The 242,340-nt window shown below is 48.1% G+C and overlaps 7 protein-coding genes, 1 long non-coding RNA gene and 3 other non-coding genes across 12 annotated transcripts; 6 read left to right on the forward strand and 5 right to left on the reverse strand.

Moving 5' to 3' along the window:
• Positions 1-20,917: 20,917 nt before the first annotated feature.
• Positions 20,918-50,439, forward strand: Sord (sorbitol dehydrogenase). The gene is made up of 9 exons (XM_051144518.1): positions 20,918-21,084; positions 32,187-32,220; positions 34,557-34,721; positions 40,647-40,806; positions 42,791-42,909; positions 44,790-44,855; positions 45,970-46,145; positions 49,062-49,183; positions 49,977-50,439. Exons 1-9 carry the CDS (start codon positions 21,025-21,027, stop codon positions 50,140-50,142), a joined length of 1,068 nt encoding a protein of 355 aa, XP_051000475.1. The 5' UTR covers positions 20,918-21,024; the 3' UTR covers positions 50,143-50,439.
• Positions 50,440-65,744: 15,305 nt separating this feature from the next.
• On the reverse strand, positions 65,745-83,802 carry Duox2 (dual oxidase 2). 2 transcript variants are annotated; one of them, XM_051145039.1, is made up of 33 exons: positions 83,733-83,802; positions 83,372-83,461; positions 82,950-83,114; positions 82,264-82,451; positions 81,890-82,091; positions 81,570-81,736; positions 80,703-80,763; positions 80,493-80,589; positions 80,005-80,095; positions 79,402-79,504; positions 78,702-78,865; positions 77,984-78,159; positions 77,649-77,767; positions 77,208-77,345; positions 76,867-76,980; positions 76,490-76,692; positions 75,941-76,126; positions 74,871-75,096; positions 74,700-74,793; positions 72,837-73,024; positions 72,278-72,347; positions 71,812-71,895; positions 70,655-70,833; positions 70,258-70,488; positions 70,090-70,189; positions 69,373-69,422; positions 69,004-69,131; positions 68,601-68,754; positions 67,036-67,268; positions 66,697-66,855; positions 66,317-66,472; positions 66,104-66,232; positions 65,745-65,867 (listed from the first exon to the last, which is right to left on the reverse strand). In XM_051145039.1, exons 1-33 carry the CDS (start codon positions 83,800-83,802, stop codon positions 65,745-65,747), a joined length of 4,638 nt encoding a protein of 1,545 aa, XP_051000996.1. The 2 variants fall into 2 exon arrangements, with proteins under 2 accessions (XP_051000996.1, XP_051000997.1); XM_051145040.1 differs by lacking the exon at positions 71,812-71,895.
• Positions 83,803-84,586: 784 nt separating this feature from the next.
• On the forward strand, positions 84,587-87,927 carry Duoxa2 (dual oxidase maturation factor 2). Its single transcript, XM_051145041.1, has 6 exons — positions 84,587-84,841; positions 85,873-85,930; positions 86,288-86,422; positions 86,912-87,125; positions 87,362-87,576; positions 87,723-87,927. Exons 1-6 carry the CDS (start codon positions 84,695-84,697, stop codon positions 87,914-87,916), a joined length of 963 nt encoding a protein of 320 aa, XP_051000998.1. The 5' UTR covers positions 84,587-84,694; the 3' UTR covers positions 87,917-87,927.
• A 1,301-nt stretch (positions 87,928-89,228) lies between these two features.
• Positions 89,229-99,529, reverse strand: Duoxa1 (dual oxidase maturation factor 1). Its single transcript, XM_051145042.1, has 8 exons — positions 99,462-99,529; positions 98,454-98,829; positions 92,409-92,585; positions 92,046-92,103; positions 91,303-91,437; positions 90,796-91,009; positions 90,325-90,542; positions 89,229-89,671 (listed from the first exon to the last, which is right to left on the reverse strand). The coding sequence occupies exons 3-8, from the start codon at positions 92,553-92,555 to the stop codon at positions 89,421-89,423; spliced, it is 1,023 nt and encodes a 340-aa protein (XP_051000999.1). The 5' UTR covers positions 92,556-92,585; positions 98,454-98,829; positions 99,462-99,529; the 3' UTR covers positions 89,229-89,420.
• Positions 99,530-101,616: 2,087 nt separating this feature from the next.
• On the forward strand, positions 101,617-135,883 carry Duox1 (dual oxidase 1). The gene is made up of 33 exons (XM_051144519.1): positions 101,617-101,727; positions 104,323-104,406; positions 104,796-104,960; positions 105,768-105,955; positions 106,128-106,329; positions 106,483-106,649; positions 107,011-107,071; positions 107,179-107,275; positions 109,381-109,471; positions 110,164-110,266; positions 110,473-110,645; positions 112,264-112,439; positions 112,731-112,849; positions 113,457-113,594; positions 114,256-114,369; positions 115,087-115,286; positions 115,836-116,021; positions 120,346-120,571; positions 120,750-120,843; positions 121,091-121,266; positions 123,408-123,477; positions 123,886-124,011; positions 124,789-124,967; positions 125,130-125,360; positions 125,874-125,973; positions 126,177-126,226; positions 127,539-127,666; positions 131,746-131,899; positions 132,262-132,494; positions 132,751-132,909; positions 134,028-134,183; positions 134,268-134,396; positions 135,175-135,883. Exons 1-33 carry the CDS (start codon positions 101,670-101,672, stop codon positions 135,295-135,297), a joined length of 4,656 nt encoding a protein of 1,551 aa, XP_051000476.1. The 5' UTR covers positions 101,617-101,669; the 3' UTR covers positions 135,298-135,883.
• Positions 135,884-136,645: 762 nt separating this feature from the next.
• Shf (Src homology 2 domain containing F) lies at positions 136,646-158,770 on the reverse strand. Its single transcript, XM_051144520.1, has 7 exons — positions 158,251-158,770; positions 148,050-148,191; positions 145,296-145,502; positions 143,675-143,815; positions 142,031-142,196; positions 141,761-141,880; positions 136,646-137,331 (listed from the first exon to the last, which is right to left on the reverse strand). The coding sequence occupies exons 1-7, from the start codon at positions 158,743-158,745 to the stop codon at positions 137,145-137,147; spliced, it is 1,458 nt and encodes a 485-aa protein (XP_051000477.1). The 5' UTR covers positions 158,746-158,770; the 3' UTR covers positions 136,646-137,144.
• Positions 158,771-166,202: 7,432 nt separating this feature from the next.
• Positions 166,203-166,274, reverse strand: Trnah-gug (transfer RNA histidin (anticodon GUG)). The gene has a single exon. It is a non-coding gene; the product is annotated as a tRNA-His (tRNA).
• Positions 166,275-167,707: 1,433 nt separating this feature from the next.
• On the reverse strand, positions 167,708-167,779 carry Trnah-gug (transfer RNA histidin (anticodon GUG)). Its single transcript has one exon. It is a non-coding gene; the product is annotated as a tRNA-His (tRNA).
• A 239-nt stretch (positions 167,780-168,018) lies between these two features.
• On the forward strand, positions 168,019-182,398 carry LOC127188119 (uncharacterized). The gene is made up of 3 exons (XR_007830522.1): positions 168,019-168,320; positions 180,094-180,214; positions 182,243-182,398. It is a non-coding gene; the product is annotated as an uncharacterized LOC127188119 (long non-coding RNA).
• Positions 168,304-168,375, forward strand: Trnah-gug (transfer RNA histidin (anticodon GUG)). Its single transcript has one exon. It is a non-coding gene; the product is annotated as a tRNA-His (tRNA).
• A 9,515-nt stretch (positions 182,399-191,913) lies between the features above and the next one.
• Positions 191,914-215,805, forward strand: Slc28a2 (solute carrier family 28 member 2). Its single transcript, XM_051144908.1, has 17 exons — positions 191,914-191,919; positions 197,016-197,107; positions 200,277-200,368; positions 201,177-201,360; positions 203,912-204,053; positions 204,951-205,064; positions 205,352-205,429; positions 205,798-205,878; positions 206,290-206,370; positions 208,575-208,700; positions 208,783-208,913; positions 209,619-209,787; positions 210,020-210,217; positions 210,777-210,858; positions 212,083-212,181; positions 212,368-212,479; positions 215,617-215,805. The coding sequence occupies exons 1-17, from the start codon at positions 191,914-191,916 to the stop codon at positions 215,732-215,734; spliced, it is 1,905 nt and encodes a 634-aa protein (XP_051000865.1). The 3' UTR covers positions 215,735-215,805.
• The last annotated feature ends 26,535 nt before the right edge of the window (positions 215,806-242,340 follow it).

Consider the following 242,340-nt stretch of genomic DNA (forward strand, 5'->3'; position numbering starts at 1 on the left):
AACCCTTGCATTGGTGTTTATTTTGCTTGATATTAAAAACAAACAAAATCTCTACCGAGAAGAGACTTGATACCCTGTGAACATATACAGGAGGAGGAAATCCCCCTCAGGAACAGTCATAGGGGAGGGGAATAAGGGGAAAATGGGAGGAAGGTAAGAATGGGAGGATACAAGGGATGGGATAACCATTGAGATGTAACAAGAATAAATTAATAAAAAATAAAAATAAACAAAACAAAATCTCTGACTTGTAAAATAATTTTATTTGTTTATAATTTAATATATGTGTATAATATATTTTGATCAGAATCACACCCAGTTCCCCTTTTTTATATGCCTCTCCCACACCTAATCCCTCTGGATCCTTTCTTATTCCCAACACATCCTTCTTTCTTTCTTTCTTTCTTTCTTTCTTTCTTTCTTTCTTTCTTTTAAGATTTATTTATTTTATGTATTTGAGTGCTCTGTTTTCATGCACATCAGAAGGGGTAATCAGATTCCATTACAGATGGTTGTGAGCCACCATGTGGTTGCTGGGAATTGAACTCAAAACCTCTGCAAGAGTAGCCAATTCTCTTAACTACTGAGCCATCTCTCTAGCCCCACATCCTACTTTCTTTTTTTTTTAAATATGTTTTTTATTAATTCATTCATATTACATCTTAATTGTTATCCCATCCCTTGTATCCTCCCATTCTTCCCTCTCTCCCGCTTACCTCCTACTCCCCTCCCCTATGACTGTGACTTGGGGGGGGACCTCCTCCCCCTGTATATGCTCATAGGGTATCAAGTCTCTTCTTGGTAGCCTGCTATCCTTCCTCTGAGGGCCACCAGGTCTCCCCATCAAGAGGACATAGTCAAATATGGTGCATCTGAGTTTGTACGAAAGTCAGTCTCCACTCTCCACTCAGCTGTGGAGACGATGCTGTCTATTGGTTAGATCTGTTTCGGGGTTCGAAGTTTACTGCACATTGGCTGGTGCCATAGTTTGAGCAGAACCCTTGGGCCCAAATCCGCCTGTCATAATGTTCTTTTTGTAGGTTTCTAGGACCCTCTGGATCCATCTATTTCCCCTTTCTCCCATACTTCTCTCACCAAGAATCCCAATAGGATGTCCTCCCCTCTATCCCACTTTCATGATAAGTGAAGACTTTCATGGGATATGCCCCTTGGGGTGGGTACCTGTGCTAAATTCTGCCATGTCAGAAATCCTGTGCTTAGGCTGTATGCTGTGACCTTTGAGTTGCTGACCTTTACCTCACCACGAGGTCTTGTGTTCTAGGCTATCCTTGGACTATTTACCTTTGAAAGAAGTAGAGAAGTCTCAACTTGGAACCACCCAGAGGATCTAGGAAGTTCTTACAAGGAACTACTCAGAGAACTAGGAAATTCTACAGGGAGTGATTTAGGCTATTGCATTCTTGCCGGGGGGCTAGGGTGAGTGAGATAAGAATAGATCCTATTGACCTTGCCCTATATATGTTCCTGCTAGTTGGCAATAAAGTGAATCTTGATCAGAAATTTCCTGACTTGATTCATTATTACTTGCATCTCTGTATCCTACTTTCAATCCCCACTCCCTCTTTCAGGTGAACCCTGATTCGATTTTTCCCGCAGGCTGGGACCCAACATCCAGATATAAGTGAATATACACCATTTGAGTCTTTCTGCTTCTGGGTTAACTCACTCATTATGATTTCTAGTTCAATCCATTTGTCCACAAATTTCGGGAATTCCTTGTTTTTTATAGCTGAGTAGTATTCCATAGTGTAAATATACCACAGTTTCTTATCCAGTCTTCTACTGAGGGATACTTAGGCTGTTTCCATGTTCTGGCTATTATGAATAAGGCCACTATGAACATGGTTGAGCATATGTCCTTGTTGTGTGCTGGAGCATCTTCTGGGTATATTCCAAGAAGTGGAATAGCTGGGTCTTGAGGAAGCCTTATTCCCAGTTTTCTGAGATAGTGCCAGATAGATTTCCAAAGTGGTTGTACTAGTTTGCATTCCCACCAGCAATGAAGGAGTGTTCCTCTTTCTCCACATCCTTGCTAGCATGTGGTATCACTTGAACTTTTGATCTTAGCCATTCTGATGGGTGTAAGATGGAATCTCAAAGTCAAAACTCAAGTCCAAGTGAATTAAAGACCTCAACATAAAACCAGAGACACTAAATCAATTAGAAGAAAAAGTGGGGAAGACCCTCGAACACATAGACACAGATGACAACTTCCTGAACAGAACTCCAACAGCCCATGCCTTAGTGTCAACAATTAGTAAATGGGACCTCATGAGGCTGAGAAGCTTCGGTAAGGTAGGAGACACTATCAACAGAACAAAGCAACAGTCTACAGACTGGGAAAAGATCTTCACCAACCCTACATCTGACAAAGGTCTGATATCCAAAATATATAAAGAACTCAAGAAATTAAACACCACAAAACCAAACAAACCAATTGAGAAATGGGGCTCAGAATTAAACAGAATTCTCAACAGAGGAATATCGAATGGCTGAGAAACACTTAAAGAAATGCTCACCGTCTTTAGTCATCAGAGAAATGCACATCAAAACACCCTACTTTCTTTTTTTTTTTTTTTAAGATTTATTTATTATTATGTACACAGTGCTCTGCCTGCATGTACACCTGCAGGCCAGAAGAGGGCGCCAAATCTCACTGTAGATGGTTGTGATCCACCATGTGGTTGCTGGGAATTGAACTCAGGACCTCTGGAAGAGCAGACAGTGCTCTTAACCTCTGAGCCATCTCTCCAGCCCCCCACCCTACTTTCTTAAAAAAAATAAAAAAATAAAATAAAATAAAAAAAAGAAAACCAAAAAACAGACCTACTGAGTTCATTGGGCTGCTTGCATGAGCAAGAGCATGGGTCATTTAGTGGATCATGTACATTTTACCAGTGGCTACACCTCTGGAGAAAAGTGACTCCCCTCACCCTATCAGCCAATTAATTGCAAATAACTCCTTAGCTAGAGTGGGACCCTATGTGCTTTTTCCTTATCAATGCTGGAATGTTGGTGCGATCCATTTTCTGTAGGTCTTATGTAGGTAACCACACATGAGGTCATAAGTGTAGAGCCTTCCTCTTCCTCTTTCGCTCTCCCAAGATAGTCCCATTCAGGGTTCAACCTATTCTCAGCACTTTAGCCAATTGTGAGTCTCTGTATTAGCCACTGCCCACTACAAAAAAGAAGTTTCCCTGACTAAGGTTGAGAGGAGCACTAACTTATAGGCATAAGCATTCATACTTAGAAGGTAACAGTGCTGGCTAGTTTTATGTCACCTTGACACAGGCTAGAATCATCTGAAAAGCCTCCATAATATCCAGGTGTGGGACATTTTCTAATTAGTGATGATGGGTGAGGGCCCAGCCCATTGTGAATGGTGACATCCCTGGGCTGCTGGTCTTGGTTTCTATATAAAATAAAATAATTAAAATATGGGCTGAGCAAACCATAAGGAGCATACCAGTAAGCAGCTCTCCTCCATGGGTCCTGCCTCCAGGTTCCTGTCCTGTTTGACTTCCTGTCCTGACTTCCTTTGATGATGAACAGTGATGTGGAAGTGTAAACCAAATAATCCCTTTCCACCACAAGTTGCTTTTGGTCACAGTGTTTCTTTTTTTTTTTTTCTTTCTTTCTTTCTTTTTGTTTTTGTTTTTTTTTGTTTTGTTTTGTTTTTTGTTTTTTGAGACAGGGTTTCTCTGTGTAGCCTTGGCTGTCCTGGACTCATTTTGTAGACCAGGCTGGCCTCGAACTCACATCGATCCGCCTGCCTCTGCCTCCTAAGTGCTGGGATTAAAGGCGTGCGCCACCATGCCTGGCTTGGTCACGGTGTTTCATTACAGCAATTGTAACCCTAGCTTGGACAGGAGCGTGGCACTATGTCTACTTAGCAAAACAATGGTAGAAGGTTCCCTGCTACCCTGCTAGGGTTTTTGAACTTGCATCCATGGGCTTTCGACCAGATTTATAGTAACAGGCATGAATTTGCTCTTGTGGAGCAAGCTTCAGATCCAATAGGAAAATGGTTGGTTACGCATACAGCACCCGTACTGCTATTGTACCAGTGGGCACATTTTGCCTGATAGTTCAGTATTGCAGTATGAAGGATCCAGTGCTGGGTGAGACCTCAGTGGCCGGCATAGTACCACTTAGCACTCTTAACAGCTAACCAGCATGGAGACATTCCAACATGATTGACTTTTTTTTTTCTGTGCCCTGCAAACACAGTGTATGTTGTCTGCCACAGTAGATCTCCCCATCTAGTTCTGGTGGGCATTATTTCGGGGGAACCTCTGAGGCCTCCCTGACCAACAACCATAGGCACTGAGATGTTTACATAATATCCTATAGCCTGGGGGTATAGCCTATAGCCTACTGATGTAAGGTACCTCTGTTCAAACTCAATAAAAATTTTTTTTTTAAGCCGGGCGTGGTGGCGCATGCCTTTAATCCCAGCACTCGGGAGGCAGAGGCAGGCGGATCGCTGTGAGTTCGAGGCCAGCCTGGTCTACAAAGTGAGTCCAGGATGGCCAAGGCTACACAGAGAAACCCTGTCTCGAAAAACCAAAAAAAAAAAAAAAAAAAAAAAAAAAAAAAAAAATTTTTTTTTAGCTTACAAAGAAGTGGATTTCCATAAGGGTTTTTATATGTGCTTATTTTTTTGTTAACCTTCCCCCTATTCCCTTCTCTTCCCATCTCCCCTCTCCATCCCTGCTTAAATATTTCCAACATCATCCCTAGTGCCCCCCCCCCCCTTCTACCCCGGCCCCATGACAGATCAAACCTTTTCTAGTCTCCGTATTTCCCCTACCTCTGCTTTGTATCACATGTGTTTTACTATCACTGTCCCCTCTTAAGGCCTCTTCCCCCTCACTACTTTAGGATGGCACTCCCCATGGTGGTATGGGCCCTCCTATGCAAACTAGCGATTACAAAAATGCCTCACAAGGCATGGCCCCTGGCCAATCTGATCTAGGCAAATTTTCAGTTGAGGTTCGGTCTTCCCAAGGTGACTTTGTCTATCAGCTTGACAGCTGAAACTGTGTTGCTTGTGACATGTGACATTTGCCTTTCTGGGCTTGGGTTATTTCACGAAGCATAATATTTTCCAGTTCCTCCCGTTTTCCTAGGAATTTAATTGCCAATTCCAGTTTTAGGGCAGCCGATGCCCTCTTCTGGCCTCTGTGGGCACTAGGCAAGCACACAGCGCACAGACAAACATATAGGCAAAACCCTCCTACATTATAAAATAAAAATCTAAAAACGCTTTAGTGTTCATATTTTCATTACTTATTCATCAATTGGTAGACCTCTAGGCTAATTCCATTTCTCAGCTATTGTGAGTAAAGCATCAGTGAACGTGGTTACACAAGCATGTCAGTAGCAAGGTAGGGAGCCTTTGGGTATTCATCCAAGATGGTGTATGTGCACCATATGGCATTTCTGGTTTTAGTGTCATAAAAATTATTTTATTTTTGTGTGTGTGCCTGTCTGTATCTATGTCTGTTTGTGTGCCTGCTCAGAAAGGGGTGTTGGATCTTCTAGAGCTGGCATTACAGGCAGTTATGGATGCTGGAAACTGAACTTGGGTCTTCTGAAAGAGAAGAAAACACTCCCAGCCATGCAGTTGTCTCGCCAGCCCCATTTTTAGCCATTTGAGAAACATCTGCACCGATTCCCTAGTGGATGCGCCAATTTATACTATGCCAACAGTGGATGTGGGCTCACCTTTCCTCACATCCTCACCTCACTTGTCTATTTTCTTGATGGTAGCCAATCTGACTGGGATGAGACAGAACCTCAAAAGTTTTGTTTTGCATTTTACTGGTGGCTAATGATGAGGAACACCTTGAAGACATTTATTAGCCACCTGCATTACTTCTTCTTTGAGAACTCTCTGTTTAGCTCTATAACCCATTTTTAAAAATTGGGTTCTTTGTCTTCTTGGTGTTTAGTTTCTTGATTTCTGCATAGGATACTAATCTTCTGTTGGATGCGTAGCTGGCAAAGAGTCTCTCCCATGCTGCAGGCTGCCTTTTCTCTGGACCACCACGTCCTCTGCTTTACTGAAACGTTTTAGTTTCATGGGGTCCCACTTGCCCATTATTGGTCTGACTTCCCCACTGGTCAGAGTCCTTACCTGTGCCTGCATTTTTAAAAAAAAATTTTTTTTTTTTTTGGTTTTTCGAGACAGGGTTTCTCTGTGTAGCCTTGACCATCCTGGACTCACTTTGTAGACCAGGCTGGCCTCGAACTCACAGCGATCCGCCTGCCTCTGCCTCCCGAGTGCTGGGATTAAAGGCGTGCGCCACCACACCCAGCTTTGTGCCTGCATTTTGAAGTGTACTCACTACTTCCTCTAGCAGATTCAGTTTAAGGTTTATGCCGACATTCTCAATCCATTTGGAGTTGATTTTATGCAGGGTAAGAGATAAGGCCTTAATTTTGTTCTCCAAGTAAACATGCAGTTTTCTGAGCACCATTTGTTGAAGATAGTGTCTTTTCTCCAATGTTTCATTTTGGCCTATTTATTAAGAATTGGCCACATGGTGGTGGCGCACACCTTTAATCCCAGCACTCAGGAGGCAGAGACAGGTGGATCACTGTGAATTTGAGGACAGCCTGGTCTACAAAGTGAGTCCAGGATATTCAAGGCTACACAGAGAAACCCTGTCTCAAAAAACAAACAAACAAACAAACAAACAACGAATTGGGTGGCTACAGCATACATGGAATGCATATGGTTTACATGACCTGTTTTTTGTTTGTTTTTTCAAGACAAGTTTTCTCTGTTTAGCGTTGGTTATCCTAGATTCACTTTGTAAACCAGGCCAACCTGGAATTTACAGAGATCCACCTGCCTCTGCCTTCCTGAGTGCTGGGATTACAGGTGTGTGCCACTCACTGTGTCCGACATACATGCCTGTTTTTGTGCCAGTACTGTGCGCACTGTACTAGTACCACATGGCTCTGTATAGTATAACTTAAAATCAGTGCTCATTTTGCTGAGCTTTGCATTGGCTATCTGGGGTCTTTTGTTCTTCCATATGAAATTTAGGATATTTTTCTATTTCTGTGAAGAACAGTACGGCTATTTTGTTTGTGACTGAATTGAACCTGTACACTCAACTTTTGGTAGGATGCCATGATGACAAGATTAATCCTAATCCGAGAGCATGGGGAGCTTTCTCCCCCAATTTTTAGTGTCTACCTCACTTTCTTTCATTATTTTGAAGTTTTCTTGGTTAGGTTTATTCCTGTTTTGTTTATTGTTCTGTTGAGAATGGAATTGTTTCTCTGGTTTTTCTCTCCATATGGTTTGACTTTGGGATATAGGAAGGCTATTATTCTCCATATGTTTGCCACTGGTATATAGACAGGACACTATTTCATATATTAATTTTGTATTCTCTTTTCTTGTTTGTTTGTTTTGTTTTTTCGAGACAGGGTTTCTCTGTGTAGCCTTGGCCATCCTGGACTCACTTTGTAGACCAGGCTGGCCTCAAACTCACAGGGATCCGCCTGCCTCTGCCTCCCAAGTGCTGGGATTAAAGGCGTGCGCCACCACGCTCAGCTTAGATCTAAGTTTTCTGATGGAGTCTTGAGGGTCTCTTATATAGAGAATCATATATATCATCTGCAAATAAAGATACTTTGAATTCTCCCTTTCCTAGCTGTATTCTCTCTCTCTCTCTCTCTCTCTCTCTCTCTCTCTCTCTCTCTCTCTCTCTCTCTCTCTCTCTCTCTCTCTCTCTCTCTCTCTTTCTCTCTCTCTCTCTCTCTCTCTCTCTCTCTTTCTCTCTCTCCTCTCTCTCTCTCTCTCTCTCTCTTTCTCTCTCTCTCCTCTCTCTCTCTCTCTCTCTCTTTGAGATAAGATTTCTCTGTGTAGCCCTGGTTGTCTTGGAACTCGCTCGCTCTGTAGACCAGGCTGGCCTGGAACTCAGAGATCTGCCTGCCTCTGCCTCCCAAGTACTGGGATTAAGGGAGTGCGCCACTATCGCCAGGCTCATTTACTTTCCTTGTCTTATTGCTCTAGCTAATTAAGACTTTAGGTACTGTAATGAATAAGAGTGGAAAATGGGCATTTTTGTCCTATTCCTGATTTCAGTGGAGAGTTTTCCCCCACTTAACATAATGCTGGATCTCGGTCTGTCATGTACAGCTGTTACTATATTGGAGATGCTCCTTCTAGTCCAAGTTTCTTCAGGACTTCTATCATTAATACATGCTGAATTTTGGCAAAGCCTTTTGTGTCTGTTGAGATGGTCATGTGATCTTTGCTCTTGAGTGTATATGTGTTTTATAATATTTATTGATGTGCATCTATTGAATCATCACCGTTTCTCTAGAATAAAGCCAGCTTGAACATACGCGAGAGACCCTTTTGATGTCTCCTTAAGCCTGGTTTACATTTTCTTGAGAACTTTTGCATCTATGTTCATCAGGGAGACTGGTCTATAATTTTCTTTTTGCATTTTCCCTAGTTTTCTTAGTGGGATAATATTAGCTTCATAAAGAGTCTAGTAATGTTCCTTCCTTTTCTTTCTTTTTTTTTTTTTTTGGTTTTTGGAGACAGGGTTTCTCTGTGTAGCCTTGGCTGTCCTGGACTAGCTTTGTAGACCAGGCTGGCCTCGAACTCACAGAGATCCGCCTGCCTCTGCCTCCCGAGTGCTGGGATTAAAGGCCAGCTCTTCCTTTTCTATTTTAGGTAATAATTTAAGAAGTATTGGTGTAAGCCAGCAATAGTGGCACATGGCTTTAATTCCAGCACTCAGAAGGCAGAATCAGGAGATCTCTGGCTTTGAGACCATCCTGGTCTACACAACAAGTTCCAGAACAGCCAGGGCTACATAGTGAAACCTTGTCTTGAAGAAACAAACAAACAAACAAAAAACCAAAGACATGTTGGTATTATTTATCTTTGAAGGCCTCATAGATGTCACCAGTGAATTCACCTGGGCCTGGACTTTTTAGTTGGAATTTTTTATTACTCTTTCAATCTTGTTGCTTACTATAGATCTGTTTAAATTACAACATTTTGGTTTGGGCTGGAGAGATGGCTCAGTGATTAAGAGCACTGCTTGCTCTTCCAAAGGGCCCGGGTTCAATTCCCAGCACCCACATGGCAGCTCACAACTGTCTGCAACTCCAAGATCTGACACTCCCACACGAACAGACATAAATTAAGTAAAGTATTTTACAAAAAAAATATCTTGGTTTAATTTTGGTAAATCATATGCATTTAGGAACTCGTCCATTTCTTTTAGATTTCCCAATTTAGTGGAATATTATGTTTTAAAAATAAGACCTAATATTTTTCTTTTTAAAATTTAAATGTTATTGTTGTAGTTGTTGTTATTGCATGTGTGTGTGTGTGTGTGTGTGTGTGTGTGTGTGTGTGTGTGTGTGTAAGGAGGAGGAAAGGAAAACTTTGTGGAATCAATACTCTTCTCCTCACGTTTACGTGGATGCCAGGGATTAAATTCTACTCACCAGGGTTGTGGTCATTGACCCACCTCCCTGGCTTGATCTAATGGTTTTCTGAATCTCATTGGTATATGCTGTAATGGCTGCCTTTTCATTTCTAGCTTTATTAATTTGGGCATTCTCTCTCTTTTGTTGGTTTGATTGAGGGCTTGCCGATCCTGTTTATCTTTTCTGCCTTCCTACAAATCTGCTGTTATCCTGGTAGTCCTGTGTCTATGGGAGTTGTTGTTTCTCTCTTGCTGGTCTCAATAAACTTTCTTTGTTCGGTGTCTTCAGCATTTTAATTGTAATGTGAGGAGGGGAGGTTACATTCTGGTCTGGTCTGTTTGGTGTCCTAAATGCCTCTGCTATCTGAATTGGCATCTCTTTCCTTAACTCTGGGAGGCTTTTCTATTATGATTCTTATAAAAATGTTAAAAATGTTGGGCATGGTGGTGCACCTCTGTAATCCCAGCACTCGGGAGGCAGAGGCAGGCAGATCCCTGTGAGTTCGAGGCCAGCCTGGTCTACAAAGTGAGTCCAGGACAGTCAAGACTACACAGAGAGACTCTGTCTTGAAAAACCAAACAAACAAACAAACAAACAAAACAACAACAACAACAAAAACCCTTAAACAGTTTTTTGTTTATATAGAATGAGATTCTTGCTCTAGTCTATCCATAATCTATATGCTTGGTCTTTTCCTGCACATATCTTCTGATTATTTTTTCTCTGCCCTTGTTGGAGGGTTCCAGTTCTTCCATTGTGTTGTTGAGCTCAGATTCTGCCCTTTTCTTGACCCATTTTACTTTTGAGACATCCCACCATTTTTCATTTGAGTTATGTTTTTCATCTCCAGCATTTCAGATTTGATTTTCCTCAGTATTTGTTTGTTAAAATCCTTTTACATATCTTGTATTTCCATGCTTATTCCATTCAATGATTTGTTTGTGTTCTTGATCAGAAGCTTGTCTTCTTCTCTGTCTGGGATTTCAGCTAATTCACTCTCACTGGAACCATTACTGTAGGGCTGATCGGTAATTTTTGGAGGTGTAAAGTTGTCGTTGCTTGTTTGTTTTTTTGTTTATGTTTCTTATGTTACTGCATTGAGATTTACCCATCAAAGGTTGTTTTGTTGCTTGGAACTTTGAAAAATCAGCTGTAGTATTTCAGTTTAAGTACCAGAAATATTCAAAAAGGACTTGGATGTCATAGAATTGAGGTATGTAGTTTAGAAAATAATTCCTTAGTCTGGTAGTGCAGGATGCCTGGTTTAAATTCTTTTTGTTGTTGTTGTTTTTTTGTTTTTCAAGACAGGGTTTCTCTGTGTAGCCTTGGCCATCCTGGACTCACTTTGTAGACCAGGCTGGCCTCGAACTCACAGCGATATGCCTGCCTCTGCCTCCCCAGTGCTGGGATTAAAGGCGTGGACCACCACGCCTGGCTTGGTTTAAATTCTTAGGTAACATTTCCTCAGTAGACTATTAACTGCAAGAGTCCCCACAGTTTCTGGGTATTACCACCATGCAAACATTGCGTTAACCAATAGGGAACAGTGTCCCATTTTATTGTAATAACTGTTAGAAGATAAAAAGCCAACGGCAATATAGAGTACACTTGCATAGTAAATAAGATTAGGAGTGGTAAGGAAGTAGTGTGGGTTAAAGGGTAAGTATCAGGTTAACTCTTAAAAGAAAAAAAAATTGAGGTTAGTATATTAGCTGGGAGGGGCAAGTTGGGATACTGTTAGAGACCACGGATTTTAGAGATTGTTAAAGCTATGTAAGGTGGGCTAGAGAGATGGCTCAGAGGTTAAGAGCACTGTCTGCTCTTCCAGAGGTCCTGAGTTCAATTCCCATGTGGTTACATGGTGGCTGATAACTATCTACAACCTCTTCTGGCCGCAGGCATGCTTGCAGGCAGAGCACTGTATACGTAATAAATAAATAAAATCTTAAAAAAAAAAAAAAAAGCTATGTATAGATAAGAAGCAAAAAGAAAGCCGGGCATGGTGGCGCATGCCTGTAATCCCAGCACTCGGGAGGCAGAGGCAGGCGGATCGCTGTGAGTTCGAGGCCAGCCTGGTCTACAAAGAGACTCCAGGACAGCCAAGGCTAACACAGAGAGACCTTGTCTCAAAAAACAAAAAAAAAAAAACCCCCCGCAAAAAAAAAAAAACCAAAAAACCAGCCGGGCACGGTGGCACACCTTTAATCCCAGCACTCGGGAGGCAGAGGCAGGCGGATCGCTGTGAGTTCGAGGCCAGCCTGGTCTACAAAGTGAGTCCAGGATGATCAACACTACACAGAGAAACCCTGTCTTGAAAAACAAAACCAAAAAAAAACCCAAACAAACAAACCAAAAAAAAAAAAAAAACCCAGGAAGTTAACATTCACTTCTGTACAGTTACTATCGGCAAAGCCTCAGGTCTCACTCCAGTTTACTGGTTGCCTTGATAGTATCCAGTCCAACCAGGAGAGCTAGTCCATTCACAGGCAGCACTGGGTTTAGTTGCAGTGTTTTGTTTTGTTTTTTTTAGCTTCCTCCACTTTGAGGCAGCACTCCAGGGTTCTTTTGACTTACATGTGTTGGACCCTAGAGTCCACTCGGGTAATAGGGGGTCGACGTGAGAGACCACTCGAGGACCACAGTGTTGATGTAAAAGCACAAGGTTTATTGCTGACGGGCATCAGGGGGCCTCGGCACTCACTCTGGAGCGAGGGAGGAGGCGCACCCTGAGTCACTGTCACAGATTTTTTAAAGGTTAAAACCTCAAAAGCTAGGAGGGGCTACATGCCCTATGTTAGGATTGGCCCTGGTGGTCGCTAGGGGTGCTTGTCTAAATGTTATTGGCTATTGCCAGGGTTGTTGGTCTTGGGGGCTATTCTTGGCAGGGAGGGGTGTTGGGGAGTTTCCAGAATTTGCAGATGGTACCTTTTTGAAAATTGTTTATCTTAGTTGAAATTGTTTATCTCGGTTGGCCACTTTGATCTCAGAAACTGAAGCTGAGCTGGCCTTCAATTCTTTTTGAGTCATTTTCCCAAGCTTGCCTGGGTCACCTTCCCAGGCTGCCTGAGAGAGAGAGCCTTACACATGATATTGACAGATTTAAAGATTATAGAACAAAACCATGATATGTTCCTCAACTTGGGCATGTCAAGGGTTTGCTCATGCTGGGAAAGTGACACTTACCATTGATCTGTGCTCTCAACCTCACTACCAACAATGTTTGTTTGTTTGTAGACAGGGTCTATGTAGCTCTGGCTGTCTTGGAACTAACTATGTATACTACTCTGGCCTTGAACGCAGAGATCTGTGCCTCTTCCTCCAGATGCTGAGATTAAACATGTGCACATTCTCATGGTCTGCTTTTCTGTCTTGGCCAGTCTACGTTTCTTTATTATTATTATTATTATTATTATTATTATTATTATTATTATTATTATTATTGTTTTGTTTTTTGTTTTTTGAAACAGGGTCTCTCTGTGTGGCCTTGGCTGTCCTGGACCTGCTTTGTAGACCAGCTGGCCTCGAACTCACAGCGATCCACCTGCCTCTTCCTCCCGAGTGCTGGGATTATAGGTGTGCGCCACCACGCCCGGCTTTTAGTTTATGTTTCTTTAAGCTGGTTTCTTTGCTATAGTTTATCATTCTTTGATCACTTCCTTACTCTCTGGCACAACAGAATGCCCTAGGTTCATATTGTACTTTTTTTTTTTGTTTCAACTATAGATCCAGCAATTTCTTTTCTTTTCTTTTTTTTTTGAGACAGGGTTTCTCTGTGTAGCCTTGGCCATCCTGGACTCACTTTGTAGACCAGGCTGGCCTCGAACTCACAACGATCCGCCTGCCTCTGCCTCCCGAGTGCTGGGATTAAAGGCGTGCGCCACCACGCCCGGTGATTCAGTCATTTCTTACAATGGTGTTTGGAAAACAAAATTTGGAGGAAGTGGGAGCAGCAGAGGAAAGGAGAGTGTGTTGGCTCCGATTCCTTAACGATTCTACTTTATTAGGGATTTATTAAGGGCACGTACCTCCCTTACAATCTGACTACCGTAAATAGGAGGGAAAGGAGATTAAGGAGAACAAGAATGAAACCTTCTGGGTATCAGTTCCGCTGGGCAATTCCCCTTGCATAGTTCTCAGGAGTCTAGCAGATCATCTATCCGACAGAAGCCGCACTGTCTGTGGATCGAAACTGGAGGTCTCCACCGACCTCACCGCTGCTGCCAAATTCTCCAACTCCCCAAGCTGTGAGCTGGAACCCCCAATGTCCTCTCTCTCTCTCTCTCTCTCTCTCTCTCTCTCTCTCTCTCTCTCTCTCTCTTTCTCCCCCTCCCTCTCTCTCCTCTTCCTCCTCCAAGCTTCCACCTAATCTATGAATGATCCTTTTGGCAATACAATACCCCGCCCAGAATTGCGGGGGTGGGGTGGGGCCGGGCAGGATTGTCTTTTGTTTTGGACTGATCCTTCTTCTTTCTCTGAGCCTATCTAAGATCTTTATCTGTTTGTAGAAACAAAGTGTCAGCGGAGTCAAGCATCCCAAGACTATTTTCACCTTGAGCCCAGACTAAGGCAAGGTTACATTATCTTCACAAGGGTGAGTTCAGGATCTTATAAAGTAAATGCTGATTTCTTGTAGTTCTGGTGCCTGCAAAGTCCAATATCCAGGTGCTTGCAGAATCAGTATCAGGTGAGGGCCACTCCCTCCTATTCAGAGCTTTCCTCTGAATCCTTATATGGTGGAAGAAGCAAGGGACTCCTTGGTGCCTTGGCTGTCACAGCTTGTTTCTGGAACACTGACTGGGGCCATGAAGAAAGGACAGGTACACATGCAGAAAAGCCGGGGCCAGGTGAAGTGCACACAGCCACATCTCAGTATGTTTACTATGTGTAGATGTGAGAGTGACTCACTCGTCTCAGTCAGAGTCTCTGTAGGCCAGCAGTCTCAGCTGCGGTCATCCCGGAGGCTGCAGTTGCTAGTGTTCATATGTACTGGTCAACAGTTCATAACTGGTTCTTGCATAGAGGAAGGCTTTGCCAGTTTCCCTTGGGCCTGATTCCTTAGTTCTTGACATGGATGGCTCATGTCAGTTAACGTTCACTCAGAACATCGCTCACTCCCTACACTGGGCTCCTTGTGATCATCTTCTAAAGGCCCCGCTTCCTAATATGTCACTCTGTGAGGTGTGATGAAAATCAGGTGGGCTGTTGCCTTGGACCTCATGTGAGTGAACCACATCACAGTAGAGTTTGTACCAGAACAAGTATCTTCCCTCATGAGCCAGGAAGTAAGTGGTGTGTGTGTGTGAGAGAGTGCCTGTGCATGTGTGTGTGCGTGTGTGTATGTGTTGTTCACACCTGCCCGTACTGTCCACATCAGAACCATAGGGCCCCTTAATCCCTCAGACATCATTTGGTTTCTGTGCTGACTAGTCAATGCTCAATGCTTGGCCACTTTCTTCTTCAAATACTACCTTTTCCCATGGCACCTCACTTACTCTCAGGATCCCTGGCTGGTCCCTGATGTTGGGGCCCAGCTGTCTTTTTTTTTTTCCCCATTGTATAGTTTTTTGGGTTATTTATTCTTATTGCTATAAACACGGTGTGTAGACCACTGCTTGCAAATTTAGTCTAGGTCTTTCAAGCCTAGACTTTTCTGGAGTTTTCTATCAAGCACGCTCTTATATTGTCTGCTCACTTCACCTGCATGTCTCATGGGCATTTCAAACTTGACTCAGTCAAAGTGACAAGAGTGATCTTTCTCCGGAACCTGCTCCATTTTCCCTCATCCTTGCCCATATCAGGTAATGCCATTTTCTTCCACTCTGTTTGGCACATTAGAGATTTTGGGGTGTTTTGGTTTTGGTTTTGTTTTTCTGAGACAGGGTTTCTCTGTGTGCTGGACTCTCTTTGTAGACTCCCTGTGTAGAACTCACAGTGATCCACCTGTCTCCTTCTCCTGAGTGCTGGGATTAAAGGTGTGTGCCACCATGCCCCGCTCACATTAGAGATTTTAAAGTAACTTGATCTACTACTGCCTCCTTAATGAATCCCATATGAAATCTTTGACATAAACCTTGTATCTCTCCATTTTACTCCATTGCCACTTCCACAATTTATCCATGTGTAAGCCACCACCCTCAGTTGGCACACAGTCCCAACCTTGTTTCTTTTTTCCTGTGCCACTATCTCCTAGTGACCCATCCACCACCAAGTTCCTCCTTGCACAGTTCTGGACCAAAATCCTTGCTCCCTTAGTCTCTTTCCTAACCCATTCTAGGGCTTGCCTTAGGTTTGTCATGGGAAATATGTCAATAACTCCTCAGAGCAGCCTCCGTTAGTCTCACCCAGTAGTTATGGGTTTTTACTAGTTTAACTTTCAACAGTAACCTTATGTCTCTCTCTCTTTTTCTGTTGTTACAAACAACTGGGTTTGGATAAATGAATAGTTGACAAACTGATGGAGAAAGGCAGGAATTAAGATTTTACAGATGTTCTAAGCTTGGGTGCATCACGGACCTGTGGGCTTTGCTTGTCAGCACTCTGTACAAGCCATGAACCCAGAGTCAGGCCGTATGATGGGCTTGTCCCCCTTCTTCTAGATGTGTGACCCTAGACGATTCCAGTCTGTGGTTTAAGTTCTAACTTCCACCTAAACGCCCACAGCAGAAATTCATCAACAACGTGTTTTAGCTCTGCTCAGCAGAAGGTGTGTCTCACAGTGCTGTGGTGGCTGGGGAGGTTACAGGGCCCCAGAGACACTGAGCCAAGTGCCATCAGTAAAGTCACAGCCAGCATTTTATGGGCTACTCAGCAAAATGCCTGGAAAAACTGGTTCCTCGCCGTTATGACCCCTGTTAACAAACTGTATAGATCTGTCACGCCTTCCTTGTTTGAATTTGATAGTGACATCTTATTTTTTTTTAATGTCACCTTCTTAAATTGTTTTAGAATGAAATATCTTAAAGCCCTAAGTCTCCCCACCCACCGAACCCCATCCCCCACCCCTGATTTTAAGATAAAGGATTAGAGCTGGGCTTGGCATCCCACCCTGGGAATCACAGTTCTCTGAAAGTTGAGTTGAACATCATGAGTTCAGGGCCAGTGTGAGTCACAGAGTGATGCCCCAGTCTCACACAATTCCAAGCCCCAGACTCCCAGAGGCTCACTTACTAGCATTCTTAAATGTCCCTGTTTACATCTAGGGGTTTTCTTTCTTCTTTATTCTCTAGTTTTTCTGAATCTTAGAACCCACTTAAGTTGTGCTTTTAATCATGTATGGCTGGGCGTGGTGGCACACGCCTTTAATCCCAGCACTCGGCAGGCAGAGGCAGGCAGATCGCTGTGAGTTCGAGGCCAGCCTGGTCTACAAAGTGAGGCCAGGACAGCCAAGGCTACACAGAAAAACCCTGTCTCAAAAAACCAAAAAAAAAAAAAAAATCATGTATGGCCTATTTAAGACTGCCCAGAAACATGCCCATTGTTAGGAAAATGTGAGTGGATTTCTACACTGGTTACTTTTATTGTTGCTGTTACAATATATCTGCTGGCAGTGTAGGAAGGAAAGGCCTGTTTGGGCCTACAATTTAAGTATAAAATTCATCATTAGTGGAGATGTGGTGGGGCGGTGTGTGTGTGTGTGCTTGTGTGTGTGTGTGCTAGCTGGTCACAGGACACTCAATCTGGAAGCTAGAAAGATGAATGCTGCTGATTAACTTGGTGTCCTCTTTGTGGTTCTAGATCCTAGCTTGTAGAATGTTGCTGCTCATATGTAGAGTGGATTTTCCTATTTCGTGTTGGAATTGAGGGTTTTTTCCTATGGCCACTCTAGTTCCCAAATATGACACAGAGCTCTCTTACATTTATGATAAGCTTTAAGCACCATAACTGGGCAGATACTGATTTATTCTAACTCAGCTATGTTAGCTTGGTCTACTTCCCAGCTGTGGGCCTCATCACCTGTCCTCTAGTCTCACCCTACTCTGCTCCACCCTTGTCCCTATCAACTCCTTCATGGTGACCTTCTCCTCCTGGCTCAGCAACGTTCTCCTCCCCTCTTTCTCTTCCTGGGACCCCCAGAACTGGGAATGGAAGTCCCACCTACTGTCTCCTTTGCCCAGTCATAGGCTCTTCAGCCTTTATTAACCAATCAGAGATTACTGGGGAGTAATTTTGACACGACATTGAGACAGAAGATTATTCAATAGCAGTGACAATACTAGAATCTGTTAGCATTCAGCACACTGCTGGCTCAGCAACTAACAATTGAATATACACTTAATATAGTGCGGTGAACGTCACCTCTACAGGTTCAGTTAACCCAGAGGCTTGTCTCCTAAGAGATTCTAGATTCTAGATCTTATCACATTGAGGATCAAATCAGCCATCATCAATAATGCCATAACCATCCTTGTTGCCTGAGTAGTCTGCCGACTGGAACCAGGATTCAAGCTCAAGACAGGGAGAAAGAAAAGGACCCTGCTCGCTAGAACACAGACAGCTAGAATATGAGGAATTCATTCCTTTCTGTGTGGGAAGGAGTGTAAGCTTTCTCACAGGTGAAAGCAGTCTTGGCGGGCTTTGCCCTTGGACACACCACGGATACTTCCTGAAATTAACTTTGAGATAGACTGGGTGGAGCCATCCTGGGCCTGAAATTCAGGAAGGGGACCGAAGGACTCCACCTGGACTATTGTGTTTCTAATGGACCCTCAATGGGAGAGGGATACCATCCCTTGCACGTGACAGACAGGCAGGTGGAGAGGACAGAGAGGAGTGGCAAGGTCAGACCCAGCTTGAGCGCACTTGATCTGGAAGAGGATCTGTGAACAGGCCGGACCAGTGTGCAGGCCAGAGACACCTGTCCGGTGGAACAGACAGTGGAAGGTTCACTATTGTTTTCCTTTAACCTTTTTTCCCTTTTGTGTAAGCTAGTTGGGCTGGATAATAAAGTTTAATTGTTAAGAAACAGAGCCAACATTTCTGTGCTGGTTTGATTTTGTGTTTTGTTTTCTTTCCTTTTCCTTTTTAAAAGGTGTGTGGTAACTCATAACTTCCAGGAGTACAGAGAAACTAATGGTAGGAATTTATGAATGTCTAAATGTCAATTTTTTGAGACAGGTGTTACAGCCCTGGCTGTCCTGGGACTCACTTTGTAGACTGGGCTGGCCTCAAATTCACAGTGATCTTGCCTGCTTCTGCCTCCTGAAGCCTGGGATTAAAGGTGTGTGTCATCATCACACCTGCCTTAAATATAAAAATTTTTCACTTGGGAGTTTCTGAGTAGCTCAGTTGATAGAAGGCTAGCCTAACATTCATGAATCCCTGGGTTTCTTAGCACTTGGGAGACAGAGGCAGGAGGATCAGAAGTTCAGGGTCATCTACTCCAGAATAGAGAGTTCAAAGCTAGCCTGGGACACATAGGACACTTACTATAAAAATACCCCTTTCAGGGAGCTAGAGAGTTGGCTCAGTGGTTAAGAGTACTGTCTGCTCTTCCAAAGGTCCCAGGTTCAATTCCCAGCACCCATGTGGCAGCTCACAACTGTCTGTAACTCCAAGATCTGACACCCTCACACTGATGCACATAAATTTAAAAATTAAATAAAACTATTTAAAAAAAAATACCCCTTTCAGCTGGGAGTGGTGGCACACGTTTTTAATCCCAACAGAAGCAGGTGGATCTTTGTGAGTTCTAGGCCAGCCTGGTCTACAAAGGGAGTCTAGGACAGCCAAGGCTACACAGAGAAACCCTATCTTGAAAAAACAAAGCAACAAAACCCCTATACACACACACATGTATATATGTATACACACACACACATATATCCATCCTGTTTTATTAAGTCTTGCCCCAACTTCCATCCGCTCCACCCCACCTCATTTCCCCGTTCTGACACTAGTTGGTAACCATCTTCATCACAATTTTAAGCTCCCCTGCTGTGCCAAACATCTTATTACAGTCTAGCCAAGAAATGAAGCCTTGGTCTCAGTGGGTCCTCTAGTGCGCCCAGGGAATGGATGTTGATAAGAATGTAAAGCTGCATTCCACGTCACAGGGAGACATCAAGAGCTGGGAGAAGGGGTGGGGTGGTGGTGGTGGTGGGTGATGGTGATGGAGGTGGTGGTGGTGGTGATGGTGGTGATGGAGGTGGTGATGGTGGTGGTGGGTGATGGTGATGGAGGTGGTGGGTGGTGGTGATGGAGGTGGTGATGGTGGTGGTGGGTGGTGGTGATGGTGGTGATGGAGGTGGTGGTGGTGGGTGGTGATGGAGGTGGTGGGTGGTGGTGATGGTGGTGATGGAGGTGGTGATGGTGGTGGTAATGGTGGTGATGGAGGTGGTGGTGGTGGGTGGTGGTGATGGTGGTGATGGAGGTGGTGGTGGTGGGTGGTGGTGATGGTGGTGGTGGGTGGTGGTGATGGTGGTGATGGAGGTGGTGATGGTGGTGGTGATGGTGGTGGTGGTGATGGAGGTGGTGGTGATGGAGGTGGTGGGTGGTGGTGGGTGGTGGTGATGGAGGTGGTGGTGGTGGTGGTGGTGGTGGTGATGGAGGTGGTGGTGATGGTGGTGATGGAGGTGGTGGGTGGTGGTGATGGAGATGGTGGTGGGTGGTGGTGGTATGAAACCCCAGGATGGCCTAGCGGCAGTGGCAGAGGCCTTTAACCCCAGCACTCAGGAGGCAGAAGAGAATGATCTCTGTGAATTTGCGGTCAGCCTGATCTACAGAGTAAGTTCAGGGACAGCCAAGGCTACACAGACAGTTCCTGTCTCAACAACAACAACAGGAAAAAGAAAAGGAGGAGGAGGCGGGAAGAAAGAAAGGGAGAGAAACTCTAGGCACCGGACATCTAAAGAGAGGGCCAGCAAGCTCACTGCTAAAGTGGAAAACCTGTTTGTCCTAACTGGGGAGGCACTAAAGGCGGAATCTGGGCAGAAATCCCACTGCCAATGGAAAACGAGAAAGCTTTTAAAGAGAAAAGCTTGCAAATTCGCCCTACAGCATCTTTATGCAGATGCATCAGGACCGTGTGACATTTGCTTTCCTTCTTTCATTCTGCTAGGGTCAAGCCCTTTGCAGGTTGCTGGGGCAACGGAAGCTGCTGCAGCGCTGAGCAGGTTTCTCAGAGCGCACGCGACGTCCCGCCTGCAGCAGCAGTATTACCGTTAGTAACACAAAACACCCGCGCCCCACCTCAGACCTAAACTTGCTGCATGAGGATCTCGGCGCTAGCCTTAGATGCGGCATCCCAAGCTTCTGCAGCCACAGACCCGCACTGGCCACTGTAGGCCTCTCCTTTCCTCCCGGCTGCTGGGGCTGCGCGAAGTCCCGCCCTCACTCCCCCCTCCCCCAGAGACCCCGCCTCCAGGCTGGTAAGGTCAACAGGCCCCGCCCCCGGCCCACGCGCGCGCGCCGCCTTGTCAAGGCCCCGCCCCTGCCCCTTACTTCAGACCCTTGGCGTTGGGGCGATCAGAACCACCAGCTGCCCCTCCGGGTCCAGCCGACACCTCGACACCTTGAAGCAAGAGCGACATGGCAGCTCCAGCCGAGAACCTGTCCCTCGTGGTGCACGGACCTGGGAACATTCGCTTGGTAAAAAGGGGAAGGAGGGTGGGAGCCCAAACAGCCACCCACCCAGTCCTGCCTAGGCAAGCTGAGCGATGGCACCCATTCCCAAGTTCTTATCGCTCACAGGCCTGGCAGGTGTCCCGCACCACGCACCCCTGGCTGCCCCGGTTTACCCAGATCTGAACTGGTTACCGGGAGGTGGGGGGGTGGGGTAGCAGTTAGCCAGCCATTATCTCTAAGGCGAATTCTGGTCGTATGGTCCCGGAACCTAGCCCCGTGCCTGGCACGTGGCCTGTGCCCAGGACAGTTGAAAACGAACCGAACCTTCACCTCCGATAGGTGAAAGTAAACACTCTTATTATTGCTCTTGAGAAGGATAGAGGGAGACTTCCAGGATTAGGATCTACCCAGAATCTTCTCTGCGTAGACAGTGCAGGGCAGAAAAAGGTGGCAAGGTGGCATTTAAAACCAGTGAAGCTTCTATTTAATTCTCTTTGCTTGGAATTGATAATATCCCCTTCACAGAGTTATTGTCATGAGAGGCCCCAGCGTTCGGTAATCGCTCACAGCGCACTTTAACTGGGACATAGCCTGTTACTCCTCCTTTAGTCCACACCTGGATCACTTCCCTGCAACATTCTGTGTACCACTGTCTGTGGCTTTAAAGTTGGTTCTGCCCCCTGAACCAGAGTTCAGACATCTGCTGAATCATCTCTGGTCATACCAAAGTTTCCTGGACAAAGTTCATCTCAGTGGGGCATGCAGTGTGTGGACTGGGTACCGTCCGTCTCTGCTGCTCCTCAGGGTCTCTGTCTCCTTCCCAATCACAGAACACATACCAGCGGAGACTCACCCAGACGGATGGTTCTGGTCTGTTGAATAGGCTGTCCTTGGTGAATGCAAACAGACTTGAGTTTGGAAACATTTTCAGATAAGTCAAGAGTTCCTTCTCCATCTGTAGAGCATCCAAACCAAGAACTCAGATTCAAAGTCTTTCTACTGCTGTGTCCAGCCACTTTGGAACGTGCACCCAACATGCGGAACGAAAGAGACACCATGACCGTTTATTGTAGTAAACTGCAGGTGTATGGGGACAGAAAAGTGATGCATCACTAGATAACCTGCAGAGTGATTTGGAACTTAGTCCCTTTTGTCACTACTGTTTACTAAGTGAAAATATGCCTGCTGTGGACCTAGGTGTTGGGCTGAAGACCCAGGGAGGACACAGTCCCTACTCCCAAGCATCCCAAAAGAGGGAGACAGCTCAAAGAAACCATTAAAGCACTGTCTTGCACAGAGGCTCGCCTTGTTCTGAATTGCTCTTTAGGGAAACGGTGCATGTCTCAGCTTGCGTATAGATAACCCTTGAAGGGAGGTCATAATGACTTTCAATGGAGAATATGTTGTTGCTGGGACCCCTGCGATCCAACACAGGCCTCCTTGGCTCTCCCCTTCCTCCCCAGGTACCATCCTCTCTGAGCCACCACCTCCATGGTGTACCTCTGTCCTTCGTTTTCTTAAGGCAGATAGATTCAGCAGTGCAAGTTTTGGTGGTGGGATGAGCATTGATGCAGCATCTAGAGGGACCTGTGCTCTCTGTCTCTCTCTGTCTCTCTCTCTCTCTCTCTCTCTCTCTCTCTCTCTGTGTGTGTGTGTGTGTGTGTGTGTGTGTGTGTGTGTGTGTGTGTGTGTGTGTGTGTATGTTTGAGACTGGGTTTCTCTGTAACAGCCTGGGCTGTCCTGGAACTGGCTCTGTAGACCAGGCTGGCCTTGAACTCAGAGATCCACTTGCTTCTGCCTCCTAAGTGCTGGGATTAAAGGCACACACTCCCATGCCCTGCTGACCTGTTCTCTCTTAGTGAAAGCCAGGAAGTCTGAGTAGGTGGTAGTGGCTTTTGAATGCCATAGGCTAGCTTGGCTATGGATTACAAAGTGGGAAGACATGTTTTCCCCCTTTTGATGTAACAGCACACAGCCACAGATTTTTAGGTCTTTGATTGGGCATGGGTGGGAACTGAGGTCTAGCCTTCATTTGGGTGGCTGGGGGTAGAGTCTGGTGATGAAAGTCCTTGTCTCAGGAGCTCACATTAAAAGTAATTCTCTGGAGAAATACCCATTCCTAATATCTAAAGCAGGATTCCAGAGGGTTCCGAAAGGAAGGAGAGTGCAGGCTTTCCCAGTGTTGCCCTCCCAGCACCAGTAAGGACAGCACATGTCTAGGGTATGGCTCTGTGGAAAAACAGGACCCGAGCCACTTTGCTGAGAGAAGCAGGAAGGAAGCCTAACTCCCAGCCTCCCTCTGCCTGCCTGGAAGACAGCATTCCCTTTTCCTTGCTATTGACGTCAACACTAAGCAGAGAGCATTTGTAACTTGGGGGATAAAGTGAGAGAGGGGATGTGTTTGTGTGTAGATGCTTACACCCCCACACACCCCACACACACACATTAGGACAGACTAGTGGATGAGTATACCTTAGAGTTGTGGGTGTGCATATGCACACATATTAGGACAGGCTGGTAGGTGACTTTCATAATCAGGGAAAACCCAGATATCTCTATTTTTGTTTTGTTTTTTCAAGACAGGGTTTCTCTGTGTAGTCCTGGCTGCCTTGGAACTAACGCTAGACCAGGCTGGCCTTGAACTAACTCACAGAACTCTGCGTGCCTCTGCCTCCCGAGTGCTAGGATTAAAGGCACGTGCCACCATGCCTGGCTTGAGATTTCTCTATTTTGAGTGGAGAAATTGGAACTTAAGCAAGAGGGAAAATAAGTGAGCAAGCTGATGTACAAAGCAGCAAGCCACTGGTCAGCAAACAGTGTTGGTTCGCCTGGGTCTTCTCAAAAAGGAAATAGTAAGGTTAAAGCCTCCAGTGGAGGTCAGTCCCAGTGCCACTGCTGAGGGCTGTGTGCTCAGGGGCAGTCTTTTTTTCTCCTGCTGTAGTTATCCTGGCTTGAAGAGAAGCACCAGGCTTGTGATCACAGCTACTCAGGAGAAGGAGGCAAAAAGACTGATTGGGCCCCAAAGCAAGTTCAAGGCCAGCTGTAGAGTGTATGTGAGTCCCTAACCCAGGAGAGGAGGCTGGGAGCAGGAGGGCCTTCAGTATTCCCTCGGTTGTGTGTGCTTCAGTGGCATGGTGCTTACAGGAGGGCAGCATAGAGTCCCATGCATCCTCACAGATGGGAGCTCCCTGCAGTTAAGCAGAAGGCCAAAGCCTTTAAACCATCTTAGCTTGAAGAAATGGATAAAGGCCACAACTGTCACAAGGACAATTTTGGCAAAATTCTTAGTCTGTGGGCCAGACAGAACTCTGTATTCAGCTGCAGTCGTTCAACTGCTTTCTGCCTCTTTGGCCCATTTTGAGAAATCTAGAACTTGCTTTTCTTCATTGGAAGAGGAATTACTGGTTCGTGAGATTGGAATAGAAAACAGCCGAATTCGCTTTTCTGCATGGAAACTTTGGTGGTGGGGCGAGTGGGAGGCTTGTGAGCTTTTGCATTTTTAAAATTTTTTACATGTACATTTGTATTACACGTATATAAAATAAACCACATACAGTAAGGAGAATTATGAAACAATCAGGAATTATTTTAATGTTACATTCATAGTGTGACTATTTATATTTGACAGCCTTAAATATTTTCCTATTTTGGTGAGTCTAAAATTCTGAATGTAAATCAATATCATATCTCATCTCTATCAACTTAAAACATCTATCTAGACCTAAAAACATCTTAACCCCTAAACAACTACTTGGTCCTCGACCCCATCAGAGACTTGAGAAGGAATAAAATTAATTACCTGAGTAAACAGGAAGTGTAGGTTAGCAGCTTCCAAATTGAAAAAAATGACAGTTTGCTGCCTGAACAGTCACCCATAACTCTATAATGCTGGAGCATCATCTTCAGCCTTCTGGTTCAGTATATCTGACAGACATATTTGTGAGGCAGGGACTATTGAGGACTTGGCAGAATTTGATGCCAACTCTGCCTGCATCCAGAGCTTTTGCATTTTATTTATTTTTGGTTTTTCGAGTCAGGGTCTCTCTCCCTTGAGCTATTTTGACCAGGCTGGCCTTGAACTCACAGCGATCTGCCTGCCTTTGCCTCCTGAATGCTGGAATTAAAGGCGTGCGCCACTATGCCCAGTTTGAGCTTTTGCATTTTTAAGAAATATTTTATGGGGCTGGAGAGATGGCTCAGTGGTTAAGAGCACTACCTGCGCTTCTAAAGGACCTGGGTTCAATTCCCATAGCCACATGGCAGCTCACAACTGTCTGTAACTCCAAGATCTGACACCGTCACACCAATGCACATAAAATAAATTATTAAAAAAGAAATACTGTATGCTGTACAATTTGCTAGACTAGCAAGGATACTGGAAAAAGGAAACAAGATATTGCTGCATTGCTGCATCCCAGCCCGTGCTGGGTACTTTAGTTCACTGCTTCACAAACTCTGAGATGAAAGAATGGTTTTATTTTCATTTCTAGCTGACCACAGACTAATATTTGCGCTGGACTCTACAGGGCAGAATGCCATTTCTAAGTGTGTCTCTCAATTTCTTGTTCCACTGCATGGCAGCAAATCAACTCATGGACCATCCTCGGAGGGTGTGCTATCTCTCTTCCAGAAGACCAGCCCTTGCTTATTACAGCATGTGGATAGGGAACTGATCAGCTGCTATGCAGGGACCGCTGAGCACCCTGGGGGAGGGAGTAGGCAGTGCTTCGGGGTTTTTTGTTTATTTTGTATTGTCCTTGCCTATGTAAGTAGACAAAGTAAAGGATAAAGGAAAATCCCCCTTTTTTTTTTTTTTTTTTTTTTTTTTTTTTGGTTTTTCAAGACAGGGTTTCCCTGTGTAGCCTTGACTGTCCTGGACTTGTTTTGTAGACCAGGCTGGCCTCAAATTTACAGCGATCCGCCTGCCTCTGCCTCCTGAGTGCTGGGATTAAAGGCATGCGCTACCATAACCGGCTGAAAAATAGGCATTTTGTTTTTTAATTTTAATTTTTTTTTTTTTTTTTTTTTTTTTTTTTGTGACAGGGTTTCTCTGTAATGTTGGCTGTCCTGGACTTGCTTTGTAGACCAGGCTGGCCTCGAACTCACAGTGATCTGCCTGCCTCTGCCTCCCGAGTGCCGGGATTAAAGGCGTGTGCCACCAATGCCTGGCAAAATAGGCATTTTAAAGTGATGGATTAAAATTGGTTCGTTACAAAGGGCAGAAAGGAATGCATAAGTATGAAGTTTTAATAATAATCAGGGTCTGTGAAGATAGTGAGTTTTTCCTTTTTGAGGAAGTGTAACATGCCCTAGGGCAAAGAACTGGTTTGAGGGCTAGCGAGAGGGTGAGTATGCTGGAACCCACATGGTGGGAGGAGCAGTGACGCCCAGAAGTTGTCCTCTGACGTCCACCTGCATGTTGTGTGGCTTGTGTGTCAGTGGGCATGGGCACGCTAAATAAGTAAGATGCAACAACAAGAGAATTGCTTTGATAATGTTTAAAAAAAAAAACAAAAACCAAGATACATCTCTATCTACTAAAACATTTAAAATGACCTGGCCTTGCCACATACACCTCGTGGTTATGTTTTAGATGAGGAGAAAGGTGTTGTCATGGCCACCTGGCCGCTCAAATGGTCCTGAGCATCCAGTCACTTTTCCTGGCTGGTGTTGAATTAGGAAGAAAACATTTATATTACATGAGAATTAAGTAGTCCTCTGGCCTGTGTGGATTTGGCTCTCATGGGCAGGGGGTGCAAAAGAGTTATGTTCCCAGCCATGTTAGCCCAAGGAAGGTTTCAGAAGGAATGCCTGAGCACCAGTCCCTAGGATACAAAAGTCTGCTAGAAGCCAGGTGCCACCACTGACCTTTAACCCCAGCACTCAGGAGGCAGAAGCATGCAGTTCTCTGAGTTTGAGGTCGGCCTAGTCTACACAACAAGTTCAGCTGGGGATCATACAGTGAGATCTTGTCTCAAAAACAAAAACAATCCCAGCTATTGGATCGATCCAACTGGATGTTTCCAGAGACTTAAATCGCAGCACATCCAAACATAAGCCTCCTGAGGATCCCACAGGAGTTGGGATGCTTTGCTTCCCTTCTCATATGGATCGTGAGGAAGAAGGAGAAATGGCCTTTATGAGGCTGAGCGAGTGGGAAGTATTGGGTGTGAGGCTGCAGGTGAGATTGAGGAATGGTGTCCCCATGCGAGGGGAATGGGACTTTTCAGGGCTAATGGCGAGTGTAAACAGAAAGGTCAGCAGCAGCAGGGTACACAAGGGGACCCTGGGCAGAGGACCAGTGGACTATGGGACAGCTTCCAACCCTTTCTTTTGACCGCCTCACATGCCAGGACCAATGGCTAGAACAAAGCCTCCTGCCCAACTGGAAAACCTTTGGCTTTTCCTCCCACTTTTTCAGAACACAAGGCAAATGCATGGGGCTAGGGAAAAAATGAAGCAGGGAAAGAAAGTGTGGCCCTCCGGGTCACAGGCAGTCTGGACAGGTGGGGGCAAGTGGCAAAGACCTAAGAATCTGGGCACAGGCCACCACTACCTTCTGTGCCTGACCCTTTAAGGCATGGGGGTGGCTTCCTTCATCTCCACACTACAGGGAGCAAGCCTAAGTCATTGCTAGAGCTCCAAGTCCCAGCCTTTTAAAGGGCAGTTTTCTCAAAGTTAACATGAAAAGAAAAAAAAAAAAAAAAAAAGGAACCCAATATCCCCTCTAACAGTTTGAAGTACTCTGTCCTTTCCCAAAGGACAAGGTTGTCTGGAGCTGCTGGTTCACCTGTTACGGGAACAGGACTTTGGGCTGTTTCTTTCGTAATAAGAACAAATGTATTTGCTGTGAGCTGGCACTCCCTTTCATGGTTATCCTCATGATACAAAAGAGGAAATCCATGAGGTTATGTAATGTGCCCTCGGGACACGGCAGGCTGAGGCAATCCAGCTTTGCACATGGGCAGGCCAGTCCAGAGCCTCAGTTCTGCCCAGGCATACCCAGGCTGGGCGGAGGAGGGGAAACTTGCCTTCCCTCATCTTTCCTTGTCTTTAAGCCCTGACTACCTAGGCCAGTGGATCTCAACCCATGGGTGGCCACTCCTCTGGGGGTCAAACAAAACTTTCATAGGGGTCACATCAGATAGTCTACACGTCAGATATTTACATTACGATCAGTAACAGCAGACTTACTTTTAGTCGTGAGCCTAGCCTTTCACGGCTGAGCCGTCTCTCTAGCCCAAGAATTACAGTTATGAACTACCAATAAAAATAATTCTATGCCGGGTGTGGTGGTGCATGCCTGTAATCCCAGCACTTGGGAGGCAGAGGCAGGTGGATCTCTGAGTTCGAGGCCAACCTGGTCTACAAAGTGAGTCTAGGACAGCCAAGGCTGTTACACAGAGAAACCTTGTCTCAAAAAGCCACCACCAACAATAATAATTGTGTGGTGGGGGGGCTCACCACAAAATAAGGAGCTATATTAGGCAAAGTGGGCTGAGGGTATGAATTCAAATATATCAATGAGACATTCAAAAATGTGTGTGTGTGTGTGTGTGTACATAATTTGGGATGACAGATAGCTGAGATATCTGTCTACCTGGGAACATGCTCCTGGAGATTGTCTGAGGGTAGCTGAGAGTGAGCATGCTGAGGAGAGGGACGGTGGCGCTACGCTATATGTGCTTCAGATAGGTATTTGTGACTGAAAAGTTCCAGAATGCTGAGAGACTAAAGAAGACCTAAAAGCTCCTTTCTGCGCTTTTGTGACTCAGTCATAAGAAATCCTGCTTAGGAACCCTTGAGTGTGTCTGAAGTGACAAAAATCACTGGGAATAAAGTGACAGTCTAGGATCTGAGGAAGAAAGCAGCTCAATGTGCTTGCGCTGTCAGTGTGCAGATCTGCCTGTCCTCACCCTTTTTAGGCACGCAGGCGTTCTGCCCCTAGGCTACAGCCCTCAAGAACCTTGAAATAAGGAGATAAAGGAAAGCTTAGCACAGGGGAAATCTGAGCTGGAAAAGGAGCTTAGGCAAACAAGGTTGCAGCCAGCCTCACACCACTATTTAGTGTTTAGTGGCCATGCTGTGGTAACTGGGTAAAGCTTGGGACCCACAGCGGTACTTAGCACAATATTTACAAGCTTAAGGTTTATTTATATGTTTTGGGACACAGTTTTGCCGTCTAGTTCAGGCAGTCTTGAAATTCTAGATCCTTCTACCTCAGCTTCCTCAAAACTGGAGCTTTAAGCGCATGCTTACCAGCTGTGAGAATTGATTTTTTTTTTTAATATAAAGAAGGCATTTTATATCTGTGTGTGCGCGCATGCGTGCATGGTGTTTACAGAGGCCAGAAGGTGGTATTGGATCCTTTGCAGCTGGACTTACAACCATTTGTGAACAGCCTAGCATGGGTGCCAGAACCCGAACTTTGATCCTCTGTAAGATCAGCTGAGCTTTCTCTTGGTTACCAGTGGTTGGTCTTAATATGGCCTTGTGCCCAGTGGCATGTCTCCTGTGGAGAGGGGGAAGCTGGAGCTGGGCCACACTGAGGGGTGGGTGGAGTCACCCAGAGGGGGGAGGGCCCTGTTGAGGGCCTTGGCTCTGTTGGTAGACCACTTGCCTTGTATGCACAAAGCCCTGGGCTCCTCCTCCGGCACCACAGAAATATGGGTTGGTGGCACTCAGCTGCACTCGCAGCATTTGGGAGAAGAAACAGGTTAAAGGTCACCTTCAGATAAATAGGCAGAGAGTGGAAGTAGAGAGGGGAGGGAAATGGTGTGAAGAATGAAACTATCAATGTCTCAGCCACTAGATAGTAGACAGACTGTCAGTACAGTGCCCTCTACTGTCCTGGAGAGGCAACTACAGCCGTAAAGAGCTCTTCAGTGACTCAGGGTTTATTTGCTGTTCCAGCTGTTTTTCTAAGCTTCAATCTCCCATTACCCGAGGCTGGATGTCCAGGCTTGCCCTGGCTGGACACAGAGCTAGGAAGAACCAGGCATTAGTGTCTGAGGTTTGCCTGCTGAGGCTGTTGGTAGTGATGCAGGTTTTCTAAGTTAGAAACAAAATCAGTGATCATTAGATTCATTTGAAGTTGAAGATTTCACCTACTGTAACAGAAACCAATGTCCACAACAATCATGGGGCCCATGGCTTTTTTGAGGAAGAGTTTGGTGACATCTGTTTTAAGGTGGTGGTTTCTTCATAAGTAGATTCTCCCCCCGCCCACCTTTAAATTACTGAGAAGAAGAAAAAAACCAACAGCTCCCTCAACAAAATATGCCTTAAGTACTTTAAACATTCCTTTCCCTCAGCCAAGGCTCCCTTTGTGACTCCTGGAGTCACGTACTAGTGGTCACCCTCCGTTAGCGTCTGCAGCCGCTGGGCAGCCTGCTAACTGTCCCAGTTTTTCACTCTCAGGCTACGCAGCTCCTGGAGTGGAATAGACAATGCCTGTAGAGCCCTTAGCACAGAATAACCCGATGGACATCATAGCTTGGCCCCTGCCAGTCAGCCCCAGCACAGAAGAGACTGGCGGTCGGAAGTGCAGAAAAGCCGTTAGCCGTCACGTGGAAGCACGGTTTGGGGAAGGCTACCACCTGGGTTTAGGGCCAGGCACTACCTGGTGTTGAAATTGGGATGTGGTAGCGTTAAGTGGCATTTAGTGCTAGCTGGTGTCAGTGTGGCCTGGTGCTAGGAGGCTGCCTATAACAAGAGGCTCAAGCCAGGCCTGGGCCACAAGTTTAAATCCTAGCAGGACACTGGGGAAGAGACTCATGCGTCTGAGCCTAGCTTGGGGTACATAGTGGATTCCAGTACGCGGGTTCATAGTGAGACCCTGCTCCATAAAAAAGGCAGCTCAGGAAACTTGGAAGCTTGAAAGTTTTTTTCTTTCTACCTTTATTTCTTTTTCTTAAAAAAAAAAAAAAAAAAAATATATATATATATATATATATATATATATATATATATATATATTCACTTGGTGTGTGTGTGTGTGTGTGTGTGTTCATGTGTGTGTGTTCACTTGACAACTTATGGGAGTCGGTTCTCACCATGCACCGCATGGTTCCAGGCATGAACCGCCACTGGTTATCAGGCCCCTTCCCTACTGAACCATCTCACTGGCCAGGAAGGTGGAAAGCTTTAAGCAGAGCCTCCATCAGCAAACTCAGCATGGGGCTCACCTATCAATCACCCCACGTGATTGGCAGCTCTTTCTGTCATCCGAAGAAGAAAGGTCAGTCTCCCTCCAGACTGCAGTAGGTATAATGGAAACTGTTTTAAGTGTCAGATAAAGCTAGGCTGAGCCCTGATTAATCCTCTGTCTGGTGGCTGGATCTTGACCAAGTGTCCAAACTCTCTAACCTCTGTAAGCTCTGAGCTGTGGTGAGTTGGGCCTGAAAGTACAGCCTGGCCTACAGCCTCCCTCCTTACCCTGGCAGAGCAAACAGACCTATATCTGAGAATATGACTTTTAGGATGAAGAGATCCAACACAGAAGGCAGAGCTAGAGACCCAGAGCAGCCCACACAGCCTTTGTGCATGGGGCAGCTGCTAGCATGCTTTTTCTTAGTCTCGGGCAAGTAGCACCAAAGGAGGTGGGCAATGAGCAGCCAGAGTAGCTTCCATCTGGATTTGACAATCGGGCTTTGATTGGGGGGCAGCTGGCAGTTTTCCAGGGAGGGAGCCCAGCTTCAGGGCTTCGTTCTAGTCTGTGGCATGTCACTAATTACAGATGTGGTTTTTTGTTTTGGTTTTATTTTATTTTGTTGTTGTTGTTGTTGTTGTTTTTGAGACAGGGTTTCTCTGTGTAGCCTTGGCTGTCCTGGACTCACTTTGTAGACCAGGCTGGCCTTGAACTCAGTGATCCATCCGCCTCCGCCTCCCTAGTGCTAGGATTACAAGCGTGCGCCTGGCTCAGATGTAGTGCTTAGTTTTGAGCACTGTGGTGATGAAGAGCAGAGCCTGCCTGGTGCACTCTTCAGTGCTCACAGGTCGCAGTGGATGGTTTAAACTCCTGTTTTGAGAGTATTTAATGAAACTCCAGATGAATATTTTATAAGTGGAAAATGTAAGGATAAGTTATTAAGCATACTAAACAACCTCTGTTTTCTGTATTTCAGGAGAACTACCCAATCCCTGAGCCAGGCCCAAATGGTAGGTCCCTGAGGAAACATGGTACTTGCTGGCATGGACCTTGGCAGTGTGAGCACTGATCCCTGCCCCTCTTTTCCTACTGGTTAATGTGTTTACTTCTTTGTCCATTGGCCACAATGGTTTATTTTGGCGACTGTATGAAGCAGAAGGAATCAGTGACAGAAGGAGAAAAACTAAGATACCGGACTGCTGAGTTGCCCTGGGTGTTTTGATGTGAATCATGTGGACCAAAGGCAGAACCAACCCTTCTCACCTAACGACCGAGTACCCCGTCTACCAGATTAGATGCCAAATCATGATTCTGGCTGTAGAAATCTACAGAACTAAATCTCATAGTGAGCAAAGAAAGGAGCATTGTGCTAGCACACCCAAGAGGGCCAGCCCAGAACTATGTACCTGTCTAGTCCGGGTGGGAGGGGCTGTGGGAAGCCCTGTCCTGTACCCTAATCAACCACATACAGAAAGTCATGTCAGGGCAGGGCTCCTAACACCTTTGCTCCCATGGGGCTGAGCTGTCCTGCAGGTTTCCTGGGAGCATCTGGGCCTGGGGAAGTCATGCCAACTGTTGGCTAGGGTAGATTCCCTCCATCCCAGAATCCAGCTCATCATTCATAGGACTCCAGGCTGAGGCTAGGGAGCAATGGGCAGAGTCTTTGGTCCCTCAGACCTCTTTCTTATCCTTGATGATCTGGGATGTTCTCACCCTGCCATGCTTCACCCCAGAAGCCCTCAGGGCAAACATCAGAGGAAGGCAGCAGCTTTCTCGGTAACTCCAGAGCTTTGCTACTCAAAGGTCAGCGATATTGTTGACATACAGTGATAAGACAGAAGTAACAGCTGTTTCTATCAGTGTTTAGCAAGCAGTGCAAATTCAAGGCCTTAAACATTTTCATGGAGATATCATGTTAAGAGACTCGGAGGAGGCGCCTCGCTCACTGTATCCTGCCGCTGAGGAGGCTTTGATTGCAGAGGTGACCCCAGAAGGGCTTTCTTGGTCTGTGGGGGGCCCTCTCCGACACAGCCTACTCTATTTTTTTGTTTTGCTATGGTTGAATTGGAAGAAAGAATGTCGGAAAGCAAGTATTCCAGCAAGACAGATCTCGTCTCTTGCTGCAAATTGTGAACCTCTGTAGAGAAAGCTCAGAGTTTTTCTGATCTATCTTCCATCGTAATTCAACCTGCCACTTCCAACTGCTCAACCGAAACCCAGGGCAAAGACAACTCTTCAGAGATGTATCTGGAGGCACTTTGTTAGTCTGCAGCAAGGGCAGTAGTTGACACATCTACGTGCGTAGCAGGGCTCTTGGCCTCTTTGTCTTTCGAAGGTGGAGTTTTTTCCTCAGGGAGGTATTCATACTTTGGTCATCTAGGTCAGACAGAACCCAGAATCCTTTGGTACTTACTTGAGTTGGGGGGGGCCCAAGGGCATCATTTTAAACACGTGACAACAGAAACAGCACCGGAGCTACTTGGTTCAGTCCCTCAAAGGAGGAGACCCTCCAGGAGGGTGAAGGACAGCTGCACCTTTTTAGAAAACACGGAACTGGAGGAAGTTACCTGGTAGTTCATCATGCAGTGGCAAGCAGAGAGATTCTCAGGACGATAAGAGTCAGGCTCCCCACAGTGTTTGGGAATGGTTATCTCCTCCAAAACAGTTTGTTCTTTTAAATGGTTGATAAGGTGTTTCTTCCTCATAATATCTTATTGACTGCAGGATTCGTCAGGGTTCTCCAAACACACACAGCATGTGAGATACGTCTGTGTGTCTATATATGTGTGTATCTACAGAGGTGGGGGAGAGAAGAGGGAAGTTTATTTTACATTAAGCAACTGACTCCTGTGACTAGGTGGTCTGGAAAGCTCTAGGCTTGCAGGGCGGGGTAGCAGGCTCAGGCATGCTTCCTGTGTTGCAGTCTTAGGAAAGCTTCTCCTTCAGGCTTCTCTCAAGGCCTTTCTTTACTCGATTGGATGAGGCCTACCTACTTTATGGTCCACTCACAGTTCATGGATTATGCTAACTGTATTATAAGACCCTCCACAAGAACCCCACCTTGTGAGCAAAATCTGCATGGGAGTTTGACCCAACAGCCCAACCCAGTCAGCATGTACTTACCCACCACACGCTCTTTCTTTGCGCTGTTCAAGCCGTTCTGTGTCTTCCTGGGCTTAGTTAGGCCCTCGGTTTAGCTTATTTTTCTTTGTGATGTCAGTTTTGTACCTGCCTCTGAGAACCCAGCCCTCTCCCCTGTCCAGAGAGAAACTGCTAGCGCCCCCTGAGAGCAGCAGAGGGCCTGCCTTTCCCTCATGTGTTTTCTCTGTCTCAATTCTCTAATTAGAGGTGCTGATAAAGATGCATTCTGTGGGGATCTGCGGCTCAGATGTTCACTACTGGCAGCATGGCCGAATTGGAGACTTTGTTGTGAAAAAGCCAATGGTGCTTGGGCATGAAGCTGCAGGGACAGTCACAAAAGCAGGAGAGATGGTGAAACATCTGAAACCAGGTCAGTATCAGTGACAATGAGTGCATTTCCTGGGCCAGGCTCCCAGCCAAGCACGGAGGCACAGCAGTGAGTGAACAAGACAGTGTTGGATCCCTACATGCAGGGATCTTCCCTTCTACCTGAGACGGGAGCACAGACCTGGGACACAAAGCAGCTTCTTAGTCACAGTGTCTGCTGGTGACTGCAGGGCTGAACAGCGTGTCTTGTCTATACCCCTGTCTCCTTAGAAAAAATGGTGGAGAATGTGAAATAACTCAGAAAAGGGGCCTGTAAAATGTGACATAATGTCACATAAACCACGACCTGCTTCCAAATACTAAGAATCAAGACTTGCTTGATGTTACTTTTAATTATTCATTTGCTTTTGAGATGGTGCCTCCTCACTCTGTAGCCCAGGCTGGCTCAGAACTCCCTTTGTAACCCAAGGTGGCCTAGAACTCTGTAGCCCAGGCTAGCCTCTAATTCAAGGTGATCCTTTTGCCCTAGCTGCCAGAGTATTATTATTGAAAGCATGAGCTACCATATCTGGCTGAAACCATTTCCAGGTGTGAGTTTAAGTTCCTAGGTAGGCACACTAGACAGGGCTGTCCTGGATCTTACTCTGTAGACTAGGCTGGCCTCGAACTCAGATCCTCTGCCTCTGCCTCCTGAGTGCTAGAATTAAAGTTGTGCACCACCACCGTCTGGTGGCATACTCTGAATCACTGAGTATCCAAAGAGTCTTTCCCTGTTGTAAGAGGATACAGGCTCTGTATTGTGGGATGCAAAGTGCACAGTCAGCTGTCCCACAACAGAGCTATTTGAACCCCAAACCATAGACTCTTTGAATTAGAAAGATCTTGATTTTTTTCTTTTCAGATAGAGGCTCTTTTTGTCCAGCTTTCTTCCATCCTGCTTTTTTTTTTTTTTTTTTTTTTTTTTTTGAGAGACAGGGTTTCTCTGTGTAGCCTTGGCTGTCCTGGACTCACTCTGTAGACCAGGCTGGCCTCAAACTCACAGCGATCCACCTGCCTCTGCCTCCCGAGTGCTGGGATTAAAGGCCTGTGCCACCACGCCCGGCATTCCATCCTGCTATGTAGCCAAAGATGACCTTAAAATCCTGTCATAGGGGCTGGAGAGATGGCTCAGAGGTTAAGAGCACTGCCTGCTCTTCCAAAGGACCCAGGTTCAATTCCCAGCACCCACATGGCAGCTCACAACTGTCTGTAACTCCAAGGTCTGAGACCAGCACACATAAATTAAACTTAAAAATTTTTTTTTAAAAATCCTGGCATTCCTGCTTTTACTCACTCAGCTTCCCCCCCCCCCCCACACACACACCCGCCACAGGGTTTCTCTGTGTAGCTTTGGCTGTTCTGGACTCACTTTGTAGACCAGCCTCCCGAGTGCTGGGATTAAAGGCGCGTGCCACCATGCCCAGTTTACTCACTCAGTTTTAATCTCAGAGTTCAATATAACTTTAGCAAGGCTAAGCCTTACCTCTAACATTTAAAGTAGTCAACTGACTTGTCTTTCATTCCAAAATTTCTGTTTTAATTAAGTAGAATATCTTTTATTTATTCTGTAACAGCCCAGGAACCCAGCAATCCTCAACTTGCCCCTACTTTGAGTCTTTACTTTTTTTTTTTTTTTTTTTTTTTTTTTTAAGCCAGAGTCCAATTAGAATGTTGACTGATCATTCAGGTAACCAAAGCTGCAGTAGGTTCGTGAGTGCAATAGTCATGCCGTGTCCAGACAGCTTTCACGGCACTCCTTCGCACTCTGGCTTACATTCCTTTAATTCCTTCTTCCACAATTATTCCTGAACCTTGGGGTGTGGGGTTGACGTAGATAGCCCATTTAGGGGCTGTTATAATACAGGACTCGCCATGCAAACCACTCGAGCACCCATCTCAGTGGGGCGCCTGCTGACGGTGTATTAGGACGCCACGCCTCAAGACTGACCATGGCCAGGGACACAGTGGACTCCGGAGCCTAACTGTGATGTTGGTCTGCTTCTAAGGCAGGCTTTTTTTTTTTTTTTAAATAAAAACCATCACCAGGGAACAACCAGGGAACCAGGTGGGGAGCAAGGGGAGGGCAGCATGGCATCATTTTGATAATCTAAACACAAGAATCGATTTTGTTCTGAGCACAATGTCCAGGTAGCATTGTAAGCTGATTGGCTAGGATATAGGCTTGGGGACTTTTCCGTTGCCTACCATTCTGCAAGAAAGGAACATAATGCAGGGTATTGTTATTATTTTGAATCATTAATTCAAGAAAAATGTTCAATAAATATTGTATAGAGCAAGCCCGAGAACCTGACCATAATTTCACATTATGATCAAAATGGAGACTTGGAGGAAAAATGGCTTCTGGAGTGCTAAAAGTGACAGCAGGTGTCAACAGAGGAGCCACAGTTGTGCTAGGAACTGAAGTGGATCTCAGTGGAGGGGCTCAAGGGTGTAAGCAGGTTAAGCAGGTTACAACAGGATGAACCCCCAATAGTCACTTGCTCTCAGCTGGCCACTTCAGAGGGAAGCCTTTCTGGCCAAGGTTGAGGGTGGCACGGATCTGTGTGTGTAAACATACATATTTAAAAGATAGCTTGACAACACATCTATTTAGCATGACAACTGGTAGGTGTCTCCCTGGGGCCTATAACATAGTCTTTGATTTTTATCAGATGGCTAGGAAAACAACAGTCTAGTAAAATCTAGACTCGATTGTGCCACAGTTCTCAGCTGCAGCTGAGGGGGAAGCCATTGTCCCCCAGCACAGTGAATCAGGTCTGAACTATGTTGGCATAGGTAGCTGTTTGTATCTGCCTTCCTTTGCTCATGAGGCTGTTGGTGGCCTGGAGATGACTTCAGATTAATTGGAGGAAGCTGGGGTTTGGCAGGAGGCACTGTGAAATATTTCAGTCTCTGATCCCAGGCATAGAAGTTAAACAAGTGCCTCATTTAGGATTTTTTTTTTTTTTTTTTTTTTTTTTTTGAGACACGGTTTCTCTGTGTGACAACTCTGGCTTTCTTGGAAATCTCTTTGTAGACCAGGCTGGCCTTGAACTCACAGAGATCCTCCTGCCTCTGCCTCCTGAGTGCTGAGTCATTTAGGATTTTTTTGTTTTGTTTTGTTTTGTTTTTGTTTTTTGAGACAGGGTTTCTCTGTGTAGCCTTGGCCATCCTGGACTCACTTTGTAGACCAGGCTGGCCTCGAACTCACAGCAATCCGCCTGCCTCTGCCTCCCGAGTGCTGGGATTAAAGGCGTGCGCCACCACGCCCGGCTCTCATTTAGGATTTTTAAGTCCAGACCTCCACTCATTGTTAATGCCTGCGGTGATGCAGGCTCATCACAAAGTGGAAGGCGCTTGTCTTCCAGCAGCCAGCCAGTGACTGATGCCTTCCTGTTGGACCAGGTTCTCTGAGGTCTAGCAAGTACTTAATCAATGTCTGCCATGGGTTCAGACCTGGGTCAGATACTTTGAGAAATGGAGGGGGGGGTGTGGTGGAAATAGTGAGTCCTGAATTAATAAATCTAGTTAGGGAGACCAGACATTATAACTGCCAACAACACCAGGGGTCATAGTCAGGGGTCAAAGAAAGGACATTGATTGTGAGCAAGTGTGGTTCATAGATATGGGACGTGGAGCTGGATATATGACAAGAATAATTATAAAAGGAAGAAGAAACCTTGTATGCATTGGCATGCTGTTCAGTAAAGCAAGAATTATTTAATCTTTGAGACCGTGCCACAAGGTACACTTTATTGGCTTTATTCATAGATACAGACACTGGAATGTGGTTCTTGCCCAGGGTCACACACTGGCCAGTCTCAGAGTTGGCTGGAATGCCACCCTGTTCGATCTGGCTCAAGAGCAAATGTTTGAACCAAGGAGCTGCTGTCATCTGAGATTTGAGGTTTTGTTTTGAGTTAGTGAAGAGGGTCAGACTAATAAAATGACACAGGTCAAGTGATGTGTCTGGGTTCTCACACATGTATGTATTCTCAAAGCCCTGGGGAGTTGGGGGGAGATGATAAAATTGCATAACCTCTCTTAAAATGAGTCTTCAAATGAGAATTGCCATTTGTGATAATGTAATAATAACTAGGAGATAAAATGGGATAATGCAAAACTCCACCTTGAATGTCAAGTTGAATACGTTGCCTCAATGGGTGCCGGGGACCATGAGTTGTTCTGTGAGCAGCAGAAACAGTACAGGTGGGAGAGACTGAGGAACTCAGACAAGTTCAAGACTACATCTTAAAAGCCACTGGGATTTCTGGGGATCCTTTGTGTTTTTAGAATATAAAGATTTTTTTTTTTTTTTTAACTTTTTAAACATTTAATGTGTATGGGTGTCTTGTCTGTGTGTCTGAGCACCATGCCTATGCCTGGTGCCTGTGAAAGCCAGAAAAGGACATCAGATCCCCTGGAACTGGACTTCTAGGTATTTGTGAGCTGGGAATTAAACCTGGGTCCTCCAGGAGAGCAGCCAGGGCTCTTAAATGCCAAGCTAGCCCTGCAGTCCTCCCCTACTTTCTGTTAATGGCAAAATATATATGAAGCAGACAACTTTCTAATCTTAAGGCACTCGCAATTTAAGTGAGGAGTCAAGATACTTAAATTGTCCAGAAAACAGGAAATAATCAGTTGTCCACCAGCAAGAGAATACTTTAGCTCTGCGCTGTACTCACAGGATGGGATGCTGTTCAGTCACAAAAAAAGGAATAAACAATGCCTACATAACATGCATCAACCTACAAAACATCCTTAGTGAAAAGCCAGGTGCAGAGCGTACACAGCATGTGGTTTCCATTTTTAATACTGCATAGCCTGCAGTGCTATTGTCTACTTAGAAATTCATTAGAAAGCTGGGCGGTGGTGGCGCACGCCTTTAATCCCAGCACTCAGGAGACAGAGGCAGGTGGATCACTGTGAGTTGGAGACCAGCCTGGTCTACAAATCAAGTCCAGGACAGCCAAGGCTCATACAAAGAGACCCCGTCTCGAAAAACAAAACAAAAGAAATTCGTTAGAGAAGAAGGCGGGGCTGGAGAGATGGCTCAGCGGTTAAGGGCACTGGCTGCTCTTCCAAAGAACCTAGGCTGGGTTCCCAGCCCCCACAGGACAGCTCACGACTGTCTGTAACTCCAGCCACAGGGATCCAGCACCTTCTGGTGTCTGAGCACCCTGCACACATCATTTGACCCCTAGTTATTGTCTAAAGTAGAATAAACATAAATCAGGCCGCGAGAGCGCTTTTTTCTCCATTGAAAAAACTTTCTCACACGATGCATTCTGATCACGGTTTCCCCTCCCCCAACTCCTGCCTGGATCTCCAATCTATCTGTAGAGGCCTTTCCTCATAGTTTCACAAGTGAAGAAAAGAGGTTTGCCCCCTCTGTGTAGTAGATAACACTTTGTAACAAATCGAGATAGGTGAGCCTGCTGGGTTTACCTTTTAGGATAGAGAGTAGGGTCCTGGGTCCCAGTGGAGCAAGGGCAAGATGGCTTAGCATGAAACAGCCTAAATCTCTTAAGTGGAGAAGTGGGCTGACTCCTGGCTCCCAGAATGTGACTCTTTGCTGGGTTGTGTGCCCACCTCAGAAGTGCAGAGAGAGCTGGGCATGGCGGCCCACTCCTCTAATTCTGGCACTCAGAAACCTGAAGCTGGATTGCTGAGAGCTGAAGACCAGCTTGGTGTATAGTGACACAGATCTCAGAGAGAGAGAGAGGAGGTTAGAGAAGGGAGGACAGGAGAAAAGGTACCGACAGGAGAGGCCCTTTTTGCTGAACTCCCACCTCTGGCCTCAGCCAGTGGGCGAGCATGTGTTTCTGCCCCTGAGCTTGTTTTCAAAGCTTGGAAGGCAGAAGCAGACTCAGCAGGCCTGACGCTCTGCTCCTGTTCTGGTGGCACCACTCTGTATTCTCCTCCCCAGGTGACCGGGTTGCCATTGAGCCTGGGGTTCCCCGAGAAATAGATGAATTCTGCAAGACCGGCCGATACAATCTGACGCCATCCATCTTCTTCTGTGCCACACCCCCGGATGACGGGAACCTCTGCCGATTCTACAAGCACAACGCTGATTTCTGCTACAAGTTAGTGCCTAAAGAGTCACTGTGCCCCCTTGGGAGTCCTTTTTCATTGGTTGGCGATTTTTCTTCTAGTTCCTTACAGCAAGGAACGTCTTTAAGTTACACACACACACACACACACACACACACACGAGAAGAGGGGAAAAATGAGACTCACTGTAGTCTGGCTGGCCTCAAATTCGCAGTGACGCGTAGCCAGGGTAACTATCCTCAGACTCAGACCCGCCTGCTTCATGCACCACCGCACGCAGCTCAGCAGTAACTTTAAACACATTAAAGGTGGGTCTTCCCTTCTTGCTGACTTTGAGGGAAGGCAGCCTGCCTGGGGATCCCAGTAGTCTTTCAGCTTAACTTCCCAGTATCTGGAACAGTAACAGGAAATCACCCAAATCACCTTTTCCAGCTATTCTGGACAGAACTTGTCATAACTAACCCTTTGTTTTAGTTTCCTCTGCAGCCACAGAGAGGGAAACTATAGCTGGGCGTGGTGGTGCACCCCCCCCTTTTTTTTTTCTGAGACAGGGTTTCTCTGTAGCGTTGGCTATCCTGGACTCACTCTGTAGACCAGGCTAGCCTCAAACTCACAGCAATCCGCCTGCCTCTGCCTCCCGAGTGCTGGGATTAAAGGAGTGAGCCACCACCCCTGGCTTTTTTTTTTTTTTTTAAGATTTCTTTTCTTATTATGTCTACAGTGTTTTGCCTGCATGTACACCTACATACCAGAAGAGGGCACCAGATCTCATTGTAGATGGTTGTGAGCCACCATGTGGTTGCTGGGAATTGAACTCAGCAGGCAGTGCTCTTATGCTCTGAGCCATCTCTCCAGCCCAGTGCACCCTTTTAATCCCAGCACTATGGAGGCAGAGGCAGGCTTGGTCTATGTAGGTAGTTCAGGCTAGCCAAAACTATGTATTGAGACCCTATCTCAGAGCAGGGGTGGGGTGGGGTAAGGGAGAGGGAGATGAGGAGGAGGAGGAAGAGGAGGGGGAAGAGAAGGGCTAACTATAACAACAGGGGCCTCTGTGTCAGCCACTGCCAGTGACAACACCTTATAGCCTTTTACATGAGTCCTGGCGTGCTAGATCATTCCCTCCTTGTGGCTTTGGGGAGATGATTTGGTCTTCTGCTTCTGTTAACCATCAGAAGACTTAAATTAGGCGATGCACAGGAAGCCGTAATTCCTGCTCCTCCATGTGTGTACTTGTACAGAACAGGCTTTGCATGCCCAAATGATGGGTAACAACGGGAGGAGAGCCATTGTTGCAGTTGTGTGTCCAGCAGCTGCTGTCACCAGGTGGGTCTGGAATATGTGGTGGGGACGAATAACAGAGAGCTGCCCACCGTTAAGTCGCTGCTTGGCAAAGTGCTAGTGCTGCGTACTGTTGGCTAGAGTGAGACCAGTCTTGATGGGAATGCTAGAGTGTGGTTATGCCAACTGTTTAAGTGAGCTTTCATTGGTTAATGACAGCCACGCTGGTATTACCTTAGCTTGGGAGGCATGTTAGAAAACCACATAGTGTGGACCAGTGCTAGTGCGGGTACTGGGTTCAGTCCTCAGCACTGAATAAAGCAAAAACAAACAAACAAAAAAACCAGAAAACCACCACCACCAACAACAAAACAACCCACCAAAAACCAGGATGTGTTCACTGAACTCTGAAATGATTTCACCAAAGACATTTACTTTCCTGGGGGTGGAACACATGGCTTTTGGAGGCAAACCTATCTGGTTTCTAATTCCAACCCCTTGAGCCTCATTCTGAACTTCTGAAATAAGTCATTTAACTCTCATGGCCGCATTTCTTTCTCAGTAGACTGGGAGTAATAACAACCACATAAGCCAGTGACCTTAGGCAAATAGGGTATATATAATCCCAGTGACAGGACCACACTGTGATCACTGCAGATGGCAGTGCTGTATTGATCGCATCATCAGTGCCCTGATAAAGTCGGAGGCCCTAATCGTGTATGTTGCATCACTTCTCAGGCTTCCTGATGGTGTCACCTTTGAAGAAGGGGCCCTGATTGAGCCCCTCTCTGTGGGGATCTATGCCTGCCGGCGAGGTTCAGTTTCTCTGGGGAACAAGGTCCTTGTGTGTGGAGCTGGTAAGAAACAGGGCTCGTGGCTGTGGGGGTCACTGGATGGGGATGTGGCGATCCCTCCCCCATCTCACTCCTTCTCCAAGAGCTGGGTTTGATTCTAGAGGCTTTCTGGGTAGGAGAGGGTTACAGTATCTCACTCAATGATCAGAATTTGGCTAAACAGACAATGTCTAAGGCAGATGGAGCAGTACACAGTTGCATCTCAGCACCTGGGAGGCTGAGGCAGGAGAATTTTAGGCTAGTCTGGGCTACACAGTGAGACCCTATCCCAAAAAGCCCAAACCAAAATATAGGTAAATAAAATGTCTATAAGCATGGTAACATTAGATTTCATAGGGAATAGAGCCCTTTATCCATTTAAGTAATAAATAAATCTTGCAATAATTTTTGAGCCCTTAATAAAATGTAGGGAAATATTTGGGGTAGTAAAGGAACTTGCAAGTCACACTAGAGAAATGATAGCTTTGCCCATCTCCTTCTGCAAAGGAAGTAGGTAGGCCCTGTTCAAAGGACGAGGGAGTCCAGACACTGATGGGTCCCACCTCTCTGTCTTCTCCCATCTCTTGCTTTTGGCTACTTGGAACAAACCCAGAGGTCTCAGACCAAATCATTCTGGCTTTTTAAATGCTGGTAGCAGCCACGCTGTGGTGGTGCAGGAATTGGGTGGCAGAGGCAGGTGGATCATTGTGAGTTTGAGGCCAGCCTGGTCTACAAAGTGAGTCCAGGACAGCCAAGGCTACACAGAGAAATCCTATCTCGAAAAACCAAAAAGAAAAAAAAAAAAAAAAAAAAAAAAAGAAGAAGAAAAAACTTTCAAAAACAGAGTCTTGCTATGTACCTCAGGCTAGCCTTGAATTTATGATCCTGCCTTAGCCTCCTGATTGCTGAGATTATAGGACACACAATCTTGTGGTTCAAAAAAAAAGGAAAGAAAAGAAAAAAGACAGACAGATCCTTGGGCTCACCTGGTTAAGCTGCCTACCACCAAATCTGATGACCTTAGCTCAATCTTTGGGACCCACATGAAGAAAGGAGAGAACCAAATTCTGCAAGTCGTCTTTTGACCCCCACATGTGTGCCATGATTCATGAACGTGCTTGCACATGTGTATACATGTATACATACTGTAAATAAATGCAATAAGAAAACCACGACTCTGTACGTATACTCTATGTCAATAGCTGCAGAGTTCTAGGTGACCTTTGAAGCTGTGCAGTTGCCTCCCTGCAGTACGTGTATCTAGTCACTCATTTCAGACGTGTCAAGTAGCATTTCCCAGTGGTTACCTTTCTGGGGGAAATACGCAAAGTTGTTTTCAAGGTGGGTGTATCTACAAAGCAAACACAGAAAGTATTCCTCATTGCTTCGTTTTGTGGAGCTTTATTTTATATTAAAACCACAGTGCCGTCTAGAAAGCAAACGGTGAAGGAATGGGTGGGTCAACCCAGAGACCCACCTCAGGAAAGAGGGATGCTCGGAATGACAAGGAAAAATGTGACTCTCCCTGGGGTGGAGTGGTGAGTTCCCCTGAAGTCTCAGGGTCAGGGAACTGTATCCAGAGATTCTGATCCCTAGTTGCTGGTTCTTTGGGATTCTCTCCAGCAGTGCCTAAGAGAAAGGAAGCTGACGCACGAGGGACCAAACAGAACTTGCTGCTAGGAGCATGTTTCATGAAGAGAAAAATCCTTCATTCATAAACAGCTTTTAAAATTTTATTGTGTGCCAGGCACTTGGGTAGACACTAGCGACACACACACACACACACACACACACACACACACACACACACACACACACACACACCATAGTTTCTGTGCAGGCCTTAGGTAGGGGAAAGTTGATGTTTGTAACACACAAACTTCTCTATTCTCTGCTTTGTCTAGGGCCAGTTGGGATAGTCACTTTGCTTGTGGCCAAAGCAATGGGAGCTGCTCAAGTGGTGGTGACTGGTAAGAAGGGTTTCTTTAGTTTTCCTTCCTTCCCTCCTTCCTTCCTTCCTTCTTTCCTTCCTTTTGTTCCTTCCAGACAACGTTTCGCTGTGTAGCCCTGTCTGTCCTGGAACTTGATCTGTAGACCAGGCTAGCCTTGAACTCAAAAATCTCTGCCTGCCTCTGCCTCCTTAGGCGTGTCCACCACATGGTAAGAAGGTTTCCTTCTGTCTGAGTCTCCTAGAGGGAACCAGCTGGGCTTATGGGGCTCCTGCTTCTGTCTCTCATCCTTTTCTGTTGCTCAAAAGAGAACTGCCTGGGTCTGGGTATGTCTAAAGAGGTTAGTTACTTGGTGGGTCAGAAGACGGGAGTCTAAGATTGAGTCACCTCATTAGCTTGGTCTCTCATGGCAGCCCCATGGTGGATGGCATCACAGTGACAGGAGCATGTGGTGAAAACAGGACATGAGATAGGTCCAAACTTGTCCCTCTCAGAAGAGCACTGGTCCCCACTAGGCCCCAGGGACCTAATTTCTTTGTACCAGTCCTACCTCTTAGAGGCTGTACTACCTCAGAACTCCATGCTGCAGAGCAAACCTTTGCGTGACCCTTTGGGGAACAAACCTTTAGGGGACAAACCCCAGCGCTTTCTGAAGCACTGGTGTGTGAAGAGCTTCTGCCTGCTGTCTCCAGGGTTCTCGAGCTGAAAAGCTTGCCCAGGAGTGACCAAGCCAGGGCTTTTGTGAAAGGAGAAGGTAGCTGCTGTGGAGAGGAGAGGGTGGTCCCTCACACTACCCTCTTAATGCTAAGACGAGGCTCAGCTTGGATCTGTCTGACCACACTTAGAAGTCAAAGATGGAATAGGCGTGTGCATGTGTGTGTTTGCATGTGTATATGTAGAGCTATGTGGAGCTGTATGGTGTGTATGAGGCTGGGTGGAGGCGTTTTGTGTAAGTAAAAGGTGCGCGCGCACGCACACACACACACACACTATGTGTAGCACGTAGTAGGCAATGTGTACAGGTATGGTGTGTGTTGAGCTTAGCAGCTTTACTCCTTGCACTAGAGATTGATGCATTGGGTCCTGTACCACTGTTTTACTTTTCTCCGCTTGAAATGATTTCTCCCACCTTTAGATCTGTCTTCCTCTCGATTGACCAAAGCCAAGGAACTTGGAGCCGATTTTACCATCCAGATCGCCAAAGAGACCCCTCAGGAAATTGCCAAGAAAGTAGAAAGTCTGCTGGGGAGCAAGCCAGAGGTCACCATTGAGTGCACGGGCGCAGAATCCTCCGTCCAGACAGGCATCTATGTGAGTGAGCTGAGGGCAGCTCCCTGAGGTGCAGCTTGCAGGACGGAGGTGGTAAAGACTAGTCAAGGAAGCAGTAGTGAGGAGATTGGCCATCAAGCTCCACCAGGTTGCTGTTTGACCCCCAAGCTGAATCAGCTAACCCCACTGCACTTGCTTTTCTTGCCTTTTGTGTGCACTTGCCTTGAGCCCTCATTGGGCCATAATGAGGTTCAAATGTGAAAAACAGGTACACCTGCCCCTTCAGGATGGGGTTGCCTTAGCATTGCCCCAGTATCCGTGAAGTGATGCTCTTGACAAAACTGTCATCAGGGCAAACAGGGAACCATGCCTTAGTAAGGTGGGAAATTCCTCTATTGTTTTATTGAGGAAAACTAGTCTTTGAGTCATTGTCACAAAGTAACAGTTATTAATTCAGTTAGTCACAAAGGTGAGGCGACTTTTCAAGGCTAAAGTTGGTAACTGGGGTGCTGCCTTCCGTAAGTAGGAACAGATAAGCTGTCCAATCCTGATTCACCCCTCAAGGTTCCAACCCACTAGCAACTTATGAAAAACAGAAAGGGAGTTGGGGCGGGGGAGGGTGTGGCATTGACGGAGCAAAGTACAAGGAAAGGAGGGAAACCATGCCAGCACTCTGCTGGGTGCTTTGTGAGCTTGGGGGATCTGCACCGGTAGCCCTGAAACCATTTCACACTTTACAGTGAGAGTGCCTGGGGACTTGCTTCCAAGTCCCTAGGTTCTAAGTGTCCTCAGTCAGGGTCAAGAGTCAACCCCAGCCCCGGCCACCCCCAGAGCTTAAGCTTTACCCACTGCATGGGAAGGAGTGGACAGGCAGCTGTGGTAGGATGGGAGGGCCTGATCTAGGAGGACTGACTGCTTCCCCATGGGGCCATGGGCCTCCACTTTGCTTCTGAGTCATAGCTAGTTCAGTCACAGGACACTTTGCAGCACGTGAGATATTCCAGGAAGGCAACACCTCTACTGTGGTACACCCTCCAGCCTGGACCTCTCGCAGAGCTCTTGTGCTTCTCCTACCTAGATGCTTAGGTCACAGAGGTAGCAGGAAGGATGAGATGAACAAGTGTCACTTGGTCCTGAGTTTCTGCTAGAGTCAGCCAGCCCTCTGTTGCACTGTCATAGCCAATGGTTTCCATATGGGAAAGGGCAAAGATAACCCATAAGTGAGCATCGAGGAGTCTGTGAATGGGAAAGCCACTCATAGTGTGTCTTGGGTACCTCCTGGGTGCCAGGCTTTGTTTTAGACATGTTCCAGGTTATGGTGGCAAGGCAGATGTGTCTAGCATCTTTAGATATCATACCACAGAGGCGGAGTGAGAACTGATGGATGTAGCTGTCCTCCCTCCTCTGCCCTGATATTTGGGGGAGAGATGTCACCTGCAGTAGTTGATACAGCAGACCAGTTGCCAGGCAACCTGGAGATGGTGTAGAGTGAATGGGATCTGAGGTACTCTTCAGGCATGAAGTGATGTCTCTCCTGACACGGTTATATAGCCATCATGCATATCAGGGGCTGCAGAAGGTATGACAACCCCGCCAATGAGTGTAGTGAGCAGTAGCACCACATATGGACATGTCACCTTCTGCCTGGGCGGTGACTGGGTACTGTTCATGAGATGTTGATGCTCTTGGGTAGGACTGATGCACCTTGGCACACTTGACCATATCCGCAGTGATCAGATAACCTGAACATTTATTGGCCTGTGGCCAGCATACTGCTGGCCCCTGCTACTTGGAATAGCCAGCGGGTTCCTCCTCATTGTCAAGGAGGGCAACTCCCAAGGGGGAAACCATTTTTCTGGAAAAGTTGTCAATCCAGGGTTTACTGTGAGTCAACTCCTAGCTTTGACCTTTCACCCATCTCCCGTAGGGACAGACATTTTTTTTTCCATTACACATATATTCCTGAGTCATTTGTATTTCTGTACTTCAGCAAAAGCATAAAAACAGCCAAACGTTGAGCACACACTAGTGCCAAACACTGTGATTGTTACCAGTGACGTGCTAGCTGACAGGCCAAGTCCAGGGTCGGGCCAGGCTGCTCAGAATCCTCACACTGCTGCAGCCGGGAGCACTACCTGGCACCTGGGTACCACAGGCCTCTCTTCATGGCATCTCTTAAGCCTCCCCCAGAGGGGCTGGCTGTGTCCTTTCTGTAGCTCTTTACTGTAGGCCTCAGAATGGCCCTGGTGTAAGTGCTGCCGCCATGTTTGACTGTCATTGGAATTTTGCAGCAGGACTTGTCTGCTTTCCTGTTTCTCACAGCCGGGAACACAGAATGCCACAGGGCCAGGACTATACTTACACAGCATTACATGGAGGTGCTCTCCATCCGCCAACATGCTTTGAGGAGGGAGGGAGTCACTGCAGTCTAACCTCATGGCATTGGCAGAGCACTACACTTCTGGGTAAATATTTAGGGAAGACAAGATCCATTTTATATATATATATAAATGAAGAACAAAATGGCCCCTGCCGGGCTTCGTGGATGAAACTGTTTAAGCCACAGAACTCAGTGGCCTATTTGTGTGGCGGCTGCAGCTGTCTCACTACTGATAAACTCAGCGGTGGGTCCTTATTTTCATTTTTTTTTTTTAGATGTGGGGGAGGGTCTCATCGTGTAACCCTGACTGACTTGGCCCTCAGCCTGTACCCCACACTGGTCTTGAACTCTTGGCAATCCTCCTGTACTAGCCTCCTTGGTGCTGGGTATGTCACCATGACCGCCTGATGTTGACTGTCCCTAGTGTCTCTGTTCTCCACCACCCTTACATTTCTGGGTCTTTACCCTGCCGCTCTGTTGGGTTTGAGTGCCATGGTGAGGAGTTGACAGTGTAGCGAGAACACGTTCTCCGGACTGCCTGCATATCCCGACTTTTCCTGTTCTTATTTCCTCCTCAGGCCACTCGCTCTGGGGGCACCTTGGTGATTGTTGGAATGGGCTCCGAGATGACCAATTTACCCCTAGTTCATGCAGCCGTGCGGGAGGTGGATATCAAGGGCGTGTTTCGATACTGCAACACGTGAGTATGTTGAGGGTGAGCTGAGGCGAGCAGCAGCCGGCATGGCCAAGGCAGGCCGTGCAGCCTCGGAGGCCAGGAGTCTGCGTGTCTATTCATGAGGGACACTCCCTGACCACACTGTGGGCTCACGATATGATAGGGCTGCCGAGAGAGACTGTGCTTCCTCGTCAGAGGGAGGAGCCGACAGGGAGGGAGGGCACCTGGATCTGCCACCCGCAGCCTAGGCCTTCCATCTTTTCATTTCCTCAGACTTCCCGTTCTCCCCTTTAAAAGGAATAAGGGGTGTCTTGGGGGGAGGTGAGCTACTTTCACCCACTCCACTCATGCTCTACTGCTCCCCCACTGTGCAGCAAGGATGCTGTGACTGGGGTACACTTCCCTGGGGGTGGTTCTTACGCCCTGCCTATAGCTCCCTACCCTCAGCACAGCGCCTACTGTGCATTAAACTCTGCCAAGTTGGGCTGCTAGTCTGTGCAAACGGTTACCTTGGCCTGCCCCAGGACACCTCCCTGATGCTTACTGGCCTCTGGAGATAGCATAACTTAGGCCTTCATGCCAAAGAGCTTCTAGGCTTTGTGAACCACATTGCAAAATGAGGGGATAGGTGGGGCAACTGAAAGCAGTGTCTGTACCACAGATTACAAGCCAAGGGCCTTCTGTGGCTTCTGTGGCAAGGCGAGCTTGCAGAAGCTCTATGGTAAAAATAAATATAGTTGAGCAGTTTCTGGGCTTAGTACTTTTGGGGGCCTGACTTTTTCCATGAAGGTTCATGAAATGCTGTGACCTCTTACAGGTGGCCGATGGCAATTTCCATGCTCGCATCGAAGACGTTGAATGTGAAGCCTCTAGTCACCCATAGGTTCCCTCTGGAGAAGGCTGTAGAAGCCTTTGAAACATCCAAAAAGGGTTTGGGGCTGAAAGTTATGATCAAGTGTGACCCCAATGACCAGAACCCCTAAGTGTCAATTGGCCTCAGCTCACCCTTTTAGCATCTAAGGGCTAGATGGCTGGGAAGGGGAGCCCCAATGCAGAACTTTCTTTTGAATGATAAAAATAATTAACTCATAATAAGAAGAGAGCCTTAGTGGAGGTGGTATGCCTTAAAGACAGAAGTTGGGGACACCTTGGGGACCTTGTAGCCAGAATGAGCTGCTATACTGAGCAGAGTCTAGCACAAAGAACTGAGTCTGACGGACAGGTGCTGGAGCCTGCACCTTCTCCTAGTGCCTTCTTTGGGTGATGAGACAAAGCATGCCTTTGTCTGTGTTCCATGGTGGGTGCTCGAGTGGCGCTGACAAGAAATGACGTCATGATGGAAGTGGCCTGTGGCTGATCTCTCAGTGTGGATGAAGGGTTGTCGGCTATCCAGAGAACAGTGTGTCTCAAGCTAAGTGTCCTTTGGTTCGAGAGGAATGAGGAAAGGAACTTGGCCTTCTGGATCCAGGACAAAAACTGGAAGAATAAAACAAATCCCAGATGAGGTTCCTCAGCTCCTAAGAATTCTGTCGTTACATTTGCAAAGTGGAGGACCACCTTCCCAACACTGCTCATTTATGGTAAGGAGCAGTGCCAGTTGCTAGGCAACCAGGAGACATCCGCCTGAAGATCTTCAATCCTGCCTAACTAGTACAAGAGAACCACTGGAGAGGTTCCCCATTCACAGGATTAGAATCCCCTCCCTGGCTCCCTCACAGGAGAGCATTATCCCATTCCACTCAGTTCTGGCTATCAGAAAAAAGTCCCCTGGTGACGCCTGTTGGATGGCTATCACAGACATTATTGTCACCATAGGGCTCTTCTATATAAGATTGGGGTCCAAATCACACCCTTTGTGATCTTAAGCTAATCAAGAATGAGTATACAGGCCGGGCATGGTGGCGCATGCCTTTAATCCCAGCATTCAGGAGGCAGAGGCAGGTGGATCGTTGTGAGTTCGAGGCCAGCCTGGTCTACAAAGTGAGTCCAGGATGGCCAGGGCTACACAGAGAAACCCTGTCTCGAAAACAAACAAACAAAAAGAATATACAGTAACTGTGATGTAACCGGGACTGCATCTATAATCCACCCCATCAGCTGCAGGTGCAGGACACGTGGAAAAGACTGCTGGAGAAGATCATAGCCAATACCTGAGCTTTCTCAAACTGCTTCATGTAATAAATTGTCACTGGTGTCAGATTTTTGCCTGTGGTTGATGCCTGGTTAGGAAGGAGACTTAGGCTGCCTGTTCCACACACGAATCGCAAAGCGTTAGCAGGGTTCATGGTTTCTGTCCTAAATATAACCCCACAAACTGTCTTAGAGGTGGAGAAAGTAATTCAGACAAAGTAGCGCAACACTTCTCTTGCCTTCTGCTACAGGCAGGTTCATGAGACTTCTACACACACACACACACACACACACACACACACTCACACACTCAGCTTTGCATCCCTGCCCACTTGCTCTTCCTTTTAGGTCCTATTTAGTTAGCTGCAAACATTGCTTGCCTTCCCTGAAGACTGCTTCCAGCACGGAGATGCGCAGTATTTCTCTAGTACAGTGAGTGGATCTCAACTTTTGAGTTGCAGCCCCTTGAGGTCACCTCTTGTATTTCCTGCATATCAGACATTTATATTATAATTCATAACTAGCAAAATTACAGTTTTGAAGTAGCAATGAGATAGTTTATGGTTGAGAGGCACAAAACATGAAGAGGGTCATTAAAGGGTCACAGTGTTAGGAAGGCTGGCATTCACCGCGCTAGTAGGAATCAGAGAAGCCCCTCAGCTTGGAAGGCTTCTTAGATGCTTCAGGCAGGGTCAGATTTCTCTGTTAAATTCACAACCACTTTTGACTGTCCCCATTAAAAGAAGGCTGTGGAAAGGATTTGGGAGCCACATAAAGGGCAGGAAGGTGGAGCCATGAAGATGTGTCACTTTGCCTAAAATTGTGTTTGTAGTGGGTCTTCTAAGCTCGTCTTGGCGCCACCTCTATTTTCTGGCTCCAGTTGGGCTTTATGGGGCCTGTGAAATCATGCACGGGGGTGGGGGGGGGGTGCTGACGGAACATAGCTAAGAGATGACATGGTAGTGCTCACCTGTAGTTCCAGCTCTTGAAGAGCTGAGGAGGACGATTGTGTTTGAGGCCAGCCTACGTTATGTAGTGAGAATTTGGAAAGCAAAGCCTCAGACTAGCTCAGAGGGCTCTTGCTATGTCTATGTCCCCTTCTGCTCCCAAGCTAGAGTTCCCCACACATTCTAGGAGCAGAAGGGCTGGAGCGGGGTCTTGAAGTATCACCTAGTTGCCTGGACTCTACATTTTATCCAGATGCCCTGTCCAAGGGGCTGCAGGGAGATGCAAATTCCCTCCAGTGCCACAAGGTTCTCAGTGTTGACTGATGCAGTGAATCAGTCCCGGAACCAAGAATATGAATTCCCCCAAAGCTCCCCAGCATTGGAAAGCCTGGCGGCTTCTGTATGCTCTCACCAGGTAGGGCATACTTACAGTCAACATGGAGGACTCCACCCAGCTGGCACTCCCAGCACTGGGGTGGGGTGGGGGGGGAGGAAGGGGTTAAGGGTAGAGAGCTGAGAAGAGGACCCTGCGAGTGACCTTAAAGGAGATGGGGAAGGCAGTCCCTAGGACCCCCACCCCCCCTAAGGAGGCTGGGATGCTGGCTTCAGCAACTCCATCTTTGGCCACATACAGCAGGTTCTCTTGTCACTTCTGGACTTTCTTCCTGCCTAGCTCTTGCAGCCTCTGTGCAGCACAGTCTTGCTTCCTGTTTTGCATAAAGGAGGCATGCTGGTACTGAAGTCAGAGGTCAAGAGACGGGGAAACATACGAGATGTGTTTGACTATTTGCCTTTTCCTCAGAAGTGTCGCTGTTCATGATGTCAGCCTGGGCTCAAAGTTCAGAAATCAAGACAGGAAAGCAGTACTCAGGCAGCCAACTAAGGCAGAGGCCAGCCAAGGGCTACACCCCTGGTGGCAGAGAATGAATTCCCTCACTTCGCTGTCCCCTCTGTGAGCCAAATTCAAGGAACAGCGGGGGAACAGTGGGGGAGTAGCTGCAGTGCAGCAGCTTGATTTGAGCATGTGGCCAATGGGATGTGCTTTCCAGGCACTAGTGGATGCTTCTCCGGCACAGCCATTGCCATATTGCTGTTGCTCAGCTCCCCACCCCAACCCCAACCCCTGCCTCCAAAGCCTCTGCACCTCACCTTTGCTTTAGAAGCCCTAGCAGGGCCAGGCGCTATGTTCTTTCCTTGGCACCTGATAGTGTACAAGGGTGTAGCCGATGTTGCCACCATGGGACCTCTCAATGCATCCTCCAACCACAGGAGCTGCCTGTTTCTTGGGCCCATCTCGCCTCTTGAGAGGCAGCATACCATAGAGGACTTGTCTAAAGGGATGATATGGACATCTAAATCCTGGGCCAGCCACCAGCTCAACCATGACACCAAGTCACTTCCATTTCCAGTCAGCCTTCGTTCCCTCCTTTGCTGTCTGAAGGGTCATTCTGGACTATTTTGAGGTCTTCTCATGCACTGATACATTGTGCCTGGGGAGAAAGACCCCATGGGAACTGTCTTCCAGGATGAGCTGTAAGGGGCCTTCCAGTTCAAGTACTGTGTGAAAGAGAGACTTGAGGGAGGGATGTTGGGAGGGAGAGAGACCTAGGTTGGTGGGCGGAAGGGTTTCACATGGAAATCCCTGCATTGTGGACATCACCTTGTTCTGTGTCTTGGCCTCGGGCTTGAGTGTGATCCTAAGGGGTCTACAAAAGCCCAGAGATGGGTGCAGACAGGTTAAGCTCATCACTGCCCTGTTGTGGTCCTGTCTGGTCTTCCAGTGCTCCACATAAAGCTGGAGGCGGAGGCACAACCTGGAAAGTGTAAGGGTAAATCAATCATTGTGAGGAAGGAACTATGGGAAGATGGGCCTCTGTGGATAGTGGATCTAGTACCACTGAGAAGTAAACTGCCCATGGGCTCACCCAGCCTTTTGTGGGTAATACTGAAACCCCATGGGTCCTGCCTAATCCTAGATACCCAGGCTCACTGCACCATAAGCTACCAATCCACATGATCCTCTTTGTACCCTGGGCCTTTTCACGATTCTTGGATACTCACTGCCCACCTTACTTTTTGAGACACCATCTCTTGCTATATCTGGGACTCACTGGGTTGATGAGATTGGCTAGCCAGCAAACCCTGGGCATCTGCCTGTCTTCACCTCACCCTCCCCCAGCTTTGGGATGACAGAACCTCACTGTTCTACTCGGCTTTTGACTTGTATGCCAGATACTGAGTTCAGGTGCTTGTGATTACATTTTTGACAAGCATATTGTCACCTGAGCGATCTCTGCAGCCAGTGGGTATACAGGTTTGATGTTGAGACTAGGAAAACGTTTGAGGCTTCGGGTTCTGAACAACATGAGAAAACTTGTGCCTTGGGAAACCTTTAGGGATTGCTGAGGTGGGGTCATGGAGCCACTGGCTAGCTGGCTTCAGATCATCATCGGGAAAATGGAGGCTTGATCCTCCTCCATTCACCATGTCATGAACAGTAGTGACAACAACAAGTCACCATGTCTCCAGGTCCAAGGCTCCATATTGTTAATGGTCACCCCTTTCAGCTCTGCCGGGGATTTGACAACAACCTCTGAAGGGGCTGGTGTGGGAGTACAGGGAAAATGTCTCAGTCGCTGTGGACCGCTGGACCACCATCAGTGAACTTGGACCAGAAGGTTCCCCAAACCCATGCCCTCAATGGCAAGACCGAGTACGTTACCAAATCTTACTAAGTCTCTGGGAAGAAGTAAGATGTAAAATGTCCCTTCTCCTTTCTGGCCTCTCTTTAGCAGACATAACCCTGAGTGTTGTAGACTTAACTGGATTAGGTATTAAGATGCTCATCTTAATTATTGGGATCTAAAAACAAACAAACAAAAAACAACTTGATAACTTAAGAGTTTTAAGGAAATTTTTGAGTAATTCAAATAGAATGGCCATCCTGCTCTTTATTCTCCTGCTGTGTAAGTACACTGAGTGCTGTCCTTCTCTGGACTAACAGCATATATTTCAGGTGCTATCTGTTCTTATGAACAGCAAAGGAGACATGTCCCTTGTCATATACCGTGTGGCATGGGATAGGGCTCCTGGCCATCAAGAGTTATTGATTCTTTTATCCCTGGCAAGACAGCTCAGTGGGTAGAGATGCCTTCCACCAAGCCTTACGACCTGAGTTCAGTCCCTAGGACCACATAATGGAAGGCAAGAACCTACTCCTACAGGTTGTCCTCTGGCCTCCATGTACACAAGCACGCATGTGCGTGCGCGCACACACACACACACACACACACATGTGTGCGCGCTTGTAAGAAAAACTTATTGGTTCCTGTGAACTTAATGAGAAAAGTATTATCAGCAAATCAAGAGGTCAAGATATGAACTGAGAGGGAGTGAATGAGGAAAGCACAGACAAGGAACTGTTTATGCAGGGCAAAGTGAGGACAGTGACTCAGCAGCTGAGGTCAGGGAGGCAGTGAGACTCTGTGCAGGACACAGGGAGACCAGCGGGTTCCAGCCAAAGCCTCCCTGGGCTGACACCATGCTGCTAAACTCCCACATCCTGCTGCACTCAAGTAAAGTAGGACCAGAGGAAACTGTTGCTCCTACAGTCTCTAGAATTTGTCTTCAGAGGGAGTGATGCTCCCAACAGGGAGACAGGCATAGCTGGGGAGGTTAGCTGGAAAAGCCTGTCACCTGCTTATGCATCGCTGTGGGCAGAGTGAGAGTTGAGGGAAAGGTGCCACTCACTTGAAAGAGGTGGCAAAGGACTAGGCTAATAGACACTTAAATGACTTGGGCTCCACAAAGTAATAAATAGGTAGGCACATGTTGGGCTACTGTACTCTCTCATGACCGATCCCAAGTAACTCGTTTGACTTCCCCCAGCCTCAGGTCCCTTTAAGTAGGAAAGTAATACCTACCTTAGGGTTGTCACGGGGCCAGATGAAGTCATTTTGAAATTCTTAGCATGTCACTATGATTGTGTTTACTGAGTGTCCATGCCCTATCTTTGTCTCACCAAGATTTATCTCTTTGCCTGTTAAAGAAGCAGGCTTGAGAGATCCCTCAAGATATATTTTCCCCAGCTCTGATTCTGCCAAGGTGCTTGAAGACACATGAGAACTCCCCAAAGTGGTAGGAAAGGCCTGGCTATGACCCGGCATTCCCAGCTCTTTGATAAAAATGTTCTCAGGCAAGAGAGGCCTCACCAGATGCTGAGGCTAGGAAGTAGGGAGGAAAGGATCCCAGGAACTTCCTCTTACCCTCCTGCCCTGTTTGTGTCCATCTACCAACCCTAAGAAGCCCTTAGCCCCAGGAGGCCTAAGGGGCTGGTGTTCTCTGGACAGGCACTTCTTAAAGTCACAGCCAAGTCTCAGTCTACCTCCTTATGGACTAGCACCGTGCCTGTCACACATAGAAGAAACTGGAGGCATCTGTGGCCTGACGAGCAAGTCCTAACTCTCCTCTCTTAGCCGTTCTCCTTCTGTCCCTCAGCCTGAGCTGACTTCACAATGGCTGGACTTCCTTAAGGAGATAGTCTAAGTGTCTAGTGACTTACAGTGATGAGGAGAAATGAAACTTCAAAGACCAGGAGGGTCAGGTGCAGACACCACTGTCACATGGAAGAGGTCTCATGTGAACTAGAGCCATCGGCTCCAGAGTCCCACCACAGACACTGTGGTTCAAGCCAGATAGAGATCTCACTGAGGACAGTGGTCAGGACCAGCTGATTCCTCCAGCCTCTTTTGTTTTAAAGGGGATTGTGGGTACTCCAAACAATACTGGACCAGAGGCAGAGAGGACTCTCTCATCAGGCTACAGATGTCTCCAGGATTTCTTCTCTGTGTGCCAGGCACTGTGCTAGTCCATAGGCATGCCTTCACAGTGGAGAATGAGGCTTGACCATGCCTTTTAGAAGTGCCTGTCCAGAGAGGACCAGCCATTAGGCCTTCTGGGGATAGCTACGGGCTCCTTTGGGTGGTAGGTGGTAAAGCAGGGAAGGAGGGTAAGAGGAAGTTCCTGGGATCGTCTCTTCCAAAATCAGTTTTGAGGTCTTGACCCATTAATTTCAGAAGGATCACTTAGTTTGTGTTCTCTCTTGATGATTTATGATGGGACCCACAGAAAATTCTCTCAGGAGGGCCATCTGTCAATAGAATATTAACCTGCTGTGGGAAAAAAGGAGTTGGTCTGAGATATCAGTTCTCATTCTGTGAGTGGTGACCCCTTGGGGTCAAATGAGCCTTCCACAGAGGTCGCATATCAGATATTTACATTATAAAGTAGCAATGGAAATAATTCTATGGTTGGAGGGGTCACTACATTAGGAAGGTTGAGAACCACTGACCTCAGGGATACCTGCAGGGTCCTTTGATGGGCCAGACACTTCTGAGGATGACAGATGTGTTAATTCACTTAACTTTCACCATAGTCTAATCAGGTCAGTACAATTGCCCCATTGTATAGCTGAGAAAAATAGAGGCACAGGTTACTTAAATAATTAGGCAGAGTATGGTGGCAGGTGCCTGTAAGTCCCCCATACTTGGGAGGTAAAGGCAGGAGAATCATGAGTTTGAGCCTGGTCCCTTCAGTGTAAGGGTGGAACCAGGGCTTTCATGCATGCTAGGCAAACACTCTGCCTGAGCACACATTGACTTTTGGCTGATGTTTTCTAAACGTGTCTTCACTAGGAGGATGCCGCAGGCTGGGCCAGGGTGAGCCCTGTGTGCGTGCAGCGCCCAGGAGTGACCAGCAGCAGCCTGTCCTCTCCTCTCCACTTTGTGGTCCCCTTGACTACCTCTCTCACTTCCTCCTCCACTGTCTGTGAGTACTCTAGATGACTTTGCTTCCTCTGTCCTTTTAAATTTGCTTAGAGAAAAATGTTACCTTAGTTTACAGTTCGTAGAACTATTTTAGGCTTTGTTGTTTTGAGATTGGGTCTTGCTGTATAGCCCAGGCTGGCCTCAAACTCTCAGTTCCCCTGCCTCAGCCGCCTAATGGCTGGAATGCATCTCCACCTCTTAGCGGGGGGGGGGGGGGGGGGGGGGGGGGGGGGGGGATGCGGGGGGGGGGCAGGAGAGATGGTTTATTGGTTTAAAGCAATAGCTGCTCTTGCAGAGGGCCCACATATTGACTCACAACTGCCTGTGACTCAAGGTCCAGGAGTCCATCCCCTTTGTGGGTACCAGAACACACATAGTACACAGTACACACAGTAAAATATTTGGTTTGTTTGTTTGTTTGTTTGTTTGTTTTGAGACAGAGTTTCTCTGTGTAGCCCTGGCTGTCTTGGACTTGCTTTGTAGACCAGGCTGACCTTGAACTCACAGAGCTCTGACTGCCTCTCCCTCTCGAATGCTGGTATTACAGGCTTGAGCCACTGTGCCCAGAGGTTTGTTTGTTTGTTGGTTGGTTGGTTTTTCAAGACAGGGTGTCTCTATGTAGCTTTGGCTGTCCTGGACTCACTTTGTAGACCAGGCTGGCCTCGAACTCACAGCGATCCGCCTGCCTCTGCCTCCCGAGTGCTGGGATTAAAGGCGAGTGACACCACGCCCGGCTTGTTTGTTTGTTTTTAAAATCATGATTACCTCTTTAATTTGGCTCTATTTAGACCTTCTTTGCAAACACACAGACACACACACACAGAGACACACACACAGAGACACAGAGACACACACACAGACACACACACACAGAGACACACACACAGAGACACACACACAGAGACACACACACAGACACACACACAGAGACACACACACACAAACACACACAGTACATGCATATTTATATATATACACATAAATGTAATTTTTAATGTGATTATATCTTGGCGATATATATTTCTGTTTAAGTACATATAGGTCATATTCATTTTTTAGATGATAACGCATTGTTATCACACCCATTGAATGGGTGCCAGCAACAACATCCCCTGTTGTATGCACATGCTGGGCACCATTATGTGTGTTTGTGCGTCTTCCTGCACGTTCTGATAATGTAGAGTCAGGAAGTTTTCCTTGCACTTGGATCTTTTTATTTAAGTGCAAATATTTCTTTGGGATTATTAGAAATAGACTGCTGGGCTTAAGAATATTAACACTGTTGTCAGCATCACACATGCTCTCTCAGGAGAGCTTAGAAAAAGCTGTCCTGTTTTCTCTCAAGAAATGCTAGGGAGGCCACTGGATTCTTCAGGGTTTCTCTGATTGTTTCTTCCTTCTCAGTTCACCTTAATCTTTCACTTTAAAAACTATTGTTATTATTGCTATTATTTTATCATTATTTTGCATGTGTACTTGTGCGTGTGTACGTGGGCGTGCGTGCCAGTGCATGCCTGCTACAGTAGGCATAGGAAGGCCAGAGGACACTTCTGGGAGCCAGTTTTTGCCTTCCACTTTATTGAGTCAGAGCCTCTCTTGTTTTTTGCTATGCCGTCTGCTTCAAGCTGGCTTTAGAGTTTCTCCTATCATGCCTCCTGGCTTCCATCTTGCCACTGGTATTCTGGGGTTTCAGACACACCAGGAGGGCAGCATTGGGCTTTTTATGTGCACTGCAGGGGTTGAACTTACCGGGCTTGCTTGGCCAGCTCTTTTTATCAAGTGAGCCATCTTGGCAGCCCACCTTTCCCTTTTCATAGTGTAATATAGATTTAAAAAATGTTATTTGGACCTAGGAGGTGGTGATGCATGCCTTAAATCCCAGCACTGGGAAGGCATAGGCAGGAGGCCAGCCTAGTCTACAGAGTAAGTTCTTGAACACTTTCTCAAAAAACTAAAAAATTAAAAAAATAAAATTCACTTGGATTCAGTCTAAGCATTGTTACTACTCTGGTGTGTTTTCATCTATTAACATTTGTCTAGATTTATGATTTTTTTTCCCATGATAAATTCTTACTAGGGGAGTGAATGGAAAAGAAGTGAAATATTTTAAGACCCTGTAGATGTTTTATCATACTGACTGAATATGAGAAGTCACCTAATGACTCCTACCAATAATGGATGTATAATATTCCACTTGATTAAACAGTTTGCGTAACTTCTCTCTTGCTGTTGGATTTCAAACCATCCAATGTGAGCCTGGCAGTGGTAGCACACACCTGTAACCCCAGAACTTGAGAAGCAGAGGCAGGAGGACCTCTGTGACTTCAAAGCCAGCCTGGTCTACAGAGCGAGTTCCAGGACAGCAAGAGTTATACAGAGAAACCTGTCTCGAAAAACCATAAACCAAAGCCAAAACCATCCATGTGTGCCTTCTAGAGCCCCTGAGGGGATTAAATGACAGCATAATAGGGACGCTGGCTTTTTTGTTTCCTTCCTCTTTCAGGTCCACCAGGTAATAAAATAAAATTCCATTTCCCCAGAAAACTCAGCCCTAACAGCCTATTGCCCCAGCCAGGAACATCTTGCACCATTTTCCCAAGGCCACACCTTTCTGAAGTTCCTGAACTGTGGGTAAACAGCAAAATGAGGGGTGGGGATGTTGTGTGTTTGGAATCTAGTATGACCTATGTGCACAGCAGTTGTTCAGTAAAGGCCATCAGGCTGTTGGAGAGCAACTGATAAGATGCTGTCTCCTTCTCTTCCTCGTCATTTACAAGCCTGGGGACAGAGGGAGCAGGTCTGGGTGTGGCATCAGGCCTGGGTTCAGACTGATTTCGCTTGGTCCTAGCTGGATGCCTGTGGGTATGTCACACTCTGAGCCTCTTTGCCTCCCTGACTAAATGGGGATTAAAAAATGCCTTTTCCAGCGTGATCTTGTGGGGTGCCAAAGAGGCAAATTACGTTAATAATTTACAGATTTGATACACAGTAAACCTCCCTGAAGATCCTTTAACCTTAGATAAGAGGCTGATGGAGTCTTCCAAAAGTTGAGTTTCTGTTCATTCAAGACAATGAGTGGAGGGAAATGAAATGTTAGGTTTGAAAGGGCTCCCGGCTTAATTCGTTCTGTCTTAGTTTTATGTTTTATTTATTTTATCATATGTGTGGTAGGAGGTATACATGCTGCAGTGTGCACATGTACATCAGAGGACCACTTTGTAGAGTCCTTTCTCTCCTGCCTTATGGGTTTCAGGGATTGAACTCAGGTCATCAGGCTTGGTGGCAGGTGCCTTTAAGCACTGAGCCATCTCTCTGGCCCTGCTCTTCCTTCCGTCCTTCCTTTCTTCCTTTTTTCTTGATGAGAAATTTGAGGCTCGGAGAACTCAGATGACCACCTTTAGGTCACACAGTAATTCTATTAATAGAAGTAGAGACGAAGCCTGGGCCGCCTGAGTGCAGCATCAGCATCTTCCAGGAAGCCTCTCTAGAAGCCCAGAGCTAACGTCTCATTCTCAGACGAGAGAGCACCTTCATGGTTCAGTTCACCCGAGGTCACCATGCAGAAAAAATAAGAATTCTTGTTAAGTCAGCTGAGACAATTCCCAGCCCTTGAATGGCATCCTATAATCTGGACAGGGAGACGAAACCCTCACTATGTCACCTTCCATTTCAGGCCAGACCAGGGTGGAGTGACTTCCCAATAATGGGTGGAGGGAGGTCCTCAGAGGGCAAAGGAGGCATCCTTCATTGCTTGAGCTCCTAGTGGAACAGAGTGTGAGTAAGAACCCTGGGAGATGATAAGAGAGGGTCAAGTAGGGAGCAGATGTGGTCTAAGAACAAGTCATTTAATACGCTCCGTCCCACGCTCTGTTCCTTGGAATGCGGAGCTCTGTGTGCAGGCCCGTGGCATCAACTACTGACAGTGGTGACAACTGAAAACTTATTAGGTGTCAGACACGCGAAGGTGAGAGCTAAGGGCATGGCCTCTGTAAGCCTGTTGTTCAACTCACTTACAAATCCTGGGTACAGATCTGAGCACGTTTAAGCCCTTCTCTGTTTCAGTTTCTGTAGATCAAAATGGAAATAGTAACCTTCTTATAGCTCATTCTAAGGACTAGGTGAGCACTGGACACACAGCAAGAGCTGTGTGCATAGGTTGTTACAATAGCATTATCTTCTTAGGGCTTTTCTTGTTCCTCTTATCTACACGGCCCCTGCCCTCCAGTTACCCTCTGTTGTCTTATTGTCTTAAAATCCTTCTACTTGTTGAAATCTTCTTCTCCCTCTATTTTGCTTTTGCTGTTTGTTTGCTTCAACTCCCATGTGAATGCCCTTGGTGCCGGGCACCTGAGTCTGAGACATAACAGGGCCAGCACCTACTTATTAAGTTGATTGTTTCGTTGGCCCCTGCTAAATCTTCTGGAGAAAATACTCAAGACACGACCATTTTGTGGAGGAGCAAGCTGTGACACCAAAGGTTCTCTTTATTTACCTAAAGCCACTTTGATAGGACTCAGACCCAATTTGACTCAAGCGCTGATCATTAGAAGTATCAAGCTGGACTGGACCCTGTCCCTCAAAGCTGGTGCCGAGAACTGGGGAGGATGCGACATCTTGTCCACTTTCTCCTCCTTCAGTTGGACTTAAGTATTGGGGAAGGAGGCAATAGTTAAGCCTCTCTCCTTTAGGTGTAGAGCTCAGTCCAAGAGCTTCCTGTCTTCATCCACCACCTTCCCAACTGCCCCAAAGGCTCCCCCCAACCCCATCCCTCACCCCCGTCCCCCATCTTTCCCACCCCCATCTCCCATCCTCCCACCCCCACACAACTCATCTTCACCCCCACCTTCTCTGCCTTAGTCCCATCACCCTCCATCCCACCTGATGTCTCTTTCAGGCTCATTTTCTTTTCTATTTTTTTTGTGTGTGTATGTGTGTGTGTGTGTGTGTGTGTGTCTAGTGTGTAGGTGGGGTCGGGGAGTTTGGAATGGGCTTGGTTCCAGGGATGGAGACCAACAGTGGTAATCCAGAGCAGAGAAAGATTGCTTTCTTGTATATGCTGTTAGTATTAAGAACTCCCAGGAACCTCGTCCGTATCCTCTCCCTCCAGGCTTCCTTCTCTGAGAGATTTTCTCAGGGCCCTTTGTTTACAGAGCACAACTAGTGATGTCAGTGACCTCATTTTCTCAACCTGAGTAGGCATTGCTTGACAGCTGCTGCCACCTTCTAGCCACTGCTCAAGAAGAGTCTATCAAAGACCACAGACAGGATGGATCCAGTTAGGTCCGGCTGAAGACACACTGACTGTCTCACTAAGCCCTTGACTTATCCCAGTAATCCAGCAGCTTTCTGGAAAGTTGTCCAAGATTAGGCAGAAGAGTCAAGTCACATAAATGTCCACCTATGGCCAACATCTAGAGTCTGGCTGGCGTGTGGAGTCAGGCTTAGGCCAGGCAGGCTGGATACCACTCAGGAGTCTCAAGATCATGAGAGCTTGTCCCTCTGTCCAGCTGGGCATGGAGACTGTCTTAAAGACAGGCATCTTTAGGATCACAGATGCTGTGAGATTGTCACTTCCTCTAGCATGGAAAGAAGGGGGAGGGGGAAGAGGAGGAGGAGGCGGCAAAGGGTTAGGGATAAACCTGGTGGCCATGATAATGCCATTTCAAAGTCTATTGAGGATGAGTGGGTAAGAGAAAAATATTTTTGAAAGAAAGAGCAGGAAAAAAAATGCTCATGGATCAGATCTGAGAATAAAGCTGACATCTAAGAGGCTGGAGCTCAGTATTGGGGACCGTGTGACTTGGTGACTGACTACCAGGAGGACTGGAGAACAGGGCAAACATAATGCCATTCTTAAATATGTCCACTGTTTGCATATATATATTACAGCAAAAATTTTAAAAGATCAAAAAAATTAAACTTAACACACTATAATAGTATATTTTTGTGTGTGTTTTTTTTCTCATCTATCTAATTTGTCTGGGACACACTGCTATCTCACCTCCTAATATCTTCACAAGCAGCTGAGTAAATATAGAAACAGGCTCAAAGAAATTGAGGGTTCTCCTTTGTAGTCTTTACACATAAAACTGGTGCCAAAGTCCCAGGTCTCTTGGGCTCTGACCTGATATGTCCAGCTTTGTCAGAGTTGACCTCACTATAGAGATATTTGGCTTCTGAATAAACCCATCGAGGAAAGGACCTACTGAGCATGGTGGTGCACTCTGGTAATCCCAGCACTCAGGGAGGCAGAGGCAGGCAGAGCGCTGTGAGTTCAAGGCCAGCCTGGTCTACGAAATGAGTCTAGGACATCCAAGGTTAACCAGAGAAATCAACCAAACAACCAAACAACCAAAAAAACAAAAACAAAAAAACAAAAAAACAAAAAACAAAAAGAAGAAGAAGAAAGAAAGAAAGAAAAGAAAGGATCCTGGCTCAGGGATATAAAGTCAGCCTGAAACTTTCCTTGCTACAAATTCTACCAGCAAGGGAATATCATGGCCCAGCAATTCCACTCCTAGGTACGTGTCATACCCAGAGAAATGAGTGCATTGTACCCACCAAAAGACAGACGTGCAGATGTCCATAGCAGCTTTATTGATAATCAGCCAAACCCAGAAACATCCCAGTCCCAGTGATTAAATAAACTGTGACACATCTCCACAGTGGCATAGTACTCAGCAGTAAGAGAAACAAACTACCAGCAGACACACCGCCATGAGTGAATCACAGATGCCCCTTGGTATGAGAAAGAGACCAGGATCAAAGGTGCATTCAGTGTGACCCGACCTGCAGTGACAGAAATCTCACTAGTGGTTGCTTTAAGGTGAGGGACACCCCCTGGGGAAACAGGAGTGTGGAAATGTTTTCTGTTCTGGCCCAGGTGGTAGGTACTTTAAGATTTATACATTTTATTCAACTAGACCTCAACTGCGCATGTGGTACAACTTAGCTCTTTAGTACAATTCCAGGTGAAGAAGGAACAGGCTCTTAATGGGTAGAAGTGACATCTGTGTATTGCGTTCGGTGGTCTGGGTCCCCTAGAGTAAGAGGCTTCTAGTGCCAAAATTGGGAAAGAGGAGCTGAAGGGTTTGGGGTGTCTTGATCCTGGAACCCAGGCAATGCTCCCCAGGCTCATGGGAGGACCCACTGAAGGGTCAAGACAGCAGACACTGCTGGGTGACATCAGGGACTCAGGGCTAGGAGGGCATCTGTTCTTTGTGGCCTTATGGCTCGTGACCCTCTTGAAGCAGGAAGGTGTGGGGGCTCGAAGCTGGGGTGGGGGTGGGGGTGGGGCGCGGAATCTGAGATGGACTCCGAGAAGATTCTTACTGTTTCCTTAAATGATTCCCCCAAGGAGAGTCAACAGCAATACACCAATTTTGTGAAGGCAAAGAGGAGAAACAGAAACCTATCAGAGGTGAACCACAGTGTATTCTTTCCGTCCGCAGTTGTAAGACACCACGGGGACTGTCCTCTCCTCACTTGACATCCCATAACCTATTATGACATGAAGCCGGTCGTAGAGAAGCCTTGTTTGCCTGCCCAGAACATGGGATATACAAGGCAACTAGGCGGTCAGGGGTATGGGTTCCAGTTCCCTGGCTGTGGTCTCAGGTGACAGGAGTACTCAAGTCCACAGAGGGAGAGGAGCAGACTGGATGGGAACCAAGGAGAGCAGGCTTAGAAGTTCTCATAATGATGTACAAAGTGGGCCCGGTCCTGCCTATTGATGAGCTGGCAGGCCTTCTCCACATTCTTGGTCATCCCTGGAGGACCACAGCTGAAGACGCCAACCTTTCGGACCTGTCCATGGAGAGAGACATGCTCCTTGGAGCCCTGAAATGCCCACTGCCCAGAGCGCTCGGCTTCTCCAGCCTGACCACAATAATCAGAGATCTGCCCTGGACCCTGGGAAAGAGGTTGGGGGAAGGGGGTGGCGAGAGTGAGAATTCTCTGCTCAGGATTGATCCGCAGGGGGCTTTAGGGCCGAGAGATGAGAAAATTAAATAGGGTCCTAGGGTGGCAGGAGATGGACCTACCTGTGGATGAACTTCCTGCAGAGAGTTGAAGAAGAGCTCAAAGGGAGGGCGACCAAAGTGGGTGACAGAGCGCAGGCCCGTGAACAAACTCCGGTTCAACACCTTCTGGAAGTGCCGCTCACAGATGTACTGGGGGAGTGAAACGGGCGAGGGAGGTCGTTGCTAGGACCCTGACAGTGGCCCACCTGCCCTGGCTGGCTGGCCCTGGCCTACCAGCATGGTGGTCCTGAGGTCAAACTTCTCAGCCAGCTGGGTGATATAGATGTGCACAGACACCAGGTCCTGGCGGTCATTCTCCTCCACCTCCCGGATGATGTCAGCCAGCCACTCGAACTGCCGCTGAGTCCTCGTCACCCAGATGAAGTAGATCTGAGGACACACACCAGGGCTCAGGTCTGGTTCCCTACATTCTGAGATGCTAGGAAGTCTCAGACAGTCCATATAGAGGGATGATCTGGTCTTGGCTTCCAATGGACAGAGGCCAGCAGAGTTCCTCTGGCTACTCTCTTATCTGAACTGACCCTGTGATTGAAAGCCAGGAGTGCTCTACCGTCCACACATTTCCCATGCAGAGTGGGGAAAAGGATGCTCACCTTCTTACAGAGCATCTGGCTGCCCAAGGATGATTTGAAGACCAGGTCTTTAAGGATGGAGGCAAAGGGGGTGACTCCAATGCCCCCTCCTACCAGCACTGACACCTCAAACTTATGCCATTCCTGATGGCCCTCTCCAAAAGGTCCATCGAGGTACAGCTGCCGAGACAAGGAGAAATGAGATGAGCCTGGCCCTGCCCCAACTCCGAGGCCAGAAACAAGGAAGACCAACAGAAGTAAGGGACACAGCACCTCAGCAGCATGTCAGACTAGCTTTACCACGACTGGGGCATTTTGTGTTAGGGCAGAGGGAGGAGGGACATTCCCAGAGATGGGCACCTTTGGGTATTTGGCACAAGTGCCAACCCCTGGGGGTGAGTAGATCTCCCTGAGGCGAGTAGTCCAGGGTCCCACAGCTCGGATGTGCAGGCTGAGTGTGTCTTCATGGGGCGCAGAGGTCAGTGTGAAAGGGTGGTACTCATTGGTTCCAAGACCCAGGCAGGCGATCCGCACCCACTGCCCTGATTTGTACTCAAAAGTCTGAGGCCGCTGGAACTGCAAGTAGGTCACTCCTTTGGGGGGTGGGGGCAATAGGTAGAGAAGAGCCTGGATCAGAAACTGTACCTGAGGACTGACATTTATCTGTCCTTCCTACGCTGCTGAGGCCCACAGGGTCTCACCCAGTCACATGGTCTAGGAAGATGGTGCTAAGAATAGTTAAGACTCCTCTGTGTCCTGGGTAACATAAGATTTGGACATCTCTGACCCAATCCAGTGTCTCTCCTCTCTCCTTCCTCATCCGACAGAGGGTGAGGGCTTGGAACCCTGCCAGAATAACAGCCTACAGGGTGAAGGCTCTTCAGATCCCCAGAGGCTTATCAAACCTTCCCGACTTTGGGGATGACTTTCATGATAGGGACAGATCTACACCCTTACAAGCAACACATTGTGTTACCGAGCCTTAGTTGGACATTGTTTGTTGCATGACCACAGCTGGGTCTCAGGCTTCCTTATGTTTGTTGGGAAAGGAGGTTAACAAGTTTAGGAGAATATGGGGAGCTAATTTAAACTTTATCCTTAAGTAATCTTAACTGAAATAAAACGAAGATGAACTTGGATTCTTTGTGATGTGAATCCTGGAGGTCAGATGACCTTATGATACCTAAATCACACACACACACACATTCACATACATGAGCGCACACAGACATACACACACACACATGAGCACACACAGACAGACCCACACATGCACACATGTGCACACACACACATACACACACACCCGCCACCACCATAGCGATATAAATCTCCACAATAGCCAATCCAGACTCAACAGCAACCTAGCTGCCAGGGCTATTTGCCCCTCTCTCTGCTGCGAACCAGGCTACGCACTGAAAGTCTTCCTCATCCTGGAACTTGTCCGCATCATCTTTACCAGCATTTTCCCATCATTGTTTCCCACTGTCTGTCTGCAGGTCCTTTTTCTTTTTTAAAGATTTGTTTTATTTTCTGTTATGTGTATATATGTTTGTCTGTGTGTAGCTATGCGCACATGTGAGTGCAGGTGTCCATGAAAGACAGAAGAAGACATTGTATTCCCTGTAGCTGAGCTGGTTGTGAACTGCCTGCCTACATGGCTGCTGGGAACTGGCCTCAGGTCCTTTGACAGAGCAGAAAGTGTTCTCAACTGCTGCTGCGCACTAATCTCCCTAGCCACTTGCTTGTAAGTCTCCTGAGGAACTAAGCTGAGCCTTTCTTGGCATGCTATTTTTATCAGCGAATCTTCTGGGTTCAGGGGTCCTCAGGAGGGTGTCAGAGATAGGGGTGGAGAAACCTGACAGGCTCCCACCGTGTCTGAGGAGCTGACTGGTTCTCCCTGCCTGGGCCAGACCAGGCCTTACCTGAAGGCAGCAGCTCAGCCTTCACCACGCTGATCTCCACCTTCTTCCGGCTCAGGCTCACCAGCTTGTCCCCTCCATAGATAATTGCTGGGACCAGGAAGTAGATGTGGAAACTGGGCAGTTGGATGAGGGCATAGCTGCCATGGATGATGAGCTGGAAACACGACCAGTTAGTATAACACCACCCAGGCAGGCCTTGCATTGCTCCCCTTGGCAAGCATGGCCCTTGCGGGCACTGGGTCTGGTCTTGGTAGATGGGCTGGCACAGACTCCAGCGTGGGGCCTCAGATCTCAGGATCATAGTCCTTGGGTCTAATTCTCCCTTTTCCCTATTTTACCCCACCCCCTTTCTATCCCAAGTGTCCCCCTCCAAGGTCCAACCCTTCCCAGAGAAGATCCTCACCAGGGCATAAAGCACAACATAGAGGTGATGGGTCAGCCAGAAGCCCCGGAAACTGTGGCGGCGGAAGTGGTGGGAGGCGAAGACGTACATGATGGCCAGGACCAGGAGTAGGAGTACTCCTGTCATACCTGGGGGCAGTAGGTCAGGGTTAGTGGGGATCCTCAGAACCTCATGCTGAGCAGAAAATACAACAGGACGTCTCCCCACACCCACTGCTCCCAGCTTCTGCTCCATTCCTTCAGGATTCCAGAATGGCACATCTTCTGGGGCCTATGGCTATTACAGACCAGTGTGTATTCAGGAAGAAGAGATAAAGGAGAAGGTACTCAGTTGGGATGCTCAGATGCTATGCACAGCCCCGCTTCCTACCTGGAACTGTCTCAAAGAACCACCAGTAGTACTTTGGGGGAAGCTTGGACCTGTAGTGGGGGGGGAGGTCAAAGCACAGTAAGCATCTGGATGGAGATGAAGGGGGTTTGCCACCACCACACCACAGTCTGGTGCTGCCCCTGACTTCCTGAGGTGACTAGGTCTTCACCAAGATGGTGAGGAGTCCTTCCAAGGAACACGGTATGGTATCCATTGTCACAGTTCTACCCTCTGCACTCGCTACAGCTTCTCCTGCTATTCCATCTTTCATTCCCTTCCTGCAGCCAATCCTTGCATCCTAGGAGATGAGCGAAGGCGGGGACTTGCGCTCTGTGCACAGCCACACCGAGTGCATAGCAAAAGTGTTGAACAAGTGCACGTATCTGGAGCAGCCGTGCTCCCTGGCACTTGAATGAAACACCCAGCACAGGGTGTATAAATATTTGCCCAGTGAGTGGATATCAAGCTGAGATAGTGAACTGTGTGTCAGATACATATGAGAAAGAGACTCTGGTGTCATTTCCTAAGGTCTTTTCCTGGTCAGTCACGGACAGCTTCCTTCCTGGAGAGAAATCAGACACCTGTCAGCTTCCCCATGAGGGATAGCTTTGAGCCTTCGTGCCCTGAGGAGCCATGCTTCTATGATCATCTGTTTCTTTTCTATTACACTCTTAGGCCCACCCAGAGGACCCTAGGGGTACCTTCCCCTGAACTGACCCGTCATTCACAAAGACGTTAGGGAAGACGCAGGTCAGCAGGCTGAGGGGACTGACCGAGAAGATGTACACATTGACCGCATGCCCAGCACTGTGCAGAACTGAGAGAGACATCATGTCAGAGATATTAGCTAGGACCAATCCTACTCCCATCCCAGTTACCACATACCAGCCAGGACAAGTGCAGCCATAGCAACCCAGCGGTGGAAGTCCACGGCGGCGTCGAAGGGAATGTAGCGGTTGAGGAAAGTCTCCCGCAAGAAGGTGATGAGGTTGCGGCACATGGTGAGCAGAAGGTAGGAGAACATGAAGGAGATGCTGGCTGCTGTGCCCCTGGACAGGATGATGCCCACGTAGGTGGTTTCTTCGATGTCCGTGGGTGGTGAGGCAAAGGCATAGTCTGGGACCAGAGTTGAGGCAGATCAGTATTGGACATAAGACAGGGCTCTGAGCCTGGGCTCTGACATCCAGACACCGAGGACCAGGAAGGGCAGCCAGAGGACTCTTCACTCCCCACTGAGGTATGACATGCTCCCTGCCCACTGCCCACAACCTGGCACTCTTACAGTAGGCACGGTCTGCAAACAGGCCCACGCAGATGGCTGAGAAGATTATAACACACATGATGTGGCGCCGGTAGTTCTCCACAAACCGCTTGAACTGTGTTAGCTTCTGGGCCAGGAAGCCCCGCTGTATTTTCTCCTTCAGTGCCTCCGTGTACAGCCGGGAAGAGGGCCCCACTACCCTGAGCAGTGACAGAGAGGGCACTGGTGAGTGAGGGGTTCCTTGGCTTTCCCTCAGTGGCACCTGTGAATGAAGATCTGATAACTATGAAGGATGGCTCGTAACAGTAGGACAAAGACAAACAGCTCTGCTTCCCCAGTCCTTTACTCCCATTCTTTTTTTTTTTTTTTTTTTTGGTTTTTCGAGACAATATTTTTCTGTGCAGCCTCGGCTGTCCTAGACTCACTTTGTAGGCCAGGCTGGCCTGGAACTCACAGTGATCCGCCTGCCTCCGCCTCCCGAGTGCTGGGATTAAAGGTGTGCGCCACCACGCCCGGCTCCCATTCTTTCTTGTTCCAGACACCTCCTTTTCTCTCTCTCCTCCTCCCTGACTCTCTCGTTCTGCACCTCCATCCCTCGCTCTCTACACTGGTCACTTCTGTACCCAAGGCAGCGGAATCCAGGACACCTCCTACTGCCGTGGTGCTGCTGCCTTGAGTTAGACATCTTGCCTGAAGATGAGTTTAGAGGTTGAGTGAAGAAGTCACTTGACAGTCCAGCCGTCTAGTGGAGGCTGCTGAGGTAAGGTCAACGCTGAGGTAAGGTCAACGCTGAGGTAAGGTCAACGCTGAGGTAAGGTCAACGCTGAGGTAAGGTCAACGCTGAGGTAAGGTCAACGCTGAGGTAAGGTCAACGCTGAGGTAAGGTCAACGCTGAGGTAAGGTCAACGCTGAGGTAAGGTCAAGGAGCCCCTTCCTCACCAGTGCCCTGACCCTCCTGCTACAGGGCACTGGGCCCCCATCCCTGATGGCACACCCTGAAGAAGATGCATTGGTTTTCTGGCCCAGAAGCTACATCAGTTCAAGTGTTTCATGGAGAACTACAGGTGCTGCATCATGTGTATCGAGCGGAAGGAGGCTGGAGGTGGCATCCCAGGGTTCAGAGACCCTGAGGCTTCTTTCCAAGATACCTTGTACTCAGGAATCTAGAAAACACTCACCTCTTGCCAAACCTCTTCTTTAGGCCAGCACTTTCTGGCTGTAGAGTTTCTGAGTCAAGGAGCACCGGTTCCTGGGGGCGGGAGCTGAGAAATAAAAGAACAACCACAATGCAAAACCTGGAACCTGTTTTCTTTTGATTGTTGCAGCCAGGAGAAGAACTGCCATGTTGATGTTGTTTAGGGAGGGAATTCAGGGAGGGACCCTAAGGGAAAGATCAGGTAAGGACAAAGCAGGAAATGAGTAGCTAAGATCTGCTGGTCTCTGTCGTAGGATGACGCAGGCCCTACAACGGTAGGGAGAGAGCCAAGCTCTTGAACAGCACAGGCTGCAGGAAGCAGCTGGCAGCTGGACTGACCCTTTTGATGAAGGCAAATACCCTGATCAGTGGCTGATCAGCTAACTCTACTTCCTTTCTTTGCTTCTCTATGTGGTTCTAGCCAAGGAGACCACCCTGTCCTCACACACCGCTTCCCAGGAGTCCGGGTGATGAAAGAGACTCTACAGCCGCTGCTTTGCTTAAAGATGTCCCCAGCACCTGGAAATGAGAACAGGAGCCTGGATTGGCTTCTCTGGGAAGGCAGAGGGTAGGGTGGGTGACTGTCCAGATCTCTGGCTTCAGCCCCCCCTATTTCCTCACTGTATACACTGAGTACCTTCTGGACACAGGGCGGTCAGTGTGGTAACTTTGTGCAAGGAGAAAGGGCCCACCCTCTGGAAGATAGAACTCTACAAGTCCTTTGTGAAAAGAAAGCAAGGACCCCTTCTCTGGCTAGATATACCCACGGCCTGTCCCTTGTCCTCAGTGAGCAACTTTGTGCAATATACAAATTGTTCCTGACTATCCATGCTGAGCTCAATACTAAACACCAAGGTGCTGAGCTGAGTACTAAACACCAAGGTGCTGAGCTGAGTACTAAACACCAAGGACCTAAAGGAAAGAAAATAAGACCTGGGTTGTGTCTACCAGAAACTCTGAAAACTCATCTTCTTCCTGACTCTGAATGTTTCATCCACACTCACACACCTCCAGCTCCACCTTTGACACAGAGCTGCGTGAGTCGGAGATCGCTGTCGTGGTCCCGCAGCATGAAATGGAAGTCCTCCCAGGTCAGCTCCTCCTTGTCCTGGAAGCCCGACTCCCGGAACATGGACTCCACAGCCTCAGCCAGCTGGGCCTTGGACAGGCAGTTGTTGGATATCTCAATGAAGGACCTGGGGGAGGAGGAGACAGAGTAGCTATCGTCCAGCAAGGTCAGGCTTGGGCAGGTGTCTAGATTACCGAATGTGGTTAACCAGCAACCCGGGGAAATGGCGATGGGAGGTTGCCATTCAGCCTGAAGGTGAGGTGATGGCTGTGGGTTCAAAGGACCTTGACTGCTTAGAAAAGACAACCCCAGCCCTCAAAGAAATGAAAACAGCTACAAATGGGAAAGAATAACATTTGCTGCCGAGATGGGTCCAGGATATGCTGTGACCCTCTCTTATGATGGGCTAGCTGCTGACTCCTCTGTTGAAGTTTGCCCACACCCATCCACCTCCAAGATCTCACTTTTGCCATCTGAAGAGATGCTCCTACGCCTGCTGCTACCGTGTGGGAGGGGAGTACCTACGATGGTAGCTGCCTCCTTAGGCCAGTACCCTAGGGCATGTGGTGTACCCCTCAGGCCCAAATTTGATGGCATCCACAGTAATGGATGCAGTGGCAACTCTTCTTAGGTTGTGCTTTGGGACAAAACCAAACCTCTAAAGATGAAGAGGATGAAGAGGAAGAGGAGGAAGAAGAGTAGGCAGAGGAGGAAGGAAGGAAGGAGGAAGAGGAAGAGATGGTGGTATGTGGAGCATGTGGACTGGGCACAAGGGAAACTGGCCTGGAGCTAGAGTAAGGTGAAGATGTGTCCAAACCCCCCAAAAAATCTCAATCCTGAGACTGGAGTAAGGATCAAACTTCCCCCCTGTTCTGTGCCTGCATGCCCCACGTAGTGTGTAGTTTCACAACCCCTTCCTCCATAACTCTCATTCTCGAGGTAGAGGTAGTCACATAGCCTAGCGCCTGGGATTCCTCTCTATGCAAATAAAGCATTCACAGTGCCCCAGCCTCAGCCAATGATGTGCATCTACCCTGGAGATCCCTTCCCACTCCCCAAGGTTCATATAGACCTTGTTCATCCAAATAAAGTGCACAAACTGTTTCACCAACTATCGTCTAGGAGGGCTGTAACACTAAGGCCTTTGGAGAACAGCTCCTCTGCCCATTCTCCCTCTCCCCACCCCCAGGGAAGAGGTGGAGAGCAGGACCACAGTGGTGGTGTGTGTTGGGTTGGGATTGTCAGGAAAAGAGAACGTTAAAATCAATGGGAAGATTGTCAAAGGGATAGACACTCTAAAAGAACCTACACCGCCACTTTCTGCTTACTCTTGCTTATTTCATTTGTCTTTTCCCGTGAGCTATGTACCAAATGACTACATGTTTTATTGTGGTTTGTTTTCTCAAGACAGGGTTTCTCTGTGTAGCCTTGGCTGTCCTGGACTCACTTTGTAGACCAGGCTGGCCTTGAACTCACAACGATCTGCCTGCCTCTGCCTCCCGAGTGCTGGGATTAAAGGCGTGGGCCACCACCACCTGGCTCACAGTTAGTCTTTATTGGCATTTTAAAGCCACAGTAATGTTTCTAGCAGTTTTAGACAGTGAGGATATGGACCCTTTTAAAGGCAGGGACCTGCTTCAGTGACCTTTCGAAGTTGAATGTCCTGAGAATGCAGGATGCAAGTATGTAGCACTCAACATGAACGGCCACTCAGCCCCCCCTTGCCTGCCCTGCTCTGACCCGAGTTGCTTTTCTGTTTAAAACATCAGGAAATTTCAGGATTGGAAAGGCCCAGCCTGTACCGCATCATGGTGAAGAATTCATCCTTGGAGAGGAAGCCGTTTGCATCCAGGTCATACATGGTAAACATCAGGCGGGACTTATCCTCTGGAGAACCTGAGAGAGACAGGGGATACAAGCCACCTCACTGCCATCAAACTCATGGTTCCTACCTCCCTAACCCCTACCCCTACCTTTCATGAAGACCACCAGGATGTCCAGGAACTCCCGGAAGGACAGGTAGCCATTGCCATCCTTGTCGGCCAGAGAGAACATGGACTCCACAAACATATCCTGGGGCTTGAGGCCCAGGGAGTCAGCAAACTCAGCTCTGCTCAGCTCACAGGTCAGGGCCTCGCGCACTTGCTGGGAAGAGTCCAGAGGCAGAGTCCCTGCGTCTGCCTGGCTGATGTCTAGCACCTGTACTTGGGCAGCCATGGAGAGAGAAAGAAGGTGGAAAGGTTTGGGATGGAAGCACTTCAGTGTGCTTTATATCCCCTCCCAGTGTGCAGCTCAGAAAACCCACGGATGCGCAGACATGCTGAGTTGGGCTTCTATTCTCCTGTAGTAGGGGTCAGCCAGATCTCTACAAGCTTTCTGCTTCTCCCCGAACCCAAGCACCATCATCAAGGAGAACGAAGAGAGAAGGAGTCTATACTGGAGGCAGCAGATGTTGGTTCTAATGTGTTAAGCAGTAAAGGGCTGAGTTCATGCTAATTCAGATAGCCCTGCCGTGTGCCTAGAACCCTGCACAGGGACAGAAATTTTAGAGCCACCACATCACCACCGTTCACTGTAAGTCCGCAATGTTCCAAGCACTCAGGCTGAGCGCTGTCCACAGAACGGCGTTTTTCAGACTCAAGGCTACACCAACATCACCTAGAGGCCTTGTTAAGGTGAAGCTTTCTGGGGCTCAATCCCAGAGCTCCTCATTCAGTCTGTTTCGGGGAGGATCCTAAGAATCAACACTTGCAATAAGTTTCCAAGTGAGTTGACACTGCTGGCCCAGAGGGACCATTTGAGAATCCATCGTGTAGATGATCTCACTGGCTCCTCTCAGCACTGCAGGGCTCATGGTTTTAGTCACTGATCTTTGGCGACAAAGTGGGAGATAGAAAGACAAGAACACATGACCTGCCTAAGATTCTAACCAAGGCTGTGGGGTCTCTAGCCCATGGTGTGACATCTTAGTCCACCCTCATGAGGAGCCCATCCGGCCTGGGTGAGCCCCACCACCCCCTCTGCTAGGTATAAGTCATGGCACCTGAGCAAAAAGGTGTCTGAAGAAGATCTCTAAGATGCCTGCCCGCTTCTGCTTGGTCACGGCTTTCCGGAATAGCTCCCTCTCCCCCATCTCAGCCGTGTGAAGGCCTGGAGCCCCGCAGATGCAGAGGTCTTGCAGCAGCTGCACAAAAGCACCCCGCTCCTCTTCAGAGTTAAACAGCAGCACCTATGTCAGAGAAGAGGCACCCCCCCCCATCACACCTGTGTCAGAGAAGAGGTGGGCCCCCCGCCCATCATGCCTGGGTCTGGCTCTTCTGATCCATCCCTGCTTCAAAGGACCTCAAGATGAGGGAAGAAAATAAGTCTCTTCCCTGACCATCCAGGCTATGGCCAGAGAGTGACCTCGGGGGTGGGGTGGTGGGGTGGGGGTGGGTCAAGGGAGTCTGGAAGCTCCTGAAAGGAATGCGCTTGTCCATCATTAGCCTTCACAGGTGATCTCTGTGGCTGGGGACAGGGAGCTGAGATGACTCACTTATGAGAGGGGATATGTATGACAGCAGGCCACCAAGGGGGACAGGAGGAGCCATACCAGGTCGTACTCCTTGCGGATCTTGAGCATCAGGGTCCGGCGTCCTCGGTTGCTGGACAGGATGAAGCTGACCTGCTGTGGAGGCTGCAGCTGGATGGTGCGGAGCACAGTGAGCCGTTTGTCAAGGACCTGTAGACTCCTGTCTGGGAGCAGCTGGAGGGTGACAGGATAGCTCTTCTCCTTGGGGCCTGGCCACTCCATCGCTGAGGAAAAGACAGTTGTGTATGGTGGCTCAGAAGAGGTCTTTGAGCCCGTGTCCTTCTGATCTGAGCTTGTAGGTCCACTGAGCCTGGCTTCCATCCTACTCTGTAGCATGTGTTCTTTTTCCTCGTGCCTCAGATCCCTTTCCCTCCTCCTGTGCCTCAGTTTCATCTCACCTGGTACTCCATTGCTGGCTGGCTCCTTCTTCAGACTCTCTTTGCCTTTCTTTAGTAGCTTGGTGCGCTCTCGGTTCCGGAAATGAGCCACCACCCCAGCAACAACCAGACTCACTGAAGGGGACCAGAAGATACCAGTGAGAGGGAAAAAGAACCCCTTTCTTACAGCTTTGGGGGGGCGCTTCAGGGACTATTCCACGGCTACCCAAGGTTCTCTGCGCCTAGCTCAGGCTATACAAAGGAGCAGCCCCTGCTAACCAGCAAGTGGCAGGGACAGTGGGGGGAAGGGCAGGACTGGGCCAGTCTGTGAAGAGGAGGAGGCCGTAAGGTAAAGCTCTTACCTAAGGGAAAGCAGCAGAGAACCACGATGAGGATGCCATAGCCAGCACCGCTGCCCTCAAAGTAATCAATCACGGTAAGTGGCACGCACTCAGGTAAGCCTTCCGTGGTGAGTTGCTGAGGCTGTGGGCAGGGTGAGCCTGGAGGACAAAGCACAGAAGTCTGAGGCCAAGAGTCCTATCCCTTGGGTTCGAAGCCTCTTCCCCTCTGTTAGGAAGGACTAAATATCTTCTCCCATTCCCAGGCCTACCTCTCTTGAACCTGTTCCCCTCAGAAGAGCTCTTCCACATCAAGTTCTCAACACCCACCCAAGCTCGATTGCCAGGTGTGGCTCTCATGCCAGCTCAGACTACAGTATAGGAAGCAGCTTGTTACAGGCTACCTCCACAGCACAGGTGACTCTGCCCCATACCGTTATTTGTCTGGTCTCCCAGGACACTCACCTTCCTGCCAGAAGAAAATATTGGGCTGCAAGGCACTGGGGTCCACGTTGGAGACAGCAACCAGCACATCCCTCAACGTGGTGTTTCTGATCTCTGCAATCTCCTCCCTGGAGAAGAGCCTAAATGGGGGAACGGCCATTGCTGGGTCAGGAAGGGGATTTCAGTCCTCTGATGACCTCAGGCCCAAGTACTCATATGAAGAAGGAGACTGGAGTGGATAAAAGGGTATAGCAGACCCCTGGAATCAAGATTTGGGGGAGCTATCTAAGATCAGGCAGACAGTCTGGGGCCCCAGGGCAAGGCGACGTCTGTGGCAGGGCCCAGCCAGGCTTTACCCGTTTCTAGTGTTCTCAAACCAGTAGCGATCACCATCCCGTAGCCTCACAAACTGGTCGAGAATGATGCTGCTGAACAGAGGTCCAGGATTCCCATGGCTCTCTAGGAGTCCACCCAGGAGTAGTTCCAGCTGAGATAGGTCCTGGTTGTACAGGGCAGCTGTGGCCTCCAGCACCTGGAGCACCATGGGAGGTAACAGATGTGCGTGTGGACTCACCAATGACAGCATCAGTTACCAACAACAGCACCAGTAAAACTGCGGCACCAAGAGTAATCACTTTATAAATGCTTACGTACATCAAGCAAGTTCATCTGTGTAGAGTGTTTGGAACAGCACAAGCACAGAGAGTTTTAGCTGCCGTTACCTTGTGTATATGTGTATGCGTGTGAGGGCCCATGTTTTTGCACATGAGCATGTGTGCATGTAGTTGCCCGAGGTTGACACTGAGTGTCTTCCTCAATCACTCTCCACCTAAGTTGTTGAGACAGGGTCTCTCCCTAAACATGGCTTGGCTGCATTGGCTGGCCAGTAAGGTTTGGGAGCACTCCTAGCTCTGCCTCCCTAGAACTGGGATCACAAGAACATCTTATGCTTTTATGTGGGAGCTGAAGATCTAAATTCAGGTGCACATGCTTGTGTGATAAGCATGTTACCAACTGAGCCATGTCTCCAGCCCCAGCTACCATTCTTATTGTGTTGTTAGTGTTGTTACCGACCTGGGGTTCTACTCTGAGGTTGAGAGAACTCCAGTTCTTAGGTGGCTCTAGGCCCAAGGCCAGCAGAGCCTGGCTATAGCTGGGCAACCCCATATCTCGGCCACGTTGGATACTGCTTGCCACATAGTCCGTGCGAGAGAATCTGTCTGGGCCAGGCCAGTAATCTGAAAAGAGACCAGACTTTGAGTCAGTCATCACAACCCTTTGTTATATTGTAGCCTTATATCCAGCTGCTGAGAACTCTCCCCAGCCCCAGTCCCCAGCACCCCCTTTACAATGACATCAGTGACCTTGTATGGTGTGGAGCCAATGTCACCATGTGTACACCGGAGCAATTTTCCTAACAAGGTTTTCTAAGACTCAAGATAATTGTTGATACCAACCAGAAATTCCCTCCCCTATATCCCCCAACTTTAGACCAGGACTGGATAGAAACCCTTAAGACCCAAGTCACACCTAAACACTAGAGATGGTGTTCACGTATGGTGCCCACCATACTCAGGCATAGTTAACTCAAAATAAAAGCAACACAAAACTGTAAATTAAGGAGAGGAGCTCAAATTTCCATTTCTTCTGACATCTGTTTGAAGACTTTGAGTGTATATCTGCGTGTCTGTGTCATGGGTACCCTAGGTCTGCCTGTTGACTAACTTAGAGAGATCCTCAGTCTTCCAGCTCTGATGCCCCACCCTCAGCTCACCTCTCAGGTCTTCAATCACTATCCTGTCCTCCAGCTCTGAAATCTGGGAGGCCATTCCCAGAAGCAGCTGATCCACCTCCTGGGCACTCTTTAGATTGGGGTTCTGGAAGTAAACATTACACTCAACATTTTGACCCTGGACCACAGTAGTACCTCAGGACAGAAGGTACTCAGTCACTCCCAGACTCCTCACATTCATAGTATGTCTGTCTGTCTGTCTGTCTGTCTTTCTCCCTCTCTTTCTCTCCTTCCCTCCCCCTTACTTTTTCACTCTATGTTTCACTCTTGCTCTCTCCCTCTCTCACTGTCTCCTCCCCCCCCCCCCATTTCTGTCTCTGACTTCTTTTCCTTTCCCCTCTCCATCTTGGTCGGTTGCTTCCAGTAGCAGTCTTGCCTCAGGTTCCCAAACAGCTAGGACAGCATGCACACTGCCCTGAGCCCAGACAGTTCCAGACTGTCTCAAACAATTCTCCCCAGATACTTTTCTCTGCCTTTTACTCCCTACTGGGAACACCATGGCTCAAGAACCAAATTGTTACTTTTCCAAGCATTTATAATAAACGACTTTGACCCCCTACTCTCTGACCCTGATCCCATGCTAACCTCCCGAATCCAGTAGCTGTTGCAGACCCTGAGAGCTGGAGAGCTGCCCGAACCTTCCTTTGGGAATTTCCGGAAGTGACAGCTAGAATTTCTGAAATGGGGTGCCAAAAACACAAGGAAGGAATTCAGAGCAGAAGCTAAGATGGTGAGTGAGGTGAAGGGTGACCCGTGAGCTTTCTTGAACATTGGCTGGGGGTTTCAGATAGAGGAAGCTCTATGGGCTATGGGTGATAGGAAGTAAGAAGGTTCCTCAGCTGCCAGACACCCATCACACTCAGCAACCAAAAAATCTGCTACTAGGAGAGTGGGCAATTTCCTAAGGAGCCCAAACCTCCCACCCCAGGGTCCTGTTTCAGCCACCCACCTCCCAAATTCTGCTTCTCCTCTGGATGAAACCGTGGAGGGATGTGTAAACCCCAAGCTCCACGCCCACTCTTATAACACTACCTCCAATATTGTGCAGCTCCAACCAGCAGCCCTTCTCTTACCTCATGTAGACCCCAGGGGGCACCATGGTGGAGAAGAACTGTTCAGAGGCCACCACGAACTCTGGGGAGATGCTGGGGTCCACGAAAGGGCGGTACCCTGCATGAAGAGGAGTGCCTTACCTCAACCCTGACATCACACAGCCTAATATTTTTCCCTCTGTGGATCCTTAGCTTAGGTGTCCCCGCCCCTCCACAACTCCTCTTCCTTACCTGAGTACTCTGGGAGTGTTTTCTGCAGGAAGCTGGGCAACCATTGGTACAGAGCAATGTTCTGAGGGTTAGAGAGGAGAAAGGAAAAGCAGGGCTGAGCCTTTGGGGCAGGAAGACTTAGGTGCAGAGATGAGGACCAGGCAAGGACAGTTGTGGGAGAAGAAAAGGCACGCAACTGAATTATAATCATAAGCAAAATCACCATATAAACATTTGCTGGGGCTTTTCGTAGTTTTGTGTGTGTGTGTGTGTATGTGTGTGTGTTTATGTGTGCACATATATTAATATATTAATAAGGGCTCTCCTGGAAAGGGGGGAAGCTTTTCTGGGAGACTCCCTAGACACTGCCCACAACATGGAAGAAAAGGCTTAAAAACAACATCAACGGGGCCCGGCGTAGTGGTGCACGCCTTTAATCCCAGCACTCGGGAGGCAGAGGCAGGCTGATCGCCGTGAGTTTGAGGCCACCCTGGTCTACAAAGTGAGTCTAGGACAGCCAAGGCTACACAGAGAAACCCTGCCTCAGGGGAAAAAAGGAAAACAAAACAAAACAAAACAAAAACAAAAACAAAACAAAACAAAAAAACACCAAGGAGCCAGATTCCTCAAAGATTTTCTGAGGAAAGGAAGATGTTATGTAACGATCAAACCGAAAATTATCTGGCATAAACAGAGCTTTGCCTCTGTCATGGACAGCAGTAGTTTTCCTAGGCATTAGCCTTCCCGGAAGAAGGGCCCTCCTGGAAAGGAGCACATCGGGAAGCGGCCTTGTCCCAGATCAGGGAAGCTTTGCCCAGGAAGCAGAGTCTCCCTGGACCCTGCACACAGGTGCACACAGGTCAACACAGGGCAGGCATCACGACTCACCTGGTAGGTGGCAATGACCTTCTTGCGAGCATGCTGGAACAGCTCCTCATCCCCCCAGCGCGGGTGCTCCTGTGCCAGCCTCCTAGCACACAGGTTGTGGTAGCGAAACCACAGCAGGCCCAGGGCCTGCAGGAAGGGTTCCCTGTTTCCTCGCTGGGCCCCGAAGGCTGCATCCACGTGGGGAAGCAGGACAGGAGATGGACAATAGCATGAGCCAGGGGAGCCCAGACCCACAGGCAGACCCCCCTTCTCCAGTAGGGTCCCCCAGCAGCCTGGGGCTTCCAACCCTGCCCCTCCTGCTGGGATTCCCACAGGCTCACCATACAGCCCTTGGGGACCACCCTGCCCCGTGGAGGGGTCTGGTGCCATCCACATGAGCAGAGAGTTTTGGGAGTTCCTCGGGAAGGCAGGGTCGGGCCCTGAAGCCAGCTGTCCTCCAGAGAAGCTCCTCAGTGCATCACTCCAGGAGTGAGAGGAGCCATAGATGGCGCTACCATCCAGCCAGCCAGTCACCTGGTTGGTCTGTGGGGGATGTGCTGGTGAGCAGGATAAGGGGTGCCAGGCAGGTGCCCCGAGGGTGGGAGAGAGCCTCACCCTACCCAGCCTTCCCAGCTAGACCCCAGGCCTCCAGCGAGTCCAGCAGCAGACTGCTTTTTGCCTGCCTGCCCTCCTGCCTTTGGCTGCCTGGCCTCACCAGGTCCCGGGGGTTGCTGGGACTCTGTCCGGTCTTGCGGTCCCAGCGGCTCCTCTGAAAGGGCAGCACCACGTTCCCGCGTTTGTCGGGGTCGAACACCGGGTCCCCAGGGGGGATGTAAATGTTGAGGAACTCTGCGGGACATCCTGGCGTTTCCACACTGACCAGGTCCGAAAGCACGTGATATCCTGGATTAAGAGTGGAAAGTGGTCCGCAAATCATCAGGTCCTGCTCTCCTTAGAACCAGAAAGGCCTCAGAGTATCAGGGCACAGAGGTCAAAGCATAAGCTTCAATGCTGTCTCTTAGGTTTATCCTCTGTGGCCTTGATCTAATATGCAAACAGAAGGGAGCATCCCCTCGGGAACATGCCAACGGCGTTGCGAAAAATCAAAAATGATATAATCAACAAGCTCCTTTTATCTCTGCGTGGCAGTCATCAGAGTCTTGAGAGCAGTTGCTGGGGCTTCCGGTTCCTAAGATGGAAACTCAAAGGCTGGAGTTGGTTTGGAGTAAAGCGTAGTAAGAGAAAGATCCTGGCATCACACCCAAGTCCTCAAAGACCATAGGCAGAAGCGTTTCTTGGAAACTATTCTTTTTCTGTGAGTTGCAGTGGGGACTCTCAGGGTCTTTCCCTGGGCACTGAACGAGCTCCAGACCCGCCCTCCTTTCCTCTTTCTACACTCACCAAAGAAGACCCCCAGCACTGTACGGTTGTGGGCGGAAGCCAGCCCTGCTCTGCCCCGCGTGACAGCATCGCTTAGCCGGCGAGGGTTGGGCAGCAGCGGCTCCTCCAGGGCCTGATAAACGCCGTCAGCGTAATTAGCAGGTACTAGGCGCTGCAGCCGAGAGCCTGGAGGAGGCAGAGAGCGGAGCTGATCTAAGGCTTCTGGTCCCTAAGAAGTCCCAAACCTGGCCTTTGTTAGGTCTCAAGTTCAGGGCCTTTATTGAAAACATCTTCCCCACCCCACCCCCACCCCACCCCACCCCCCACCCCATCTCATCTCCTAGCTCCCGGAATGCATAAGAATGTGATGTGAATGGCCACCTGGCTCCTCTCCCGCCACTTTCCAACTGATGCCCTCCCTCTGAGCAGAACCCAGGACTTACCTGCAGCACCCCGCCTGTGGTACTTCAGATTGTTGAACCAGCCATCATAGCGCTGCACTTCCCAGGGCAGCGAGGGTGCGTCCTGGCCACCTGTGTGAGTAGAGAACCTTCTGCTTAGCACTAACCTCCCGAAGACCCCTCAGCGAGCCAATGAATGGGCTTAGCGTCCTTCCTCGGCTGGCCAAAATCTTCCCGAACAACTCCATTTCCAAGGCAATCTGAAGTCTTCTATCTCACTAACCCGGATCAGAAATGGATCAGCCCCTCCAGTTTCCAGGTACCAACTGCCGGCATCTCTCCCTTTCCACGCTTCCATGCGACATTGGCTGACCCCTTTCGGCTAAAGGTCCCTTCTACTTACCTGCTGGACGCAGGGGTCCAACCAGCAGAGCGCCTAGGAGCATTAGTGTCTTGGGGCTTTCTGGAAGCATGCTGTCCCTGCAGGCTGGAGGTAGGAGGTTGTGTGTGAAGGACACACACTCCCACAGCTAGTACTGGAAGAGGAGAGTAGATATTACTCAGGTTCCACATCTTCATGATGTGCTTTCAGGGACAACCTGAGAGGTATTCAGACTGTCTCCCCCTGTCTGAGTGCTGATTTAAACTACAGGAACATCCCAGGCAGGAGTCCTCTGGGGTGTTTATTCTCTATCAGGGCTGTCTCAGCCTCTGGGGCTTTGTTCTAAAACCTGCTACTCTCATTCCCAGTTTCCCACATACCACTACCCCAGGAGGAGAGACTAATGAACTGAGAGCCAGGGAGCGGCAGCCAACCTCATCCTTATCTGCAGTGATTGCGTGTGCAAAAGGAAAAGGCTAGAAGACCCAACCTTTGGTGTAAGGCTCGGTCCGGCTCAAAAGTCTTCCGTTGTACTTGGAGATTTTGTTTCGTTGCTTCGCTTCCCGCCCGCACTCTTTCCGCCAGCAGTTCCGAGCAAGATCTTCACCCTTCCTGGATGCACTTTCACCTTTCTCCCTGCATCCTGTCTCGAAGGTGTCAGTTCGGGCCAAGGCTGCAGGTGTGAATGTGTGCATCAGAGGCTTGGCCTCAAGTTAAGGGTTGCCGTTATTTGCATGTCTCCGCCCCTCGTTTGCATGATCTCATCTGGACCCTGACACCTCCTGCCTGCTGCCCACGCTCCGCTCCTATAAAAGGGGGGCTCTGTGTTTCTTTGTAAAGGCTGCTGAAAGCTGCCAAGCCAGGAAAGAGAGAGCTTCGGGACATCCCGTCTCTGCACTTCTTAGAGGAGAGCCGCGGGGCTCAGACTTTCTTTCCCTCATCCCAGCTCGCTGTCCGCGTGCAGTTCTCATACTTCTTGCAGGATGACTGTGTGGGATGGGGTGATGCCCTTTTACCCCCAGCCCAGGCACGCTGCCGGCTTTAACGTCCCGCTGCTCATTGTCATCCTGGTATTCTTGTCTTTGGCCGCCAGCTTCCTGTTCATCTTGCCTGGGATCCGTGGCCATTCGGTAAGGAGGTCGTGGTGGTGGTGGAGGGGTCACTCAAAGCCCTCCTTACAGGGGTTCTAGAAGTTCATATCGTGGGGTAAGGAGTGATATGGAGAGCATTTCTCGGGAGACTTGGGACAGACAAGACTAAGGAAGATTCCCCCATAAATAGTCAAGCTGAGGACCAACAGGAGCAAATTCAGAAGTCTAGTGAAGTAAGTGACCCTTCCCAGCCAGGGAGAGGGACAGCCCCTGGTCCAGGATATCCCGGGAAGAGACTCCAGCTGCCTTTATTTTGGAGGCTGCTGCAGAAAATGAGAACCAGCTCAGTAGACCTGGCATTGAGTCTAGGCTTCCGGTGTGGCCAGGACCCCCTCCCGTCTCTCTGAATGCCTCAGCACCCCTGTCCTGTGCTCTGGACAATGAACTTCTGGCCAAGAGGATGGATACTATGCTTTTCTTACTGTGTTGAGTTAGTTAGACTCAGCAGGTTCCACAGAGGGTTCAAACGCATAGCAAGCAGGAGAAATTACCTTAAATCTGAGTTCCCAGCTCAGATGCTAAACTGTACACTGTTTCAAGTCTGGGAAGACCTTTAATCTTTCTGTGTTGACCTTTGTTGGCTTGGGGGAACTGGTGCTTCTAGAAAGATCTGCAGTTCCTCTCCTTTAACTGACTAACCAGGTCGTTGGGCCTCCCTCTTCTGGGAGAGGTGACCCTTGCCTGCCTGACACTTGTGAGCTCACTGAGCCTCGCCAAGCAATGATTGAATTAGAGGTAGAGAACAGGTGCCAGACAGCTGGGGGCATAAAGGTGGCCAGAGAGTGCCAGGAAAGGTAGACCTGGACATCGGGCAGGGGGAATGGTCATGGAAGCACACGACCAGAAAACAGCAGGAATGCCATTGGCTTAGAGGAACTTCAAGAAAAAGCGTGCGAGAGACATCAGCCTCAAAGGGTCAGAAATGCAGCTGAGTGGGGCCAAGGCAGGCAGGTCTTGAGGAAGGGTTGGGCAGTACCCAAGCCTGACCCAGTGTCTGTCTTTTCCTACAGCGGTGGTTCTGGTTGGTGAGAGTTCTCCTTAGCCTGTTCATAGGTGCAGAAATTGTGGGTGAGTGCATGGTGCAACTTGTGGGGCTGGAGTAGGGAAGGAATGGCACAGAAAAACGGGGTCCCTCTTCCACTTTGTACCCCTTTCTAGCACACACCCCCAGCTGTTCTTTTGCTATGGTTTTTTTTCCATTTGTTTTGAGACAGTCTCCCACTATGTAGCCCAGGTTGACCTTGCCCGGGTACCACCCTACCCCTCTCCCGCTCTGAGCTAATGCCCATTATTCTGCCCCTACCATGTTACTACACCAGGCTCCTAGACCTTTGTCTTTCTGTCCCATCTCCCATCACCAGGCTGCTAGTTCCATCATCCCACTCCTCCCCCCACCCGCATGTCACTGTGTTTATCTCATCATAGCTGTGCATTTCAGTGGAGACTGGTTCGTGGGGAGAGTCTGGACCAATACATCCTACAAAGCCTTCAGTCCAGCCCGAGTTCAAGTCCATGTCGGTCTGCAGGTGGGACTGGTGGGCGTTAATATCACACTCAGAGGTGAGGAGACAAAGTGGGCTCTTGGGGCTGGAAGATCCCATGATTAAGAGCCGGAGAAGTAAGCGATGTTAAGCAGTGGTTCTCAACATGTGGGTCACGACCCCGACGGCCCTTTCACAGGTGTTGCCTAAGACCATTGGAAAACACAGCCATTTTAACATTACGATTCCTAACGGTAGCAAAAATCACGGTTATGAAGTAGCAAGGAAAATAATTTTATGGTGTGGGGGGGGGGGTCACCCCAGCACGAGGAACTGTATTAAAGGGTCGCAGCATTAGGAAGGTTGAGAGCCACTATGTTAAAGGATTCTTTCACATGCCTTGGATTCAGAAAGCCTTCGGTTTAATTGGATTTGTTTCCCATACCACTGCCTAACGTTTTCCTATCCCCTCCAGTCGCCCCACCCTTTCTTCCCTGTCTAAAAATGTTTAGTTTCCTTCCGGGTCCCTGGCTTTGCCCAGTGCCATGACCCCCACGGCTTCCCGCAGGAACACCAGTGCAGCAGCTGAACGAGACCATTGACTACAACGAGCGGTTCACTTGGCGTCTGGATGAAGACTACACCAAGGAGTACGTTGATGGCCTGGAGAAGGGACTGCCGGACCCAGTGCTATACCTGGCGGAGAAGTTCACACCCAGCAGTCCTTGCGGGCTGTACCACCAGTATCACCTGGCCGGCCACTATGCCGCGGCTACGCTGTGGTGAGCCTGTGATGGGGATCGGGCAGGGTGCTTGTGACCTGGGCGGCGCGGCCTCGGGAGCTGCGAGTTGGAGTCACAGCTTTGGGGTTAGGGTTGCCTGGCAATCTGTAAAAACCGTGGGATTCACGTCCCAGCCACCTGCGGGCCGGCGCCAGAGCTCGCTCTCCCTGGGGGGTTTCCCCTACACCTCCAGCAGGGAATCCCGGCTCAGTGCACGCTGCCTTGGTCCCTCGCAGGGTGGCGTTCTGCTTCTGGATCATCGCCAACGCGCTGCTCTTCATGCCCGCCCCCCTCTATGGAGGTCTGGCTCTGCTCACCACCAGCGCCTTCACGCTCTTCGCTGTCTTCGCCTTCGCCTCGGTCTCCAGCGTGCCGCTCTGTCACTTCCGCCTGGGTTCCTCCGCCCTCACGCCTCACTACGGCGCCTCCTTTTGGGTCACGCTGGCCACCGGTGAGTGACCCACAGATGCTCACCTAGTAGTGATCAGGATGTGTATAGGATATGCGCTATCCAGCTTACAGAATGAGTTCTCCTTCCCTCCCTCCCCGTCTTACCTCCCCCGCCTACCCTCGCACCCCCACCCCATCCCCATGCAGGCATCCTGAGTCTTCTCCTCGGAGGGGCGGTGGTGATTCTCCACTACACTCGGCCCAGCACTCTTCGCTCCTTTCTGGATCAAAGTGTCAAAGACCGTAGCAATCAGGCAAAATGGAACTCGGCCCTCATCCTCGACAACCCGCAACATGAGCAGTTTGGGACCCCGGATTCAAATATTACCACTATCCTGTGACGAGTACTAACTCTGGAGTCCTATCCCGGGATACCACGGAACTGAAGACAGCATTAAGAAAGGAGCGCTGCTGAGTCTGGGGGACTAACTGCCCATTGGAGGAACGCGAGGAGGCGCCCTGGAGTGTGTCCTTTGCTCTAGAGAGTGATTTTCTCGGAAGAGTTGTAAATAAAATTTTTGTTTTGTTTTTCAAAATTCCTCTGCCCGTCAGTTTCCTTGGCTTTTCTTGGCCCTTGGTGCTACACAACCTTAGCCAACTTTGTTAGGCTAGCGATAGTACTGTACGCTCAGGTGTTGAGAGAAAAGACAAACACAGAAGGGCTCTGGGAGAGGCGCGCCCCCTAGTGAGGCCTGAGAGGAACTGACAGACACCTGCGTCTTCGTGAGCTGACCAAAAGGTGTGGTGACATTCTGTCCAAGTCTCCCTCTACTAGCCAAACTGAATGTACTGGGAACAATTAGGGTTTTGGCGTTGATTCACTAATTCTTTCCACTTGTCTCCTTTTGTGTTTGTGCCTGAGAGCTAAGAGAGAGGTCTGGAGAGATGGTTCAGTGGTAGAGCAGTGGCTACTCTTCCAGGGTATTGGGGCTGGAGTCCTCATACCTACATGGCGACTAACAACTGCCTGCAACTCCAGTCCCAGGGCATGTCTGCAACGCCCTCTTGTGGCCACCAAAGACACTGCCTGCAAGTAATACACAGCCATACATGCAGGCAAAATATTCATACACATTATATATACCCTGAGATTTCTTTAAAAGGTCCCCCTCCAAACCCTACCATCTTATGTAGTATACTTGGGAACTGAAGGTTAAAGTGAATGTGTGACACAACCAGTTAATGTTAGAACTGGAACAAGATGTTTGTTCTCTGCGCAGACCCAGAAGTCACACAAGCTGTAAATGCAAGAGAAGGAAAGGAAAGCAAAATATGGGTGCTGATGGCACTTGATGCCCAATGACTTTGTTATGAGCGAGGTTGGCACCTTGAAGAGGCAAAGCAGAGCCGAGCGTGGTGGCGCATGCCTTTAATCCCAGCACTCGGGAGGCAGAGGCAGGCATATCACTGTGAGTTAGAGGCCAACCTGGTACACACAGTGAGTCCAGGAGAGCTAAGAATACACAGAGAAGCCCTGTCTCAAAAAACCAAAGAAGAAGAAGAAGAAGAAGAAGAAGAAGAAGAAGAAGAAGAAGAAGAAGAAGAAGCAGCAGCGGCAAAGCATCCAAGAAGATGGTTGCTGTGCAGAAATAAGAGCCATCCCTGTGTTGTTCTTGCCATAAGAACAGACTTTATGTGCATGTCTGACTTTGAGCCTTGGGACTTTTGCTCATTTATTTCTGGCATTAGAAGGTTGTGTCTCTTTATTCTATCGCATCTACCAATAGGAACTGGGTATCTGATGCAACCCTAACCCACTTCCTGGGCAGTTCTGGTGGTCTTAAGGGTGCTCCAATGAGGTCTGGAGTCACTCTGGAAATTCAGGTGGCTGCCGGTAGAGGAGCATTACAGGGCACAGTCAGACTCGAAGTGTTTTCCCTTAACACATGCCTCGGAGGATGCCTCTGACATGGGTATGTCCTGGGTCTCCAGACTCTCGGCCATGGACCGGTAGCGGGGGCTCAAGAGACCCCCTTCCTCAGAACCCCACTCCAGCATTGGGTCCTCTGAACTCTGGTTGAAGAAAGCCTTCAGTCTGTGAGGTTGCATCTTGTGGGCCACTGCCATGACCAGGCCAAGCAGAATACACAGCATTCCTGAGGATGAAGGTGACATGGGTCTTGCCTTAGTCCTAGTAAGTCATACCAAGATCATCTAAGAGCACCAGAGGAAGTCTGAGGGAGGTCTGGGTCCCATCCTTAGAGTAACTGGAATTCATAGAGCTGGCTTGGGACTCTGCTGTCCTGAATTTTCATACCCCAAACTGAGGGAGAGGAAGAGAGAGAAGGCTACAGACAGAAAATAGGGACAAGTGGGAAGGAAAGGGGACATGGAGGTGACGTGGGTGAGTAGACAGAGCGTGGTAGGAGATAAAGCAGTAGGAACAGGCTGGTTTAGGGCGTTTGGGGTAGTGTGAGGTGAGGGCGAGCAGGGGCTCTAGGACAAGACATGAGAATGTGGTTAGGGGGTGCAGGAGGGGGACACACAACTGGAAGATTTGGAGGACTTGTGTAAAGAGAGCGTGACAATGAGCGTGACAGAGAAGGTACAGGGAAGAGAGCATTGATGGGGAGAAGAAATGACGTTGGAGAGAGAAAGCCAGAAGATGGGGAAGTTAAGAAGGATTAAAAAAAAAAGGGGGGGGGGAGGAAGGCAGCCATCTTGACCTCTAGAAGCAGACGGTCCACCGCACCAACATCATAGCCCTTCATCTTGATCCCGAGCCTCTCTCTTTAGTGGGCGGCCTCACCTGTGGCCAACGTGATCCAGAAAGCAGGCCCGTGGTCAGTGTACAGCACGGCAGTGCCCAAGCGCAGGGGACATGGTGAGATGAGTGATGTTGTCAGAGAGAAGAAGAGCAGCGCCAAGAGCTGGAAAAGGCCAGCAGCCAGCAGCATGTGGCCACCGTAAACCAGGACCGGCATAGACAGCAGCACGTTGGCCAGAAGCCAGCAGAGGAACGCCGCCCTGGAGAACCGAGATGCCATGTGAGGACCCCGCCCAGGCACCGCTACCTGCTGGAGAGGATTGGAGGGCCCAGGCAGAGGGTTTCCCAAATTACGAAGGGGGCAATCTTGCCTGTGGGCTTCCCAACCGAGAACTGAGGTTACTGATGCCAGCTCCTCCCACTCAGGATTTCCCTTGAGTGGACACCAGGTGGCTAGAAAACTCTGTTGAGTTTAGGCCAGTAGAGTCTGGCTCGTGCCGTATCCATGCTCACCACAGCATGGCTGACGCATAATGTCCTGCCAGACGGTACTGGTTGTACAGGCCACATGGGCTTCGTGGGGCGAACTTCTCAGCCAGGTACAGCACCGGGTCTGGAAGGCCTTTCTCCAGTGCCTTTGCATACTCTTCGGCATAGCTCTCGCCCAGGCGCCACATGAAGGCCTCGTTGTAGCGGATGGTTTCATTCAGCTGTTCCACTGGGGTCCCTGAGGAATAGGGCAGCTTGCTGAGTAGGAAGTCAAGGACTGGATGGGGCCATTCACCTTGGGTAGGAGGGTTCGTTCACACCAGGCAGAAGGCCAAGAGCTGGCAGCTGACAGAGAACACAGCTCCTCATTTCCCTTCCCACCGCCATCCCCTCAACATCTACACTTCCTCAAAGCTCCAGTGCCAGACAGGCTGTTCTGTGCCCCACCCCACCCCCAACAAAATACATCAAATACACCTCAAAGACGCAGACCAGCTCACCCTCCCTCTCCCTCCCACATAAGCACCTCACCTGTGAGTGTGATGTTGACGCCTCCAAGCCCAATCTGCAGTCCCACGTCCACGCGGACCCACTTGGGACTGAAGGCTTTGTATGTTGTGTTGGTGTTGACTTGGCCCACAGACCACTCAGAACTGAAATTCACAGCTGGGATTGGGGAGTTGCAGCTCAGGAAGGGCTGGGCATTACTGGGTTAGTCAGAAGAAGAGCTACAAAGGCTCCATGTCTGAACTTGTCATAGCTGCGTACCCATTCACTAGCCCATGTCTGGCTTGTACTAAGTCTCTCAACCACTATTGTGGGATGAAGAAAATTTTCCATGTTTGTACTCTGCTTAACCCTTCTAGTCCATTTAGGGAGACAGCCACTTTCGCAGCTGGGTAAGAAAGTATTAACATAAACCATTATGGGCAAACACAGACAACTTCAATTAAAAAAAAAAATCTGTTTTTCCCATTTCCCTAATCGCTGAAGCCAAACAAGCAACACCCCTGCCCCAAGATTCTTCCTGCCAGCATTTGTTATGACCCAAATAAAATTTCAGAAAGATTGTGAAGATGCATCCTGCAGGGCTTCCCTGACCCACACTCTCAGGGCCAGGACAAGTCAGGGACTAAAACCATAGTGAGAAAAGTGTATGGGCTGCATCTGGAAGCCACCCTGAGAATCAATGGCTGCTATAGAGAAACAAAAAGCAGAGAGGCAGGCCACAAGACAGAGACAGCTGCCACGAGTCTGTGGCATTTGGCACTCACCCAGGATCACAGCCCCGATGAATAAGCTGGTCACCACCCGGAGCAGCCAGAACAGTCTCTGAGTTAGAGTGGGTGGATTTAGTGAGCATAGCCTTCCTTTTAAGTTAGCCCTTCCTCATTCTACGATAGGGTAAGCCAGGAGCTCTACAGCTGAGCCTATTTGGCCAGTGAATATCAGTGTGTCTGGCCCAAAATCATGCTCCATCTGTTGGCTCAGTGAGTGGGGATCTCTGCACTAGAGAGTTCAGCATTGGGGTTCCTCCCCCGAGTCTGTGTCTAGACAGAGTCTGGGCCCCCTCCTCATTCTTGAAGCTGAAGTCTCTCTGGGGGTGGAGTCTGCAGGGCGGGGGGTTTGTTTCTTACCGTCTTCCCACGGATGCCAGGCAGGATGATGATGAAGGTGACCAGTGCAGTCAGGAAGATGGTGATAATAATAGCCAAAGTAGTGTCCATTGGAAAGCTTGGCTTGGGGCCAGTGTAGAAGGGCAGGGTGTGTCCAAGAGCAGCCATTTTGGTAGGGGGTGTGCAGGGGTGCTGGTGCTGCAACGATAGGTGTTGGGGGGTGCTTCAAAGAATAAACCAAGCCAGGTGTGTTTCCGAAGCCCATGCTGTTGATGCCTTCCAGTCTTCACTATGTTTACTGCCTTTCAGCCATCCGTCTCATCCTTTGGCTGGGACAGACTCAGGGTCTCAGGAAGCATCTCTGCTGCCCTATGTGCCCTTCCTAACCTCTCAGCCCTCTAAATCAGAGCCCTCATCTCCCTTGGGCCCTTTTTGTTTCTCCTGGGAATATCCGAAGGGGGTGGGGAACGGAGAAAAACTCTCTTTTGTTTCCCCTAGGCTCTAGCACAAGCAGATCACAGAACATAAAAACAGCTGTATTTACTATCAAACAGAACCAGAAGGGTAGGAGATGGAACAGATTATGAGACGATGGCCTTTCTTCATCAGTCTGCAAAAGGAACAAAGGCCAAAAATCTGCTAAGTGTACACTCCAACCACATCAACAGGGGGCTGATCTCTAGGCCCAGCACTGCCTAGCCTCTTAAGCAGCCTAGCTCCCAGGACTGGTGATTCCAGAACAACCAGAATAAACATTCTATCAAGCACAGTGCTGAGTCCACACGTTCTACCATTCCATGCAGCATAGGGCCCTTGTCTTCCGCTCATATCCCTACAGGGTGTTTCAACTCAAACACTGGCTCTGTTCTTCTCTGCCTGTTGCCTGGCTGATCTTATTTGACTCTTGTCTGTCCCTTCAGACACAGAATCTTAGTAAAATGGTATGTGGCCACTTCGTCAGTGTTTAGACAGAATTAATTGCAAGACGGTTTCACAGACCACGGAGAAAGAAAGTACTGCCAATTAAACTATAGCAGCCACTGTGGTAAAATGCAGCCCAATCTCAGAGATAACAAAATCAGGGGTGAAAAAAACTCCAAAACCAAGAATCACTGTCCCAGTTCTGTTTATTCTTCTAAGTGTGATGTGTACTGCATTCTCAGGAGGACCCCTGACTTAATCTGAAGCAGGGGGGAGGCCTCCTAAGTGGGGAGGTAAAGCAGCAGTCCTGGGGTCACACAGCTCCAGAGCGTTTGAATTCTGCCTTTGTCTTTTGCAGCTTCACCTCTATCTAGTCTTACTGAAAAACCAACATAATAATGTTTACTTCAGAGGGTCATTATGAAGATGGAATGAGACTGGGTATGGAAAGTACAAATAGGGAATGCTATGGCATCAAGCAAAGAGACAGTGAGACATGCAGTTTAGCTTTTAATCCTGTCTTTTGGGCAAGTCACACAGCTGTAGCTTCAGTTTTTAACGTGAAAGTTTTGTTTCCTCCTCCTCCTCTCCCCCTTTTTCTTCTTTTGGTTTTTTGAGACAGGGTTTCTCTGTGTAATAGCCTGGGCTGTCCTGGTCTCACTTTGTAGACCAGGCTGGCCTCAAGCTTACAGTGATCCACCTGCCTCTGCCTCTCTGAGTGCTGGGATTAAAGGTGTGTTCCATCGCACCTGACTGTTTTGTTTCTTAAGTGCTCAACTCTTCCAGCTCAGAGAAATACTCATCTTTTCTCTAGCTTTACAGATCCTCTGAGGCTCTTCCCGCCACTGCCTCCTCTAACACCACCTCACCAGCCACCTTCATGCTCTCATGGCTTGTCATCCCTTTCCCCAAGCATAGAGTCAAGTGTCTCCCAACTTAGATCACAAACGGAAGACACTTTGTTGATCTCCGCACTCCCACTGTCCGGCCCTACCCTCTCCTCCTCACAGCTAGGATTTTTGATGGAACAGTCTGTGTTGGTGTTTCCATATCTTTATCTATTCCTAGTCTCCTTGACCTATTGTAACCTAACTTTTCTGCATCCTTACCTTCAGCAACACCTCACTAAATAACCTGAAAGGAAAGCCTCGCTTTTCAGAAACCGTTTTAACTTGTGGTATGTGATACTTCAGAACATATCTTCTTCCTTGAAACTTACTCTTTGATTCCACAGCACCATGTTTTCTTGGGTCTCCTACTACTGCCCTCCCCCGCTCCCCGCCCCCCCCCCCCCCACCACATAGGCTCTTCCCCTTCCTCTCTCTCAAACATACTGCTCAGGAATCTTGATTCTCTTCCCTTAGTGTCATTCAAGGTTTCCCTGGATAACCAGGCATGGTGATGCACCTCGTAATCCCATCACTGAAGAGCTTGAGGCAAGAGAACTGAGAGTTCCGGGCTAGCCTGAGCTATATGGTAAGACAAGAGGACTGAGAATTCCAGGCTAGCCTGAGCTATATGGTAAGGCACTCTTTCAAAATCAAAGGAAAATAACACTTAGGTAATCTCATCTCACCATGGCTTAAAGTTCTTAGAAGTCTCCCTGAGCCCCAAACTCAAAAGACCAATTGCCTCATGAATCTTTCCACTTCGATGTTCCTTTGGCATCTCACATTTAACAGACTCCAAATGGAATTCTCTGCCACTCTGCTTTTACTCTATTCTATTTTCTTTTCTTTTTTTCCTCACTACCACCCATTAATTAAAGATGCCAGAACCAGGATCATCTCACACCCCTGCGCCATGCATTTCTTGAAATTATTCATCAGTTGCCTTCTCTGCTGCCTCTGCCTATTTTAGCTTCACTCTCTCTTCTTGCCTGGTGCAAGAATAATTTTTCTAATGAACAACTGCGATCATTTCACTTCTCTGCCCTGGGTAAAATCTAATTTTCCTCCTATCACACCCCAAGTGCTTCCTGAGCAGTGCCCCATGCCCCTCTCCCTCTCCCCCCTCCCCCCATGGCTGACGAGCTTTTCCAAGCTTCCTGCCTTTGCGTGTGCTATTTACTCTCTCTGCAATGTTCTACCCTGACAAATGCCTTTTCTCACTTCTAGTCTCCGCCCACTTTGCCTTCTCTGTGAAGTTCCCTCTACTGCTATCGGGCCAACGGGAAGGTTCCCACTCCACCATTTCCATTGTGTTTTGAGCATGTTTCCATAATCGCAATAATTACCGCACTCCATCTCTTTGAACATTTCTCTCCCTTTTAGGCACAGTCTCCTTGAGGGCAGAGATTTAATCTTCCCATCCTTGCATCAGCTGCATGTAGTGTAGTCTAATCAAGCTCTAGGTCGAATCAATGAATGAATTATTTCTGCCGCCATCTCTTCCTGAGTCTTCACACAAGAGGGAGCTATGCCAGCTCATTACCCACACTGTGCTCTCACAGTAGCTGATACAATGCTAAAAGCTGCACAAGAAGGAAGGCGGCTGATGAACCTGGTCGATATTTAGTACATTTAATAATCTCAAAAGCAGCCAACCAACCAACAAACCTGTCTGGAAACTGTCTTCCAATAGCTAGACTCTCCAAGAATTGTAAAGATGCAAACATAAATGTCTCTATTTAGTTGAACAGGGAGCATACCTTAGCTGGAAATGTATAGCTAAGGGTCTGTTATTTTGAGTGGCTGGTAAGATGATGTCTCCAAGGTTAACTAAGAACACTCGCTGTTCTTGCAGAGGACCTAGGTTCAATTCCCAACAACCACAACTGGTAACTAGTTCAGGAGGATCTAATGCCCTCTTCTGGCCTTTGCAGGCACCAGTCATGTACTTGGTACACTGGCATATATGCCTGCAAACACTCATACAAACAGGTTTTTTTTTTTAATTAAAAAGAAACTGGTTTTTTAAACAATGTAATTAATAGTAACATTTTATTTTAAATGTTTATAGTTACTTGTGCATTTGTCTCCTCAATGTGTGTGCACATGTGAGTGTGTATGTGTGTGTGTGTGTGTACTTCCCACTGCATGCATATGGAATCGAGAGGACATCTTTGTGGAGCTGTTTCTCTCCTCCCATCCTTATGTGGGTTCTGAGGCTTGAACTTGGCTTGTCAGGCATAGTCAGCAAGTGCCTCTTCCAAATGTGCTGTTCTGCTGGCCTAGTGACATTTATTATAAAGCATAAGTTGTTTTTTGTTATAGTGAATTTTTTTTTATTTATGACACTCAAACTGAAACTTATATTTCTAAGACAGTTTATATAGGAAGAAAGGCTATACAAAGTAGAATACCTTAGGTCTTAGTTAAATAACGGGGCATGGTGGTGCATTCCTTTAATCCCAGCACCTGAGAGGAAAAGGCAGGCAGATTTTTTTTTTTTTTTTTTTTTTTTTTTTAGTTGGAGGCTAGCTTGCTCTACACAGCAAGGTCCAGGCAACGCAAGGCTACATAATAATGATGATGGTGATGGTGGTGATAGGGAAGGGAAGGGAGGGGAAAGGAGAGGAAGGAAGAAGACATGGATTAAAATAAAGCAAGATTGTTACTAGGAAGAACTTATACTACTTGGGCCAGTAAGACGGCTCAGTGAATGAGGCTGCTTGCTGCCAAGCCTAAAAACCTGACTTTGACCCCTAGAAGCTACATGGAGGAAGGAGAGAACTGATTTCTAAAAGTTGTTTTCTGATGTCCACACTCATGCCATAAAATGCAGCCATGCATGTGCACACACACACACACTCACACATACACACACGCACACACATACACTCACATATGCGCACACATCATACATACACACACACACTCACACACGTGCCACACTCCAAATAAATGTGAAAAAAAAATGAAAGGAGAACCCACATTACATGTTTGAATTCCAGCCACAGGTATTTGCAACATAAGCACCTATTAGCTAACTTAATGCGTCTTGGTCAGGATCACATATTCCTAGTGTTCCTGTGCTTATTTTAATGAGAGGCTATAAAAAGTTTTGTGAGCATGTCTCATCTCTATTAACATGATGTGTCAAAGAAACACCAACAAAAGGCTTTTGTGTGTGTGTGTGTGTGTGTGTGTGTGTGTGTGTCTCAAGTACTGAAAGGACATTGTTCACTTATTTCCAGTTCTCCAAAACATAGATTAAGGACGACAGGAGCAAAGGAGAGCTGGTGAACACAGTTGGTCTTGCTTGGTCTCTTCTTTTAATAGTTGGTTTTCCACGACTTAGCTATTCCTTACCCTACACTGCCTGGCGTAGTCAGGCTGAATTTTCACGACTGATACTAATTTGGCTTCATTATTATGCTAACAGGGCCTCAGCAGGAGGAGACGAACTGCAATAAGAAAAGCGGCAGGAACTCTGCTTTTCCAACAAAGCCTGCGTTTCTCACGGGACGGGGACCGGCTCTCCCTCTCAGGCTTTGACAAGTGGAGTCTGGCGGTAGAATTGGTTCTAATCTAGCAGGATCTCACATCAATGCTACTTTACCCCAGTCCCTGGGCTCACTGGCATATGCATGCGTTTCAGACTGATGAGCATAAGCAGTCACAAGACAGTCACCCACACACCTACCAACTTAAAACCACAGACGGACGAAGGGAGCAACCTGACTTTGTCATGCTTAGCAACACCATAGGGGTCCCTGTGATAAGTCGGGCGCTTTCTCACTGAGAAGGGCCAATTCCTCCACTTTGGAGTTTGGCCTGGAGGGCAGCCTTTAAGTATTAAAAGGCTTTGCCCCGTGTTCAGTAGTATTTCAGATGGAGTTACCTAGTTCTTACCTGTAACAAGATGAAACGGGAGCCTGCAGAGTGAGGACGGCTAGCTCCCTATAAAGGCAGCTTAGATGGCGTGCCTAATTTGTCCGGCACTCTGATGTGTGTGTGATTCACGGCTACCGGAAGGTGATAGTTTATTTCCTTGATTGAAGTAAAGCCCGTTAAAGTTTACAGCTCTGGCTGGCTAAAGGGAATCCTTTTCCGGAACACCTAACCTAGTCCTCCTTCCTAAGGAAGGTAGAGGTGTGTGTGTGTGTGTGTGTGTGTGTGTGTGTGTGTGTGTGTGGTGAGGGGTCGTGGTGCGGGTGGGGGGGTGTTCCTCAGTGATGGGGAACTGAGCAATTCAACTTACCCAGACTCCAGTTAAGAGAAATAAAGTTTCAGTATCGTCAAATCTTGTGACTGTTGTAGCCTTAAGAAGTTCTCCTTCCTTGTCTTAATTTCTTGGCAAACTTTCTCCTTCACAAATCCCCACTTGAGCTGAATTGGTTGTGTGTAGACTCAAGAAGTGCGCCCCTAGGGGTTGGTACAGGAGCAGCACTTCAAGGTCTGATCTCTGGGAAACGGCGGAGACTCCGGACCCACGCGCGATCCCTGGTTCCCTCTCTTCTTCTCTTTCAGATACTGTGTGCGTGGCACCTGGCGCTGATGATCGTCTCTTCCTTTGGGAACTCACAACGTTCCTGGTCGTGGGGATAGGGCCGGAACTGGATTCAGACGTTGAGGTCCTGTCACCAAAACCATGAGCTTTGTCTCGTCTGGAGTCTCTTCCAACTCTCCATTCTTCTAACTTAACTGCAAACCAGGTTGTGACCCCACAAACCCGGCCTAGTGTCTTCCCCGCTTTCCATTTCAAATCATTTCAACTTTCTTGGCCTTGGCACCACGCCCTCGGATAGGGGACCGACTGGCGTGTTAGGACAATGCTCCAGCGCCTGTGAACTCTGCCTCCACCCTTGAGACATCCCCCCCACCCCCACTATTCCCTACCCGTGCCTGCACCCCGGACAGCTATAATGAAACCTAGAGATGAGGCTTGCAGGACGGCGAGACCTGAGAGGTCCCACCAGGAACCCTGGTACCCAGATTTACGGGTTCGGGGGACAGATGGATGCCTTGCTTCGGCGCCAGGTCTGATCTGTGGTTGGATGTTGGGTGATTATCTTTGCTTTAGAGCCCTGACCCCGACTGTGTGACGAGGCTCTGGGGACAGCTCTCCTGCTCCGCACCCTCTCTGCCTTCTACCCTCTTCCTCAGGCCCCTCCAACTTGCGGAGGGAGCTTGCCCTTCCTGCCTCCCAAACGGCCACACTACCTGAACCCTAGACGACACCGCAGCCCTGCATCCTACACAGTCTCACCTTTCACGCTCTGGTCCCCTGAGAGCCTCCTGGCGGGTCCCCGCGCCGGCCTCTATCCCGCCCTACTGTGCCCCGCCCCAGAGCTGGGACGCGCAGTCCGCTCTTCACCCCTGAGCCCCGCCCGCCCCGACTCAGAACTGGAGAAGCAGCCAGAACCGAGCGGGCTACTACGAACCCGGTGCCAGGCCGGAGCCAATCTGCAGTCCCAAGCTGGGGCGACCAGAGGCTAAGGTCAGATCCCACAGCGTTTCTCCAGGGTCCGTGGGAGAGGGTGCTCCGAGGGAGGGAGCTCCAGGGGACGCGACAGCGGGGAGGAAAGGAGCATTCACTGGTGGGCCTCCTTTTCTGCGGAACAGGAATTGTAGCCTCATGGACCTCTAATCTTTTCCCGGGGCTGAAAAGAACCCAGCTAAGGCATGAGCTCAGCACACGGAGGTTTTGAAAAACCAGGGTCCTCTGGTCCTGAGAATGTTGAGTGACCTAGTTTGTTTGAGCCTAGAGGGTTTCTTGGCACCAGCACATCATGCCAAGGGGAGACTTTGTTGGTCTTCAGAACACAGGCGTTACTCCGTGCTCTTCAGTCTTCAGATTGCAATCTCTGTGGCCTTAACTCATCTTATTCCCACCCCAGGGCGAACATAATCACTATTCTAAGACTTTGATCTGCGGGGGGGGGGGGGGGGGATGGGGGCGGGGGGGGGGTGTCGGGGATGGCCATGTGGGGCAAAACCCAGGCAGGCAGGCTTGTACTTTCCCTGATTCTGCCACTGCCTGGGGCTTCGTTGCCCTGCAGTTGTGCCTTCACATCCAGATGGTTTGGGAAGTCCCCACATCCGAGTGTCTGTGTAAATTGTTAAGGGCTACCTTTCTAGTTTGCCCCCACAGGCTGGCCTGAAAGCCACATTTGGGGGTCCAGGTTCCTGAAGACTTGAGTGGGAAGGGAATAGGGAAACTCAACCATGGCCGGCTGGCTACTCCACCACATCCTGCGTGCCAGCTTCAACTCTCCAGAGCCTCCAGCTCTTCAGACACCACTCACGGCCACTCCTGGAAGAACCCCTGAATAGATGGAATAGTGACTTGGGGACCTTGGCCGGCTGTGGTCTTTTTCTTTTGTCTAGTAGGAGATAGAGAGAGATGAAGTCACTTCCTAGGTTCTCTCCTTTGACTGGATAGCCCACTCAGGAACCTGGGTTTTCCCTGAGCACATGACTTTTCACCATCCAACCTCCTGTTGCCTCTGTTTCCCTGTTGTCCTACGCGGGTTGTGGGCCTGTGGAAGGAAGGAAACCAGGGCTGAGACATTTCAGCAGCTGGAGAGGCATCTTCTTAAGTCTCTTCACGGCGGGGAGTCATGCCTCTGTCCGAGTTTGCATTTGCACCTGTCAGGCTGTTGGCTTGAGTTCAACCTCACCCTCACATGTCAGATTCTGATCCATAGTGCTGGGGAGCTCAAGCACATTCACCGCCATGGCTAGAAGAGGACCACAAGGGCTGGGTCAGAAAAACATGGGTTACCTCAAATCCCACAGAGCTCGGGCAGCAGACCGGACATCTCAGCCTGCATCTCTAAGCTCCCTCTTCCCAAGCCAGACTCTGACAGTGGAGCAGACTGTGTGGGCCAGCAGCTGGGCCAATGCAAGGGTGCTCAAGGCGTACTCAGAAACTAACGTTCACGAGGGCAAGGGTGGCTCTGTTTTGTTCATCACTTAGTCTCCAGAGTCTAGGTCAGTTCTGTACACATATATCAGTTATTTGTTGAATGAATGAGAGACCTTCAGAGAGAGGGAGTCTCTTGTTCTCTTGGGTTTTTTGTTTGTTTGTTTGTTTTTTGTTTTCGAGACAGGGTCTCTCTGTGTTAGCCTTGGCTGTTCTGGACTTGCTTTGTAGACCCGGCTGGCCTCAAACTCACACCAAAGCACCTGCCTCTGCCTCCCCCCAAGTGCTGGGATTAAAGGCGTGCACCACCATGCCGGCCTTTCTCTTGTTTTTTGTTTGTTTGTTTATTTGTTTGTTTTTAACTACTCAAGCAACGTGGTGGGCCCAACTCCGCAGCCTTGATTCGTAGGGCCCTGCGAAGGCCTCACCCTCGTTCTTTGGAATAGCGGTGGTGGTGGGGGGGGGGAGGGCTCATCCTTCTATTCTCTGTTTTTCTAGGTCTCTGTTTTGAAGTATTCCAACACCTAGTCCCTCATTACTGTTTTCTTCATGGGCTTCCACCCAGCTCTGGCCTGGATTCTCCTGGTTGGGACATTGACCTCTTTGGGTGAGTATAGATAGGAGGAGAAGCTTGCATAGGGCCAGAGGGACCAATGCCCCCCGGGCTTCTCCAAAGATGTGCCGTATCATTTCTGTATCATCCAGAAGATACGATACCCTGCACATGCCAGGTGCTTGTTTCTAGCTGATGAACAAATGGACAGATAATAGAATTAAAGTGATTTCTTCTGGTATGTGGCCCTTTCTCCTCTGTCTTCTAGCCTCTTTTTTTTTTTTTTTTTTTTTTTTTTTTTTTTTTTGGTTTTTTGAGACAAGGTTTCTCTGTGTAGCCTTGGCCATCCTGGACTCACTTTGTAGACCAGGCTGGCCTTGAACTTACAATGATCCGCCTGCCTCTGCCTCCCGAGTGCTGGGATTAAAGACGTGCGCCACCACCGCCCGCCTTCTATCCTCTTTTATAAGGTAAGTTCTGACTTGAAACGGGAAAGACTGAGTAAACAATAAGGCAACATAGCATCTTGGGGATAAAATTAAACTCCAAAGCTAAAAAGGACTCACCAGTGTTTTTAAAATAAAATTATCTGGGGCAGAGGAAATAACTCAGTGGTAGAACATTCACTCGGTATATATGAGGCCCTGGGGTGCGTCCCCGGTGCTGAAAATTTTAAAAAGCACAAAATAAAACACCCACATCAGAACATGATATGACCCACAGCAATTTCAGACTTGGAAGTCTGAGAGCTTTAGAATCCGTGGCTGTTCCCTGTAGTGCTCTGAAGAAGGAAGTGGATGCATGACACTACAAGTTAGGTTTAAAAGAGTGACACACACTTGCTATGACAGCACTTTGTAGGCAGAGGCAAGAGGATCAATAATTTAGGGCATCCTCCGGTACATAACAAGCTCAAGGTCAGCCTGGGCTACTCGAGACTGTCTCAAAACAAGCAAACACGAGCAAATCTTGAAAGTCGTTTGCATCTTGGGAGATGACAAATGAAGACGAACCTCATGGCTACCAATGGCAAGATAGCGATTTGGACCCTACACTTGTTCTCTCCAGTACTCTCCTTTTCTGGGGCTTCATTTTTCTCTCCCAGGTCATGCCTCTTATCCCTAAGATACACTCTCTCCCAAAGCCCCTTCCTTGGCCAACTACCAGTTCATCTTACTTAAGAGGTCTTGTGTGTGTGTGTGTGTCTGTCCTACTGTCCTAGGTCCTTAGCCAGATTCAAATATCAGAGCTCAAGTCATTTTCTTTCCTGGTGTGTCTGTGTGTGCACATGTGTGTGCGAGTGAGAGTGTACACAGCACCCACAGCTTGAAAATCCAGTCTTTGATCTAAGGACAATCGGGGGGGGGGGGGGCTTCTTTTTTCTGTTAGCGCCCTTTCTGCTGTTCTCTTAGGTGAACAGAGAAGTCCTCTAGCTGTTGGTGGTGGTGGTGGCAGCGGCAGCGTGTGTGTGTGTGTGTGTGTGTGTGTGTGTGTGTGTGTGTGTGTGTTTTGGGGGGGGTCTGGCTGGTCACCTGATCTACTGATCAAGAAGATTCTAGACTCTGCCTTCTTGTCCTGCTTCCTCAGTCTCCTCCCCAACTCCCACCCCTGCCAACAGCTGAGTGTTCCTTCCTGGACTGTGAGTTTTTTTGTTTTTTGTTTTGTTTGTTTGTTCTTTGTTTTTTGTTTTTGAGACAGGGTTTCTTTGTGTAGCCTTGGCTGTCCTGGACTCACTTGTAGACTAGGCTGGCCTCGAACTCACAAAGATCTGCCTGCCTCTGCCTCCCTAGTGCTGGGATTAAAGGCATGCACCAGCACACCCGGCTCTGGACTTTACAGTAGCATCATAAACAAGAATTAGGGGTTGGAGAGGAGGCTCTGCAGTTAAGAGCACTAGCTGTCCAGAGGACTTGGGTTTAATTCCCAGTATAGACATAGCAGCTCACCACTGCCCCTACCTCCAGTTTCAAAGGGATCTTTCCCATCTTCCCCTGGCTCCTGCGGACATCAGGCATGCATGTGGTATACAGTCATACACACAGGCAAAACACCCATACCCATGAAATAAATAAACCTTTAAAAGACCAGGAATGAAACGAGGGACAAGATGTCCCAAAGGAGGAAGGAGCAAGGTCATTCGCCAGATTAGTCCTTGGTCTCACCCAAGAAACTGGGAGGAGGACCAGAGTAGCAGCAACACACCTCTGCCTTGGGGCTTTGCTCAGTGGGAAAGAGCCAAGCCCCCCTTCACATTCCCTGGTCCAGTGATGGGTCACAGAATGACTTGTCCTCCCTAGGTAATAGGGTGTGGCTGCCTCTTGTTCCTTGTTGCATCTGAGGGCTGGGGATGATATTTGTCCTGGCGTGTCTCCCAAGGACTTGAGGTGTGAGGAGAGCCCAAGCTTGTGCGTCCTCTGCTGGGTTGCCACTGTCCTCCCTCTCCGCTGAGGCCATTTGTCAGCAGGCACTGGGTGGCTTAGAGAGTAGGCTTGAGTGTAGAAAGCACTTGGTCCTTTTCCCTCCTTCTATCCTTCCTCCTCCTGCTCTTTCGAGTATCAGAACCACAGAACCCGTTCCCCATGGTTGCTCCTGCTTGGTCTCTCCTGCATGCACCTGCCCAGCTGCCTCTTTCCCTTTATTTTCACACAGGCGCTCAGAACTCCATTTCTTGGGAAGTACAGCGACTTGATGGATGGTATAACAACCTCATGGAGCACAAATGGGGCAGCAAAGGTAGGCGAGGGCGAAGTTAGCTCAAGGGCCAGGGTGGTACCCGCCAGGGGAGAGTCAGGGTTGGCAAGGATCATTCACCAAAGGCTGCCAGTATCTAAGACCTTAGGGTTCAAGGAATGGAAGGAAGGCAGAAAGAAGAGGTCAAAAAACGCTCCCTGGAGTAGAGCGGTTGCTAAGTAACCAAGAGTACTTGCGACTCTTTCAGGAGACCTGGGTTCAGATCCCAGCACCTCTTTCTAGAATCTCCCAATCACTTGCAACTCAAGGTCTATGGGTTCTGATGCCTCTGATCTCTTCAGGCACATGCACTCATACTCACAGACAGACAGATGCACACACGCTTGCACACACAACTGAAACCATCCTTGTCTTTACCTCACCTATGCCAGGTTCTCGGCTGCAGCGCCTTGTTCCAGCCAGCTATGCAGACGGCGTGTACCAGCCCTTAAGAGAACCCCACCTCCCTAACCCCCGACACCTTAGCAACATGGTCATGAGAGGTCCAGCAGGACAGCCCTCTCTTCGGAACCGTACAGTCCTGGGTGTCTTCTTTGGTGAGAACCTCAGTCTCTGGAGGAACATAGCTGGTAGGAGTCAGTTGGACACCTCCGCGCCTAAGGAGTCAGGAGGGGGATGAGAAAAGATGTGATGGAGAATCAAAGGTGGGGATGAGAGATGGAAGAGGAAGCCATCAAAAAGGGTAAGAGTAAGGCAGATGCAGGGAGGACCCGTGCTGAAGTGACCTTTGGCAGGGACATGTGTCTTCCTTGTGCTAGAAGAGGCTATGGAGGGAAGGAGAAGGGAATTCCTCCATTTGGGGCAAGGGTTGAGGTACAGACTGTGGGAGACTGTCCCTGGGACCCTGCTGCTCCTAGAACAGGCCGAGAGAAGGGTTGTGGCTATAGCAGAGAGGGGACTATTAGGGTGGTAGGGTGTCATAAGCTTAGTCACAAAGGCCTGGTCCTGTAGCAACGATGGCTCCTGTTGGCCGAGTAGGGCACCCATGCTGGATCCCATGTGACTTCCTGCTTGGCCGCAGGCCTCAAGGGAGGCTCCCAGCTGCATGTTGGAGCTGGTGCTGACAAATCTGCCTGCTGAAGCGTCACCTCTGAACACCTCCCAGTTACCAAGGAGAATGCCAAACTGACAATGACAACATCTTAGAGCAGGTGTAGGCACAGGCTAGCCAGGGGAGACAGAATTGGGAGGGAATGTGGAGGTCAGGGCTTGGACTTGCCCATAAGAGGAGATGACTGTTCTGAAGCTTTGAGTAGGGTTGGTTAAAGGACTCCCTCCATACCTGAGGCAGGGAAGAGCATGGCCCTCAGCTGGCCTAGCAATCCCAACTGCATTCTGGGCAGGTTACCACGTGCTCTCGGACCTGGTCAGTGTGGAAACGCCAGGATGTCCCGCAGAGTTCCTCAACATTAACATCCCTCGTGGGGATCCTGTCTTTGACCCCCAAAAGACCGGAGATGTGGTACTACCCTTTCAGAGGAGCCGCTGGGACCCCAAGACTGGACAAAGCCCCAACAACCCCCGGGACCTGGTGAGGCCAGGAAGCCAAAGGCAGGAGGGCAGGCAGGCAAAAAACAGTCTGCTGCTGGACTCGCTGGAGGCCTGGGTTCTGGCTGGGAAGCCTGGGTAGGGTGAGGCTCTCTCCCACCTTCGGGGCACCTGCCTGGCACCCCTGACCCTGCTCACCAGCACATCCCCCACAGACCAACCAGGTGACTGGCTGGCTGGATGGTAGTGCCATCTATGGCTCCTCTCATTCCTGGAGTGATGCACTGAGGAGCTTCTCTGGAGGACAGCTGGCTTCAGGGCCCGACCCTGCCTTCCCGAGGAACTCCCAAAACTCTCTGCTCATGTGGATGGCACCAGACCCCGCCACGGGGCAGGGTGGTCCCCAGGGGCTGTATGGTGAGCCTGTGGGAATCCCAGCAGGAGGGGCAGGGTTGGAAGCCCCAGGCTGCTGGGGGACCCTACTGGAGAAGGGGGGTCTGCCTGTGGGTCTGGGCTCCCCTGGCTCATGCTATTGTCCATCTCCTGTTCTGCTTCCCCACGTGGATGCAGCCTTCGGGGCCCAGCGTGGGAACAGGGAACCCTTCCTGCAGGCCCTGGGCCTGCTGTGGTTTCGCTACCACAACCTGTGTGCTAGGAGGCTGGCACAGGAGCACCCGCGCTGGGGGGATGAGGAGCTGTTCCAGCATGCTCGCAAGAAGGTCATTGCCACCTACCAGGTGAGTCGTGATGCCTGCCCTGTGTTGACCTGTGTGCAGGGTCCAGGGAGACTCTGCTTCCTGGGCAAAGCTTCCCTGGTCTGGGACAAGGCCACTTCCCGATGTGCTCCTTTCCAGGAGGGCCCTTCTTCCGGGAAGGCTAATGTCTAGGAAAACTACTGCTGTCCATGACAGAGGCAAAGCTCTGTTTGGTTTGATCGTTACATAACATCCTCCTCTCCTCAGTATATTCTTTGATAAACTTAGCTCCTGATGCCTTTGCCCCCGTGATCGGTCTTGATGGACAGACAAGTCTTCCCTGGCCTCAGCTTCCTGCCTGGCCCAGTCCTACACATGTGACTTTTTATCTCTTTATCCTCAGAACATTGCAATGTATGAATGGCTGCCCAGCTTCCTGAAGCAAACTCCCCCAGAGTATGCAGGTGAGGGATGGAGAGAGGAGGGCTGAGAAATTGCAGAGTATCCCTTGGAGAAAGGGTGGTAGGATAGATTTAAAGCCGTAATGTGTCCACTTCTCCTTTTACGTCAGGATACCGTCCATTTCTGGACCCCAGCATCTCCCCAGAGTTTGTGGTGGCCTCTGAGCAGTTCTTCTCTACCATGGTGCCCCCTGGGGTCTACATGAGGTAGGAAAGGAAGCTCACAGGTTTGCATTTACCTATGATTAATAAAAATCTGCCTTCAGGAGCCCTCAGGATAGGATTATCATATTAGTTTATATATATATATATTATATATGTTTATATATTAGATTATATTAGTTTGAAGCAGCTAGTTTCTAAAGAGTATGGTGAAAATGGAGGAACAAGAAAAGTGTGTGTAGCCGGGCGTGGTGGCACACGCCTTTAATCCCAGCACTCGGGAGGCAGAGGCAGGCGGATCGCTGTGAGTTCGAGGCCAGCCTGGTCAACAAAGCGAGTCCAGGACAGCCAAGGCTACACAGAGAAACCCTGTCTCGAAAAACCAAAAAAAAAAAAAAAAAAAAAAAAGAAAAGAAAAGTGTGTGTGTGTGTGTGTGTGTGTTTAATTGATCATTGTGCCTGGTGCTGGTTGTCTGTAGTCCATGATCATATGCTTTGTTTGTATATATTTGGCCACTGCTTTATCAAGACAGGACTATGTAGCTCTGGTTGGCCAGGAGCTTGCCAGGATCCTGCTGCCATTGCCTCCTATGTGGCTTGATTACAGAAGCACACACTTGACTGATCAATAGAAATATGTCTATGTTCTTTTTAAAATGTGTACATAGCTGGGCAGTGGTGGCGCACACCTTTAATCCCAGCACCTAGGAGGCAGAGACAGCCAGATCACTGAGTTTGAGGCCAGCTTGGTCTACAGAGTTCTAGGACAGCCAAGTCCACACAGGGGAACCCTGTCTCAAAAACAGCAACAAGACAACGTGTGCATATAGTTGGTTGCAGTGCCTCATGTCTCTAAAGCGGTCCCGCTTGCTGAGGAAGCGGATGTGAGAAAAGGCCTTGCACTCAGCAGACCAGTGTACACAAAACGGAAAAACTTAAAGAAAGAAAGAAAAGAAGAAGCTTATGCTTATTGTCTCTAATCCCAGCACGTCAGAGATGGAGTCAGAGGAACAGGAGTTCCAGGTTATCCTCTGCTACACAGAGAATTAAAGGCCAGCCTGGGCTACTTGGAACCCTCTCTAAAAAAAGACAGTACACGTATTTATAAGTAAAACTAGATATAGACGATGATGTGTGTGTGTGGTGTACATACACTAAGCCCTTATGTGTCAGGCTCCCTGTCTACTCAATCAACCTCAGATTTTAAGTACCTGGAAAAATTCCCTCTCTATTGATAATGTAGATGTTTTAGGATCATTCTTCCTGAAATAACAAAATCTAATGACTGTTTAGGTAGCATTTGTATTGTTATATTAAGTATCATAAGAACGTGGGGTCTGGGAGATAGCTTAGTGGATAAAGGACCTGGCACTCAAGCACAAGGACCCTAGTTCAAGAGTTCAATCTCTAGAATCCTGTAAAAAGGCAGACATGGTGATGCAGGTTTGTGATTCCAATGCTTAGAAGGCAGAGACAGGTAGATCCCTTGGGCTGGCTGGTTTGTCAGCCCAGTCTAATTGTTAAGCCCCAGATCCCAGTAAGAGACCCTCAAAACAAACAAACAAACAAATGAGCCAAGGTAGAAAGCTTCCAAGAATTGACATCTGAGGATAATCTTTGGACACTACATGTAGGCGTACACACATACATGCAAACCTACACATGCACCTGCACCTGTAGCACTCATGAATGTGTGCACAGACATATATATGAAGACTCAGACATTACTTAAACTGCATGCGCTGGTTGCATAGATTATAGGCAAATATTATGCCATTTTACATAAGGAACATATGATATGCATCAGTGGTTTTGCTATTTATCAGAGTCCTAGAACCAGTCTCCAGTGGCTACCAAAGGATCCCTAACTGTGTGTGAGACTGCTAGTCTCTCCTCCCTCCCTCTCTCTCTCTCTCTCTCTCTCTCTCTCTCTGTCTGTCTGTCTGTGTTCTTATCCACATAGAGAGGATGTGGATAGACTTTTCAGATATTTGGTCAGATGGGAGGTAGGACCCTTCTAACAGGTGCCTTGGTTACACAGCAAATAAGGAAGGCCTGGGACTCCTGGCTGAAGTGTGACAAAAGATGACCTAATACTTGACATTAGGACCCTGTGGTCTCAGTAACCACTCTTGATCCTTTCATTTTAGGAACTCCAGTTGCCACTTCCAGGGAATTGCCAATCACAACGCAAGTTTCTCTGGAGCTTTCCGGGTCTGCAACAGCTACTGGAGCCGAGAGGTCAGGGTTGGAGACACATAGTGTGTGTGTGTGTGTGTGTGTGTGTGTGTGTGTGTGTGTGTGTGTGTATGTCTGAGTGTGTGGAGAATTGGATAATAGGCCTGAAGTAGGCAGCTTGGATGGGCTAGAGTGGTCAAAAGCCAGTCCCCTATCCTCACCTAAGGGCTTTGTATGAGAGACTCGGGGGTAAGAGGGGGGAGAAAACTATGTGCTCAGGCATGGCTCCACATTTTTACTGTTCTTCTAGTATATTTCCTCTCCCTTGACAACACTGGGTCCCTGGAGACTTTGGAGCACTCAGCTATGTTATCCCTCCTAGACAATTGCTGGACCCTGGGGTATATACACCCCTAGCCTGGGTCTCTCTTCTAATAAAAAGTTCAGACATGTCCTATGGCTTTTTCAGGACCACAGAACAAAAACGAGCATCTAGATGCTCTGTTGTCCTTGCCAATCATACTGTCAAATCTCCGAAGAGAGAATAAATGTTTATAAATCCTCTGTGCTCCAACACATCACCTTTGGGTGGGGATATCATTTACCCTGGGTGAGGAATTAACCCTGAAGTTGAGAAATGCTCCCCAGAGCAAAGAACATGGCAGGTTCAAGGGTGCGTCAGATGTGGTGCAGGGAACCAGGCTGCCCAACCTCTGGCCCCATTAGCCACGTCTCTCTTCTCCCCACTCCTTAAGCACCCCAACCTACAAAGTGCTGAAGACGTGGATGCACTGCTGCTGGGCATGGTCTCTCAGGTCGCTGAGAGAGAGGACCATGTGGTGGTTGAGGATGTGCAAGGTGAGCCAAAGGCTGTCCCTGCAGGCTGTGAACTTCTGACCCCGGGAGGAGATGCAGCTGGACCTGCAGAGGCAGGCAGGGAGTTCTCAGGGCTGAGCTTCTGATCCACTGATCACGGTTCCTCGTGGGGCTGTTTGGAGTGGTCTGGGATGGAGTTGCGTTGGCGGACCTCAACTTCCTCCAACCCTTTAGTCTTTCTTTTTCAGATTTCTGGCCTGGGCCATTGAAGTATTCCCGTACAGACTACCTGGCCAGCTGCCTGCAGAGGGGTCGGGATCTAGGCCTGCCTTCTTACACCAAAGCCAGGGAGGCACTGGGACTGTCTCCCATTTCTCACTGGCGGGACATCAACCCTGCACTCTCGAGGAGCAATGGCACTGTGAGGAAGGGTCAGGACCCAGAGAGCCAAGTGGGAGGGCCTGGGTGCACTGTTCCCAAACAGAAAAGATGGACAGTAAAACATGGGTACCAGAGACACACTTGGTGAGCAGGCAAGACTCATGCAGGTCACTTTCAATCTTGTGCACCAAAATAAGAGATTCCAAGCCCAGCAGGATTTGACTTTGACTCTGAAGGCCCAGGTCCAACAGATATGCCAGACACATGCCTGGTAGGCGTTGTTTTTGTTACTCTTAACAGTCCCAGAGTGGGTAGTGCAGGTCCTTGGCTTAGGGACAGCTATGTTTCTCTGTACTGCTATTCCCGCCATCTTCACCCTGAGTTAGCTGTTACACTCTGAGCTGTTGCCTGTGGGCAAATGGCATTGTCTGCTCATCAATAGACCAAGTTTGCTTGCCTTACCACTTTGGCACAGTCATCTTGGCACACTCACCTAGGCGTAGAGGTGTTTCTACAATTGTGTGCATTGTAGAGTTACTGTAAAAAAAAAAAAAAAGAATCAAAAGCTTATTATAAGGAAATGCTATGTCCAGCCTGCTGTCTCATGCCTATAGTTCTAGGATTTGGGATGACAAAATCAGGAGGTTCAAGAGTTCAAGTCCAGCCAAGTTCCAGGCTGGTCCAGGCTACAGGAGACCCTGTCTCAGGAAATGCTCTTCTCGCCCTTCCCTAAAAGTAATGTATACAGTGGTCTCACAAACTTTGTAGAATCTACATAAAAGTAGGAATCAGGAGACAAATGAAGAGTAACAAGTCTTGGCTTTAGCAAGGTGTCACTGGAATTAAGCCGGTACTTAGAATACAGGAGCCCGCAAGATGGCTTGGCTGGTAAAGGAACTTGCTGCCACACCTGACAACCCGAGATTGATCCCCAGGATCCTCATGGGGAAAGGGGTAAACCGATTCCTGAAAGTTGTCATCTGATCTCTACATATGTATCATAATGCATTCACACACACTCACACACCTTACACACATACACACACATACCTCATACACACACCTTACACACAAATGTAATAAAAATGTAATTAGGGTAAAAACAGGGAAGGCAGAGGCAGAAGTATCTCAGTTCCAGACCAGCCTGGCACAGAGAGAGACTCTGTTTCAAACAAACAGCGATAGATAGTCAGAATTTAAAAAACAAAACAAAAAAAATCACTCTCAACTTGAATGCATGGTCGTTCCTCTGCCTCAGTGGTGGGATTACAGGTGCGAGCAACTGCAACCACAAACTGCTAGGGATTTAGTTGTTTAAAGTTTTCTTTTTATTGTTTTTAAAGTCTAAAGATAGAACCCTTTATAATAGCCTTCGGCCACTCAACCGTTCACACCCCGATTTGTTTCTCAGGTTCCATACCTCCTCAAGAAATTATGTAGAGGACTAGCTGTTGGTTTTATTCAAATTTCATAGAACAGGAAGTTGAGTGTGTGGGCAACTTCCTGCAAATGAGCTCACTTGTGTAAAGCCCGCCTGGGGTGTAATAAGTTCTCTCTAGGAATGAGTTACTGTTAAGGTCATTTGTTGTTATTGGCCTTGGGGCTAATGCCTGGGGGCTGTCTTTCTGCCTGGCCCTCCCAAACACCCTCTACTCCAGGTGCTGGAGGCCACAGCTGCCCTATACCATCAGGATCTGTCTCGGCTGGAGCTGCTCCCCGGAGGGCTTCTGGAGAGCCACGGGGATCCTGGAGCCCTTTTCAGCGCCATTGTCCTTGACCAATTTGTCAGGCTACGAGATGGTGACCGCTACTGGTTTGAAAACAGCAGGAATGGGTAAGGCTTGCCTGGGCTTTGTGTCTCAGAATCCACTGTGGCCTGGACCATAGGCTCTCTGCTTGGCCCCACACAGCCCCCACGGGCCTCCATTGCAGCCCCTCTGGGTCTGTCAAATGAGGGCTGGTCTCTGACAGCTCCCTAGGGTGCCAGGCTGAGGACTTTTCATTAAGGCTGCCAAGCTCTTAAACGCAGCTATGAACCAGACACCCTTTTCCCATGGGATACCTGAGTGTGAGGTCCTAAATCTCCCCTTAACCACAGCAGCTCCCCCGCCTCTCCTGTGCCTAGATTGTTCTCTAAGGAAGAGATTGCAGAAATCCGAAACACTTCCCTACGGGACATCCTAGTGGCTGTCACCAATGTGGACCCCAGTGCCATGCAGGCCAATGTCTTCTTCTGGCTTGCAGGTAAGTGACCTAGAGGTGGCTGGAGGGTGTGGGTCCAGAGTCTTGTCCTTTCTCAACTGTGGGCTGGATGACCACTCCAAGCGAGGTGTGAGCTAGGGTTCTGGCCTTGAGAAGCTTGGTTCTAGGTGCCAGGGCCGCTATATACAGTTTTCCTCTGCACAAGCTTAGTAGGTGCTGGATTGGTGGCAGGGCCAAGATGCCCAAAGACCCGGAGTAGACTCTTACATTCAGATGGGGTTGTGCCTGGCATTAGGAGGGTAAAGGGTATTATACTCCAAAGCAGTGATGAAAGAAGCTCTGTGTGTGTGTGTGTGTGTGTGTGTGTGTGTGTGTGTGAGAGAGAGAGAGAGAGAGAGAGAGAGAGAGAGAGAGAGAGAGAGAGAGAGAGAGAGAGAGAGGAGGGTTAGAGACTTTGAAGTTCATGCTGGGACCTGCTTGCTACCCACATAGGCAAATGCCATAGTCTCGTTACAATGACAGAGTAAATAGCCCCTTCCTCTCTGGTTCCTTGAGTACCCTCACCTCTTCTGTTAACACCCTCCTCAGTGATCTGGTGCCAGATTGTGACCCAGTAGCAGGTGTTCTGACTTCCTCTGCCTCCCCCCAGGAGACCCCTGTCCACAGCCAAGTCAGCTCAGCACCAAGGGTCTGCCAGCCTGTGTCCCCCTCTTCGTTCGGGACTATTTCGAGGGTAGTGGATTTGGCTTCGGACTCACCATTGGGACTCTTTGCTGCTTTCCCTTAGGTAGGAAAATGATGGGTATGCAAGGTAGGCTATCAAACTATCAAAAAGTGTCATCTAGGGGGTAGGTTGGAGTTGTTTTATGGATGACAACAAATACAGAGAGTACTGTCCCTCTGGGTGGTGAGAAAACATAAGGGGAAGGAAAAGTGTCCAGGTGCAGATAAGTGATCTCCAGGGAGATTTGCCTACCAGATCTCCTGGGATGCCCTGGGCCCAGCTTAGTCAAGAGCCTGTATGAGCCCCCTGGTCCACAGCTGCTTGTAAGAGCTTGCTAGCCTAGGGAGCTGTCAGAGACATCTCCTCCGCTGAGAAGCAGAGCTGGAGCAGACACAGTTTCTGGACCAGGAGCATGGTAGGGCTGTGTGGGTGGGTGGCCCAACATCCTGATATGGTGTGTCTAGCTTGTGGCTTGAGGAGTCTGGACTTAGTCCCTGGCTGGGAAGGGACCTAAGTAATGGAAGCAGTGTGGCTACACTGATATTTTAGACACCACCCAGAGTTCCCTTGGGATGCAATGTGCCCCTTCCATGGAGCCTCACAATTTGAAAGTTGGGAGGCAGGAGCGTCAGAAGGTAGGGATCTTAGGAACTCTTCCTGAGGAGAGGGGTTGAGATGGGAGTGACTTCTATCTCCCACAACCCTACATTCTCGTTCTTACCAGTCAGCCTGCTCAGTGCCTGGATTGTTGCCCGGCTTCGGATGAGGAATTACAAGCAGCTCCAGAGACAGGAGCGCCACAGCATCATGTCTGAGAAGCTTGTAGGAGGAGTGGAAGGTAGGTCTGGGGGGAGCCAGGGCAGTGATGAGAGGATACGACTTAGGGCTATGGTCCCTACCCTCACTCCAGGAGCCCGAGGAAAAGGCTCTTCTTTCTCAGGGCTATAGGTAAAGCTCAGGCAGGTTGAGGAGAGCTGGAGTAGGCATTGGAGCTGCAGTTCCCCAAGCCTCAAAGCTCCTCCCAATGATCCTAAATAAATGGAATGTGATAGAGTAGTGGAAGAATCAGAAGAGCCGCTTTCATCCTGAAGAGCTATGACTCACGAGTCCCAGATGGCTTTGTGGCATCTTGTGCTGAAATTGCAGGCAAAGCAAGTAATTAATGGGGTCAAGTAGGATTGGAATCCTGGTCCCATCGCTCTGGGACTGGCTGTTGGACCTTAGGCAGATTTTGTTCTCAATCTCTCTAAACCTGTTTCTGATTATCTGTAAAGTAAGGATCCTAACAGTGCCACGTATCTTAGGTTGTGAAAAACTGTAATAACTAACTCAAAGCACTATGGTGAGCATCCAGCAGACACTCAGGAAACAGTGGTCCTTAGTTTTCTTCATGGGTTAGAGGAACAGCAGACCTGTCGAGGAAGGAGGACCCTCAGAGCCCAGGAAAGGGCCAAGTTGCTGCTGAGACCCTGCACTGGCCCTCTCTCCCCCGATACACTTTGCCACATGATACCCCTTGGCCCCAGGTGACCCAGCCCCATCTCTTGCTTCCCAGCTTTGGAGTGGCAGGGCCACAAAGAGCCCTGCAGGCCAGTGCTTGTGCACTTGCAGCCGGGACAGATCCGAGTAGTAGATGGCAGGCTCACTGTGCTCCGCACCATCCAGCTGCGGCCTCCACAGCAGGTCAATCTCATCCTGTCCAGCAACCGCGGACGCCGGACCCTGATGCTCAAGATCCCCAAGGAATATGACCTGGTATGACCCAGCTGGTCCCCATCACAGATTACCTGGAGGAAAAGAAACACTGAGCCCAGAGGCAGGGTTTCTAACCTCTAGTCCCCAGATGTAGTACCTGATAGAGAGAGAAACTTGTGCATGTCTGTCCTGTTCTGGATCTGCTGGCTCGCATGGTTTCCTTGTACCCTGGCAGCCATTGGCAGACAGACTCCTTCCTTGCTTAGGATGTTCTTGTGATTCTTAGCTATGAGTTCCTGGAAGAAGCTGGGGCCTCTTCCCCATTCCTTTATTTCAGTCTCTAGTGGATTTTCAGGGACTTGGAGGGGTGTTAAACAGGCTCATGGGTTCTGAGTACCTGGTTCACAGTCTATCCCACCCTTTGACCCCTGCACACCTCAGGCTTTTCTCTAGTATTGTCTCTTCAGTTCATTGTCTCTTCAGTAAATGGAAAGACAGTATCTCTGTGGCAAGGCCATACCAATGACCCCCCTCGTGAGATCTGTGTAAAACAAAATGCCTGTCCTTGGGAGACTGACATGATTGCCTCTGCTCCTGCTCCCTTTGTAGGTGCTATTGTTTAACATGGAGGAGGAGCGGCAGGCACTGGTGGAGAACATCAGGGGGGCGCTGAAGGAGAGTGGCCTGAGCTTCCAGGAGTGGGAGCTGCGGGAGAAGGAGCTGATGAGAGTAGCCGTGACAAGGGAGCAGCGGGGTCACCTCCTGGAGACTTTTTTTAGGCACCTTTTCTCCCAGGTATGTACATGGGAACAGATCTGGTGTGTGTGTGTGTGTGTGTGTGTGTGTGTGTGTGTGTGTGTGTGCGCTTGTGCATGCAGGTGCGTGCACATGTGTATGCGTGTGTACCTGTGGAGGCATCCTTTCCTGCATGAGGCCATGGAAGTGATCATTCAAATCTCAAGGCTTGAGTTTTCATATGATAAGTCTGTCATGATTTAGGTCAAGCCACCAGACTTTTATGTTACTGGAGTCCTAGGCTAGTGGCCAAATCTGGAGGGGTAGGGGTAGGAAGGGGTAGGGGTAGGGGTAGGAAGGGGTAGGGGTTGGGGTAAGGGTAGGGGTAGGGGTTGGGGTAAGGGTAGGGGTAGGGTTGGGTAAGGGTAGAGGTAGAGGTAGGGGTAGGGGTTGGGGTAAGGGTAGGGGTAGGGGTTAGGGTAGGGGTTGGGATAAGGGTAGGGGTAGGGGTTAGGTTAAGGGTAGAGGTAGAGGTAGGGGTAGGGGTTGGGGTAAGGGTAGAGGTAGAGGTAGGGGTAGGGGTTGGGATAAGGGTAGGGGTAGGGGTTGGGGTAAGGGTAGAGGTAGAGGTAGGGGTAGGGGGTTGGGGGTAAGGGTAGGGGTTGGGGTAAAGGGTAGAGGTAGAGGTAGGGGTAGGGGTTGGGATAAGGGTAGAGGTAGGGGTTGGGGTAAGGGTAGGGTTTGGGATAAGGGTAGGGGTAGGAGTAGAGGTAGGGGTTGGGGTAAGGGTAGGGGTAGAGGTAGGGGTAGGGGTTGGGTAAGGGTAGGGGTAGGGGTTGGGGTAAGGGTAGGGGTAGGGGTTGGGATAAGGGTAAGGGTAAAGGTTGGGGTAAGGGTAGGGATAGAGGTAGAGGTAGGGGTAGGGTTGGGATAAGGGTAGGGGTTGAGGTAGAGGTAGGGGTTGGGATAAGGGTAGGGGTAGAGGTAGGGGTTGGGGTAGGGGTAGAGGTAGAGGTAGGGGTAGGGGTTTGGGTAGGGGTAGGGGTTGGGATAAGGGTAGGGGTAGGGGTTGGGGTAAGGGTAAGGGTAGGAGAGGTTGGGGTAAGGGTAGGGATAGAGGTAGGGGTAGGGGTTGGGATAAGGGTAGGGGTAGGGGTTGGGGTAAGAGTAGGGATAGAGGTAGAGGTAGGGGTAGGGGTTGGGATAAGGGTAGGGGTTGAGGTAAGGGTAGAGGTAGAGGTAGGGGTTGGGGTAAGGGTAGGGATAGAGGTAGAGGTAGGGGTAGGGGTTGGGATAAGGGTAGGGGTTGAGGTAAGGGTAGAGGTAGAGGTAGGGGTTGGGGTAAGGGTAGGGATAGAGGTAGGGGTTCGGGTAAGGGTAGGGGTAGGGGTTGGGGTTAGGGTAGGGGTTGGGGTAAGGGTAGGGGTTGGGGTAAGGGTAGGAGTAGGGGTTAGAATAAGGGTAGGGTAGAGGTAGAGGTAGAGGTAGGGGTAGCGGTGTGTTTCAACAGATTAGGTTCAGCTGCTTGCCTTCCAAACCAAAGTAATTGTGTCTAGTGAGGGAAGGAATCCAATCAACATAGCCACGTTGGGAAGACAGGGATGGAACATGTCAATGCTGTCTTTATGGGTCCAGACATGCACGTCCAGTTAGGGTTACTGACATGTACTTGCAGTTTATATAGGGAAAGGGCCAGGCATTCATAGTCAGTCAACCTTAGTCATACTGTAGTCTGCTCCACTGGTCTTTAGTTTCGGTTCTGAAAGTGGGCTGGAGAGAACGCCCTACTCTGTCGTTTGGGGGGACATTCTGGTTCCTGTAAGGTGACTTGGTTTGCTCAGGTGAGCAGCCTCAGTTCCCACCATGGAGTAGTTCCTTCTTCTGTTCAGGGAGTAATCGCATCCTGGGGTGATCTGCCTGCGGGCTCTGCTCGCCGTTCCTGAACACCAAGCTGACCGCGGGTTGATGGCAGTCATAGAGATTTTTAGGGCTCTGGAACAGCGGGTAAAGTCTGGTTGTAAAATACCTTGGCTGCTCTCGATGTCTTCAGCCTTGAAAAGGGATGGAAGTGGGTTAGGTAAAGTTAGGGCTGATTACCCCAATGCCAACAGGTAGGTTTTTGTTTTGTTTTAAGGATTTATTTTTAACTATGTTCATGGGGGTGAGAGACAAATGAGTGTGCGTGTCCACGGAGGGCAGAGGCATCACATCTCTCTGGAACTTGGGTGACAAGCAAGTAGTTGTGAACCTTCTGAGAAACCTGACGTGGGCACTGGGAACCGGACCTCTTGAGGAGAAGTTTGTGCTCTTAACGCTCAGCCTTTTCTCCAGCCCATTGTATCAGATTTTAGAGAGACACTCATTAGGCAATCAGCATGCCTTTGTGCCTGAGGTGAGCGGAAGCTGAAGCTCAGATGAAACACACAATATAAAGGCATGGGTGCCAAGGCTTACTCTGCTTTGAGGAGTCTGTAGCTGGTGCTCTTCTGCAAAAGCAGTCTCTCAGTCTTTTTCCTATTTAGTGCGAACATGTCTCTTCCCATCTCAATCCTGTCTCCTGATGTAAGGCTCCGAGGAGTCCGTGAGTAGGAATGAGGCGGGCCAAGCCAGTCCTGTGGGGCCCCTGAGAGCCATAGTCCATTCCTTCTTTGGAGAGCGCACGTGGAGCATTAACGTCTACCACATGGACTTCTGGGAACTATTGGGAAGTTGTGGGAAAATTTCCAAGACCAATGGCTACATCTGGTACAAAAATAAAGATAACCTGAGCAGAACAGTATAGTAGAGATAGGAAATGAAGTGTAGAGAGCACGCTGGCATATGCCTGTAATCCTAGCACTGTGGAGGGAGAAACGGGAAGGTTCAGAGTTCGAGTCCAACATGGGCTGCTGTCTCAGAGGCAAGGATGTCTGCGGATACAGTTAGTGGTAAAGCGCTTGCTGGGATGTGTAAGACTTGGGTTCTATCTGCATCGTGGGGCTCAGGGATAGACACAAATACAGTATGCGTCCCATACTTAAGAAGCTAAGCATCCTATCAGGACAGGGATGATATTCACTCGAAAGACTGGGAAGGGATGAAGATTATAAAAGTGATCCAGGAAACACGTGAGCTAGGACGTTAGTGAAAAAACTTTCAGTCTGGTGTAAGATCATGATATAGGTAAGACTGGCAAGGACACAAAGCTGAAAAAAAGTTCCGGCCCAGGAGAAAGGAGCGAGTAGGACTAAAGCACTATAGAAGGGAGACAATTAATGTCCGAGGAGGAGAGGAGTGGGTAGCTGGAGAGGATTCAGAGGAGACTGCTATTTAATGGGCATGCGCACATGGACTCTGGGCGAAATTTAACTCACCAACTAACTGAATATGGATGGGGTTTTGCACAAGAACTGGGCGGGGGTGGGGGTCCTCAGCTAGTGGGATGGGTCTCCTTGCTAGGGCGCAAGTAGGACCTGGGCACCTGCACTCAGTTCAGACTTCACTAGGGTGAAGGGAAGACCTTGTTCTGTGTGTTTAATGGATTGCTAGGTCTCCCCACAAGCTGCCTTGAACTTTCTGCTTTCAAAACCATTCCCTCCACAGCCTCTCTTGGTGATTTCCATACTAACCCGGGAGATGAGCAGGGCAGGTGAGGGAACAAACCCCAGACAACCAAAGGGATGTGCCTGAGGTTATGTGGCACACAGGTGGCAGAACTGGGACATGAACCCAGCTCTCTTGCCTCCAGCCCCAGGCTCTTTCCACTAAGGCACCTTGTTGGAAGCTGCAGCACTTGCCTCATGAAAATACAGGCAGGCTTGGGGTGAGCAGCCCTGTCGATAGGCAGGAAAAACAGGTTTTTTGGTCTGTGGCCTTACCTGCTTCCCTTGCTGTCTGCTGTCTTGCTGGCTCAGTCCCTGGGAAAGTTGGAGATAGCCCGTAAGAAGAATTCTCCTCTCCTACACCTTTTAGACATAAGACAGACATAACGGAGTCACGTAGACTCAGGAGCCCCAAGTGGAGGCCTTCAGCTTGGCTTGGAAAGATCTGAGAGAGAAAGCTATCAGTAGACAAGGCCTGTCTTCTTTCCATCACCTCTACTTTCTCTCTGGCTCTTCTTCCGCCTGTGTCTCTGAACACCCTGTGCTCCTGTCAGAGCACATCTGGGACCTCTTGGTTCTAACTCCACATACCCAGGTTGAATCAAATGTGTATACTTGGTTCAGTCAGCCAAATCCTGGAACCATGGAATCATGGAGTATAATGAATATAGCTAACTCACAGGCCTGGGCTGCTAATGGAGGTCTGTGCTGGGCAGATGGCCTCAGAAAGTGGACCCACCACCCTGCAAGGAAAGGATGCCTCCTACCTTTTTTCTCCCACCTCTGTGGCTGCCTAAATGCAGGTGCTGGACATCAATCAGGCAGACGCAGGAACTCTACCTCTGGACTCTTCGACTAAAGTGCGCGAGGCCCTGACCTGTGAGCTGAGCAGAGCTGAGTTTGCCGACTCCCTGGGCCTCAAGCCCCAGGATATGTTTGTGGAGTCCATGTTTTCTCTGGCTGACAAGGATGGCAATGGCTACCTGTCCTTCCGGGAGTTCCTGGACATCCTAGTGGTCTTCATGAAAGGTGAGGAAGGAGAAAATAATTGTTCAGAAGGAGAGGGGCATGGGCATTGAAATGTGGCTGACCTGTGGAAGCCAGAGATCCCTGAGGCTAGGTCTTTAACTATGGCAGATGCCTGAGAGTCTGGTATGGGTTTCTAGAGGTTGGGTGGGGCTCTCCTCACAGAACCCTCTTCTTCCAGGCTCCCCCGAGGAGAAGTCCCGCCTTATGTTCCGGATGTATGACTTTGATGGGAATGGCCTCATTTCCAAGGAGGAATTCATTAGGATGCTAAGGTTGGTCCTTTCTAACAGCCAGGAGAGTAAGTGAGGTCATGGACTCCCAGGAGCAGAAGGGTCCAACAAGAGCACAACAGAAGCATAAAGGAGAAGTAGGGGTGTCCTCTCTATCTTTGTAACCAGAGCTTTCTAAACTAGTAGAGGGACTTGGAGTTCAGCTGGCTGGGACCCTGTTATAGGGAGTCCTGAAGGAGATAGTCAGTGAGCCTTTGTGTCTGGGCTTGGTGCCTGCTGCCAACCCTAGGTCCTTCATTGAGATATCCAACAACTGCCTGTCCAAGGCCCAGCTGGCTGAGGTGGTGGAGTCCATGTTCCGGGAGTCGGGCTTCCAGGACAAGGAGGAGCTGACCTGGGAGGATTTCCATTTCATGCTGCGGGACCACGACAGCGATCTCCGATTCACGCAGCTCTGTGTCAAAGGTGGGGCTCACTCTGGTTGGCAGGGCTCACTTAGAAGTTGGGCAGAATTTCTATATGCTTTTAGGAGCCCCAAGAAAGACTTTATTAAAAAACAAAACAAAACAAACAAACAAACAAACAAAAAAAAAAACAAGGAAAATCAACATAATAACAAACATAATATATCCAGTGTGAATTATATTTTTTATACCCATGTAATTATCAAATAACATTGCTGATTGCCTTTTATTTGTATGGAGAAAGGGGCCTAAGAAGATAAAAGTGCCTTGGGCCCATGAATATATCCTGACTGTTGCAGTGGGTGGAGTAAGGATGGGGTGGGAGACTTTTTGTTGTTGTTTGAGACCAGAGTCTTGCTATGTAGATGGTGGATGGTGGATGGCCTGTGTAGACCAGGCTGGCCTTGAACTTGTGGCAGTCCTCCTGCTTCTACCTCCTAAGTGCCGAGGTAACAGACGTATGCTACTACACCCAGTCTGCGGTAGGAGATATTGACTGGAACCCTGTTTCTTCTGGCTCCTTGTCAAAGCCATGCCTCCCTTGCACCTCTAAGTTTGGAACTGGGAGAGAACGGCGTCTCTTTGTTACAACTCTCCTTGGGCCAGTCTGTGTTCTTCTCATCTGGGTTGTATGGTTCTGGTGTATTTGGGGTTCGGCCCCTCATCTCCTGGCTAAGTGCTCAGTCAACGTTTGATGAGTGCATCAAGGCCCAACTCTATTGTCCTTCCCGCTACTTCCTGCCCTACCTGTGTCTGACTCAAGTGGGTGGAGGCCAGGGTCTGAGTGAGGGAAGGGACAGACAACAAGAAGGGGATGGGTCTGTGTGTGGCCTGTTCTGCGCCATCACAATGTCTTTGTGATTCTCCTTGGGGCATGCTGAGACCAAACCTGGTCCTTCCCAGATTATGAGAAGAGTTGGGAGGGGGGGTGGCAGCATTGCTGAGAGACGATAGTGAGTTAGGCAAGGTGTGGATGAACTTCTGCACATGGCTTCCTCCGGCCTGAGGGCAAGGGGAGCCAGCAAAAGCTGATTCTGTAGCTTTCTGCTCTTCCTAGGAAGGCAAGGCAATGAGCACTTGGGCCTGAGGGCAGAGGCACCTGGAAGTGAGCCAGGCTGCACCGTCCTGTCCTGGGATTGGCAACCCTGGGATGGCTAGGCAGGGGATTGAGAATGAAACAGAAGGTTAACCATGCCTGGTGTCTTGTTTCTCTTTTAATCATCTCTGTGCCTTCTTGTTTCCTTCTGATCTTATTTGAAAGATTTGACATGACAGGAAAAGGCACAAGAGTATTGCAAACACTCTCCCCTTCACCAAGATCCCCGCTTGATGGCCATTTTGCCACAGTTGCTGTTTGCTGGACAATTGGAGAGAGTGGCTATCTGTACCTGGTTTTAAAACATTTGATTTTGGAATCGGAGAGGTGGTTCAGTGGTTAAAAAGCACGTGATGCTCTTGCAGAGGACCCAGGTTCAGTTCTCAGTACCAACCTGGCAGCTCACAACCATTTGTCACCAAGTTCCAGGGGATCAGATGTCCTCTTCTGGCCGCCCTCGGGCATCAGGCACACATGTGATGCACATAAATACATGGACACAAACACTCAAAAACATGAAACTGAAATAAGTAAATCCTCAAACACTTGACTTTCACATAGATCAGTTTGCCATGAGCTAAGGCATCTTCAGGGTTGGTTCAGAACTTAGAAGCCCGCCCCCCCCCAGGCTGCAAGCCTCCTGTAAGAACTTGGATTTGCAGCTCAGCCACTGCCCCCCACCCCCCCCCCCACCCCCGGAGGCTGCAAGCCTCCTGTAAGAACTTGGATTTGCAGCTCAGCCTTGCTTTGTTCTTAGTGTTTGGCTCTGGCAGGAATAATGAGATGACATTTCCAGTATTTTATTACGAACGTTTTCAAACACAGAAAAGAAAGACTTTTGGGTCACCTCCCTTATAGCTGTGTCTATGTGAGTCCAGCTCCCAGTGGGGCTAGGAATGGAGGCTGGGGTACCCAGACGCAGGACCTCCTTTGGATAGAGACTTTCTACAGGCTTAGACATAGGAAAGAGGGGACCCTGTGCCTTGAACCAGGCTCTCCTAGACTCTGGGCTCTGAGCTGTTTCCTAACAAAGCTCTGCATCACAGGGGTGGAAGTGCCTGAGGTCATCAAGGACCTGTGCCGGCGAGCCTCCTACATCAGCCAGGAGAAGATCTGGTAAGCTCCCATCTGAGTATATTGTGTAATTGTCATTTTGCTCCCTAGAATGGCTGAGGTTGCCGCCCACCCCTACCCCACCTCTGCTGTGCCTTGTTGCATCTTTATGCAAATAGAGAAAGGGCCCACTTCCTCCAAGGGGCCAGACAGGTCCGTCCCACATGGGAATGAGGAGAAAGCCTGCTGAGATTCAGCAAAGCTCACATAGTGCTTGCGCCGAGTATCCTTGTAGAGGACACACTTATATCCTGAGGCCTCAACTTGTACTCACTCTCTGTGTGTGCCTGCCTCTCTGTGGAAATCCTGCTGTCCTGTGTGGAGGGATCTGATCTTTCCTGCACAAAGCTGGTTTGGAGGCAGAGCAGGGCAGCAGGGGATCAGATGGTACCTCTTGCCTTTCCTTCCTAGCCCTTCGCCCAGAATAAGCGCCCACTGTGCCCGCAACAACACCAAGTCGGAGTCATCACCACAGAGACTACAGTGCCCCGTGGACACAGACCCTCCTCAGGAGATTCGACGGAGGTTTGGCAAGAAGTACGCCTGCTTTGCCCCTCGCCTGTGCCTCCCTTCAACGTTCCATGACCTGGTTCAGGGCGCTCTGCTTTACCGGCAGATAAATACCCTCTGCCGCAGAAAGCTTTGGTGCACCCATCACTATAGCTCGCTATGATTAATGCCAGAATGGTAGGAAGGGGCAAGGGGGAAGTTCAGATCTTTTCTCACCTCTGCCTGGGAAGTCGGGAGCAGGGGAGGGGGACTCACTTTATAGACCAGGCTGGCCTCGAGCTCACAGCGATCCTCCCGCCTCTGCCTCCCAAGTGCTGGGATTAAAGATGTGCGCCACCACCACCTGGCTCAGCTACCTTTCTTAGACAACCTAGGCTCACCTGCCTAGGGATGGCCCCGGCCACAGTGGGCTGGGCCTGCCTCCATCAATCAACAAATGCCCCCACAGACATGCCAATCTGATGAAGGTAATTCCTTAGGTGTGTCAAGTTGACAAGTGAAGCTAACTCTGACAGTGAGCCTTCTCAAGGTTCACTGTGGGAGCCTGGTGGGAACTACAAACAAGGAGGGGAAGGGGCCGTCTGTGAGTGGACCCTGGTGGAGATGGAGTCTATCTCCAGACATGAAATAACCAGTTGAAAATCAGCCCTCATGTAGACTATGGGGCAAAGCCTTTTGGGGTCTGAACCCTGGGGCATGAGGCTCTGTCCTTCCCAGGCTGACCCTCCGAGGCTCTCTTTGGAGTAGCGGGTTTCCACTTGTATTCAGCCTCACAGGCCAAGGCTAAGGCTCCCTATCTCCCAGGGTAACTTCGTTCCAGCCTTTGCTGTTCACCGAGGCACACCGAGAGAAGTTTCAACGCAGTCGTCGCCACCAAACGGTGCAGCAGTTCAAACGCTTCATTGAAAACTACCGGCGCCACATCGGCTGTGTGGCGGTGTTTTATGCCATCACTGGGGCGCTCTTTCTGGAGAGAGCCTACTGTGAGTGACGTCATATACCACAAGTCTGGGGTCTGGGACTGGAGCCCATTGTGAGTGACACACATTGTGTGTATGTGTGTGTGTGTGTGTCTCGGGGTGGGTGGGGGAGATTCGGTAAGTGACAATAGCATCTTCTACAACTGCACTGTTTTCCCTCAACAGACTATGCTTTTGCGGCACACCACACTGGCATCACCGATACCACCCGCGTGGGCATCATCCTGTCTCGGGGCACGGCGGCCAGCATCTCCTTCATGTTTTCCTACATTTTGCTCACCATGTGCCGCAACCTCATCACCTTCTTGCGGGAGACTTTCCTCAACCGCTACATTCCCTTCGACGCCGCCGTGGACTTCCACCGCCTGATTGCCTCCACAGCCATCATCCTCACAGGCAGGGGCTGCTGCTACGGGGTTCTCTTGATGTTTTTTGCTCTTGCTGGATTCCCTTACTCCCCAATCGCACTTAACTTTAATGCCAATCTTGGGTGGCATTCTTCATAAGGATGGAGTTAGCTGGGCAGTGAGTGAGTGGGATGAAATTAAGCCCAGGGGCCCATCCTGCCGGGAGTGGCTTTTCCTACAGTTTCAAAGGCAGCCCCCTCCCCAACATCTAACCGACAATCTACCAAGGTTGGGCACAAGGGTACAAATTACTGCTTTCCTAGTTCTAATGTTTTAAAGCAGATCCGTGAAAGAAACCAAAGGAATGAGCTTCTAATGGTGTAATTTCAGAATCATGTGGTTGTGTTCATAGGTGGAATCGGGGATGGGGACGGGTGGGGGGAGCAGGAGAGGTTGATTATGGCTCAACAGCCTGGACTCCAAGGGTGCTGTTTCAATCCTCTCTATCTGTGTAGCACTTGAATGTGTCCCTGAGCTCACCACCCTGTCTGGTCTTTCTCAGTCTTGCACAGCGCTGGCCACGTAGTGAATGTGTACCTGTTCTCCATCAGTCCACTCAGTGTCCTCTCTTGCCTCTTTCCTGGCCTTTTCCATGACGATGGGTAAGTGTGTGTCAGGAATGACTCTCTTAAAGGTAGAGGACACATCTTCTTGGCCCCAGAGGACAGGGTCGCCTTCTGGGATGGGACTGAGCGGCTGGCAGAAGGAGAGGGTGTTGAATAGGTTCTGCTGCTCCTCGGGGAACTCTGGGAGAGGTCCTAGGAAAGTCACCTCATGCCTCTTCTTCGCTGTGCCTTCCGCACAGGTCAGAGTTCCCTCAGAAGTATTACTGGTGGTTCTTCCAGACTGTACCAGGTGAGAACTCTCTCCCCTTCTATCAGTGTCTGGGCTTGACTCCAAATCCTAGGTGCTGGCTTCTGCCACTGAACCCTTACTCACTGAACTCCTATGGCCGCCCCAAGGAGGACACTCCTAGGCAGCAGGAGACTGTATTACAGTGGCCCTTCCCCCAACCTTGGGCCAGCTCCTCCCTAGGAAGGGCTTCTCTGCTGCCTTTCTTCATAATATACACGTACACATCATGACAGCTGCTTTGAGAAATGCAGTGCATGGCAGAAGGACCAGGCACAAGCCCCTAACCACACCATAGGATGTCTTGACAAAGGTCATGGTGAGGGGGTTGGGGGACCACCAACCTCCTACAATTTCATAGCTGTGAATCTATTATGGCTTGTCCTAAACCCGTTTATATTTTCAGTCTGTCCCCTCCTCAGGGTAATGTGTTTTCCATGCTTACTCCTTTCTGTGAAATACAGCAGGCTTTTTATTTTTCTTTTTTTCTTTTTTAATCCTACTGCTTTGAACTTCAGAGGGCGCTTGCTGACTTCGGCACACTGGGATTTAGTGGATAAGACTGTATTTATGCTCTTCTCTCTGTTCACAACTTTACAGGCTGTGGTTCAATCCCTTTTTAACCTCTGCTTTTCCACACATCAGGGCTCTAATCTTCCTAATGACTGCCTCTCTCCTCCTTGATCACTGGAGGGTGTTCTGTGTTTCCACACCTCCATCTCGACTCCAGCATTACCCTCTCTGTACCCCTGACATGGGATCCTCCAGGAAGGATGGGGCTTTCTACCAACTCCAGGCTGGCCAAGGAACTCTGGAAATGTGCTGGGTTAGTGTGGTCCCATGCACAAACTGGTCCAGAGTTCATGGCATGTCCTATGATATTCAAGTGGAATGGTGCAATTTTGACTCCGTGGGAACAGTGCCTGGTATTTCCCATGTTTTATCTAGAGATTTCCATGCATGCATTCACTCAGCACACTGCAGTATGCCAGGCCTTGAGGTGGGCAAGAGGATCAGTAGTGAGACAGACCTAGTGTGGTCCTTGTTTTTGAGGACCTGAGGGTCAGGAAAAGGACTGACATTTAACGTGATGACAGGCGGAAAGGACCTCAGCCATAGAGGACGAACAAGGTCTGTTGAAAGGAAAGGTACCTATGATCTGGGCTGTGTTGGGGAGGGAAAAGAGAGGCTTTTAAGTCTAAGACTACTTTGCTACCCCTCCATTTTGGACAGAGGACACCTGGCTGGATACCTCAGAACACACCCTCCGCACAGCACTACCCTTTAGTCTTCTGCCCTTCTGTTCTCTTCACAGGCCTCACCGGGGTGCTACTGCTCCTGGCCCTGGCCATCATGTACGTCTTCGCCTCCCACCACTTCCGGCGCCGCAGCTTCCGAGGCTTCTGGCTGACCCATCACCTCTACATTTCTCTCTACGTCCTGGTGAGGGTTTTTGGCTATGATCCATGCCTCTGGGGGTATGGGCAAGACATTCCTAGGGAGGCAGTGAGGGCTGGGACTCCCCCCCCCCCATCCTCTTAGTTATTTCAAGCATTCGTTTCTCCACATCCCTTTACAAAGATGAAAATTATAGTGTGGGGCTCTCCAGTAGGTTGACCCCATTATGCAGCTCTTGGAAGGTCCCTCCCTGCCGTGGGTTTCTTCAGTAGCAGGCCTGCCAGGCTCATCCACATTCCTCACAGACTTCCCCACACCACTTCTTTCCAGTTCTTCCGCACCTTTGGGTGGCTGTTTTCTTGGTTTGAGGGTGGGCTTCTTGCACCTTAAGGAAGATTTGCCTTTTGGAGAAACTTTAAAGGGTTCTATTTTTGTTCTGATCACATCTGAGACCCACACGCCATCCAGCCACACATCACCTGTAAAGTTAGTAAGGTCAGTCAAAGCACCAGCCACACTTCTGGTAAGATCGACCTTACGACTCCACCTTGTTGTATTTTAGATGGAGCCACTGGTTCAAGAGGGCACTGAGATGGATTACTGGAGAATAAGGAATTTATTCAACGTGTTATTAATTAACACCATGGGCAGACAGAGGTGCAGATGGCCTGGGTTCCAAGGAGAGCTCAGGCCCCAGCACCAGAGACATTAAGGCCAGGTCTTTGAAGACAGTCAGAGCCTAGGTGGCAGAGGAAGGGATCTTATACCTTTTGAGGATGGGGGGGGGGGGAGGTTCACAGCAAGAGCCTGCAGCCAGGAGGAGGCAGGGGAGCAAGTGGAGAATAGAATGTGGCATCCCTTTGGTGCAGACTCACTTCCCCAGGAGATGTCACGACACTGGCCAGCCAGCTAACTCAGGACTCAGAGCCAGTGCCTGACAAGTGTATGTGAGTGTGGGCCAGAACAGAGGCTGGGCTGGGTTATAACACTATCATTCTTTTATTTTTAATATTTATTTATTAATTATTATTACAATGTATTTATTATTTATACAGTATTCTGCCCGCATGTGTGCCTGTCCCCCAGATCTCATTACAGATGGTCATGAGCCACCATGTGGTTGCTGGGAATTGAACTCGGGACCTTTGGAAGGGCAAACAGTGCTCTTAACCTCTGAGCCATCTCTCCAGCCCCAACACTACCATTCTTATACACCTACACTGCTTCCTTCTCAACCCCGGCTTCATGTCTTCTCTCCTTCCCATTCCCTCTCTTCTACTGGTCCCTTCACCCCTCCCCCTCCTCCACTGTGCTGTCGTCAGCTGATTCACCTGAACTCCTGAGCCGACTCTGACCTGGGTACCCTAAGATGACTGAGACGTTAAACCAGGTCCCAAGGCCCTCACTTTTCCCATCAATTGATTGATGGAGGAGCCCAAAGCCCCTATGACTAGCATGTTTATCTCTAGCAGAACAGTACACAGGAGTCTCCTTTGTTCTGAAATGAAGAACAGTACCACTGTTTGGGTGTGGCTAAATCCTGTCCTCTCAGATGCAGCTCTCTCCCCGGTGGGAGGACATCTTGCCTGTGGCTCAGCATTTCCAGATTCTGAAACATCTACTTTGGCTTAGGATATTTCCTAGAACTGCTGATGCTTGTTTCCAAAGAAATCTCCCCCTCCTTTGGGAGCCGTGGTTAACTAATTTCCTCCCTCCCCACTTACCTACCCAAGGATGGGTGGAGCCCTGGCCTGCTGCCTACTTGCTTGTGCTATGAAATGGTTCTTGTTTGTGGTGTAAAACTAGTGGGAAGACCCAGTAGAGTGGTTAGCTCGATTCGCTAAGTCCAAGACTGCTTTCTGATTGATTTACTGTTGCCTGTAGACATCACTGTGTTGCTGGGCAGTCCTAGGCTGGCAGATTGACAGTACCCAGGTAGTGAATTCAGGGATAGAGCAATCTCTCTCTTATCACTGGGGTGGAGGGAGGCACTTGCCTCTGGGCAGAAAGGAAAGTTATATGTAAAGGACTCCAGTATAGAGCCTCGCCCGGCTCCCCTCCCCCCCAAGAAAAAATGTCTAAGTTGACAACTCAGAACTGAACTGCACTGTCACCTGTAGGGAGAGATTAAGAAATGTGGGACCCTCGTCCAGGGAGGGAATTCCTGAAACAGAGACCTGAATTCAACTAACCAGACAGCAACAAAGAGTCTCTTCTGCCTTAGCTCTGCGCCAAGTTCAACAGAGGTGGCCTCTCTGAACCTCGCCCGTAGAAATAAGGATGGGCTGCAGAGACCGATGCCATATGCACACCAAACAGAAGGACTTGCTAAGCAGAATGCCCTAACAGGAAGCCATGGAAAACTGTGGGAAAGCCATAGGAAACCGTGGAGAGGAGTTTTACTTCCACTGAACTGGTTAGGGCCAGCTTTGAGAGTAAATGGGACTCTGGCTACAGCTTTAGAAAGAGATTGCTCAACAGTGACAAGGTTGAGTGGCAACTGAAGAGCAATCCTGGTAGCAGGATCTAGGTAGAAGGACATGCACACAGATGTAGGGGTGGGAATAGTGCTAGGCTATTCGGGGGCAGAGGCGACATGCCTGGGTAGCAGCAGAACATGCTGGCGATGTGTGGGGGTGGCCGATGAGGCGGGATGGTTGCGGCTTATCAGAGAGGCTGCACTACATGGTGGGGCACAGAAAGAAAAGAGCAGTGAGTGAGTGAGGAAACTAGGCTTGGACCACACCCGTGATTGGGGGGTGGCAGATGGAATGGGGCCAGCGCAGGAGCTGGGAAATGAGTGGCCGGGGTGGCTGAGGCAGAACAGGCAGAACACTGTTGCTTAAGTGGCAGTGAGACAGGGAGGTAAAGAGGGGGGTCACTAAATGTCACAGGCTGTGGAGTGGGAGCAGGCATGTCCTTAAAGAAGACCTTGCAGTGGGGTCAGGGAACACCTACCTGTAGTCCCAACTACCTGGGAGACAGAAGGAGGAGGACTGCCAGTTCAGGGTTGGCCTGGTCTACAGAGTGAATTCAAGGCTAGTATAGACAAATCATTAAGACTACCTCAAAAGAAAAGGAAGAAGAGAGCTGGGATACAGCTCTGTGGTAAAAAACAAAAAACAATTAGCACGTGTGAGGCTCTTAGGCTTAATCCTTAGAGAACAAAAGAAAAGAAAGAAAGGGAGGAAGAGAGTCCTGGGTGGGGCGGTGATAGTCTGTCAGGTCATTTCTGAAAAAAAGCTGGGCTAGTTAGGTATTCTTAGCCACTAAAAGGTGAAATAAACAGGACAGCCCCTTCCCCGACCATTACTGAGTGCCAAAGGTGCAGCCAGAAGGCACCACAAAGATCCAAAACAATGCTAGGACAGTCGCTACCTCCTCAGACCATTCAGGGAAACAGTATGCACGTACGTGAGCAAAAACTGGTTATAGGTGATGGCAGATTACCAGGGAGCTATGACGTGGCAGACAGAAGACTGAGGAGGTGCTAGCTCTGCTGAGACTTGGGGGACAGGGGAAGCCATGGAGAGAGCTAGGGGTAGGACAGCTCAGGCTTCCCCTTATCCCTCCCCGTAAGTGCAAAGATTCTGCACCCCAAAGGACTTGGACTTGAGGTACAAGGAGGAAGAACCAGCTGTCAGGGTTCTAGAGGTCAGAGTGCTGCAAGGCCTGAGAGTACATTGGGAAGTTCACTAAAGCATTTTAGACAGAGGACATGAAACAAACAAACAAAGAAACAAAAGCTTTAAAAAGTCATGTTGGCAGATGTGTTGATGTAGGCTTGTAAATCCTGTACTCAGAAGGCTGAGGCAGGAAGCTCGACCCAAGCTCAAGGCCTCGGGCTACATCTGAGATTCATTCTCCCCTCCCTGCCCCCCTCATCACACTGGGTATCTTACGGAGTCCAGGTAGGGTTCAACTTGGCTATGTCTGGGATAGTAATATTCCTTTGGGGGATGGAGGCAGGAGCGGTGGTGTTAGAACCTAGAAGGAACTGATCTACGGTGAGGCGGGGAATGGACACCCCAGTGGAGAAGGTCATGGGGTCTAAGGGTCAAAGCTGGCCCCGCAGTCTGTTGTACATGGCATTGAGTCTGAGTTGTACTCTTTGCTCTGTGCAGCTCATCATCCATGGCAGCTTTGCTCTGATCCAGATGCCCCGATTCCACATCTTCTTCCTGGTCCCAGCCATTATCTATGTGGGGGACAAGCTGGTGAGCCTGAGCCGGAAGAAGGTGGAGATCAGCGTGGTGAAGGCTGAGCTGCTGCCTTCAGGTACAAGCCTGGAGGTTTGTGAGGGGACCAGCTTGGTTACTAAGGCAACTGATGGTGCAAACAGTGCCTGGACCACTCAGGTCTACTGGCCTGGCCCATTAGAGATAGAAGGGACCTGGGGTTATTGGGAGGAATAATATTTGGAAGCAATCATCTTTGCTAGAAGATAGGGCCCTGCTTAAGACAGAGAGTGTAGGAGCCTAGGCCAGGCTTCTCCTTGCCCTGGGCATCTCCAGTTCCTTCTCAAGGCATGGTTCTAATAGAAGAATGTCTGCCTTGTCATCAGAGCTGAGACTGTAGTTGGAGGAAGCCATACTGTTGCAGGGTTCAAGGCAACGGTCTCTTGCATCATCCCTTCTCAGGAGTGACCCACCTGCGGTTCCAGAGGCCCCAGGGCTTTGAATACAAATCAGGGCAGTGGGTGCGCATTGCATGCCTGGCGCTGGGAACCACCGAATACCACCCTTTCACACTGACCTCTGCACCCCATGAGGACACACTCAGCCTGCACATCCGGGCAGCAGGACCCTGGACCACCCGCCTCAGGGAGATCTACTCACCCCCAACGGGTGACACCTGTGCCAGATACCCAAAGGTGCCCAGACTTTAGGCCACATTATCTGTACACTCCTATACCCATGCCCACCCCCACCGCCGCGGCATCACCAGGCTCCCCAGGATACTGCTCCCTCCTTCAATTCAGAGAATGGTTGTCCTAGAAAACATCTCAGACCCAATTCCACCATGTACTTTTCCTGATGTCAGGTAGCTCCCCCTCCCAGCCTACTGATTCCATTTCTGGCTTCAGAATGATGGCCACACTGAATTTAAAACCACTGCCCTCCCTACAGCTGTACCTCGACGGGCCATTTGGAGAGGGCCACCAGGAGTGGCATAAGTTTGAGGTGTCAGTGTTAGTGGGAGCTGGAATCGGGGTCACCCCCTTTGCCTCCATCCTCAAAGACCTGGTTTTCAAGTCATCAGTCAGCTGCCAAGTGTTCTGTAAGAAGGTGAGTGCCAGCCCATGGTTCCCTAACATGCTACCTGTGTCCCCTGCCTCTCTGCTCTCGTCTCTTAACATCTGAGCAAGGGCAAGCTGGTGTGAAACCTGGAGAGGGGTGGTGTGTTGGAAAGATGCCACGGAATCCTGACAGGCAGAATTGGAAAACTGACGTCTGTAGGCCCCTGCCCAGTTTCCAAGAGCTCCTTCACTCAGCCATCAGGTGCTCCACATGGGATTGCTTGTGGGAGTCTCACCAGGAAGGGCTGAAGGGAGGCAAAACCAAGCAAGCAACCAACGAAACTGCATTCCCGTATCCAGAAGAGGCCAGCCCTTGGAGCACTGGCTGGGAGAGGGAAGGGCACCTTTTGGGTGGGGCACAAGTAAAACTGGCTCAGGCCTCACGAGGTGGGACTTGCAGGTGGGTTGGCCAGAGCAGCACAGCCAAGCCTTCAGGCCCCCTCCACACAGGCCCCTTGTCTGTAGTTTGGACCCAATGGCAGGCCCCTGCTTGTCTCTCTGGGCCTGGCAGGTGAATCAGGTGTGCTGGAATGTGGCGGGCAGAGGCCTAGCCCACATGCCGTCAGCACTCAGAGGGTGACAGCTCCTTTCCTGCCCTTGTCCTGTGCCAACTCTTCTCTGTCCTGTCACCCATAGCACCTGGCTTTTCCTTTTGAAAGCTGAAGTTGGCTCCCCACCCCGGGGGTGGGAGTTTGGCGATGGGCTCCCTTTACCACACTTCAGGCAGCTAGGGATGGCTAAGGTGGCTGCTCTATGAAATGCCCTTCAGCTATGCTCGGAGGTGGCCAGCCTCTTGCCCCTAGCAGCACCCACAAAGGAAGTGCTGCGATCAGCTTGGCCGGAGGAAGCTGACTCGGATCCAACAGACCTTCATCTCAGTTGTGGAAGGCTCTCTGGTGTGGCACCAGGCTGCCTTTCACTCCTTCCTCTCTCTTTGTCCATGGTACTCCATCTCTGGCTTCAGAACCCCACTCTGCTTCCCATACACCCTATTTCCCACGTGGTCCGGGGACAGGCACAGACTGGCTAAGTCAGAATTCTGTGTTGAGATCCCAGCCATGCAGGGAAGCCAAGCTGAACTGGCCCTGAGCCCCGGTGTGTCCTCAGATCTACTTCATCTGGGTGACGAGGACTCAGCGGCAGTTCGAGTGGCTGGCTGACATCATCCGGGAGGTGGAGGAGAATGACCGCCAGGACCTGGTGTCTGTGCACATCTATATCACCCAGCTGGCTGAGAAGTTTGACCTCAGGACCACCATGCTGGTAGGCCAGGGCCAGCCAGCCAGGGCAGGTGGGCCACTGTCAGGGTCCTAGCAACGACCTCCCTCGCCCGTTTCACTCCCCCAGTACATCTGTGAGCGGCACTTCCAGAAGGTGTTGAACCGGAGTTTGTTCACGGGCCTGCGCTCTGTCACCCACTTTGGTCGCCCTCCCTTTGAGCCCTTTTTCAACTCTCTGCAGGAGGTCCACCCCCAAGTAAGTCTACTCCACATCTCAGCTCTCTTCTCTTTTTATCACCCTGGGGTCTGAGCAGAGCCCTCAAACCTGCTCTATTGGGGAGAAATTCGTTCATTGCTGAGATTCTTCCATCCCTTTGGGGGGTTCAGTAGGTTACAGACTGAAAAGGTGGATGGAGGGTTACCCCTAAGGTGGTTAAAGAAGGATGAAGGGAACAGAGATTTGCCAACTCTGTAGCCTGAACTCATGCACTAAGTGGAAGAGCTCATGACACAAATACTCCTTATTATCCCCTCAGGGCTATGCTTACCCTCAATACTGAGCCAGCCCTTTCCCTGGATATGGAACATATCTCATATACGCATGGGCGGTCTGTCAACTTGAACACCAATCAGGTTGGCCCTCCTACAGTAGTAACCTAGCACTTACAAAACTGAGCTGGATTTAAGAGTGAGATAACCCTCACCATGCACGGTACAAAAATAAACCTTCAGCCGGGCGTGGTGGCGCACGCCTTTAATCCCAGCACTCAGGAGGCAGAGGCAGGTGGGTCGCTGTGAGTTCGAGGCCAGGCTGGTCTACAAAGTGAGTCCAGGGCAGTCAAGGCTACACAGAGAGACCCTGTCTTGAAAAAAGGAAAAAAACAAAACAAACAAACAAATAAAAAACACCTTCAGTGGGTGCACCGGGCCAAAGAGTTAGCCTGCACCACAAACACGAACCTTACTCTTCTTTCCAATACTGACTCAGCGCTGCCAGTAAATACGTTTGCTTTTGGCTCTTCCTCCTGCAACAGGTCCGAAAGATTGGCGTCTTCAGCTGCGGTCCCCCCGGCATGACCAAGAATGTGGAGAAGGCCTGTCAGCTCATCAACAGGCAGGACAGGACTCATTTCTCTCACCATTACGAGAACTTCTAGGCCTCCTTCCTGGCAACTCTACCCACTACTGCCTGGCAGAGCAGGGCCTTCGCCTGCACCTGAACTCAGTACTCCTCGCTTCTGGCTGCCTCAGCCTTGGCCCCCTTCCCACCTGCCAGCGTGGTCCAGGTAGCCGTGCTCAGCATCATGTGTGGCCTCAGCGATCTCTACGGCCAGAATGTGTCTGAGCTTGGAGAAGGGACACTGTGTAAGAGCTTAAGGCTCAAAAGTAGGGGAGCTTTCCGGTTTGGACAAAGTGGGAATTCTTTTAAGGGAACAACAAAACAACTCAGTAGACAGGCGGTCGTTTGCGTAGGTAACTGAAGTCTAAAGATGAAGTGGTGGCAACGGTGCTGGCATCTTTGAGCTCCCTTCACTCTGCAACCTTCCTCTTTTCTGGGTTCCCCACTTTCAAAATGGCTGGGAGATGTCTTAAGAGTAGGCAGGGGCGACTTACAGAACGCCCCAGGACCAGCCTAACCAGACAACTGCTCTCTTTTAAAATGTAGTCAGACCCTTCTGTGCTCACTAGTCCCTCAGCCCTATTTTCCCCACCTCCAGTAGTCTCTTTTGCAAATAAACTTTATTTCCATCTTTGGGGTTCTTTTTTTTTTCTGCCTCAAGACAGGATGAGGCTAAGAAAATCACCCACCCAGTGGGCTAGATATCTTGCCAGTATAGCAAAGGCTGAGGAAGGCCCCTTCCTACCTCCCCACTCTGGCCAATGTTAGGCCTCTGATAACATCAGGAAGACTCTAGGGAGCTGCTGTCCGCCTGGCTTCCTCCAGGGTATCAGCTATTCTAGTGCTGCCCTGAGACGCGGTCTTCCAGGCAGCAAGAGGAGATAGCCAACTCCCTTAGCACCTGGGCCTGTTTCCCTATCTGCAGACCGGTGGGTTGCTCTTCCTGTCAAAGAATTTCTGAAGAGGACCAATTCCAACCAATTCCGTCCATTCCCTCATTTCTCAGATCACACACCCTCACTTTGCAGAAACTATCCAGCGGGTTAGAAACTCGGAACTGACGACACTGCACAGTTGCGGTGAACAACCATCTCGAGGGCGTTCCTTGACACCCCGATGTCGGCGGAGGGTGGCATGACCCTGAAACCCGGCCACCAGAGGGAGCTAAAAGAGAGCGACACGGCGCGCCCAGTCTGCCATGGGGACAGACGCACCGCCCGGGAAGGAAGCGCGCCTTCCGCGTGGCAGCGCCGCCCGCGCCCTCCGCCTCCCTGGCGCGCTGCCTCTTTGTCTCTCTTCCGCGCCTCCCAGACAAACCGCTGCTGGCGGGAAGCTAGGCTCGCCGAGGAGCGGTGGCGGGAGCGACACGACCTGGACAACCCCTGCCCGGCGCGAACGTCGGGCCACGTCTGGATGTTTGGTCAAAGGAACGAACTGGATGCGACAAGAGTGCTTTTCGCAGGCGGCCCGCAGCTCCAGCGCGGATTTATGAAGAGTCTGCGCTGGCTCCCCGCCCCCTCCCGTCAGGCCCTGGGCGGCGCCGGCGGCCGCGGCTATGCCTGGCAGAGCCTCTGGCCGGGAGCCCGGGCTGGCCCTCTGGGGACAGGGACTGGGAAGATGGAGAGAGGGGAGGGGGCGGAGAGTGGTGGTGCGGGAGCCCTCTTCTCCCCAGGCTTTCCTGTTCCCGGCCTCACACAGCCCCTTTATTCCAAGGCCCAGGATTCCCTCCCTTTTAATAATAAATTAAGGAATCTTCAGCGCCTACTAGATCCTAGGACAGGGGGAAGCCAGGTTTGGTGACATCACGTCCTTGGTAAGAAGCACAATCCTCGGGCAGGAGACAAGGGCTGGGTCCAGGTCTATCATAGTACCCTGGTCTCATATCTACAGAGTCCGGATGGCCACTGGGTAGAGCAGGGACATGTGTTCCGCCCCCTTAATGGGCAGCTTGCGGCTGGCATAATGATGGACGATTTCAGGGACGCTGCTGAAGGGTGGGCTGTTCTGGCCCAACACATACTTGTGTTCCTTGGTCCGGGACAGCTTCATATGCATGAAGCCCTGACTGCTCCTGGGAAGAGGAAGAGATCCTGGTAGCCAGCGAGAACGTTCTCCCCCATCCCCTACTGCCACCCTCCTACACCCCCAGCAAATGTGATCCCTAAACTCTGGGAGGTAAACAGGGAGGGATGGGATGTGGGGTGGGCGGGTTGGCTGAGTAGGTAGGCTTTGAGGTGAGGACACTGGGTGTGCCAAGAATGTGTGTATGGTGAGTGTACCGGGTGTGCACTGGTGAAAAGTGTGGTGACCAGCACCTTCCAATTCTGGGATCCTAACCAGTTTAAGACCTTGATTTGTAGGTCAGGCTAGCCTCATATTTGCTATATATATATATAGTCAGAGGGATCCTCTTTGTCTGTCTCTTGATTATAGGCATGTGCTAATTTATGGGGTGTTGGGGACTGAACCCTAGGTTTTGAACATTATGCTCAGCTCACCCTTCTTGAACTACACTGCAGCACCAGTGAGGGTGGTAATTTGTGGGAGGCACAGATGCCCCAGGCAGGAGGGAGAGTATGCAGATGTGACAATCAAGCTAATCTTCGCTGGAACTCTCCTGTGCAGAGGCTGGGAGGGGCTAATCTGGAAATCCTCCCAATCTGGGGGCTTCTCTCCTGCCTCCTGGTGACATCCCTTCAGCCTTTTCCTGTGCCCTCTCAGTCCAGCCAGCCAGCCAGCCTAGAGTGACATTTATCTGGAGGCTGTTACCTTTACCTACTCAGGGTGAGGTGGGATAGAAAGAAGGATCATTGGGGGTAGGGGGAGGGGAAAGCCCCTCACCCTGGAGTCTGATTGAAGCCTCTTTCCAGCAAAGAAGCCAGAAGTCTAGCACAAGGGACCTTTGCTGTCAAGGCTGCTGACACAGACTTAACAGCCCTTTCAAATGTAGAAAGTTTATGTTAAAGTAACAACGAGCAGGTCTTAAGGCCTGGATGTGGGTGGTCTTGGGGTAGGCTTCACTCTTTTTCCTATAGCTGGAAAACTGGGGGGGGGGGGGGGGGGGCAGAAAAACCTGTTTATACCAGATAGCTTATGCCACCCTCCTGTGTTCCTGTGGGCTAAACTTTTACCGTACTGATAGTAATCCTATCAGGACCCCATCCGAGATAAAATGGTAGCTTCAGACCCAGCCCAAATCCCATGTATGACTGTGGTAAACAGGGCAGGAGCTACACCCTCAGCCTCAGGAGCCTGGACTCACATTTGACTAAACCCCATTTCCTTCTGAGCACGTCCTTTTCTCATAATCATAATCATAATACTAAAGTAACTGTGATTTAAAAAAGAAAAAAAAAGAGCCAGGTGTGGTGGCGCACGCCTTTAATCCCAGCACTTGGGAGGCAGAGGTAGGCGGATCACTGTGAGTTCAAGGCCAGCCTGGTCTACAAAGTGAGTCCAGGATGGCCAAGGCTACACAGAGAAACCCTGTCTCGAAAAAGAAACAAACAAACAAAAAAGCTCCAAGTCTGCTTCATACATTGGCTAGTCCTGAAATTCTTTTTGGTATCAAAGCTACCAATCCTGGTTTGGCTTGAGTTGAGATCCCTAGAGCTGTTGGGGAACTCAGGCTGATGAGGATGACAGTGGGGACACTGGACTTCCATTACCTGTACGCTGGCTAGAGAACACCTTCCTCTGCCTCTCCCATCTCCCTGAACAACCCCGAAAACCAGCATTAGCTAGCCCTGCCCTCCAGACAGTGACTCACTGTGCACACCCACAGCCTGCTCTCAAATGCTGCCCCCCACCCCCAACTTAAGAGTATGGAGGTGAACCGCACAGCAAGAACAACGGCCCAGACTATCAGAGGCCTGCTTTGCCAAGCGCTGGGTCTGTAACTTGCCCACAGGCATGGGCTAAGGAATGTCTGGTAGAGCACTGAAGCCAAATTTGCCTATTGCTAGCCTGAGCCTAAAGGAGAAAGCAGGGAGCTGAGAGGTCTGTGTGGGAAGCAGGACCAGTAAGGAGGCTGCTTCCATTCTTTCAACCTTGCCTCAAAGGTGGGGTCCCATCGACCTGGGTTTAAAAAAAAAAAAAAAAGTTTTTACTTCAGGAGAACAAGTGAAAAAAAGAGAAGAACGGGGAAACTGAAGAGAAAAAAAGGGGGGTGGGTGGGAAACTGGCCCCTAAGTCCACTCCTCTCAGTGTCTGGTTCCTTGAAGTCTTACTTAGGAATCTGCTTGGCTCTCTGAGATACTGCCTGGTGCACACAGTGACCACACCGGCCCTTAAGGGAAAGCAACTAAGGGTGTGGGCAAAGGAGAGGTAGCCAGTAAACAGCGGCCCCCATGCGCTGTGGGAAGCAGTGTGGGCCATGTCTTCTCTCTCACGTCACTATTTGAGAGCGACCCCCTTCCCACAGTCCACTTGGGACTGCCTCTCTCAAACTGCACAGGGTGTTTTCTCAAGGAACAGACACACTAACCTCTGGAGGAGGGGTTGGCTTTGCTTTTCAACCTCCAGGGACTAGCCCTAAGGGTCCATTAAGACACGGCAAGGTCCTTGCCAGACCCTCAGGGGGTTTGGGTGGGACCAGCTGGGCAAGTGGGCCAAGGGCTGGCAAGGCTTTTTGAGGAAGTTGTTTAATTACCAGTGAAAGCCCTTCCATTAGGGAGAGAAGAGAAACCATAATTGTATTTCAGAGAAGCCATTTATATGCAAACGAGACCTTGGCTGACAGCCCAGGGGGCCAGATCAGTTAGGGCTGTAGCAGCCGTCCAGGCTTGCCTTTTTATTCTCTACACTAAAGGCAATGCCCTCACCTCTAATGGTCCGGTTCCACTCCAAAGACCCAAACTTTGGGGGTGTCTCCTTTTGAGCTAGATAGTACCAGATTTCCAGCATGTGGCATCTGGTGAGGGGTGGACCCCTGTCACTTAAGTGTGGTTCCTGAAGTCAGACTGAGCCAGGTTGCGTGCGCGTGCGTGTGTGTGCGTGCGTGCGTGCGTGTGTGTTGTGAATCGGTCTCTGTCTACATTGGCCTGGGTCTAAGGGATCTTGTCTCAGCCACCTGAGTCACTGAGACCATAGGTACCACCACCGTATCCAGCTTGGAGACTTAATCCTTAGCTGGTGACCTTGAGCAAGTAACAAAGCTCCTTGAATCTATTTCATCTGTATAAAAAAAAGAGATTTATCAGCACAGTGGTAGTTGATTTGGACATGGTATATATATATATATATGCTGGGTGGCACGTGGCAAGAATTTCAATTATAATCTTAGTAACAATATGCCACCGAAAGCTGTGTAAATCAGAGTTTTGACAAATGAGTTTTTCCAAAATCCTCTCTTTTGTTTTATAGCTTGAGGGAACTTGAGGCCCAGAAAAGTTATGTGATTTGTCTGTGGTCACACTGGCTAGTTTTATCAGAACAGAACTGAGGCCACTTAGCTCTCTGGTGCTTTTTCTGATCTTATTTAGTGAAGATGAACAATCAGCTCTTAAATATATGTAATTTTAACCCTTGGATTTGTTCGGAGTATATGTGTGTGTGGGGGGGGGGCAGGGGCAGACATATACCAGTATCTAATGCACCAGGAAATGTTTGAGGTGTCCCAGACACTCTTGCAGTGATGGGGGAAGGTAAACGGACACCTCCCTCCAGCCGGCCACCTTCTGTAGATGACAGTCTATCCTGGGTAGAATTCCAGAGGAGCACTGGCCATCCTACTGTGGTGAGCCTGGGAGTCTAAGCCTGGGCTGTGTGGAGCCCTATCTTGGCCACCTCCTCCCCTCCCCTCACACACCCATTTCCTCATCTGCTGCTCTGCCCTTCTCCCAAGACCTAGTCCCCCACCTCACCCTGCTTCAGGAAAAGCTCCCACATCTCCTTACAGGTGCTGCTGCTACATGTTAAGGTTTAACGATGATGACAATAATTTATTAATCACTTTGCCTGGTGTTTAAAAATATGCTAGGTTGGGGGCTGGAGAGATGGCTCAGATGTTAAAAGCACTGTCTGTTCTTCCAGAGGTCCTGAGTTAAAATTACCACATGGTGGCTCACAACCATCTATAATGAGATCTGGTGCCCTCTTCTGGCCTGAAGGCATACATGCAGTCAGAACACTGTATACATAATAAATACATCTTTTAAAAAATGCTAGGTGATGAGACACCAAGTTAAGTGCTATTATGTCACTTAATCGGTCCCAATAAAATGGATCTTATTCAATCTTATCATAAATAACAAACACGGAGGCCTAGAGAGATTGAGCAGCTTTGACAGAAACCTAAACCAAGTGTTTCCTCTTTGTAATACAGGGCCTGAGGTGCGTCAGACGGTTCAAGTTCCCCAGTGCCTGGGTAGAGCCTGGGTTGTTTACAAGACCTATGGTTCTTCCCAGTCTGGCTGGACCAGAGGAGAATATTGGAACCCTTTTCTGCCTTCTGCCCTACAGGTTAGTGGGTCCCACTACCCACGGCCATCCCTACTCACTTGAGAGAGAGAGAAAAGTCATTCTTGCTGGTCTCACTGTTTCGCACCAGGTAGCTGGCCTCTTTGCACAGCCGGAGCAGGTTCTCGGCGTCTGTTCGGCTGATGGCCCCGTGGTACCAGCTGAGGAGGAGAGAGGGGAAGAGGGGCCATCTCTGCTGGGTCCCCTTGCCACCATCCAGGCCCACCCATTCAGGGTGTCCCCCGCAGGGAAGCCAGTGCCAGGAAGGGAGGAAAAGGGAGGGAGTCCCCAGCTGGACACAAGACACTCACACCTGGTTTTCCAGAGGCAGCGCTGGATCTGTCCATTCCCCCAGGGGGCTGCTGGGTTCCACGCATGGCTTGGCTGACTTGGGGTTCCCAACAGAGAGCCGGGGAGGTAGCCGACCCTTCTCCTCCCGGCCAGGTGACACGCAGTTCTCCGATCCTTCAAACTGAGCTGTAAGGAAACACATTGCTCATGGACTCAGAGGTCCCCAGAGGCAGCATCCTCTTATGCAGCCAGCACCCGAAGCCTGCTTCTTCTAAAGGCATGGTCTGGGAGGGCATGCTTACTGCCTGACTCCAGGGACAGAATCTTGGGCTACTCTGGGGGAGGGGTACCGACCGTCTCCTCTCAGCCACGCCAAGCCTCATGGGGCCTCCCAGTCCTCACAGGCAGGCGAGGGAGGACAACATGAAAAACCACTTAGGCTTCTTCCCTCAGCTGACTGCCTTCCCCTCTTCCATCCCCCTTAGGGTGGCTTCACTGTGGATAATATTGTTTCGTTCTCCTCTTCAGAGTTCATTACCGCTCTGCAAACCGGCCTGCCAAGCCATTCTGTAGAAATGACTTATTGATCTAAGAACAATTATCTGATTCCCCTTGGTGCCATCCTGACAGGCTAATACTGTCCAAAGCCGCCAGACTGCCGGCCCTCTCCACCCCAAGGTCGCTGCCCATTGTTTTCCCTCCCCCACCCACAGAAGCCCAGGGATGTAGCTTTGCCTTTTCAAAGCAGGGCAATCTGAGGCAGTAAAAAGGGAACCCCACGGGGGGGGGGGGTCACATAGCCACAGGTACACATGAACAGGTGACACTCTATCCTGCATTTACAAAATACCTACAAATGCTCATGCACCGTGTACAACAGAGGCAAATGCCTGTCCACAAGCACCAACGCCCGCATATGCCCTGGGGCGTTCATTCTGGGCAATGCTGGATGTAGAGGAAGAAGTTGATGCCTTCGTCCCCTCCGCCCTGCCCCGCCCCCAACCGAGGCCCTTTCACCCTGTAGCTCTTAAATGAATACCTTATTGTCCTTTGGTCATCCGAAGTGAGGATCTCCTCTGCCAGCACTTCCCCATACCTCACAAACACCTGCCTTGGCAGGCAAAGCTCCACCCAAAGAGAGCTCAAGTTTTAAAACAGTGGCTTCTTTCTTTCTTTCTTTTAAGGCAATAAGAGTTCCACTCTGTAGTCTAGGCTGTTCTGGAACTATGTAGCAGCTCAATGTGGCCTCAAACTTAGGGCAGTCCTCCTGCCTCAGCCTCCCAAGTGCTGAAATTAAAACTGACAAACTGGATTTTTGTGCTGGCATGCTGAAGATCATACCAGAAAAGAGCCTTTGTTAGGAGATCATGCATAGGCCGGGTGCGGTGGCACAGGCCGTTAATCCCAGCACTCGGGAGGCAGAGGCAGGCGGATCGCTGTGAGTTCGAGGCCAGCCTGGTCTACAAAGTGAGTCCAGGACAGCCAGGGCTACACAAAGACCGGGAGAAGGGGAGAGAGAAAGACCATGCATACAACTCCAGGGAAGGAGGGATATGTCCTTTCCTTCACCCTCCAGGACAAGAGGGATTCTTCCAACCAAGCCCACCAAGGACTTAAGAGGTAAAGGACCTATCTCTCTGGCCTTAAGTCCCCAAAGGACCCACCGCTGCTGTCCTCCGGGCTGGGCTCAGGGAGGGGTGAAGCTGGACCGGAGATGTCCCTGTCCCCGTCAGGCAGGGAGGGGCTGCTGTCCAGCTGTCCCACAGGCGGAGGCCAAGGTAGGTCTTTGATGACCTTTATGTCAACTGGAGCCAGCAGCAGAAAGGAGAAGAGAAAAAGACAATGACAGAGACAGAGAAAGGCAGAGGTTGAGACACCAAAACTGCAGAGCTAAGACACACAACAGCCTAGGAAGGAGGAGGGGCAGAGGCAGAGGCAGCACTGGAGGAGGAAACAGAATTGAAGGTTGAGCCGAGCAGACCCTACCCACACCCGCCTGGCCTGGTGAGGAAACTGTGGGAGTCTTGCCTGTCAGCCCTGTGGGTTCCTTAATCTTCCACCTCCTCACTAGCTTCCAGGAACCAAGAGGACCAGGAGGGAAACAGGAGCTGCCCATACCTCCCAGAACCACACCCGGGCCCCTGACACCCACTTCGTCCCCTAATCTCATCTATCCTTCAGCCTGGGAACTGGCAGATTCCAAGACTCCGACGAAGCCTAGGAGTATCTGGACTGCTCAGACTTGGAACAGAAGGGTTTTTCTTGTTTTGTTTTTTTAAACTGAATCGTCCTCCCAGTCCTGAGTGACGCCACCAGTGGCTGCAGGACCACTAACGAGGTTCCCTAATGATGAACATAGATTTTCCCATTAAGCAATCCAAACAGTATTGATTCTCCAGGGAGACCTCTAGAGATAAATGGCCCATCCTTCATGGGTGTGCGCTTTACAGGAAGCAAAGCAGAAACCTGTGGTTTCCCAGTCTGGCTGCCAGTGTGGGGAGGAGGGCAGCTGAGGGCTGGATGCAGGATGAGCTGTGTGTGTGTGTGCTCTCACGTGTATGTATGTGTCTGTGTGTGCATGTGGGTGTGGGTACGTGGGTGCGTGTATATGTGTGTGTGTCTGTGTGTACATGGAAGCAGGGATGAAATCTACTGGCACCTAAATCCTCAAGACTCAGGAATGAAGGCGCTCTGCTCCGCCCACCTGAGGCTGCCAATGTGCACGTTTCCACGGTGGACTTGGGCCTGGGACACAGTGGCCAGGACAGGAGAAACGGATCTTTACTTAGCAAACTCACAGCCTCCACCTGCAGCCCAGATGCCCTTGGAGCCAGACACCCCTGGCTACCAGTAGAGAGACACAGGCCCGAAGGCCAGGTTATACGTCTATTTTCATCATGTCATGTGTCAAACACTCTCTTTGTCAAATATGTCCAATATATGCCACAATGCCACAACTTTCATAATTCTGTAAGGGAACGTCTTTCTTTTTATCCAGGTCCTCAAGAGTTGTTATAGCTCAAGCCTCAAAGAGGTGGGATGTAAGAAAGTGTCTTTGCTCTCCCTGCGCCCACGCTCCGCATGCAGTGCGGCATCCACACTACCCAAGTCCCTGGCCCTTGGTACAGAACTCACTTATACTGCCCTAGACCTCCACACCTCAGCCTTGCTCAGTTCCCAGGGTCTGCTCCTTCCATTGTCCTGAGCCGGGGAAGTGCTCAGAGGCCCCAGCACAGCCGCTGCTGCCCTCCACACCAGCCCGTCCTCCACACCATCGAGGCTCACCAGCAAAAGCTTTGGAAATGCGCTCCTTCTTCCATTCCCAGGGCTGGTCATACTCTTCCGGAGGCCTCTCATCATCCTCAGGCAGGCGGGATTCCCTGAGCCAGGGAGTCCCCTCACCTTCTGGGCTGACCCCCTCATCTTCGGGCTCATAGGGTGTGTCATAGAGAGGTAGGGGTTGAGCTGCCGTCTCCTTAGAACCCCGGATCTCTGCCAGGGCAGAAAGGACAGAGGCATGAGGAGTAAGCTTAACCCAGAGCCGATGCCCTGGCTCTGGGAGAGACTCAGCGGCCACAAAGCCCGGGTCCCTCGCCTTTGAGACATTTCCAGGGCTCCAAGAGCACGGGACCCAGGGGAGGAAGTGGCAGACAAGTGGCGAAGTGAAAGCTAGAAGGATCCCAGGGAAGCTGAAGCCGGCATGTGAAGGAAACTGAGGCACAGTCCTCCCCTAGCGCATCTCTTTCTTGGTGCCCAGCTCTGTTTGCTTATTCGTTCATTCCCACTTACGTTCTAGTTAAGATAACTTCACAATCAGGACACCCTCTGTTGCTCAGACAAGGCTGACGCCCTGTTCTTAAAACTTTCCCTTTGACATCTCATCCATTGTCTTCTCTCCTTCCCACTCATCTTTTCTCCCACATCCTCTCTTGGCCTCTGCTCCCAAGCCCAGGCCATCTTTAGCTCTTCCTACCCTGACCCCTAAACCGTTCTGCCCAGACTCACCACAGCACTACATCTGGAGTTCTGGTCCTGGTCCCCCACCCCACGCCCACCCCCGCCCGTTAACGATGCTTCATTTTATTTTAGTTTATTTTTAAATAATTTATTTATTTTCATTTTATGTGCATTGGTGTTTTGCCTTCACATATGTCTGTGTGAGGATGTCAGATCTTGGAGTTAAAGACAGTTGTGAGCTGCCATGTGGGTGCTGGGAATTGAACCCGGGTCCTTTGGAAGAGCAGTCACTGTTCCTAACCGCTGAGCCTTCATTTTAACAGCAGCAGGCTCCCTTCAGACTTACTACCGTCTCCAGAGCTAGGAAATCTTTGTAGATCACTGACCCCATCTTGTCACAAAATGTGTATTTTAGACCGGGACTGTATCTCAGGGGTGGAATATCTGCTTAGGATGCAGGAGGCCTGGGTCAATCCCCAGTACCCATGCCTGCCCCCAGCCACCCCGACACCACCACCCCAAAGAAAAAGGCACCTTTAATTGCGCTTGAATTTTCACATATAATTCCAGGATATCCATGGCCCATGCCACCCCTCAGACCTAAACAGGGTAGGCTTTCTTACTTTCTCCACTTCTCCCCACTACACTGTTTCTCCTGGACCAGACCCTACTGCGTTCTTTGAATCTCAGCTGCTCATTTTCAATATCTCAACACTTTCAACCTCATCTCTCCATAGCTAGACTTTTTACCAGGACAAACCTCCACTTCACAGGCTTCTTGAAATAACATTCCTGCGATGACACTCTTTGCCGCCCCCCCCCCCCATCTCTACCGAGGAGGGGGCAGAGCGGCTTATCTGACAAGGCAGTGTGTGCTCATGCTTGCCCTCTGCTCTGCCTTCTTGCAGAAACATGGTTAATTCTGGTTCTTTCTCTTGCATGCGGTGAGTAAATGTGTCCCTGTGCTGTGGCCACGGCAACTCCCCCCCCCCCCCCCCCCCCGTGCTGCCAAGCTTGAGTGGGGCAAGTTCAGCTCTCTTGAAAAGCATTACAAAAACCCATTGTGTTACCATCGCTCTGTGATGTCTTTCCATCAGCTTTATCAGTAATAAAGTTGAGATCTTAATCTCTATTAGCTCTCTCCTTAATCTTACTTCTTAATTATTTCTAAACTGAGGAGAGGAAAAAAGAATGTTTAATAACTGGCTCCTTAGAACCCCAACAATTGGGCTAGGTCTGGTGGCATATGCCTGAAATCCCAGCACTTGGAAGGTAAGGGCAGGAGGCCTGCTATACAGTTGAGGCCAGCTTGGGTTACACAACAAAGTTCCAGGCCAGCTTGGACTACATATTGAGACTATGTCTTATAGAAACAAAAACACACCACCACCAAGAAGCAACGTGCCCAACCATTTCTGAGATAGCGTGCTAACTCAGCTTTGTGATAGGCAACTCTTCTGTTATACTATGGTCTCAGAAGTCCCCGTGAATGCCATCTCGTCTAGTCTTTCTTCTGGCACAAGTCCACACTCCTTACTTCAATCTCTGGCCCCTTCTTGGTCTCTGCCATCTCAGAGCCTGAACAACATTTCTCTTGGCCTGCCCTTGGTCCCTCTGTTCACCCCGATTCTGACTCTTTTCCCTGGCTCATCTCTTGGCCTCTGTTTCCCCAAGGGCAGGTCTGACTCAGTTCATTCTGCCCCAACTCTGAAATACTTACCTACACTACTCCACGGAACCTGCTGCTAGTGTTTCTCTTTGATAATGACAGTTCGGACTCCTCCTACTTCCAAAGGCTACGGGACTGACTCTCTTTTGGGGAGGTTTGACTCAGCCCCGTACCACCATCCTGCTTTTCCTATCTGCAGTGCTTCTACTGGACCTTTGGTTACATGGCCTCCTCTACGGCCTCAACTGCCACAGCTTACACCTTCTCTCTCACTACCTTGAAGGCCCTGACCACATTGCTGAGGGCCTGGCAGAGGCTTTCTCCCTACTTGCTAGGGACCATGGAGCCAGTCCTTATGAGACCTGTGCAGAGCCAAGGCCTCAGGAAGCACCTCCCTCGTCCTCAGTACGTACCAGCCATCATCTTTTGGGCCTCATAGGGTTCCATGTAGCCATCATTCTCAGGGACCTTCTCTGGAGCTCCTGACGTTCCTCCTGAGCCTTCTCCAGTCTCCTGAACATCAAATGGGTCTGCATAATCCTCTAGGATTGCCAACTGTGGGAGAAGGGAAAGAGAACGAGGCTCAGACAAGGGCAGGCAGCTCTGCTCCCCCCAACTCCCACCCCCGGCAGAAATGGGGCTTCTTTCTTTCCTGCTCATCTCCCTCACGGCCTCATGGTCATGCCCTAGCCTAAACAGCCAGGATGAAGCGAATCGGGTCCTGAGAGCTTATCTTAGGGTCCGAGCTGGGCGACAGCCTGTGCACGGTGGCTTAACAGAGAGAACTCAAAAGCACTGGCTACAAATGGGTTGCAGGATGTCTCGCTCAAGAACAGAACGGAGAAGCAACTCCGAGATTATCCCAGTGTAGCCTGCCACACTTCGGATGCTCAACAAAGAAACAGCCAGTGACCTTGAAGAGACTAAAGCAGATAGTGTGGGGCACGCCTCTGATCCCAGCGGTCAGAAGCAGGTGGAGCTCTGGGAGTTCCAGGCCAACCAGAGTTACACAGTAAGACCCTGTCTCAGATTTAGAGGGGGTGGGGTGGGGAATAAAGCAGAGACATCACTTTGTCACCATTAGGTTGTTGGATCCTTATCGGATCCTTGTCCCACAGGCATCATAAATGCTCTGAAGAAACTGGGCCATAGGTAGTTAGGAAACACACCCAAAACCATTGTGCTTCAGTGGAAAAAATCAAACCTGGAACTCATGCTATTTTTGCACAGGGCTATCAACCTGTAACTGGTGAGTCCCCTTCAGCCTCTGAGGAGAGATACCTCGGGGCACCGTGGGACACTACTGAACCCCGAGTTCCCAGAGGCCAGGATCCGGAAAGCTAGTCTTAGCTTTCCATTTCCCCTGTGGCCCATCCTTTTCTCCTACAGTGGCTAGCCATCAACCCTCTGTTTTTGCTCCCATTGAGAGCACAGGAGCCTGAGGCACGCAGGGCAGGACTGAGGACAACGGAGTCTTTCTCCAAACTGGGCAGGAGAAGGTAGGACTCACCAAGCCAGGCCCTGGAGCACCGCTCCACTCCTGGGCCACAGTCAGTGTCAGAGGTGGCTCTGGGGCGTGGGGCCTGGGGCCCAGGAAGAGGCCACTCCTGCATTTCACCAAACTGAAGCCTAGACTTCAGATCTGAGGGCGCCAGCTGAGGCAGGTGAGCACCCTGCCCTTAGTGAGAGGACCTGGGAATGAGGGGACCGCTGGAAGGACAAGATGGAGAAAGAACCAACTGTCCCTCACACATCCCGGTGGCTGGTCCTTTGAGCCCACATGGTTTATCTACAGGCTTCTGAGGCTGACTCTATCTCATCCTCAGGTGTTTAGCTCCTACCTTGTTCCAATCTAGCCCTTAGCTCCTTTCCTTCCTCCATACTTGCCTGCTTAGGGTGCCTCATGTTGACCCATTGGTACTCCAGGGCATCTGCTAGTGGAGATATCTCATTTTGTCTCTTCTAGATCCAATAAGCAACAGACAGAGGCACTAGAAAAATCCCTCGATCTGTTTGTGTCCATCACACACAGAGTCCCCTTATCCCCAGTTTTTTTTTTTTTTTTTTTTTTTGCCTCCCAGGCCAAGTGGCATCCACAGCATCCCCCACTTGCCCACTGCTAGCCACACTGCCGGTCAGTATGCAGCACCAACTCACGTGTGGCAGCCGCTCAACAGTGTCTGAGTCACCTGACACCTAACCCTTACAACAATAAGTAGGTCTCCAGTGTTTTGAGGGAAAAGTTCAAGGTTAAAGAAGGAAAGATTGCACTTTTCTCTTTGACCGTGGCTCTCAAAAGTACTGTGGTCGCTTTACTTAACAGTTTCCTCTCTGCCTGGATCACTTTCCTGTCCTGGAGAATCCTTACTCAACGTTCCTTCTCTCAGAAGCCCCTTCTATCCTTCTCCTGGCCAATGAGGCACCTCTGTCCTGGGCATTGATCGCTTTGTGTGCTAAGTACTTATTTAGTGTGTTCAGGCAGGCAATTCACTTCCTAGGGCAGGACCCACATTTACAGCTAAATACCCAGGAACTGACAGCTCTCAGTCATTATGTTAAATCCACCCCATAAAAGGAGAAGAATGGACCAAAGCACTCTCCGCTGAAGGATTTAGAAAAGGGAGAAAACATGAGCCTCAGTAGAGTTGTCAGTCATAAAGGAGAAATCAAGCCTTTCCAAACAAGCCTGGGTCCCGAAGAAGCTTCTCAGTGAGGCCAAGCCACCAACAGCCATCCCGGGGCCCCACTTCAGTGCCCTTCCAGGTCTCCCCTCAGCAAGCCTGGTCAGAGTTGCACACAGTCGCTTCTCCCTGGAATCCTGACCCCTCCCAGGCTGGCGTGGGCCTCTGTGGAGCCAGTTGACAGTGCCTGTGGCCAACCAGGTGGCGGTCCTGCAGACAGCTCAATGGCTCCTCTGTTCTGCTCCTGGCACCACACCCTGCTCCAGGAAGCCCCAAACCCCCACCCTGAGCTGGGGCATCTAGACAGCTACCAACAAGGCCCAGAACAAGAGTGGCAGCAGAGTCACCAGCTGGGAAGGCTGGCAGGACCTGTAACCCATTCTGGGCACAGAAAATCCCAGTCAGATCCCAGGCATGCCTGCTCAGTGCTTCTGTGTCAACAGGGGGACAATCTGTCTCTGCGGAGTACATTTGGCCTACTGCAATCTGTTGTTTGTTGCCCTTTGAGTCCCCCCGCCCCCCGCATCCACCCTCACACCCCCCCCCCACCCCCACCCCCCCCCCCCGGCCTGATGTGCCCATTGATCTACCCATGACCCATCACAGGCCCCGGCACACAGTAGATGCCGAATGCATATTTCCTGGATGTCTAAAGGAGCTCCTACACAGGCCTCTATCTTTGAAGCCGACACCAATGGCACCCTGACCCAGTCACTCTGATCTTTGAGGGACCTGAGTGACCAGTGACACTGGGAGGACCAGGCTCACTGGAGACTCCACATTGAACAGGGATCAAAGCCTCTGGCTCAGGGGTGGATGGGAAGCACTGTCAGCTGGGAGGCTGGGAAGGCACCTAACACAAGGGTGCTGTTTAAGTACTTCCTCTCTTCTAGCCAGCATGCTGCTAAACCGCTGACCCAGGAGGTAAACCCAACAAGGAGTTAAAGTAGAGGCTACTCAATGGGCATCAGGCCCCACTCTCTCTTCTGCTATCCTGTAGGCTGTCTCTAGGACCCTGCCGCTCATCAGCTGGGCGGTGGCCCTTCTCAGAGCAGCTGTCAGCCTTTGATTCTCCTTCCTGCCCTCACCTCTCCCAAGGTAGCTAACAGGACTGCCAGCCGCTTCCATCTTCCACTCTGCAGCTGGCCCTTGCAACACGTGACTGACGCTATCCATGGTTCTGGGGGTTGCAGAGCAATACTTTGTGGACTTCAGAGTTCCCCAACTCTCTCATGGCGTATGTCCTCCACTGCTTCAAGTTTGCAAGGGTCTGCAAGGCTGAGTCCCATCCTGTCTCTCCCCGCCACCCCCCCCCCCCCCTCCCCCAGTAGCAGGAAAAAGGTACTTGGAGGAAAAGGGTAAGGAATAAAAAGCAAGACGGCGCTGTAGTATTCTTTTTGTTGTTGTTTTGTTTTTCGAGACAGGGTCTCTCTGTGTAGCCTTGGCTGTCCTGGACTCACTTTGTAGACCAGGGAGGCCTCGAACTCAGCGATTCGCCTGCCTCTGCTTACCGAGTGCTGGGACTAAAGGCGTGCGCCACCACTGCCCGGCAATATTCTTAGCTAAAAGGTTGATAAGGATGAGTGGTCAATAAATGTTAGCTCTAAGGGATGGTGGGATGGCTCAGCAGTTAAGAGCACTGGCTGCTCTTCCAGGGGACCCAGGTCCAATTCCGAGCACCCACAAGGTGGCTCACAGCCATCATAACTTCTGTTCCGGAGGAAATATCTGATGCCCTCTTCTGGTGTCCACAGGTACTGCATGCACACAGTACACAGACATACAATGCAGAGAAATCGCCATAAACATAAAATAGTAAAGATAAAATAAATGGTTGTTTTTATAATATTTTATAATTATAATGCCTCACATTTGGGGCTGAGGCCTCAGAGTCGGGATACGTCTGTTAGGCATCGGAGTTTGCAGCTTGTCGGTGGCAGAGGCAAGACTGAGACCCAGGTCTTTTAAACGCTCAGTGCCTTTTCACGAATGTTTCCAGATTTTTCTTTCCTCAATTATTAGGTACATATTTTAATTTAGGGGCTAGGGACATAGCTCAATGGCAAGAGCATTTGCCTAGCATTGAAAGCCACCCTCCCCCCAGGTTCAATCTTTAGCACTAGAGGAAAAAAAAATTACTTGAGAGTTGACAGTCTGATTCTGTTTAATTTCATATTTCCCCTTTGTCACGGAAAACCTATGACCTAATCAGCGTGGTTAAGAGCACAGAACTTACTTTTCTGAGGCCAAACATCTGTCTCTGGTGCTCCTCCTTACTGTAATACCTTCTGCTACTGTACATGCCTGGGAAACACCAGCATTAAAACAAACGGGTCATTTCCCGTTTTCTAATTATGAAAGCAACGCCATACTTACCCAACATGCAACGATCACAAGACACGGGGCTGTAAGGCCCTTGGGTATGTCATGTCTGTGTTTGCGTCAAGGCAGTCCCACCAGCAGTAGGCCCCAGAACTCAGGAGATAATGAATTCTGTGAAACGCAGAACACACCCTACACCACTCCTACTCTAAGGGTCTCTCGCTGCTAGTTAGCAAACGCCGTGTGGACACTGCCTCTCTCCTGGGCATTGGTGGCAGGTGCTGAGGGCCCGGGTGTGGCACTCAGTTCAGAGCCCTGCTGCTGGGCTGTAAGATTCGGGCTACTTCTTAGTAGCTGAGAAGGAGTCCTTCTCAGTGAGACTGAGTGCGACTCAACATCCTTGTGAGCCATTCAGTTTCCCCACCTATAACCCGGGGATAGACTTTCTTAGATGGTTACAGTAAACACGGACTGGTCCAATACACACTAGCTGCTGGAAGATGGTTTCAGGCACAAAATGTGCTCAGTAAATGGCAGCCACTGTATTATTAAAGACAAAGAGACCAATTTTTGGTGCCCCCGTCAGGTCTAGGAGGGCACTTTAAGTCCATGGTATACAGTTGTTGAATTCCATCTTTGCTCTTAAATAATGCCATGGTGGCTGTGTGTAGACATAAGACAACATACTTAAGAAAAGATAAAGAAAAGTATATATATATATGAGAATATACTCCTGGAGGGACCCCCCTCTAGCACTCAGCTCAGCTTTCTTCTCCCATCCATGAGCACCAGGCTCTCAGCTGTTGCCGGCTCTCACAAGGCAGAGTGCTAGGGCCAAGGTGTTGACCAAGTCACTCGCTGGCCAAGCCAGTGCAGATGTCCCAGGTATCTGGTTCCAAATTGCGGTGCAACAGTGTGTGTGTGGGGGGGGGGGGGCAGTAGCTAATAGAGGGGAAAGGCCAGACGCACAACCCCTCAGCAGTCTCACTCCTCAGCCATCCTCAGAGCACCAATGAGAACACAGATAACCAGCCCAGGGCTGGTCTAACTGGGCCACACCAGTCCTTACCCTGGCCTCCTTCCTTTGTCACAGCTGTCCCCCTTTATCTCCAGCACAGCAGAAGCACAGGATAAGCTACCCAGCCTTCCACACTCCATGAAGGCATAAGAAGGCCTACTTAAGAAGAAAAAGAAAAGAAAAGCCTCAAAAAAAAAAAAAAAAAAAAAAAAACACACACACACACACAAACAACAACAACAACAACAACAAAACAAAAAACAAACAAACAGAAACAAAAACAAAAAAGCAAGCTGGGCATAGTAGTGCATGCTTTTAATCCCAGCACTTGGGAGGCAGAGGCAGGTGGATCGCTGTGAGTTGGAGGCCAACCTGGTCTACAGAGCCAAGGCTTCATAGAGAAACCGTGTCTCACCCTGCCCACACCCCCCCAAAAAACTAAAAACCAAAAGAAAAAAAATCAAAACAAAACAACACAACAACAACAACAAAACCCCCAAGGAACACGTGTCTCTCTCAGCGCCTGTGGCAGCGTCACAAAAGGCCACACTATACTCAGTGACAATGTCTAAGCGCAGGCCTAACTTCAGCAGGCTTTACAGTAACACCAGGACAGGAACATCTTGATCGAACAGACGCCTTTTCCTCTTGCCTCACTTCACTCTTCCTGTTGCTCACTCCTTTCTAAAAGGGGCCTGGATGATCCAAGCCTGTGTCCATACATCTGTTTTTAGAAGTTCTCAACCCTGGGGTGGAAAGCTGGCTCAGTGGCTAACCGTTCCTGCCACCAGGCCTATCTCGGTTCGATCCCTAGGACCCATGAGGTGGAAGGAGAGAGCTGACTCCCAGAAGTCACACATACACAACACACAAAGGTTTTCAGTATAGGGCTAGAGAGATGGTGCAGCAGTTAAAAGCACACACTCCTCTTGGAAAGGATCTGAGTTTGGTTCCCAGCATCATCCACACCAGGAAGCTCACAACCTCCTGTAACTACAGCTGCAGGGGATCTGGCGCCCTCTTCTGGTCTCCAACAGTCCTGCACTCATCTACACAAAGCCATATATAGCATACACACAGAGACACATATACATAATTTTTAAAAATTGTTAACGACATTTTAAAAAAGTTTTCAATACTGTTTTGAGGGGCTATAAACTCCTGTAAAAGTTCGAGATCTAAGCCAGACATGGTGCTGCATGCCTCTAATCCCAGCACTTGGGAGGCAGAGGCAGGAGGATCTCTGTGAGTTCGACACCGGCCTGGTCTACAAAGCGAGTCCAGGACAGGCAGCCAGGCCACCAAGATAACACAGAGAAACTCTGTCTCCAAAAAAAAAAAAAAAAAAAAGACTTAAAAAAATTGAGATTTATGAGCCTTTCTCCATTAAAAGGAGAAATATCTGCACAAAATTTCTGGGTGCTCAAGAGCCCTTGGATCTCCACCATGAGCTGGGAATAAGAGGCCTGTTTTCAATATGGAGTGCCTAAGCCGGGTATGGGGGTACACACATGTAATCCCAGCACTCAGGAGGTAGAGGTAGGTGGATTTCTTTGAGTTTGAGGCCAGCCTGGTCTACAAGGTGAGTCAGGAACACCCAAGGCTACACAGAGAAACCCTAGCTTGAAAAAACAAAAAATGAATATGGGAGCCGGGCATGGTGGCGCACGCCTTTAATCCCAGCACTCAGGAGGCAGAGGCAGGCAGATCGCTCTGAGTTCGAGGCCAGCCTGGTCTACAAAGTGAGTTCAGGACAGCCAAAGCTATACAGAGAAACCCTGTCTCAAAAAACAAACAAACAAACAAAAAACCAAAAACGAAACAAAAAAAAAAATGATTATGGGGTGCCTGTTTTATTACTGATGGCGTGTCTTGCCTTCTTACTGGCACAACAGAGGACACACTGTAGGTGTGAGAGGCAACTGAGCCTTCATTCCCTTTCCATAAAGTATATTCTTTTTTGTTTCCTGCTGAAGCTTGGAAAACAGTGAACACATGAAGAAGAGGCCCAACACCCCGGACCTTCTGCCTGAGCAAAGCCTGGGAGTGGGATAAGGGCCAGGCACCAGAGGGAGTTAGTTCTTCTCTGGGGGCCATCTGGCCAAGGCCCTAGCTGCCGGTTGCAGGGTGTCACTCTTGCTGTTCCCACACCTGCCCTGCCAGGCCTGGCCAGATGGTCAGCTCTGTGTCTCTGCCAATTATACCAGTGGGTTTCAGAGTGGGCTGGCAGCCAGAGAGGCCTGCATCGGAAGAAGGCTAATGAACCTCCAGGACCTGGGCAACTCCCCGGTCCCTCTTGCCTCCTCACCCTGTGGGCTCCTTGGCATCTACAGCTTAGTGTAGAAGCACTTCTACCCAACCTCAGGCTGCAGCCGCTCTTGGAGTGGCCTGGTGCCTCTCTCTGCCACCGAAGCTCTGCAGAGCTGAGGAGACCAGGGAAGCAACCACACAGTATAGAAACAGCAGTTCAGCAGGAGTCGGGGGTGCAGAGGTAGCCCCGGACAGGTGTCACTGGCTCCTTGGGTTTACAGTAAGAGCTCAAGGCACCTTGTCTGGCTTAGCTCTTCCTAGGGTTAGAGTCTGGGATCTCCCAAATTCTGTTCCTAGATGGCAGAGAGTTGAATTCTCTCTGAATAATGAGAAGACCCATGTCAGCTCAAGGGACAGCTCAGATGGCACATCCTGGATCATTTTATCACACCCACCAAAGAAAGCACAGATTGTGTGGCTCCTGGGAGAGCCTGTTGGATTTCATTCCTGTCTCTGTGGCTGGCTGGCAAGAGAGTCAGGCCTTGCGCACCCCACCCCCCCACCAGGGCTGAAAAAGCCACAGATCAGAGCTGACCCAACTGAAGCATGCAGTCTTGGCAAGCAGGGCCTAAGGGTCTGTATGTATGGCCTCGGGAGGAAAGCAGGAGGAGAGCTATGTCTTGGAAGTCCCCAACACGTAGGCCATCACCCTGATAATGGACAGACACCATTTCAGGACATTGTGTCAGACAGTTCGGAGAACTGAAGGAAAAAAAAAAAAAAAAAAAAAGGACATTTTCCTGGAGGAACCCACAGCCTGGTGGGCAGCCTGTTAGGTCATTCTAAGCCACCACAGGGAGAATAGCCAAGGACAGCTTAGGCCATGGGCCAACAGCCAGTGGCCAGAGAGGAGGAGACAGATCAGTGGGGAGGACCAGGCCTAGCTGTTCCCCTCTGCTTTACTGCCATACCACCATCATATCATACAACAGCAGGAGACAGCACACAGCCTGGGAGAAGTGCCCTTGAACCAACTTCCTTTGCAGCTTAAGGATGCTGCGCCAGGGTGGGCAGCCATGCTCTATGGCAAGAACTATGGGGGAAATGATTCACACATCTGGGGCTCTTGTTCCAAGCTGGACACATGTCTCTCTTATCCAGGAAGCCTGGCAGGACAGTACTCTCTTGGTGGAAAAAAGAAAAAGAAAAAGAAAAAACCCAGTTCTGAAACCTGAGGTTTTAGACATGAACTGTTCTCTAATAAGATAAAAATCCTCTCTGCTGAAGAGAGGTAAATAAGCCCCAGAGAAGTAAGTTCTCAAATACACGGAGGACAACAGAGCAGGGGGTGGCTCACAGAGTCACCATCCTCCGATTTAGGGATGGGGGAGACTAAGGATGGGCTTTCGGCTGTCTTTCTTCCAGGACAAGCTAAAACTGGAATTAAGAAGGAAGGCAGATGTCCTGGGAAACAAACTGCTGGGAGTTTTTTCCCTATCTGCAGATCCATGAAAATTTCCCGTCTCCCTCAGAATGGACGGAGGAAGAGGGAAGCCAAGAGGATATGATGAAGGAATGAGTCTAGCTCAACAGCTAACTGGGCAACAGGTCCTGACCACCAAGTGCCCTTACACTTGGGGGAACACTAGAAGGAGTGCGCTTGTACCCCAGAGGTGAGTTTCTTCAGTAAGAGCTGCACAATACCCATCTTGGCGTCCCGTCTGTCCGTCCGTCCCACCCCCTCTAATCCCACTGGGGAACGCAACCGCCAGCAGTTGCTGTGTTCACCTACGAAATCTCGGTTTTCAGCTCCTTTCTGGGGCTTTCAGACATGCAAAGACGCCTGCACTCCAGGACAGGGTGGGAGGAAGGGGAAGGAGGGAGAGGAGAGGTGGCGGGGAGGAAAGCTTTGTGCGGTTCTGCCTTGGAGGGAAGAGTCAAAAGATCAAAGGGCAGAGAAGCCGCTGCTCCAGAGAGGGCACAAAGGCCATAAACCAGCAAAAGGGAGGGAAGGTTGCTTCTGAATGCCCGTTAGAAAAAGGGCTCCAGGTTTAGGAGGGTTTGCAAAGCTGAGAGTGGAACCCTTGAGGGAGGTCATCACCCGTCCTGGGGCCCTAACAAGAAACATGGCAGAGTTTAGGGGCTCAGATTAGTCGGTGGGAAAAAAAAATCTAACAATGGGGTTAAAAATTTGAGCCCCCGTGTCAGGAACTAAGCTTGCGTCAAGTAGAAATACTGACAGCTAAAGGCTGAGTCCCAACCAAGCCACCTTTGTCCCTCTCTAAATCCCCAGACCTCAGACCACCACCCCTCCTGACCACCCACGCCTGCCGCGGCACTCACCCTGTCGCTGCTGGCGGGGGGTCCGGAGATCCGTTCTTCCGGAGGGGGCGCTGGGGGACCCGGGGTCTCGACCCGAATGAGGCGGTGCGGGGGTGAGCCGTGGCGCGGGGGCGGAGTAGGGCCAGGGGCGGAGGGGGTGGAAAGGGCTGCGGACACGGACGAGCCCCCAGAGTAGGGGTCCTCGAAGTCGCGGTCTCGCTGCAGCCTGTAGGCGGCCAGGATGTCCGGGGGCGGCGCAGGGGGCGCGGCCGGACAGGGCGCTGGGGGGCGGTAGTCGGGCTCTGGGGGGGCGGGCTTGGCGCCCCCTCCGCCGCCGCCCCCTCGAAAGCCTAGGTGCTCCCGCAGCCACTTTGCGACTCCGCCGCTGCCGCCCCCTCCCGGGCCGGTCCCCGCACCCCCAGCCCCGCGGCGGGATCCCCCGGGGCCGCCCCCCGCGCTGCCCTGCGCCCGCGGCCCGGGGCCGGAGCCCGTAGGAGGAGCTCCGCTCAGTAGCATGGGGCCCTCCCAACTGAGCGAGCCGACCGCGGGCGGCGGGGGCGGGGCGGGAGGGGGCGGGGCTGCGCCGGCGGGAGGGGCGGGGCTCGTCCGTGACTAGAGGGGCGGGGCCTACTGTCTAACGGGGACCCGGGGACTCGAGAGAAGTAGATAGAAGACGGCGGGGTGCGATTGCTGCGCCCAGGGTGAACTCTCCACGTGTCGTTACGCGTGCTCCTGTGGGGCGCTCGCTAGTCCCATCTGCTCTTCTTCAGATCCCAGTTTGCGTCAGACGCGGGAAGATGAGCCCCTAGGCACAGCCCGCTTATCTTGTTCCTCCCCCCCTTCCCCGCAGCCCAGAGACCCGGAAACAACATTCTAGCAGGAGCTGTTCATTAGACGTGCCTATTAGTCCCCTCGCCTTGGGAGTCCCGCCTACTTCCTTCTATCCCTCAGCACACACCCAAGCGTAGGTTGCCTTTCTATCCAGACAAACTTATCACACCACATGTAGTCAGTTCCCCGGAGACACCCATTGCTTGGACGTTTCCACATACAGCCACCAGCTTCAAATGCTAACAACCCTCGCACAAACAACTCCCATCTCTGGTTGCACCTGCCTCCGGGCAGGCCCACGCATCCCTCGTGGCTGCATTGCTTTCTTGTGTAAATCCCTCAAGCTAAAGCCTGGGTTTGTCAATCAGGTTAGCAACAGAATAGAAACAGACAAGTCAATAAATCAAGTCGAGAAACAGTTTCAATGTTGTCTATCTCCAAGCCCCTTACCCTCTCACGGTTCCGACGTGGCTCTGGTCCCCGGGTGCATGGCGTTTTGTCTTAGAACCAAGCAGAATATTCACCGGAAGTACTGTAGCCCCGAAGCTAAGACCAACCTTTTTTTCCTCTCTGCTTGGGAGCCTATCTGCTTTACCCTCATAGTGGCTCTGCACACTGCCTCTGCACCTCCCCACTCTCCTATACTTGCTTATGGATGCTTTTAGGTAGGGCTTCCTACTGTAGCCGGCCAGAAACTCCCTGGAAACAAACGCTCAGTCTGCTGTAGCCATCCTCTGCCTCAGTCTCCAGACAGGGTTGACTTGACCCGCATGCGCCACCTTTTGTATAAGAGGAGAATCAGGTGATCCTCCAAAAGAGGGTGAGTTCTAAGCTGAGAGAGAAGGATGTAATGGGAAAACAGCAAATCTGTTAGCCTTATGACTCCAGATTTCAAATATGTTAAATTTCTGCAAATTCTGTCATATGTATCCTCGAACAGTAATATGACCCTCAATCTCCTGGGGGTGTGTGTGTCTTGTTCTAATGTCATATGTATCCTCGAAAAGTAATATGACCCCCCCCCCCCACCTCCTGCGGGGGTTGTCTTGTTACATTGTAGATTATCATTTTTGCAGGTCTAGCTTGGGGGACTCTCGGGTGATAAAAATGCTGTTGGACCCCAACTACACATTGGGTAGTGGGCCTGTAAAAGGCACTGAAAACTTTCACTTTGTGGGGGGTATAATACAGAAAATAAGAGGTTTGCATTCTAAAACGTACAGTTTAAGGTGTTAATTACTAATGCAAAGGTGAATAAAAGAGGTGACAGGGCCGGGCGTGGTGGCGCACGCCTTTAATCCCAGCACTCGGGAGGCAGAGGCAGGCGGATCGCTGTGAGTTCGAGGCCAGCCTGGTCTACAAAGTGAGTCCAGGATGGCCAAGGCTACACAGAGAAACCCTGTCTCGAAAAAACAAACAAACAAACAAACAAAAAAAGGTGACAGGTGCCTGCGGATATTCTAGCTAATCCTTATGAGAGGGTCCCCACAAACACCCAATGTGAAAGGCTGGAAGTCGTTGGCTGGGAGTCAACACCTGTATGATCTAGGCAGCTCTTCTGCCAAGCAATGCCCTGGTCCTATCATAGAAAGGGTAATGGTAGTTGATGGTATGAAAATTAAGGCTGATGAATGGTAACGACCTAGCTTGTTTGTGACAGGCCCTTGCTAGGCTGGAAGTCACTCTGCCATTAGGCCTAACCTTGGACTCATGGCGATCCTGTTGTCTCAAGCTTTCCTGAGTTCCGAGGTTCCAGATGTGAGCCACCACATTGGCTGCATTTGTTTTGAAAGCTATAAAATGTGGTGGTTTGAATGAGAGTGGTCCCCATGGTCTCATATGTTTGTTGGGAAGGATTAGGAGATGTGGTCTTGTTGGAGGAGTTGTGTCACTGAGGGTGGGCTTTGAGGTTTCAAAAGCCCGCTACAGGCCCAGTCCCTCCCCCTCAAACTCCCCCTCACCCCCACCCGCATCCCCGCAACCCCTTGCTGGGGTCGTGGTGCCTCCCCACAGCAATAGAACAGTGACTAACACACGATGCACACCCATAATCCCAGTACTTGGAAGGTTGAGGCCACAGGATCAGGAGTTCAAGGATGTCGCCTTGATAAGGAGTTGAGGCCAGCCTGGTTTGCCTGGAAGCCTGTCCCACAAAACCAAAAACAAACCTGTACTGCTGGGCATGGTGGTATGCCACTTCAAGTCCAGCAGTTTGGAAGCAGAGGCAAGAGGCTCTCTGGGAGTTTGAGGCCAGCCTGGTCTACATAACAGAGAGGCCTTATTAAAAAAAAAAAAAAAAAAAAAGCCCTGTAAAATTCCTAAATCTAGCACTCAGAGGCTATAGCATCAGGATTCCTTGATATATTCCAGTCCATCCTGGGAGACCCTGTCTCAAAAACCAAAAAGGCGGGAGCTGAAGAGCATGTTGCTCTTCCAAAATACTGACTTTGGTACCTGCAGCCACATCAGGCAACCCACATCAGCTCCAGGGGATCCCCACAGCCCCTTCTAGCTCCTGTAGACACCTGTCCCATACAGACAAAATAAATCTTTTAAAAAAGATATTTTAATACAGGCTTAAAAATAAGTGTTAAGGGCCGGGCGGTGGTGGCGCATGCCTTTGGTCCCAGCACTTGGGAGGCAGAGGCAGGTGGATCGCTGTGAGTTCGAGGCCAGCCTGGTCTACAAAGCGAGTCCAGAACAGCCAAGGCTAAACAGAGAGAAACCCTGTCTTGAAAAACAAAACAAAACAAAACAAAAAAGTGTTCAGAAAAAGAGAAGCTTCCAGTAGAAAGATAAGACATGAGTGTAGGCTTCTCAAGTAAGAGCTAAAGAAACAAGGCATTCCCCAGTGTGGGTGCAGGCTCCTGTGGGTGCCTCAAGAGTCATGCTCATTGCTTTTTGTGGGTTTTGGTTTTTACAATAATCATAGATAGGATTTTGAAGGGGTTTGAAGTTACCATATTCAAAGAGTGGTTAAGAAACCCAAATGAGACCACAAGGTGTAAGTGCCAGGTAAAAGCCTAGCTCACAATGATACAAGTAATGTAGGATTGTTTTACTGTAAGCAGAGCTAGGGGTCCTGTTAGGATTCTTTGGAGACGTGTATGGAAATGGCTGAGGGCTGACCCAAGGTCATATACATTCAGAACTCAAGCCTGTTATTACGCTAACATAAAACATCTACAAATGACAGGGAGATCGGTGCTATGTTAGCAGCTTTTACAGAAAGTTTTATGTTGGAAATTTCCAACATTAAAAAAAAAAAAAGTGTGTGCCAGCACTTGGGAGGCAGAGACAGGCAGATTACTGTGACTTCGAGGCCAGCCTGGTCTACAAAGTGAGACCAGGACAGTGAAGATAACATAGAGAAACCCTGTCTCAAAAAACAAAAACAAAAACAAAAACAAAAAACAAAACAAAACAACAAAACCAAACCCAAAAACAAAACAAACAAACAAACTCCTGTGTAGCTGGGCATGGTGATGCACACCTGTAATCCCAGCACTATGGGAGGCAAAGGCAGGAGGAGTTCTGTGAGTTTGAGACCAGCTTGGTCTACAAAGTGACTCCAGGACAGCCAGGGCTGTTACACAGAGAAACCATGTCTCAAAAAACCAAAATCAACCCAGAAAGTATGAATGCACGTGCATGCACTCGCGCGCGTGTGTGTATGTGTGCGTTAGAATTGGTTCTCTCCCTCCATAGTTCTACCAGGAATTGAACTTAGGCCATTCACCTCGGGGGTAATGCATATCTCTGCAAGCTACTCTGGAGTGAGGAAAATCTCTGTTTTCCCGTGATGCCATCATATGTTTCTCTCTTTCTATGCGCCCTCCCTCAACATTCAGATAGATGAAATAAGAAGCGAAGCGCCATTCCAATACAGGAGGCACCGTGAGTCAAGCAAAGGCATGGAGGTGGGAACCGGTGTGATATACAGACCGTATTCACAGAGTTGGCCCAGCAGTTAAGAGCACAGGTTGCCTCTGCAGAGAACCTGGGTTCAATTCTCAGTAACCACACGGCAGCTCACAGCTGCCTGTAACTCCACTTCCAGGGGATCTGATACCATTTTCTGACCTCTGAGGGCTCCTGCACACACACCGAGATCCACATAAAATAAATATATTTTAAAATTCACTTTCTTTCAAGCTGACTGTAATGGATCACATTTTTTAAATCTCAGCATTCTTGAAGGCATAACTCTGAATTTGTTTGTTAGTTTGTTTTTTTGTTATTGTTTTTGGTTTTTCGAGACAGGGTTTCTCTGTGTAGCCTTGGCTGTCCTGGACTCGCTTTGTAGAACAGGATGGCCTTGAACTCACAGCGAACCTGCCTCTGTCTCCCCAGTGCTGGGATTAAAGTCCTGTGCTCGGCTAACTCTGTGAATTTGAAGCCAGCTGAGACAAGGCCCAGAACAGCCAAAGCTACCTTCTGAGATGCTATCAAAACACGCAAACAAACAGACAAAAAAACCCAACCCAACCAAACCCACCCCAACCGAACCCAACCCAACCCAACCCAAACCAAAACTAAACACACACACACACACACACACACACACACACACACACACACACACACACACACACACACACACACACACACACACACACACACACACACACACACCAAACCTAGCAACAACAAAAAGCAAAACAAAAAAAAAATTTTTTTTTTTCAAGGGCTGGAGAGATGGCTTCATAGTCAAGAGCTCTGGCTACTCAGAGCACCTGGGTTCAGTTCCCGCTTGGAAGCTTATGACCCTTTGTGACTCTAGTTCCAGAGTATCTGGCGCCCTCTTCTGGCCTCCACTGGTACCAGGCATGCACACGGGGCACAGACAACAAATGCCAGGGAGACACCCATACACATTTTTTACAAAATCATTTTTCAGGCTCTACAGTTAGGAGCACTTGCTCCTAGTTCCAAGTTCCTGGCATCTCCTAAAACACCAGAAAGTCTGGCACAGTGGGCTTGTATTTCCATCAACAACAACTGGCAGACGATGAATAGCCTGGGTGCCTTCAGATGAATTCACACTGTCAGAGACTGTCTTGGGATTTCACTGAAGCTATAAGCTTTTACTACCAACTTTCACTCTTTTTCCTTAACTGTCAGGTCCCCTTGGAGGCTTGGAAAAAATGAAAGGGAAGAAAGAAGGGAGTGAAGAAAGGAAGGGAAGGAGGGAAGACATCGCATACAGAGGGCTTTGTGTTACTGGAAAAACAGGAGAGCACTTTTTTGTTGTTGTAGAATCACAGATTATCTCTTTAATATGAAAATAAATATGATTCTATACTGAAAGAATATACCATAAAGCAACCATAACACAAACCTTGCCACTCACTTATAGACTATAAGAAATCCCCCGAAGGGAAGCACACATGTATATCTGTAACCTAAACTATTTAGAGGCTGGAGGAATAAGTTTGAAGGTAGTAGGCTAGGGATCAAGCAAGATCCTCAGAGGAGGGGGAAGACAGAAACCAAAAAAGCCCTCTGTTCAAATATTTATTTGTGACACTAGGTGCCGTAGGATACTCCTGTAATCTCAGTGTTTGGGAGGTTGGGGTAGGAGAATCCAATTTTGAACACAAAGTGAGTTCAAGGTTAGCCTTGGCTGCGTGAGACTCAGCCTTAAAAAAAAAAAAAGTGAGACTCGGCCTCAAAAAAACAAAAAACAACAACAACAAAAAAAACCCATCACCACCACCACCAACCTCACAAAAAACAAAAACAAACAAACAAACCAAAACAAAAAAAAAACCCAAAACAAACAAACAAACAACAAACAAAAAAACCCCAGCCCCAAATGTGGCTGTGTATGCTTGGAGCGCAATCATGATGATTTAGTTAGAGCACCTGAGTGGTGGTGCACATGTGCAATCCCAGCACTGGGAAGGCTGAAGCAGGAGGATCCCGGTGAGCCCCTGGAAAGATGGCGAGGGAGCCCCTGGAAAGATGGCGGGGGAGCCCCTTGGAAAGATGGCGGGGGACGGGGGCAGGGGGGTTGGTGGGCGGGTAAGCCACCTAGCTGCTCTTGCAGAGAGCCCACGTTCAGTCCTAGCCCTCCAATTCCAGGGCTCTGGCGCCTTCTTTTGGCCTTCCTGGCTATTCTCTCTCTCTCTCTCTCTCTCTTTCTCTCTCTCTCTCTCTCTCTCTCTCTCTCTCTCTATATATATATATATATATATATATATATATATATATATATATATATATATACATATATATAGGCAAATACATATAAAATAAAATAAATACTTAAAAAAAAAAAACACTAAGACAACGAAAACACAAAAACAAAAGCCAGAGTAAAACAAGCAACAAAAACAAAAACCGGCTCCGAATCGTGCCTACAATGCACTTGCATTTTCTAACTTCAATTGTATCTTTTTTGGCAACGAGAGAGGAGAGTGGAGGGCTTCCAAGTTGACTCCGAGATAATTTCCTCTTCTAGTCTCCAAATTCAGGTCTTATTGGATAATCTTTTTCTTCTGTTTTACTACCCCAAACTGTCTCCTACTAGTTGGGGACCAGAGCTGGGTGGTGGGGGACACAAGGCCTCGAGATGGTTGGAGATCCCCTCCGTGTAAGTACTTTTACCAACCTACGCAAATATATCACCTCATAATTTGGGGGGCGGGGGCGAAGTTGGAGGTTTTGGTATTTTATGTAAGAAGAGGAATAGCTTCACGTATGAATACATAAGTGTTACAATAGGACATTAGACAAATTATGGCACTGGAAAATGGCAACAAATGGTGGACGACGTGAAGAAGAAGGAGCCTTTCGGTTAGATTTGGGTACGTGCAGTCTGTAATTACAAACGAATGACGCAATTTTAAAAATAAAAACGGGGGGCGGTGTGTGTGCGGGAAGTCCCCACAAGGTCACAAAACCCGTTTCGATCGTGTTGAGTGGCTTAAACATCGGTTTTCAGGAGGAAGGGGTTAGGACCGGTTCGATCTGAAGCTGTGGTGTTCATAGCGTTTAAAAGAATTCGTAGGTGCAGCGATCTTTCGAGAAGCTCGATTTTTCAAGGGAGCTAGAGAAGTAGTGGTTCTTGCAAAAAATATGATACCAAAAAAAAAAAAAAGAAGGCGGAACCCCTTGCCGTGCCATTGTTGCCACAATGCCGTGACTCGGATTCGAACCGAGGTTGCTGCGGCCACAACGCAGAGTACTAACCACTATACGATCACGGCGAGCTACCGGGGACCTGTAAGATCGTCCTTCTGAATATTCTCTTCAATACTCATAGGCCTTCCCACTTCCTGCGTCACTAAATGACCCATCTATTGGGCGGGACTACAACCTAGCAAGGCCGGAGAATGCGCAGGCGCTTTGCCCTCTCGCCGCTTACTCCGCTTCGCTTTGCTTTCTTAGTCCCCAGCAAAGCAGTCGCTTGCGAGGGGTGGGGGGTGGGGTGGGGTTGGCAGTAGCTGAGCATCCAGGGACCCGAGGCTAGTGTCTTGGGGAGGCCAGTCAGCGGTGTCCTGGCCCCTCGCTAGTGACCTCGGCAGAGCTCTCCGGCCTTCAGGAGCGTTTCTCCTGGATCTCCTGGCTGCTGATCCTCCCGGGCCCCCAGAAGCGACCCAACACGACCTTTGCGGAGGGTGCGGGCGCCCTCAGTGCTGGCTTGGCAGTGTAGAAGGAACTCAGTCGCAGCCTTCCGCCCTCCAGGCTTTCTCTCTTTCTTCCAGCCTCTCCCACTCCTTGCATGGCTAAATCCTCCCTCCTTGATGCTCCCGCTCGGCTTTGCGCCCACCTCTGACCCCTCTAGGCGTCAGCCGGGACTCGGTCCTGCTTTCCTTCTTGTCCACCATCGCTCGCGCCCACACGGCGCCTAGAAAGTGACGGCTTTCCACAGAGGGCAGTGGCTATTTGATAAACCGAGAATGTGTCAGTGGTTTCAGAAAGTGAGTTTCCAAGTGCCACCCTTTTCCCTCTTCTGCAGAGCCACGAGACGTCTCGCTAAACACCAACTATTTCACTATTTCACGTCCGAGGCTGCAGGACATCCGCCTGCTTTTCCAGCTGGCATGGCGATCAGTGCCCTTTCCCGCCCCCACCGACTGGCGCCCATTCACTCAACAGGTTCTTCAGGAGCGCTTACTGTTAGCCAGGCCAGGCCCTGGAACGCTGTGGGTTCGAGCAGGTCCTAAAGATGACCCAAGGAGTCACTTGGGAGAGGAATCAACAATGCTTTTTCATGACCGTGGTTCCAGCCTTTGCACATTAAACTGCTGCTTCACAGATGCTGTCTCAAAGGTCATTCCTTCTACGAAGCCTTTCTTTTTCTTTCTTTCCTTTTTTTTATCTCTTTGACGTCTACTCCAGTGCTTTCATGGAAATTTGTAAAAAGCCAACGATCGTACAGGAGACTAAGAAAAACCTCTGTATTTTTATGAAAATAGTCACGTGCGTACATTGCGTTCCTCGGGCTGACGCGTTCTCTGTACTTAGTAGTGCAAATGCACCTTCATAACAAGCTCTGTGCTCCATCATCCTAACTTAGTCAGCGCTGTTGAGAAACGCTGTTCTCAACTGTCACTGACGTTTGAGATCCATTTTCCCAGTATTAAAATTGAACAGAAGAACAAAACGCAGCTCCCTTGCCGTGCCATTGTTGCCACAATGCCGTGACTCGGATTCGAACCGAGGTTGCTGCGGCCACAACGCAGAGTACTAACCACTATACGATCACGGCGAGCTACCGGGAACCTGAGGTCATGATGCCTTACTTGATCTCTTCTCTATTAAATGCCCCGCCCCTTTCTGACGTCATTGGTTGGCTGGCGATTGTCTCCGCCTATCATTAACGGCGGGACTCCCGAGTGTGCGCAGGCGCTTTGGTTTCCCTGGCTATGTCCACGCACTGGCGGAATGAACCCCTCCGCTTCGCATCTGCGGACTGGACCTCTTTTTATTTTTTTTTTTAAATCAGGGTCTTACTCGGTACAGTCTAGCTTCGAACTCGAAATCTTCTCGTCACCATGTCCTGAGTTTTAAGTTCCCAGCCGCCACTACGCTGGCCTTGCCAGGCGTTTTCTTGTTTGTCTTTTTTTTGTGGTGTGTTCCCAAGGCCAAGCAGAAACTCGGGAAGTCCATAGCTCCAGATTGCGGTTAGCCGAGGGCCCTGAAACACACCAGTGTACAGATGGCAGCAAATTGGTCACCCTGGTCTCAAGAAGTGTACTGGATACGCGGTGCGGTGTGGCGTTCCGGTAGCTCGCCGTGATCGTATAGTGGTTAGTACTCTGCGTTGTGGCCGCAGCAACCTCGGTTCGAATCCGAGTCACGGCATTGTGGCAGCAATGGCACGGCAAGGGCGCCTTTTTAGTGCAGTGTGGTCATCAAGTCCTTGTGATGTCTGGTTAATTCTCGTTGTGGTGAAGTTATTATAAGGCATTGTTAATTCTCCGTGGCGTTATGTTGTGACTGATACTGCAACTTTGTCGGAATAGCCATTGTGTCATGTTTTTGGATTTATTTCTCCGAGTTTCCTTTTTTCTCATTCAGTGGTTAAGCCAAGTCCTTGAAAAATCTCACAGGGGCGGGGCGTGGTGACGCATGCCTTTAATCCTAGCACTTGGAAGGCTGGCGGATATTTGTGAGTTCGAGGCCAGCCTGGTCTACAAAGTGAGGACAGGACAGCCAAGGCTACACAGAGAGACCCTGACTCGAAAAACAAGACAAACAAAAATCTCACACATCGGAATTATAGGGACAGTGCAAACATTCGGAATTAGAGTGGGGTAGGTAGGAACACATGATTCAGAGCATGTGACAATGAAAGATACTGCCGTACTGGAGGGACTAAGTCTTGTGGCTGCTGTGGCTGCTGTGGAGTAAGTGGGTGTAGGTGTTTTTCCTGGAGCCTCCTCTTCCCAGTCTACCTCAGGCTAAAGCAAAATGCGTTTATTACTTTGTTTTATGTGTTCTAGAAAACAAAACAAAACAACCCCCCCACCCCTCCCTCCAGGCTTAACAAATTCAGGTCTCTTATTTGGCATTAGGCCAAATGGAAGTGACTTTTGGAGTTGGCTCTTGGGCAGATGATGATGGCTGTGTGACTGTCAGGAAAGGAATGAAAGAGTTTCTCTGGCATCTCCCAGGGGGCTCTGAGGTGGCAAAGCGAGTGAGCAAACATTCCTGGGAAAGACAGACATTATAATGGGGTTGTGGTCCTTTCAACCACAATCCATCAGGAGCTATTTACTGAACAGTCCATAAAATCAACACTTCATTGCAACCCTGCCCTCTCCCCCCAGACAACAACAACAACAATAACAAAAATAGCCCCAAACCAAAACAAGACCCACCCTAGCATGCTGTATTTTCCCTGGGTCTCCCAGCAGTAATAGGACAGCTTGTACCTTAAGAGTGTTCTTAACAGAACAGAGGAACAGGAGAAGATGGACCTGAAAACCCATCAGGCTTTGCTTCAAAAGTTACGTATCTAGGAAGTCAGTATCACCCACAGATAGCAAGCCAGTCACTAGGACTGTTTCAGCTGTTCCTTCGCTGGCTTTGCTAGCGCTGTTCTTACGAGCTGCATCCAGAATGGGGGTTGGGGGTGTTTTAAGCACCTCCTCTTTCTGTTATGCCCAAATTTTGGGAGACTCCCTGAACAGACCACCCAAGAGCCGAGTTCAAATGCAGTGGCAAGGAAGTCTTTATTGCAGGTTCAAACCCAGGATGCACCTCCAATGCACTGGCACAGCAGATGCAGGGAAGTGGCCTTGAGTCTCAATTGAGAGGGGTTTTTATAGGTTTTAGACAAAGAAATGGGTTTTACAGTATATGATTGGATGACATTTGGGCAGAAAAGCTGCAAGCCAGGAGTTACAAGCCTTGGCGTTTTGTGGTTTGATAATATATGTAGGGGCAAGTTGGCCTATAGAAAAGATTGGTTGAAGCAGTCATGGGGGTGTCAGGAACTTTGTCCCGGCTCCTCCTAATTGGTTGTTGCTATGTGCCAGACCACCTGCTGGTCAGCTTGACCAGCAGAGAGTATATTTGGACTTTCCCAAGGTGAGCTGATTGTGTTGCCAGGGAATATTTTTTTGTTTAGACTAGTTTGTGGTTTTTCTGGAATCTGGGTTCAGCTCTTGGCTAGGTTTAACATAAAATGGAGTTTCTTTTTCAAAATGGAGTTTGTCTGGTCCTTACACTTCTAAGGTCCCAATAACAAGCCAAAGAACAGTTCTAGCAAAGGCTCCCCCAGGAACCAGGAGGCTTTTGGGTTTACTTACAGAGTATGAGTGAGGGGTTACTGGCAGGTGACCATAAAGTAGCCACCTTAGAAAGTCTTCACCCACCACCATGACTTCTTGTCACAGTCGCATAGATGGAGCTCCCCTTCAATCAATCTCCCCCAGCGTGTAAGATGTGTTGCTTCTGGAGACCCGAGGTTGCTTGCAATTAGCCATACAAGGGGCCAGGAAGAATGGCTGGCGTCCTGGGGACAGTCCAGTGACCCTCCCTGCCCCTTCCTTTTTTGGAGAGAACAGCAACTGTCCACTGCCTCCATGCTGTTGGTTTCTTGTGAACTGGCACAGACGATCTGCTGAAGGCAGAGGCTCTTTTGCTTGGATGACCAAGGGGGAAGGTGCAGGTCACTCTGATATTATTTAGGGGTGCAGGAATCCGTTCATTTTCTATATTAATTAAGTCAAAGGCAGGACAAATTTGGAAGCCAAGCCAACCCAAGCCAATGTTTATTCAAAATGGACAATTTCATTAAAGTTTAAAAGAACAACAACAACAACAACAAAGCTTCCCCAGGGCAGGCAACTTGTCAATCTTAGCAGCAGCTCTCCAGAGAAGCAGGGGAGGGAACCCATGGCATTTAAATTAAGCCGTCAAGGAGGGGTGCACTAAAGAAATAAGGAAGCCCAAAGTACTGGAGGGCAGGGTGGGGGTATAGGGGTGGGAGCATATATAGGCTCTGGAAGCAAAGAAATGGCCAAAAAACAAAGAAGAAAGAAAAAATAGTTATACATTTTTTAAGCTAGGACTTATTAAGGTGAGCAGACCTAGCAGGACCTTGTAGCAGCTTGTAGGGACTGTACTGAGGACAGAAATTCTGGGAAGCCAAAGTAATATTTTTTGTTTAAGGGACAATTATCCCACCCATCTCTCTAGCACAGTTTAAGGTGAGCCTTTCTAGGGGGTGGCCCCTAGGCAAGATGATTGACTGGCCAAACTGGATTAACTGTCTCATGTTTTGAGTAGCTTGTCTACACCCAGGCAAGAGATTTCATCCTGTTGACAGAAGGAACGGTCCTCCCTTAATGGGCTTTTCTGTTGCTATGTCAGCTCGGTATGAGCACCAGGGGTAGAGGAGTCAAGAGAAGACAACTCAAAAACACCTGGCACCTAAGGTACCCACTGGTCACCCACATCTATGGCCAGGAACGCAGAAGGGAGCTAAGTGAATGTTTCAGGACCCGGGTTCTGGAGAGCCTGGGGGGGGGGGGTGGAGTGCAGGAGGATGCTCTGGCCTGCAGCTGGCCGTTCATTCTGGAGATGGGTCAGCCTAGCCTCTTTTAAGGCTACTTTGCCAGTTTTCCTTGCTCTGGCTGCAGGCCCACAGCTCAGCACGGTACGATGGTTTGCTGCCCGTTAGCCGTGTCTGCAGGGAGGGGCAAGAATCACCATGCACAAGCTTGTTGGCTTGCTCACCTTACTGTGGTCTTACAGTTTAGACTCCTGGCTATGGTTGGTGTGATTCATTTCCTCTGTTTATCTCAGGTGATGAGGTTTCTGGTCTGGCAAAGCTGGGAGCTAGACACCCTCCCTGGGCCCCCTCAACCCCCCACCCCCCACCCCCACCAAAGCCTGGCCTGGGATGACATCATCATGACCCAGTTGGCACACTCAGCAGCCATCCGGCACCCTCCTTCCCTGCTCTCACTTTTTAAAACTATTTTGTTGTTGTTGTTGTTGTTGTTGTTTTAATTTTGTAAATGTTATCACCACACCCCACATTTCCTAGGATCGAGTGCCAGCAAAGACGCAGGCCACTCCTTCAGCATATAGCTGTCTGGGTTGGATTTCTTCAGGTTTCCTGTCACCTCTTACTTTTTCCAGCACCAGAGCTAGGTCTCCACCAGGAGGCGCTGTACCCCAAGAGGCTGACTTGGGAAGCAGAGGCTGTAAGACAGCCAATTAATTTGGCAGACACATATAACTTAATTGAGCCTCCCCTCGGGATACTCTGGAAATTCCATACTCAAGTTCGTCCTTCCCTCTCCCTCTCTCCTTTTTCTTTTTCTCTTCCATCATTCATCAAACAAGACTCATCTTGCTCTAAAACACTGTGCTGGGAGCTCCAAAACTGTGAGATGCTCTTGGCCCAGAGTGGTTGATTTTCCAGCCGCACTTGTCCCCTGAGATATTCGTGTGTCAAGTAACTAGCCAGACACCTGCATTAGTTTGCCTCTTGTTTCTAGATCTTTCCACACTCATCAAAAGAGGGTGTGAGGAGTTTCTGAAACTTTTTCCTGAGTCCGGAAGATAGCAGGGAGTGGTTTCCAGACATTCTTCTAGAACTGACCAACTGGGAGGAATTTTCTGTCACAGAGTAAAGAAAAAGAAGGTCAGTGTGGTAAAACTATGTTAAGATTTCCTGTCTCTTCAGTCATAATGGCCACTACCAGGAAAACGAGTGACAAATGCTGGTGTGATGTGATAAAAGGCTGCTGGCGGGTGTGGAGACTAGCGCAGCCACTTTGGAAACCAGCCTGGTGGTTTCTCAAAGAGCTACATCTAGGACTGCTGAGCGGCTGAGCTCCATCACCCCTGGTCACACACCCAGTGGACTTCACATCCCACTACAGAGACCCTTGCACATCCATGCTTATTGCTTCTCTATTTGTAATAGCCAGGAAATGGAATCAACTTAGACGACCATCAGCAGACGCAGGGTGAAGGAAAATGTGGCTCATCTGCACAATGGGACATTAATCAGCTCTGAGGAAAAACAGAACAATGGAAGACGTCAGAGAACTTAGGCTCTGAGGGGCAAACGTCCCATTCTTTCTCTAATATGTGGGTCCTAGTGTCAAGTCTTTTATGTGTTTAACTTGGAGCACAAGTGGAAGCCGGAAAGGGGCGTTTAGGGGGCAGATTCGGGAAGACGATAGTAAATTATAGACAAATCAAAGTAGATGGGGGGGGTGAGTTTACGGTGCTAGGGTGTGGGTGGCTAAGCCCTGTGGAAGCCTGCTACCTCACAACCCAACTAAAATATGGTCAGAGGGATAGCAGAATACATGCGGTGTGAAGCAAGCATGGTTAAAGGATTAGCAGGGATGGTGCACAGATTTGTGAGGGTGGGGTGGTGGAGTGAGTAGGTTAGCCGAAGGGAGCGTGAAGGAGCCTAATGGAACCCCCCTGAACTAGCAGGCTGATTTCAAAATATGACTTCAAAAACGATTTTGACAGAATTATCCTGCATGGGTGGACAATGCCACCTCCAGACTACATGGGTCAGTAAATGAAAATTGCAGTGTAAGGTATGGGAATTATTGGTCAGAGATGCCCCAGAGGTCTCCAAGCCCTGCTATGGCATTGCCCTTAGTTACTCACCGTGGGGAGACTGCATGCTGAGACACTGTTGCTGAAGTGTGTGACAGAACATAGGGAAAAAAAAAAAAAAAAACCCAAAGCTATGTCAAACCTACCTGGAGACTTCCTCCCCACTGGCTGTCTTTCACAGTGCCTGAGGTGCTATGCAGACTGCTGCGGGAGAAAAGACTTCAGCAGTCTTACCTAGTGCTGGACCGTACATGCCACAGCACAGGCCTGCTAGGCAAGATGTGCTCAGTGGTACACAGCTATATGGAGTAACAACCAATTTCTGACTGGGGTGAAGCCTGCTCCATAAGGGGACTTCCATGCCTTGTATTGTAATCTTGGTCAAAATCGGAGGCCACAGGCAGGCCCTTGGGTAGAACCTGCTGTTATTTTCCTAAATGGCCATGTCAAACTGTCTTCTAAATATTCGTGTTTTGCCGTAAATTACTGCTGCGCATCCCTTGGTCAGAGAAGATTCTTTTTGCAGGGGCAGGAGTCCGTGTGCAACTTCTTACTTAGCAAGTGTTGAGGAAAAGAAGTCCAAATCTCAGCCTTAAAAAGGACAGCGTTATCAACCCTGCCAAGGCTCAGGGGACCTCTCGGAAGAGGAGATGGGGGCAATGGCAGACCTGCGAAATGGGGAGGAGTGCTGTGAAATGCTGCCTCCCGGACATGGCATGGCTATCCTACTTGTGAACTCAGAAGCCAGGGTCACCCGCACCACAGCCGTCCAGCCCATTCCCAGCCCTACACCTCACCACCCACCTGGCTCCTGGCAGTTAGCTGTGGGTTGGATCTCCTACCCTGCTGTGGGGTCCGTCAGGCGAGTGGATGCTGTGCTTGTGGACTCATTTCTTTGGATGCACGAGTCCTGAATCAGTTCACGGAGGAAACAGTCACATAGATGCCTCGGGCTGCCCCAAGTTTGTGATGCTGCCGCCACTGTCCTTCTAGTGTTGGGATTACAGATCAGAGAGTCACCAGACAAAGTGTAGCAGAGGGGGGTGCCCCAAGAAGGGGACAGATCTGAAGGCTGCAAGTCAAAGGACTTCCTGCTGTGCTCTCACACAGGCATCCTTCCGTGTGTGCATAGGCATCCATAACTAGCTATCTGGACACTAAACTCTTTTACAAGGGCTCCTGCTGGAATATATTAGACTCGGCCTAGTCGGTCCCATCTATCCCCTTTAGACCCGCCCACATAGGTCATAGTCTGAAGTGTGAGCTTTAGGAGTTTAGCTTTGGAATTTTAGAGGGACATGATTTATTCCATAAAAGGAAGTAATGGTGGGGAATGAGGCTAAATTTACACACTAGATAAAATCTCTTCCTGACACTTAATAGGCCATTCAGTTGGACCTTAACTTATTATCTAATGATAGAAATAACATCCTCTGTCTCAACGAATTGTTGAATGGTACACATGTAGTCTACTTGCCACTGATTCTCCTTCATAGTCATAAAACTCATACTGAATGTGTTTTGTATGAACGTCACTGCGCTCCTCTGCACATCCCAAGATGAAGGACACAAAAGGCTGAAACCAAGCTTACGTGTCTTGTCTTAGTTTTGCCTTCTATTACGGTGATAAGCACCATGACCAAAAGCAGCTTGGTGAGGAGAGGGTTCATTTAATCTTACATAATCCTGGTCATAGCTGATGACTGAAGGGAGTCAGGGCAGGAACTGGGCAGGAATCTGGAAGCAGGAACTGAAGCAGAGACCATGGAGGACTACTGCTCACTGGCTTGCTCCGTGACTCTGGACCACCTACCGAGAGTAGCGCCCTTCCGCATCAATCACTAATCAAGAAAATGCCACACTTGCCTAGAGGCCAATCTGATGGTAGCAATTCCCCCATTGACATGCCCTCTTTCTAGATGACTCTAGCTAGTATCAACTTGACAATATATAGATGAATAACCAGAATACTGTTTTATATATCTGTGTGTGTATTATATTTTGTTGGAATCAAATGGATTCTCTTGGCTACATTTTAAGAGTGCTGTCTTCCAGATCATAGCCATGACATTATTATTATTACCATTATTATTTATTTTGTTTTTTGTTTTTCAAGACAGGGTTTCTCTGTGTAGTCTTGGCTGTCCTAGACTCACTTTGTAGACCAGGCTGGCCTCCCAGCGATCTGCCTGCCTCTGCCTGCTGAGTGCTGGGATGAAAGGCGTGCAGCACCAAGCCCGGCATAGCCATAACCTTATTAACAATGAATACTATAGCCAGATCTAGGACCTCCAGCCCAGAAAGCCTAGTGGTTGGGTGGACTAAACCTTAACTTGTGGAAACAGAAGCATGCACAGTATTCATTGCTTCAGTCTTAGAGGTCATGTTAGCAGTGAAGAGAGGGAACATTTTTATGTCTACAAGGTCAATATTCACAGACTGCGAAATGGTGGCAAGGAGACAAGGAGAGATCGGAGGAGGAAGTCCAGAGACTTGTGTTACCGCCTGCTTCTGCTTTTTGCATGCCATCTTAATCTCCTAGGGTTGCCATAGCAGCACACATAGCATTAAACAAAGGAAATTTGTTCTCTTCCTGTTCTGGAGCCTGCAAGTTGGAAAAGGTGTTGGCAGACTATGCCTTCTCCTATGGTTCCTTCAGGGGACACTGCCTCCATGCCTCCTTCAGTTTCTGGTGTCTCCATGGAAACCTTTTCAACACCATCTTCCCACCTTGCCACCCCTCACATGTTTCTGTCTCCCCTGCCTCCTTCCTATCAGGACACTTTTTAAAAAAGATTTATTTATTTATTTATTTATTATACAGTGTTCTGCCTGCATGCAACTGCAGGCCAGAAGAGGGCACCAGATCTCATTATAGACAGTTATGAGCCACCATGTGGTTGCTGGGAATTGAACTCAGGACCTCTTAACCTCTGAGCCATCTCTGCAGCCCTTTTCCCCCTCCGCCCCCCAAGGTTTCTTGTATTCTAGCTGTCCAGGAAATCCCTCTGTAGACCAGGCTGGCCTTGAACTCACAGAGATCTCCCTGCCCCTGCCTCCCAAGTGCTGGGATTAAAGGCGTGTGCCACCACCGCCCAAGGATGCTTTTGATTTAGGGTCCACATAAATCCTGGATGACCATCATGATCGTACGTAGAAAAAGACACCTTCCCAAGTAAGATTGTGATGATGGACCTTTCATGAGCTAGTAGTTAGAAATATAGTGATTTTTGTTTGTTTGTTTTATTTTGTTTTGTTTGAGCCAGAGTCTTACTATGTAGCCCTGGTCTGGAACTTGCTACACAGACCAGGCCGTCCTCAAACACACAGAGATCTGTCCGTCCCTGCTTCCCAAGTGCTGGAATCAAAGGCCTGTACCACCATATCTGGTAGAAATCTTTTTTTGTTTTGTTTTGTTTTTCGAGACAAGGTTTCTCTGTGTAGTCTTGGCTGTCCTAGGCTTGCTTTGTAGACTAGGCTGGCCTCGAACTCACAGCAATCTACTTGTCTCTGCCCCCCAAGTGCTTTAGAAATCTTTTTTATTAAAAAATTAATTTTGGGGGGCCGGAGAGTTGGCTCAGCGGTTAAGAGCATTGGCTGCTCTTCCAGAGGTCCTGAGTTCAATTCTCAGCAACTGCATGGTGGTTCACAACTATCTATAATGTGATCTGATATCCTCTTCTGGTGTACAGGTACAGAACATTGTATATATAATAAATAAATAAATATTTTAAAAATTAATTTTGTTGTATGTGTTTGTATGTGTGTGTGTGTTTGCATGAATATTTACCACATGCATGCAAGTCCCTACAGAGGCCAGAAGAGGGTGACAGATCTCCTGGAACTGAAGGTACAAGTGGTATAAGACACCTTTGCTGCTGTTGAAAATCAAACCCAGGTCTCTGGCATTAAACTCCCATCCCCGGAAGAGTGAGGCATCTCTCCAGCCCAGTGGTCAGAAGCACCTTTTAAGGGGTCATCATTGAGCCTTCTCCAAGCTCATCAAATAGCACCCTTCTCTCTGGCACTCGGTTCCTAATCCATAGAAGAATAGTGTTGGAGCAGATGAATCCTAAAGAGCCCACAGCTCTTACTATTTGACTCATTTTATTAAGGTTACAGAAATAATTCCCCTTTAAACAAAGTGATTATGGGAGACAGCTGGTCCCTGGTGGCTTAACGCCACAACGCAGAGAGGTCCTAGAAGTCCTTACCTTTGCACTGCAGTGGGGCTGGATACTCAGGGGGCTGAAAGTGGCTGACACTTAAAAGGCATCTTATTTCTGCATCAACAGCTCACAACCATGTGCTCCCAAGGAAATATGATCTCCGACTCTTCAATAGGGGCGTTTGCAAATCTTCTTCCCTTCTTCCCTTGCATGTATTGCCAGTGTCATAGAGCAATTCTCTCTCTCTCTCTCTCTCTCTCTCTCTCTCTCTCTCTCTCCTCTCTCTCTCTCTCTCATTTTTTTTTTTTTTTTTTTGACATAGAGTTTCTTTGTGCAGCTAGGCTGTTCTGGACTCACTTTGTATACCAGGCTGGCCTTGAACTTACAGAGATCCTCTAGCCTCTGTGTCTTAAATGCTGAGATTAAAGGCATACTTCACCACACTGGGCTCATAGGGCAGACTTCATAAATGCTGAAAAGGATTATATTTCTACATTATACACACACACACACACACACACACACACACACACACACACACACACACACACACCTCACCATGACCAAAGAGAGAGGGAACTTATACTCTCGAGATGGCTGGTTTCTTGTTTCTCACTGCCCTTCCCCTTGAACACATAGGCTGCCTCAGCCACCACTCTTCTCCATGCTTTCACATTTACTCTTTCAGGAACAGTGGTTTCCTGCAGTGAGATGAGGTGTGGGGTCGGGTAGGGTAGGAGTATGAGAAATAAAAGATCATGGCAGGGCATTCCATTTTGTCTTTTTCCCAGGTAGCTTTCTGGCCTTCAGGAGAGTCAATAAGATGTCACATTGAGAAGTCTGAAGAGCTCAGCCTGTGGCCTGCGTCATGGATGCTGCTTGCAGATTTTAGAGCTGGCTGGTATCAACCCCGTCTCCACTCTCACAGATGTCTCCATTGTTTCACAGCAATGTCAGTCAGGTTTGTCTTGGTTTCAATCATATAAAAGATTACACTCCAGTAGTTGGCCACATGGCTTCACCTCTCAAAGCTCCATCTTTGTAAATAGGGATTTGAAGAAACAGAGACTGGTACTTTGGGAAGATTTAGCAAGACAGCACATGAACAATGACATTTTGTCCTTAGTGATGTTGGTGTTCTGTTCAGGAAGTTGTCTCCTGCACCAATTCGTTCAAGGCTCTTCCTCACTTTCTCTTCTGTTACATTCAGTGTATCTGGTTTTATGTTGAGGTCTTTGATCCACTTGGATTTGAGTTTTGTGCAGGGTGATAAATATTTGCATCCTTCTACATGTAGACAGGCACCATTTGTTGAAGATACTGTCTTTTTTCCATTGTATGCTTTAGCTTTGTCAAAAATCAGGTGTCCATAGGTGTGTGTTATTTCTGGGTATTCAGCTCGATTCTATTGATAAACTTGTCTGTTTTTAATGCCAATACCATGCAGTTTTTATTGATACTGCTCTGTATCTGATTGCTTGAAATCAGGGATGGTGATACCTCCAGAGTTCTTTATTATATAGAATTGTTTTATCTACCCTGCCTTTTTAAATTTTTCCATATGAAGTTGAGGATTGCTCTTTCAAGGTCTGTAAAGAAGTGTGTTGGGATTTTAATGGGAATTGCATTGAATCTGTAGGCTGTTTTTGGTAAGATGGACATTTTTACTATGTTAGTTCTACTGATCCATGACATGCGAGATCTTTCAATGTTCTCATGTCTTCTTCAATGACTTAAAGTTCTTGTCATACAGGTCTTTAACTTGTTTGGTTGGAGTTATATTATTTGTGGCTATTGCAAAGGCTGTTGTTTCCCTGATTTCTTTCTCAGCCTCTTTATCTCTTTGTATAAAGGAAGGTTACTGATTTTTTTTTTTTGAGTTAATTTTGTATGCAGCCACTTTGCTAAAGGTGTTTATTAACTGTAGGAGTTCCTTGGTAGAATTTTGGGGGTCACTTATTTGTACTTATTTGTAGTATTATCATCTGTGAAAAACGATATGTTGACTTCTTTCCAATTTTTATGCCCTTGATCTCCTTTAGTTGTGTTATTGCTTTAGCTAGAACTTCAAGAGATACAGAGATAGTGGGTAGACTTGTCTAGTCCCTGATTTTAGTGAAATTGTTTTAAGTTTCTCTTCATTTAATTTGATGTTGGTTATTGGCTTGCTGCATATAGCTTTTATTATATTTAGGAATGCACCTTGTATGCTTGATCTTTCCAAGACTTTTAGCATGAAGGGGTGTTGGATTTTGTCAAATGCTTTTTCAACATCTAATGAGATAATCATGTTTTTTTTTTCTTTCAGTTTGTTTAAATGGTGGATCACATTGATGGATTTTTGTATGTTGAACCATCCCTGCATCCCCAGGATGAAGCCTACTGGATCTTGGTGGATGATGTTTTTGATATGTTCTTGGATTCAGTTTGTGAGTACTTTATTGAGTATTTTTGCACCAATGTTTGTAAGGGAGAGTGGTCTGAAATTCTCTTCCTTTGTTGGGTCTTTGTGTGGTGTAGGTACCAGGGTGACTGAGGCCTCATAGAATGAGTTTGGAAATGTTCCTTCTGTTTCATTTTTGTGGACTAGTTTGAGGAGTATCGGGTATCAGCTCTTCTTTGAAAGTCTGGTAGAATTCTGCAATCATAGTCTGGGCTCCCTGGGGCCTTTCAAGTCCTTGGATTTGCTCCTGCTTGGGGCTCTCTCTGACTAGTTAACATTAATTTGTGGCAGCCATGATCTTGGGGACACAGAGGCCTATCAAGTCCACCTTGGACTTGCTCCCACTTCGAACCTCTCCTGGTCTCTTCACACCTGCATAGGTGAGCACACGCACATACAACACACACTCATGCATGTGCAACAATTATGTACATAAAGCAATATATTTGCCTAGGAATAGTGCCGGGCATTCTCACTTTGTTTTGTTGTGAATAGTTTTAGGTACCTATCTGGGAATATTTTTTACATAAATACCATTCTCCTGTCTTGGGGTCTTTGCTCTCATGGCATTTCATTGCAAAAAAGCCAGTCAAGACAGTGTGTGTGTGTGTGTGTATTTGAGGCTGGTCCAAACATCACCATGTAGTGCAAGGCAGCCTTAAACTCATGACGATCACCCTGCCTTAGGCTCTCAAATGCTGAGATTACAGGTATGTGCCACTGAAAAGGCAATTTTTAAAACAGTTTAAGTGTTCAACAAATTTTATTTTCAGTTCCAAATTTAAGCAAGAATTTCATTCCATGGGAATAAGTGTTCCCTCTATACTTTTTCTTTTTCTGTTGCTGGGGATCGAGCTGGGGATCTTGAGCACACTAAGTGCCTGTCGCCGATGCGCATCCCTGGCTCTGTGTGATTCTTCAGATTGCTCTTTTGCTTTGTACGAACGTCCCTGTTTGCTTTCTGTTCCTGCAATAAACACCATGACCAAAAGTAACTCAGGGAGGAAAGGGTTTATTATTTCCGCTTACAGTCTGTCATGAAGGGAAGACAAGAACTGAAACAGAGGCCATGCTGGGACACTGCTTACTGCTTTGCTTTCGTGGATCCCTCAGTTTACTCTTTTATATAATTAAGAGCTTCTTTCCCTGGAGTGTTACCTGGAGGCCCTGGAGGACCTTGGGCCGGTCCTCCCACGTTAATTACTGTGACTCATAGACTTGCCTACAGGCCAATCTGATGGAGGCATTTGTTCATTTGAGGGCCCTCTTCCAAGAACCTTAGGTCACGTCAAGTTGACAAAAAACTAACCATCGCAATAAACTTTTTTTCTCCTAAGGCCTAACACGAGACAACATGACAAACAGCAAGAAATACAAATGGCACCACACGACTGGCATATGAATAGCTCAGGCAGCAAGGAAGGCAGTGAGTTTGCATGATTGTACTGGTCTGAAGTCCAAAGGCTGAAACCAGGAAAAGGGAGAGTCCTCAGTTGGGTCTTGAAGGACAGGCACTATTATTGCGACAGGGAAGGATGAGGTGGGCGTGGGTGGGAAGGTGAGCAGTGAAGTCCTGGTTAACAGTGGGGCCTCTTGGCATTTGCTCTCTGGGTGACGTTGGCAAATTACTTCATCTCTTTGCTTGAGTTAGAAAGCTGCCATAACAATAACTACCTTCCCCAAAAATTTGTGGTTAGGAATAAGTGAGAAAACACAAATAAAATGGATGGAGTAATGCCAGAAATGTAAAAGAACAAGCTAGTTTAAGTTAAAAGAGAGGGAAAAAACTGGTCATTACTAACATCTTTTACTTAAAGTGGTTAGTCAAGTAATATTTTTAGAATGGCTTTTCACATTTGTTATTTCCTTAAGTTTTATTGTAATTTAATGTTCCCAATAAACTTATAAAATGTGTGTGTGTGTGTGTGTGTGTGTGTGTGTGTGTGTGTGTGTGTGTGTGTGTGTGTGTAAGTTAGAGGCCAACTTGTGGAAGTGTGTTCTTTCTTTAAACTAGGTGAGTGGCGGCGATTGAACTCAGGTCCTCCGGCTTAGTGGCAGTGAGTCTCCTTGCCTGCCTGTCTCCAGTAACCTCACAGGCCTGTGTGCTGACCATCACTTCCATTTGACTGAAGTGGAGATCGAGGCTCCAGAAAGTTAAATACTCTCCCATATTATTAGGCTATTCTGCTCACAGAGGCTCCAGATTCAAGTCTCTGCATTCATGTCCTGATAGTAAAACAACAAACTGACAAAACCCAAGAGGGCTGACGCTCTGAAACATTTAAGAGCAGATAGTGTGGCCAAGGATTATTCCTGATAACGTGTCATTCCAACGAGGTGGATTTTCACCGACGGGATGCGATTAGAGCACATGGTGGGAAGTTTGATATTGAGTCTCTAGACGTGTGGATGTGCTCACAGACCCACCCTGCCAGGCCTCACTGATCCCCATCACAAGCAGGAGACAGGAGGGAAGACTTGGCCTGGCACCACAGACACGGTAGCTCTTTAGATGTGGCTGTATTCTCATTTTACTTTCTTTGCTCAGAAATTGGTGAGTTGCTCTTTTCTGGGAAAATCAGGGTTTGAAATGGGGCAGGGCAGGGGGTGGGGAACAGGGCTTTACTCTATAGTCCTGACTGACTTGAGACTCTCTATGTAGACCAGGCCTCAAACTCTGGTAATCCTCCTGCCTCTGCCTCTAGGGTGTTGAGATTTCATGTGTGAGCCACCACACCTTGCTGGAGAAATGCATCTTTCTGTGCTTTCCTTTGCATCCTATTCCATTCCTCCCTTTCTTCTTCACAGGCTCTTCGAAAACCCCGCGAGAGTGTGGGAAGAACATATAGCTAGCCTTCCCCAAGGCCAGATGAAGAAAATGCTCTCGGAGTGACAGAACCCCAGAAGCAAGCCGGGTAAGAGGACGGGAGAAGATAAGTGATTCTGCTTTTTGTGATGGAGAGGGGAGTTCCAGGTCTCACGGTGTCATCTAGGCTAGCCTTGAACTCTTCTGGGCCTCACTACACCCGGCAGGTACAAGTCCATGTTTTTGCAAAATCCAGGATATGTATGGGAAGCCAGGCTGGAGAGAAGGGTGTGTGTTGTCTCCTGTAAGTGAGCTGTGTGGCAGTTTCACTGTGGACTTCAGCGTATGACATCCCAGTGACGTGGCTACTGAGGTTGTTATCAAGAAAGCCTCCAGGGCACATTTTTATGCAAGTATCTCTGTTCCTGACGCATTAATATTAGTCATTTTGGGTGGTGCTGAGGTCAGGCAGGACTGAGTAAGGAAGGGATGCGTAGGCCTCCACGTACTCCTTTGTACTTTGATTTCTTCCATCATCTTTTTGGAATTAGGAAGAGTCCCAAATGCGTTCTCTTCCTTCATTAATAACAAAGTAAGCATAGTAAATCCACTTAGTAATAATAAGATACCATCTATCTTGTTATCAAGTTGGCTGGTTCTTTCTCTTTCCTTCAAATATAATTCTTCCATTTTAAATGAATGCTCTGGATTTTATCCACAGATTGCAAGGTAACATGGCATTACCATTGTGTTAGCCACAGACCCACCTTTACAGCAGAAGAAGGTGGCAGTCACATTGGGGAGACCTTAAGTGTACCAGGGAGGCGCTGATGTCCACTGCTACTTGTCTCCTTTCCTTGAGGAGATCTCTCAAATTCTTCTGTCTTTCTCATCATCCGTCATCCAGAAGGCAGTTGTCTAAGCTCCTGGGGCAGAGCATGTCCAGGAAGCACCACATAGAAGCTTCAGTGATGAGCTTGCTGGCTGGTCAGCTTGTGTGTTTTCACTGCTACTGGGGCTACTCACAAGGTTTTGTCTGTTTAACAGATGACTGGCGGCACCACAGAAGAAGCCGGTAGCTCTCTGGAGGTGAAACGGGCAAGGATGATGCTGTGTGTATGACCTGGGTATCACAGGACCACTCTCAGGGGGCCGTGGGCTTGGTTGAATGCTCTGTTAATTCTATCTGGGAAAACTCAGCACATTTTGGACAGGAGGTCCATGTTATCTTTCTACATTAGAACTTGAGAATTATGTGGCTGCTCCTGGACAAGATGTAGTCTTTGGGGGAAATGGCGGTAGAAGAATTATAAGAAACAAACAAGGGGATGGAGAGATGGCTCAGTAGTTAAGAGCACTTACTGCTTTTCCAGAGGACCTGACTTCAGTTCCCAGAGCCCACGCTGGGAGGCTCACAACTGCCTGTAACTCCTGCTCCAGGGGATCCAATGATCCAATGACATTTTCTGGTCTCCAAGAGCACCCATGTACACACACACACACACACACACACACACACACACACACACACACACACGGGGGGGCGGAGAGAATGACTAATACTGGAATGGATAGACAGGTCCTGAGCATCATTCTGAGATGCAGGTCTGTTAAATGTGGGCTTGAGTTCATAAGTAGCTTTTACTTTAGCCTGAAGTGAAAGCAGTCCACAGCGAACACTGAGCTTATTTTATACGTGGATTAACTCAATTAAGACTCACAAAGAGACTGTAAAATGAACACTAGTCAGCCAATCAGGCTTCCCCTTTCCTCCTGTTTTACCTCTCCTCCCCTTCTTCACCTCTTCTCTTTCCCTCTTTCCCCCACTCTTATCTCCCCTTCCCTACTTTTCTCCCCCCCCGCCCCCCCCCCCCCCCCGCTTTCCTTTCTCTCTGCTCCTCTTCTCCCTCCCAGCTTGCTTTCTTCTCCTCACTCTTCCTCTTCCCTCCACTCCTCCCCTTTCTTCAGTCTGTCTTTCTTCTAATGGGGACTCACTATGCTGCGTAGGCTGACCTCAAGCTCCTGGACTCAAGTGAGCCTCCCTCATCTGCCTCTCAGGCAGCCTGCTTCAGCTTTGGTATAGCCAAGCACCCACAGATTTAGTCTATCTAATCTAGTAGATATAACTTAGCTATGTATCTCTGTGTAATCCCCATTCTGCCCTCTCTGCAGTCTGTTGTTTAAAGTTACATCATAGATGTGGGAGGTCCTTACCAAGGGAGCATTCAGATCTTTGGGTACTGACTAAATCCCCTACTTGCTTTCACAGGCCTTTATTAAAATGCATCTTCCTAGAGGCCAGAACCTTTTCTTGGGAGGTCTCGACTGTATCTTCAACATCTAAGACTATGTCAAGCACAATAGTGAGTGCTTGATAGTTATAAACTTTCATTTCTGGCCAAGATAGCATGACAGGGGCAAGCTTTATCCTCTTATCTTAAGCAGTTGAATAATCCTGGCTTTGATCCTGAAAGCAATGTTTTTTTTTTTTTTTTTTTTTTTTTTTTGTTTCTTTTTTAAGATATCAGGCAACAGGAAGTCCCTAAAAGAAGGCAAATAAGACAAGCCTTGTAGTCAATGTCTCTGGTGATTGCCTGAGAGCAATTCCCATCCAGAGAAGCCTGGTACAGACTATGGTCTCACGGACTGAGACTTCAGGGATGCCAGGGTGGCTAGGATTCACAGCACAGAGCAGGCAGAGAAGAGCTTACAGGGAGGAAGCTGTGAGCACACACACATCAGGAGACAGCTGGGCTCTGGAAATAACCACTGAGAGACATGGAAGGGGTCCTTGTCGACCACACAGGGCTAGAACCCCACCAGCCACAGTGGAAAGACCTTATCCTAGCAGCAGAGCACTGAGTAAAATTCCACAGACATACCTGCCTAGAGTCCAGCCGAGACAGCCACAGACTGCAGGTGACTTTACATCTAAGAAAGTATAAAGGAAGCTTGAAAACGTTAGGCCTTTCCTAAGTAACCTGATTAATACCCAGGAATGGAGTCCAGAAATAATTACGGACCTACAGAAGAATGCATTCCCCGCTTACATAGGACATGTTTGTGCTATAGATTATTCCAAATGTGATGAATGGCCCTTAACAAGGGGAAAACTAATTAACAAATACAATGTCGAAGTCTGTGAAAGAGAAGACCTACTCTGGAAGTTGTCCTCTGGCCTCCTCTTAGTGTGCACCTGCACCATCACACTTGCCATACACACACACACACACACACACACACACACATATACATGCACATACATACATACGTACACACATACATGAATATCCTAATGTTAGTACTAACATGTTTAAGAAAGAAGCAGTGGGATGGAAAGATGGCGCAGAGGTTAAGAACTCTGTTTGTTCTTCCAAAGGTCCTGAGTTCAGTTCCCAGCAACCACATGGTGGCTCACAACCATCTTCAGTGAGATCTGGTGCCCTCTTCTGGTGTACAGGCGCACATGGAGGCAGAATGCTGTATACATAATAAATAAATGAATCTTAAAAAAGAAAGAAAGAAGCAGCATAGGCATGAAGTAGATGTTGGAATTAGAATAAAAACCTATTAAATTAGGTATTTAAATATACACCATATACATGCAAGTCTTTGGATATAGGACTTCCAAAAATGTTGTATTTAGGGCATTTATTTTCATTCCCTTAATTTGTGTGTGTGTGTGTGTGTGTGTGTGTGTGTGTGTGTGTGTGTGTGTATGTGTGCACGCGCGCTCATGCATATGCAGGCATCTACAAGCCACTATTTGTGTGTAGAAGTCAGAGGAAACTTCTAGGAGTCAATTTTTTTCCTTCCACTATGGATCATAAGGATTGAAAACAGGCCATCAGGCTTGCACAATCACTTTTACCCACTGAGCCATGAGCTCGCTGGTCCTTTGGTAACTGTTAAGTAGAAGAGGGAAAAGAAAATACAGCCTGTAACTCAGAAGTAACCCTTTTTAGGACCAACCATGACAGGTTATTCAGTGAGCTCAGGGCCCAGTGTTTACAAGAATCTCTCACTAAGACCCTATGCAGCATGCAGGGCATTGGAAGGAGCTGCACAGGGGTAAGGCCAGCATTTGGAACTGGAGCCCTGAAGGAGCACACAGAGGTGTGACCAGCATGTCATTCAAAGGAGGCTAGGCTCTCCTATCAAGAGGAGCTCCCAGGGATGACAAAGGGATGCCAGGAGACTCAAGACTGAATCCACCAATCAGAGCAGCTGGTTTTCATATTCTGCATCCCCACTCAGCTCTCTCATCACACTATATCTGTTCCCATTAGTGTCCCCATCTCTGCTTTCTCTCTATTAACCCAATAGTAACCATTAAACCCACTCTACTTTTCTCCTTCTTTCTTTTTCTTTCCCTCATACTCACAGTAACTAATATATTAATACACAGGGTAATCATTCTTCCCTTTATTCCCTAAAATGATTGGTGCTTAAGAGATGATTGATTTTTAAAAATTTACTGTTGATCAGTTTTCACAGTAAGGATATCCCTGACGAGTGACTATTGTTGCAGATAGCAGTCTACTCTGAGGGAAGTTAGGGAAGGTTCCCCTAACAACCATCCACCAGAGGCAAATGACGCCCAAGCTCACTGAAACCTAGTTTCCCCTAGGCACTGAAAAAGAAAGGTGACTTAAAAATTTTAAAGTAAAAAAAAAAAAAAAATCAACCAACATGCAAATTTCAATTAAAAATTTATGTAACATTAGAAAACAACGTATCTTTTCCCAACGCTACAAAATGACATTAATGGCCCCAATAAAATGATTTAAATGAAATTCCAAACAAAGAATTCTAAAAAATGATTACAAATACATTCAAGGAAATAAAGGAGGACACAAATAAGCTCTTGAATGAATTCCCAAGAGAACAAAACAGTTAAATTAAGTAAGGAAGTCAATATGGGATGTGAAAATGGAACATTAAAACAGAAATACCAAATAGAAACCAAAAGTGAAATCCTAGAAGTGAAAAATTCACTTGATCAAATTAAAAGCCCACTGGGTAGCTTCACCAGAGGAATGGACCATGAGGAGCACAGAATATGAGGGCTTGCGGACAAGGTAGAGGACTTGAAGCATTCAGTCAGAAACAATGGCAAATTAAAAAAAAAAAAAATTAATGGAAGATGTAAGATCTCCGGATACCATGAAAAACCTTCAACTCTGTTAGTTATGTTCATGGACAAAGGAGAGGAGTTATATGACAAAAGCATTGGAAACATTTTCAATCAAATCTCCCAAAGTTACACAACAGCAGTAATGGCATCAATGAAAATGACCTAAGTGGAATTCCAGACAAAGAATTCTAAAGAACAATAATAAATACATTCAAAGGAATAAAAGAAGATACAAGTAATTGAAAAATTGAATGAATTCCCAAGAGAACGAAAGAGCTGAGTTAAATAAGGAAGTCACAGGATATGAAAGTGGAACAATAAAGAAATGGAGATACTGAATAAAAACCAAAATGAAATGCAGGAGTAGCAGAAAACTTCTTAAGTCCGGGGAAAGAGGTGCTTACCAAGGTACAGGAGGGTACAGAACACCAAACAGACTGGACCACGAAAGAGATCTTCATAGTTAAAACACTAAAGGCACAAAATGAAGAAAGCACATTGAAAACTACGAGAGAGAGAGAGAGAGAGAGAGAGAGAGAGAGAGAGAGAGAGAGAGAGAGAGAGAGAGAGCAGAAGTCAAATATAAAGGCAAGCCCATCAGAATAGCAGCTGACTTGCCAACAGAAATGTCAAAAGGCAGAGGTACTTTGAGTTGTCAGCGACAAGTGCCAATGCAGCTTGCTTTCCTTGGCGAGATATCTCATAACTGAAGGAGAAAGAAAATCTTTCCATGATGAAAATGAATTTATGACCACTAAATCAAGGTCTATAGAGGCTACTAAAAGGATTTTTTTTTCAGATTGAAGAGAAAATGAACACACTCAGAAGGCAATGCGAAAGAATAAAGGATGTTGGGTCACAGCAGTTAAGCCAGTGAGGGCCCAAGCTCAACAGATGACACCCTTCTATTTCTTAACTACTTTATTACTTACTCCAACCCCCCTTAGTCAGCTTCTCAGCAATGTCCTCCATTCTTCAGCTTGCTGGCCTTATCAGCACCAGTGTCACCAGCTTTCTTGACACATCTGCCCTTTCTTGGTTGTGGGGAGCAGATGAAGTCCCAAGTGAACATGTATTGTTGACATGAGCAAGGCTCTGCCGTCAAAGACCCCAGTGCCTCAGGCCCATGCGATTAGCAAAGCCTTCCCCAGGCCAGGATCAAGGAAATGACAAAGGCTTTCACTGGTCCATGTGTGAGTGCTGACGGAGTGTGCAGAAAGCACCAACCCACCCCAGCCTTTTCCTTCCACATGTTTAGAGCCTGAGCATCCTCCTCTACAGAGACCCACCCCAAGACTAGCTACCAGCCCCCTCTGTGCTGTATGTAACAAACACATTGAGTTTGGTAGTAGTGCCCTCCATCAAAGTGAACACGCCCGCCTGATCCCAGCTTTTCTGGTTGCACGTCCGCCATTATTTCTTCATTCCCCTATCCGTTTTTTAGGACCCTTTGGGGAGTGCACATAGTCATGATCATGCATTTTGCTTGGCGTAAAAAAAGACCAGATGTGGTATTATATACTGACGCATGGACTGTAGCTAATGATTTGGTGTTGGAGGACCCTGCTATTTAAGGTGGCAGTCTGCCATGTCAGGATGGCTCTCTTAGCACAGCGCAAAATGGACCTCCCACTCTCTGCCTGACCTTATCTGGAGAGTGTATCTAGGCACAGATGTCTAGCCATACCTGGAATATAATCTTTGACACAGTTCCCTGCAAATGTTCTCTGCCCTGCCACCTGTAGGATAGTTAGGTATTGTGCTCCCGTTCATATGAAGGGACCATGACGCCAAATGCAAACAAAGCACACTATGGGCACCTGTAGGGTGATGCCTTGACTACTGCCCTGTCCTATATATTCTCCTAATTTCCCTTGAATAAAGTTGAGCTCTCACTGAAGCTGTTCCTAGAAGTCATTCTATCATACTCACTGGCCATCCAATCCCTGCTCCCTGCTTCCACTCCCTTTGTTTTTGTGGGCCTGTGGCCAACAACTCCAAAGAAGGGAGGCCCACAGTTTGGCTTGGATGGCTTAAGTCTTGGAAGTATGATTGGAAAATTGGAGTGAAACACATTCGGGGAAGGGGTATGTGTATAGACCACTCCAAATGGGCAAAGGATGTGAAGATAGTTTTGTGCCAAATACATGTTCACTGAAGGGTGACATCAGAGGAACAGGAATTTAATAATCAAGTGGATTGGATGACCTACTCTGTGGACAGTCAGTTTCTTTCCTTGGTCATTCTTGTCATTGCCCAAGTGGCCATGATGTCGGAGAGGTTAGGTATTGGCTCCATAAATTTGACTTTCATTTACAAAGGCTAGCTTGCTGTGGCACTTGCTGGGTGCCAAATCTGCCAGCAGCATTGATTAACAACAAGTCTTTGATATGGTCTCCTTCCTGGGGATGCCAGCCAGTGATCTGGTGGCAGGCTGACAGCGGTGGACCAGTTGTCTGATGGCAAAAGAAGCATTTTTTTAAGTTGAAATAGATACTTATGCTTATTTATTTTCTTTTTTTCCTACGTGTAGTTTTTCCACCAAGTCTACTATTCATGGACTTACAGAATGTCTCATCCACCATCCCGATGACATTGCTTCTAACCGAGGAACTCACCTCACAGCCAAAGTGTGACAATGGACTCAAGCTCGTGGGTTCTATGGGTTTTATCATGTTTCCCGAGGCAGCCGGCTTGGTAGAGTGGAATAGACTTTCTAAAATACTAATGTTTTTTTTTTTTCTTTGTTTTGAGAATTTCATATGATATGTTTTGATCATATTCTTTCCCCTCCCTAGCTCCTTTCGTACCTCTTGATCTTGGAATAAAATTGAAATACTGAATATAAGCCCACACATCTACAGGCACCTCGTTTTTGACCAAGAAGCCAGAAGTACACCGGATATAAGACAGCATCTTCAACAAATGGCACTGATCAAATTACATGGATGTGTACCAGAGAATGAAACTAGATCTATATTTATCACCCTGCACAAAACTCAACTTCAAATGGAACAAAGACCTAAACACATAAGACCCAATAGCCTGAATCTTCTAGAAGAGACAGTAGGGAATGAGGTTGACATCATTGGTAAAGAAAAAAAGACTTTCTGAATAGGATGCCAATAACACAGGCATTAAAGCTAACAATTAATAAACGAGGCCTCATGAAACTGAAAAGCTCTGTATATCAAAGAACACCATCATCTGAGTGAAGAAACAGCATAAAGAATGGTGTTTTTATTTGTTTGTTTTTTTGGAAATTATACTTGGCAGAGAGTTAGTATCTAGAATAAAAAGAACTGACGAAACCGGAATGGACTTTTAAAGTCGCAGCTACCTGACAACCAGGTGAACTGGAGGGCCAGGTAGGGTTCTTCAGGGACTGTTTATGTTTTGAATCCGCGTCCAGAGTGTGGTACTGTTTCTTCTATAGCCAGCATTCACAGGTCCAGGGATCAAGGCGTGGAAATGGGAATGCTCATCATTATCCTTAGGGAGTCATCAGTCACAGTTTGTTTCTTGTTTCCAGGAGCATATGCTCTGCTGTCTTAGAACCTTTGGCACGTTTCCTCCAGGCAGCACAGGAGACATTACATCCCAGTGAACTGAAAGCTAAGACTTCTCCCTAGCTACTTTGGATTCTTGATGCCCTTGAGTCAATCGGCTAAGAAAGGAGTATAAATATTAGGAGGAGTGACAAACCCAGACTGAAAAAGGATGATTGGACTCCTTTTCCACAATGGAGGTAAGGAAGACTATGTCTGTGGTGCTGGAGATCCTATAGGGGGTCGTTTGGCACTATCATGTCCGGTGATTAAGGTCAGTAAGAAACTACAGCCCAGTCAGATAAGATGATAAATGGCCCAGAACTTTAATAGTGAAGGTATAGCTCACTCCTCCAGGTTAAATACAACACAACACAACCAGCTGAGGTGTTTGCTAAGGATGGAGGGACTACAGAATGGATAGTAGATGAAACTAGTTATAAACCCCGGCCAAGACCACAGAAGACTTAGAGAAACAATTGTAATTTCCATGAGTGTTTCTCTCCAATCTTAAAGGGCATGTTTGTGCATCTATAAACATATATCAAGCTTTCTTTCCTCTGTTTCTTTTCTGTTTAGATTTTGTCACATTGTATTCATTCATGTGGTATGTGTGTGTGTGTGTGTGTGCCCATGTGTGTGATGTTGGATCCACTGGAGCTGGGGCTACAGGTGGTTGTGAGCCAAAGGGGGTGGCTGCTGAGGACTGGACTCTTGTCCTCTTCAAGATCAGCAAGTGTTCTTATCCACTGAACCATACCTCCAGCTCCTTATTTCTCTACCACTGAGATAATATCAATGGTTAAGCATTGCAAACGTGTGTTATCATACCCAGGGTGTGGGACACTAAGAGATTAAATGTTCCCTAAGCGACTTTGCCACCTACTATAGAGGAAAAGAAAAAATTGTGCTTATGGTTTTATGTGGGGCATTTATATCATGCACAGCAGAATGATGATTTTGTTATTGTTTTCATTTGGAAATTAAGCATAACAGAGAGATGTGACTGGGTATCAAGTTGACAAGGGGTGGGTTTCTGACAGTTAATCTTGGCTTTCAGTTTGACTGAATATGCAGTCAACTTTTTTATTTTTTTAAGGCAAGAAGCTAGGCAAGTAAGGAAAGTGGGGGGACTTTCTCAACCAGATTATTTGAAGTGGGAATTGTTGCCAGACCTTCCAGTGGCAACCCAGCTATAAGGAAGAAGAAGGAGGCTGGAGAGGTGTTTCAGTGGTGAAGAGCTGTCTTCCAGAGGACCCAAGTTCCATCCCCAGCACCCACATTGAGGCTTACAACCATCTATAATTCCAGTTTGGGGAAGGGGTATCTGACCCCCTCTGGTTTTTGTGGGCACCAGGCACATGCACATCCTTTAGTGCATTTTAATTCCAGATTGTGATTATATTCTTTTTTCCTTGTTTGTTTAACTTTGTAAAATCCAGCCCAATGGGCAGTCCATGGATGAGTTATTGTTATGATTCACAGGTATATCTCTCTCAGATAATGACATAGTAGCAAGGGCCCGTGACAATTACTAATCATTGATATACTTACCGTAATGGACACAAGTAATCATTTAATAGAGGACATTAGGTCTATTGGACCAAGAGAGCAGTTTGTGGCAACCACTTTGGACTTGTTGGCAAAGTATATGTGCATCAAAGGGATGGGAAAGAAACTGACTGAAATTCAAGGATTTTTCACCTCAGTGAAATTTTTAGGAGTCCAGTGGTGTCCAGCAGGCAGAGATATTTCTTATAAGGTGAATGATAAGTTGCTGCCCTTAGCCCCTGCCACCACCTAGAAAGAAGTGTGCTGCCTATTTGGATTTGAAGACACACTGTTCCTCAGTTGGGTGTGTTACTTCAGCCCATGTGCCAACTATCTCAAAAGGCTGCCGGTCCTCAGTAGGTCCTAGAAAAAGAGAAGGTCTTTCCACAGGTCCAGGCTGCTGTGCAGGCTGTGAGGGCCAATTGTGCTGTATGACCCTCTAGACCTGATGGTACTTGAGGAGTCAGTGGCAGATAGAGATGCTGTTCGGAGTCCCAACAGGTGAATTGCAATGGAGGCCCCCTTGCCATCTGCAGACAGCTGTTCTCCACTTGAGAAGCAGCTCTTGACCTGCTATTGTGCCTTCATTAGTGGAAACTGAGCATTTGACAATGAGCTACAAAATTACATGTGACATGAACTGTAAACCATAAGCTGGGTGTTACCTGAGCCACCAAACTGTATCCTTGAGCATTCACAGCAGCAATACATTATATATATGACCGGATCTAAGCAGGTCCACGGAGCACAATTAAGTCTCATGAAGAAGTTGAACAAAGCCTATGTGCTATACTGTTAATGCCTCCTGTCCCCAAGTGTGCCCCTTAGGCCTTATTGGATATACTGATTGAGAAAAAGAAGACTACAGGCTGGTTTACAGATGGGTCCGAATGCTATGCAAAGTCCACCCAGAAGTGGGCACCTGTAGCTTTGCTGTCCCATTCTAAAGAAGACATGAAGGACACCAGTGAGGGTGAATCTTTACAGTGGGGCATGACTGAGTGGAGTGCACTTAGTCATGATTATGTATTTTTTTCTTGCCATAAAATGACCAGATATGATAATATATACTGACTCATGGACTGTAGCTAATGAGTTGGCTGGTTAGTCAGAGGCTTGGGAGTCTGGTTGGAAGATTGGTGGGAAGGAGTATGTGGGCAGACTGCTCCAAATATGAAGATGCTTGTGTCTCGTATAGTTTCCTACCAAATCTTACACCAGCGGAGGATTTTAGTGACCAAGTGTATCGGTTGACTGTTCTGTGAGTACCAGTTCACTTCTTACTCTTGCTATCCTCATCACTGGCTCAAGGGGCACATGAACATATTTGTCATTCTGGCACAGGTGGAAGATACACACATGGATTTCTATTCACCAAGGCTAACCTGGTACACCTCCTGCTCAGTGTGAAGTCTGACAACAATAGAAATGAACACTGTGTCCCTAATGTAATGTAATGACTGAGATAATAACAGTAATTAAATGTTCTTAAATTTATATTTTCATAATCAAGCCAAGGCATACTAAAAAACTGCATTCCACAGGGACGTTATCATTTATTCTGAGGGAATGATGCATTTTTCAGTGGCACATGAGATAACTATACAATGACCGTGCCATTGCCCTCACCTGGATTTTTTTCTTCAAGATTTATTTATTTTTATTTTTTATGTGAATTGGTGTTTTCCCTGCATGTATGTCTGTGTGAGGGTGTCAGATCTTGGAGTTACAGACAGTTGTGAGCTGCCATGTGGATGCTGGGAATTGAGCCTGGATCCTTGGGAAGAGCAGTCAGTGCTCTTAACCACTGGGCTTTCTCTCCAGGGCCTCACCTGGATTTCAGATGTCTACTTCTTAGATGCCGCGCCCTCCCTCCCCCTCCCATTCTTCCTCCCCTACCCCCACCCGCCCCCACCCACCGCCCGCCCACCCCCTCTCTCTCTCCACCCCCCACCCTGCCCACCCTCCCTCTCCCCGCCCACTCCCTCTTCCCCGCACCCCCACCCCGTCCTCCCACCCACCGCCAGCCGACCCTCCCTCTCTCTTTGCCCGCCCACCAACCTCCCACCCACTCTCCCTCTCCACCCCCCACAACGCCCACGCCCCCACCCCTAGAGGGGAGGATTGCCTAAATAGGAGGAAGTCTGAAGGGGAATTGTGCTGTTGCTGCTTGCCTGCCTTTGCCTCTTGCCTGTAAGAGAGCTCAGCCTGTGAGGCTGTGGTCAGTCTCCGCAGACTTCAGCCTCCAGCTTCCCCTGGATGGACCAGTCCAGGAATCTTCCAGGCACCACATTTGGAGCTACTGAGGCATCTGGCTTTATAATCTGAGTAGCTCCCAGGTTCCAGCCATTGTCGGACTGTGACGACCCCACCCAGCACCTTGTAAGTCCTTTTCCAAAGCCCTCGTTTATGTAGACACGTTCTGTAGGCTCTGCTCCTTAGAGAACCCTACCTAAAGCAGTGTGTTCATCTCTCTTTTTCCCCAGCACATCCGGGGCTTCCTCAGCTGTCATCTTCCCTCTCTTTCCTTTCACTATAGCTCAGTGGGGTCTGCTCTAGGAAAAAGATAAGGAGCATTACTATATGACCCTTGATTTGAGGGACTAAATTTCAGTCCAGGTCCTGGGGGCCCTGGGAAGCCTGCAAATGCATTCCAGTTCCTCCCTGCCCTTTATTTCTTGTCTGTCATATTGCCTCTTCTTCCATAATCATTTACAACAAGGATCCAAACTCTACCTTTCATTGCTTATTTCGTTAGTCCTCTCTCAATCTTTTCAGTTCCTTGTTTGTTTGTGTTTTCTGTTTGTTTTTGAGACAGGATCTCTCTGTGTAGCCTTGGCTGTCCTGGACTTGCTTTGTAGACCAGGCTGGCCTTGAACTCACAGTGATCCACCTGCCTCTGCCTCCCAAGTGCTGGGATTAAAGGCATGCACCACCACTGCCCGGCTCAATTCTTTCTTTTCTAAGCCCCCCCCCCCGGCTCAGTTCTTATTCTTTTTTTTTTTTTTACATTTATAGTTATATTTATTATAAAATGTTAATAACCTACCCACTATAAATGCCCCCAAAGTAATAGTTATTTTTAAGTTGCTCTAAGTTCTTAGTTTTCTTTGAAAGATTAATGCCATATACAGATCAAGAACTGTCATTGGATCGACAAAAATTACAGTGATATTTGTATATCAGCACCAAAAATTTAGAATATGCACAAATTTGATGTAGTTTATGACACAATGACCATGAGTTACATCCTAAAATAATAACAATGAAGATATAAGGTTAATACGTCCAGTCACACCTTAAAAGAAAGTCATAATGCCATATCTACACCAACTTAAATATTGAGATTTTTTTTCCCTCGACTGATTCCATTTGCCAAAATTGAATCAGTTCTTATTCTTAATGGAAGCAGCTGACTTCTTAAAGAAGTTTAGTTTTATCTTTTCTGAGAGGATCTGACCCTGAAAATTCTCCTTTGCCCTGCATGAGAGAATGACAGAATGGCAAACCTGCCAGCCTTAGCCCTGAGTTCGTTTTTCAGCTGAGAATAACAGAAGATGGAGAGACCAGGGGGAAGAAAATCTGTTTCCCAGGACGCATGGGAGAACGGCATCCAGAACACCGCCCTGGAACTCGTGGTACTTCACTATTGTGGGCTGTTGCGTGGCTTTGTGGCTGCTTTCTCAATCTCTTGATCCCCTGACAGAGCTGCATGTCCAAACTCACGTGTTGCTTGTGTTGATAGGAAGAAGGAAATCCTGAGAGAAGCCAAAACATGCAAGAAGTGACACAGGGACACAGCCTGAAGGATGGCTTGGGGTATTCCTTTTACCAGAAGTAAGGGTGTTCTGGAGTCCAGGAACCAGATGTGGTGGTGGTGGGGACAGGGTGTTGGGGGAGGGTAGGAGGGGGTGGGGTGTGGGAAAGGGAAGCGAATGTATACAGACCAAAGCTACTCATTCTCAGACTGCTTAACTCACAGACAAGACCAGGACCGCTGCACGGTACTCCGTGCACATGGCAGCATCTTGGCGCAAGCCCAAGACATTTGTGAGTCCATCAGTCCCTATCTGGATGACATTAAAAAATAATAGTGACAGCAGCTGTGTAATTATCTATGACTTGCACAATCAACTCTACATTTTTGTAACCACATTTCACACTTTGGTTAGCAGTTTAACAGTCAATAATGTAAATTCTAGAGTCGGGCTGCCTGCTTGGAATTGTATCTGGTTTGTTTTGCTTTGTTTTGTTCTTGTTTGGGTTTGGCTCTTTTTTCTTTTCTTTCTTCTTTTTGATTTTTGATAACATGTTCCTATGTAGTCACAGCTGGCCTCATACTCACTTTATAAATAAACTAGGATGGCCTTGGACTTATATTGAAGACATCAACTGGGGAAACTGAGGGAGGGGCATAGAGCCCACAGCTTACTGGTGACCCTGCAGACTTTCTCTGAGGGCAGCTTTCCAGGCCCGAACCGATCGTTACTGACAATGGCTTCCACTGATAGTGGTGGACTAAAGGGCCAGAATTAAACTGCTGGTGGCAGGCCAGTGCTGACAGCTTCCTGGCATGGACTTACAGCTACTTTGTAAGTGGGGGCTAGGGCTGATAGCTCCTAGCCGGGGGGGGGGGGTCCACTGATGGTGGCAAACGTTTAAAAGAGAAAGGCAAAGGAGGAAAAAAAGAACCACACACACACATACACACTTACATTTAATGATGAAGTAGGACAGATTCCACTAGGTAGGTTCCAATAAGCTTCTTCTTTCAGGCTTCTCTTACTTTATACATTCAACGTACATACATACATACATATATTGGGTGGATGGAAATGGGTTCCAACAACCTTACATCACACACACACACACACACACACACACACACACACACACATCTTTGTGGATGGAACAAACTCCAAAGAGTGAGTTTCAACCCACCCAGCTATTGAACATATGCATACCCTTTCATGATCAAATGTTTTATGTATTATGGGTGAGAAACAAATATGAAAAACAAGTTACTTCCAAGAACCCTTATATATTTGTAACTAAGCAGCTTGTTATATATTAACAGAGTATAAACAGGCCACGCAATTTCTCAGCCAGCTTTTCTTCATTGGCAGGCTGCAATTTGCGCTTACAAGGAAAGAATCAATTATCTTAAATTGTAATCTTCTAAAAATCTAAAGTCTTATATCAAAAAAACAATTATCCATTGCTGCTTTAAATCCTAAAAGTGCTCATCTACTCATTAATGATTTCTATTAAGTCATATCAGGAAGCTGAGGGCAAAAATAAGTCACTAGGAAGTCCAGCTTCAGTGAGAGTCACGTCAGCTAGTGCTAACGGAGGCATTGTCTTTGCTCACCTGCCTCCAAAAGTCCTCAGCTTTACTATTAAGAGTGTACTTTTTCTTAACTTCAAATTGTTCCCTAAGATTTTCTGCATCTTAGACCAATAGGAAAAATATCTTTACCTAACCTTGCTAAGCAATCTATTTTTCCCTGATATTTTCAATGTCAGAGCCACTAGCAAAACATCTTACCTAACCTTGCTAAACAATTTATTTTTCCAAATTCTTTCTAAGGGGAGTGTTCATGGTTAGCAATCTACATCTGCAGGTTCTTTTCAAGGACGGTGGTTGAATCATTAATCTGCTCCAGCAGCAATGCCTGAAAGAGATCAAGCCTTGTTATTGTGAGTGCCAGTGAGACTGCCTAGTGAGCGGCTGGAGGCCCCTTAGAGTCCTCACACAGGTCATATATTAGGAGGATTATGAGGACCATAAAGGTAACAAGCAGAGCTATGCTCCACAACAGCACGAAGTCCTCAGGAGGTTCTGCCTCCCCGAGACACGCCCATCGTGAGTATGTTAACCAGTGGGATGCATTCCATGAGTTCTAGAGCTGTTTTGCTGTTCCTCCTGCACGGCCCCCAACAGACTCACAGCTATTCTCTTGCCTCAAGCTCTTGAGGGCTGGGATTACATTCAAGCTGTTAATGCATAAGTAGAATTTCTTGAGGGTATAGCGGTACACGTCTGTCAACCCAGCGCTTTGGGGGCTGAGGCAGGAGGGTGAGTTCTGGTCTTAATGAGTGTGAGAATAGTCTGGCCACTACAGTAAGATGCTCGTTCAAAAAAAAAAAAAGTTTCCTTTTCTCCTTGAGCATAGTTTAGACATGGATGTTATAGTTATTTTTGCTTAACCTACCAACTAAGACTAGCAACTGACACTCTTTCTGTGAAGGACAAAGTAGTGAACAGTAGGCAGTTTACTCAGCCCTACCATTTTAGTGAGAAAGAAGGCACAGATCACAATAAACAAATGGGCATCGGCATGTTCTAATAAAACTTAACTTAGCAGTGTGTGTATGGACTTAGCCTACTCATTACACTACAGTACACTACACCACAAGTCTTAAGTGTAGAAGATTGCAATAGAAACCACCACCAGGCTTATTAGAGGAACCCTGTTAGTATTTGCGAAGTTCTTTGAGCCCAAATATATGGAAAGCACTATACAAAGCAATCTTGCATAGCTCTTGCTGGCCATCTTCTCTCAGGTCTGTCAACCTAGAGCCTTTTGAGTTTGGTGCTGTTTTCTCTCTTATCTGGCAATGTGTGCACAACTACTAACGGGACTAACTTGACGTGGTTTTAGCATGCTGTGAGAGAATAGCTTCTAAGAAGGCCAGGCTGAGTATGGAAGCCGAGCAACGCCAGTCCTCAGGAAAGATACAAAAAGTAAATCCCTGGCATGATCACCGTCCACTTCTGTGGTAGGAAGTCAGCAAGGACGTAGCTACTCTAGGCTGAGCGGGGCCACTCTGACCTGATGCGCATGTGCATGCTTTGAGCTAGCCTGGGCGGCCTTGCAGGAACACAGCTGAGCCATTTTTCTTTATTAACTAAGAACAAAGTCTGCCTTGGGCCATCCAAGTTCTAAGAATTCCACAAGCAGGATGAACGAATTCTCATGTTTTAATTTTGGCTTCTCATCAGGAGGATTCTTCAGCCTCTCACCAAGGCGAGAAGTTTCTTTGAAAGACACGCTCCTTTATTCAGGAAGATCTTGCTTGGTCTCTTGTGTTTAGGTGAGATCATGAGAGTTCATGCAAGGGGAAAGCACAGCGCTTTAGAACTGCTAACTTGTGTCAAGATTGTTGTTGGATGAAAAAGCAGTACGACTCATAAATTAATCTAAAGGCTAATTGAGGTACAGATTGTAATTGCCTGTAGGTGGCCTATTTAATGTATTGCTGCATCCCCAGAAGGTAAGCAGAACCTAAAGATATGCTAGTTTGAAGCTGTACCATTTGACAATTTAAATTTTTAAGTTTTCTTTTTCTTTCTTTTTTTTAAAGTTCATCTCTTTTTTTTAGTGTTTATATTTGACTCAGGGCACAAGCCTGTCCTCTGTATGAGAAACACTTGTTATATTATCATTTATTTACTGCTTTATAATTAAAATCAATGCCACACCTTATTTCTGAAACACAGAAAACCTTGTTTATAGTATGCTGTCAGTGACATGTGGAGCTTTGATTTGATGCAGCTGGGATGGTGAAATTAAAAAAAAAAAAAGATTCTCTGAGGGGAGTCTGGGAGTCCCAAGAAAAACACCATGTGGCTTTCCCTCCTAGTGTCAGCCTCCTTTACATGGCTTTACTCAAAAGTTTAGTCATTTGACATGTCAACATAGCTGGGGTTAAAAAAAAATGTTCAAGGAGAGATGCCTGATTTCCGAAGAGTCTAACAGTGGATGTTGACAGACTCTAAGGGAGAGAGCGAGGCCAGCAGCTCAGATAGAAGGCAGTGACACTTCCTTGGGAGTGAGGAGATATAATTCATGCTCCGCGGAAGCTCAGCCTTGCTGACCCGGACTCTACCATCCCATTGTAGCTTATGCTGCCTACTTCCTGGCAGCTTGCATCTTGGACTTCCAGAGGGCTCTGGCATTATTTGTCATCACTTGCCTTGTAACCTTCATTCTGGCCGGCCACTTTCTGAGAAAAAAATTTGCTGAAAACCTAACAGGATGTCTGAAGCCCTTGAAAAATGCCCGCCTGAGACTTTGGGTAAAGTGGTAAGTGTGTCAACGAACTTTGGTTGCTGTTCACAAAATACGTAAGAGCAAGGCGGAGGAGAAGCTGTTCTGGCTGCCAGTTTCAGAGGCTTAGCCTGTGGTCGCTTAGCCCCACCGATGCTGCCTGGTGACAGGGCAGAATATCATGGTGGGGGGGCTGGAGAGATGGCTCAGAGGTTAAGAGCACTGACTGCTCTTCCAGAGGTCCTGAGTTCAATTCCCAGCAACCACATGGTGGCTCACAACCATCTATAATGTAACCTGAGGCCCTCTTCTGGCCTGCAGATGTACATGTAGACCACCGTATAAATAATCAATAAATAAATCTTAAAAAAAAAAAAAAAAAAAAGAATATCATGGTGGGAAGTGAACTGGTGAAGCAAAACTGCTCACATCATGGACGCCAGGAGGCAACAGCATCAGTCAGGCAAGGGACCTGGGACAAGGTGTCACCTACAAGGGCATGCCCTGGGTGCCTGGCTTCCTGACACTGGGCCTCACCTCCTATAGCTTCCACCACCTTCTAACAGTCCCTTTAATTGAGAATGCATCAATGGATTAACACTGATGAGATCAAAGCTCTCTCCTTGCCTCTTCACGCCCCCACCACCCCGCTTCCTCTTTCTCTTCTTTTCCTTTTCTTTTCAAGAGACAATGTCTCTTATCCAGGCTGGTCTCAAAGCTCTCTATGTAGCCAAGGATGACTTTGAACTTCTGATCCTCCGGCCTCCACCTCTTAAGTAGTAGGATTATAGGCACACACGGTTTCTGGAGTGCTGGGTATTGAACTCAAGGCCTGTGCATCCTAGGCAAGCCTTCTACCAACTGAGCATCATAGTTCATCTCGTTCTTTCTCTTTTGACAGTTCCTGAGTGGGCTCCAGGCTCTTACCTATGCAAAGGCAAAATGTAGAGAGCACATAGCAAGTGGCCTGTGAGCCACACTTCAGTTTCTTTTTTTTAAAAAAAGTTTTTTTTTGAGACAGGGTTTCTCTGGGTAGCCTTGGCTGTCCTGGACTCACTTTGCAGACCAGGCTGGCCTTGAACTCACAAGAGATCCACCTCCCTGCCTCTCAAGTGCTGGGATTAAAGGCATGCGCCACCATGCTCTGCACGCTCTAGTTTCTTATAGCCTTGGGTTAATCAATATTGCTGGTGCAGATGGGAGACTGTAGCAGGGAGGAGTTTCAATCTGAAATCCCAAGAGCCCATGACAGAAGTCAGAAAGCCCGGGCTTCTCTCCAACTGAGAGCTCAGAGCAGATGCTGGCACTTACATTATGCTATTACAGGTTGCGTCTCCCTTCCCTTTGCTTGCCTCTCTTTCCCTCTAGACCTCCAGAGCCCCTCTACCTGCTTCTGTCTTTTATAGCCCCTTTGAGGTGGGGTTCTTAACCTTCCTAATGATGTGACCCTTTAATGCAGTTCTTCATGTGGTGGTGACCCCCATACATAAAATGATTTTTGTTGCTACTCCATAACTGTACATTTGTTACTGTTATGAATTGCAATGTAAATGTCGAATATGCAGGACATGTGGTATGCAAACCCTCTACAGGGGTCATGACCCACAGGTTGAGAACCACTGTCTTAGCATCCAGGAGCAAACTTGCTCATTAGCACAACTGAACACTTCTTTAGTTTTATTTTATGTGTTCTGTCTGCATTTTATGTATGTGCGCCACATGCATGCCTGGTGACCACTGTGTTCAGAAGAGGGCATCAGATCCGTTGGGACTGGGGTTACAGGTGAGCCACCAGGTAGGTGCTGGGAGTTGCACCTGAGTCCTCTGCAAAAACAAGTGTTCTGAGCTGGACTGTGGTGGTGCATGCCTTTAATCCCAGCACTTGGGAGGCAGGGGCAGGTGGATCGCTGTGGGTTCGAGGCCAGCCTGGTCTACAAAGCGAGTCCAGGACAGCCAAGGCTACACAGAGAGACCGTGTCTTGAAAAAAACCAAAAGACAAAACAAAACAAAACAAAAAAGTGTTCTTAGTTGCTGAGCCAATTCTCCGATCCCAACCTTAAAATCGTGATCCTCCTGCCTCTACTTTCTAAGGCTTGCACAACATGACTGGCTCCTTATTTGTTTTGATAGGCTGGGGGTTGGGCCCAAGGTCATACACATTTTAGGCAGGTGCTCTGCCAAGCTGCGTCTCCAACCTCCAGCCCATGTATTGAAATATGTTTGGTACATGTGAAGACCATAAGCCCATGAATGGCTTACTTGATTGTAACCCATGGAGAGGTTAAACATTGAGTAGCAATCCACAGGGGACCAATGCATCCTTTTCTTGTGTTTTCAGTATTTTGATTAGTCATTGGACGTACCTTTATCACATTTTATTGATATGTCTACTATTTCTGTAAATTGAGTGGGGGGGGGGAGGGGAGCAGGGACAGAGAGCAGAAGCTCGGGAACTCCCAGATGATTCTCAAGGTCCATTTCTGTGTAATGAAGATTAAGCCGTGGAGTTACCTCACTGACCCTCCAACCACACTACTCGTCAGAGGGTTCTCTGTTGGTGACATGGCTCTGCTGTTCCTCCCTCAGGGTGTTCACAGCAGCTGCTGTGCTTGGCCTTATCCTGTGGCTGGTCCTCGACACAGCTCAAAGGCCAGAGCAGCTCATCTCCTTTGCAGGAATATGTATGTTCATCCTCATCCTCTTTGCCTGCTCCAAACACCACAGTGCGGTGAGTTTAGGGTGTTTGGGTTGGGCATAGCAACACATGGCAAGGATTTTCTTATAGAACCCAGGACCACCAGCCCAGTGATTGCACCACCCGCAATGGGCTAAGCCTTTCTCATCAATCGCTAATTAAGAAAATGCCATACAGTCTTGTGTAGGAGTTAGTTGTTGTTGTTTTAACTCTAGTTTAGTTTGATTTCTGAATGCCTCTACCTTCCTTCCAACCCCCCAACTCTAGGAGAGAAAGAAGGTCAGACGGAACAGAGGACATAGACCTCTTTAGATTTAGTTCTGGCTGGTTAGGGCCGTCGGGTTCTTTGGGAAAATACTAATCTCAGTCTTAGGATATCTAGCAGTACAGCAAGAGCAAATGCAGACACAGCAGGATGAACAAGCAGCCTTCTTCCTCCTCCATCTGTCTCCTCGAAGCCTTTAAAGTGCCCTCTCTGTCTGAGCTCTCTTCCCTCTCCCCGGGCTCTGGGATTTGTACTCTCCCAGAGTGCTCGGAATTCCAGTAACTCCACCTGGCAAAGACCATGACCCCCTCCTAGCCGCACATGGCAATTATCAGCTGTGGATAAACTAAAAGCAACATCATATCCCGCACTTGGGATTAAAACAAAAAACCTGTTTACATAGCATAACTGAGTTTTTAAAGAAACCAAAACTTCCACTACAGTCTTGTCTCCAGCCCAATCTTCTGGAGGCATTTCTCAACTGAGGTTCCTTCCTCTTAGATGACTTTACCTTATGACAAGTTGACTTAAAACTGGTAAGCACAGCCATGTTACCTCAGACTGTTAACGCCCTTACTTAGCTCCACTCCCAGTACATGGTTGAATCAGGCAGCGACTGAGCAAAGTTGGTAACTCATGCTTGAATATTTCCTTTTTGATCCCAGGTGTGCTGGAGGACAGTGTTTTGGGGCCTGGGCCTTCAGTTTGTCTTTGGGATTTTGGTCATCAGAACTGAACCTGGATTTAATGCATTTCAGTGGTTGGGAGATCAGATCCAGGTACAGTGGGGGGGATCCCAGAGAATGTAGATTTGAAGGAGGCAGGAGGCTTTGGGACTGCGTCTTAGTAATGGTGCTGGGGTATCTGGTTGGGTAAAGAGAGAAAACAACGGGGTTCAGGTGAAAATAGGAGCGAAGAGAAAGGATTTGCCGAGTCTGTCATTTCATGACCAACTTTTGGGACATGGCCTGCCCTCACAGGTGGTCACACCTGAGGCAGATCCCATCTTCCTCTGTGTCCTTCTTGTATTAACTCTCATCTCCCCCCCCCCACCCCCCCGTTTCAGATTTTCCTGGGTTATACTGTGGAAGGCTCCAGTTTTGTTTTTGGTGATACACTGGTCCAAAACGTTTTTGCTTTTCAGGTAATACGTATTTTGTGGGCAAGAATGATAATGCCAGCCAAGGGCAGGGGGCGAATCAGAGGATGAAGAGTATGCCCAAGAGACCAGGTGGCCCCTTGACCAGTTTGATCATAGAAGGGAGCCCACGCTTTCCCAGAGCTCCTTACCTTCATAAAACTGGTTTAAAGGCGGGTGCGGGGAGAGGCTCAGGAAATAGCCTGTGTTTAATACTGGTAGGCTGAGAGGTCTGCGGTACATTTGAGTTTATTCCTACACTCCATTGTATCAGATCCTCTGGGCATGCCTAGAGCTTAGTTTAGAGGCTGGCGAGAGCTTGCTTGCACAAACACAGTGTCATCTCTCACCCGCTGCCACTGTTCTCATTGCAGTCTCTGCCAATCATCATTTTCTTTGGATGTGTGATGTCTATTCTCTACTACCTGGGCCTTGTGCAGTGGGTGGTTCAGAAGGTAAGTCATTCTGGTTTCCGGGAGAGGACCTTCAGCTTGGATCTGTCAGGGAATGAATGCGTTGATACTTTGGGGGGCATGTTCATACATGGCACGAGGTGAGTCAGAGCCAATGGGAAAAGGCCATCCCTTTGAAGCATCCTGAGGCCAAATGACTACCCAGGCCTGAGGTAGGCTGTGAGCAGAACATGGTAAAAAGCTGGGCTGGACTTCACTTTCACGTTGTGTCTATTTTGCTTGTTCTAGAAGACCCAAGACTATATGTTTGCAACTTGTTGTGCCCCTCTGAGCCACACTCTGTCTCCATGTCTCAATTTCCTTACCAGTCCGCAGAGTAGGGGGAGGGGTATTGCTGGACACTATCCAAGATTCCTGTTAATGCTGATGATTTAGGGATTTGGACTTTTTTAGATTGCCTGGTTTCTGCAAATCACCATGGGTACCACTGCTGCAGAGACCCTGGCTGTGGCAGGAAACATCTTTGTGGGGATGGTAAGTACCCTGGGGCCTTCTGTTTTTCTTTTCCCTCAAGAACTGAGAACTTGGCAGAAAACAAATTTAGAAAGAGGATTTTTTTCCCTTTCTCCCTCCCCACCTACTTCTTTACTTCCTTCCCCCCCCCCCAGACAAGATCTCATGTAACCCAGGTTGACCTCATACTCACTATGTAGTTGAGGATGTCCTTGAGTTCCTGACCTTCCTGCCTCTACCTCCCAAGTGCCAGTAGCATAAGCATGTGTCTCAATACGGCTTGAAAGGCACATTTTGTTTTTGTTTTTTCTTTTTCTTATGAAAAGCAGTCGGTCCTTTATGAAAGACACTTCAGAGGGTCCCAGGGAACTTGGTTCATGGTTTTACCCTTTATGCCTCATACACAGCCCGGACACACTGTCTAAAAGGTTGTCTTTGTCGCTAATCTAGCTTCTTACACAGGAATACAGGTGGATATCCTCATCTGAAACCTTAACTCCTTCAGGAGCCACGAAGGAGAGGAGAGCTCCTTGGCTTCTTGCTGTGACTCCCTGTGAGGTCTCTGAGGAGGCAATGGCTTTCTTGCTCAGCACCAAGAGGGTCTTTTCCATTCGGCATCTTTCTCAGTGCATCCATCTGTGTGGCATAAGAGGGGTGTTCGCGTGGAATAGGTGTCCTTTCCTATTGCTGTGATAAAATACCCTGAAGAACGTGTATCAAGAGAGAGAGGATTTATTTTGACTCACAGTTGGAGAGTACAGCCGTCATGTTAGGAAAATCTTGGTGACAGGAGCTTGAGGCAGCTGCTTCTGTTGCATCCAGTGAGGAAGCAGAGAGTGGTGACGCTTGTGCCCTAGCTTTCTCTCTAATGCAATCCAAGACCAAGCCTAAGGAATGGGGCTGCTTGTTTTTATTTATTTTCCTTTTTTTTTCTTTTCTTTCTTTCTTTTTTCTTTTTTTTTTCTTGAAACAGGGTTTCTTTGTGTAGTCTTGGCTGTCCTTGACTCGCTTTGTAGACCAGATCTCATTGAGATCTACCTGACTCTGCCTCCCTAGTGCTGGGATTACAGGTGTGTGCCATCACCTCTGCCTTTTTCTGCTTGTGTTTAGAGTGGTTCTCCCACCTTAGTTGACCTAACTAAAATAATCTCTCAAGGCTGACCTAATCAAGATAACCCCTCAAGGCATTCCTACAATCAGTTTTTTTTTAAAAGGAGATTCTATCAATTGTTGATAATCAATATTAACCATTACAGTGTGAAATATATGCTATTGACTAGTCAAATCATTAGGGACAGTAGTTTTTCAAAAGGACAAGAAGTTAACGTTGAAAGTCTTCCTCCCAAAGCCTTGGGCTGATTATTTGCTTTTGGTATGTTCTCAGAGTACTTCTGGATTCCTTTATCATGGCTCCCCATTTTTGCTAAAATTTTCTACAATCAGTTAAATTTCCCCAGCTGTAGTTTAATCTGCTAAGGGCAGGAACTTTGGATTAATGGTCTGAGTGGCCAGTACATCCTTTTGTTGTCACTTGTGAAAGGATAAATGACATCCTAGATTGAGGCTAGGTAATTTCCTACTTGGATCTTCTTAACTAATAAAAAAAAAATTACAGACATTTCATTAAAAGTGTATTAATTTGTTTAATGACTCTCTCTCTCTCTTTTTCTCTCTCTGCGTGCGTGCGTGTGTGTGTGTGTGTGTGTGTGTGTGTGTGGGTTTAAGTGCTATTGTGCCATGGCGCTCATATGGAGGTCAGAGGACAACTTGTGGGTGTTAGTTCTCATGTGGGTTTGAGATATTGAACTCAGGTTCTCAGGCCGAACTTGCTGACCTGACATTTTTTTTTTTTATTATTATTATTTCACAAAGCATTAGCTTAGATAAGTATTTTCAGTTCCCTTAATACATGGTTTGTAGACGTCTAGTGTGTGGTCAGCAAGTGCACTATACGCTATAATCCACTCGGTAAGTGCATGGGATTTAGACATGATAAACAAAGCGAACGAGCACCAAGTTGTCTATAGTATTTTGTAACACGGTAGGGAAACAAGTGCAAACAAGGCCAGCGAGGACACGGTTGGGCAGGTTTTCGTCCACTGGCTAGCATCATTTCGTCCCTGCATCTGCAGGGTCTAGGAAGGGTCTATCCCCTGCCTGGGATAAGCCCTTTGACACGGGGAGTAATACCTTCCTGGTATGTGACTATTTTTCTTTGTTTTTAGACAGAGGCACCTCTGCTCATCCGTCCCTACCTTGCAGACATGACCCTCTCTGAAATCCATGCTGTGATGACTGGAGGTTTCGCTACCATTGCAGGCACTGTCCTGGGAGCCTTCATATCCTTTGGGGTGAGGCACAGTCACCACAGTCACTCTTGGTGCACCCAGGTTGAGCCCCACAGTAGTGCGAATCCCCCATCTGGCTTTACAGATTGATGCATCATCCTTGATTTCTGCCTCAGTGATGGCTGCCCCTTGTGCACTTGCCTTGTCCAAACTGGTGTATCCAGAAGTAGAAGAACCTAAGTTCAAGAGCAAGGAAGGAGTGAAACTGCCTCGTGGGTGAGTCCGGGAGAACTTGGGAGATGGTAACGTTAGATGTGACTAATTAGTCCTAATTAGATTAGGTCTGCTACCTAGAGAAGCCCTGCCTGTGTGGGTGGGTAGAGACTTCCAGTTTCCCCGAAGGAAGAATGTCATCCCATGCCCCCCTTTGCTCTCCCTGCTTCCAGCTACCCATCTTCTTCTTCTTCTTCTTCTTTTTTTTTTTTTTTTTGGTTCTTTCTTTCTGGTGTTTTTTTTGACTTAACCTTCCCACCTGGCATTAGCTTCTAATACAAATACTCCGTGTCCTTGGCATCAGGCATTTGTGACAATAATAATGGCAATAGCAGAGTATTGAAATTATTAAGGAAGCCAGTGCAATGGTGCACACCTGTAATCCCAGCACTAGGAGAGGCAGAGGCAGACAGAGCTATGTGAGTTCAAGGCCAGCCTGGTCTACAAAATGAGTCAGGATAGCCAAGGCTACACAGAGAAACCCTGGCTTGAAAAAAAAAAAATCAAAAGAAAAAAAAATGAAAAAAAAGAAAGAAAGAAAGAAAGAAAGAAAGAAAAAAAAAAAAGACACCTCCTCCGGAATTCCATCGCCTCTCACAGTGGCTTTGTACACATTACTTCCACTTCAGGGCCAATGGAGCTTCTCCTCTCTGAGAGGCTGGCTCTGCTCTAGGTAGCCTGTTCTTTCTCTATGCCCAATAACCACAGGGAAGAGAGGAATATCCTGGAAGCTGCCAGCAATGGAGCCACAGATGCCATAGGCCTCGTCGCTAATGTTGCAGCCAACCTGATTGCCTTTCTGGCTGTGTTGGCCTTCATCAATGCTACGCTGTCCTGGCTTGGAGAAATGGTGGATATACACGGACTCACTTTCCAGGTAACATCTGATATGTGTTGGGCATGTTTTCCCGACCCACGGTAAGCTCAGAGAAAGCCAGAGTGGGAGAAGGAGGAGGAGGAGGAGGAGGAGGGGGAGGGGGAGGAGGAGGAGGAGGACGAGGAGGAGGACGAGGAGGGAGAGGAGGCTAGGTCGCCTTCCAGAGAGGCTCCTGGCACTTGACGTTTGTTGCCTGCTCTTGCTTTCCCTGGGGTGTCTCTCCTCCACTCAGGTCATCTGCTCCTATGTCCTAATGCCCATGGTTTTCATGATGGGTGTACAGTGGGCGGACTGTCCACTGGTGGCTGAGATAGTGGGCGTCAAATTCTTCATCAACGAATTTGTGGCCTATCAACAACTGTCTCAGTACAAGAACAAACGTCTCTCCGGAGTAGAAGAGTGGATCAATGGGGAGAAACAGTGGATTTCTGTAAGTGTCACTCTAGAAAATTACAAGGGGGAAAGGTTTGGGCCATGCAGATCCGAGGGAGGTACGATGTGCCACACAAACGTTGTGGCCCACAGCTATGTCCCAGAGTTCCAGCCTAAGCTCAAGACAGGCAGAACAGAATGTCTCAGTACAGAGCTGCTGCCCCAGGTCTCTGTGTTATTTCTTCCTGCGGTCTGACCCAGCTTTGATCTACAGGACAATTGTTGCTTCCTTACATTGGGACAGTCCAAGAACACACTTTCTTTTGCATGTCCTGACGTCCCTTTACTTGCATATTCAAATCACTGTGAATAGGTCTTTCTTGCCTCTCCCTTTGAATCTCTAGGTCATTTTCTCCTTATCTTTAATAAGAACAGTGATGGACAGGAAGTCCGGTGGTTTTGCCACAGCTGTTGTAACTCAGGGGCCAGTTATTTTCTAAGCAATTTTTATGTGTTCCTTAGAACACTGTAAGAAAGATTTGGAGTGCCCTGGAACTTCTACCACGGTTGTGAGACACACCAGGACTGAATTTCTCTACTTGTTTTTTTCCTCCTAGGTGAAAGCTGAAATTATTGCAACATTTTCACTCTGTGGATTTGCCAATCTTAGTTCCATAGGAATCACACTGGGAGGCTTGAGTGAGTTGTTAAAGCCCCGGGTCCTCAGTGTACCAGGCAGATCTTGGGCTTTGCTCACTGCCAGGCTAGATGGAGAAGCAGATATGAGGGGACCCCTTAGGTCATGTGTAACTCAGCTAATGCAGTCGGCCTAGGTCATGTGTAACTCAGCTAAAGCAGTCGGCCTGACTATGGGTTAAGCCAAAGCTTTATTTGCCTTTTCTCCTCTCTGCCAAGGCACAAAAAGTTTCATTTTTATTATAAGGGAAAAGTTATCAAAATTATATTTCTATCTTGCCATTAAACTGTAAAAAAATAATTTATGAAATTAAGTTAGTTAATAGTTTTTTTTTTAAATAAGAGCAATATTTATACATGAATTAAAACAACAATAACAACAAATGAACGCAGGAGACAAAAAAAAAAAAAGCAGACAAATGGAATGAGTGAGCATCATCTCTTGTTGAGTTAAATGCTGAGAGTCCTGGAGCACAGAGCACTTGGTGTTTGAATCAGAGCTGCTCACATTGCTGCCTGTGTGTGATGGGTGCAGGAGTGGTGGGAAAGGGTGTGGTCCTGGAGGGTGGGGATGCCCATCAGAATCTTGAGCACTTGGAAGAGCCAACTTAGAAATGGGTCATAGAAGATATTGAGTATGAAAAGAATGTGTTAAAATGTCATTTATAACAATCATATTCTGGGGTAGAATCATTAAATTTATGTCATTGAGATGATTAAACATTGTGAAGGTGCAACAATTTCCCTTTGGTTTACCTTTTCCATTCTGTTAAACACCCGTCCATATTGCTGTGCTTCTGTCACTTGCTGGCTGCAATTCTGGGCTGGGCTGGGATAGATGCTGCCCTCTCTGGTCCTTTGCCTCAAAACAGCCCATCTAATTCCAGTCTGGAGTTAAGAGTGTAGATGTCAACTGGCCAACACCAGGCATTTGTACCTGCTTGGAGCAGCTCAGAGCCTTGGTTGATCCAGATATATCTCGAGTGGGTTCCAGAACCACTGTGGGAGGGTCAGATATACAATCCCGGAGCCAGGGAAAGTCTGAGTTATATATCAAGACTAATGTGTGTACAGACCCCTTATGCACCTAGAAGTTTTAGGTGCCTGGTCATAAGGAGACTATTCGTCTGATGTGTTGTTTTCTGCATTCTTCTAATGGGGTCTCATGGGCTACCCCTCCTCGCTGTGTGGGGAAGACATCCAATTGCTTTCCTTTGTTGCCCACAGCATCGATTATACCCCAGCGGAAGAGCGACTTGTGCAAGCTAGTGGTCAGGGCCCTCTTCACCGGTGCCTGCGTCTCCTTTATCAGTGCCTGTATGGCAGGTAGGTGCTTCAGCGCTGTCTCTGGCAGAGATCACAGGGTCCCTCTCAGAATATTTATTTAACTAACTGTCCATCCCACAGACACCTAATCTACAGTGTTACCAACTCCTAGCCAAACAATAAAGAACTGTAGGGACCATGTGCCAAATCATCCTCCTTCAGGCGATGTCTGTCTCCATCATGCAGGGATCCTCTATGTTCCCAGGGGCGCTGAAACTGACTGCGTCTCATTCCTAAACACAAGCTTCACCAACAGAACCTATGAGACCTACGTGTGCTGCAGAGAGCTTTTCCAGAGGTACGTGACCACCAGAGTTCCTGCTCCTCTTCCTATGTCCTCTTCTGGATGTGGGCAGATGTGGGTCTTGAGTATAGGCTGTGCAGTGTATGAGACACAACATGGATGTTGGTGATGGCCGTCATCTGTACTCTTTTCTCTTAGTAGGTGATATCTTCAGTATTAGCCCTACTGTGTGTGACAGGTTCCATTTATTGGTGGTGTACAGGGGAAAGGAAAGAAGTGTAGTCTCTTCTTTAAGGAGTTACTGTATTTATTGTGACTGAAATGTGGTTTATAGGTGATGACTTTACAACGGCTCTGCCATTGTTTTATTTTTATTTATTTGTTTTTGTTTTTGTTTTTGGTTTTTTTTTTTTGAGATTGTGTTTCTCTGTGTAACAGCCTTGGCTGTCCTAGACTCACTTTGTAGATCAGGCTGGCTTCGAACTCACAGAGATCTGTCTGCCTGTGCCTCCTGAGTGCCGGAATTATTTATTTCTTTAACTCTAGAAAATTTCTAAGTAGTCCTGTGAGTTCCAAGGAAGATCAGTCTACACCATGATCTCCAGGACAGCCAGGAATACATAGGGAGACTCTGTCTCAAAAAAAAAAAAAAAAACTTAAATAAGTAAGTACATAAGTAAGTATATAGATAGATGATAGACAGACAGACAGATGGACAGACAAATGGAAGCCAATCATCATAGTTCACTCATTTAATCTGCAGAAGAAGCAGGCCGACTTCTGTAGGTTGGAGACCAGCCTGGTCTAGGTAGTGCTATCTAGAATGCTTATTAATAATTAATATTGATTCTTTTTGTTAGTAATGCAGCAGTTACTCTTTAACAAGTTCACAAAAACATTATGACAACAGTGGTATTATATAAGAACAGGGTTATATAGATCCTGACTCAACTGAATAGATGAATATCTAATGCAAATAAAATAAATAGATATAAACATGAACATAACTGATGTGGAATAAAACAAAGCTCACACAAGCCCAGACACAAGAAATAAATAAGTCAATATCTCAGAAACACAAACCTAGGGTGGGCAGTAGGCAGGCTGTGGACACACACACACACACACAGACACACAGAGAGAGACACAGAGAGAGATAGAGGAAGAAGGAGGAGGAGGAGGAGGAGAAGAAGAAGACGAAGAAGAAAAAGAAGAAAGAGGTTGAATCTAACACTCAGCTCATTAGACATGCCCTCAGTGTGCCGCCTCTGTCCTCCATGAACACTGAACCTACAATGGTCCTAAGTGGTTAGAACTCAAGAGTTTTTTTTTCCCCCAGATAGAAATGAAACAGACCAAGAAAAGACAGATTTAAAATTTTAAGATAACTTTGAGTAGAGATAGTATAAAGACGTCCTTGTTTACAATATTCTAGAATATGATAAAAACCTGGCATTGAGCCAGAAGAACTAGTTCCGGGACACATAAAGGAAGGGTGTGAGGATGAGAGTGTTTGATGGAGGTGCTGGCCGAGGCCTGCAGCTGAGTGGGGAGAGCTCTCGGAAGCAAGGCTGAAACATTACAGAGAGCCCTGGCACGAAAGCCTAGAGAAGTTAAAATTCAACCTGCAGGATTCAGGCCTCTGGCCTACATAGCTGTGATTTACAGGACGTTTGGAGAGCAGGGAGAACAGGGTTAGCAAGAGGTAGTGAGAGATACCTGTAAAAATGCACGGGCCTGGAGAGATGGCTCAGCGGTTAAGAGCACTGGCTGCTCATCCAGAGGTCCTGAGTTCAATTCCCAGCAACCACATGGTGGCTCACAGCCATCTATAATGAGATCTGGTGCCCTCTTCTGGTGTGCAGGCATACATGCAGACAGAACACTGTATGTGTAATATATAATAAACAAATAAATCTTAGTGCACTGGACCAAGGGGGAATCAATAGGATTGTCCCTCGATTTGATAGCCACAGGCCTCAAAATGAGGAGGAGAAAGAACTGTCCTTTCTATCTTGGGCCAGTGAGGAACAGGAAATAGGAGTAAAGAAGAAAGGAGTGGCCTCCCCCAGTTCTGGATATGTTAATTTGGAGGTGCTTGTGTGAACACCATATTAACCCACTACCGTCTGGGGCTCAGAAGAGAAATCAGAGCTGGAGCCTGCTTAGGAGGAGATGTGTATGTCAGAGATGTAGGTATGTAGTTACTCAGATGTTAGCTGCAAAACAGGCCAAGAAATTAAGAAAAAGTAAATGAATCATCATAAATTTTGGGTATCGTTAAAGAGGAATTTATAAGCTGGATAGATCTTGAGTCTGGTATAGTTCTAATGTGCATTCCCTCAGTGGATTATCTAAAGCCATATTGTAGGAGTTATTAGCAGCTAGAAACTGGAAGGAATGTTTTCGGGGGTGGAAGAGATGGCTCAGCACATTGAGTGGCTTCCAACCACCTGCAGCTCCAGCTCCAAAAGGTCCCATCTTAAGTCCTCTGTAGCATCTGCACTCATGTTCGTACCTACAGCTGCACATGGACGTATTACTTGAAAAAAATTAAGATATATATATATATATTACATATATATATGTGTGTGTATGTGCGTGTGCGTGTGTGTGTGTGTAATAATCAAAGAAAAAGATATTACTTGAGAGTGGAGGGGACTATAGGAGGGGTTTGAGGAAGGGTAGATGGGAGGAAAAGGAAGGAGGAAAGTGATGTCATCCTGTTTCAGTTTGAATAAAATGAAAATCAAAAAAGTTGAAAAAAAAAAAAAGAAGTATATTTGTGTAATTAATTTATACCAATGAAGTGTAAGCAGTTTTTCTTTCTCAAGAGGAAAGTGGCCCTAGGCTATATCACCTTTTTGTTGTTGTTAAATTCAATTCTAGATCTTTTATAAGGCACACATTTTTTTTTTTTTTCTCAACTGTCTGGAAATGATATTTCTGACGGGGCTGAGGTTAGGAGCTGGGCACAGGGCAGACAATGGACAGGCTTTCTGTATTAGCATCAACAAAACTGTGAGTGGCAAAATGCATTTAATTGGATTTCACATCATTGGCTGTGGTCAACAGATCCACTCACAGGTTTGGGGTTTTGTTCTCAGCCACTTGGTAAAACTTGTTGATGTCTTTTGTGCTGCCTTGCTTGTGTCTGACCCATGCATGTCTCTCTGGCTCTATCATTTCAGCATTTCTCTGAACGACACCAACCTGTCTTCCTTCTCAGGCCCCTGGGCAGACAAGGAGTTCAGCACCTGGAGTCTTGCTAACTGCTGTGACCTCTATAACAACACTGTGTGTGCATGAGGCTGGTGGGGCCATTTTGCCAAACACATTTTCCATTCTACAAGAACCACACTAAAATCCACAAAGCAAAAGCTCCGGCCTCGCTGTAGCCCTGTGTTAAAAACCAGCACTCACCTTTCTACTGGTGTGCCACATGCCAGACAGGAAATTCCTCATAGGCCTTCCTGAACCAAGTTATTGTGGGGATGTACCTAAGGGGGACATATCTGTGTGGAAAGAACTAAGCTCCAGGTTTAATCCCTGGCCAGACCCAGAGTGGGGAACACAAGGAAATCAGAATATATGCTTAGTTTTAAATTGGCACTGCAAGCCCACAGCTAAGAGGATTGCCTCATTTCAAGGCAAACCTGAGTTACAGAGTGAGATATTGTTTCAAAAATACCAGAACCCAAAAGAATTTCATAAAAGTCACAGAGTATATGATGTATCCTTGGGCAGAGGTGGAGGTAAGGGAATATATTTCTAAAGTTATATGTGAAACTCACGTGAATATTTAATGATAACATTTTTTTTTGTATCGCCAAATGTTTGTAAATTTTAAAACCCCTTACTGTTTTTATACAGTAATTAAAAAAATGATCCCTGTGCATAAAGTGTTTTTTTAAAAAGGACTTATTTTATTATTAAATTATGTGTATGTAGTGTGTGTCTCTGTGTGTGTATGAGCATGTGAGTGCAGGTGCCCAAGGAGTCCTGAGGTATGGGGCACCTGGAACTGGAGTTACAGGAAGTTGTGATGACTCCAATGTGGGTTTTGGGAACTGGACTCAGGTCTGCTGCAGGAACAGCACATAACCACAAGGTGTTATTAGCCTTGTGGTTATATATATATATATAAAATCCTAAGGAGCATCCATTTTTCAAAGGCCCTAATTTTGTCTTGGTATTCTCATTTATTGCCAGCTATTTGCACTTCAGGTTTATATGGAGAGAACCTATTAACAATAGTTTTGGACCATCAATATGACTCACCCTATAGACAGCTCGCCAGGCGGCCCGAGTTACATCCTGCGAGGACGTCTCAGAGCAGAAATGGATAGGGGCATCTACAACAAGGCTATGCAACAGGCACTCACAGCAACCTCACTGCTCTTGCCTTCAGATCCTCAGTGAGGCGGTCAAGTGTGGGGGACACATGCCTTGGATCTCTGGGTTCAAGTCCAGATTGGTGTACAGTGTGAGCTTCAGGACAGTGGAGGCTACATAGAGACCTCCTCTCAAAAGAAAAACAAAAACACAAAAGAGAGTCTGCTGTGCTTATTATGGTCTGGCGCTGGTGCCAGGCTATAGAATCCAGGAGCTGTGCACTGTAGAGGAGCAGTAGAGGCAGTGCCACCAGCAGCGACAATTCAACAGAGTTACACAGGCCAGCCATGGGCCACAGGGAGGTTGGGTGTCCAAGAAAACCTTGGCATATTTGGGTCATGTTATTAAAAATGTAAGATGCGGGGTGGGGGTGGGCTGTGTAGGGGAGGGGTATAGGGTGGAAGAGGGAGCGAGAGTGGGAATGGGAAGATAAGAGCCAGGGGTTAACAATCAGAATGCAATCTGAATAAATCATAAGAAATAGATAATAAAAAAAAATTTAAAAGATCATTGACTCCTCAACAGGCTAGAGGGGGCACGAAGGGCATTAACATGGCTCGTGCTTTGTTATACTTCTCGGTGTGGGCTCTGGGGATTGAATCTAGGGGTTCAGCAGGCACATTACCAACTGAGCCATCTCTCCAGCCCAAGAGTAGTTTTAAAAATAATTATTTTGCTGTGTGTGTACGTGTATGCCTGTGTGCATCTGTCTGTCTGTCTGTCTGTCTAAGAATGTAGGCACAAATGTGCAGTCAGAAGACAAGTGTCAGGAATCAGTTCTGTCCTGCCACCTTGTGAAATCTGGAGATAGGTCTCAGATCTTTAGCCTTACTGAGAACATCTCTACCCATTGGTCCATCTTGCCAACCCAAGACTATTTTTTTTTTTCTTATCACCTTCTTACACTGTCTCATGCTGGCTAACCATGAATGTGACCACTCAATCACCACACAGAACTACTGAGTTTCCTTAAAGATCTATACCTTCCTGTTAGGTGACTCTCCAAGGTACCTACCCTCCCAAATAAAAATAACTTAAGCTTCATAAAAGGCTTGCTGTGGAAGATGGAGTATGTTCACTCTACCATTGGCAGTGGCACCCAGAGATGCATAAATGATGTTCTCTCTCTTTTCTCCTGCTTCATTTTCTTTATTATCTCCTGGCCTAAAGTTTAACATCACCAGAATCTGAATGTTTTTCACTCCACTCCCATTTATATATTGAAATCTTGTCCCCAAAGAACTTAGAGTGTGGTAGGTCGTGAGGGTGGAGCTCTCATTAATTGGATCCAGCACCTTGATGAAAGAACCAGAGAACACTTTGCGCTGTGCCTGTTGGTGAGTGATGGGTGTGTCTGTGGAAGCGGGTCCTCAAACACCGCTCTGCTGCTCTGACCCAGGATTTCCCTGCCTTCAGAAATGTGAGGAAGGCATTTCTATTGTTTAAAAGTCACTTGGCCTAAAGCATTTTGATGAAGGGGAGTAGCTTTTGCATACTTCTACCCTAGAGGCATTGTACTTTCTCCAGGAGTACCGTGCCCTGCAGATGCCCGGCTCCTCTCCTAGCTAGACTCAGAAGGGCAGAATTAGAGAGTAGGTTAGTTTGGGCTGGAATTTTCTGTGGGGTACACACAGGAAGCCCCATGCTATGATTAAGGTACAGATCTATAGTTCAGAATTGTCAGAGCCATATACAGTCTTAAATAATGGCGGCAAGCCAGGAGCAAGAGGAAACACATCATCAAATGGCTCCAGTGCAAATCCTAAGTGTTTGGAATGACTCATCCCAGCAGATGAGAGCTTGGCTGCCAAAGGCGAAGGTTAGGAAGAGTTTGAAAAGAAATAGATAGGTTCAGGATTACACAAAGTACACTTCATTAGAGGGAAACCTATGGATAGACATATGTACTGGTTGACAGGAAGACAGGAGGATTAAGGCACCCCCACACAGGAGGAAGGGCTACGTGAGACAAACATAAACAACAGCCAATAAGAATGTACCAGTCCTTTCTCAGAGACTATTCATGTGTCCAATGGCAGTCAAGGAACAGTGTAGGGGCCAGCAACATGATGACCAGAGATCAATTTCCAGAACCCATGTAAAGCCAAAAGGAGAGAAAGGACTCCACAAACTCGTCCTCTGGCCTCTGCATTCACGCTATGGCAGGTGTGTGCTTTATCTTACACATACCATACACGTGATAACAAATAAAACATTAAAAAAAAAAAAAAGCATTGGGCCAGGTATGGTGGAGCATGCCTTTGATCCCAGCACTTGGGAGACAGAAGCAGACAGATCTCTGTGAGTTCGAGGCTAGCCAAGTCTACAAAGTGTGTCCAGGACAGCCAGGGCTACACAGAGAACCCCTGTCTTGAGAAAACCCCAACCCCAAAACAGAAACAAACAACTCCCTGCAAAAAACAAAACAAAATAAAAAACCAAAACCAAAACATTGCTATCATGGCCAGCATATTATGCTCAGCCCTTTTAACTTTGTCTTACAGAGTTTGGAGTGTATGTCAGGTCACCTGGCAGGACAAATCAGTTCTAGCCAAGATGGCTTCAGTCAAGCTGAATCTTTGCAACCTGATGCTCATGCAGACTTTTTTTTTTTTCTTTTTTTAGCAATAGGAGAGCAAATGTTAGATTTTCTGGGAGCCATTTTCCCCACAGCTTACATTTTCACCAGAACAAACACTTTGCTCAGTTTCTAGAAAAGCAAAAATTACATCTTTTTTTCAAGGTTCAAAATTCTCCTTGTCGCTGTCTGCGGGTTGGCATCTGTTGTGTTCATCCCGAGATTCCTGTCAGTTGTGAGAATCTTTCCCATGTGTTTGAAGCAAGAAGCAAAACAGAATACTGAAGTAATTTTTAACGAGGATGGAGAACTGGGGTTTTTGCTGCAATCATATTTCCTATTGTCAAGAGCTGTTGCTCCCTCAAGAGAGGTAAACATCATGTCTGTGGGGCTGAGTGCCTCATAAAAAACAATCGGCAAAGATAGCTGCTTGCTTTCCATGGCAACATGACTAAGATTTGAATTATTCATCAAATGAGGGATATTCCTTATGGCTAAGTAAACTCAAAGGATAATGTAGTGAATTCTCCAAAGAAAATATCACTCTTCTTATAGTTTACACTAGGAACTCTGTTATTGGGCAAGCTATCCGTTAGCTGCAGGGCTGTCATTTGTAAAACAAAACTAATACCAAGTTATTTCCTTGGTGGCTTTCAGAAGCAAGTCAAATATTTAAGAGGTTTAAAGATGGACTGACAGCATAAGGTACCATCAATAGCCACTCACTGCTGCCTAGTTGCACACTTGCCCAGAGGGGGATCACCTCCGTGTGGATTTGCTAAAACCACTAGCTGTGTGGCTGACCCACGCTGACTGTGGCCTACAGCATTGCTGAGCCACTCAGATCTCATTGGCTGTATATCTGACTGCCATTTTGGCATCATGATGCTTAACTAAGGTTTCGACAGGACCGGAGGTGCTCCAGCTAATCATGCTATGCACACAACAATAAATACTGGCCAATAAAGCACCGCCACCAAAAAGTGAATTCTTTAGTGCATTATTCTGTTTTTTTTTTTTTTTGGGCGGGGGGGAAAGGGGGGTCAGGGAGATCCTAGGCTAAGAATATGTGGATGCCGGAAGTGGTCTTTGGTAACAGAACCTCAAAGTAGGATTTTGGGGGTTGAATAGCCCAGCCACACCTGTCTGAAGGCATCAGGAGCTGTTTCTGTGGTGGAGATGTAGTGAAAGTCCAGGCTACACCCTGATCACTGCAGCCTTTGTTATGCTCAAGTTGCAAAATCCTCTTAGATCCCCCAGAGACCAGCCAGATGCAATTCACACAGGGTCTTTTTATTGAGCAAGCTCAGGAGCAAGGACCCTTTGTTCCCTAGGAGCTGAGGAAGGTGGTGGCGCCCCCTCCTAAAGGTACAGGGTTTACAAAGGCAAAAACCGCAAGCAGGGGTTTTCCTAGCTTTGGTGTTATGTAAGTGGGTAGGGGCTATAGGGGAAGCTGGCCTTGGCGCTGATGAGGTACGGGGTGGGGGGGGCGGCAGAGGGGTTTTGAGCCAAGCTGCAGGGGACTCTTATCTAAAATTTCCATCTGCTGTAGCTGTTACATTGTGGGTTTGTGGGAAGAATTGTAAGCTTTGTCAAGGTGAAAGCAGGTTTGGAGGGCTTTGCCCTTGGACACACCACGGATACTCCCTGAGATTAACCTTGAGATAGACTGGGTGGAGCCATCCTGGGCCTGGAATTCAAGAAGCAGACCTGGGGACTCCACCTGGACTATTGTGTGTACGGATCCTCAATGGGAGAGGGAGACCGCCCTTCGCATGGGACAGACAGGCAAGCGGAGGGGACAGAAAGAGGAGCAGGAGGTTGAGACCAGGCTTTAGCGAATGTGGATTGGAAAAAGGATCAGCGAACAGGCCGGCCCAGAGTGCAGACCAGAGACACCTAGGGACCCATCCCATGGAACGGATACCAGAAGGTTCACTCTTTTTTCCCTTTAACCTTTTTTCCCTCTTGTGCAAGCTAGTTGGGTTGTATAATAAAGTTTAATTGTTAAGAGAGCCAACGTGGGTTTTTCACCTAATTGGCTAAGGGGATGAAGTGGAAGCTGGCCTTGGGCTGATAAAACACAGGGCGGGGGCTTTCGTTTAGTTCTCACACCTTGAGGTGAAGATCAGGCAGAAGATGAAAGACTGGGAGGACGAGGCTGCGACCACAGGAAGTGCCGACTTGCTTGGCACAGGACAGCGGTGGTGGTGATAAAGACTAAAGAACAGATGGGAAACTTTTGAACAGCATATTAACACAATGCAAAAAGAAAATGGTATAAAAACCCCAGAGCTTCCATAAGTGAGGTGCGTATCTCTTACAACAGCAGATTAGATACTTGAAAAACTTTAGTTTAGGACCCGAAACAGCCAGCTGCACAAGGACATCTAAGGAAGGCTTCAGTGGCTCTCTCTTTTCAGTCTCTTCCAGACAGAAAATGTGCCCAACTTTAAAAGCCGGACAAGAAATATTCAGGCCAGGAGTGGAGGCAGAGGCAGGGGAATCGCTGAGAGGTCGAGGCCACCCTGGTCTACAAACTGAGTCCAGAATACCCACGGCTATACAGAGAAAGCCGGCCTCCAAACCTCAAAAACCAAACCAAACAAACAACAACAACTGCAAAAGAAATATTCAGAAGCATCAGTCTCATAATCTTGAGATTCCAGAATTGTCCTAGCATCTTTTTGGCCGGTAGAAGCAGTTCTTTTAAGTCTCAACAAAGGAAAATGAGCTCCCCTCCACTGGGGAACACTCAGGAGCCATGAAATAGGTTAGCTGTGAGATAACTTGCTCTCAGCAGGACTTGCCTGCATCTTTGCCTCTGGTGTGATAACCAGTGTTAGAGCTCAGAACTGCCAAGAAAGAAGTAGTTTCCACTGTAGAAAGAGCTGGCCTACCCTGTGTGGGGCTTGAGGACCTGGGGAGAGTGTGGGAGTCAGGGTAAGGTGACGATAGGTCTCAAAAGTGTGAGGACTGCCGAGAAGGGTGGTTTTGCATATAGGACTCTTTGAGTTGACACAAGAGTTTTTTTTTTTTTTTTATTCACTGTTCTGGCACATACACTCCCACAGACACACCCTGGAATATCAGCCAAAGCTTCATTAGTTTGCTCTGATGGTTCCTTGAACTTGGACAGGAGGTGGGACTATCAGAAATATTATATTGAGGGGGAAACCAAAAATGAGAATTTTAAATAGAAAAATTATACATATCACCTCATTGAAGATAATGTAGCTGCTGTTGTAACCTTTGTAAACTTCACCAAAAAAAAAAAAAAATCAGGCTGGAGAGATGGCTCAATGCTGTTCCTCCAGAGGTTATGAGTTCAAGTCCCAGCAACCACATGGTGGCTCACAACCATCTATACCCTCCAATGTCCTCTTCTGGCCCATAGGTGTATATGCAGACAGGGCACTCATATACATTTAAAAAACAAAAAATCAAAAAAGCAGCCAGGCGGTGGTGGTGCATGCCTTTAATTCCAGCACCCAGCACCCAGGAGGCAGGGGCAGGTGGAGTGCTGTGAGTTCAAGGCCAGCTTGGTCTACAAGTGAGTCCAAGACAGCCAAGACTACACAGAAAAACCCTGTCTCGAAAAACCAAACCAACCAACCAACCAACCAAACCCCACAAAAAAACAGGGTGCTAGAGAGATGGCTCAGAGGTTAAGAGCACTGGCTGCTCTTCCATAGGTCCTGAGTTCAATTCCCAGCAACCACATGGTGGCTCATAACCATCTATAACGAGATCTGGTACCCTCTTCTGGCTGGCAGGCACACATGCAGGCACAACATTGTATGCATAATAAGTAAATCTTAAAAAAAGATATGATAATCCTCTCAAAATTATTTTTCATTTTTTTCCCAAAGCAAATTGTCCTGTAGACTTTTTTTGTAATTGATGGTGGTCATTCTTTCAGCCATCCAGCCTGAAAAATCTGTCATTAGATTCTTCCTGAGTTTTATTGTTGTTTGCTTTTCTTCTTTTACAGTCATATGTAGCTAGAGGCCATCCCCTCTCTCTCCTTCCGCCAATACCTTAGTCTTATATTTCAGAATCTCCTACCTGGACAACTACCCTTGTCTTCCAGCTGGTCTCACTTTATACTAATGTTGTTCCTTTGTGTCCAAATCCTCCATGGGTCCATAGTAACCGAGGAGAAAATTCCTCAGCATATATTAAACCTCTCCACAGTCATGTTCTATGGATGCCAGATTTGGCAAATTAAAAAAAAAATGCAGAATGCTCAGTTAACTTTGAATTTTAGTTAAGCCTGAAAAAGTGTAAGGAGTTGCAAGCAAAATTTGGGACACATTTCAACTGATAAGTTATTCCCTGTTTATGTGAAATTCAAATATAACCGAGTGTCTGGTTTCTCTTCTGGTAAGCCCACGTGGCCTTTTACCCACTTAGTGCAATGACTCAACACTCTTTGTGCTCTCAAAGACACAGAGACAGTTCGAGGCTCTTACCCTGAAGCACCTAAGGAGAAATAGCACAGCCTTTGAACCAGTCCCAGGGGCTACCGTGCCCTCTCCTGGCTTCTGCAGGCACCAGGCATTCATGTGGTACACAGAAGTATATACACCCAAACACACAATTATTTAAAAAAACAAAACAAAACAAAAAAACCCTTAAAGCTAAAGAAATAAATAGGGAGGAGGCAGAATTATTTACAGGTTAAAAACAACTAATAAATGTTGCAGGAATGGTGGAAATAGAAAATGAGAATTTACTGATCTTTAAAACAGTGATTTATTCAGATAAGACTATCAGTAAAGGTTTCTTCGTCCTTGGGATGTTGGCTTTGCTCAAAAATTAGGCTTTATTATGAATTTATTAAACAAAAGTATCTTCCTTACAACCTGTGACTACTCTAAGCAAGAGGGAAAGGAGGTTAAAAAGAACAAGAGTAAACCTTCTGGGTCTCAGTTCCACGGGATGAGTCCATAGACGTCTCTGGGCCTGCACCGGATCCTCTCCCAATAGAAGCAACCCGCCCCTTGCGGTCCTAGCCTGCGGTCCTCTCTCTCCATCTCAGTCTCCTCCTTCTGTCAGTCTGCAACTCCTGGTCTCCACTCTGGTTCCCCCTTCTCATAGATGGTCGATTTCCAATACAATGGCCTGGCTGGAGTCTCCGGTCCTTTTTCTTAATTCCAGACCCATCTCAGTGGGGTATCTTCAGTGTCTCAAAAAGCCCGCCAAAACCACTTTCACCTTGGGCCAAGTCACATTTCTTCCACATTGGGGGGGTGGGAGGGGGTGCACGGGGGGGGGGGTGGGTGGAGGCGGGTTATACGTGTTGAAGCACATTCCCGTTGGCTATTAATCAATCCTAAAGAGATTGTTGACCTTATGGTTGATAAAACTTTATACAACCAGATAGTTGCAGTCTGTATCCTTACTGACGGGCTAGATCTACCCTGTGTGCCTGTCTCAGCCCAGAGCTGGACATAGTACCATCGCTGGGGTTTTCCTGTAGGGAAGGCACAACCTGGCTCTGGTGGGGAAGCTATGGTGGATGCTCTCTGCATGCACCATCCACATCTGCACATGGACAAGAGGAAGGCTCTGCCAGGCCTCCGAGCCTCACCCCAACCTTGGTGAGGTGGGATGGGGGCACTTTGTCTTTTTCCCGTGGGTCTAAGGCTAGGGTCCTTGATGTGACTAGCTCCTGACAACAACACACAGCCACTCAGGCCTTGACACCCTCAGGGCTTTTTCCTTTGCTCCCCATAGGGCAGAAGTGTAAACGCACAGTAGCATTAGGGTATTAGGTGCTCCATGCTGCCCAAGGAAGAGTGAGTATGTTGTAAGACTCCAGAGCGGAATCTCACCCTCCGGGAGGCCCCAGATGAGAGACGGAGACCTGCTTGACACAAAAGCAAGAGGCTTTATTCATCCAACGTGTTGGAGTAGACCAGCACCTTGAGGAGAGGCGACCCCGAACAGCAGATTTGGCGGGTTTTTATACATTCATAACCCGGTAGTTTAAGCAACAGCAGTTACACACTTCAGGATTGGCAGAACAAAGTAGGCCTTTAAACTGATTGGTAAATTCAGAACAGGCAAGTGCCACAGTATATTTTGGACTTGGGACTTCCTGCCTTGACAGGTGGCCCGAGTCTTTAACACTTGTGGTTTTTCCTGGTAGGGAGGAGCACCTCTAGTTTCCTAGTAGGGAGGAGCGACCCCAGTTCCTGGTAGGGAGGGGCTGCTATGGCATTTTGTAACGGTGGAATTTTACAAACTTCTGGCCTGCTCATTTCCCTGCTTATTTCAAAATGGAGTTACTTAAACCTTGTCAGGCTTCTTCAGTGTGCATTTCTCTCTGTGTGGTGAGGAACTAGCTCTGTAGACCAAGCTGGTCTTGAACTCAAAGCTCTGCCTGCCTCTGCCTCCCGAGGGGTTAAAGGTGTGCGCCACAGCGCCTGGCTTCTCTGTAACTTTGAAAAGATGCACTGTTGTCAGACTTTCCTTTTTGCCGTTTGCATATTTATCTCTTTGTTTGTTTTGAGCCGAGGTCCCATATTGTGTAGGTTGACTTTGATCCAGTGGTCTTTCTGCACCGGGCTCCCAAGAGCTGGGGTTACAGGCAAGTGCCACCACTCCTCACTTACATACCTCTTTCTTTTTGAGTTGCATACTGAATTATTTAGAGACGATGGATGTGACATGATAACTGAAATTTGCCTTAAAAAACAGGAAAACAAGATGAAGCCAATACATAGAAAGAAACCGGGAGACGGACACTTGGAGTGTCCTTCTGCATTTGTTTGGAAAGCTTTATAATATAAAACTTGAAATGGTTTAAAAAGAATTATACTATGGTAATAGGGTTTAACTATTAGGAGTAAAAGAATACAGGAGATGAACAGGGCAGCCATGGGCTGAGACCGGGTACCCAAGAATGTAACCAATTTGGAAGCACATCCCTTTTACTGATAACCAGCTCTTCTACCAGAATGATGAACTGGCCCATTCCATTGATTGATGAAGTCAGCCCAGTTGTTGCCTGCTGGGCTGGCAGGTGAGAAATTGTAGGCTAGGGTTCTGTTGAAAGGACTCACAGGAGATACTTCGAAGGCTGCTGCTGCAACTTCTCAGTAGGCAGCACCACCTAGTGTGCCTTAACTGAAAGGAAGCGGGAAGGCAGGGAGAAAAGCTTAGTAAGAGTTCATCTCTTCCAGGAAGCTTCTCCTAGGTTTTTTCCCCTATGAGAGTCCCACGATGTAACACCTCCAGTATCATATTAAATTATTCACTCACTCTTTCCTTGCTTAAAACGCATTTTAAATAACAGAACTGGAAGTTGCAGGCATCCTTGTTAAATGTGGTTGAAGGATGACATCCGTTTGTCTCTGCTGCCTGCCCCAAACCCTCTAAAATGACAAATATGTTCAAAATGCATAAACTCACAAGAACAATGACACTGGATAAAATGACAACAGTGACCACATTTTGAAAGCCACAGAGCAGATGCAAGGAGTGGAAACTGACTCAGCGGAGTCTCACACAGCTAGACAGTTCCTCAAGCCCCAGAAAGCTTAAGTGATGGAGGTCCTAGGAGTCTCTGAAAGGAGGAGAAAAGTGTCTGAGACAAAAAATACAAGGCATAGTTGAGGGCAGGGCTGCATATTCACAGTAGGAATTCTTTGAAAGTCAACATGAAACACCGATGTGGTCCCTCCCTTCTCCGACCCTGCTGGGAATGCTGGCAGCCAGACCTAACCTCTTCAGACCACCCGTGACTGGAACATTCCTCACTGGAAAACTTATTAGCCCGAAGCAGGAGAACCCTCCAAGCTTAACAAGCTCGTCAGACCCTGACCGGCCCAACCCCTGACCCTGAGTCATCCCTGCTGTGGATCCTAGTGTTCTTGTCACAGTTTTGTTTATTGTAGTAAAACCACTGAAGGTAAAATGTATCCACACAAAGCTCTACACTTTTTATTGTAATACAGCTTCCTATGTAAACATAATGACTTTTAGTTACTTTTCATCCCCTGTCCCTTTCTCTCAGTCATCTGCTTCCTTCTTTTATTGGAACTCTTCTTAGTAAGTCTCCATCTTACTTTCACGTATGGCACTAAGTTCAGTCAGTTTATTATGCCTGAGTGTGGTTGGGAGGTTAAAACTTATCAGCAGTGACACCACAGAGTAATTTGACACCCTTCCCCCCCCCCCCCAGGAACTGTTATCTGCTGATAGTTTATAGGGGATGGGAGGTACTTCTTGGCCCCTCCCCCATCCTCCCCCCACCCCCCCCGAGACAGGGTTTCTCTGTGTAGCCTTGGCCATCCTGGACTCACATTGTAGACCAGGCTAGCCTCGAACTCACAGTGATCCGCCTGCCTCTGCCTCCCGAGTGCTGGGATTAAAGGCGTGCGCCACCACGCCCGGCTCCTCCCCCATCCTTGATGAAATGTTGAGGGTCTGATCTTGTGCAGATAGCCACAGCTGCAATGAGGTCATTGTCGTGATATTTTATTTAGGGCCAAGAACTCCATCCTCATTTATTTTATGTGCCTTGGCCAGCTATTTCTTCATAATTGTCGTCCACTGCAACAAGAAACTTCATTGATGAAGGCTGGGTGTCTCGCACACACACACACACACACACACACACACACACACACACACACACACTATGAGAATATGTACACACACACACACACACATAATTTAGAAGGCTATTTGACAACAGAACCATTTAGCAAAGCAATGGTAACAAGTTCCTTTTAGGCCTGTGACCTCCTCAGCCACAGGGTCCTCACCAGTTTTATGTAAGCAGACATGAGTTCTTTCCTGTGGAGCAGATCTCAAATTCAATCAGAAAGTGATTGGTTTTGTAAGGACAAAATCAATGCCATATTCTATATGTAATGTATATTCTGCAATTGATGATGGTCTGTATGAGAACTTGTCCCCTAGGTGACCCTTCTCCATGCGGTCTGGGAATGACACCTGCGAGCAGTCCCCAGAAACTTCCACCGGAGCGATTACATACAATTAGCTCCCAATGTTCCTCTGGGATAAAGAGACTTCCGTGAAGATCCAGCCCCTACCCAACGTGCCTAGGGATCAACACTCCTGAAACCCACAACCCCCGCTTCCCTTTATAAGCCCATTGCCCTTGAAGCTCGGGGTCACTCCTCTTACTCTGCTCTTATCCGAGGCTCTGAGCCTGTAATACAGGGCCCTGTGTATTGCATCAGTATCGAGTCCTGGTGGTGTTTTGGGGGGTATTGCGATCTGGGTGATCTCAGTATTACACTGAGCCATCTTGGTATGATATTTAGAGGCTCGTCTGAGATTCCCCCGACCTCCCCCACCCACCCGGGTCCCTGAACCGAAGGTCCTAGACCGGGCGGTAAGTGTGTGTCTGTGTAAAGTGCACTGTTTGTTTATGAGTGTGTTTCTGCGTTTCCAGGTGTCCCGGGACTTATGTATCTGTGGCAGCCAGAAGTGACTTAACTGACTCACTGTATAGTCACAGCCGCGGGAGCCTGTGAAGATGTTCCTGGTCCCATCAGGAGGGAATCTCTGACTCCCATCAGGGAGGCCTCATCAGGGGTGGACGTGGGTCCCCATCAGGAGGGGTCTCTGACCCCCATCAGGGAGGTCTTAGAGCCTCATGGGAGGTTTCTGTCCCCATCAGGAGAGGGTCTCTGACCCCTGCCAGGAGGACTTAGAGCCTCACATCTGCTTAGTACTGGATCTGGGTACTGAACCCTCTCCTGCGGAACTGGTACGTTTGTTCCCTATCAAATCAGCGAGCTGAACCTGTTTGTGTGTCCGACAGCTGTTGTGTATGCGTCTAGTGGTGAGCATAGCTGTCTTCCAAGCATTTGATCCTGAAACTGAAGCTTCATTTGAGAGTCTCAGAAGCTCCGGTTTGGAGGGCTGCTCGACCACTGATGAGGTTCCGCGGTTTGTCTTTGTTCTGTCATGTCTTCTCTGTGCTGCCTCATCTGTCTTGTCTGTCTTAACTTTTGGTTTGTTCGCGAACATCTGGGAGGGCTAGAGCCCCTCTGCCTGAAGTCAGGGTAAGGGTCTCTCCCAGGGTTAGAGTCCTGCCTGGGCAGCCGAGAGAGGCTGCAGGGTCCTGAAGGACACTCCAGGATCATCGCTGGGAGTGGCAGGCCATGAGGCCTCCTCCTGGTAAGTGGGCGCCTTGTGTCCGGAGATATTTCGGGCCTCTACCCATTAGTCTGATATTTTCCTTGCCAGCGACCATAGAGAATCTGTCTTTGTCTCTTTGAGTGGTTGGTTGATCCCGGGTTCGAGTCCGGGCGGCCACCTCATTTTCTGTTACTCCCTCGCCAGTGGCAGTGGCAAGTTGTTCTGTGTCTGTTTTTCTGTGTTTAGATTGAGACTGATGAACAGAAGGACGAGACAGACAACCTCAAATTTGGGAGGCAAAGAGGGTCGCTCCCGCAGTATGGCAGATGCCTATGTCTCACTACCTGTGCGCACCAGGAAGTCTGATTTTGTTGGTTTATGCTTTGTTTCCTTGCGTGACTCTTGTGACTAAGAATCCTTTGCAAGAAGTCTAGACCAGGTCTGGTTTTCTGATTCAGGCAGAGCCGGGTTACGGGATAAGCTGCTTTGAGTTTATTGTAATTTTGGTTCTTTTCTCTTGCCGTACCGGTACATTTCTGTGTGTAGTCATTTTGTGTTTCTGTTCGCTTGTAACATTTGTTTTGTTTTTCTGTTTGCTTGTAACCATCTCGGTTGTAGAAATGGGCCAGATCTCATGCATGGCAGCTTGAGTCTAGTGCCGCCCACCTCCAACTTGAATACTCGGCTGCTGTTGAGTCCTTGGTAGAGGCCTGTACCAAGCTCCCTCTGGGGCTGGTTGGAAACATCTGAACCCACAGGCAGTAGCGGCACACCCTGCTCCCCACCTGCTTGTGCTCTTTGACATGAGTGTGTAGCGTTAGGAGAGGGGTGAAAACAGGATTGCTAAGGTCTGCCTACACTCCCTCCTCGTCTTTTAAACTTCACTTGCGCAGTTCACTTGCGCTGAACAAGCTCCAAGAAGATGCTGGAACTGCGGGGGTTTTTGGGGCGGCTGCTATTTGGCCTTGGTGAAGGCTTTTTCCAGCTTGTAGTCTGCTCGCAAGCCTGGCCCTCCCAGCATGGTTTGTCTGCCTATCTTAAAATGTATTAATGTATGTGGCCACTATATGTTTGATTTTAAATGTATAAATTTATTATGTTCTGCGTACCTTGCTTATAAATTACTGGTTATTGAAAATCGTTAACAAAAAAATTCTTTAACATCTGTAACAAAAAGGTTAACTTAAACTTTTAAGTTAGAGTTGGAGCCATTCTAAGCAGCAAACGGCATAAGCCAACAGGTCTCTAAAGGTACTTTTAAATTAAAGTTTTTATGTAATTATTGTCCTGTATTTAAAACTAGACTTATAAGATCTAAAACAATGTTTCTTTACTAAGGTATTAAAGCTGCACCTCTTGGCTATAAGATTATACTGTGAACTTTTATCTAAAGATTTATAATTTGCTTATTGGATGTGATGTTTTAGAGCTATTCAGTCATTTACACTGTTAAAATTTGGGTTTTGTCTTCTAAATTTATGATTATTATATTCTATCTTCATTCTCAAGAAGGTAAAAATCGCTGCCTTAGAAATGTTTGGCTTTATTTTCTGAACATGGCTACATTTTAATTGCCTGCCACAGCCTCTAATACCATGTGGCTAGCTGCCATATTGATTCAGGATAAAATTGGTGGGGCCATAGCCTCTCCGCCATCTTGGCTAAGGGCAGTCACATGGCTGGGAGTCACCTTGCCACAGCCTCTCCGCCATCTTTGCTAAGGGCAGTCACACAGCTGGGAGCCGCCTTACTATAGCCACTCTGCCATCTTGGCTAAGGGTAATCACAAGGCTGGCAGCCAGTTTGGTTGTGGGAGACTCAAGCCTCTTTATTGAAGGCTGCCAACCGCATTCAGTTGTCTTGCTCAGCACCAAGAGCAACCTCTGTCCTTTAAGCTAGCTTTTGCTGTTCAGTCTTAATGATAAAATGTGGCAGAATCAGCAAGATTGCCAGTCCATCAATGAACTGTATCTATCATTAAAAGTTTTGCTTTGATATTACTTCCGAAATATATTTAAAGTTGTGCTAATTACTGATGCAGTTTATGGTCAGCTATATCAGTGAATCAGTTGCCTGATGGTTAATGAAACAATTCTAAGAGAATGATGCCTCACTCTCTAGGTGGGGTACATGGCTTTTGGTTGTTCAAATCTTTGTATGTTGATAAAAAAAATTAAGGTTATGTTTTGATTATAACATACTATGTATCAACTCTTTTAAGGTATTGTGCCTATGTAATTCTTAAAATGCTATGTGCAGTTCTATTCCTTTTAAAAAGCTATTATCACAAACTATTTAGGATAATTAAAGCTTATGGTTTTGTTAGGTACTAGTTCACTTACAGGTATTTTCTAAAATAAGGCAATATAGCTAAAACCAGCAATTCAGATAGACTAAAATTAGACAGATGTGGTCCTCTGGCACTTATTTGCAGATTATAGATTATAATATTCTGTTTTTATGTTTGTAAGATGTAGTTTAGAGCAGATAGCTAAAGACAGACAAGGATTGAGCACAGATATGCTGCTCCTCAAGCTTATCAGAGATCTGCTGAATATGGCATTAAATATATTTAAGCTAATTATGGCAGAGAATCCTACTTCCTAGCAGTCATACTCAAGTTCTCTGAGAAGATTTGGCAAAACAGATGACTCCAAATCTGGATTGTGGTCTCGAGCCACTGAGCAAAACTGCTCCATGGATTGGGCTAACTGTGGACAAACTGGGCACCCCCAGAGAGTCATTGTCTCACGTTGCTGAATACGAGGTAAGGTCAATCTCTTCTGTGTTCTCTGTGTTCTCCTTCCACAGAAATAGCCTCTCATCTTCTGTGCCTCTGTGCCTGATGGCCAGACTGTGTCTGCCCATGGTGCCATGTTACCACAGGAGATGACTGGGACTATTGTTTAGGTGCCAGGATGTGGTTAGTCACCTCTGTCATTTTGATTGGTACATAATATTGTCTAGGTTACAGCTTATCCTTCTCCGGTCTCTGATTACATTGATGGCTAAGCTAATGGTAGATTGACAGCTAGAGGACAATTAGAGCCACTGTTGGTACGATAGTCAGTTCATTAGCTAGCAAAGCTACCAGGTGCTAGGTCTCTTCTCTTATTTAAACAGACAAACAAGCTTGCCTCGCTCACAGGCTTCATGGTAAATGGAAAACAGTTTTTGGTGTAACTCAGCTGCCTGTGTCTCTTAGTGAATAACTGGATAGAAAAGAGGTGTGCCGTTTATATAAGGCCTGAGGCTCTGGCAGTTTAAGTTAGGTGAGTCTAAAGTTAGGTTTGAGAAAGTGTTTAAAGGGTGATACATGCAAGATAAGAATGTTACACTGTTCCAAGGTGTTTCAAGGTTGTCTATAAGAAAGTGTTTCAAGTTGATAAATGCAAATGTTTGAGAGTCTGAGAAAGTGTTTAAATGTTGGTAAGTGCAAGTTATAAAAGTTAAAGGATCTTTTTTTTTTTTTTTTTTTTGGTTTTTCGAGACAGGGTTTCTCTGTGTAGCCTTGGCCATCCTGGACTCACTTTGTAGACCAGGCTGGCCTCGAACTCACAGTGATCCACCTGCCTCTGCCTTCCGAGTGCTGGGATTAAAGGCGTGTGCCACCACGCCCGGCCAAGTTAAAGGATCTTAAGAGAAGTTTTAAAGTACATAAATGCAAGTTACAGATTTAAAATGAGATCAATAGCTATAATAAGCTGGAAGAATACTGGCTGCTTATTAATCAATCCCAAGCTCAAGATTTTAATTTCTCTTTGGTTGTATTCTGAAAATAGACCTAACGTTGTTGGGGACAGGCCATATGACCAATGTTCAGCCATCTTGTCAGAGCCTAGGTTCCAATTTCTCCAGCAGTGTGTCATTTACCAGAAACCAACTGACCCTGTCGTGGTTCGGCAGTTAGACTAAAGATAAGATTTAGAAGGAGCCACCCTGTTGTAGTTATGCAAAATATTCGGTGTGGCAGGATGTTGTGATCTGTTTGGAATTCCTTGTATCTTGAGATAGCCTGCAGCTGGGTTGCCATAGCAATATGCTTCCCTGCCCCCTGCCTTATAACACCTTCTACCTGAACAATAAAGTTTGAGAGCTTGATCAAAGACTTGCTCTTCTTCGTGTCTTGTGTTCTGTCCCTATACAGGAGAATTCTCCTCCTGAGCTTAGTCGAACCCCAGCAGGCTGGGTTAAGTGGTGCCCAATGACTAGGGCTTGAGGAACAGAGAACTCACCTGTCCATCGCCCTGGATCGCCACGGACTTTGTGCCCGTGAGACAGATTGACACGCATCTCCACGGAATACCCGCCTGTGAGACAGATCGACTTGGATCGCCACTACTCCCCCAATCGTGAGACAGATCGACCAAGGTAAGCAACGGTGATACACACATGGGGCAGTCACTCAGCAAACGAATTATTTATTAAGGGACTCAAAACCTCCCTCAAGACACGAGGAACACGGGTAAAGAAAAAGGACCTAGTAAAATTTTTTCTCTTTATCGATGATATTTGCCCTTGGTTTCCGCAAGAAGCCACTGTGGATGAAAAATGCTGGCAACGAGTAGGGGATTGCCTTCGTGATTATTATAGGTCTTTTGAGCCTGAAAAGGTCGCGGTGTCTGTCATATCTTACTGGAATCTAATTAATGATATTACTGAGGTGCATTATTTCCAACCTGATGTTAATAAGGTTGTTCAGGCTTCAGAGGAATATCCTAGATCTAATAGTAAAAGACAGACTCCTATCCCCTCCCCTGTACCTTCTGATTGCCCCTCAGTCTCTATTCCGATGCCTGATGATGTTAAAAAAGGGGTGGACCTTAACCCTCCACCCTCTGCCCCTCCAAAGTCAATTTATCCTGTCTTAAGGGGTTTCCAACAGCCCTCTCCTGGTGCTACACCTCTCTCTCCTGAAGAGGAGGCTGATCTTGAGGAACAGGCTGCTCAGTATCATAATCCAGACTGGCCGCCTGCACCGACCTCCCAGGCTGGGCTACCACCCTATAAAGTTTCCCCACCCTTTTGTGCCCCTGCCTTGGCTGATGACTTTAATCTTGAGGACCTTGCTCGACAGGCCATGGTAAAGTTAACACGGGAAACTCGGTCTTTAAAAAACTTATTTCAAGCAAAAAAGGAATATGCGATCTTTAAAAAAAACTTACTTCAAGCAAAAAAGGAACATGCACAGCTCCTTTGTGAACATAAAGATTTAGAAATCACCCTTAGATCTCCCTCGGGGCACCCCCACAAGGCCCCTAAGGCCACTCTTCATGCTTATCCCGTCACTGGCTCCCAGACACAGGTCCCAGACAATCCCTCTGCTGATTACGGCGAGGCACATATTATAACTCAGTCCTCTTCTGATGCTCCTGCCGCTCGCCTTCCCATGGCTGTTGGTAATGATATAGCTGACCTCTCTGAGGAGGATGAACAGGGGCACACTGGGGACGGCCCCGGGCCCACTGACACTACCTCTCCTGGTAAAATTTAAACATATGAAGGAACTCAAGAGTGCTATTGCCGCTTATGGCCCTACCGCTCCTTTCACACTTTCACTTTTAGAATCTCTGAGCGGAGATTGGCTTACGCCCAATGATTGGTACACTCTTACCAACGCTACCGTCTCTCGGGGTGACTACTTGCTCTGGAAAGCAGATTTCCCATGATAGATGTGGTGATTACGCCTGTCGCAACATTGCAGCTTGTGGCGAATCCAGGACTTGGGATGTTCAGAAGTTACTGGGACAGCCTCCTTACAATACCAGTGAGGTACAGGCACAATTTCCTCCTGGGTTGCTTAATCAAATTCAACAGGCTGCCTTATGCGCCTGGCAGACCTTCCCATCCAAGGGGTCCGCAATTACTTCCCTATCTAAAGTACAACAGGGTCCCCAGGAGCCCTACAGTGAATTCATTGGCTGCCTGACTGAGGCCGCTGAGCGCCTTCTTGGCAGAGATGAAACTGAAAGTGAATTTCTCCTACAACTTGCTTTTGAAAATGCTAATTCAGCTTGCCAAACGGCTCTGCATCCTCACCGCTGAGGCAGAACTCTCTCTGATTTCATTAAGCTCTGTTCTGATGTTGATCCGGTTTCTTGTAGTATAGGGTTTGCTATAGGAGCAGCTCTTAAAGATTTTTATCAGGGAAACAAATTCAAGAATTGCTTTAACTGCAAACAGACCGGACATTTTTCTAAAGAGTGTACTGCTCCCCGGTCCGAGAGACCACCCCCTCCCTCTCTCTGCCCTAAATGCAGGAAGGGTAAACACTGGGCCTCTGATTGCCGCTCTAGGACAGATGCCCAAGGAAATCCCCTGCCTCAAAAACAGGGAAACTTTTTACGGGATCCACCCCAGAGCCCCAGAACTCATTCAGGACAGAACCTTGGGGTTCCCAGGTTCGTCTCGCAATCAGCTCTCAGCCACAGCGCCGTGTCTCTGACCTCTTCTGCGCAGGCAGCGCAGGACTGAACCTTTGTCCCACCTCCCAGTCATTATTGACCCCTGAAATGGGAACTGTGGTTCTTCCCACTGGGGTGTTCGGCCCTATGCCACAAGGCACATTCGGCCTCATATTGGGACGTGCTAGCACCTCTGTCCAGGGGCTTCACATCTACCCTGGAATTGTTGATGGTGATTATACTGGGGAAATTAAGCTTATGGCTGCTGCTCCCCAGGGCCCCATCATGGCCATGCCCCGCCAATGGATCACCCAACTGATCCTTCTCCCCTTACTTCCACCAACCCTCACCTCCAGCAGCACGGGGGCACCAATGGGCTTGGATCCTTTGATGCCCATTGGGTACAGATGGTCACCCAAGATAGATCCCTTCTTTATTTAAAACTAAATGGCAAAGCTTTTGAGGGCATTCTTGATACTGATGCGGATTCTACTATTATCTCAGAAAAGGACTGGTCCCCCTCCTGGCCAGTAACTGCCTCCATAACCCACCTCAAGGGCATTGGCCAAACCTCTAACCCCATGCAAAGCTCTGTACTTATTACCTGGGAAGATGAACAGGGCAACCAGGGCACAGTACAACCCTATGTGGTCCCAAATCTGCCTGTTAACCTCTGGGGAAGAGACATTCTCTCCCAAATGAAACTTATTATGTGCAGCCCAGATGAAATTGTCACTCACCAAATGCTTGCACAGAGTTTTCACCCAGGACAAGATCTGGGAAAGGCCTCTCAGGGCATTAAAGAGCCAATCCAGGTTGTAAAAAGAGCTGATTGTGCTGGACTAGGATATGAAAAATTTCCCTAGTAGCTATTGACAAGCCTGTACCCCATGCAGATAAGATCTCTTGGATAACCACAGAGCCTGTGTGGGTTGATCAATGGCCTTTAACTTCTGAAAAATTGGCCACAGCCTCACTGTTAGTACATGAACAACTTGATGCCAGCCACATTGAGCCTACTACCTCTCCCTGGAATACTCCCATTTTTGTTATAAAAAAGAAGTCAGGAAAATGGAGGTTGCTTCAGGACCTTAGGGAAATTAACAAGGTCATGGTCCTTATGGGGGCTCTTCAACCTGGCCTCCCCACCCCGCTGCAATTCCCACAGGTTACCACAGAATTGTAATTGACTTGAAAGACTGCTTTTTTACTATCCCTCTTCATTCCGATGATCGGCAACATTTGCCTTTAGCTTGCCAGTGATAAATTTTAAGGGCCCAATGCGTAGGTTCCAATGGAAGGTACTGCCCCAAGAAATGGCCAACAGCCCTACATTATGTCAAAAGTTTGTTGCTCAGGTTGTTGACCCACTCGGGCTCGAGTGGCCCTCAATATACCTAATTCGTTACGTGGATGATATTTTGCTGGCAGGCCCTAATCCTGATGAGCTCCTTGCCTGTTCTCAGTCCCTCTCTCAATCCCTTACTAAGGCCGGACTTCAAATAGCCCCTGATAAGATCCAGTTAAAACCTCCTTATCTGTTTTTGGGCTTTGAACTCTTTCAAAATAAAATCCTTTCACAAAAGATCCAATTGTGGACAGATCGTCTACAAACATTAAATGATTTTCAGATATTCCTAGGAGACATTAATTGGCTTCGGCCCTACCTCAAACTTACCACTGGAGAACGTAAGCCTCTGTTTGAGATTCTCAAGGGGAATCTGATCCCATTGCTCTCTAACCCCCTCAGTGCAGGAGGCCCTAAAAAAGGTAGAGGCTACAATATTAAATCAAAAGGTTACTTTTGTTTCCTATGAGTTGCCTCTCCTCCTAATTGTTTGTGCTACTGAACATGTCCCCACTGGTGTTTTTTTTTTTTTTTTTTTTTTTTTTTTGATGAAATAATGGCCCCTTATTTTGGGTACATCTCCCCGCCTCACCACCCAAGGTCTTTACCCCTTATACCTATTGGGTCGCTGAACTAATTAGGGTCGGCCATGAACAAGGTCATAAAATATTTGGCAAAGACCCTGATAAAATTATTCTCCCCTACTCCTCCTCTCAAATTGAGTGTCTGATTCAAAATGATGACGACTGGGCCATTTCCTGTGTTACCTTTGAGGGCACTTTTGACAGTCATTACCCCGCCAGTCACCTCATTCAGTTCTTAAGAACTCAGCCTCTGGTCTTCCCTGTTATGACTTCACCTCGGCCCCTCCCCCAAGCGACCCTAGTTTTCACTGATGGCTCATCAAACGGAGGTGCTGCCTTTACTATTGATAACACAACCTTATCCCTTTCCTCTCCGTATCGATCAGCCCAACTAGTGGAACTTTCCGCTGTACTCCAAGTCTTTAGACAATTTCCTGACACCCCCTTTAACCTTTAGACGCATAGTGCCTATGTCGCTCAGTCCATTCCCCTCTTAGAAACAGTAGTACCTTATAGAAAGCCCACTACCAATGCTTCGCCTCTTTTTGTCTCCATTCAAAGTTGTATTCACTCCAGATAGTTCCCTTTCTTTATAGGACACATTCGTGCTCACTCTGGTCTGCCCGGTCCCTTGGTAGAGGGTAATGCTTTAACAGACAGGGCTACTCGGCTTGCTCTTCTTGTGAGAGTCGACCCGCTCACTCAAGCTCAAAAAGCCCATGCCTTGCACCACCTAAATGTACATACCCTTCATCTCCTTTTTGGTATCACCCGGGAACATGCCCGTGAAATTGTCAAACAATGTGCCAACTGTGTCATACTCTTGCCAATTCCCCATTTTGGAGTCAACCTCAGAGGCCTAACCCCTGGTGAAATTTGGCAAATGGATGTTACTCACATCCCCTCCTTTGGTAATCTTAAGTATGTCCATGTTACTATAGATGCCTTCAGCGGTTTTATTTTTGCCAGCTTCCATACTGGAGAAGCTTCAAAAAAAAATGTCATTGCCCACGTTCTTGCTTGCCTTGGCACACTGGGAAAACCTAGGGTAATCAAAACTGATAATGGTCCTGGATATACTGGAAAAAAGTTTCAAGACTTTTGTCATCAATTACAAATTAGACATGTGACAGGAATACCCTATAACCCCCAAGGTCAGGGTATTGTGGAACGGGCTAATCCAACCCTTAAGAATACCCTCCTAAAACTAAAGGAGGGGGAGTTATATCCCATGAAAGGCTCGCCCAGGAACATCCTTCACCATACATTGTGCTTAATTTCTTTACTTTGGATGCCCATGGCAAGTCTGCTGCCGATCGCCTTTGGCATCCTGGAACCAATACTGACTATGCTAAAGTCATGTGGAAAGATCCCCTTACTCGCAAATGGAATGGACCAGACCCAGCCCTTATCTGGGGAAGAGGCTCTGTGTACGTATATGATACCAAGGAGGGAGCAGCCGGATGGCTGCCAGAGAGGCTCATCAAACAGGTAGATGTTTCCTCTCCCGCCATTTACCAAAAGAACAGCAACCTGTACATAATCAAGACATCCTGGGTGGAAAATCCCCCTGAGATCCTTTTCTTTTTTTTCACAGATGCTGTTCCACTGGATAATACCCCTCGGACTGTTGCTACATGCCAACAATGCCTCTGCTGAACAGATGGATAACGTCCATCAACCAGCTCAGCTCACATGGTCTATAATCAATGGGGCAGGGGACACTATCTGGAATATCACTAAAATGGCCCCTGCTTTTAAGTGGTGGCCTCACTTGTATCCTGATTTATGCAAATTGGCCATGGGGGCACCTGCCAACTGGGACATTGAGGGACATGAGGACCCTGTCCAAGCCCCAACCTCAGAATCCCCTCGTGGGAGACGAGGGCTTGACTCTTGGTTCCAGGATGCCAAAGGCGATTGGCAGCAGACTTGCCTTGGGGAGGATGTGGCACCATTAGACGCAGGAGCCTGCTGCGGCGACTGTCCTTCTATGTTTGCCCTGGCTCCCACAGAGGCAGGAACAGAGGTGCTGACTGCAGTGGTGCCTCTATTACTGCAAAGCTTGGGGTTGTGAGACCACTGGAAATACTTACTGGAAACCCTCCTCCTCTTGGGATTTTATTAGGGTGTCCGCAAATTACAGTCATCCCAATACAACAAAAGGTGACTGGTATATAGAAGAAGATAAAAAGTGTCAGGGCTGGTGCCACCCATTACAAATTCAGTTTACAGATGAAGGGAAAACTGCCTATTGGCTTTCCGGATACACCTGGGGCCTTCGACTTTACAAAGAAAGATATGACAATGGCCTTCTTTTTCAAATTAAGCTTACCATGATAAGATGAGCCTCTTCTCCCCTAGCAGTAGGATCTAATCCTGTCTTGGCTCCCCAGCCTGTCCCAGCAATTCCTACCTCGTTTCTTCCCCCGGAAGCCATCAAGGGCCCAGTCCTGGATACTTGCTCTATGCTGTTTGATATTATTAATCATACTTACCTAACCCCTAAGTCACTCTCGCCCTGAATTGACGGATTCATGCTGGTTATGTTATGACTGCAACCCTCCCTTTTATGAAGGAATTGCAGTAATTGAGAACATCTCTAATTCCTCTGACCATTCTAAATATCGATGGTCTCAACAAGGTAATGCCAAGCTAACCTTGAGTTCCCTATCAGGTTCAGGGTTATGTATAGGTAAAGTTACCCCCTCCTCCTATCAACATCTCTGTAAGATAACCATCACAGAGGTCTCTTCCCTTTCTGGTTATATCCTTCCCAGTAATAACACTTGGTGGGCCTGTAACGATGGTCTCACTCCCTGCATATACTCCCCCCATTTAAAAGCCAATGAGACTACCTTTTATATCCTTATTCAACTAGTCCCCCACTTAATATATTATACTGAGAAACAATTTTCCCATTACTGGGATCCTGTTACCGATCAAGCCCTGCTTAGGACCAAACGTGAGCCTATAACTTCAATTACCCTGGCTGTCCTCCTTGGGTTGGGAGCTACGGGTACTGGGGTGGGCATAACCTCTCTTGTTCTTTCCAACAAATGTTATTGAGATCTCTGCCTGTCAATTGATGAGGACTTGGAACGAATGGAAACTGCCATTTCCCACCTTGAAAAATCCTTTTTCTCCCTCCCTAAGGTCATTCTTCAAAATAGGAGAGGTCTAGACTTGCTGCATCTCCAGCAAGGGGGACTTTGTGCTGCCTTCAAAGAAGAGTGTTGCTTTTATATGGACCACTCTGGGGTGGTCAAAGATAGCATGACCAAGGTTAGAGAAGGCTTAAAAAAGAGAAAGAGACAGCGAGAACAAGAACAGAGTTGGTTCCATAATTGGTTCTCTACCTCCCCTTGGCTTACCACCCTGTTGCCTACAATTTTAAGCCCCTTGTTGGGATTCCTCCTCCTCATTTCTTTTGGCCCCTGGGCTTTTACATGCCTTACTACCTTTGTAAACAACAGCTAGATGCTCGAGATGCCCGAGTGATACAGGTGCATTATCATAGACTTGACTTGGTGGACCAAGGCCACCATGAGCTTGAACACTAATGTGCTTCCGTTCCCCCTTCCTTGACATGGTGAAAATGGCGTATACTCAGATATTGCCTGCCATAAGGCATGGGCACCTGCAAGGGGTGTAGGACAAGGTACCGCAGGGGGAGGACCCGATTGTCTGACTCTTGAGTCCCCTGAGAAGTAAACCTGATTGCATAGAGGTTGATGTCAAAAACTGTCTTGTTCAAAAAGACATCTTGGCAGGCCGATCTGGCCCTAGGAGGATCAGGCCAATGCTTCCCCCTCTGGTTAATGCCCGCTCCCTCTGGGGACCAAGGCTCACCCATATATGATGGACCTATCTACCTCCTCTTTTAATAAAGAAAGGGAGTAGATGTTGGGGACAGGCCATATGGCCAATGTTCAGCCATCTTGTCAGAGCCTAGGTTCCTATTTCTCCAGCAGTCTGTCATTTACCAGAAACTAGCTGACCCTGTCGTGGTCCGGCAGTTAGACTAAAGATAATATTTAGACAGAGCCACCCTGTTGTAGTTTAGCAGTTAGATTAGATAAAGATAGCAAAATATTCGGTGTGGCAGGATGTTGTGACCTGTTTGGAATTCCTCGCATCTTGCAGCTGGGTGGCCATAGCAATATGCTTCCCTGACCCCTGCCTTATAAAACCTTCTACCTGAACAATAAAATTTGAGAGCTTGATCAAAGACTTGCTCTTCTTTGTGTCTTGTGTGTTCTGTCCTTATACAGGAGAATTCTCCCGAGCATTAGTCGAACCTCGGCAGGCCAGGTCATAAGGGTACTTCTCATCACGCTGAAAACGAGTCTGTCCAGTCTGTATATCAAGTCTTCTGGACTGAGAAAAGAATCTTTATACTTTCATTGGGTCTCAAAGGCATAAGCCTACTCCAGCTGTCTTATAGAAACAATTTTTACTTCTGTCCCTAGTCTGTA

This window comes from Acomys russatus, chromosome 4 (genome assembly GCF_903995435.1).
Source record: "Acomys russatus chromosome 4, mAcoRus1.1, whole genome shotgun sequence".
NCBI lineage: Eukaryota > Metazoa > Chordata > Mammalia > Rodentia > Muridae > Acomys > Acomys russatus.

Coding starts and splice junctions, on each gene's coding strand:
- Sord (XM_051144518.1), top strand. CDS start 21,025: ATGGCAGCTCCAGCCGAGAACCTGTCCCTCGTGGTGCACGGACCTGGG. Junction 44,856..45,969: donor TGCTCAAGTGGTGGTGACTG/GTAAGAAGGGTT, acceptor TCCCACCTTTAG/ATCTGTCTTCCTCTCGATTG. Junction 49,184..49,976: donor GTGTTTCGATACTGCAACAC/GTGAGTATGTTG, acceptor GACCTCTTACAG/GTGGCCGATGGCAATTTCCA.
- Duox2 (XM_051145039.1), bottom strand. CDS start 83,802: ATGCTTCCAGAAAGCCCCAAGACACTAATGCTCCTAGGCGCTCTGCTG. Junction 81,737..81,889: donor TGGTCCCCAAGGGCTGTATG/GTGAGCCTGTGG, acceptor ACGTGGATGCAG/CCTTCGGGGCCCAGCGAGGA. Junction 70,489..70,654: donor GTTTGCAGACCGTGCCTACT/GTAAGAGTGCCA, acceptor CTCTGGTCCCAG/ACTATGCCTTTGCCTCACCA.
- Duoxa2 (XM_051145041.1), top strand. CDS start 84,695: ATGACTGTGTGGGATGGGGTGATGCCCTTTTACCCCCAGCCCAGGCAC. Junction 85,931..86,287: donor CATAGGTGCAGAAATTGTGG/GTGAGTGCATGG, acceptor ATCTCATCATAG/CTGTGCATTTCAGTGGAGAC. Junction 87,577..87,722: donor TTGGGTCACGCTGGCCACCG/GTGAGTGACCCA, acceptor ATCCCCATGCAG/GCATCCTGAGTCTTCTCCTC.
- Duoxa1 (XM_051145042.1), bottom strand. CDS start 92,555: ATGGCTGCTCTTGGACACACCCTGCCCTTCTACACTGGCCCCAAGCCA. Junction 90,543..90,795: donor TATGCGTCAGCCATGCTGTG/GTGAGCATGGAT, acceptor TCGGTTCTCCAG/GGCGGCGTTCCTCTGCTGGC. Junction 89,672..90,324: donor CTGGATCACGTTGGCCACAG/GTGAGGCCGCCC, acceptor CTTCATCCTCAG/GAATGCTGTGTATTCTGCTT.
- Duox1 (XM_051144519.1), top strand. CDS start 101,670: ATGGGCTTCCACCCAGCTCTGGCCTGGATTCTCCTGGTTGGGACATTG. Junction 101,728..104,322: donor TGGGACATTGACCTCTTTGG/GTGAGTATAGAT, acceptor ATTTTCACACAG/GCGCTCAGAACTCCATTTCT. Junction 127,667..131,745: donor ACATTTCTCTCTACGTCCTG/GTGAGGGTTTTT, acceptor TGCTCTGTGCAG/CTCATCATCCATGGCAGCTT.
- Shf (XM_051144520.1), bottom strand. CDS start 158,745: ATGCTACTGAGCGGAGCTCCTCCTACGGGCTCCGGCCCCGGGCCGCGG. Junction 145,503..148,049: donor GGCCCAAAAGATGATGGCTG/GTACGTACTGAG, acceptor CTGCCCTGGCAG/AGATCCGGGGTTCTAAGGAG. Junction 142,197..143,674: donor CAGCCCGGAGGACAGCAGCG/GTGGGTCCTTTG, acceptor GTTTCCTTACAG/CTCAGTTTGAAGGATCGGAG.
- Slc28a2 (XM_051144908.1), top strand. Junction 205,065..205,351: donor GGTTGGGAGATCAGATCCAG/GTACAGTGGGGG, acceptor CCCCCGTTTCAG/ATTTTCCTGGGTTATACTGT. Junction 208,914..209,618: donor GGAGTGAAACTGCCTCGTGG/GTGAGTCCGGGA, acceptor CAATAACCACAG/GGAAGAGAGGAATATCCTGG.